Source organism: Schistocerca cancellata, chromosome 1 (genome assembly GCF_023864275.1).
Source record: "Schistocerca cancellata isolate TAMUIC-IGC-003103 chromosome 1, iqSchCanc2.1, whole genome shotgun sequence".
In the NCBI taxonomy this organism is placed as follows: domain Eukaryota; kingdom Metazoa; phylum Arthropoda; class Insecta; order Orthoptera; family Acrididae; genus Schistocerca; species Schistocerca cancellata.
In genome coordinates this window covers 1077562615-1077850972 of record NC_064626.1, presented here as the reverse complement: position 1 = coordinate 1077850972, position 288358 = coordinate 1077562615, and the positions used below count along the sequence as shown (strand labels likewise).

Genomic DNA, 288358 nt, shown 5'->3' with positions numbered 1-288358 from the left:
GAATAATATAATTATCTATAATGAGGATAATCTAATCAAAAAATAACAAAATTCAGTCCTAATTTTCGAACACATATTTGACAAACAACATGCGGTAATAAACGATTTATTCGTTCAGTTCTTACATGTAAAATTTCTAAAGTTCTATCATATATTTCACCTGATATTTATATATAATCATCCTTAATTTTAGTCTGATCTATTAAAGATTTATTTAATCTTTATAGAGATGTTTTACATTAATCTTTATTTTATTTCCCCTTTTTTCTTAATGAAGGTAAAACATCATGAGTAAACGTTTTTAAAGTTGTTTTGCTTCTTCCTTTATAGAGTTTAAATTTCAGGAATTAAGACCTCTTTTATTGATGCAGTTACTTGATGTTTCATTTCCATTCAATACTTCCAAATGCGAGGGGTTTAATTTTTCTAATGCAATAGTATCAGCATCATCAAAATATTTGAAGGCTTTGTCTACTTTCTTATATTCTAAAAATTTAACCATAATCTTTTCTTAGAACTGTGAATTACTATTCTCATCAATAATTAATAAAACTTCTTTTTGTTATATATAAGTTTGGTATTTTTAGATCTACAAATGAACCCATTAATGTGTAACAAAATTTACATTATTTTTTATTTCGTATATATTTTTTTCTTTAGAAATGGAATACGATAATAAAATCATTTGTCCATTGTGCAATCAAAGAAAAGAAATAAATAAAGAAATAAAAATTACAAAAAATAAGTTACCTTCAAACAGGTTGAACTGACTGTACAAAGAAAAGACCAAAAAGAATATATGGAAAACTATAATAAACAGCTAAAAGAACTTGTTAATAACTGGTAGAAAAAATTAGTTTGTGCAAACTGCAAAAAAGAAGTTAGTAATTCTTCTAAATAAATTCGTAACTGTGACTATGATAAATCGAAAAGGAAAAAAATATCTTTCAATTATCAAAAACATAAAGAAACATATTATCAAAAAGTCGAGTATTGTTGTGGAAAATTTGTTTATATTTGTGTTTGGAAAAACATCAAAAATTACCATATTGTGAAAAATTTTACAAACTGGTAAATTTGTTATTTTAGTTAATCTTCTGTGCAGCTGTTTAATTCTAATGTGAAGTCATTGTCAACATGTTTTTATTTATCTGGGTTTAATGTATAATGACCATATGGTAATATATCAATTGCATCTTGTAATATAACACGTTTGTCATCAAAAGCACTTAAAACAATTTTATAATGTTTAACTGTATACAATTCGTGTTTAAACGGTCTAGTCAAAGTAATTTTCCTATATGGTTAAACAGTTTTTATGATCAGCAACACTAATTTCATTTTTACAACAGATTTTGTAACTCCTTTAGATTTTTCCCTCTTCTTTATCACCAACTCTATAAGCATACATTTTCGATGTTAATCTAATGTGCTATAACACAGTTTTTGCACAATTTTCATTTTCATTTGTCCTTGAACTTCGCTATTACTTGTAGAATTCGAAAAATATTATCTTTTGAAAAATTGATTGCCTCAAATTTGTTTAGCATTGGTACCACGTCATTATTAAAATCTTTAGTTCTTCTATCTGAAATAAAAGATTCAGTATCCACATAACATAAATCAATATTTCCGCAATATTTTGGTTTTATAACATTATAATGAAAGTTGTAGATTTTTATTTTAGAAATGTCTAGAGTACTGATTCCAGATTAAACTGGTTTAGTGAATATTATTTTTAATTTTTCATATGAACTTTTACTAATCATTCGGAAAATACAGCACCATGTTCATAATTTGGTTTTGATTTATACTTCGTATATTTTCTTGGATCTGTTATTATTATAATATTTCGTCTATGTCTAATATTTTCCATAGTTTTTCCAAATACTGAATTTTTCCTTAACATGAAGAAATCTTTTTGAAAATTGTTAGCTACATTTTTTCCCATTCTGTATTAAAATCAGTATACTTCTTCAGCCAATATGATTTTCCAACGATAAGAGTCTTTGAATTTTCTTTAATTTTATTCCAAGATTTATATATTGTTTAAGATTTCTATACTGTGAGACACATTTTTCTTTAATATTTAATGTTGGTAATAATTTATTTCCTCCTTCTAGTGCTAATGGCAAATCTTCATATAAATTTTGTAATATTTTTGAGTAATCTAAATCATCTTCTAAAATATAACCATATTTATTGTCATGTCAAAATTTAAACATTTTTTTCAGAATTAAAATATTTTGGCTCTAACCAAGTGAAATCTTTAAATGGTAATTACTGAGACATTGGCCAAGCATATAAATTATTTGCTTTCTAAATATGCAAAAAGTTTGATCGTTTTTTGCTCCAAATTTTTCGTATATTTATTATTTCATTTAGTACATCTTTTAATACTTGTAAAAAAATTCCACCTCGATGTCCTTTCTCTCTATATAAAATCATATCATAATCGTTTAACAAATCTAATTCAATTAGAATCCCCAGATTATAATACAGCTGTAAAATACCACAATTGGTCAAGGTTATAAGATTTAATACATGTATCTCTAAAATTATCGAAAATATCTGCTGCTTTCAAAACATCAGATTTATTATTATATTATTATTATATAATTTTGTATATCAGATTAATTTTAATATTGAATTTTTCCAGACTGGTATTACTTTTTTGTAATTGTCATTTGAAATATTATTTTTATTAAGTCACAAATAAAACACTCTTTTGTGGGTAAATTAGTTTCGTGTAATTGTACTTCATAATTCATATATTCATAAGGACAAACTCCTTTTTTAACCATTCAATCTAATTGTTCTACTTCAAAATATTTTGCTATTTCTCTAAACTGTTCTTTTGTAAGATTAGAAGAAAATTTACCAGTACTTATGGCCATAAATTTATGTGTGTCCAAAAGAATGTAATGTTGATCCATCCTCAACATATTTACCAAAAGAAATATATTTTTGTTCAGTTAGTGAATAACTTCTATATCTTTATTATCTATTGCTAATTCTTTGATAAGCAAATGAACTTCATAATTAGTGAAATTATGAATTTAAACTGGAAAAATTTAGGATTTTGGTAATTAAGAATGCAATCCACATCTGCAGTTGCTCTATATTTTCCTTTTACATGGAAATGATCTCTTGCTTTCTTTTCTGGTTTAGTAAATTGCTTTTCACAAATATAAGATGTTTTTGGTTTTTAAATTTTATTTCATCTTCATTTGTCATTGTCATTGGAATATCCCATCTATATAGTTTAGCAATTCCTCTCAAATTTTTTTTAACATTTCATCTAGTTTTTTGCTGTATCTCTACCAGGTTTCTTATAATCAGCATTAGAATATTTAACATAATAACTAAACGAAATTGATGATGTTTTTGGTATTTATTACTATGAGATTTTTCAGGATTTGGCTGAACATGTGATTATCTTTCAATAAACTTTCGATATCTGCATAAATTACAAAAGGTACACTTAATGAGTGAATATAATTTCAAAATTCAATTTTTTGACCTTCAAAGGACATATCTGTTTCTACTTCTTTATGTTCTTTGCAATTGTTCACATGATTGCTTAATTATTCTTGTGAATGAAAATTTCTTAAAAATCTATCACAAAGATAAATTTTTCCATTGCGTCTGTGATCTAATTAATCTAGATAGATTTTCTGTCCAACAATAATATGAATTATTTTCATCCAAATTGAAATAACATTAAAATGTTTTTCTTGTTTCTTTCTCGATGGTAAAGAGGATACACAGTAATCTTTCTTCTTCTTCAATGCTTTCATATGCCTAAACATTAATTGAAATATTTAATTTCTTTTCATATTTTGGAATATCTGTTAACTGAACAGCAAAATTAAATTTTCCTTTCTCAAAAATTTCATGCAATTTTAATCCAATATTTTTATAATGATGAATTTTCCTGAATTTTTATCTACAGGATGTATTGCAGATTTTGTAGCCCACAGAAAGCGTTTTTGGATTTATTTTTTTGCAAAAATTACAGATTTTCTATCTTTAATTACTTTTGGTAAATCGATATAAGAAGAACCAGAAATTGAATTGTGTCTATTAGCTCTTAATTCTAAACTATCTGTATAAAATAACGACCAACCAGATTTTTTTCCTTGCATTTCTTCCATTTCAGTTAATAATTTATTTGTTAAATTTTGATAGTAATCCTCTAAATAAGTTATTATTCTTGGTTTAAAGGCAAAAGCTTTTCTTTAAAGTCGTTTAAGTGATTTCAAGAAATCGTAATTATCTTGAAAATTGAGACCTTGTAAATTTTTTTGACGATTTTTTTAATTTCCTGATATTTATCTACCAGAATCGTTTGAAAATAATTTTCATTATCATTGTTATTAATATTGTTCTCATATCATTTGACAAGATCGATTAATCGTTGGTTATTGGGATGGGTATGATTTTTTAAAGTTTTCATTTTTCAGATTTTACAAACCTTAATTAAAGATATTTTAATCAAGTCATTATCACTATTGCTGTTTTTATCATCAGATCTTTTAATAATGGAGATTAAGTTCCTTTTATAAAGTTTAGAATATTTTCTAATTCTTTTCTTTTACATTTTTATAACGATTTTTTAAAGATATTTTATTGAATTAATATTCGTTGTCATTGTCTGTAATATTGTTGAAGGATTTACAATAATACTGATTATTTATTCTTTATTAAGTTTACAATAATTCTTTAATTTTTTTACAAATAGACTGATGTTTATATCTTTCTAATTTCTTTCTTCATTAATTTCTTGTTAAAGTAATTATTAAGTTCCAACAGCTCTTTAGTTACCTTTCAACTAATCATTTTCTTTATAATAATTTTCTAAATATTTATAATTTAATCCATATTTTCCATTACTATAAATTTTTAAGTTTTGAAATATTCTTTCTTGGTTATTAAAATAATCAATTAATTCCAACAGGTCATGTCTAGTTACATTTGAATAACCAGTTTATTTACAATAATTTAAAAAATTATTGTAACTTAATCGATTTTTTCCTTTATTATAATTTACTAAGTTCTGAAATAGCTCAGCTTTGGAGTACATTTTTGTTTTGCTTTTATTTATATCGAAAAAACTTAAGGTTTTCAGAATTAAAATGTTTACATTTCATATATACAAAACAATTGACCTTACACAGTGGTGGCAGATGAAGGTAGAATGAGACTGGGAGGTGAAGGGGTAGTGTTTATATACCTTCACTGATTCAGCATCAGCCAATAGGAACACAATATTGTGGAACACTTAGCCTGTAGGAGTTCAGTATTCGGTGATACCTTGGTCGACAGATTTGCACAGGTAGATTCATGCACGAATATACAGGAAATAGACACTTGATGTGGAAAAGGACGCCATCCTGAATAATGAGTCTGCAGCTGTGGGGTGGCCTGGCTGCTGCATGGTCACTAAATATAAAAGACTTTCTGGGCATCCAGTAAGCACCATGTAATTTCCATATTGATCGAAATCATCATATTCTATCACACGTAGCAAACGAAATCTTTGAATGACACCCTAAAACGTTCTCTTTTTCCATAACAAACTCATTTTTGCCAGCTGCATCAGTTCCATCACAGGTGTTCCTCCTTCAAAGTGTTAAACAGGTACAGTGCTTAGCAAGAGGAACTTAAAATGTGCTTAGACCTGATATAGTACAGTTTTGCAACAATATAATGATATGAAAACGTTTTTCTGCTCATTTGCTTGGCCCTTTAAAATTAACTCCGAATGGATGTACTCTAGTATATTGCACTCACAATGGTGTCATAGTTGACAAATTTGTTTGATGTGGGTATCATGTCTATGATAGTTAAGTGTTTAAACATAGCATGAACTCAAATGCACTAACACAAACTCCAAGTTGGTTATTAAAATTATAAAGAATGTAGCAACCAGTCATGGAAACATAATTTATTTATCTTCTTGCAAATCGATTTCGACTGATATCAGTCATCATCGGTGTTAAAACAAATACAAGAGACTGGGTATAAAAACAACTTTTTTAACAAATGAAAAAATTGACAATAAAACATAGTTACATCAATTACAACATATACAGATGTCTGAAATTAAAAATCAAAGCCATACCATTTTCCTAACCGATACACACCATAAGTTAAAGTACTGTCCTTGGGATATTTCTATCATGAAGTGACATATCATAGGTCAACACTACAACAAGACAACAGTAGGTGGTGCCACATTGCAATAAACGCCCTCTATGTAAAATACTAAAGTAATGTAAAATGCAAGCAATAAGGAATATATCACATTAAAAAAAATTATACAGTGATGGTAATTGCTAATACCAATTTAAATAATTGCAACAAGCGAATATGTCTGAACACTGTTTGTCAGACAATAATAACAAATTAAATATATACGTCAAAACTATGATCATAAAAATTGTAAGAAGAGGTAAACTCGCTAAAAATATGATTCCATTCACACAAATATAGGAAATCAAACTTATTTGCCGTAATGACGAAACCGAATAGTAGTATCAATGGCCAGCTGCCATTCTACATACAAACCACAAGTGCATCAAAAGGCACATTTTATGTTACTTCCAATAGATGACGTTACTGAATGCACAAATCCAAAGTTGACAGAGTTCAGGTAAAAATTACAGTATGAGATAAACAATAGTATTACTTAAATAATGCGACTTTGGATCTACTAATCAAGGTATAGCCTCATGAACAAATGTACCATGCGCCCATTTTTTGCCATCACAGATCGCCTGATGTTTGCCTTCTCAACAAGCAGGTAACGGAGAGGGTTGTTCGTTTCTGGGAGCTGTTCTCCAAACATTTGCTTGAGGAGGCGGGGGTGCGGGGGTGCGGGGGGGGGGGATGCTGTGGGTTTGCAATATGAATAACATTTAGGACATCCTCCTACCATCTAACTTTGACATTTACTCCATACATCTTGGGCTCCTTTTCGCTGTTTCTTCATAAATAGTGGTGTTTTTCTGCTTATCGGGTGTATCTAATTGAGCGTGATTTTACCCACTCTACCAGCAATGAAAAATTATAGCGTTTTATTCATTCAACTAGGTAGAGCCTGCACACCATACTTGATGGCTCTATTCCCTTGCAATGCCATTTACTGTTATGGAAATGATGTATGCTCATCAGTAACTATGCTTTTTCCCTGTAGATGGCCTCAGTTGTTCGATCTAGTTCGCTGAAGGAGTAGATTAACAGATTATGTCATTCATGGTAAATGATGACAGCCAAAACAGTTGCAGGACAGAGATTTATTACAATTCTTGACCACGGTTTCGGTACATCTAAATATACCTTCATCAGAAGTAAGTTATACTAAAATCACATCCTGCAATGGAGATTCATAAAACAATTATTTTTAGTGTATTTTACTTCTGATGCAGGCACCTTTAGATATACCGAAACCGTAGTCAAGAATTTTAATAAATCTTTATCCTGTAACTGTTTTGGCTGTCATCATTTACCGTAAAGAATTTCAACAGTTGCTGTTTCAGCCATGTTTAAAATCTTGGATTATGTCATTACTGTTTTTCCATTTTCTAATGGTTGAATGTCGTTATCAGTACCACCTTACTCGATGTATCACGGCCATTATATTTTTTGGGCGACCTTACATAGCTAATTGTTGTTTCAAAGAATATTTTAGGCCATTAGAATGTAAGTTTTCTGCATTGAGCAGATGATCTGTGATCACAAGATAGTTCATACTTGTTTACATTAGAACAATGAAATACAGTATGTTGTGTTGTTCTCTTCCTGATGATTGTTAATGTCACCTTACACCGAGTGACATCTATTTATTCTACAATTTTGTTTTTGGTTTTATAAATGGTTTTGTATCTCCTTATATGTATTAACTTTTAAGGAAAATATGTATTTTGTGAAATCTGATGTAACTGGCAATTTTCGCACCTAAAATGAGCTGTTCTTATTCAAAAACGGTTATTAGATGGTAAACGGTTTTCAGTGTTTAGAGTGGGTTTACGTATTTTGAGTGTGCTGCTCTTGTTGTTTTGTGATTGACTTTTGAGCACCAATTTTCTCGCCAGTGGTTGGCAGTGATATGGCAAGCCTTGTATAATCCTTGTATCGGTTACCACCATACGCATGAGAAATATAAAGCCACATTGTACATTTGTTCATGAGCCTATAGTTCACATAGTAGATCTAAAGTCGCTATCTACAAATATGGTTCTTTATATACGCAACACTTTATAATTTTTTATTCCATGGTCGCTGCACAGAAAGGGAACCTTATGGAGCCCAACTCCAAGTTGGTGTTCCGAACATATAAAAAGGCACTGTGCCGGTGGCGTTTAGAAGCATAAAAAGTAAGAAAGGATTTAGTGGAAGTGGTGAAATCGGTAAAGTAAAAGAGACGTGAAGACTTTTTAAAACTGTAAGTACACCCTTCATTCCTCACCATGTATGTGATAGATGTTTGTGATAGGTTGGGGGGGGGAGGCTACTGGGCTGTGTGAACCAACACCCAGCTGGTGTGAGTGTGGACATAGCAGAATTTTTTTGGACAATATACACCTATAAATGATAGCAAAAAACGTAATGCTGATTGAACGTAAAGTTACTGCGGCTTAGGTTCCAACATATCACCACATGTATGTGGGAAGTGATCGAACTATTATTCATGTAAAAAAAATTATGTATGTCTGTTAGTAAAGGGAGGATAGATTTGACAAGAGTAATTGCGATTTCAACATCAATGTTCCCGATCGTAAGGCGGTGATAGTTTCATTTTGTAAACAGCTGCACAATATTGCAATGTATGGTTTCCACTGGATATGCTATAGTGTACAAACAGGGTGGGCAATACAGCTGTAACAAAATGGATACACATAACATACTCTCATCAGTTCCCGTAAGCAGATCTTTACACATTCTTTGTAGCACTGTAACGCCGGAAATGCATATCCTCCTATTTCCATCTATTGTACTATTTTTTTTTCTATGTTTTCTATGAATTTTGATATGTTGTCAACCTGTTTTATTTTGTGCAAGATGACAGAGTGGAATAAGATTAGGAGTGCCTCCACTCAATTATTATTGTCTAAAAATTGGTTTATGGTTAATTAGACGAATGCTAAATTTTTTTGATGTTTTGAGCATATGCATTTCCGCTGTTTCTTTTTTGGGACATTTTCTGAGTCTGTTTACGTTACACGAACATCCTCAGACAATGTGGGGCACGTGTAACGCCGGAAATGCATATCCTCCTATTTCCATCTATTGTACTATTTTTTTTTCCTTGCTTTGTTACCTCAAGATAACACATTTCTGTCTCTTTGTATATTGTAATTGTTTTACTGTTGGTATATATATATATTTATAAATTTATGTCGATGTATAATTGGTTTGTTTCGTGAATGTTATTTGTATTTTTACGCTGGGTCTTGCCTAGGAAAAACTACGCTATCGAACGATTACATCGATAGGTCGTGTGAAGAATCAAAGTGTGTAGGATCTTTGGTAGTGTTAACTCTGCCGCGTGGAGCGCGGGCAGGAAGGAGTGTGGCGGGAGTAGCGAGTGGAGCAGGTGTGTTGTGTGACGCTCCCGCGAGTTGCCGCGCTTTCGGGGTTTGGCAGCATGTAATTGCGCTCGACTTGCGATGATAGTTTCTGACATGGTGTCGCGGACGGGAAACATTAACTAGCGCACATCAAGAGCCCGTTTCGTCTGGTGACCGTGTCGAGAAGAAGGCGCGCCAACATCCAGCTTCTGCAACAGCGACGGCCGACAATGAGTGACTGTCGCCACCTCCTCGACCGACGGCTTCAAACCTTCAATCAACCGACAAGGAAGACTGGACGCACGTAAAGTTTTAGAACTGTATGGCAGACCTCAGCTTTTCAAACTGTTCCATTTTCGTCACTATAATTACAGCAACTTAGCATGAACGTTTGTTGCTCATTGTCCCAATTGCATTACCAAGCAGAGTCCCTTCCTTTTCCGAAATGAACCCGAGTGTCGTTGAAATTCAAACGCCAGCATTAAAGTAATATAGCTAACTCGTTTTCACTGCTTTAATTTCAAAATTCGGTTAAAGTATTTATAGCTGGCTACACTATTTAGATTACACAAGCACAAATTAAGAGTGCGAGTTTTGTTACCATATTTTAGCTTACCTGTGACTGCAGCTCAGCTTGGTACATATTAAATTTTACTATTGTTAATTGTTCGGAATCATTTAATTCAAGTTCAAAGTGAAATCTCTTATTTCTAAATTGCGTAGATTCAAGTAGCTTTTGAAATGATTGTTGAGGTAGTCCAAGACTAACCGTATTTTACTGAATTTCGATGTGCTTCAGAAAGAAAGCTCACTATTAACTTCAGTCACTAAATTAACTTTCGATTTTCCGGTTTTATTAATTCTTTTGCTAAATTAAGTCAGGGTGTAGCGAAATTTATTACTTCTGACAAACTTTCAGTTTTCACACTACACGTGTCAACCTTCAGTTGCCACGCTTCTAGTGCTAATTATATGTGTAATAACCTTTCTTTTTCAGTTACTATAGTAATTGTCCTTAGGACTGACGACCGTGATTTCCCCCAAATCTCAAATACCTAATTACCACTAGTTAATTGTTAACGTAACGGCTGCACATTTACTTTCTTTATTAACTTTACCCCTTTTCAAAATTAATTTCCACCAGTTTCATTAGCACATTTCCTTTCATTTAGATGTAACCCTTTCCTCCCTCTTTACCGACAGGTTAACTTCGGTGACGATTGCTTTTCCAAAACTCCCATTAGGTACACGCGGTTTCATTTTTTACGGTCATTAAGGTCGGTAAGTGAGGGGGAGGTTACAGCACTATCGACTATATTGTTTATTACAATACACCAACCCATATCATTGCTGTCTTTCCAACCCCTTTATCCATGTGCTGTTGATTATCACATAGTGCTAGGCGCCTGTGCTTTACACCACTTGTTTGAGAGAGTCTTGGCAGAACGCAGCACCCTCTGGAAGCACTGACAGAAAATATCTGCAGTCTATTCTGATTGGCTGCAATATATTGTATGTGTTCGAATGTTAAGTTATTTTTGTCAGTGCTCCAACATGTCTGATCTTAAAGGAGGTATGGATTTGATTTGGAAAATTGAGATTTCAGCACATCGGTAGCCATGAGGGGGACAAAAGAAAAATTATGTCCAGTCATAAGGAGCATAAAGATATTGATGTTTCCAGAGCCACAGCCATCAGGAGGAGGTACTTCTGATACTTTGCTCATTATCGAATGTCACCAGAATGGTGCTGCAATCGCAATATTTAATCGTAACTACAGTGTTAAGTATGTGGGTGATTTCCTAGGACTCTGTCAGCCATACAGCTGTGTAGCAGAAGTAGCCAGTGACCAAAGTGAATTGACATTTCTGGCTTAAGGTGCAAGCCATCGCTAAGCCTCACAAACTGGTCAGGTGGGGCACACTGTGTAGCCCTCTCACCAGGTGACTAACGAACTAATACTCAGTATGTGTTGGTGAGCCTTTGTGATCGCGTTTGTTGAGAGTATTCTCCAATTTTTATGTGGACGTTTGAGATGATTCATTATCAATCACTGACAAGTGTTGATGCTGGAGGTATTGATAACCTCTGAATTCCTAGCACTGCAGCGATTGTTGAGATATGCCTACACGGCGGCAGGTAACACTGCACTGTTCTTTGGCCTAGGGCACTGTGTGAGGACATCGAGTCATGAGTGTGAGGGATGTACGAGTGTTTCAGCGATCTCTGACGTGTAACCGAGAAAACTACTGTGGAATGGAACGTGCTTTAAGTGTGTGGTGTTTACTGCTTCTCAATACAGTCCAGTTGACTTTGTCTTGCAGCGGAAAGGTGGGAGTGGTATTCGTTGTGGTTACTATCCTGTCATGTGCTAGACCCATCCCCTACTTTCTTCGTCCTGGTGTAGCTGAGGAAACAAATTTAGGCGGTATATAGTGCTTTAAAAACCAAATCGCAGTGTCAAATTGCCGATTGATCAATTTATTGTTTCCAATTGTGCTATTGTGAGCACACACATGAATCCCAGCCCTCTGCAGATCGTTTAATGACACAGCACGTAACTGAGCTGAAATTTGAAATTTTCAGCTCCCTCCGACAGAGTGGACTTCCTGCCAAATAATCTACCTGTGCCAGTATCCACCAATAGGAGACAATGGGAAAAATTCTAGAAGGGTTTGAAAACCGGGCAGTTGTGGGATTGAATCCTTCCAAATATACCAGTCCTTGTATGTACCAAAAGGATGCAAGAAAAACTGGTTGCACACAAAGGGTATCGATTTAATAATTAGTCAATCAGTGTGATAGATTGAGGGAATATTTCCAAGACATCCACAGCTGGGGATTTACTAGGTACCCACTTCTTTGTTCAGGACAAAGGAGGGATTAGTGTGGTGGTACATGACAGATGCTACCTACTTCTTCTTGAATGTCTTTGTTTCGTCTGCTACAGGTTTCCACAGCAGTGGAAGAGTGAGAACAAACTGATTGATGTGGCGAGGGGGATAGGGGAGGGGGGTGGAAGGGAGGAGACCTGGGGAGGACATCTTGGTCTGTGTGTTTTTGCATTTGTTGGTTCACATAAACAGGATGTAATCACTTGAGACAGAGAGAGAGAGAGAGAGAGAGAGAGAGAGAGAGTGGGGAGGGGGGAAGGAGAGGCAGGAACCATCTTTAGTATCAAATTTCAGAGGGATGCCGCTATCTGATTCTTTGTTCGCAAACTACTAGTGCAGTTCCACAGCTGCAGTGATTCCTGACTGGGGGCGTGCGTTGCATGTTGCGATTGGTCCACCAGTGAGCGATGTGATCGTGAGTTTTTTTTTCGCCAGATATGTTTAGCGCGATATACGCAAATGTAAGGGCCGGCCTGGGTGGCCGAGTGGTTCTAGGCGCTACAGTCTGAAACCGCGCGACCGCTGTGGTCGCAGGTTCGAATCCTGCTGTGGGCATGGATGTGTGTGATGTCCTTAGGTTAGTTAGGTTTAAGTAGTTCTAAGTTCTAGGGGCCTGATGACCTCAGGAGTTAAGTCCCATAGTGCTCAGAACCATTTGAACCATTTTTTTGCAAATGTAAGTACATGTGTTGAGTGTTTCATAATAGTATTCTTTGCTTGACTGGAATAAGAAAGAGCCAAAATTATTTGAATGTCCTATATATTCTTTTCACCCAGAAATTGATTAAACAAACAGTATTGCAAACACTGCAGTCAGTTTCCAGACAAATTCTTTAAATAAATAAACTATATTCCATGCACTGCGTTGTATTGCACAATGCTCAATATAGAATAATGCACATATTGCTTGTTTATCAGAAATTGTTTAAACAATAATCCATACACTACCAAATGGTCAATCAACTGAGTCTTTTATCCACTAGTTTCCGGGTTGGGGAGTGGAGGGGAAGGCAGGGAGTGAGGAGGCGAGGGAGGAAGGGAGGGAGCAGGGGAGGGGGGACAGGCTGGGTGATTTCCTATTGCAGAGTAGTTAATTAATTGATCAATTTAATTAATTAGTCAATTAATTTTGCATCAATGGTGTGCTTGTATCGATGGATGGAGTTCCCAGAAGGATGGAGGAGGTGCAGCAGGAGGGGGAGGGGTCGAGGGTTTCTCGTGAGTATGGATTATCCTCAGGGGATCATAAATCAACTCCCAGGGGTCATAAATCAATTAACAGAACAATATGCTATGGGGAGAGGGAGGAGGAGGGTTTACATATAAAACCATGTAGCAGAACAATAGGTTAAGTTTATAAATCAATCACCTGTCACACTTTAATTAATTTGAATTTCAATTTGATATTAAAAGTGCATCAGAACCGGCTGCTTTCTACTACTAATGTAGCATCTGTTGCTCCATGACAGGCATGCAGATTGTGTGGGGCCTTCCACTGTCCATGTTCTGAGGTGCAAGTATACCTGTGGATATTTTTCAGTGTAGGGGGTACAGACTTCCAAGCTATGTCCATTTGCTAAACCATAGGAGAATTTTAAATTCACCATTTCACTTCTCAAATAGTGGGCTCCCATTGCTTACAAGTGGTGGAAGATAAATTATGTAAATGTACTACACCATTTGTATGCACAAACAGCGCAGTAACAGTACACACAAAAGTGAATCCGCGTTTTAAGAAGGTAAAAAGCCATGCCACGTACCAAGGGTTGACAGTACTTTACAATAAGGCACACAAACACGACGAAAACTAAAGTAGCTTACAACACGACTTGAAACCACGCAACTGACTGCAGACCACCTAATGATAGATAGAGTACTGTGTGTAAGACATCACAATAGCCTGCTGACACATTTTAAGCAGCGCCAATGCAACGACTGTGCTAATATCCGCAACCAAGCCTCGTGCAGCCCTTCCTATAAAAATGTGTTTATCTCGGAAAGTATGCTTTTCCAGACCCATGTTCATTGGACTTATATTCGACACATTTTTGAACACCTTATATATATATATATATATATACACACACACACACACACACACAGATATATATATATATATATATATATATATATATATATATATATATATATATATAAAGAGAAGCAGTTGTTAAACTGTGTGCTTTTTTGAAGACATTCTACTGGTTGTCTTAGAGGTAAACTAGGTTTATTTGTTTATTTTCTGTGTCCTGAACACCATACATTAAAAGCTAGTATAAATATAAATACTTTTCTCTCAATAATCATCTACACAGCTGGTCTTATCATTAGATGTAAATGTAGTGGGGTACAGCTTATGCTGAGATTTGGGCATATCAGTAGATGGTCGTCAATTTGGACGTTTCCAAAGTCACATTGTGGTTTCTCATTGATGAAGCTCCATCGGAAAAGGTTATACTCGAAATTTTAGACCATAGTGCTCAGCCTGCGAGAGCTTTCCAGATTGTGAAACATTTGTCAGTTCCAGCTGCAAGGTCTTCCTATAGCTTCGGGATAGGATGCGGTGTCCTCTCTTAGACAGCAATGTTGATTGACTCTGACGGCCAACTGAAGCTCTTTCTTGAGGGAAGCTGCCTGAGTTGTTATTAGTGCCCATATAGAAGATGACAGTCATCTGTCATCTGTTTCTTCCTGTTCACCTCAGGAACTACTTGTCACTGTATACTGGGGGAGCTATCCCTAGGACAGGTTAGATCTTTGTCAGCATGGGCCTCAGACATTCTAATACGTGCAGTACGACTCATTCACAGCCACATCAATGCCTTTCATGTGGGCAAAATCCTTCCACGAGGGCCAGCCAGGCTGGGCGAGCGGTTCTAGGCGCTTCAGTCCAGAATCGCGCGACAGCTACGGTTGCAGGTTCGAATCCTGCCTCGGTCATGGATATGTGTAATGTCATTAGGTTAGTTAGGTTTAAGTAGTTCTAAGTTCTAGGTGACTGATGACCTCAGATGTTAAGTCCCATAGTGCTCAGAGCCATTTGAACCTTTCACAAGGGTGCAGCATGTTCAGCTGCCAACAAAGTGAGTGTAATGGCAATTGTTCATCAATTGGGTCACCATCCAATTTGCTTTGGTCAGTTTACCGGTCAATTATTCCTAACATTTACCTTTTGCTTAATGTCCAGACAGCGCTGTTTAAATGACAGAGTTGTGTCCAACTTCACACCAAAGTATTTGGGAGTGTAACAGTGGTCTGGCTCTTGCCCTACCCAACTCACATGGAGTTTTCTTTTGGCTTACTTATTCCTCAAGTGGAAACTGCAAATTTGCGTTTTTGCTTGGTTTGGTTTCGGGTGGTTTTGGTGATAATGGTCCCCCAGTGTTTCAAGGCTGCCAGTTAAATTTTCGTCCACTTTCTTGAAGGCGCTCTCTTGGGCAGCCACAGGTGTGTCATCAGTATATACAAACAGCCTGCCATCGTGATGTGATGGCTGGACGTTTGTGTATCCAGGTATATTAAACAGCAGCAGAACTAATAGACTGCCCAGAGTGAGACCATTTTTTTTATTCTTCCACCTACTATTTTTTCCCTGCATGGTAACATAGAAGCGCCTATTCTTTGATACACACTGCACAAATCTGGAAAATCGATAATCCTTCGTCATCTGGTAATCTGGTAAGCCTTATACTGTGGTTAATAGTATTATAGGCCATGCTCAGATCAATGAAAGCAACATCATTCACCTATTTTCTTTCATAACCATCTACAATGTGCTGGGTTTAATTAAAAATTTGTTCACTTCATGAGCGTCCTGGTCTAAAGATGGCTGGTTCAGGTCTTAGGACCTCATTTAAGGGTTTGGATATTCTGTTCAGCGCCATTCTCTCGAGGGCCTTAAACATGTGGCACAGTAGAGATACTGGATGGAAGTTCTTAACATCTGTTGGACCCTTTCCGGTTTTAATAGGGCTCCCATTCTTACTTGTCTCCAGGACATGGGGATCTGCATGGTGTTCATACAGGTGTTCATTAGCACCATTAGCCACATAAGAGTTTTTAGCCCAAAGTGTTAAATTTGTTCGCTCCTTAAATCTTTTTGGCCGGGTGCCTCAATATTTTTCATTTCGTCTGCTACCATCTGCAGCTCCTCAACTGGTAAAAGTCCCTTAAGTAAATGGTGTTTATTTTCCAGATCTCTTACGATAGAAAGCCAAGAAAATCTGTGGTTGGTTTTTCCATTGAGAAGAAGCTGATGGGCGATTTGGTTTGGTGAAACATCAGTTTGAATTGTTTTGGAGCTTGTTGGGTCATTGTGGAGACTCCTGGGCAGACTCCAGAGTTGCCTGCTGTTCTCTTTCACTTCCAGTGATATGAGTAAGTCACAACAATTCTCCCTTCTATTGATGATTAAGGCTTGGAGCAGTTCCTTTCCGTATCCAAGGTGTCTTCAGAAAATGGATCAGCGTTGCAGAGCTGCTTACACTTTTCCAGGGTTATTTTTATGTTGTCACTAGCTTAGTGCCTGCTGCTTCACTCGTGTAGACTGTATGGCCTGCAGAGACTTTTTGTTTGTATTTGATTGAATTTTTATGTTTATGACAAATTCCAACACCTTTTAAGTTTTTCACACTAAGTAAGGCCATATAAGCATGGTCTTTTCCGAATGTACTTCTTACCAAAAAGTGGTTCTGGTAGCTGGAGTCCAAAGTTTTTATTGATCATGCCTTTTGCGTTCTCATGTAGATATTTCCATAGCAAATTTCATCCCCTAGTATTTCTTTATATGTAACTGACAAGTGAAATGCCTATTTTCATAAACTTTGCTTAAAATCTTTTAATATAAAGAAGTATTTTCTTAAAAATTATCATCCCCTATGGCACTGTCTTAGGGGTTGAATTTCCAGCAACACTGAAACAAATAGTTTTTTAAATTCCTAAGAGAGAGGTCAAATACCAATTGTGATACATGTAGCCTTAAAAAACCTTTAGTAGTTCCTTAACAATTATTTATTTTCAAAAAACCTTTCACCCACTGTTTTAAGCTATTAGTAATTGAATTTCTAAAACTGCTGAAATATATGTTTTTTTTTTATTTTCTCACTGATAAACCAAATACCATTGTTCATAGTTCTAGCTTCATAATTGGTGTGATAGCTACATACTTTCAAAAAGCATTTCATCCCATATGCCACCACCTTGGGAGAGGAATTTCAGACAATCCCTTCTTAAACGATGCCTACAGTATAAGATGCACACCCTTCCCAAAGCCCAAGTTTCTATTCTTAGCAGTTTGGGCTGGACAATGATGAGTCAGTGAATCAGTCTGAGGCTATTTCACCCCTCTAAGGGGTCCAGTTTCCAAAAATACTGTGACAAGTATTTTTGATTTGTAATCGAGAAGTCAAATACCAATGTTCATAGACGTAGCCTTAAAAATACTTTAGTAGTTCTTTAATAATGATACTTTTCAAAAGAAGTTTTCACCTACTTTTCACCCCCGCAGGGTTAAATTTACAAAAGTGCTGAATCACCTGTTTCTTTATATTTGACTGAGAAACTAAACAACACTGTTCGTAGGTCTAGCTTCAAAATTGCCTTAATAACAACACTTTCCAAAAATCCCTTTGTGCTTTGTTTCACCACCTTATGGTTGGAATTTCGAAAAATCCCTTCTTTATCGATGCCTACAGTGTAAGATCCACACATTCCCAAAATTTCAAGTTTCTTTCCTTAGCGATTTGGATTTGGCGATGATAAGTCAGCCAATCAGTCAGTCAGTCAGGACATTGCCTTTTATATATACACAGCGTTAATCCCAGCTAGTTGTTCCTATTGTGTGTGTTTCTGAGATATTCATCTAGTGAACTCTATAAATGTGTCAAGGGAGCTAGTGACAGCAGGTATCTCTTCAATTTCGGCATCAAGCTCTCCTGTGAAAAATGCCTTTTTACAGATGAACTGCCTTTTAAATGAGATGATATCTGGGCACACTGCACCTTTTTCAGTCAGTGTGATTGGTCTATGTTGAACCCTTGGTAGCATGTCTTCTAGCAACTTAACTGATAGCTGAGCTATCCAATCTGCTACAAATATGTTCTCCGATTTGTATCCACGTCCCTATCATTTACTGTTGAAAGAGGCTGGTAATTTGGGATTGTGTATATGCTTGAGTCCAGATTTCTCTGTCCACCTTTCGATTCCTTCACCATTGGAATCTGTCTTGGTATCCCATGTTGTGCTGTGACTATCCAAATCTCCGACTATGAACTTAACTGATTGGCTTTAAAAATGACTTGGTTCTCTGAACCTGAAATCTTCCCCAGGTGGCTTGTAGATGCTGGTCACTGTGCATGTCTTCCATTCAGTTGTTAAAATTTCTTTATTATCTATTTGCATAATCTATATATATTTCTTATAAGAAGCCCCTTTGTTCTGGAAATGCTATCCCTGCGAGGTGAATTTCCCAAAAAATTATTTCTGCAAATAATTAGCGATTTATGCAGAACAAACGGTTTTCTTCATTTTTATATTGCCTATAGCAGCAAAGCTTCTATACTGCAAATGAAGCTGGGGTGAGGTATTTCATAAATTAATGGGTGTATGTTTACCAATTACGTTTTTGGTCTGCCTTGTCCTAAAGATTTCACTGTTTTAGGACAGTATTTTCATACCCTTGAGGTACCACATAATGTGGATGGACTTAGCAAGCTGGGATTTTAGAGACTTTGGACAGTGATATTACCGTATCCGCCTCACCTGTGCCCCATTGAGATGGCGGTTGAAGGCTGGTGCACAAAAAGTTGCGAACTGGCAGACAGACTTGTTGCTCAAGAAAGTGTCAATCAGATCAGTTATTTCACTGCGGCTGGAACAATATAATCTTGAAATGTATATGCCTCAGAATGCTAGGATTTTGCAGTTGACAGACTCTGCCTATCGAAAGAAGTTTGCATGTACAATTGAATTTCCTAGGGACCACAAATTGACTGCTGTTACTGTCTAAATTACGAACAAAAGCAATGGAGAAAACACTCAAAAAGTCATGGATTTTGGCTGCATATTTGCAGAAGTTTGCACTACGAAACACAACAAAATGAAGTAGAAGAAATTCCATCCAGCCAGAAGAAATGTTGTTAAAATAGTGCACAAACATAGGATGATGGGAGTTGGGCAGTATGGAGTGGAAGATGGGAGGGATGAGGGATATTCAGTTTAAAGACATGGAGAAAGAAACGTTTGATACAGAGAAGCAGGAGAATTTTCTTTCCCCGCACTATACTAGATTGGAATAATAGAGAATAGTGAAGGTGGTTCGACGAACCCTCTGCCAGGCACTTATATGTGATTTGCAGAGTACCTATGTAGATGTAGATGTAGAATTGAAATTCTGGTACACAATGTTGAAAATGACACTGTCGCTTGAATGAGAGATGGCAGGTGGCTAGTCCCAGCGGCGGTTCGAGTCCTCCCTCGGGCATGGGTGTGTGTGTTTGTCGTTAGGACAATTTAGGTTAAGTAGTGTGTAAGCTTACGGGCTGATGACCTTAGCAGTTAAGTCTGATAAGATTTCACACACATTTGAACATTTGAGAGATGGCAGGACGCAAGTCTCCGACTTCATCAACGCTTAATGCATATTATAACACACCAAGCATCCACCTGGGTACTATCCTCCTACTCAGGAGGATGTCGTTAGTCTGGTGTTCTATGGATCGCAATATGGAACGTCAGATACCTTATCAGACAGGTAGGTTAGAAAATTTATAAATGGAAATGGATAGGTTAAAGTTAGATTCAGTGGGAGTTAGTGAAGATCGGTGGCAGGAGGAACAAGACTTTGGTCAGGTAAATACAGGATTATAAATATAAAATCAAATAGGAGTAATACAGGAATAGGTTTAATAATGAATAAGAAAATAGGAATATGGGCAAGCTACTGTGAACAGCACTTTGAATGCATTATTGAAGCCAAGATAAATACGAAGTTCACACCCATCACATTAATACAAGTTTATATGCCAACTAGCTCCACAGGTAATGAAGAGATTAAAGAAAGGTATGATAAGTTAAAAGAAATTATTCAGATAGTTAAGGGAGACGAAAATTTAATAGTATGGGGGGGCACTGGAATTAGATAGTAGGCAAAGAAAGAGAACGAAAATTACATGACTATGGATTGGGGGAATAGAATGAAAGAGGAAGGCGCCGCATACAAATTTGCCCAGAGCATAATTTAATCATAGCCAACACTTAATTTAAGAATCAAGAAAGAAGTTTATATACTTGGCAGAAACCTAGAAACGGCAGAATATTACGTATTGATTATACAATGGTAAGATGGAAATTCGGAACCAGATTTTAAATAGCAAAACCTTTCTAAGGGCAGATGTGGACTCTGACAACAATTTGTTGGTTATGAACTATAGTTTAAAATGAAGAAACTGCAAAATGGTAGGGATTTAAGGAGACAGGATCTGGAAAAGTTGAAAGAAACATAAGTTGTTGGGTGTTTCAGAGGAAGCATTAGGCAGCAAATGACTAGAACAGGGGAATGGAATACGGTAGGAGACGAATGAGTAGCTTTAAGAGATGAAATAGTGAAGGTAGCAGGGGATCAAATAGGTAAAAATACAAGGCCTAGTAGAAATCCTTCGATAACATAAGAGATATTGAACTTAACTGATGGAGGGAGAAAGTATAAAAATGCAGTAAATGAATCAGGCGAAAGGGGATACAAACGTCTAAAAAATGAAATTGGGCAAAAGAGCAAAATGGCTAAACAGGAATGGCTAGATGCCAAATGTAAGGATTTAGAAACATATCACTAGGGGAAGTCAGATAATGCCTACAGGAAAATTAAAGCTACCTTTGGAGAAAAGAGAACCACTTGTATGACTATCAGGATCTCATTTCGAAAACCAATCCTAAGCCAAGAAGGGAAATATGAAAGATGAAAGAAGTACATAAATGGTATATACAAGGGCAATATTATACTTCATAGAAACAGAAGTGGACATAGATGAAGATAAGATGGGAAATACACTACTGGCCATTAAAATTGCTACACCAAGAAGAAATGGAGATGATAAACGGGTATTCATTGGATCAATATATTATACTAGAACTGACACGTGATTACATTTTCACACAATTTGGCTGCATAGATCCTGAGAAATCAGTACGCAGAACAACCACCTTTGGCCGTAATATCGGCCTTGATACGCCTAGACATTGAGTCAAACAGAGCTTGGATGGCGTGTACAGTTACAGCTGCCCATGCAACTTCAACACGATACCACAGTTCATCAAGAGTAGTGACTTGTGTATTGTGACGAGCCAGTTGCTCGGCCAACATTGACCAGACGTTCTCAATTGGTGAGAGACCTGGAGAATATGCTGGCCAGGGCAGCAGTCGAACATTTTCTGTATCCACAAACGCCCGTACAGGACCTGCAACATGCGGTCGTGCATTATCCTGCTGAAATGTAGTGTTTCACAGTGATCGAATGAAGGATAGAGCCACGGGTCGTAACACATCTGAATTGTAACGTCCACTGTTCAAAGTGTGGTCAATGCGGACAAGAGGTGACCGAGACGTGTAACCAATGGCACCCCATACTATCACGCCGGGTGATACGCCAGTATGGCGATGACGAATACACGCTTCCAATGTGCGTTCACCGCGATGTCGCCAAACACGGATGCGTCCATCATCATGTTGTAAACAGAACCTGGATTCATCCGAAAAATGACGTTTTGCCATTCGTGCACTCAGGTTCGTCGCTGAATGCACCATCGCAGGCGCTCCTTTCTGTGATGCAGCGCCAAGGGTAGCCGCCACCATGGTCTCCGAGCTGATAGTCCATTCTGCTGCAAACGTCGTCGAACTGTTCGTGAAGATGGTTGTTGTCTTGCAAATGTCCCCATCTGTTGATTCAAGGATCGAGACGTGGCTGCACGATCCGTTACAGCCATGCAGATAAGATGCCTGTCATATCGACTGCTAAGTGATACGAGGCCGTTGGGATCCAGGACGGCGTTCCGTATTACCCTCCTGAACCCATGGATTCCATATTCTGCTAACAGTCACTGGATTTCGACCAACGCGAGCAGCAATATCGCAATACGATAAACCGCAATCGCGATAGGCTACAATCCGACCTTTATAAAGGTCGTAAACGTGATGGTGCCGGCCGCGGTGGTCTAACGGTTCTGGCGCTGCAGTCCGGAACCGCGGGTTCGAATCCTGCCTCGGGCATGGGTGTGTGTGATGTCCTTAGGTTAGTTAGGTTTAAATAGTTCTAAGTTCTAGGGGACTTATGACCTAAGATGTTGAGTCCCATAGTGCTCAGAGCCATTTGAACCATTTTTTCGTAAACGTGATGGTACTCATTTCTCCTCCTTACACGAGGCATCACAACAGCGTTTCACCAGGCAACGCCAGTCAACTGCTGTTTGTGTATGAGAAATCGGTTGGAAACTTTCCTCTCGTCAGCACGTTGTAGGTGCCGCCACCGCGCCAACCTTGTGTGAATGCTCTGAAAAGCTAATCATTTGCATATCACAGCATCTTCTTCCTGTCGGTTAAATTTCGCGTCTGTAGCGCGTCATCTTCGTTGTGTAGCAATTTTAATGGTCAGTAGTGTACGATATTGTGTGAAGAATTTGACAGAGCACTGAAAGGCCTAAATCGAAACAGGACCCAAAAGTAGACTACCTTCTGTTAGAACTGCTAATAGCCTTGGGAGAGCCAGCCATGACAAAGCCCATCTAGTGTCAAGATGTACGATATAGGCGAAATACCCTCAGAGTTCAAGAAGAATGTAGAGCACTTGCCCGCGAAAGGCAAAGGTCCCGAATTCGAGTCCTGGTCCGGCACAGTGTTAATCTGCCAGGAAGTTTCATATCAGCGCACACTCTGCTGCAAAGTGAAAATTTCATCCTGGAAACATCCCCTAGGCTGTGGCTAAGGAATGTTTCCTCAATATCCTTTCTTTCAGGAGTGCTAGTTCTGCAAGGTTCGCAGGATACCTTCTGTGAAGTTTGGAAGATAGGAGGCGAGGTACTGGCAGAAGTAAATCTGTGAGGACGGAGCGTGAGTCGTGCTTGGCTACCTCAGTTGGTAGAGCACTTGCCCGCGAAAGTCAAAGGTCCCGAGTTCGAGTCTCGGTCCGGCACACAGTTTTAATCTGCCAGGAAGTTTCATATCAGCGCACACTCTACTGCAGAGTGAAAATTTCATTCTGGAAAGAACGTAGTAATTCCAATTCCAATGACAGCAGTTGCTGACAGGTGTGAAAATTACCGAATTATCACTTTTATAAGTCATGGTTGCAAAATACTAACATGAATTCTTTACAGAAGAATGGATAAAAAATTGGTAGAAGCTGACCTCGGGGAAGATCAGTCTAGATTCCAGACAAATATAGGAACACACAATACAGTACTGACCCTACGACTTATTTTAGAATATAGGTTAAGGAAAGACAAACTTATGTGTTTAGCATTTCTAGATTTAGAGAAAGTTTTTTAGGGAGCAACAGGCTATTTCAACTCGTACAGAAACCAGACATAAGTCATAAGTTTTGAGGGAAATGAAACAGAAGCACTGACTGAGAAGGGAGTGAGACGGAATTGTAGTCTGTCTCCCATGTTATTCAATCTATACATTGAACAGAGCAGTAAAGGAAACCAAAGAAAAATTTGGAGTAGGAATTAAAATCCATGAAGAAGAAACAAAAACTTTGATGTTTGCCAGTGATATTATAATTCTATTAGAGACAGCAAAGGACTTGGAAGAGCAGTTGACTGGAATGGTCAGAGTCTCGTCTTGAAAGAAGGATATAATATTACATCAACAAAAGCTAAACGAGAATGATGGAAAGCTGTCGAATTAAATCAGGTGATGCTGAGAGATTTAGATTAGGAAATGAGACACTTAAAGTAGTAGATGAGTATTGCTATTTGAGCAGCAAAATAACTGATGACAATCAGAGTAGAGAGGATATAAAATGTAGACTAGCAATGGGTTTCTGAAGAAGAGAATTTTGCTAACATCGAGTAAAGACTTCTGAAAGTATTTGTATGTAGTGTAGCCATGTATTGAAGAGAAACATGGACGATAAACAGTTTATACAAAAAGAGAATAGAAGCTTTCAAAATGTGATGCTACAGAACAATGCTGAAGATTAGATGGGTGTATCACTAATGAAGAGGTACTGAATAGAATTGGCGAGAAAAGAATTTGTAGCACAACCTGATTAGAAGAAGGGATCAGTGGATAGGACACATTCTGAGACATTAAGAGATCACCAATTTAGTATTGGGGCAAGTGTGCATGGGGATGGGGGGAAAATCGTAAAGGGAGACCAAGAAATGAATGCAGTAAGCAGATTCAGATAGACGTGACTTGCAGTAGTTACACAGAGATGAAGAGGCTAGCACAGGATAGAAAAGAATGGAGAGTTGCATCAAATCAGTCTTTGGAATGAAGACCACAGCAACACAGCACACAGCATGCCAGGGATTGATATGTGTGGTGAGAGGTCAGCAACTAATCGTGGGACACCAAGCAAACATTAAGCCATCAGTATGAGTAAGATGTGTGTAAAAACATGGTACAATTCGTCCCATGGGCCAGAGCACTTATTACTGAAGCAAGGTCATAAGCTCATTACAATACACCACTCTTGTTAAATGCACTCTAGCGTAATTGCCAGTCAGACAGCCTTTAAGAGGGAATTTCGTCAGGTTTTTGAAATACGAATATTTTTGTTTTTACTTTGGTTTGCTTATTATGAGAATTTTGTGGCAAACTTGACTAAAAGAAGGAGTTAATTCATAGGAAACATTTTGAGGCAGCAAGTATTCATCAATTTGGCAATGGAAGGAAGTTATAGTGGTAAAAATTGTTGAGAAAGATCAAGGCTTGAATACAGTTGAAGATCCAAACACGTACATTTAGGTTGCTGTAGAGAGCTGCATTCAACCAGGCTTCAGACTGATGGCTAAACCGACAACATTAGTAGAATAAACATAAAAAAAATCAACTACTAGAGTGATTGAAAGTAAGCCCTTACACCCCATTGTTTTGCATGTATGCAACAGTATTTCGTAAGGTGCTCAATTTATTGATGTCACTTCATGGGAATGGGCATCCTACAGTGAAATTCTCAGTTAATGAATTTAATTAAGACCTCTTTTGTCATTCAGGGAATGACACATTAAAAAAAAATTCATACACAGTGCCACAAGATTCTGGAAATCTATGAGAAGTACTACATTGTATGTAGTGTTTCTTGTTAAAATATAGCAATAATGCATTTGACGTTATCCATATGTTCATGTTTTCAAATATTTTGTCTGCCTTTTCATCGAGGGGACTGGCACTTCATCTTATACCAACATGTGTATCATCTGCAAAAGGACGAAGTTCGCATCTTTTGATAATACAAGCAGAAGGTTATTTATATATATCACAAATGAAACAGAATCTAAAATAAAACCATAACAACATTACTGATTACTTCAAATACTGAGTGTCTATTGTTGTGTGATTCATACAAAACTAATACAAACAGTCTTTATTATGTAGATAAGATAAAAATCATAAATTTTTCTGCCTAATGTTTAATATTATTTTAACTTTTACTTAAGGATATCATGGTTCCCACAATCAAAAATTTTAATGAACTCAAAAAATATTTCATATGCCTGTAATTTTTTATTTATTGATTCTGGTATATAAAGCATCCAGTTAAATACAGCCTGTTCAGTTAACATCTCTTATTGAAATCCAAAGTGTTTCCTACTGAGTGTGTTCTGTATGCTATGTGTTTATAAAGTCAATTGTAAATAACTATCTCCAAAAATTTTTATAATGCAGGCAATAATGCGTTGGTCACTTGTTGTGTCAGATACCAAACATTTACTTTAGTGTGAAGAATTTACTCCTCAGATTATCAATACTGTATGAATTGCTATGTGAAATAAAATGATGAGCTTCAATGATTAGTTGAAGAGATATCCCTTTCCAGCTATTGTGCTTTTATAGCAATTTTGTACTGAATTTCCTTGCTGTGAATGAAGCAAATGCATTGATTATGTAACTGATTTCATGTTTAACAGATGTGTTATATTCAGTCGACAAGATAGCTAAATTTTATGGTGTCTTCAAGCACACTTGCACTTAAGTAGTTTTTAACGATTTTTAATTTGTAAAATTGTTTTCAAAGTCATTGAAATTGTCATAAATATCCTCAAAGCTATTTCACTGTCTGCGTATGCATACCTTAGCCTATACTTCGAAAAACATTCAAAATTCGATATCCAAATGGGAAGCTATGCATTGCTCATCATCAGCTCTTTCATCTGCTGTTGGGAAGCAACTATTTGGTTAACAAGTTTCGCTATATCAATATGTCTGCTATACTTGACACCAAATCAGCTGCACGTTTTTCAAGATAAGACATACAGGCTTCATTTAAGGTGTTTCCTGATAAGCAATGAAAATCAGGTTAAATTGTGAGATATATGTGAACCTGTTTTCCATTTCACTTACTAATCTAGCAAATAAATTGAAGCACTCTACCTCAAACACTATTGTCCAGTACACAATCGGCTGAAATTGGAAGCCTTCTGTCAAACATAACAAACAACAGCATAATAGGCTAAAGCTAGTCTATATGTAACTATATGTAACTTTTGACATCAGTGTTGCACTTAGTGGAATGGCCGTGCAGTTTGAGGCGCCATGTCACGGACTGTGCAGTCCCTCACGCTGGAGGTTCGAGTCCTCCCTCGGGCATGGGTGTGTGTGCTGTTCTTAGCATAAGTTAGTTTAAGTAGTGTGTAAGTCTATGGACCAATGACCTTAGAAGTTTGGTCCCTTAGGAATTCATACACATTTGAACTATTTGAATATCTGTCTTGCAAGGTGATAGAAGACTGACTACAAGACTGGCACAAATAAAACTATTCAAACTTTTGCTCAGTCATTCCAAAATCGTCTTTGAGGAAGAACTTTTACTGATGATGGGAGCGGTATTTAGGTGATTCTACACCATTGGCATCTACATACCCCTCCTATAAAAATACATTTCTTCATTTTTCTACATTGATCTGGCTAGTTTTATAATTGAATAATCTAATTTAATTTAATTATATTTAAACACACAATTATATTTAAACACATGATAAATTAAATGTATCATTGTATTAAATAAATTAAAATTATTACAAAATTTCTAACAGGAAGTAAAACTATATTGTATTGTTTATGGAGATACTGTCCATTAGTTTTAGTATGCTGCATAATAAAGAACCATTATAAGAATCCTATTACATGTGTCATTGAGCAACTTAGCAGAGATAAAGTATATCAAAAAACTATTAGTAATTTCCCCGGACATAAATTCACCCATAGGAATAGTGCCAGATCGATTACATTGTGTCAACAAAAATATTTGAAAATCATGTCGACCTCCCTGAACAAAAATTTTGGAAAGCAAAAGACCTGGACATAATCCATGTAACTATTTGATGAGTATCAAATTCATCCTATTGCTCACATATACTTTTCTCAGGAAGAATTTCACAATGTACAAATCCACAGATGCATAAACATGTGGATCACTATCTTATCTACATCAGAGTTAAAATTCCCCCAAAAAAGTACATTCAGAAAATTTACACGATGATGATCCAAGAAACTAATATAGAATAGGAATAGGAGAAAGAAGAGGCAGTCACCTGGGAGCAGTTCCACACCTAGATTATGCAGAAAGCCAAAAAAGATAACACACAGAAGAATTTCAAACCACCTGGTTGAGTCTAAGGACATGAAGGCAATTTGGAAGGACAAAAGAAAGTTTTCCAGAAATGTAACAGTAAAATATTACCCCAAAACACATTTTCGAGATCAGAAAGCAGGTGGCAACAATAAGAGAGAAACAAGGAGGATACTCGTGAGAGAACAATATTAAATTATTGAAAATAACTTTATGGGACGCCACAACACGGCTTTTACAGAGCATTTAGTCGGAAGATCCAGGGATACACACCACAGAATCTATGTTTCAGGAAGTAGGAAGGCAAACTCGATCTGACGAATCACAACAATTGTTGGGGGCAATTTTGATACTTCCCTGATGTATACAACTGTCTGGGACCACTTTCATAATCTCCCAGGGAGGTATACACACAACCAGAATCACAACCATCCTCCAAAGATAAAATCTACAAACATATCGTTACACTCAGAAGCAACAAGATATTTGGGTAAGTTGCCATCATTGCAGAGTATTGAAGCTCATAGGGACAAACACACTTGAAGAATTTATATATAATACACAGAAAAATTAGCCGACAACTGGAAATACACACTCTGGCCACCTCCATCCTCTTGTTGCCCAAAGTGGTTTATTAATGTTTGGAGTAAGTTAGTAACTTGCGTCCAATCACAATTTCACAGCACTTGCCATGCTGAGATAGTGACTCACAGTAGCTAGTGACAGGGGAAGACGAATTTAAATAACCAGCTCTGTAAATAATAAAAATACTCATCTTTTTTGTTGTTATTATTTGTTTGCATTGTGCATTTCCTTTTTGTGGTTTATCTTTTTACAATCGTCTAGACAATGATTGGGTTGATGCTCCAATAATAATATGAATTCTGTGGACTTTCTGCAGAACTACACATACATTTACAGTCCTTTCACTTCACAAATACAAATCAGTAAAACACGTTCTCCATCCTCGCACATCATACTTACACAACCAATAGCGCAAAAGAACAAATATAGAAGGTGAGCACAAAGTCTTGCCCTGATTATAACAATTTATTATAGAATAACCGTTTGACATAACAATTTACATTTAATGCCTTTACACAGGTTAGTGTTACTAGTATTTTTTAAGACCACTTACGTTAGCAAACCTCAGCATGTGATCCCTTCATAGCTCAGAGAATGTCGAGATGGTATTCCAGTTCCCGCTAGGTGTTTCGTAACATATGTTCTGTCACAGTTGCTTGTATCCTAGCCTTCGGTTCGTCGACGTCAGCAGCTGGTGTGATGAAGATTCTGTCTTTGATATAGCCCCAGAAAAAATGTCAAGGGGCGTAACATCTGTAGAGTGGGGTGGCCAGGATGTTGGACCGTTCCTTCCAGTCCAACTATCCGTAAATGTTTCATCCAGGAAATCATGCACTATCAAAGCCCAGTGCTCCATCTTGCTGGAAAATTATCCATGGTTGATATTCTTCTGACTGTGGAGCAATGAAGTGTTGCAAAACGTCTAAGTAAATGTTAGCGGTAATGGATTTTTCCACAAAGAAAAACGGTCCAAAAACCTTGTTATGCATGAGGCCGCACCAAACATTCACTTTTCCGCTGTCTCGCTGTAACTGTACAGTAGCATATGAGGACTCTGAACCCCATATACGCATATTACGCCTATTTAACATTCCACTGACATGAAAGGTGTACTCATCGGTAAAGCATATACGATTTAAGTAATCGTTAGCGCCATCAATCACGTTGAGAATCTCAGTTGGAAATTCAGCACATGTCAGCAACTCATTCGGTTGCAAGGCCAGCACGATTTGCACTTTGTAAGCATGCAACCTAAGCCTTTCATGAAGAATCTTCTCCACACTTGCTTGCGGTATTTGAAGTTCACGTGATGCTTGACGAGTTGATTTAGACGGACTCCGTTAAAACGATTTCCGAACACGATCAACAGTTGCATCACACATGAGGCCTGCCACTTCGAGGACGATCTTCAATGCTGCCTTTTTCGTTAAACTTTGCATCGTCCGTAAGAAGCCCGAAATTTACGCTGAACACTGATGGGCGATTTCGTTTCGTGAAACCAAAGCACACATTGCGCTTTCTCCTGCTTCAACACCATTTCGCCAGCGACTAGCGTGACCTAACAGACGCGTCGATGTTGTAGAGCGCTACTGCCATCTATTGGTCACAACAACTAGTAACACTAACCTATGTAACGGCATCAAATGTAACTTATTATGTCAAACGATTATTCTGTTATAAATTTTTATAATTAGGGCAAGACTTTGTGCTCACCCTGTTTATCTCTAAAGCCCTGTCCACACGCAACGATCTGTCTGCGCAGACATCGGCGCAGATGTCTGTACATGCAAAAGATTGCTGCAAATGTGGTGTGTTCACAAGACACATACCCCAATCTACTACTCGCCCGCCATCTGTCGGTGTAGAAAAGAAATATCAGTGGCAAGGGACTACTCTCCCCGTAAACGACAAAAATTTAATTCAGTTATTTTGAAATACAGAAATGGAGGAAGTTCTGTTGTGGTCTGTGTTCGCAACTTGTGTTGCAAAAAACAGACCAACCACAGGAAACAGAGAAAGCGGTCAAAATGGTGTAGACATTGGCTGCTAAAGCGAAAGCAGTTTTCTCACGTAAATTTATTGCGAGAGTTGCAGGGCGAACCTAACGACAGGCGAAATTATTTGCGGATGGATGTCGAAACTTATAATTATCTCTTAAAGCTTGTAACCCCTCATATTATGTGAAATAATACTTGTATAGAGAAGGGCAATTTCTCCTTATGAACGGCTGACGGTAACATAAAGATTCCTAGCGACAGGAAGGAGCTACAAGGATTTTGAATTTTCAACTGCAATATCGAAACAAGAGTTGAGTGAAATAATACCTGCAATTTTTCAATTAGTGCATTGTATGCTGCTGTCTTTTTGTCTCGGTCATTATATTCTTTACTTTAATCTTCCAAAAACATGGGTGGTTTCTATATATTTCAATTAATTCACTTACAAAGTCTCGAGAACACTGACGAACATCAGCCATTTTAATGCCCTGTGCGCACAAATACAAACACTAGACTGAGCAAACAGCTGTTTCGCGCCAGATTTGCGGCGATCTCCTGTCAACACGCTCCAACTTGTCTGCGCAGATGTGGTTTGAACCCACAGATTTGAGAGGTTTCGCTCAAACCTCCAACTCAAACTTCCAGGTTTGCACACACCTCAGGTTGGTGCAAACCTTCTGTCCACAAGCAACAATCTGCCTGCGCAGATGTGATTGGCGCAGACATTTGCGCAGACAGATCGTTGCGTGTGGATGGGCCTTAACGACATGTATCAAAGATATTACTACCAGATATCGATCTATTTTTGCAAAACAATCTTTGGAACATACATTTCATAAATAAAATATAATTAATTGTCTATATTTTATGTGAAGTCCATAATCATCATTGTAATTACGTTAAGTATTTATAAACATTGACATTTAAACATTTTAGCATAGCTATGTAATAGTGGATTTTTGGTTTTCATCTCTTCAGTGTGGTATCGTTAACTTCATATGATCCAGGATAGGTTAGTACATTTATCTCATCATAATCAGTTTTATTACAGCACTCATCAATCCACTCCACAAAAGAGGCGACAGATCAGATGTATGTAACTACAGAGAGATCCCTCTCCTTACGAACGACTAAAAATCAGATGTATGTCTGATAGTTGGCTAACATCTGAAAGTGGTCATGTGTCTGCCCTCACTAGCTACGTTTCAGACACCATATCGGGTTCATCATATTTAGGTTGTTTTAGTGTTATAACTTTCGTATTATGACCATATGCATTTTAAGACAAAGGTGCAATGAAGGTTTTCTCTCTATATGTGATTAGTTATAGTTAATTAGGGAAATAACGCATTGTCTGTAGTAGTTTACTATGCCTTCTACCTACAATTTTAAAACATTCTTGCAGTAAATTGTAGTTGATGATGTAGTCAGAGATTAGATACATACTGTTGCAATGCAAAAGGCAACAGATTCGAAAGTGTGTATACGCAAATCCTTTTCTTTTCCTCCCCTCATTTGTGACAAGTTCTGAGAGTTTCTTATTCATGTAACATAAGTATATTCTGCAATATTCGATGCTATTTACATATAAAAATGTGATCTCTCAGTAGTGAGTTCCTTCCATTTTGTTGCTTTAGTCTAACTGAAAAACGGAAGATGAAATTGTTGTTAGTGAAACAACCAGCGATGATATATTCCTTTTCGAATATTGGACTTCTTTACTGAATACACCACGATTCCTAAGAGTGCAGTTAGGCAGGAGCCTAAGAGCACGATTTAAATTGTTGTTAGTACAACAAACAGCAATGATATAAGCACTCTTGCCTGTCCCAAATACTTGGCTTTTTGTTCTACATCTACATGGATAATCTGCAACTCACATTTAAGTGCCTGACAGAGGGTTCATCGAACCACGTTCACAATTCTCTATTATTCCAATCTCTTACAGCGCGTGGAAAGAATGAACACCTATATCTTTCCATAAGAGCTCTGATTTCCCTTATTTTATCGTGGTGATCGTTCCTCCCTATGTAGGTCGGTGTCAACAAAATATTTTCGTATTCGGAGGAGAAAGTTGGTGATTGGAATTTCGTGAGAAGATTCCGTCGCAACGAAAAACGCCTTTCTTTTAATGCTTTCCAGTCCAAATCCTGTATCATTTCTGTGACACTCTCTCCCATATTTCGCGATAATACAAAACGTGCTGCCTTTCTTTGAACTTTTTCGATGTACTCCGTCAGTCCTATCTGGTAAGGATCCCACAGCACGCAGCAGTATTCTAAAAGAGGACGGACAAGTGTAGTGTAGGCAGTCTCCTTAGTAGGTCTGTTACATTTTCTAAGTGTCCTGCCAATAAAACGCAGTCTTTAGTTAGCCTTCCCCACAACATTTTCTATGTGTTCCTTCCAATGTAAGTTGTTTGTAATTGTAATACCTAGGTATTTTGTTGAATTTACGCCTTTCAGATTAGACTGATTTATCGTGTAACCGAAGTTCAACGAGTTCCTTTTAGAACACATGTGGATGACCTCACACTTGTCGTTATTCAGGGTCAACTGGCACTTTTCGCACCATTCAGATATTTTTTCTAAATCGTTTTGCAGTTTGTTTTGATCTTCTGATGACTTTATTAGTCGATGAACGACAGCGTCATCTGCAAACAACCGAAGACAGCTGCTCAGATTGTCTCCCAAATCGTTTATATAGATAAGAAACAGCAAAGGGTCTATAACGCTACCTTCGGGAACGCCAGAAATCACTTCTGTTTTACTCAATGACTTTCCGTCAGTTACTACAAACTGTGACCTCCCTGACAGGAAATCACAAATCCAGTCACATAACTGAGATGATATTCTATAAGTACGCAATTTCAATACGAGCCGCTTGTGTGGTACAGTGTCAAAAGCCTTCTGGAAATCCAGAAATACTGAATCTATCTGAAATCCCTTGTCAATAGCACTCAACACTTCATGTGAATAAAGAGCTAGTTGTGTTTCTCAGGAGCGATGTTATCTAAACCCATGTTAACTTTCTGTCAATAGACCGTTTTCTTCGAGGTAATTCATAATGTTCGACCAGAATATATGTTCTAAAATCCTGCTGCATATCGACGTTAACGATATGGGCCTGTAATTTAGTGGATTACTCATACTACCTTTCTTGAATATTGGTGTGACCTGTGCAACTTTCCAGTCTTTGGGTATGGATCTTCCGTCGAGCGAACGGTTGTACATGATTGTTAAGTATGGAGCTAATGCATCAGCATACTTCGGAAGGAACCTAATTAGTATACAGTCTGGACCAGAAGACTTGCTTTTATTAAGTGATTTAAGTTGCTCCACTACTCCGAGGATATTTACTTCTATGTTACTCATGTTGGCAGCTGTCTTGATTCGAATTGTGGAATATTTACTTCGTCTTCTTTTGTGAAGGCATTTCGGAAGACTGTGTTTAGTAACTCTGCTTTGGCAGCATTGTCTTCGATAGTATCTCCATTGCTATCGCGCAGAGAAGACATTGATTGTTTCTTGCCGCTAACATACTTCACATACGACTAGAATCTCTTTGGTTTCTCTGTCAGTTTTCGAGACAACGTTTCGTTGTGGAAACTGTTATAGGCATCTCGTACTGAAGTCCGCGCTAAATTTCGAGCTTCTGTAAAAGATCGCCAATCTTGGGGATTTTGCGTCTGTTTAAATTTGGAATGCTTGTTTCGTTGTTTCTGCAACAGTATTCTAACCTGTTTTGTATACCAAGGAGGATCAGCTCCGTCGTTTGTTAATTTATTTAGTATAAATCTCTCAATTGCTGCCGATACTATTTTTTGAATTTAAGCCACATTTGGTCTACACGTATGTTATTAATTTGGAATGAGTGGAGATCGTTTCTCAGGAAGGCGCCAAGTGAATTTTTATATGCTTTTTTGAATAGGTATATTTTTCGGGGACTTGGGGTTACAATATTCAATCTGGCTACGACAGCCCTGTGTCCATTATCCCTGAATCGGTTTTGATGCTTGTAATTAACTCAGGATTATTTGTTGCTAAGAGATCAAGTGTGTTTTCACAACCGTTTACTATTCGCGTGGGCTCATGATCTAACTGGCTAAAAAATGGCTCTGAGCTCTATGGGACATCTGTGCTCATCAGTCCCCTAGAACTTAGAACTACTTAAACCTAACTAACCTAAGGACAGCACACACATCAATGCCCGAGGCAGGATTCGAACCTGCGACCGTAGCGGTCATGCGGTTCAAGACTGAAGAGCCTAGAACCGCACGGTCACACCAGCCGGCCATGAACTAACTGCTCGAAATAATTTTCAGAGAATGCGTCTAGCACAATTTCGGATGATATTTCACGCGTAACTCCGGAATTAAACATGTATTTCCGCCAATATGTCGAGGGCAAATTAAAGTCACCACCAACTATTATCGTACGAGTCGGGTGCGTGGTTGAAATCAAACTCAAGTTTCCTTTGAACCTTTCATCAACTGTATCATCTGAATTGGGAGGTCGGTAAAAGATTCCAATTATTATATTATTCTGGTTGCCAACAATGACCTCTGCCCATACTAACTCACAGTAAGTATCTACTTCAATTTCGCATATGTCGCAATTTGCGATGGTGTAGTTAGGCAGAACCTAAGAGCACTACTTTATACATTTAGCTGCAATGAATGCTTAACACTACTTTCGTAAATTTGTCAGCTTAGACGAGCAACAGACGTAATTGCTTTCCGATTTTAGCCGAATTCCAAACGTACTTCTGATTTTTAGTCACACGTTCTCCTTGTAGTAGCATGAAACTTGACTTAATTCCTTTGGCCCCTAGGGGGGCTTAGGGCATCCAGAACTCGCCATCTGTCTCTGTCTTTGGCCATTTGCCTCAATTGTGCCCAGGTCTTGCCAACTCTTTTTGCTTTCTCTTCCACTGTCCTCTTCCAGGTGCCCCTTGGTCTTCCTCTCTTCCTTGTTCCCTGGGGATTCCCTTCCAATGCCTTTTTCTCGATGGCTCCATCTGGTTTTCTCAAGGTGTGCCCAACCAACCCCACTTTCTCTCTCGTATCTGGTCTTTTATAGGTATCTGGTTTGTTATTCGCCAGAGCCCCTCATTACATATTTTTTCTGGCCACCAGATATGCATGATGCGTCGAAGACATATATTTATGAAGCTTTGTAACTGGGATGTTATCTTTTTATCCATTTCCAGCTTTCACTGGCGTACTGGAGGACAGCCTTCACATTTGTGTTAAAATGCGGATTTTTGTTTTATATGTAATATTTCTACTTTTCCATATTGGATACAAATACAGCGTTTGCCTCTTTAATGCGGTTTTTCACGTCATCTCCGGCTCCACCATCTTCCTTCACTATACTACCCAGATACAGGAATGAGTTGACAGTCTCCACCCGCTGCTCACCTATTAACAGTGGCACCTCCATGTTCCCTGAATTTACTTTCATTTCCTTTGTTTTGCCTGTATTTATCTGGAGGCCAGCAGTCTCTGCTTCTTCTTTCAGCAAGTTTAATTTAGCTTGCATGTCAGTCAGCCTTTGAGCTAATAAAACTATGTCGTCTGCAAAATCCAAATCCTCCAGACGTTCATGGATCCCCCACTGGATTCCTCGTCTCCTGACTGCTGTGACTCTTCTCATAACAGAGTCTAGAACAAGTAGAAAAAGTGTTGGTGACAAAACGCAACCCTGCCGAACTCCAGTTGTTACTTTTATGGGCTCTGTCATATTTCCCTTGTGGAGTACACAACATTTGTAGCCATCATATAGATCTTTTATGATGTTTAAGATCTTCTGTGGTATACCATACTTCTGCAACACCTGCCAGTCCAACTAAAACATTCATATTTCTTTACGTACTTCATGAATATGTAATAAAAATGGGGCTCTTATTTTTAAAGAACGCAGTTGATATCTGTTTGACCTGAGGCGCTTTTTATCATGTTGAAAAATGTCGAGGTATGATATTATAAAGTCTTGTATTGTAGAGATAATTTCTGAGATTTTATGGACGTTTGTTTATGACTCAAGAGCTAGATCAATTGAAAGTGTGTTTGAGTAAACTGCCAGTCTGTGTACACATATTTGAGCTATGTTAATATGCAGATAAAATTTATACATGACAGTCTGATTAATTTCTTCCAGTTTATGCAGATTCTCAAATCTGTGTGTGTATCTAACTACTTCTGCATGAGCCAGTTTCCTACACAGTTCATTATAGTGTAATTAATTAGAACAAATTCGAGAATGTGAATAAGTGCAATAGAAAACCTACAAAAATATTGTTGGCTGTCATTTCTTTTATTACTCCAATATTCAAGCATTGCTCTTGTATTTTTCAAGTTTCCTTTTATTTATGTCTATGGTCACAAACTTTTAATTAACAGATTACCGGTTTCGGTCTTTAATGACCATTATCAGATCTACAGCAAAAATAGGAAAAACATAAATACACTCGCAAACTGTATACAGCTTAAGAACAATACATAGCCCATAATGAAAACAAAGAAAGATTCGGATTAGGTATTGAAATCCATGGAGAAGAAATAAAAACTTTGAGGTTCGCCGATGACATTGTAATTCTGTCAGAGACGGCAAAGGACTTGGAAGAGCAGTTGAACGGAATGGACAGTGTCTTGAAAGGAGGATACAAGATGAACATCAACGAGAGAAAAACGAGGATAATGGAATGTAGTCGAATTAAGTCGGGTGATGCTGAGGGAATTAGATTAGGAAACTGTTTAAAACAAGCTGCCGTACAGTAGCCACAAGATGTTTGTGTTGTAAGTTCACCAGATGTCCCTAATGTCGGTATACACTAGTTTTCAATAATTAACTGAAACAGCGAAAATAAAGGGGGGATACAATAGTTGAAGTCTGTAATATGCTTATAACGTATAAAAGGCATTACACTAATAAAAAGCAATAAAAAGAAGAACATGACAAAAGTAATATTGTTAAAAAGAGGAAGAGTTAAAAAACAGTGGTTGCCATGTGCTCTAGTGTCAGTATTCTAGATAAAAACAGAAATATTAAACACCATTGGTAGTGTACTGGGTAATATTAAACAACCATAAAGCAAATCGCTAAAGGAGCCTCAAATGAAAGAAAACATAGTGCTGAACATAATCAGCGCCCTCTGTTAGTGCTAATGTCAGAATTCCTCACAGCCGGGCAGTGGTTGGAGGAACGTGACCAGCAGAGGGCCCCTTGTACCCTGTGGTACTTCGTTGCAATAAAAGAATGATAAAATTCCGTAACAGTGGTTGATCCACATTATCTGATTAATGTAGTCTATTAAATGAATAGAGGAGGAACAAGAACATACTAGATTCATGCGTAAAATGTATGAAAACGAAGTAAATATGTCATGCACTCAATACTAGGTGAACTTATCAACACACTCTATATAACAGAGGCGTGCAGTGATTAGACCCCCTATCAGGCGCATCCATCACCACCTCCACCGAAACCACCTCCTCCCCAGCACCCAATGTGGCTTTCGACCTTCCTTCTCTGCCAATAACCAGCTCATACGTCTCACTCATCTCCTCTCCCTCCAGCTTAACTCCCGTCGCTCCGCAATTTTTGTCTCCCTCGACAGCGAAAAGACCTATGACTGTGTCTGGCATCCCAGTCTCTTGTTTAAACTCCAAACCTACGCTCTTCCTGTCAACTACATATGTCTGATGGCCTCCTACCTCTCCCACCGCCCCTCTTATGTTACCATGCATCATGCCAATTCCCACACCTTATACCCCTCTGCAGGTGTGCCCCAGGGCTCTGTCCTCTCCCCTCTCCTCTACCACCTGTACACGGCAGATATCCCCAACCCCCTCCCCTCCAGTACACCTCTTGCAGTATGCTGATGACACCGCATTCCTAGCCCTCGCTTCTACCCTCCAACGGTCCCAACGCCTTCTCCAGAATCACCTTGAGCTTTTTGCCGCATGGTGTACCCAGTGGCTCCTGAAAATCAATCCTTCCAACACACCATCCTCCACACCTACAAATCCTCAATCCGTCCCATCCTCTGTTATGCCAGTCCCGCCTGGATATCTGCCCCTCCAAATTCTATAAGTCCCTCCAGGTCCTTGAGCGTCATGCACTCCGCCTCACCTTCCATATACGCCTCCCGTCACCCACGCGGATACTCTATGACCTCAGTCCTTTCCCCTATCTACTCCTATTCCTTGAACATATCCCCATACTCTACACTTCCCGCCGCCTTGAACCCTCTCGCCCCCTAGTTGCTCCACTCCTCTCCTGTCCTGCCCCCTGCCGCGCCTTCACTGTTGTGTCCCCCCTACCCTCCATATCTACACCCTTCATCTCCTTTCCCAAGGTGGCTTCCATCGATTCCCCCTCCCGGATGATGCCCTCTGTCCCTCCATTTATCCCTCCTATCCTCAACCCCCCTCCTTTCTTCTGTCCTTTCCCTGGGCTCCCTCTCCCCCCTTCCATCCTGTTTTCTCCCCACCTAACCTCTCCCTACCTCCCTTCCCCCCGAGTCCTTTTGTATTCCCCTCCTCCACCTTCCCCACTCCCTGTCGCGCCTGCCCAGCACTTCCCACCCCTCTGATGGGTGCTCATCTTCCATTGGCTCCTTTCCCCCTTCCCCCTTCGTTTTTTCTCTCCTTCCCCCGTTTTTATTTTCCCATCAACTGTACCGTTTCTCCCCACCTGCTCTCGGCTGTGGTCTGTCATATTTGCCAATTTTTAGTGCAGTGTTTTAAGTGAATGTTCCATGTTGTTCGTCTTTTCACAGTGTTGTGAAGAGAAACCATGCTGTCGCTGGGTGTGAATTTTATGTCTTTTGCGAACAGAAACCAGACTGTTGCCGTGCTTTTTAATAGTCTGTCTATTATTTTACCTGTCTGCTTCATATTTATTTTATTAGCATCATCATCCCTTTGTTCTATGTTTTAAGTTCCACGATTTTATCGCCATGTTACCATTTAAGTCTCCGATTTTATCGCCCGTTTTTTATTCTTTATTATCTTCATCTTTTTAAAACAAAGTCTGTAGGCCGAAGAGCGGCATACTAAGCTGCTGCCAACTTGCCCCCTTCGGGGCCAATCGAAATTCAATGAAGAAAAAAAAAATGATTAGACCATTCGAGGGTTGGATTCCCTCACTTCCTGATCGAGGACTCACACTGCCTGGGCTACTCTCAGGGTGTATCTTCGGCGTGGAAGAGCCCCAACCATTCCTGTCATGTTGACGCCCGTCTGCACACCGTCACTGCTGTCAGCCGTCCGGTCCTCGCCGCCGCCGCCGCCGTCGCCCCCCCCCCCCAACTCGCGTGCCACCACCATGTCCCAACCCATCACCACTATCTTTTTCATCTCTCCCTCTGCTGCTCCAACCACCATCACATGGAGCTCATCCTCCACCCCCATTCTTGTCCTTTCTTCCCTCCCTGTCCACCCCACTCCTGCGCCATTTTCGTCTGTAACTATCCCCAACACTCCCTCCCCTGTCACTGGTGCCCCATCGACATCTGCAGATTTTCCGCTGCTCCCTGCACCACCTCCGACAGGCCCAAACCTAGCACGGATTTCGGCTCGCCGTTTCACAGTCTCTGTGCCACCCAATCCCCCTCCCTCTGCATTATCCAGTCCTCAGGGCGCTACTTCCCCCCGCCATCTCCCCTGCAACCCATCCCCCAGCCCCCTCTCCAGCCTGTCATGACCGCAAAACCTTCCAAGCGCCCTAATGTTGACCCTTCCCCTACAATCTCCTCAAAGAAAACCCCTGATCCCCGGGACCCCCCACCCCCATGGACGCGACCCCGACCCCCACTCCTGCCACCCACACCTCTTTCCTCTCCAATCCTGACCCTCAATTCCTTGATGCCCGCACCCTCACCCCGGCCATCTGTAAATACTACCCCAGTGCCCCTGCCTCCCTTCTTATTCCTCGCAAGGACTCGGTCCTCATTAAATCCCCCAGTGCTTTCTTTCACACTGATCTCCTATCCCACATCCCATGTATCCAATTTGGCGAACGTGCAACCCTCACTCCCTACCACACCCTGTCCTCTCCTTGTCAGCCTCAACCTTCCCGATGTCCGCCAACCTTCACCGCTGTTATCACTAAGCTTAACCCTGTGGTCATGGAGGCTGAGGTGTTGGTGGAACTCCACTCCCGGCCCAACATGGAAATCCGCTCGGTCCGTCGCATCTTTAATGATGCCGGGCCGACTTATCTAATGCAGATATTCACCGAATAGTCCTCCTCCATTTATCGCCTCCTCACCAAGGGAGCCCTCATCTACAATCGCCGTCATAAGTTGGACTCCTCCCATTCCCCAGTCCAATCCTACCGCTGCCAACACTGCCTCACGTACAATGACCATGTTACTTCTGCCTGCAAGAACCCCCCTACTGTTCCCCACTGCAGAGCTTCCCACTTCCTCAAGAACTGCCCCAACCTCACCTCTCCCCCCTCCTGCAACACCTGTATGAACCACATCCTAACTACTCCTCGAAGTATAAAGCGAAACCTCCTCCAGTTACCCCTGAGCTCACTGTCCCTGTCCGTTCTATTGATGACTCCAACCACCCCAACAACTCGCTACGCCCTCCGCCCTTCGCCTACTACAGACGACATCATCACCATTGTGCTCCAAAACATCGACCCCTTCCAGCGCTCCCACACCCTTTCCCACATCGCCCTCGCTGCCCGTTCCATCTTCCATCTTACCACCTATGCCTGAATCGTCCCCTTAGAACAATTTATACAAGACTGTGCTTTAACTGACACACAATGTTTTTTAGCGCAATGCAATCTGACTTTCAGAAATCCCTACAAAGGAATGGCCCTGACTAACATTAACCTGTACCTTTCACAAATCACTTACCTCACCAAAAATCTTCCTTACTTGAACTACTGCAATACAGCGAGCGCCATACTGCCAGCTAAATAAAAGATTCAAACTACGGAAGGCACTAACTACTGATAGGGATAGTTAGCAAATGAAAGATATTAATAGAGAACACACAATGTATTTACCTTAATAGTCATAATATATATAGCAGTTCATGACAAATTACAAAACTCCGCCATCTCTCTCCCCACATCCACCACTGCTGGCGGCTCACCTCCAACTGCGCAACGCTACGCGCTGTTCACATCCAGCTGCCGCTGCCCAACACTACAATGGCAGACAACAATGCAAACTAGCCACAGACTGCACACAGCACAGCCAGTGATTTTCATATAGAGCGCTACGTAACATTGCCAATAAGAAAACATAAACAGCATGTCGTTGGCAGAATTCTTAAATGTTTTAAATTTACGTGTAGTAATGAACAGCTTATAGTGAAAATCATCATGTCCGCGAGTCGCATATTGGTCATTGTTACGTCGTTTCGGCGGTTCCATTTCAAAATTCGGTGCACCTTGCCAATTTCTTTCATAATTTCCGAAATGCGCTGTGTTACTATTTTGTGGCTGTTCCGTATTTCTATGTCCCTCTTCCCATATTGGGGCGCGAGTGTCCTCTGAAATACGTAATTCTTGTATTACCTGTGTCAGTTGATCTTGTACTTCCCGGATTTCTCTTTTGTACTGTGTATTGATTTGATTCAGATTTTGTTTCAGTTTCCTAATTTGTTCGCACTCTTCTGTGTCATTAAAGACTACCGGTTTTGTGTCATTCAGATTATCATCTACCTTCGTAGATAAATTATTTAGCTGATCCGAAAGTTCAACTACTTTCTCTGATAATGAACTAATTTCCTCCATGTGTCTTTCTACTGTGTCCTTTAAGTTTTCCTGAGTTTTTGCAAGTTGCGTAACCGAATCGGTAGATGCAACTGAGTCCATTTTAGCTTGCAAGGTCTCATGATTTTCATGAACAATAGTTTGCAGTTCTATTATGGCTGCTTCGTGATTCTGTAATGCATTTTCATGACGCGAAAAAATAGGTTGGAAATGCTCACAAATTTGTGTTTTTACGTCATTAAAGACTTTTTGACATTTCGATTCGATGTTATGTAACTCAGCAGTTAAATCGTCACGTGTTTGTTCGAGAGTTTCTTCCAATGAGTCTAACTTTTGAAGCTTTTGCTGTGTTTGTCTCTGATTTTGTTCCATTGTGTGTAACTGTTGCTGTGTTTGTCTCTGGTGTTGTTCCATTGTGTCTAACTTTTGAAGATTTTGTTCCATTGTATCTAACTTTTGAAGATTTTGTTCCATTGTGTCTAACTGTTGCTGTGTTTGTCTCTGATTTTGTTCCATTTGTTGCATTAGCTGTAATAACAATGCATTAGTGTCTGGAATCTGTTCCTCTACGCTTTTCGGCAGTGCATTTGCACCGGCAACATTCACATTTTGACAAGCAGAAAATGTGTCTTGACTTATTTGAGAAAACGGTGAGGACGCAAAACCTGACTCTACAGTATTTGCAAAATTGTGTCCTGTCATTTCGGATTCCTGAGGCGAGCTGTTGCCAAGCGATCGATCGATAATGCTTCCCTGTTCACTACTTGTTTCACTGTGTACACCATTATTTGCAACCCGCTCCATTTTCCTATGCGCAATTACCAAATTACTACTTTGAACATTAGTTAATTCATTAAATGGTGGCGCTAACACACTACTTTCGTCTTCACTGTCATTTCTCAGTTTACTTTGGAGCCTAGTATTACGTTTTTCACACGCCATTATTGTCACAGTATTTCACACAATAACACAGAAAAACACAATTTGAATAGCAAAAATAGGGGCATACATTAACATAGCACTGAAAATAATATGTAGTTAATTGCAAGCGCAGCTGCGAAATACTTGGTGCAAATCTACATGCATGCCACAACTGTTTTACAGTACAACAATGAAAGACTGCAACTACAAAAGAGATTCTCTCTACAATTACGCGCTAGCAATAAACAATAGCTACACTAATTACACAAACTACAAGAAAAAATCAGAAGATTCCAGTGAGGTATCCTGGCAGGGTCGCCATAAGAATCGTCCCCTTAGAACAATTTATACAAGACTGTGCTTTAACTGACACACAATGTTTTTTAGCGCAACGCAATCTGACTTTCAGAAATCCCTACAAAGGAATGGCCCTGACTAACATTAACCTGTACCTTTCACAAATCACTTACCTCACCAAAAATCTTCCTTACTCGAACTACTGCAATACAGCGAGCGCCACTACTGCCAGCTAAATAAAAGATTCAAACTACGGAAGGCACTAACTACTGATAGGGATAGTTAGCAAATGAAAGATATTAATAGAGAACAAACAATGTATTTAGCTTAATAGTCATAATATATATAGCAGTTCATGACAAATTACAAAACTCCGCCATCTCTCTCCCCACATCCACCACTGCTGGCGGCTCACCTCCAACTGCGCAACGCTACGCGCTGTTCACATCCAGCTGCCACTGCCCAACACTACAATGGCAGACAACAATGCAAACTAGCCACAGACTGCACACAGCACAGCCAGTGATTTTCATATAGAGCGCTACGTAACGTTGCCAATAAGAAAACATAAACAGCCTACTTACATACCCCTACTCCCACAACCAGGCCCACTTCAACTTCACCCCCCTCACCACCCTTGTCTAACTCTCCCCTCCCATGGTACAACAACACTACAGTTTCCTGTACCACGATATTCGCTCCCTGCCCACCCACAAACTCCTCTTCCTCCACACCCTCTATCAGCAACGCGTGGATGCCTTCATCCTAAATGAAACCTTTCTTCAACCTCGTATCTCCATCTCCACAGCTCCTTACACCCTTCCCCACACCGATAACCCGTACCCTCTGGCACATGGTGGAGTTGCTATAGGCCACCTCAAGCACCTCCCTGTCCAGCTCCAACCTCTCCTTAACAATCCTGCCGAACATCTCACCCGCAGCCTCTTCTTCCCTACCCTTACTGTCACCTGTGCCGCCATTTATGTCCGCCCTCGCACCCCATCCCGAACGATTTCCTGGCCCACATTGACCACACCTTCTCCACCTAAGCGATTTCCGCCAACCTCAATATTCACACCTGTGGTCCTGCCGACCTCCAGTGGTGGCATCGGTTTATCACCACCCTCCAGGGAGACCTGGTTCCCCTCCCCCAGTACACCCAACACGAATCCAACACCACTCTCGATGTGGTCCTTGCCTCTCCCAACCTCCTTGGGCGCATCAACGTAGATGTCCTTGACCTCACTGGCAGTGACCATGCTCCTGTTCTCCTCACTATTTCTAGTGGTCGCCATCCCCGCCCCACTCCTCGCCCCAACATCCGTCCTCAACTTGTCCATGATTACTCATGTGCCAACTGGGATGCCTACCGGGACTCCATTCACTGCCAGGTTGAAGGCCACGACCTTACCCTCCAATCTCCTGATGACATCTCTCACACTGCTGCCTTTCTGCACCAGACCTTGTCTGACGCCGTCGCCACCCATATCCCCACTAAAGCCATCCACCCTCACCGCCCTACACTGCCACCACAGGTCGTCCTTCTCCTTCTAGAGTCCCGCCGCCTCTACCGCTCTTTTCTCCGTACTCATGACCGGGACACACTTACCCGCCACAGGCAATTACAATGACACATCTGCAACCTGCTTACTGCGAAGAAATGCTGCGCATGGCTCCAGACATGTACACAACTCAACACCACACTCCCAATAAACTCTTCCAAGTATTGGTCTGCTTTCCACTGCCTTACTGGCAACCGTCCCACCCACCAGTACCCTCTCCTCCTTGATGACTGTCCCTTTGCTGACAACCTCAGTAAGGTCAACCACTTTGCCTCTCACCTCTCTGATGTTTTTTCGATACCAGATGATTCCCAATTTGATTATTCCCTCTCCAATGACGTCATCGACCGTACGGATACCTCTGTTCCTCCCCTTACTCCTAGCTTCCAGTACTTGGGCCACACACCACCATCTGAACTTAACACTCCCATGTCTACACAGGACATCAGCCTCACACCCGCACTAAACGCAACACTGCTCCCGGCCACGACTGCGTTACCTACCGCCACCTCAAACACTGCCCTCCCTCCTTCCTTTCAGTCCTTGCCATCCTCTACACTGTCATCCTTGCCACCGGCTTCTCCCCCAACCTGTGGAAAACCTCCCATATCCTGATGTTCTCCAAACCCAAAAAGCCTCCATCTGATGGCTCTTCCTGTCATCCTATCTGTCTCACATCAGTGTTCAGCAAGCTCTTGGAATCCATCCTTATATGGCGCATCCATCACCACCTACACCAAAACCACCTCCTCCCCAACACCCAATGTGGCTTTCGACCTACATTCTCTGCCGATGACCAACTCCTACGCCTCACTCATCTCCTCTTCCTCAAGCTTAACTCCCGCCGCTCCGCAATTTTTGTCTCCTTCGACCTCGAAAAGACCTACGACCGTGTCTTCCAACCCGGTCTCCTATTTAAACTCCAAACCTACGCCCTTCCTGTCAACTACATCTGTCTGATGGCCTCCTTCCTCTCCTGCCGCCCCTCCTATTTTACCATCCATCATGCCAATTCACACACCTTCTACCCCTCTGCAGGTGTGCCCCAGGGCTCTGTCCTCTCCCCTCTCTTCTACCACCTGTACACGGCAGATATCCCCAACCCCCTCCCCTCCAGTACACTTCTTGCAGTAAGCTGATGACACCGCTTTCCTCGCCCTCGCTCCTACCCTCCAACGGTCCCAACGCCTTCTCCAGAGTCACCTTGACCTTTTTGCCGCATGGTGTACCCAGTGGCTCCTGAAAATCAATCCTTCCAATACCCAGGCAATCATTGTAGGTCGTACCATTCGCTCCTTCCAGCTCCTGGATTTCTCCCTTACTGTCTGCGTCCATCCTGTCCACCTCTCCCCAACCCTCACCTATCTTGGCCTCACCATTGACCGTCACCTCACCTGGATCCCTCATCTCTGCTCCATCCAATCCAAACCCCACAACTGCATCCGACTCCTCAAACTCCCCTCTGGCAGGACTTGGGGTTTGCACCCCTCTACCATCCTCCACACCTACAAATCCTTAATCCATCCCATCCTCTGTTATGCCAGTCCCACCTGGTTATCTGCCCCTCCAAATTCTATAAGTCCCTCCAGATCCTTGAGTGTCATGCACTCCGCCTCACCTTCCGTATATGCCTCCTGTCCCCCATGCGTATCCTCCATGACCTCATTTCTTTCCCCCATCTACTCCTGTTCCTCCAACATATCCGCATACTCTACACCTCCCGCTACCTTGATCCTCTTCACCACCTGGTTGCTTCTCTCCTCTCCTGTCCCGCCCCCTGCCATACCTTCACTGTTGTGTCCCCCCCTACCATCCATCTCTACACTCTTCATCTCCTTTCCCAAGGAGGCTTTCATCAACTCCCCCTTCCAGATGATGCCCTCTCTCCCTCCATTTATCTCTCCTATCAACTCTGATTCTCCTCCCCTCCTTTCCTCTGTCCTTTCCCTGGGGTCCCTCTTCCCCCCCTTCCATCCTGTTTTCTCCCCGCCTAACCTCTTCCTACCTCCCTTCTCACCCCCAAGTCCTTTTGTATTCCCCTCCTCCGCCTTCCCCACTCCCTGTCGCGTCTGCCCAGAACCCCCACACACCTCTTATGAGGCCTCATACTCCATCGGCTTCTTTCCCCCCTCCCCCGTTCGTTTTTTCTCTCCTTCCCCCCGTTTTAGTTTCCCATCATCTGTCCTGTTTCCTCCCAACTGCTCTCGGCTGTGGTCTGTCATATTTGCCAATTTTTAGTGCAGTGTTTCAAGTGAATGTTCCGTGTTGTTCGTCTTTTCACAGTGCTGTGAAGAGAAACCATGCTGTCGCTGGGTGTGAATTTTATGTCTTTTGGAAACAGAAACCAGACTGTCGTCGTGTTTTTTTTAATAGTCTGCCTATTATTTTACCTGTCTGCTTCATATTTATTTTATTAGCATCATCATCCCATAGTTCTATGTTTTAAGTTCAACGATTTTTTTTCGCCATGTTACCATTTAAGTCTCCGATTTTATCACCTGTTTTTATTCTTTATTATCTTCATCTTTTTAAAACAAAGTCTGTAGGCCGAAGAGTGGCATACTAAGCTTCTGCCAGCCCGCCCCCTTCGGGGGGAATCGAAACTCAATAATGAAAAAACAATATGATTAGAGTATAAAATTGTCAAATAAAGCAAATTAGGCATTGGGCAGAAAGTCATTTTGCCAGTTAAGCAGTTTAGTTGGTTCTCTATTTTTTGCTTTACAAATTTCAAGCGCCTCTAACAAATTAAGAGCACGGCCTTTTTCCACTCTGTGTAGAATACGCATACAACTCTCAATGCTCCCTATGGGATGACCAGTTTCAGATAAATGCTGTCCCAAAGCCGTTTTGTTTCGTGGCTGTGAGTGTTCTTTAAACCTTAATTTAAAAGAGCAGCCTGTTTGACCGATGTAATATTTGTCACAGTTACTGCAGTCAATCCTGTATACTCCAGAGCCATCAAATTTATCATAGTTCTCTCTCAGTTTATGTTTTATTCGTAGTTTTAGGGTGTTATTAACCTGAAAGCCACATCTGACATCAGACTTTTTAAAACATTTTTCTATTTGCAGGGACATTTTTCCATTAAATTGCATAGGAATGGTTTTCATTCTATCTTTACCAGTTCTCTTGTTTGTGTGTGCGTGTGTGTGCCTGCTGTTTGTTAAACGTTTCTTTAGCCTACTGTAGGGGCGCGTGACGTCATTAATAGAAATGCCGTTAGCTACCGCGATTTGCTTTAAAATGCTAAGTTCTTTACGTACTTAGTTTTCGTCCAAAGGTAGACGGAGGAGCCGGTGAACCATGGAAGTGAAGAAAGCTTTTTTGTATCAGGGTGGATGGCATGAACTGGCATTGATGATACTGTCTGTTCAAGTTGGTTTCCTAAAAATCTAAAACTAATGTTTGTTATTACCTTTCTTAATAGTGAGATCAAGGTAGTTAATGGCGCCATCTTCTTCTATTTCAGTGGTAAAAGTTATTTTGGGGTGCATGCTACCTATTGCTTGGGTAAATGTGTTGAGCTCACTGGTGTCATCTTCTATCAGTAATAAAATGTCATCGACATACCGTTTGTAATAAATCCTTTAATGTTTTAGTTGTGGATGCTTGGCAAAAAATTGACATTCTTAATCATTGATAAAAATGTCTGCTAAAGTGCCAGCTAGGCTATTACCCATCCCAAGCCCGTCCTTTTGATAATAAATGTTGCCATTAAAGGTAAAAAAATTCTGAGCTAAGACAAAATCTAGGAGTTCAATTAGTTCTGTACACTCTGCAGTACTACTCTTGTTGTGGGAGAGCATGTTGCGTCTAATAATATCAATAGTTTCTTTAATTCACAAAGACCCAACTGATAAGTTTCAGAATCATTTGCGGCGAAAGATTGACAGCTCCCAGTTTCTTCTTAACGAGTATGAAGAGAAATCACTCAAAATTATGAATGTCAAACTTCCCCAGCTCAGATCACTACTTAAGATCCACAAAGATGGAAATCTGGTTCGTCCGATTGTTAACAATATGTCATCACCATGCTATAAATTAAATAAGTTCCTTAACAATAAACTTAAATCAGTTTAGACATTCAGTAATTATTTTGGGGTCGAGAGCAGTGTTAAGCTAGCGAATGTAATTAAGGATATACATATACCAAATAATGCGACATTAGCATCCTTGGATGGTAAAAATCTTTACAGTAATGTCCCAGTTCAAAGAAACCATTGACATTATTAGACGCTATCTCCCCTCCCACAAAAAGATTAGTACTGCAGAGTGTACAGACCTAATTGAACTCCTAGATTTTATCTTAGCTTACAATTTTTTTACCTTTAATGACAAAATTTATTATCAAAAGGATGGGCTTGGGATGGGTAATAGCCTAGCTGGCACTTTAGCAGACATTTTTATCAATGATTAAGAATGTAAATTTTTTGCCAAGCATTCACAACTAAAAGATAAAACGATTTATTACAACGGTATGTCGATGACATTTTATTACTGATAGAAAGTGACACCAGTGAGCTCAACACATTCGCCCAAGCAATAGGTAGCATGCACCCCAAAATAGCTTTAACCACTGAAATAGAAGAAGATGGCGCCATTAACTACCTTGATCTCACTATTAAGAAAGGTAATAACAAACATTAGTTTTAGATTTTTAGGTAACCAACTTGTACAGACAGTATCATCAATGCCAGTTCATGCCATCCACCCTGATACAAAAAAGCTTTCTTCACTTCCATGGTTCACCGGCTCTTCCATCTACCTTTGGACGAAAACGAAATATGTAAAGAACTTAGCATTTTAAAGCAAATCGCGGTAGCTAACGGCTTTTCTATAAATGACATCACGCGCCCCTACAGTAGGCTAAAGAAATGTTTAACAAACAGCGGGTACACACACACCCATACACAAAAGAGAACCAGCAAAGATAGAACGAAAACCATTCCTATGCAATTTAATGGAAAAATGTCCCTGCAAATAGAAAAATGTTTTAAAAAGTCTGATGTCAGATGTGGCTTTCAGGTTAATAACACCCTAAAACTACGAATAAAACATAAACTGAAAGAGAACTATGATAAATTTGATGGCTCTGGAGTACACAGGATTGACTGCAGTAAAACTATGACAAATATTACATCGGTCAAACAGGCTGCTCTTTCAAATTAAGTTTTAAAGAACACTCACAGCCACGAAACAGAACGGCTTTGGGACAGCATTTATCTGAAACTGGTCATCCCATAGGGGAGCATTGAGAGTTGTATGCGTATTCTACACAGAGTGGAAAAAGGCCGTGCTCTTAATTTGTTAGAGGCGCTTGAAATTTGTAAAGCAAAAAATAGAGAACCAACTAAACTACTTAACTGGCAAAATGACTTTGTGTCCAGTGCCTACTTTGCTTTATTTGACAATGTTTTACTCTAATCACTGCACGCCTCTGTTATATAGAGTGTGTTGATAAGTTCACCTAGTATTGAGTGCATCACATATTTACTTCGTTTTCATACATTTTACACATGACTCTAGTATGTTCTTGTTCCTTCTCATTCATTTCATAGACTACATTAATCAGATAATGTGGATCATCCACTGTTACGGAATTTTATTATTCTTTTCTTGCAACGAAGTACTGCAGGGTACGAGGGGCCCTCTGCCAGTCTCGTTCCTCCAACTACTTCCCGCCTGTGCGGAATTCTGGCGTTAGCACTAACAGACGGCGCTGATTATGTTCAGCACTATGTTTTCTTTCATTTGTGGCTCCTTTAGCGATTTGTTTTATGGTTGTTTAATATTACCCAGAGCACTATCAACGGTATTTAATATTTCTGTTATTACCTAGAATATTGACACTAGAGCACATGTCAACCACTGTTTTTTAACTCTTCCTCTTTCTAACAATAGTACCTTTGTCATGTTCTCCTTTTTATTGCTTTTTATTACTGTAATGCCTTTTATACGTTATAAGCTTATTACAGACTTCAACTATTGTATCCCCCCTTTATTTTCGCTGTTTCAATTAATTATTGAAAACTAGTGTATGCCGACATAAGCGACATCTGGTGAACTTACAACACAAACATCTTGTGGCTACTGTACGGCAGCTTGTTTTAAACAGTAGTACTACTGACAACATGACTCGTGCATGTGATGTTATTTATATGTATTTGACGATGCTGGTGCTAATTCCGCATTTAACATTTGATGATGCCACTATGGCTGCAGTACATTAGGACTTTGTTTTTATGGAACAGGTATGCCTCTTCATATTTAAAGCGTGCAAATGTAAATTTTGTCAGTACTACCTTTCATTATGGGCTATGTATTGTTCTTAAGCTGTATACAGTTTGCAAGTGTATTTATGTTTTTCCCATTTTTGCTGCAGATCTCATGATGGTCATTAAAGACCAAAACCAGTAATCTGTTAACTAAAAGTTTGTGAACATAGACATAAATTAAAGGAAACTTATTACATATACAGGTCGTTGTTCTTTCGCGACAATGTCGCAACTTGTGAAACTTGTATTTTGTAGTTTTTTTGTGTATAGTGCATGATTTTACTTTTCTGATACACGGCGAAAAAGTGTTAAAGATAATTTACTTGTTTATAAAAATCAGGAGAATAAATAATGAAAAATTGATAATAATAATGGACACAAATAGGTGGTGCAAATCGCTAACCATGTTTAGTGTAACAGTTTCATAGTCCCAAATGCATTGTTTTCGTGACACTTAGGCGCTATTTATGGTGTCATTGTAACATAATTAATTAGAGCAGAGATTTGACAATATGAATAAGTGCAATAGAAAGCCTTAAAAAATATTATTGGATCTCACTTCTGATCCTGTTATTGAATGAACATAAATGAAGTGGAATCTGACTTGCAGTACCATGGCGAAGAAACACAATACTGCAGCTCTTCACATCTTTAAGGGAACTTTATTTCCTGATAACAGATTGTTAAGATGTTTGTAAAACTCGTATACAAAGCTTCAGTGTACTTCTGAATGTGGTCTATGTGTAGGGGTCTATGTGTAGGAGCGAAGTAATAACACTCGAAATACCTAGCCCTATACCAGCTAAGATGAGCTGTCCCAGAATCGTCTAGCCCGAGCAGCAGGAGATATTGTAGACAGAATTCTCGTTCTGCACATCCATACGCTCACTCCATAGATGTTTATAGTCTATGCTCATGCGTAGAACCAACGCCACCTAGATGGATGTCTCGATGCGGTGTGACCAAAGACTTACTAAAAATAACTAGACCGCTCATTGACGCTTGTGTAGTTCTCCTATATTGAAGACGCCATTTACAGGGCAATGCTGTGTTTGCATTAGAAAACTGGTGTCCCATATCTGATAAAATGTTGCAGATAAAATAACTTAACAGATGCAAAATTTAAGGTTCTCATATGTTTTCTGCTGTTGTAAATAATCCATCTTAACTCTGCTGGGGCAAAGGCCTATGAGCGCTTTGCATGAGTTGTGAATAAGATCACTGACTCTATGTTTAGTTTTACCTGTTCTGGCTTGCTTGTCAGTCAGTTGTGCAGCCCTGGGGCATTCTTATTTGTGGCAGAGTAGCGAGCAGTTGAGTTTTTCAGGGGAAAGAGATCTGTTCATAAATCTGGGATAAAATATCTGTAACACTTTATAATGGAGATGAAAGCTCATTTGCAATATTTTCTTGTTCCTTATATTGATGGAGAAGATTTTAGAGGAATTTCAAAGGTACGTTTGTAATTTTTATAATGAGAGAATATTGTAGTTGTTTGACTCTTCTTTTGTTAGCTGTATTTTCTCAAAAAACCCACCTCTGTGATGCATAGTAAAGCTTTAAAATTTTGTCATGTGTGCATTGTTCCTTACAGTACACACAGCAACACTTTATTTCTGACAAGCAAGGGAAAAAATAGAGCAGATTAGTTTCCTTTACCTGCTACATCGCTGATTTGTGTTTGCTTTCAAGAACGTCAGTATTTCCGACACAAAAATAGCATGCTGAGCAAGATGCAAGTCACTTTTATTTCAGGACAGATATCACCTCGCATTCTTGAGCAAACATTGGTTGTCGGGATTGTGAGATGTTGTGTTAACAAGAAAATTTATTTTCAGTGAACAGTAGTGGTAATTTCAAATAGCTAATTTCTTGTGAGTAGAACAGTATCTTATTATTGTGGTTATTATTGCACTTAACATCATTAAGTGGTCTATTTATACAGTTTTCATTGAGTGTACAATTAACTTCTTTTGGCATTTAATCAGATTCATTCTCTTTATACAAAATTTTGCATTTCATGAATTTTAAAATTTTTATTTAGCAACACTGTTCACATGTGCAACACAGGGCTAACCAACAGTCAGTTTTGCTGAGCAATTGAATACGATACTGAAAATATGTGTTACGTGAGGAGAAAGTTTTTGAAAGCAATATAGTCAGCCTTCTCACTTACAATTTCTTATAGAAAGCTTGCAAAATGACTTCGATAAGGACTCTAGAAACCTGTTGATAAAAGAAGTGGGAAAATAAATGGATAGATCCAAATTATATTCTAGATTACAATTATTCAAGTCCAAGTTAGCTGAAGGAAAAATATGATAAAATTGTGCAAAAGAAAATTATGCCACATAAAAATAGCTGAAAGACTAAAAAGTAATCGCAAAAGACAGGTGCAGAGTATGCACCACGAAATATTAAATAGCAACCGAAATTGAAAAATTTACTGCGTTTTCGGTTCTGCTTGTAAGAAAAGAGCCCTTCATTGTTGAATAGATATTTATTATTTCGCGTCTTTTGGTGGAGACCTAATACAGGAAAGTAGGAAGCTGCATTCATTTAAGATAGACTTGAAAACTGAGTAGTAATTGTGAAGTAAACATCTATTTAATTTGTTCTTTTGTCATCAATGTTGTCTGTCATATCCTTCAAAACATAGGCCTGCATTCATATTCGTGACTTTGATTGTATATACATCACAAGAGGTACTGTGGCTGCACTCCTTTCAAAGATATACTTTGGTTTTCTTGAAGGCATCAATAGATGTATCTGTTGTCAAGGTATAGTTGTATTCTGGAAGCCATTCCAGCAGACGAATCAAAGCAGAAGCTCTTAATGTATTCAGCTGCTTCATTCACTGCATTTGGAAACTATTGCTATATTTTCTTTCTTTGTAAGTGAGGAGCTGTCTACTTCATACTCGTTATTTACATGGCAGTATATAGTACAACAAGAACTTAGTAAGCTCCACCAATACTAAATAAGTATACTGGTAGTGTGAAGAGTATTCTAATTTGTGCTAAGAATTACATCTTCCTGTGTTTTGTTTCTATACATGGTGGTATGTATCACAATAAGTTCTTAATAAGGAGCTCCCCCACTGCTAAATAAATTTGCTGGTTGTGTGAAGTATTTCTAATTAGCGCGAAAAATTACAATTCACTGCCAAGAAACTCAATTCTTCCTTTTCTCTTGAAAGTATCTGTAACAACCAGAAAAAATAGCAGTGGGGATATGCCGGTACCTATACCAGAATATATTTTCATCTGCATATTTGATTTATCTGAAGATGTTCTTGTTTGGAAAAGAAACCTCCTAAAATAACTAACTTGTAAATTTTCTTTCATATAGGCAGCTGACAGTCAGACTAAGTCACCTTTTAATTGAAAATTCCTGGCAGATTAAGACTGTGTGCCGGACCAAGACTCGAACTCGGGACCATAGCCTTTCGCGGGCAACTGCTCTACCAACTGAGCTACCCAAGCACAACTCACGCCCCGTCCTCACAGCTCTACTTCTGCCAGTACCTCGTCTCCTACCTTCCAAACTTTACAGAAGCTCTTCTGTGAACCTTGCGGAACTAGGATTCCTGAAAGAAAGGATACTGCGGAGACACGGCTTAGCCACAGCCTGGAGCATGTTTCCAGAATGAGATTTTCACTCTGCAGCGGAGTGTGCGCTGATATGAAACTTCCTGGCAGATTAAAACTGTGTGCAGGACCGAGACTCGAACTCGGGACCTTAGCCTTTCGCGGGCAACTGCTATACCAGCTGAGCTCTGTAAAGATTGGATGGTAGGAGACGAGGTACTGGCAGAAGTAGAGCTGTGAGGATGGGGCGTGAGTTGTGCTTGGGTAGCTCAGTTGGTAGAGCAGTTGCCCGCGAAAGGCAAAGGTCCCGAGTTCGAGTCTCGGTCCGTCACACAGTTTTAATCTGCCAGGAAGTTTCATATCAGCGCACACTCCGCTGCAGATTGAAAATCTCATTCTGGAAACATGCCCCAGGCTGTGGCTAAGCCATGTCTACGCAATATCCTTTCTTTCAGGAGTGCTAGTTCTGCAAGGTTCGCAGAAGAGCTTCTGTAAAGTTTGGAAGGTAGGAGACGAGGTACTGGCAGAAGTAGAGCTGTGAGGACGGGGCCTGGGTCGTGCTTGGGTAGCTCAGTTGTTAGAGCAGTTGCTCGCGAAAGGCAAAGGTCCCGAGTTCGAGTCTCGGTCCGGCACACAGTTTTAATCTGCCTGGAGGTTTCATGTCAGCGCACACTCCGCTGCAGAGTGAAAATATCATTCTGGAAGCCACCTTTTAATTCTTTCTCGCATGTTTCAGTCTTTTTTATATTTTTTATTCTGACCATGAATGGTGGTTTCTTTTCGTCAGATAATCAGTGTGTTATGAATATTCGCTCGCATTTCCGTGTTTCATGCTTAATTTGTAAATTACTGACACTGACAAGTACCAGAAGATCTCAAAAACGTAGAGGTAAATAGTAAAATAATTGCCAATAACAGTATATGAACGAAAATTATTGTATTTGCTAGTGTACTTCTTCACCCACTACACAAGATGTTACCCATTACACAACAGTGATATCGCACAATCTGAAGCATTGTCCTGTGTCGTAGGTCTCCTGAAACCTTAAGCGCCAAAAACTGATTATCTAACTTTTAAAGGCCAATTCACACTGTCCGTCACATCATGTCATGCCCAAACCTGTCAAAACATTCTGCAATGCAGTTCAAATAACAGCATCCACACTAGCATTCCCCTAACAGCACTCTCAAGGTTTCTCAGCAAGAAAGTTTCGATGGCTGACGCCACCTGACTATTGTTGATCATGTGACCCTGAAGCTCATTCCCTCCCAACATACACCTGTGCACAGATACCCATATTTTTTCGTTGTTGTTTTACTGGTTGATATCAATTGTTTTTATTCGTTATTTGTTTTTAAATTGTTTCACTTCGTTATTTCGTTTGTTTAAATTCATAATATACTGTCTTTGTCGCCACTGTAGAGTCTTGTACTACAAGGAAGCAAGGGAGAGGATGTTGTTATAGGTGGCCAGTATCCTCTTTCTACAACACAAATGCACACATGGGTTAATACGATACTTTATTTACATGAACTTGAAAATTTACTTAACTTGAATAGAGTCCACGTTTGTGGTACAAGCTCATCAGTAATAGTCCCACTATAGTCACTAATCTGCTTGCCATGCACTGTCGTAGCCTCTGATGATATAAACCCACTCTGCGAGTAACTGACAGACGCCAAACTGAATGACTGAGTGAAAATCAGCGGCGGAGGCCTAAATACACGCTGTCGAGAGGGCGTTGGCGGCGAGTTGCTTGTGGTTGTGTCGCTGGCCTCTCTCGTGATAGGGGCACTTGTTCCAGCGCCTACTAATCGACTTTCGCTTCATCTTTGCCGACCGGTGTGCTGGCGATGGCTTACGCCAGCACATATAATGAATGACGCTAGATTAATTTATGCAGTGAGGCAGCAGTCTGAATCGTATGACATGAGTGTACTAAATTATTTGCCCTCTACTACGTTTATAAAGTGGATTTTTATACATACCGGTATAGTATTTAATATTTTAAATGAAATGTATGCCATATGGTAGCTAACTCCAGTACAAATAATGTACTTGAACTATTAAAAGCCAAAAACAAGACATAAAGTAAACCTATAAATCTTGAAGGGAAAGGTATTGAGGGAGATGTGGACCTTGCCATTGGTGGAGAGGCTTGCGTGCCTCAGCAATACAGATAGCCGACCCATAGATTCAACCACAAAGGAGGAGTACCTGTTGAGAGGCCAGACAAACATGTGATTCCTGAAGAGGGCATCAGCCTTTTCTGTAGTTGAAGAGGTTACAATCTGGATGATTGACTGATCTGGCCTTGGAACATTAACCAAAATGGCCTTTCTGTGCTGGTACTGCAAATAGCTGAAATCAAGGGGAAACTACAGCCGTAATTTTTCCTGAGAGTGTGCAGCTTTACCATATGGTTAAATGATGAGAGCGTCCTCTTGGGTAAAATATCCTGGAGGTACAATAGTCCCCCATTCGCATCTCTGGGTGGGGACTACTCGGGAAGACATTATTACCAGGAGAAAGAAAACTGGCGTCCTAGGGATCAGAGCGTGGAATGTCAAACCAATTAATCGGGCAGATAGATTAGAAAATTTTTGAAAAAGGAAATGGATAGGTTAAATTAGATATAGCGGGAAATAGTGAAGTTCGGTGGCAGGAGGAACAAGACTTCTGGTCAAATGAATACAGGGTTATAAATATGAAATAAAATAGGGGTAACGCAAGATTAGGTTTAATAATGAATTAAAAAAATAGGAGTGCAGATAAGCTATTATGAACAGCATAGTGAATGCATTATTGTAGCCAAGATAGATACAAAGCCCAGACCTACAACAGTAGTACAAGTTTATATTCCAACCAGCTCTGCAGATGATGAAGAGACTGAAGAAGTGTATGATGTGATAAAAGAATTTATTCAGATGGTGGAGGGAGATGAAAATTTAATAGTCATGGGTGACTGGAATTCGATAGTAGGAAAAGGAAGACAAGGAAACGTAGTAGGTGAATATGGAATGGGGTAAGAAAAGAAAGAGGAAGCGGCCTGGTAGAATTTTTGCACAGAGCCTAACTTAATCATAGTTAACACTTGCTTCAAGAAACATAAAATAAGGTTGAATACATGGAAGAGGCCTGGAGCTACTCGAAGGTTTCAGATAGATTATATAATGGTAAGACAGAGATTTAGGAACCTGGTTTTAAATTGTAAGACATATCCAAGGGCAGATGTGGACTCTGACCACAATTTATTGGTTACGAACTGTAGACTAAAAGTAAGTAAAAATGCTAGGGCTAGTAGAAATACTTAGCTAACAGAAGGAATTTAACTGGTGCAAAGACTGGGAATTTAGGGAGATGGGACCTGGATAAACTGAAAGAACCAGAGGTTGTAGAGGTTGAGAGCATTAGGGAACGACTGATAAGAAGGGGAGAAGGAAATAATGTAGAAGAAGAATGGATAGCTTTGAGAGATGAAATAGTGAAGGCAGCAGATGATCAAGTAGGTAAAAATGCTAGGGCTTCTAGAAATACTTAGTTAACAGAAGGAATTTAACTGATGAAAGGAGGAAATATAAAAATGCAGTAAATGAAGTAGGCAAAAAGGAATACAAATGTCTCAAAAATGAGATCGACAGGAAGTGCAAAATGTCTAATCGGGGATGGCTAGAGGACAAATGTAATGATGTGGAGGCATATATCACTAGGGGTAAGACAGATACTGCCTACAGGAAGATTAAAGAGACCTGTGGAGAAAAAAGAGCCCAAATGGAAAACCAGTTCTAAACAAAGAAGAGAAAGCAGAAAGGTGGAAACAGTATATACAGGGTCTATACAAGGGCGATGTACTTGAGAGCAATATTATGGAAATGGAAGAGGACATAGATGAAATATGACATATGATACTGTGTGAAGAACTTGACAGAACACTGAAAGACCTAACTCGAAATAAAACTCCAGGAGTAGACAACATTCCATTAGAACGACTGATAGCCTTGTGAGAGCAAGTCCTGACAAAACTCTACCATCTGGTGAGCCAAGTGTATGAGACAGGTGAAATACCCGCAGACATCAAGAAGAATATAATTTGAATCCCAAAGAAAGCAGGTGTTGAGAGGTGTGACAATTACCGAACTGTCGGTTTAATAAGTCATGGTTGCAGAATACTATCACAAATTCATTATACATGAATGAAAAAACTGGTAGAAGCCGACCTCAGGGAAGATCAGTTTCGATTCCATAGAAATGTTGGAACACATGAGGTAATACTGATCCTACAACTTATTTTAGAAGATAGGTTGAGGAAAGGCAAACCTACGTTTCTAGCATTTGTAGACTTAGAGAAAGCTTTTGACAATGTTGACTGGCATACTCTCTTTCAAATTCTGAAGGTGGCAGGGGTCAAACACAGGGAGTGAAAGGCTATTTAAAATTTGTACAGAATCCAGGTAGCAGTTATAAGAGTTGAGGGGCATGAAAGAGAAGCAGTGGTAGAGAAGGGAGTGAGACAGGGCTGTAGCCTATCCCCGATGTTATTCAATCAGTACACTGAGCAAGCAGTAAACGAAACAAAAGAAAAATTTGGAGTAGGAATTAAAACCCATGGAGAAAAAGTGAAAACTTTGAGGTTTGCTGATGACATTGTAATTCTGTCAGAGATGGCAAAGGACTTGGAAGAACAGTTGAATGGAATGGACAGTGTCTTGAAAGGAGGATGTAAAATGAACATCAACAAAAGCAAAACGAGGATAATGGAGTGCGGTCGAATTAAATCAGGTGACGCTGAGGGAATTAGATTAGGAAATGAGACACTTAAAGTAGTAGATGTGTTTTAGCTATTTGGGGAACAAAATAACTGATGATGGTTGAAGTAGAGAGGATATAGAATGCAGATTGGCAAGGGAAAGAATAGCGTTTCTAAAGAAGAGAAATTTCTTAACATCGAGTATAGACTTAAGTGTCAGGAAGTACTTTCTGAAAGTATTTGTAGAGAGTGTCGCCATGCATGAAAGTGAAACATGGACAACGAATAGTTTAGATAAGAAGAGAAAAGAAGCTTTCGAAATGTGGTGCTACAGAAGAATGCCGAATATTAGATGGGTAGATCATGTGACTATAGAGGAGGTACTGAATAGAATTGGGGAGAAGAGGAATTTGTGGCACAACTTGACTAGAAGAAGGGATCAGTTGGTAGGACACGTTTTGAGGCATCAAGGGATAACAAATTTAGTATTGAAGGTAAGTGTGGAGGGTAAAAATGTAAAGTAGACCAAGACATGGATACAATTACCAGATTTAGATAGATGTAGGTTGCAGTAGTTACTCGGAGATGAAGAAGCTTGTACAGGATAGAGTAGCATGGAGAGCTGCTTCAAAGCAGTATTTGGGCTGAAGACCACAACAATAGCAACATTACTGTAGCACAAGAATTGGCACTGGACTAACAATGAAACATAACCTTAAACAACCAATTTTTCATAGTATGTAATGACAACCTGTAACATTGCCTTTCTGTTAGTAATTCTGGGTGCAGTTTGAGATAACAAATAACAATTATGGTGCTTCGACTTCCTGAAATATAAGATGAAGATTCCTCTTCCTTGAGCTCCTTGTATAATGTGTAAAAGTCCCTTTCTATGCCACATAATGATATTTTTCAGACCTACATTTTTTGTATTGTTTTGCACTTCTGTCTTCATTCTCTAACATACAAGATCTCCCTGGAAGCTGCAAACCATCTGAGTCCAATAAACGTCATTCTCAAACAAACGTGGACTCAAATATCTATGTATATATGCTACCACACGTGTGTATGTGCACTTAGTGAGTGAAAATAACTGAAAATAAACCTGCAAAGATCATTGACTTGATGTGCCTTGACATGAAGGACAGTGTGAATGCACCATGATCTGATGGTGCCGAGATGTTGCTGGCTTTCTAAAAATATAATGATGAAATGGTGCTGTGGTGTGACCCTCCACTACATACCCTCCAACTCAGAGTTGAAACATTAAAAGTTTTGCCTGGTTTCGTTTCTATGGGCTGGGGTACATAGTTGTCGAATTACAAGCCAAATATTGTTGAGTCTACAGTATACAATATTAATATACACATGGATCGAATGGTCAAAGGTTCCTATCATTTGGCAATTGCGAATGTAAAGTAGATACCTATAAATGAAAGATTGCAATTAAATGAAATCTAAAGGTATTATCTTAACGACTTTAAATGATGAGTACGATAGTAGAAGTACTTTTGAGAATGTGATATATTTCTGCAAAACACTTATTGGTGTCGATGCAAATAAAATATAAGTTGAATAACAGGGAAACAATAGATTCCTACTGCACATAATTAGTTATGAACAACAACACAGCTCATGAGATATTCACTTCAAAATGCATACTAACTCTTCACTGTAGAAGCCATGGAAATCTCGTAAGTGCACAAGTCAGCACTATGAAATATTTCTATCTTCCACGACCACATACAAACCACTCCACACTGTCCAAGTCTTTCTGCCGACTCTGTGTCCGTTGTGCCGTCACGTCCAGCATTTCCAGTGTCCTGTTCCGTACTCCTCCGAACTCCTCGTGTCCTCTCCTGAAACGATGCTCCTCTCCCACTTTCATCCAATCTCCCCATTCACAAGCGCTGTGATTCGCTAGAGCGCTCCTGCCGTGTCTTCAAGCCAATGTACATTCACAAACATAATGAAACAGTTTCGGAATACTGGATTTACATTTAAATAACTTGAAATTAAATAAATATTCTTATGGCTGGATCATAAACATGCTCTAACATACATGATTAAATACATAAACAAATTAAATAGACATATATCAAGCAATAGCAACAAAAGGTAGGCCAGTAGCCTAATGTCTATGTGCTTTCTAAGACACAATAAATATTTAATCAATTTCTCTATTAATAATATGTTGTTGTTGTGGTCTTCAGTCCTGAGACTGGTTTGATGCAGCTCTCCATGCTACTCTATCCTGTGCAAGCTTCTTCATCTCCCAGTATCTACTGCAACCTACATCCTTCTGAATCTGCTTAGTGTATTCATCTCTTGGTCTCCCTCTACGATTTTTACCCTCCACACTGCCCTCCAATGCTAAATTTGTGATCCCTTGATGCCTCAAAACATGTCCTACCAACCGATCCCTTCTTCTAGTCAAGTTGTGCCACAAACTTCTCTTCTCCCCAATCCTATTCAATACCTCCTCATTAGTTACGTGATCTACCCACCTTATCTTCAGCATTCTTCTGTAGCACCACATTTCGAAAGCTTCTATTCTCTTCTTGTCCAAACTAGTTATCGTCCATGTTTCACTTCCATACATGGCTACACTCCATACAAATACTTTCAGAAACGACTTCCTGACACTTAAATCTATACTCCATGTTAACAAATTCCTCTTCTTGAGAAACGCTTTCCTTGCCATTGCCAGTCTACATTTTATATCCTCTCTACTTCGACCATCATCGGTTATTTTACTCCCTAAATAGCAAAACTCCTTTACTACTTTAAGTGTCTCATTTCCTAATCTAATTCCCTCAGCATCACCCGACTTAATTTGACTACATTCCATTATCCTCGTTTTGCTTTTGTTGATGTTCATCTTATATCCTCCTTTCAAGACACTGTCCATTCCATTCAACTGCTCTTCCAAGTCCTTTGCTGTCTCTGACAGAATTACAATGTCATCGGCGAACCTCAAAGTTTTTACTTCCTCTCCATGAATTTTAATACCTACTCCGAATTTTTCTTTTGTTTCCTTTACTGCTTGCTCAATATACAGATTGAATAACATCGGGGAGAGGTTACAACCCTGTCTTACTCCTTTCCCAACCACTGCTTCCCTTTCATGCCCCTCGACTCTTATAACTGCCATCTGGTTTCTGTACAAACTGTAAATAGCCTTTCGTTCCCTGTATTTTACCCCTGCCACCTTCAGAATTTGAAAGAGAGTATTCCAGTTAACATTGTCAAAAGCTTTCTCTAAGTCTACAAATGCTAGAAACGTAGGTTTGCCTTTTCTTAATCTTTCTTCTAAGATAAGTCGTAAGGTCAGTATTGCCTCACGTGTTCCAACATTTCTACGGAATCCAAACTGATCTTCCCCGAGGTCGGCTTCTACCAGTTTTTCCATTCGTCTGTAAAGAATTCGCGTTAGTATTTTGCAGCTGTGACTTATTAAACTGATAGTTCGGTAATTTTCACATCTGTCAACACCTGCTTTCTTTGGGATTGGAATTATTATATTCTTCTTGAAGTCTGAGGGTATTTCGCCTGTCTCATACATCGTGCTCACCAGATGGTAGAGTTTTGTCATGACTGGCTCTCCCGAGGCCATCAGTAGTTCAAATGGAATGTTGTCTACTCCCGGGGCCTTGTTTCGACTCAGGTCTTTCAGTGCTCTGTCAAACTCTTCACGCAGTATCATATCTCCCATTTCGTCTTCATCTACATCCTCTTCCATTTCCATAATATTGTCCTCAAGTACATCGCCCTTGTATAAACCCTCTATATACTCCTTCCACCTTTCTGCCTTCCCTTCTTTGCTTAGAACTGGGTTGCCATCTGAGCTCTTGATATTCATAGAAGTGGTTCTCTTCTCTCCAAAGGTCTCTTTAATTTTCCTGTAGGCAGTATCTATCTTACCCCTAGTGAGACAAGCCTCTACATCCTTACATTTGTCCTCTAGCCATCCCTGCTTAGCCATTTTGCACTTCCTGTCGATATCATTTTTGAGACGTCTGTATTCCTTTTTGCCTGCTTCATTTACTGCATTTTTGTATTTTCTCCTTTCATCAATTAAATTCAATATTTCTTCTGTTACCCAAGGATTTCTACTAGCCCTCGTCTTTTTACCTACTTGATCCTCTGCTGCCTTCACTACTTCATCCCTCAGAGCTACCCATTCTTCTTCTACTGTATTTCTTTCCCCCATTCCTGTCAATTGTTCCCTTATGCTCTCCCTGAAACTCTCTACAACCTCTGGTTCTTTCAGTTTATCCAGGTCCCATCTCCTTAAATTCCCACCTTTTTGCAGTTTCTTCAGTTTCAATCTGCAGTTCATAACCAATAGATTGTGGTCAGAATCCACATCTGCCCCAGGAAATGTCTTACAATTTAAAACCTGGTTCCTAAATCTCTGTCTTACCATTATATAATCTATCTGATACCTACTAGTATCTCCAGGATTCTTCCAGGTATACAACCTTCTTTTATGATTCTTGAACCAAGTGTTGGCTATGATTAAGTTATGCTCTGTGCAAAATTCTACAAGGCGGCTTCCTCTTTCATTCCTTCCCCCCAATCCATATTCACCTACTACGTTTCCTTCTCTCCCTTTTCCTACTGACGAATTCCAGTCACCCATGACTATTAAATTTTCGTCTCCTTTCACTACCTGAATAATTTCTTTTATCTCGTCATACATTTCATCTATTTCTTCATCTGCAGAGGTAGTTGGCATATAAACTTGTACTACTGTAGTGGGCATGGGCTTTGTGTCTATCTTGGCCACAATAATGCGTTCACTATGCTGTTTGTAGTAGCTAACCCGCACTCCTATTTTTTTATTCATTATTAAACCTACTCCTGCATTACCCCTATTTGATTTTGTATTTATAACCCTGTAATCACCTGACCAAAAGTCTTGTTCCTCCTGCCACCGAACTTCACTAATTCCCACTATATCTAACTTTAACCTATCCATTTCCCTTTTTAAATTTTCTAACCTACCTGCCCGATTAAGGGATCTGACATTCCACGCTCCGATCCGTAGAACGCCAGTTTTCTTTCTCCTGATAACGACGTCCTCCTGAGTAGTCCCCGCCCGGAGATCCGAATGGGGGACTATTTTACCTCCGGAATATTTTACCCAAGAGGACGCCATCATCATTTAATCATACAGTAGAGCTGCATGTCCTCGGGAAAAATTACGGCTGTAGTTTCCCCTTGCTTTCAGCCATTCGCAGTACCAGCACAGCAAGGCCGTTTTGGTTAATGTTACAAGGCCAGATCAGTCAATCATCCAGACTGTTGCCCCTGCAACTACTGAAAAGGCTGCTGCCCCTCTTCAGGAACCACATGTTTGTCTGGCCTCTCAACAGATAGCCCTCCGTTGTGGTTGCACCTACGGTACGGCCATCTGTATCGCTGAGGCACGCAAGCCTCCCCACCAGCGGCAAGGTCCATGGTTCATGGGGGGGGATTAATAATATATATCAGATATAAACAAAGACATAGATGAATAAATTATTTATAAGCATGCTGCTACCGTTTTTTCGTGTAACTGTGGAGTACTTATGGCCTGACATAATCGATAGTAATTGGCCACTTTGATCTTCAATAACTCATGTGCTATTCAAGTTACATGCCTGTAATTCATACCAATTTAGGTTTACACTAATAGCTTTCTAAAGACACGTGGATCGACGAAATCGGATGAAGCATTGGGATTTTGGAAATTCGTTGCTGGGTGTTACTTGTATACTATCAGAAACCAAACTTTAAACTAATAAAGATATTGAAAATCTGATTACACCATCAGAATCGTCGTGCAGATAATGGAAATGTATATGTTATTTTGAGTTATCATCATACATTGGGCTACTATTAATTTCTATACGAACTGTGAAATGTCTGCTATTATGGTTTCACCAAGTCCACCATCTTTCGTACTCCTGGCAAGGACATCTCCATCATCGACCCAAAGCATCGTCCTCATGACAGCATCAACATGGAATTCCCAGCCACGCGATCGGGCTGGACCCCTCTTGCTTCGGCCAACGTCAGGCACCACGTGGTCAGCCTGCCGAGTGGCCTTCGCCCACCAAGCGACCCGTGCAACCATGCCAACTTCAAACATAGAGTATTTTCAGGGCGGCACAATTCGCCCGTTAACTCACAATGTGATGTTGTCATAACAGCTAGTGTGAATTGGCCTTCATATCAAATAAAGTATTATTATGATGTTAGCTATAATGCAGTTGCAATATAAAACACATCAAATACGAGCTTGTTAAATTCAATATGGCCTCAACAAGGTGCTTCAGCCAAAGTATATATTTGGATGGAGAACAGACACAGTTCCTCTCATAATGTATATGCAAATAAAGGCACATGTATTCATATTCGTCCTTGCAAATGGCTGCGTTCGATTTGCGAACTGTTGCCCCATTTCTACACTGTCGTTTGGTAGGCGCTTACACGTGACAGAACAGACATGTGAATCAAGAGGGCGGCCATTGAAGATGTAAAAATCGTGACTTCCAGATATAATGGCAAAAGCGTGTATAGAAGAGTTCTTTGTGCGAGGAGTACAATGCAGTGTTTGGCGATATATGTCGGCCGTGTCGTACTTTAATAAAAAACATTGGCTGAAAAGTGTAAGTAAATTCGTGTATAAGTACAAGTGACAGTGATCAACTCGAATAACATTGGTGTTTGCACCAAAATAAAGAGAAAATACTTTGTGAAAAAGCTACAAAAGAAAACTTATTAACAACCTGTGAGGCCATATAATCAAGCTACAAATGGATTTGAAATATTTACAGTCCTATACGATTGCAAATGCATCGCAAATTTTACCAAACAAAAGTGTGACGTTATATTAGGCATAAAAAGTCCAATCGCGGGAAACGCAGCGAGAATGTGTTCCCAGACGTCATAATGTCCTAGAGACATACAAAAGTGCAGACAAACATGTGAAAACGAAATCACAAACAACAGTGCATCTACAAGTATGATGAGAAAGATAGGAAAGAAATCTTTCGATATAAACATATACTCTGATAGTCACAGATGTAGATACATGAAAATTTTGCATGAAGAACATGATGTACAAGCTTGTACTTATGTGAAGCCATGGGCACCTATGTTCGAAATCTCAAAAAACATAAAAGGTGGGACTCCATCAAATGCAAATGAATATAGAGTAATAGTGAGGGGGGGGGGGGGGTCAAGGATGTTTACTGGAATGATTTATCTAGTGCTGTCCAAAACTTGAATGTAGTATTGGGCTCTAACAAGAGCAAAATAATGGTTTTCATTGGAAGACCACATAGACATGAACTTATAAATGACTTGTGTATAAATAAAGCAATCATTAAGGTCAACAAAGAGTTAGAAAAGATCTCCAAAATTGATCCAAACACTCAGTTGTTACCTATTGACTAACTGCAGAGAGACAGTTTGACAAAGCATGATTTGCACCTAAAATGAAAGGTCAAGAGACTTCTCAGCTATACAACTCTGGAAATGATGACTGCAACCTGCAGAAGAAGAAATAATGTACCTAAAATACCAGAACCAACTGTAGCATGCCAGCTACAAACAATAGCACAGCAACCATCACGACCTGAGGCAGCACAACTATTAACAGCAGAGCCACCAACACGAACAATGCTAGAAGAGCCCTGGCCAGTGACAATGAAACCAGCAGCAAATGAAGCAAAACCATTACTATCAGAAACAGTGGCAATGGCACAAGAAGCAACATCATCATTCTAACCAAAAGCAGAATCAAAACCACCATCAGTGGCAGCAGCAGAGCCAGTGTCACCAGTCGCAGTAGCATCCCCTGAATCATTACTACAAGAAACACAGGCAGCAAGGGAAGAAGCAACAGCAACAACAGAAGAAGAAGAACAACAACAGAAAACACTATATCACCAATAGTAGAAACAACAGTAGCCACTCATCCCTTTAACAAGAGAAGAATTTCACCACCATTCCATGTGAGCGATTTTAGTAGAAACTGGTATGAAGAAAACACAGAAGTAAGAAATCTACGAAAAGTTGTTCGTAGTCAGATAAGCAAAAGTGGAAAAATTTACTTAATGCATTAGAGTATAAGTGGTTTCAAGGCAGGTAGTGCCAAACTAAAGAAGTGAAAATCATTCTCAATGAAAGCAACAATACCAAAGTTATATTTTTAAATGGACATTGGATAACTAGTAACTTTACAAAAACTGTTAATAAAATGGAACATTTCAGTGTAGCAAGCAGCTTTTGCAAAAGAGAGAGATCGATGGAGGATTGGGCACACTTCTTGATACCTGCTTAACATATGAGATAAAGACATATTTTGATTAGATAAATGAGGAGTGCTCTTTTGAAAGCTGTTGAGTTTAACTAAAAGAAATGGCAATTTACAGAATTCCAGGAACTATAATAACTAATATTTTTTTTCTCCAAACTCCACCGTCTTCTCGATAAACTTAAGAAGAAAGGAAGAAAAATATTATCTTAGCAGCTGACTTTAATGTAAATGTGATAAGTCATGACAATAGCTCTAAACAGTTCACTGACTTAATTCATAACTCTAATTTTAAACTTAACTTTTGTGTATTCACGTGAGAAAATGCCCATTTAGCTAATTTTATAGACAATATTTTAACAAGTTACATACTTGTTAATGAAAACAAGAGCTGTTGGGGTGTGGAATTTCTGGCCATTCTGCTTTGTTTATTCAACTGACTGGAATAAATAAACCAAATATTAAGAAATATTATATGAAAAGACACTTTTGTAAAACTTACTTCAACATGTTCTGTGATGAAATAGATGAAGTAAAATGGTCCATAGATAAGAGTGTGTCAAATTTGTAAAAAGTTTTCTATAGTTGTTCTGTGAATCATTCACACCTAGGATCTGGCACCGAAAAGTCAAAAGTAAACTAAACTGAATTGTTTGAGGCTTAAAAATATCTAATGGAAATCTATTTCAATGTTCTGAAGCTACTCTTTCACCTAGAAATTGAAAGCAGCTGTTACTTTAATTAATTATGCTGTATCAATATCTCTGCAACATTTGGCAACCATATAAGCTTCGCATTTTCCAAGATAAGACACAGAGCTTTCATTTAAGGCGTTTCCTCACGGGAAATTAAAATCAAGTGATATGTTTTATATATGTGAGTTCTGTTTTCCATTGCACATATTATTCTGTTAAATACATTACATTGCTCTGGTGCGAAAAGTATTGCTCCAGTTCTCAGTTGGCGAAAATAAGATGCCTTCAGTCAAACACTGTAGCATATTTGCTTCAGCTTTCCAATGTTTCATATGCTACAATTCTGTAGCGAAGATACAGCAAGAGCTCCACTATTGAAAATGAGCGGGTTGTGGTGGCGACAGCTATGGGAAATAAGTGTAGTGTTGTCACATAATCCATGCCACCAGTACATGTCTGTTCAGTAGAAGTCATTTGTTCTGGATGAACTGACATTGTAGAAATGACACTGTGATGACAGGCCCCGGCTGAGGGAAATAGACCTTCTTGTAGGCAAAAGATAGGAACACAATGGGACAGGAGAAATTCCATACCTATGTTGGTTGATTTTTAAAGAGCATTTCTTTAACTAGTGAGATTTTACGCCCCCTCTGTGCCTGCGCCCTTGGCAGGAGTCTGTCTCGCCATGGCTTCAGTACATCCCTGTTGACCATTGCTGCACTATGTGCTCTCAAACTGAAGAAGAAAACAAAGTCTACACATCATTCACGAAGGTCCCGGGAATGGTTACCAAAGAGAGGGGCATTCTCCTACGTGTGAATATTCTCCAGGATCTACAATGGGAACCAGAGGATTCGCACAATTACTTAGCTATGGAAACAGAAAGGTAAGTTAAATTGTTAACACCTGTCACCCCAGAAACAGAAAAAGAATAGAGTTGCATGAGGGCAGTTGTCAGCTCACACAAGAGACTTGACACAACATTAGGGATTTTAGCGACTGGCAGGAGCTATAAGAATCTTGAATTTGCAACTATAATTTCGAAATAAACTATGAGCAGCTGTACTACTACAATTTATCTATCAGAATTTGGACACACAGAATGCTCATACAATAACTATGTAAACGATGCATCTGTGCAGTTAATCTGAATTTACTCCCTTATTTTGCTGTATCGATTGTAAAACATCATGTCTACAAGATATATGTAAACGCTGGACTATTTTAGTTCATCAACTATTTTTGTTCTGCTGATGTTTTGAATGATGTTGTTAGAGTCATCCTTCATGTTTTATCTTGGTAAGATACTGCAGCCATTCTACTGTGCTCTAGTAAAGATTCCTATGAAAATCTTATATAAGTTTGCTTAATATAGTTCAATGTCAAAAATTGTTCTGGCTTTCAATCATATTAAAGCTTCTTCATTTCTCTGTGATTTTAAACCCTCTTCATTTCTCCGTGATTTTAATTCATGTGAGACATTTGGAACACAGGAGTCGACAGGACATTGTTAGTGGACATTAATGACCAAACACTCATCATGTTCTGTCATTGCTTTGGTTCTGTATTATGCAGTACATCCCTCAGATATCTGTACCGATCATTCTTTGTATCTTGTGGAATTTTTCTTGCAATCCATACAATGGATGATTCAGTCTTTGGTACTCTAGCAATGATGTTGTCGTAATGCCTGCACCAGTCAGACACAGACCCCCACAATTAATTGAATTTGATGGTGGTTTTAATATCTTATGCATTACACTTCCCACTGAACTTGGCATGTAGTGTTGACTGATTTTCTTTTGTTGTGCTGAGTTATACACATTATGGACACCAATAACCATGCAACCACCAACTGGTGATGTTCAACATGATTACAAATTATTTTCCATTGTGTCAAATCTCAGGGATTTCAGTTTTAAAATCTGTTTACTGGGTAGTAATGCATGACCCCATCGTACCTCAGAACCCTCTGAAGCTATATACGACATTCTGAAAAAGGAGTATTTAAAAGTAAGTAAGTAAAATATATGAATGTTTCAACCTTTGAAAGAATATAGTTAAATTAAAATATATGGAGATAGACAAAAATATTATTGTATCAACACCTCACAATGTTCAGTAAAAATTTTATATAACAATCGCCGGCCGCGGTGGTCTAGCAGTTCTGGCGCTGCAGTCCGGAACCGCGGGACTGCTACGGTCGCAGGTTCGAATCCTGCCTCGGACATGGGTGTGTGTGATGTCCTTAGGTTGGTTAGGTTTAAGTAGTTCTAAGTTCTAGGGGACTTATGACCTAAGATGTTGAGTCCCATAGTGCTCAGAGCCATTTTAAATAACAATCAGCTGTTAGCGAAATTAAACTAAACAGAGCAATAAAATATGCAGAAAATATTTTATAGCTAGATTAGGATTTGAACAATTTTAGGCATGAGCCTCAAAATTACATAGGTACCTAGATAACCTTGAGGAATTATCTATATCTATTGTATTACTATTTGAACTAGTAATAAGTTGAACTGGATGATTGCAATGTGGATTACCCAGTGTGCTATTTGGAAGACTTGCCTGACGATTACAGAGAAAATTCTGTTACATTAACCTCTGTGCCCCACTAGAATCAGCACAATTAACAAAATCCTTTGTTAACACTTTCAGTGTAGCTTAAAATGTAATATCATTTATGAACTTTCATCCAGATATTTGTTGATACCCTTTAAGATCACATAATGTATGCGCTATATTTTTCCCAAAAGCATAAAATTCGTCATCAGGACGAATGGATTTCGATTTCTCTTCAGCTAGTCTAAGTACGTCTGTAGCTGGATCATTGCGTTTAAACCGGTTTCTCTTCCTCTTGATGAAAGACTGGTCACTTGATGGTGGTGTATCACAACTTGATACAGTTTTTCTTGTAGTTTCCACACTTCTTTCTTGTGTTGTTAGATAGGTTTGGAATACAACCTCTGTTTACAATTCCTCTTCATTTACCAGTTCTTGTTCACCTTTCACCTAAATAAAGTAAAACAAATCAATTTATTTTTATGTATGACATAAAGCGTGTTTAACTTTCACTATTGTTTGACTCATCCATCTTTGTTCTGTTCCTTCTAAAGATAGGCAGACATAACTGAAGTATTCAACATGAAATGGTACTTTTCCTCATCGTGTTCGTGCAGTCGACAAGAAGCATGCGACACTCATACCACCAGGGTATAGAGGATTGTACTATTTCAATTACAAAAAAACATCCACAGCATTGTACTCATGGCAATATTAATGACACTAATTTTGAATTTATGTGCTGTGATGTTGGAACAATTTGCTCAATTTCAGATGGAGAGGTCAATACAAACACAAAGTTTCATTATAAATTGACACACTGTCGCCTGAAGATTCCTAAAGCAGAGAAAGTTAGAAGTAGTAATCAAGTACTTCCACAGAGTTTGTCAGTGATAAAAAATTTAGTATGTGATTTGATTAACCATATCATAGAAACAGCTTAAACTGGCACACTCCAATTTTTAAATAGTTTCTCCAGAGCTCTATGTGTAATCATTTGGAATGATGGCCTCTCGTTTTCGAATTTTTCAATCTGCTACTATTTTAGATGCAAAACATATTGAAGTCATAGTGATAGCTTGGTGTGTATTCGCAATGTTAAGAGCACCATGTTCTCAAAACTGTTTATCATCTGTTATACTCGATGCAAATAATATAGTCGATAGTTCTGAGTTATTAGGAGAGAGATGTAACCCCAAAATTATGCATAATCTTCAACTTGGTAGACGTGGTCTAGTTCTAGAAAGTACAAGATAAGTGAAGGACATTTTAAAAATAGACTTCACCAATGAATGATCAGTAGCCTGACAAGGCAAAGTCACTGTGTAGATTGAAATGTCCTTAAAACAGTTCAGTTCATGAAGGTATTTACATGTCATATTATAAAAATATAAGTATTGTGCTTAAACCATCTTGACACTAATTAGAAAAAAATCACTGCTGAAATTACTTTTGTCTCCAGTGTCTTGTAACTACACAGTACATTATTTTCTTTTGCTAAAAATACCATAGAACCTCACTACTTTATAATGTTCCAAAAAAAAGTGCGTATAATAACTCATATTGGTCAAGTTTGTATGAAGGATGGAATAAATTATGGTTGTCGGCCACGAAAATTAAAAGTGATTCTTATTACTTACACTTTTCCGAATCTTCTATGTTTCACTACGATCTTCTTGGGTGTTGATCCTTGACATTCAAGAAGGCAAGTAAATCAGAGTACCACAAAGAAGGTTTTGAACTTTCTTGCATTCCCACTGCATATTTCATGGACGCTTTATTTTCTCACTTTCTTTGTGGCAAATCGTTCGAAACAAGTTAATCTCTTTGGTGACCTACTTTTTTGTTTTTTCAGGATCCACTTTCTTGTATTTAATAATTAAATTGAGATATTTCCGGTTTTTCTTGTCTGTGTTGCTGTAATTAAAAGGCGTGTTTCCACTAAGGCAACTTCTGGACATGTGGCATGCGGCACTCAGTCTTGAGGCTATTAGTATTTCAACTGAAGCAACTTGCTGCGACATGTATTTAGCAAGTAACAATCATGAATGTCACATGTTAGGCCATGCCAGTGTTAATGTCAATAAGGACAGATAACAGTGATTTAAAAGTGTGAACAGCTGTATGAACTCCATGAAAAATTCGGAGTACAATATCGTAAGTCTCTCTTTTTCTTTCATCATTACACACACTGAAAAAACTGAATGATCAAAGAAATGTCTTCTGAAGAACCAGAGACAGAAGCCAACAGGCAATTTGTCATCAAGTAGCTACGAGAGCTTAACAATTTTACACTAACAAAAAAGATGGAACTCTAGCCTCACCAAGAGCAGACCGGCAATGGAGTTACGTTTGAGTGAATGACTTGCATCTAAAGTCACAAACGTGTTGGTATTCTTGCGTGCACACAAAACTCCAACCCATAATTTTTTTACGACTTTGTCAAACTTCCTTCAGTTCATGCAAGACTGCAGAACTTCTGTCCTCACGTAACGTTTCATTTGAAAAGTCTGGCATGATCAATACGTTACCTGTAGACCAGGCTTAACGATAAGACCTTCATTGTTGAACGTGAACTGACCATGTAAGTGACAACTATCTGTAAATGTGAACAAGCGCACCGATGAGATATAAATCATGTCAGCGAAAGACTATGTTTGGTAGGAGTCTTCTCTATAATATGCTACTTGTACGAATCGACACAACAGACGTGGACCGACGGAAGGCTTCTTCTCATAGGCAAAAGACAAGGGAACACGAGTGTTCGACCTTCCTTCTTGTTTTTTCGGTCAATTTTTGTGCTCCCTCTGTGCGCACATCTTTGGCAGGGGTCTATCTCATCACCCCATCGTTACAGCCCTGCACTGAATACCTTTTGTTTTTAATTAATGCCATGTGTGTTGTGTTCGCCTTTACCGTTCTGTATTTCGCAAAAACCTCTTAAATTCTTCAGTTTTTTATCATTTATTATCTTCTTAGTTTTCTGTTTCTTGTTTGCCGTCTCGATGCATGTTTAAAACTGCTATCTAAAGCATGGTATGTGGTTCCCACAATTGTGATGGAAATTTTTTGGATGAAGTTAGATTATATGTCATGGTATATGGCCCAAAAGTTGTCCTAGGATAGGTACGCTTAAAAAGTTGTAAAATAAAATTTCCAGTTAATCATTATCTCATTTTGTCTGGGAGTACAAAATTCTGATGATGCATCAGGTTATTTCATAAATAACTAAGAATTACCATATTGAGACATGTACTGGTGACTATTTCTATCGGTATTAATTTCTACTCTTGCCGACAGAATATTTATGTCTGCGAAAATTTCACAATGAAGAATTACATTTATAGATAGTATAGTATATGAAGCTCAGCGACCAACTTCTGTGTGTGTGTGTGTGTGTGTATGTGTCCACTTGCTATGCTATCTCAGTGTTTTCATCTTTGCAAGCAATTAGCATTGAGTTGTGGTGGGCTTTCTGTGGAGGTGTTTGTGGATGATATTTATGTGATTTTTTTTTTTTTTTTTCAATAACAGTGAGTTGGAAGTGTGTATTGCTTGTGAATCGTTTGCATTACTTGTTTATCTATGGCAGACGATGATTGGAAGAAAAGAGTCGGGATAAATATTAATTTTAGTCCAGATAGCTCAGAAGATGAAGGGTATGTTGGTTTTGTTTCTTTAAATTTGTTGACATTAGATGTTGTCATCGTTATGCAATGTGTTTATAGTGATGCCGTTAAGACAAATGAAAGGAGTAATATGATAAGGGTTTGTTAGGGCATCTGTTGCATAGTGACATGTGCAGTATGTAAAATTTACCGGCAATCGTACATTAAATAAATGTGTGTGTCATCGTTGTTTACTCAAAGTTAACACTTTTAGCAGGACGTTTACTGAAGGAGAAAAAGACGATCAGTATCCCGAACAATCCCCATCTGTCAATATAGAAAGTTACGAAGGGAGCTTTGACGCTTTCGGTAATCAAGAGGACGACATATTAAATGATTACGATCAATATTCAACCACACCGCCTCGGACACGGATATCAAGAAGACTGAAAGAAAGAAAACAACGAGTGAGAGAAGAAGCATGGTTTGTACAATTAATTTCCAAATTTAATAAATATCAAATGCCAATACATTTAGAAACTTGTGTCTTGAAGTCATGTTTTGTATTTCTGAAATGTGTTTGTATATAGTCACCCAACAAGCTTTCTGAACATACACGGGATGGTTTCGTGTTGGTTATGAACAAAAAGAATGTAAAATAGAATAACAGCCCTTGCTCTTCTATGTGGCGACATTTTGATCATTACAAAGTATGTTGCTGGAACGTGTTCTGGTTAGTTTTCGCCAATCGGGTCTACTTCTACATGACTGTTACACTTCTGTAACGTTTTAGACAAATAATTGCTTGCCTGTCTGCGTGGTTGCAACAAAATTATCAGTTACCGAACATTCTTGTGTCATATGTGCTACAACTTGTAATGTATTTCGGGTAAAAGATTAACAAAGTATATGGTGCCTTAAGAAGTCTTATTTGGAAGTCTTACATTAGTGCTTCACAAATGTATACACATTGATACTGTTGCTCCTATTATTTGTTACAATAGATTATTTGTCATGATGACAATGCATTTTTAGCACACAAAATATCAGTTTACATCAAGACACATTGGTCTTGATGTACTATTTGTCAGGGCACAACTTGCATGTTATATCTAGCCTTATCCATAGCACAATTTCCACTCAGCAGTGGAGTGAGCATTTACAACAAACATCCTGGCAGATTAAAATTGTGTGCAGACCATGGTTAAGATCTTGGACCTTTGCCTTTCAAAGGCAAGTGCTTTATCAGCTGAGCCACCCGATTACTAATGACCTTTTTTCACAGCTTTACTTCCTCCAGTATGTCATCTCCTGGAAGTTTCACAGTAGAAACTGTGAAGTTTGGAAGGTTGGCAACTAGTTGCTGGCAGAAGTAAAGCTGTGAGGATGGGTCATGAGTTGCACTCAGGTAGCTCAGTTTGTAGAACAGTTGCTCGCAAAAGGTGAAGCCCCCAAGTTAAAGTCCTGGTCTTGGCACACAGTTTTAAGCTGCCGGGAAGTTTAAGGGTTATCCATGTTCATATGTTTACTTTTACTGGTTAGGACTGTTTGCTGTATCACAGTCTTCGTTTTCTAATGTTGTTCCAGAGGACAACTTCTCAGTGTTTTCTTGTCCTTTGATATCCAAGAAAGAACATTGTAGGTTCATGAGCTACCCCTTCACCTGGGTTACATGTCCTACCTACCTCCTTTTGATATTCATTAGTCTTAAATATTGTCTCAGTAATGTGGCCGCCTCCTAATATTTACATACTGTGACAAATCCCATGTTTTTACTGCATTATTGTTCTTTAAATAAGTAATATTTATAATTAAAGATCCTGTTAGCCTGTAGTATTTTCTCGAATGTGTTAACCGCTTACTTTTAGCAAATGATCAAAGTCTTTTTCAGAAAGGAAAATGGATAGGGTGTGATTTATGAATATTGTAAGTAGATCAGAGGTACAGAATATATGTTTTTACTGGTCGCTGCTAAGTTACATCATTTCTGTGGAAAAAAATCATGTAAATTTAATTCTGAATCAATGAATGTTAGTAATGCATTACCATGTTGAATTGCGTGCTCTGTGATACAGTAGCTATTATGTTGATTCTGTTTACATTGTGGGTAACATGGTGATTTCTCCCACTACCACCAGTTCAGAAATGTTCTGATGTGCAAGGTTCCTGCCAGTCTCTCAAGCACTGAAAATGATTTGCTTTTTTTGTTTTTGCCCCCTCATTTAATTCTCTTCCCTCCCCTGGCTACCATCGCAACTAACTGTTAAATGATCTGTTATGTTTTCATCTTTTCTTAGATACTAAATCTACAGTTACCCCTATCTTTTTTGACCCGTGGCACCTTGAAATGGTGGACATCATGACAAGAATCAATGTCACTCTCATGACCTTTGGGTATGCAACATATAGTTAGGTCATAACAGGGGATTTTGTCCCAGCTCACAATTTTTACGATTTGGGATTTCGTGTTCACATTCATTGGTGTCCCTACTTAAAACAAAACTGTCATCTTCCAACTAAGTGTAGACTTCAAGCTGTGCTACAGATCAGTCAGTCACCAGAATCCACATCCCAAAATGTATATAGAAGCAAAATAAGTGTTGTCATAATTCTGTTTTGTGTTCATTTGAGTATGAATGACACTACGTGGAGCAACATAGTTATGTATCGCATCAAAGCCAGTGTAGATTCGGTAATTTCCAGGAATGATTGCCTATCGAAGTCGCGGGGTCCAAGGGATACATATTGAACATGCGATCGTAAAACGATCATTCGACTCCGGTGGTGGGTGTAGTGATCAATTATTTGTGATCGTCATTTTTATTTGTTTTCTGTCATTCCCTTAGTTGCTCTAGATTACATACGTCCGCAAATTTCTTATGAATTGCTAAGGAAACCTAGACTATTTATGTCGTTAGTGAGTGGGATGTCTGGTGTTCTTGACGTTTCTTCGGTGGATTCTCTCACATGGAAAAATCTAATTCCATGTTTATCCAGCGCAGAAAATTGTTCGACTTTTTGTCGCAAATATGGAGTACTACTGGACGAGGAAAGAAGGGACTGTGTAGACTGTGGTGGTGTGAAGTGTGTAAAACTTCATATGAACAGTTTCGATGCTGAAATACTGTTACAATTTCATTGTGGACTGTGTGGAAAATGAACTAGTATCAGGAAGAATACATGGTTTAACTCTTCCAAATTGTCCATCCAAACCACCGTAATGGACTTTCACATGACGACAACACCGACGACAAGTAAGGTAAGTCGTGTCCTTTACAATTACAAGTATTTTTGTAACGCTCTTCTTTTGTTGTTGCTGTAGTGACCAACGTAAACATACTCATAACACCTGCCACCTCAGTCGCATGTTCGATTTCCGATCGCACGTTCGATATTTATCGTTTGGACCCAGCGAATTCGGTAGGCAGTCATTCTTGGAAATTACCGTAGATTCTATCATTTCCTTTTTTTCGTATAATTTCATTTTTCATGTCGTCAGCAATTTCCATCTGCTCATATCAGTTTTCCTGTCACTGTCAAGATTATCCATTTCCTACTATAGTTTCTCTATTTTTCATTACAGATTTTTCAACTTCCCAAAAGCTATTTCAGAAGTGTATGTTGTTATCAATTGCTTGCATACAGTTGTTTGTCTTTTCATGTCTTCTTCAGATCTTTGTCTCTTGACTTGTAGACAGGGGTGGTGTTTTTGCAGAATTCTTATCTACCTCAGATCCAAACCTTTCTTTTTCCTCTGATTGTTTGCTTCACACTTGTGTGGTTTTTCTGGAAACTTTGCTTTTTTTTTATAGTTTCATTTTGGAGGCTATTTTTCATTGTTAACTACCAACAACAGCAACAGATTACAAGCAAGTACTACAGAAAGAAAGATAGCAAAATTCTTGCTATGCTCAGATAGTTGAAGTATTGGTTATTAGATGTTAGAGCAAAGCAGAATCACATGAGTTGGCACTACGGTATGTGCTGACATTAAACGAGTTTTACAGGGAGTGGTGAGTTTCTCTGCAAGTGTTCAGCCTGAGTATAACAACTCTGACAGTTTGGATGTTTCAGGGATGCCAATGGTAAATTTGCACCCAACTACTCCTATTTCACACCAAAATGATAGACATTTACTCAAGTTACTGAAGATATTGCTGTTCATAACATTACAGAAAAGAAGAAAATGGTAGACTGACAGCTGTTGTTGTTGAACATGTATGTGGAATTCTGTGACAGTTGTATAGAAAAGTAATTTATATCAGCCCTAAGTGCATTTAATTCCTTTTTGTTTTTTCTTATTGAGTTCATATCTAACAGTAGGCCTACATAAAAAAAAAGTATTTGATATCCTAACTGGGCAAGAGAAGTGTTTGATGTGAGTCGTTGGCTTTGGCCAGTGATGTTACGTTAATAGCTACGGTCACCTTTTTGTGTATGTTTTCACAGTCTTATTGTTAACTGGCAAAGCCATTGAGTTTGGAAACAAAAAAAGATCAAGAAAAACTGGTTGTGGTGACACTCTGATCAGTAGCCTAGATCAATGTGTAGGTTAGATTTGAAGGTAAGAGTTAGGTTGCGAGTTGGCGAAGTTAATAAATGAATACTTAAAAAAAACACAGTTATGCTAAGAGACTGAGCTATACCTATATCTCAACCTGTTTGAAAAAAAAAAAAAAATTGTCAATAACAAAATGTTGTAGTCACCATATTGTTTACAGTGTTTGTCATATGTTTCTTATGTCACTGGTCACTCATATCAAACATTCCTCTGTATCGTCCTAACTGCTAAGAACGCTGAGAAAGAGTTTCTGAACTGTTATTTAGATAGAATTGGATAGCTTTTATCTTTCATAGCTCTGTACTGAATGTTCATTTAACGTAATAATACTTATAAGAACATCAAAGATCTATAAGACTAATAAAATTGTATTTTGATGTGTGAAGTTCATTAAATCTATCTTCTTATAGTGATACAAAAAACAACAGTTCCTCTTTCAATTCAAAACTTAGAAGACGGAATACTTTAGATGCAGTACTCTTTTGTCAGCTGTTGGAGAAATGCGAGGATGGACAGTCTCCAAATCAAGAGTATGGTAAGTCATGAATTGTGATATTTGACATTATCAAAGTTTAACTGATGCAACAATATTTTATGGAATTAAATAATTAATGTAGTAGGTACAAGAAAATTTCATGATAATGCAAAAAATAACATGAAATACGCTATTTTTAATGAAATATCACAAAATCAGTGGATCTTGCAAAATATTGTGAAATCAGTGATTTTTATGCAATATTGCAAGATTTGTCAATTTCCTGTATAAAAAAAGGTTCTAAATATGAGAGTGGCAGTCCACCAGTTTTCGAAATTGCTAGTTATTGAATGTTGAAATTGCATTTTGACTTTCTTATTTTCTCAATGCTGCGTGTCATGTATAATCTTAAAATGTGTGTTCATTTCCCTTGTTACTATGATGTGATGTCACACCTAAGCAGCACAGTTGGCAAAAAACAGCACCAAATTGGAGAAATAAGACAGAAAAACACTAAAACTGTCAAGAAAGAACGAATTTAGCAAAATAATTTCATAGAGTTCAGCGACAAACAATGAATATGACATAAAAGTAATACTGAATTTGCCAAAAAAAAAAAAAAAAGTTTGGCGAAAAGGGTAAGACTGAACTTGGCAAAAAAATTACTGTGAATTTCGAAAAAAAAAAAAACTAAAAAGAGAAAAAAATTGACAAAAGCAGCAGAATTGACAAACCCCAAATACAGTAGAACGCACAAAATTTAGCAAGAAAAATGGCAAAAATGCGGACCCCAAATTTGGCACAAATGTGACACCGAATTTGATAAAAAAAAGTTAATGATGACACTGGCAAAAAAGGTAATACAGAATCTGGAAAACAATAACATCTGATCTGGTAATAAAATAACCCTGAAATTGGCCATAAAATGATTTTTTTCCTATCCGTATGTATCAGCAATTGATGTAAATTGTCACTGTAACAAATTGAAGTACGATTTTACATCTACATTTACTTTGCTAACCACTTTGAAGTGCATGACAGAGGGCACTTCCCATTGCCCCAATCCTTAAAGGTTCCTTCCATTCCACTACGAATGGAGCACAAGGAGAATTATTGCTAAATGCCCTGTTGTGCTGTAATTAGTTTAATCTTGTCATTGTGATCCCTATGACATGATTTAGGGAGTTATATATTCATAGATTCCTCACTTACTATTAGACTTTCATGAGATAATTTGCATGTGTCAGGTTTTGGCCTGTTCAATTTTCGTAGTCTATCCACGATGCTCTCCCGTTGGTCAAACAGACCTGAGTATTCTTACTGCCCTTCTTTGTGTACATTCAGTATCCCCTATTAGTCCTGTTTGGTACAGGTGCTACACATGTGAGCTAGGTTTTAGGATGGGTCTCACAAACATTTGTTACCAGTCTCCTTCTGACACTGATTGTATTTCCTAGTATTCTACCAATGAACCAGCCTGCCACACAACCAGGCCTATGTGGTTGTTTCATTTCATATCCCTACAAATTGTTACAGCGAAGTATTTGTTGGAGTTGATTGATTTGGTTTGTGGCTCATTGATTTGTGACTCAGTTTTGGTTTATAGGTATGACACATCAATAATGTCATCCAACAATGATATTAACTATCAGAATGTACCACACTTTACAAAGGAATTCCACGCATTCAATAATGGGCAGCTAATTGCTGTCTTTACTTCAACCTAATATGACTCGAGGCCCCATAAAGTGGTTTGCAAATCATTATAAATGTAAGTAAATAGAATTTGTATCTCTTTGTAGGTGTGCCACAGTTAAGGTCTTGATTCGCAACAAAGTAATTCAAAGTGTAAGTGTCCACAGGTGCATAAAATTCTAACTCCACAGTGTCCTGCCAGATTTAAATTCCCAACTCACAGCGAAATAATTCATAATTCAAGTGTCAGCAGACACAGAAATTTCTAAGACCGAAATTAAGCTGCTGTAACACTGCCCAAAGTGACACAGATCCTGCCTCTTCAAACATGTCCAGCACACTGACCCTGGATGGAGTTACAGAGGTGAAGGTCTTCATAGAGGAAACTGCTTGTTGGGTGATCTGGTGAAATGAATGAGGGAGATAGTGTTGAGGTTCTTAAGAAATGTGAGTAGGGTGTCCTCACCCTTGGTCCAGATCATGAAGTTGTCGTCAATGAATCTGAGCCAGATGAGGGGTCTGAAAATCTCTCTGTGGGTACAGTTAACAGCAACAATGGGGTGTTGTGAGTAGATGAGCTTATGGTCTTCAAAAAGCATGTTGAAGATAGGACTGTGGGGAATGGTGGGAATGAGAAGAAAGTGAGTCTCAGGGGAGAGCTCCAGATACAGACTAAGAATTTGAGGAGGGAATGGAGATCCTGCTGGAACTCTGCAATGGGGTCACTGTGAGAGGGTTTGTAAATGTATATATCTGACAGCTGGGGAGTCCCTCTGCAAGATTATCCTTGCATTTTGTACCATAGTGGAGTCATTGCCATCAGGTAGAATTGCAGTTCTTTCTGAAGGTGTAAGTGTGATTTCCCAAAATCCCTCACCCTGGAAACCACAGTCTATCACCTAAAAACTTACCCTGACCTAACAGTCCTATCTGACTACAAAGACTGCACCACTGTGATTATGAACTGCAAGGAAGGGGGATTCCACCAACTGTCAGATACACCCACCTACATATCCATGTCACAGTGGCCCCACTCCAGAATTCGAGCAGGATATCCAGTCCCTCATATTCTTAGTTCCATCCCAGAACCTCTTCCCTGAGGCTGTTCCCTTTCTCGTACCCACCCTTTTCCATATCCCTAGCTTCTACAGGCTTTCTAAACTCCATAAATCCAACCACCCAAGATGGCCCATTGTGTCTGATTATTGTGCCCCCCCCCCTCCCCCCCCCCCCCCCCCCCCAAGGACACTGGACACACTGTGTTCTTGTGGACCAACACACCTGTTACTTCTAACCTACTTTCCTATATAAAAGACACATACCTCCACTGATTCTCCACAATGCTTTTCCCTTTACCATCCTGCACCTTGCTTGTCAATGTCGATGCTACCTCCCTCTACAGTAACATCCCCAATGCCCATGGCCTTACTGCTGTTGAACGCTGTCTTTCTCAGTGGCTAGTGGATTCCAGACCTACAAGCTCCCTCCTGGCCATCATGACCAACTATATCCTCAGAAAACAGTTAATTCCCCATTGAAGGCGTCACCTACAAAGAAATCTATGGTACACCAATAAGCAACTGCATGGTACCATCCTATGCCAACCTGTTAATGGGCCATCTAGAAGACACCTTCCTAACCACCCAGAATTGCAAATCCCTCACCTGGTTCAGATTCATTGATGACATCTTTGTGATCTGGACTGAGGGTGAGGACACCCTATCCACATTTCTCCAGAACCTCAACACTTTCTCCATGTGCATCATATGGTCCTCCTCAACCCAGCAAACCACCTTCCTCAATGTTGCCTCCATCTTAATGATGGCTACATCAGTAGCTCCATCCACATATGCCGAGGCTTTCATAGACTGAAATGATCTTCCAATTTTTTGCAGAAACATATCTCCTATGCCTTGTCTCTCCAGTCACCTACAATCTCCCACATGCACACTGTCAGTCCACAAAGGAGCACTCCCCTTATGACTCAGTACCACCTCAGACTGGAGCAACAGAGTCAGGCAGCAGCTGCTGGGAAAAATAGAGCAGCAACAGAGAAGTAACCAATTTTGTGATATTTTAAAAGTTCCTAGCCAGGAGCAAATTATCTAGTTTCATCTGTGTGCTTTGGTGGTATAGTTTTTGAATTTATGCATGTTAATTTAATATTTACACTTCTTGCATTTTAGTTTGTGTCGGAAGGTAAACTAACTTGTTGACATGTTAAAAGTTCCTGATCATGAGTGAATTATTGAGTCTCACCTGTATGATTTGGTAGTTCTTTTTGGAATCTCTCCATGTAAATCTTATTTATTAGACACAGTACTATTGTCTTTCGTGTGGTTAGGGACTGTGATTGCTGTATGCAGATGTAAGCTGAGTTGGTGACATTTCGCTGTCAACTCCAGGCTGTGTTGGCTTCGGTAATGCAGTTTGAGGCTGCAGTAGATGGGCATCACTGTCATAGACCGGCTTTGGGGATCCGATGGACATCCAGCATGACCCATGAGTTTGCCAGTTGGTCCGCACCATTGGCCAGCCCAGTTACTGCTCACATTAAGATTGATCTATCACCCATGGTCGAGTGGGAGCTCACCTCGGGCATGGCAGTTTGTGAAAGACTCCCCAGGTGGTCAAATATAAAGCCTCCCAGGTTAGTCTGACAAACAGGTTCCAGGTGCTGTCTGTGGCTGACACTGTCCCTCAGCTAGATGCAGTCTCTTGTCCTGTTTTAGAGGACACCTGTCAGCCTGCAGGATCTGGGAGCTCCAATGTTAGGTGCATTTTGGAGCCCCTTAGGGACGTGGCTGCTAATGAAGGGGAAAAAAGCCAATGTGCACTCCGTGTCCTTACAGGGTAGAGTCATTCCAGGTGTAGAAGGGGGTCCTTCGGCATGCCATGAAGAGCACAGGGTGCAGCCAACTGCAGTTGGTGGCTCACGTCAGCACCAGTGATGTGTTTCACTTTGGATTGGAAGAGATTCTCTTTGGTTTCGGATGGCTATCAGAAGTGGTGAAGGCTGCCAGTCTTGAATATGAGATGAAAGTAGAGCTCACCCTTTGCAGCATAGTTGCCAGAACCGATTGCAGACCTCTGGTACAGAGCCGAGAGGAGGGTCTGAATCAGGGTCTCAGACAGTTTTGCAACCACATAGGCTGCAGATTCCACAACTTGCGCCGTAGGGTGGTGGGGTTTCAAACTGTGCTAAATAGGTCAGAAGTCCGTTGTGTGAAAGAGGCAGCTACACAGATAGTGAGGGCTGCGTCTTTTTAGGCTAGAGGGTCTCAAGGAAAAACAAAGTGCATCAGTTTCAACAAGTGCAGATTGAAGAACCATCGGTATAACAGTTGTAAATTGTTGTGTGGGGAAAGTACCATAGCTCCAGGTGGTGATAGAAAGCACTGATGTCCAAATCATTATAAGTACTGAAAGCTGGCTAACGCCGGAGATAAGTTAAGCAGAAATTTTTGTGAAGGACCTTCAACGGTCTTCAGAAAGGATGGATTAAATACAGTTGACAGTGGCATATTGTTGCTGTCAGAAGTAGTTTATCATGTAGCGATATTGCAGTAGATAGTCTCTCTGAGTTAGTATGGGTAGAGGTTATTCTTGGCAACCAGAATAAAATAATAATGGGATACTTTTATTGACCTCCCAACTTAGATGATACAACTGCTGAAAGTTTCAACAAAAACTTGTCTTATTTCTAACACATACCTGACTCATACAATTATAGTTGGTGGTGACTTCAATTTACCCTTGAAATGTTGGCCAAAGTACATATTTAAATATAGAGATAGGCATAAAACATCATCTGAAATTGTGGTAAACGCATTCTCTGAAAATTTATTTTGAGATGTTAGCTCATGAGCCCACTCGAATAGTGAATGGTTGTGAAAACACACTTTACGTCTTAGCAACAAAGTATCCAGAGCAAATAATGAGCATCAAAACGGATACAGGGATTAGTGAGCACGGGGTTGTCGTAGAGAGACTGAATGCCATAACTCCCAAATCCTACAAAACTAAACGAAAAATATATCCATTCAAAAAAGCTGATAAAAATTTGCTTGACTCAGTAGCAATTCTGGGCTTGTGGGGTGTGGCATTGGCGTGCTGGAATTGCCCAAGTTGGTCTGAATGCAGAATGAACCTGAATGGATGCAGGTGATCAGACAAGCTGCTTATGTAAATGTCACCTGTCAGAATCATGTCTAGACATATTAGGGGTCCCATATCACACCAACTGCATACACTCCACACCATTACAGAGCCTCCAACAGCTTGAATAGTCCCCTGCTGACATGTAGGGTCCATGGATTCATGAGGTTATCTCCATACCTGTACACATCCATCCACTTGATGCAATTTGAAATGAAACTTGTCTGACCAGGCAACATATTTTCAGTCATCAACAGTCCAATGTCAGTGTTGACAGGCCCAGGTGAGGCGTAAAGCTTTGTGTCATGCAGTCATCAAGGGTACACGAGTGGACCTTGGCTTCGAAAGCCTGTATTGATGATCTTTCATTTAATTGTTGACATGCTGACACTTGTTGATGGCCCAGCATTGAAATCTGCAGAAATCTGTGAAAGGGTTGCACTTCTGTCATGTTGAATGATTCTCTTTAGTCGTTGTTGGCCCTGTTCTTGCAAGATCTTTTTCCAGCTGCAGTGGTCTCGGAGATTTGATATTTTACTGGATTCCTGATAAAAACAGTTCACTCGTGAAATGGTCGTGCAAGAAAATCCCCATTTCATTGCTACCTCGGAGATGCTGTGCCCCATTGCCTGTGTGCCGACTATAACACCATGTTCAAACTCACTTAAATCTTGATAATCTGCCATTGTATCAGAAATAACGAATCTAACGACTACGCCAGACACTTGTTGCCTTATATAAGCTTTGCCGACCGCAGCACTGTATTCTGCTTGTTTAAGTATCTATGTATTTGAATACGTATGCCTATACTAATTTCTTTGGTGCTTCAGTGTAGAATTACTTTCTTCAGAGTAGGGAAGCAACTTAAATCACATTATGAAAACAAGACTTCTGGTCCAGACTCTATACCAGTTACATTCCTATTAGAGTATGTTGATGCAGTAGCTCTATATTTAACTACCATGTACAACTACTCGCTCGACGAAATATCCTTGCCTAAAGACTGGAAAGCTGCACAGGTCACACCAATATTCAAGAAAGGTAATCTGAGTAATCCACTAAATTACAGGCCCATATCATTAACATCAATGTGCAGCAGGACTTTCTATCACATTGAACATTGTGTTTGAATGTTATGAATTACTCGAAGAGAATGGTGTACTGACACATATAGTCAACACGAATGTAGGAAACATTGCTCTTGTGAAACACAATCAGCTCTTTACTCACGCAAAGTGTTGAGTGCTATTGACAAGAGATTTCACATTGATTCGGTATTTCTAGATTTTCAAAAGTCTTTAGACACCATGCCTCACAAGCGGCATGTAATTAAATTGTGTGCTTATGGAATATCATCTGTTATGCGACTGGTTTCGTGATTCCTGTCAGAGAGGTCACAGTTGGAAGTAATTGATGGAAAGTCATCAAGTAAAACAGAAACGATTTCTGGCATTTCAGAAGCTTGTGTTATAAGCTCTCTGCTGTTCCTGATCTATATAAACAATTTAGGAGATAATCTGAGCAGCAGTCTTAGGTTGTTTGCAGGTGACGCTGTTGCTATCCTCCTAGTAAAGTCATCAGAAAATCAAAAGAAGTTGCAAAATGATTTAGAAAAGGTATCTGGGTGGTGGGAAACTTGGCAATTGACCCTAAATAATGAAAAGCGTGAGGTCATCCATGTGAGTGCTAGTAGGAATCCCTTAAACTTTGTAACAATATTGCAGAGATCCTGAGTTGCAGATAGGCACAACAAAAAGGTATAATATTGTTATATTCCATCCTGGATTTTCCATTGTTTGATCCCTTAAACTTTCGGTACACAATAAATCAATCAAATCTAAAGGCTGTAAATTCAACTAAATACTTATTTAATTGGATAGATAAAAAAATCTACTCACCAAGCAGCAGCAGAACACACACATAAAAGACAGTTGTGATTGGAAAGCTTTCGGAGCCAGTGGCTCCTTCTTCGGGCAGAAGGGTTGAAGGGTGAAGGAAAAGGACTGGAGAGGTATAGGAAAAGGGGTAGATTTCAGGAAAACACCCAGAATCGCAGGCCAGGGGAGACTTACTGTATGGGATGAGAAGGAAAGAGATTTGAAAACTAAATACTTACGAATCACAATTATGAATAACTTAAATTGAAAAGAACACACAGAAAATGTTATGGGTAAAGTGAACCAAAGACTTAGTTTTATTCGCTGAACACTTAGAAGATGCAACAGGTCTACTAGACTGCCTAAACTTTGCTTGTCTGTCCTCTTTTGGAGTGCTGCTGCATGATGTGGGATCCTTACCAGGTAGGGTTAACGGAATGCACTGAGAAAGTTTGAAAAAGAGCAGCATGTTTTGTATTATGAGAAATAGGGGAGAGTGTGTCACAGACATGATGCAGGATTTGGAATGGGCATAATTAAAACAGTTGTTTCTAATTGTGGCGGAATCTTCTCTTGAAATTTCAATCACCAACTTTCTCCTCTGAATGCAAAAATATTTTGTTGATGCCGACCTACACAGGGAGAAACGATCATTATAATAAAGTAAGGGAAATCGGAGCTCACCCATAAAGATGTAGGTATTTGTTTTTCCCGAATGCTCTTTAAGAGTGGAATTATTGTGAAGGTGGATTGATGAACCCTGTGACAGGGACTTAAGTGCGATTTGCGGAGTATCCATGTAGATGTAGATTCTCCACCAGGATTTCAACTACCTCTTGTCATACACTGAAATGCTTGATACCATTCTCATCCCTCCCACAACGGAATTCTGCTACTCACGGAAACTGTAAAGTTTCCTTGTCCATCCCTACACCATGCCCCCAACCCCTTGCTTCATGGCTCATATCCCTGCAATAGACCAAGAGGCATGACCTGTCCTATGCATCCTCCCACAACTACCTACTCCAGTCCTGTCACAACCATCTCCTACACCATCAGAAGGCAGGACTGCCTGTGAAAGCAGCCATGTAATCTACCAAGTAAACTGCAACCACTGTGTTGCTTTCTATGTGGATGTGACTACAAACTAACTGCCTGTCCAAATGAATGGCCACTGCCACATTGTGGCCAAGAAACAGCTGGCCCACCCAATTGCTGAACATGCCCCGAACACAAGCTACTTCATTTTAGTGACTGCTTCACAACCTGCACCATTTGCATTCTTCTACAAACATCAGCTTTTTTGAATTTTGCAGGTGGGAACTTACCCTGCAACATATCCTTTATTTTTTTAACCCCCTTGTCCTCAGCCTTCACTAGTCACTGTTCTCCACCTACTTATGCCCTTATCCGCTCACACTCCAGCTCTATATGTGCTTTCTATCCCATCAACACACCTACTAGTCTGCTCTCCTCTCTACTTCTCTCCTATCCACCTTTGGTTTGCTTTGCCAAATGATTTCTTCCGGTAAGTCAATCTTCTGTGTGGCTTAACTAGTATAAATGTTAGTTCAAAGAGTTGTCCCAGATTCCTTCTCCATTCATTAACTAATTAAATACTGCACGTCCACACCAGTGCATCTATCAAAATAATCATCCCATGGAGCTCTTTAATTTGGTTTATCATGAGTTGCCGTACATTTAGTTCTTTATACTCCACACATGCAATATGCGTCATGATGACTTTTTTAAGCAATCTGCTAACGACACTTCTGACATGTCCAGACGCTGGCAGATCTTGGCAGGAGCATTTGGATTATGCTGCCACTGATATGCTCTGGCAACATGCGTGTCAGGCTCCCGTCACGCATCAGAGTAGCCTCCCATCTGCACGCAAACCAAGACGAGCAACATTGTATATCTTTCCAGTCTGTCTTGTCAGAAGCCTTTCTCCGTGTATAACACTATCCTTTGTTGTACACTGTCTGCAGCCCGTGGTCCCGTGGTAGTGTTCTCGCTTCTCAAGCACGGGATCCCGGGTTTGATTCCCAGTGGGCTCAGGGATTTTCACCTGCCTCGAGATGACTGGGTGTTATGGTGTTGTCTTCATCATCATTCATCCCCATTACGGTCAGAGGAAGGCAGTGGCAAACCACCTCCTCTAGGACCTTGCCTAGTCCGGCACTGTGGGTCTCCCACATCATTCCCCTACGCCAGGGCTTAACAACTGGCCAGTTTTGAGCGCGAGTACTCGCGTCTTTTCAGGCACGTGCTCATGAGCAGGTGCACGATCGCCTAGTAGGGAGGGAGGGGAAATGCGTGCGCACGTTTGAATGTGATCTCGCGTTCTTAGCAGATTTAACTAGCCATCTGAATGCTTTGAACATTTTACTACGAGGTAAAGATCTGCTAATTACTCATTTCATAGATCGAATACGAGCTTTTAAAATGAAATTGACACTTTGGGTGAGTCAGCTGGAAACAGGAAACCTAGCTCATTTTCCTAAATTATCATCCATGCAAGATGTTCACAAAGACTATGAACGTTATTCACATAGTTTAGTTGATCAGCACTTTCAAGATCTGACAGCACTAGACAGTGATTTTGATCTGTTCTCTCAATATTCAGCGAATATTTAAGAGATTTGTCCTGAGCTGCAGCAAGAAATTATTGACCTGCAGTGTGACAGAGAATACAGAGACAAATTTTAGAACAAGAAAAACATTTTGGAATTCTACAGACACTTCCCTCAGGATAGATTTCCTCGTTTGCACAAACTGGCGGCTACAATAATATCAATGTTCGGTTCCACGTATGTTTGTGAACAACTGTTCTCTGCAGTGAAATGTAACAAGACGCGCCTGAGAAACGCATTGTCTGATCGAAATTTAAACTGCACGCTGCGCCTAAAATGCACAAGAACAATTACTCCGAACATAGACGCAATTGTAAAGGGCAAAAAGTACAAGATAACCGAGAATCCCACACTTCAGTGACACCTTTGATTGTGTAACAGTTCACAAATTAATGCGAATGTAGAGGCATACACTAAGCTAATAAAATTATGTGGCATGTGTACATTCTCCTTTATTTGTTTCATTTGTCACAGTAATAATTCGTGAGTGATATCCCTGCAGGTGGCCGCGGATTTACATTGACTGGCGGCAGCTGTTGTGTGCCCCACGTGACTTTCCCCATTCTCCGCTCTGGTCCGGTAGTGGGAGTAGCGTGCTCGCGCTGCTCCGTGCTCGCGCCTTGCTGCTCACAGCTTGCTCCGCGAGCACTTATGTTGTGAAGCCCTGCCCTACGCTCTGTCAAGGAGTATGGGACATCATCATCATCATCATCATCCATCATCATAATCATCATCGTTGTTGTACACCAATTTTGCAGTAGTCTTTGTTTCAGTAGGGATTTCTTTGCAGTGACTGTATACTATGGAGAGTCTCTTCCATCATGAACTGTTCTGATAGGTATTTATCTGTCCAGTGTAAGGTCAACTGTTCTTCTAAACTTGTGCCACATTTCTTCTACAAACTCCTGTCCTGAGGTAAATGTTTGAAATCCATCATTGAGATATTACACCACAGATCTTTAACTTGTTCACTGAATACCTAAATCTTTACAATTGTTTTAGTTGCCCTTTGTACTTTGTTAATCATTGCTAAAACAGCACTATGCTCATTGATAAAAGTTTCAGTGTGGAGCTCTTCAAAAACAGACATTTTAAAGGTTTGTTGACAAATATTAACTGCACAATTGTCCAATTTCGACCTTACAGGTCATTTTCAAGTACAGCCTGCAAAGACACAAAAAAAAAAAAAAAAAAAAATACAGCAAGTATTCCGCCAGATGGCACATAAGCATAAAAATGTACATGATAAATAACAAAAATAAATATATATTTAGAAAAAGTGATGAGTTCTTTCCAATAGCAAAAAAGTGACATGTTGTACAACATTATTCTTTGCACACCAGTAAGCCAGACATACACCTGCTGTATCTTGGCACTGTTCCTTTGTAGGGTGCAGTTGCAAATTGGCCAACCATCGAACATGTAACAAAGTGAATACTTGTCAACAACAGCCGATGCGGAAACATTTAATATGTCTTTTGACAAATATATGGCTATTTGTTTCCATTAGATCCAATATATTTCTACCATGAGTGGGCTTCTGAAGTATCTATTCTAGGTAGTTTTCAGAGAAGGCATTTAGTACTGTTTGGCATGATGTCATACCACACCCATCCCTTACAAAACTGTAATTATCCCAACTGATTGTTGGATGATTAAAGTTTTCTACAGGAATAACAGTATGACAGGGAACTTCGTACTACAGCAGTTTGCAGCCATATACCAGATGTGACATGCCAAGTTTTTGCACCCTTGTAAAGATATGTTATTTAGATTGTAGTAATGGTGAATTTAGTGCAAATTACTCAATTAGTATGTGTATTAGCTTGTTTTTTTAAGCTTACTATTGAAGGTATCACTTTTATGTATTATGCCAAAAAACACAAAAAGGTGGTAAGGTAGGGGTGTAAGCATATTTTTTTTACATTTTGGCATAGTTAACTTAGAGAATCCTGTTGAATAGTTCTGTTTTTCTTTCCGGCAATTTAAGTAGAGCGTGCCTATTCATTATTAAGTTCATATTTCTGGAAAGTAGCGTGAATTTTAAATTGTTTTTATTTAGAAATTTTTGCACTAGTAGCGCGTTTACATACGCTGTGCTTACATTAAAGTTGCATTCTGTTGTGAATAAGTTAATAAATAGACATTGCAGTTGAGTGAGTGCTGAGTTCTTCTTGTAAGCAGAAATAATTAATTTTTTACATTATATCATAGACTTTGAAACTGTAGACCTAATTTTTGGTGCTCATAAATAACAAATATTTGTGTATTGTAAAGTGTGTTAAGTGGTTTAATTCTATTTTTAAGCATTTGATCTGTGTTGTGGTGTGTAGGAAGTGTGGGTATTGTCACAGGCTAGTCAGAGGGAGTGGTATGTTTGGACTGTGAGTTGGAATTGCATTTTGGTGACTGTAGTAGTGAACTGAATGGGGAGTTCAACAAGGTTCTCCCATGGAACTGTGGGCTCAGGGAACAGCTCTTTAACTCCTCCATCTATGCCTGGGCTTACAGTATGAAATAAATTTGACTTGTTACTTGATATAGGATGGGAAGAGCCTCATCCAGCTGGAGGTCCAGTTGGGTACAGCAGACTACTAGCAAAGAAACTAGGTGTAGGTTGGTACGAAAAGATAGTAGGAAGGAAAAGGCCTACCTGCTAGGTAGTACCCATTGGAGGGGTCTTGGCCAAATGGTACAGCACAAATTTGGAACAGGGTACCAAGCCACAAGAATTGTGAAACCAAGTGCATGCCTCAACCTGGTGACAGAAGAAGTAGGGAATTAGTGTGAAGATTTTAGCAAGGAGAATCAAGGCTATTGTAGTAAGCGGAGCAGGAAATAGCCTGGCTAAAGATGGTAATTACAGCATTAGGAGTAAACTGGATGAAATAGGTATAGCAACTGCACACAGAAATGTGAGTTTTGTAGAGGTCCTAAAGTTCTGTGGTCAGCCCAGGGTTAACACTGCTGTTAGCATGTGAACGCTTGAGTTGAGCAGATTGCTGCTGACTGAAATAGAATCTCGTATGAGTGTGGAGCCTGTTGCTGCAGTTGGGAGATACAGTAGACACAGCCTTCTTACTTTCAGTTCAAGTTCACGGGCACCGTGGACTGCAGTGATGCATTGTAGGCCAGATAGTGTCCTGGGTTTTTAATGGTGGGGTGGGATGGAGACAGTGTTGGTAAGCTTATGGATCCTGACAACTTGTGTTCATCACATCGGTGCAGTGCTGCTGCCAGTTGAATCACATGTTACCAGAGAGAGATAGGTTTCCTGCTGCATCGAATATATGACCATTTTTAAGACTGGCAGGCTTTTAAATCAAACACTGGACATTTTTATATTAATTTGTAGTAAAAGAATCACCAGAATTATGAAGGCAATTTTTCGAAGAAAAAAGTGCTTCTTATAGTCCCTAAAATACTGTGTACAGGGTGTTTCAAAATGAATATACAGGTTTTAAGGCTTTGTAGCACATATTACATTCACCTTACAATTATAAATAATACACCAAATGAAAGAGAAACATAAACAGTTTTTCTTACAATTATTCAGTGTGAACACCGATCACACATCAAGTCGATAGGCGAGTTGTGCCGAAACCTTGATCAATGTGTCAGGATTAACTGTTGCAATAACACTGTTTCTAAAGTCGGACAGATCAGCTAGTACACATGATCGTGTGTGAACGTGGAAGTCGTGCATAAAACGCTGTGCAACCAGCCCCTTACGCCCAATCCACCAGTCGGATACAATGTCGTTTAACGAATGACGTACTGAGTTATGCCAGTGAGTCAACACACAGTCTTGCTCCCAAATAAAGATGTGTTGTTCACCTTTTTTCCCATTGAGGCACGGGCCATAGCTGTAGCACATCAAGATAAGAAACATCAGTTACAGAAACATGCTGTGAGATTAATATGTGGTGCTCACCCACGATCATCTTGTAGACATTTGTTTAAGAAGTTGGGCAATCTGACTACTGCCTCACAGTATATTTATTCCCTGGTGAAGTTTGTTGTAAATAATCCCCTGCAGCTCAAAAGGAACAATGATGTACATAATTAATGTACATAATTACAATAACAGAGAGAAAAATGACATTTATTACTCTAGATTAAGGTGCACAATGCCATGACTAAAATTTGTGGTAACTTACCCAGTTATATAAAATGTCTGTCTGAAAGCAAAGTAAAATTTCAAAACAATTCTCCTTGACAGCTCTTTCTGTTCCATAGAAAATTTCTGTTATTGTGATGTGTACAAGGTGATAGGTAGGAATTACTAACTCACATCTGTATACTTAATTCTAAAAAAAAAAATTATTAATGTTCAACCTGTAACCATATTTACAAATTAATTTGCAATGTGAATGTAAGATGGTTCTTTCACATTGTTGTGATTTATTGTGCAAATGATCCATGGAATGTGGAACTAACTAGCCAAGTGAAATTTTCACTAAGTTTTCAGTTAAATCTGTGTGTGTATCTGATGCCTGATAGAAAGATCCAGTTTATGTTCATCCTTAACATGGAGACTTGCTCAATCTGGCATGTATTATCAGTTTCTGTTGTGGTGAATTTTTAGTTTCTTGCCTATTTTAAAAAATTGACCTATTTTCCATTGGCCTCTCCTTTTGATACAAACTTAAATTCTCTCTAGAAAACTCACTGTTATCAATTTCAGATTTAACCAGCTTTCTGTACCTAGTGTTACGTGAACTCCATTGCTTTTTATGATTGCTTTAAACTCTGCGACTTCGCTGTGTATTCTTCATATACACATATCATGTCTAATGGACACTATTCCCATTTAGGATGGCTCTACAGTTCTCAACCCTTTGAAACAAATGTAGGAAGTCGCAGCCTATCTTCTCACAGAACCTTCGAAGTCTCCGGTTTAAGCGTTCCACTGAACTAAGAACCATGGGGCCTACCATCAATTCTGTAGATAATGATGCAGATTGTGAACTACTTTGAAACTGTGTGAGCAAGGCTAGTATTGTCAACCTTCTCTGTCGGACACTGGAATGATTTAAGCATGTCCTTGGAGCCCAAACAACAGGCATTGTTTGTTCTAACACACTCCTCAATATGCAGTTGATTGCACCCTATTCCCTCAATGGTTGTCTGAATAGGCTTTCCACCATGGTAAATGAGTCGCCCAGATATACATATTGTTTGAAAATACACAATATATCACAACATGTGCATGAGTTTTAATGCAGTTAACGTGAAAACCGTGTATAAATTTTACGTGTAGTTATAGGACCCAGATTTTTTAAGCAGATTTATCCGACACATGATTTTACTCTGATACAAAGGAAATACCAGTAGTTGGCTTTTATACATAAATAAAGTAAACAAACATGCAGAATGCATAGATTTAGAAATTAACTGGTTTTGTGACACCTTCTGCACTAGCATGCCGAAGATGAACATTGTAGCATCATAATACCTTACTAAAACAATGTAAATTGTGGAGCGCAAGGGAACATGTCTTCCATGTGAGATGGCTAACAGTGCCACAATGTGACATTTGGGAGGCATTAATTTATTTGTGAGTTTGAATTTGGCTTGAAGAACGTAGCACTGAACTATGTGATTTATTTTTGTGATAACAGAATTATTGTCAAGATAATCATGACTGTAAAAGTAATGCTTGCAAACGAAGTAAGTGTGCCAAGCAAGATTATTACAGAGTACCATGAAGATAAGTAGTTCATTGTTAATTATTTTCATTATGAACTTACTGACTGATTAAAATCTTCACTTTTGAATGGAGCTTAGTGCTATTTAAATACTGAAACTTCAATGAACTTTTGGGAATTATTTTACACCTATGGCTTGAAAATAATTTCAGCAGCATGTAGTTTGAATTCTTATTTCAGTGTCTTATGTTCACAAATGTTAACAACAGTGAAGTAGAATAGATTGCTACTAACCACATGGAGGTGGTGCAGAGTGGCAGTGGCAGAAGGGCACATTTCAGGTAGACTAGTAGACTAAGTTTATTAGACAAAGTACTTCCTCACACACACACACACACACACACACACTCTCTCTCTCTCTCCTCTCCCCCCTCTCCCCCGTCTTCCCCCTCCCCCCTCCATCTCTCTCTCTCTCTCTCTCTCTCTCTCTCTGTGCCCACCCCCGCTCCCCCTCTTCCTTTGTGTGTGTGTGTGTGTGTGTGTGTGTGTGTGTGTGTGTGTGTCCCTTTTATTTTTCTATTTGATTGTTGTTATTCCATCCTGTATTTTCCATTGTTTGAAAAACTGCTGATTAAGCGGACATTGCATGTCCTACGCTGCCAGTGTTAAATTATCAAATTTTGTGACCCATTATCTCGGAAACTTTTATTTAAGACACCAACTTACAATTTTCCATAATTATTGAATGCACCTTTCTAGATACACTGGACTAGAATTATTACTAAATTGTACTGTTGGGCATGTTATATTTCTTTTTCAATCTATCAATTTTTTGACAAAATTTTGTAAATAAATGAACATAAAAACAAAACAACTCGGGGTATTTTAATTATTCTAGTTTCATATGTGTTGAATCTCACACTTGGCGTGCTGTGAAAATTTCGTCTCTACCATTAGTACTTTTAAGAAAATGGGTCATATATTGCAAAAAATGTAGTTCAGAGATATTGAGGTTTAAAACTTTTTTATTACAAATTCGTATAAAAACCTACATTTCTGCATCTTTTATGCACTACAATTGCCCTGGCCCATTGTCTGTGTCTTCTTCAGTGTCACAACAATCCAGTGCTTGCCTACTCCTTTTCTTTCTTGCATCTTTTGTCATTTGCTGAGCAGATAACTCTACTTCAAGTACACGAAGCTCATCCATTTCCGGTAGTCCTTTAGCTGTGTTCTGTCCAAATCTTACCCCTAACTTCTCCAGAACCTTAAGTCTTTCATAGTTCCCACCATTAAAAGCTATTACAGCATCAGACATTGCTAACTTTGGAGTCATAAGGCCAACAAATACATTTTTAGGCACATGGCACCACACAACATTTTTGAAGGATTCATTCATATTCTGGGTTGTCCCATGTAAACACTTTTATTAGTAGCTCAGGATGTGCCAAATCTCTGTAAATAGGTTTGATTGCCTCCATTACTGCCAAAAGAAGAGAATGTTTATGTGTAAATTCATGCAGGGTGCCAGAAAATTCAGCTTGCCTATATTTACACCAAGTGTTTGGTGGAGGTGGACAGAAAGCATGACACGGCTTTTCATTGGTTGATATTCGATGAGAGAAAGTGCTCCACACAGCTCTTTTCGTCTTCTCTAAATTTTCACAGATATCTCTAATGGCCTTCCCATAATATTCCTGTAATTTATCAATTACTTTGTCTGTTATTCTTCCAGCACATTTCATTGTCTTGCCATCAGACAGTTTTGTGTTACCCAGCTTGGTTTTTAGGTTTATTCATAATGCCAACTTCTGAGATGTAGCAGTAGGCAAACAACAAAGCAATTCACAGTCTTTTTAGACTGTGTAGTTCCCAAGATATGACTGCTCAACTGTGGCAGTATATGCGTTGGCGCAAAATTTGACAGTGACACGTCAACATTCAAAATATTATTTTAAGGTCTCACAATTTTCTGATTTTAATGTATTAATATCAAAATGCTCAGCAAAGTCCAAAGTACATTATGGAGTAGAAAACAGAAAATGTCAAATTTCAACAAATTTCACATACAATGTCCCCTTAAGTGTTTTCTTGTAACTCTTCTTGTAAATGTGCTCAGTTTAGGATATACTGTTGATTAAGATATTTAGTTTTTGGCTCTTGCTGCTTCATGAGAGGCCGTGTGTCTTATGGATGTGTTTGGGGATATGCCTTGTCAGTGGATATGTAGGCGGAGCAGATATTACCAGGACACGCTCAAGAAGAAAGGATTTTTACATACACCAAGTGGGGTCATGTGCATTCTCTCTGGTGTCTTGGTGTATATTAGCAGTTTCATTTTTGTAATGTACAGATGGGATTCTGTTTTCATGCAATGCCCAATTTTCACAGAAAATAGCTGTTTACTTTTTTTATTACAAACAAAGTCCGATTTAAAGTGGAATTTTATGTTTACATTCTGTACAAAAGTCATATTTGTATTCTGTGGTACTTGGTTTAATTGCCGGTATTAATAGAAATAAATGAACTATAAAGAATAACTAGTAATCGAGCAGTGACTTACTTGCACAGCTGCATGGTTGTAGCAGACAGGGAATCTGCTGCAGGCTCACACCCAAAGTAGAGTGATTTGGGCAAAAATGATGAGGATAACAAATGTATCCAGATATAATAAGTGTTTGAGGATACAATGTTAAATCTAATATCACATTAGGCCAATGTGGGACCACTGTATCGATTAACACATAAGATTCCACTTTAATTACACTTAGTTAGTAATTTTTCATTTTAATGTTTTGTGTGTGTGTGTGTGTGTGTGTGTGTGTGTGTGTGTGTGTGTGTGTGTGTGTAAAGGCATGATTAGCTGAGGGAATTAAAACCTCATGTAAAAAAAGAGAGGAATTATGTAATGTCCTGCAGAAATAAATAATGCAGGTAATAAGATGAAAACTATATGGAACATTGTCAAGTGGGAGATAGGACATCCAGTCCATCTGCAAGATTTTTTACAATTAAACTAAATGACCAGTTGTGACTGATAATTCACAAGCTGCAATACCTTTAACAATCACTTTCTAAACATAGCAGCAAGTGTAGAATTAAATGGTTAACTTGAAGAAGCAGGAGAACATATTAAAAAGGTCATTGCACAAACATTTAAGCAACTAGCAATAGCACCAGCAGCCCTCACTAAAATTGATACAGTTATAAAAATTCTAAAAAATGAAAGCTCATGCGGGCTTGATAATAGAATTTCAAACAGAATTCTGAAGAGTTTTTCCAACTTAATAAATAATGTGCTTAGTGATATGTGCAATGCATCACAGGTACAGACGATTTTTGCAGACAGGTTAAAATGTGCAATTATTAAACCATTTCATAAGAAAGGTGACTAGACAGATGTAAACAATTGTCACTTTCCTTACTGACATGTTTTTCCAAAATATTCAAAAAAGTAATTTACTTGAGTAGTTGCACACTTAAGTGGAAACAGTTTACTTAGCATATCACAGTTTGGATGCCAGAAGTGTTGCTTGACTGAGAATGTTACTTATACATTCACTCATTAAATGGAACAAGCCTTAAATAATAATATATTGCCGGCTGGTATTATTTGTGATATTTCCAAGGTGTTTGATTGTGTAGATCTTGTCACTTTCTTCAGAAAAACTCAAGTTTTATGGAATTGATGGCTTTTCACACAGCTGGTGTGAATCATACTGAACAAACAGAATGCAAAAGATTGTGCGGATTCAGACAATGTTAGAAAGGTAGAAAATTTTCGTGATCGGGGGAAAAAATATCAGTAAGGGAGTCCCATGGGATTCAATTCTGGCTCCATTTGTATTGCTTAAATATGTGAATGACCTTCCGCTTAACAGTCAACAAACAGAATTGCTACTTTTTGCAGACAATACTAGTGTTATAGTAAATCCCATTGGAGTGAAAGTAGCAGAAGAGTCAGTAAATGATATTTTCTGAATAATTATTAAGTGGTTCTCAGAAAATGGACACTTCCTAAATTTTGAAAAAAGGGAAATAAACTGCATTCAGTTCTGCACAAGAAATAGTTGAACCAACAGTTGATGTAGCACATGAGCAAGAGTCTGTAAATAGGGTGGAATGCTCCCAATATTTGAGAGTATGAGGTTGAATCCAAAATTTTTGGGACTGGTGCTGCCATCTGGAAAGTAGGAGTAGTAGAGCTTTGCACTCCGCTAGGTGGTGAGAGCTGCATATCTGATGAGTCAGTGTGCAGAGTGGCATTGAGCTGGGAGGACGTGTTGCGTGTCCACAGTGATTTCCGTAATACTCTGTGTTTAGTGTGTGGTGATTTTACGATGGGTCCATGAATAGAACAGCGCGTGTGTATCAAATTCTGTGCTAATCTCGTGAAAGTGCTACAGAGACCCTTGCAGTGATTCAACTGGATTTACGGTTATGACCCAGAGACAAAGCAACAATCGTCCCAGTGGAAGAGCCTGGGCTTTCCAAGACCCAAAAAAGCGAGACAGGTGAAGAGCATGATCATTGTTTTCTTTGATACCAAGGGAATTGTGCACAAAAAATTCGTCCCACCCAACCAAACAGTGAATTCCGAGTACTACTGTGATGTTTTGCGATGGCTCTGTGAAAACGTGTGGCGACGAAGGTCTGAACTTTGGCGTCAAGGGAACTGGCTGCTGCATCACAACAACTCACCCTGTCACATGTCCTTGCTCACCAGGACGTTTTTGGCAAAAAACAACATGGTGGTTGTACCCCACCCACCGTACTTGCCAGATTTGGCACCTTGCGACTTTGCCCTATTCCCAAAACTGAAACTGAAGTTGAAAGGCGGTCGGTTTGAAATTCTAGAGAGGATTCCTGAAGCATCGCTGGCAGTGATAAACACCCTCAAAGAACATGACTTCTAGAGAATGTTTCACCAGTGGCAGAAGCGCTGGGACTGGTGTGTACATGCGGATGGGAACTACTTCGAGGGTGATAGCGACCATTAGTCCAAAGGTAAGGTTTTCAACAGTTGGCAGCACCAGTCCCGAAAATTTTGAATAGCACCTTGTATATATTGGTGAAAATTTGAACTGGAATATGCATATTAGTGAATTTATCAAATAATTAAGTTCAGATACTTTCAGTCTACATGTAATTTCTAATTTTGGGAACAAATGTATCAACCTCCTGACATATTTTGCATATTTCCCATCAATAATGTTCTACGGAGTACTTTTCTGGGGTAAATCGCCACGTAAAAAGAAATTGTTCCTTCTTTACAGTCACTGTGCCGAGAATCTTCACCTTGTGTTATAGCACTGCAGGTAATCAGCTCACTTATAGTTGATTTAATGTAATTTGTGTTCACCCATGGATGTCACATAGGTGCCTCTTCAATGGCCTAGGCATTTTAACCGCCATCACAATACATAGGTTTGCTAATGAAATTCGTCATGAGTAATCCATCACAACAATGATATCCATATCTACAACACTAGAGAGAAAAGTGACCTTTATTACCCATTGTTAAAGCTGTTAGTGGTTCAGAATGGAGTTTAATATGTATTAACAAAAATTTTTTGTCAGTTGTCAAAAAAAAAAAAAAATAAATAAATAAATAAATAAAATGTCTGACAGGTTGCAAAGCAAATTTTAAATCTAATTTAAAATTGTGTCTCCTGGACAATGCCTACTAGTCTGTTGATGAATTTCTACTTAAAAACTGGTAGCTAGTAAAAAAAAATTTGAATGTAGTTGCATGAGTAGGACTAAAAATAACAATGTGTTCATTAACATTAACGCTAATCTTGTGTATATACACTCCTGGAAATGGAAAAAAGAACACATTGACACCGGTGTGTCAGACCCACCATACTTGCTCCGGACACTGCGAGAGGGCTGTACAAGCAATGATCACACGCACGGCACAGCGGACACACCAGGAACCGCGGTGTTGGCCGTCGAATGGCGCTAGCTGCGCAGCATTTGTGCACCGCCGCCGTCAGTGTCAGCCAGTTTGCCATGGCATACGGAGCTCCATCGCAGTCTTTAACACTGGCAGCATGCCGCGACAGCGTGGACGTGAACCGTATGTGCAGTTGACGGACTTTGAGCGAGGGCGTATAGTGGGCATGCGGGAGGCCGGGTGGACGTACCGCCGAATTGCTCAACACGTGGGGCGTGAGGTCTCCACAGTACATCGATGTTGTCGCCAGTGGTCGGCGGAAGGTGCACGTGCCCGTCGACCTGGGACCGGACCGCAGCGACGCACGGATGCATGCCAAGACCGTAGGATCCTACGCAGTGCCGTAGGGGACCGCACCGCCACTTCCCAGCAAATTAGGGACACTGTTGCTCCTGGGGTATCGGCGAGGATCATTCGCAACCGTCTCCATGAAGCTGGGCTACGGTCCCGCACACCGTTAGGCCGTCTTCCGCTCACGCCCCAACATCGTGCAGCCCGCCTCCAGTGGTGTCGCGACAGGCGTGAATGGAGGGACGAATGGAGACGTGTCGTCTTCAGCGATGAGAGTCGCTTCTGCCTTGGTGCCAATGATGGTCGTATGCGTGTTTGGCGCCGTGCAGGTGAGCGCCACAATCAGGACTGCATACGACCGAGGCACACAGGGCCAACACCCGGCATCATGGTGTGGGGAGCGATCTCCTACACTGGCCGTACACCACTGGTGATCGTCGAGGGGACACTGAATAGTGCACGGTACATCCAAACCGTCATCGAACCCATCGTTCTACCATTCCTAGACCGGCAAGGTAACTTGCTGTTCCAACAGGACAATGCACGTCCGCATGTATCCCGTGCCACCCAACGTGCTCTAGAAGGTGTAAGTCAACTACCCTGGCCAGCAAGATCTCCGGATCTGTCCCCCATTGAGCATGTTTGGGACTGGATGAAGCGTCGTCTCACGCGGTCTGCACGTCCAGCACGAACGCTGGTCCAACTGAGGCGCCAGGTGGAAATGGCATGGCAAGCCGTTCCACAGGACTACATCCAGCATCTCTACGATCGTCTCCATGGGAGAATAGCAGCCTGCATTGCTGCGAGAGGTGGATATACACTGTACTAGTGCCGACATTGTGCATGCTCTGTTGCCTGTGTCTATGTGACTGTGGTTCTGTCAGTGTGATCATGTGATGTATCTGACCCCAGGAATGTGTCAATAAAGTTTCCCCTTCCTGGGACAATGAATTCACGGTGTTCTTATTTCAATTTCCAGGAGTGTATATCCTGTAAACTGACTTTCTCCACCTCATTTCAATAAAAGAATTGTTCAAATGATCTCTGTAGTGTGTAACTAACTTTATCAAACAAAGTTACATGCAATTAACCCTGTTTTATAGGCTTTGTTTGGCAATCCGTTTTTTGGTTCCTCTAAATCAGTAATGACAAATGGCAGTAGGGCTCTGTTCAAAAGCACATGGCCAGTTTCATTCCTTGCCCTTGTCCCATCTGTGTGCTCCGTCTGTGATGGCCAAGTCAGCAATGACCTGTTAATCCTAATCTTTCTTCCTTCACTTTTTCATATTAAGCTAGATCTGTTATTCTATGTAACTTCGCCAAACAGGTTCCCAATGAGCCTTGCCATTGTCCCTTCTTTACAGTCACTGTGCAGAGAATCTTCACCTTGTGTTATAGCACTGCATCAGCTCACCTATACTTGATTTAGTTTAATTTGTGATGCAGTTGTGGTATAGCATCTCTTGTTGTTGCATGTAAACTAATAGCTATGTAAAAGCAAAATGAAAACATTTTTAACAGTTGTGCTGTTGTATGCCTAACTTCCTAGTTCTTGCTTAAGATAAAGATGAGTATGGTAGAATTGAAGTTTAGGATTTTGACAGCCGTGAGAAATGTTGAGCTTGTTAGACATGAAGGGCAAACTTGACTTGGACAAGGATGGACCTTAGTCTTTCCAAAAAAGCAGTTGTTGACTGATTTAGGAAAACCACAGAGAACTTAAATTTAGATTTATCCTTAATGTGAATCCAGTGCTTTAACCATTGTACTACATTAACTGGGTCTACTGTGGACTGGGAGATGAACATGTTATGTCTTCATTCTCAGCCACTCTTCAGTCTTTCTGCAGCTGTTGAACAACTTGTTTCAGCAAGGGATTGCAGTGGAAGAAGAATAGCACTGAGCAGTTGTATGGTACTCGTTTTTTTTTTTTTTTTTTTTTTTTTTTTTTTTTTTTTTTTTTTTTTTTTTTTTTTTCTTCTTCTTCACAAGTGCAATTTGAACTGAGCTTTGAGGATATGTCCCCTAAGCTTCAAGATGACTTACCACATACCAGACTCTCTATGGACATTTACATTCATTTGAGTCAATAGCAGAAATCTTAATTAGAAGGGTTCCCTCTAGTGTATTGGAAATTGGTTATAGTCACAGCTTCATTAACGAGATTTTTTCTGTTATACATTCTCTTCAGTTAATGACTTCCTTTTTCAGATGTGTCTCAGAAGTATGAAGGAGGCAAACGGAGTAAACGTTCTATGAAATTGCTGAGAGGTTCTGAGAGAGATATGAAGCTTGATCACACTGAAATTGGTCTTGCTGCAGCACCTGCAGGAGAAATGTCTGAAGACAGAGCAGAGAGTATGCCTGTTGCACTACCACAGCCTGCTATAAAAGTAAGTTTAAGATAACTTTATTCATCATTTGGAATGTGTCACCACACTGATACATTTATGCATTACTGCTTTTTACTGAATTTTTGTTGTCTTTGTATTACAGGTTGAATCATGCAACCGTTTCCTCAGTTTGACTTCAAAGTTGGTTGCATGTTCGAAGTTCATGCAAAAAGATGACAAACCAAGGGCAGATTATCCTCAGAATAGAGTTGAATTCTATAATACATTCTCTCTTCTTATTCGAATGGGAAACTCTGAAAAACAGACTGATAAAAATCCACGAAGACAGGTTAGTTATTTTACTAAAATAATGTACTGTTGGAAGACAGGATACATCCAGGCAGCATTAGAGGAGACTGTTGAAAACTTGGTTTGTGGCAAATGAAAAGTTTTGCAGCTGGATATCCAAGATTTACAGTGAAGTTGGTTTTGGATTGAAATTGGCTAGCTGAGATGTTATCTGTCTGTACCCACTGCAAAGGTAAAATCTCATCACTTGTCTAGAGTCGTAACATGGTCCACTAAATCCATTTTGCATGAGTCTCTCATTTAAAGCCAGTTAACTTGATATAAGTCTTTGTCCATCTGAGTATTCATAAGAAAATTTGCCCACTGTCAGTCAGTAACATTATATCTTACACAGGTGCCACACATTCCACAGCAAAAAGTCCTTCCTGTACTATTTTTTTACCTATGAATGCTAGACACTCTATGATATTTGATTCATATGTAAGTAGGCTGAAATAATAGCAAAGTGTCTCCCAGGTAAGAAATATTCTTCAACTTGGTCATTGATGAGGTGTGTTGGATAACATCCCATACACTTGTGGAATGACCCCCACCCCCCATTATCTCCTATCCCTCAGGAAAAAATCTACCTCCACTGAACTGTCAAGAGGGCACTGTTCCTCAAGTACAGTCTAAAATCTGAACTTAAGGTAGTTCCTCTACACTGCTTCTCATCAATCCGTCTTGTACTGTCTTGTTCTTATACCATTCCTTGATTTGTTGACTTCACATTTTTGTATGCTTTCATAAAATTTGTAATTTATTTACCCTTGATTATTATTTTATCTTCCTAATTCCTGTTTGTCATATCTTTGAGGCATGTTGCCCAGTTTTATGAAGTTTTTCCCTATCTGTAGTGCAAACTAGCTCAGGCATTTGCTCTTTCTTCTTAGCTTCCTGCTCCACTTCTCTTCCTTTTCCTTGTGTTGTATAATACTTTCTCATCACTTAGCTGTTTACTGGCAAGCCTTTTTTGCACAATCGTTTGTCATGATACTAGATGTTTCAATACTTTAATGGTTATCAGAAGCTATGGCACACTGCAGTTACAAAAATTCAGCACAAAATGTCTGCTTTTGTAACTGAGTAGTCAACTGATCTGACTGCCGTATGGAAGATCTAGGTTTCACTCTTTGTAGTGCGAAGGATTTTTACTTGGTAAGAGGACTGGAGCATGATGTTTGCACCATCATGAGGCCAACTGAGGAGCTACTTGAACAGGAAGTAGTTGTTCCAAGGTTTGGAAAACTGAGGACAGCTGGGAGAGCAGTGTCCTGACCCCATACCCCTCCTTATCATGACTAGATGATGCTGTTGGCAGAGGATGACAGGACAGCTGATGCAGTCTTCAGGCCTTGATTGCAGATTTTTTCATGTGTTATATTTTTGGCACAAATTGTAAAATTTATATAGATCAGAGCAATCACAAAGCAACTTTGTACACTGTGATGTATGCAATATTCATAATGTCATGTTACTGTCATCTTGTGGCTTTCCTTCTGGTTCTCACACCTCACTAACCCCTTATAGCACTTCTTCATTCCATGCAGGCTGGAATATCAAATTATTTATTGTACTCTTTGTGGAATGAGCATGAAAGCTGGAATTTTTGATGTTTTAATTTCTTCAAGTTGATGTGAGTTCCTGCGGTCATATACGAGGGCATTTTGAAAAGTAAAGATACAATGGCTCTTTTGTGACGGCGTTCATAGCGACAAACACTTCGCTGTAGAAACGGCTTACAAAATCACCGCCACACTTTTAATAGCGGGCCGACCGGTCCGCTGGAACAGTGAACAGAAAGGTGAAAACCCAAACACTCTGGTTAAATAAAAGTCGGTACTTATCTTTATTAACGAAGATACAGAAACACAGTAGTGAACTCCGTGTCTACAGAAATCTGTCTAGTTCGAGTCGGAGCGGCTAGGTCAGCGTCGCCTGACGACAAACAACAACACTGCTGCGATGAACACACAACTGACTAGCAAGTACACAAATTGGTGGCGAGTATACAACTGAGCGGCGAATACAGAACTGTCCTAGCGCTCGCGACTCCAGCGCTTAAGAAGCCAGAAGCCAGCGGTGGCGCGCGCAGACTTGCGGTGATTTCCTGTATCGCTGGCGCTGCTTATGCGGACGGCGTCCGGACCTTGATGCTGCCAACCTTTTGGCAGCGGGCTCGGTTGGCATTACTGGCTAGGATATAACACTCTCGCAGTCCTCAAATAGAACATTTATTTAGAAAATGTCAGTTACATCTTATTAACTGGATTATTTGTTATTTTTCGACATAACCACCCCTGTAATCCAAACATTTGTTAAGTCGGTGCACAAGCTTTTGTATCCCACAGTCATAGAAGGTTGCCGCCTGTTGTCGGAACCACATTTCAACTTCATTTTTGATCTCTTCATCGTCGTGGAATGATTTTCCACCCAGATGTGACTTCAGGTAATGGAAGTCGTGGAAGTCGGTGGATGCAAGGTCCGCGCTGTATGGGGGATGTGCTCTTCAGTCCTGAGACTGGTTTGATGCAGCTCTCCATGCTACTCTATCCTGTGCAAGCTTCTTCATCTCCCAGTACCTACTGCAGCCTACAACCTTCTGAATCTGCTTAGTGTATTCATCTCTTGGTCTCCCCCTACGATTTTTACCCTCCACGCTGCCCTCCAATACTAAATTGGTGATCCCTTGATGCCTCAGAACATGTCCTACCAACCGATCCCTTCTTCTGGTCAAGTTGTGCCACAAACTTCTCTTCTCCCCAATCCTATTCAATACTTCCTCATTAGTTATGTGATCTACCCATCTAATCTTCAGCATTCTTCTGTAGCACCACATTTCGAAAGCTTCTATTCTCTTCTTGTCCAAAGTGTTTACTGTCCATTTCACTTCCATACATGGCTACACTCCATACAAATACTTTCAGAAATGACTTCCTGACACTTAAATCTATACTCAAGGTTAACAAATTTCTCTTCTTCAGAAACGCTTTCCTTGCCATTGCGTCTACATTTTATATCCTCTCTACTTCAACCATCATCAGTTATTTTGCTCCCCAAATAGCAAAACTCCTTTACTACTTTAAGTGTCACATTTCCTAATCTAATACCGTCAACATCACCCGACTTAATTCGACTACATTCCATTATCCTCGTTTTGCTTTTGTTGATGTTCATCTTATATCCTCCTTTCAAGACACTGTCCATTCCATTCAACTGCTCTTCCAAGTCCTTTGCTGTCTCTGACAGAATTACAATGTCATCGGCGAACCTCAAAGTTTTTATTTCTTCTCCATGGATTTTAATACCTACTTCGAACTTTTCTTTTGTTTCCTTTAGTGCTTGCTCAATATACAGATTGAATAGCATCGGGGAGAGGTTACAACCCTGTCTCACTTCCTTCCCAACCACTGCTTCCCTTTCATGTCCCTCGACTCTTATAACTGCCATCTGGTTTCTGTACAAATTGTAAATAGCTTTTTGCTTCCTGTATTTTACCCCTGCCACCTTCAGAATTTGAAAGTAATTATTCCAGTCAACATTGTCAAAAGCTTTCTCTAAGTCTACAAATGCTAGAAACGTAGGTTTGCCTTTTCTTAATCTAGCTTCTAAAATAAGTCGTAGGATTGGTATTGCCTCACGTGTTCCCATTTTTCTACGGAATCCAAACTGATCTTCCCTGAGGTCGGCTTCTACCAGTTTTCCCATTTGTCTGAAAAGAATTCGCGTTAGTATTTTGCAGCCGTGACTTATTAAACTGATAGTTCGGTTATTTTCACATCTGTCAGCGCCTGCTTTCTTTGGGATTGGAGTTATTATATTCTTCTTGAAGTCTGAGGGTATTTCGCCTGTCTCATACATTTTGCTCACCAGATGGTAGAGTTTTGTCAGGACTGGCTCTCCCAAGGCTGTCAGTAGTTCTAATGGAATGTTGTCTACTCCTGGGGCCTTGTTTCGACTTAGGTCTTTCAATGCTCTATTAAACTCTTCAAGCAGTATCATATCTCCCATTTCATCTTCATCTACATCCTCTTCCATTTCTACAACATTGCCCTCAAGTGCATCGCCCTTGTATAGACCCTCTATATATTCCTTCCACCTTCCTGCTTTCCCTTCTTTGCTTAGAACTGGGTTTGCATCTGAGCTCTTGATATTCATACAAGTGGTTCTCTTATCTCCAAAGATCTTTTTAATTTTCCTGTAGGCAACATCTATCTTACCCCTAGTGAGATAAACCTCTACATCCTTACATTTGTCCTCTAGCCATGCCTGCTTAGCCATTTTGCACTTCCTGTCGATCTCATTTTTGAGACGTTTGTATTCCTTTTTGCCTGCTTCATTTACTGCATTTTTATATTTTCTCCTTTCATCAATTAAATTCAGTATTTCTTCTGTCACCCAAGGATTTCTACTAGCCCTCGTCTTTTTACCTACTTGATCCTCTGCTGCCTTCTCTACTTCATCCCTCAAAGCTACCCATTCTTCTTCTACTGTATTTCTTTCCCCCATTCTTGTCAATTGCTCCCTTATGCTCTCCCTGAAACTCCGTACAACCTCTGGTTTAGTCAGTTTATCCAGGTCCCATCTCCTTAAATTCCCACCTTTTTGCAGTTTCTTCAGTTTTAATCTACAATTCATAACCAATAGATTGTGGCCACAGTCCACATCTGCCCCTGGAAATGTCTTACAATTTAAAACCTGGTTCCTAAATCTCTGTCTTACCATTATATAGTTTATCTGAAACCTTCGAGTATCTCCAGGTCTCTTCCATGTATATAACCTTCTTTTATGATTCTTGAACCAAGTGTTAGCTATGATTAAGTTACGCTCTGTGCAAAAATTCTACCAGGATGCTTCCTCTTTCATTTCTTACCCCCATTCTACACTCCTGGAAATTGAAATAAGAACACCGTGAATTCATTGTCCCAGGAAGGGGAAACTTTATTGACACATTCCTGCGGTCAGATACATCACATGATCACACTGACAGAACCACAGGCACATGAGCATGCACAATGTCGGCACTAGTACAGTGTATATCCACCTTTCGCAGCAATGCAGGCTGCTATTCTCCCGTGGAGACGATCGTAGAGATGCTGGATGTAGTCCTGTGGAACGGCTTGCCATGCCATTTCCACCTGGCGCCTCAGTTGGACCAGCGTTCGTGCTGGACGTGCAGACCGCGTGAGACGACGCTTCATCCAGTCCCAAACATGCTCAATGGGGAACAGATCCGGAGATCTTGCTGGCCAGGGTAGTTGACTTACACCTTCTAGAGCACGTTGGGTGGCACGGGATACATGCGGACGTGCATTGTCCTGTTGGAACAGCAAGTTACCTTGCCGGTCTAGGAATGGTAGAACGATGGGTTCGATGACGGTTTGGATGTACCGTGCACTATTCAGTGTCCCCTCGACGATCACCAGTGGTGTACGGCCAGTGTAGGAGATCGCTCCCCACACCATGATGCCGGGTGTTGGCCCTGTGTGCCTCGGTCGTATGCAGTCCTGATTGTGGCGCTCACCTGCACGGCGCCAAACACGCATACGACCATCATTGGCACCAAGGCAGAAGCGACTCTCATCGCTGAAGACGACACGTCTCCATTCGTCCCTCCATTCACGCCTGTCACGACACCACTGGAGGCGGGCTGCACGATGTTGGGGCGTGAGCGGAAGACGGCCTAACGGTGTGCGGGACTGTAGCCCAGCTTCATGGAGACGGTTGCGAATGGTCCTCGCCGATACCCCAGGAGCAACAGTGTCCCTAATTTGCTGGGAAGTGGCGGTGCGATCCCCTACGGCACTGCGTAGGATCCTACGGTCTTGGCGTGCATCTGTGCGTCGCTGCGGTCCGGTCCCAGGTCGACGGGCACGTGCACCTTCCGCCGACCACTGGCGACAACATCGATGTACTGTGGAGACCTCATGCCCCATGTGTTGAGCAATTCGGCGGTACGTCCACCCGGCCTCCCGCATGCCCACTATACGCCCTCGCTCAAAGTCCGTCAACTGCACATACGGTTCACGTCCACGCTGTCGCGGCATGCTACCAGTGTTAAAGACTGCGATGGAGCTCCGTATGCCACGGCAAACTGGCTGACACTGACGGCGGCGGTGCACAAATGCTGCGCAGCTAGCGCCATTTGACGGCCAACACCGCGGTTCCTGGTGTGTCCGCTGTGCCGTGTGTGTGATCATTGCTTGTACAGCCCTCTCGCAGTGTCCGGAGCAAGTATGGTGGGTCTGACACACCGGTGTCAATGTGTTCTTTTTTCCATTTCCAGGAGTGTATATTCACCTACTACGTTTCCTTCTCTTCCTTTTCCTACTACCGAATTCCAGTCACCCATGACTATTAAATCTTTGTCTCCCTTCACTATCTGAATAATTTCTTTTATCTCATCATACATTTCATCAATTTCTTCGTCATCTGCAGATCTAGTTGGAATATAAACTTGTACTACGGTGGTAGGCTTGGCCACAATAATGCATTCACTATGCTGTTTGTAGTAGCTTATCTGCACCCCTATTTTTTTTATTCATTCCTGCATTAACCCTATTTGATTTTGTGTTTATAACTCTGTATTCACCTGACCAGAAGTCTCATTCCTCTTGCCACCAAACTTCACTAATTCCCACTGTATCTAACTTTAATCTATCCATTTCCCTTTTAAAATTTTCTAACCTACCAGCCCGATTTAGGGATCTGACATTCCATGCTCCGATCCGTAGAGCGCCAGTTTTCTTTCTCCTGACAGCGATGTCCTCCTGAGTAGTCCCCACCCGGAGATCCGAATGGGGGACTATTTTACCTCCGGAATATTTTACCCAAGAGGACGCCATCATCATTTAACCATACAGTAAAGCTGCATGCCCTCGGGAAAAATTACGGCTGTAGTTTCCCCCTTGCTTTCAGCAGTTCGCAGTACCAGTGCAGAAAGGCCGTTTTGGTTAGTGTTAAAAGGCCAGATCAGTCAATCCTCCAGACTGTTGCCCCTGCAACTACTGAAAAGGCTGCTGCCCCTCTTCAGGAACCATACGTTTGTCTGGCCTCTCAACAGATACTCCTCCGTTGTGGTTGTACTTACGGTACTGCTATCTGTATCGCTGAGGCACACAAGCCTCCCTGCCAATGGCAAGGTCCATGGTACATTCTGAGTATTTTTGCTTTAATGACCCAGTGGCTCATCACAGAATTATGTATTTCGTTTGGTTTCTTGTTCCAGTTAGATTTGAATCTGTATTGTACTGGAAATAGTGCACTACAGTGCAAATGTCAACAATATGCACTGTGTCTCTTATTTCCATTCGTTCGCAGTTTGTTCAACAATGGATTGGTAATGGTGGTCCTGTTCCATGGCCAAGTTCAGTCACCAAACCAGACACTATAGATCTCCTCCTCCTGCGGCATGTGGCGAGCCTAATTTTCTAGGCCCTGATCAGTACTCGCACAGACATGGTTGCTAGGAGTATCACAGCTGTATACCAAATCCCCGCAGTTCTTGAGTGTGTAATATCACTGTACACTGTCACAATCATGATGGTCGAAATTTTCAACAATATCTGTAAGGGAACAGTTCTGTGTTTGTTATGTGCTGTGTAGTACATTGATATAACTGTTTCATCACACTGTGATAAAAGTGTGTGTGTTTCGTATGCTGATTCTTGATTATCCTGTGTTGTGTGTTGTACATTTTGGTGATTGCATAACACAGGTCTTCACTGTTGTGAAGGTATTTTCACAGAAGCAAGGGTGATTGTGGTAACAGACTGAATAAATCGTAATGACATTATTCCTCTGCAATTAACTTCAAGAAACTGTGGGTTTCTTATACCAAAATATTGAGAAGGTATCTGTGAACAACCTCTGAAGGGGTTTGTTGATTGTGTTCTGGTTCACCTTGTATGTCAACAACATTGCATATACAGGGTGTTTCAAAAATGACCAGTATATTTGAAGCGGCAATAAACACTAAACGAGCAGCGATAGAAATACACCGTTTGTTGCAATATGCTTGGGACAACAGTACATTTTCAAGCAGACAAACTTTCGAAATTACAGTAGTTACAATTTTCAACAACAGATGGCGCTGCGGTCTGGGAAACTCTATAGTACGATATTTTCCACATATCCACCATGCGTAGCAATAATATGGCGTAGTCTCTGAATGAAATTACCCGAAACCTTTGACAACGTGTCTGGCGGAATGGCTTCACATGCAGATGAGATGTACTGCTTCAGCTGTTCAATTGTTTCTGGATTCTGGCAGTACACCTGGTATTTCAAGTGTCCCCACAGAAAGAAGTCACAGGGGTTCATGTCTGGCGAATAGGGAGGCCAATCCACGCCGCCTCCTGTATGTTTCGGATAGCCCAAAGCAATCACACGATCATCGAAATATTCATTCAGGAAATTAAAGACGTCGGCCGTGCGATGTGGCCGGGCACCATCTTGCATAAACCACGAGGTGTTCGCAGTGTCGTCTAAGGCAGTTTGTACCGCCACAAATTCACGAAGAATGTCCAGATAGCGTGATGCAGTAATCGTTTCGGATCTGAAAAATGGGCCAATGATTCCTTTGGAAGAAATGGCGGCCCAGACCAGTACTTTTTGAGGATGCAGGGACGATGGGACTGCAACATGGGGCTTTTCGGTTCCCCATATGCGCCAGTTCTGTTTATTGACGAAGCCGTCCAGGTAAAAATAAGCTTCGTCAGTAAACCAAATGCTGCCCACATGCATATCGCCGTCATCAATCCTGTGCACTATATCGTTAGCGAATGTCTCTCGTGCAGCAATGGTAGCGGCGCTGAGGGGTTGCCGCGTTTGAATTTTGTATGGATAGAGGTGTAAACTCTGGCGCATGAGACGATACATGGACGTTGGCGTCATTTGGACCGCAGCTGCAACACGACGAATGGAAACCCGAGGCCACTGTTGGATCACCTGCTGCACTAGCTGCGCGTTGCCCTCTGTGGTTGCCGTACGCGGTCGCCCTACCTTTCCAGCACGTTCATCCGTCACGTTCCCAGTCCGTTGAAATTTTTCAAACAGATCCTTTATTGTATCGCTTTTCGGTCCTTTGGTTACATTAAACCTCCGCTGAAAACTTCGTCTTGTTGCAACAACACTGTGTTCTAGGCGGTGGAATTCCAACACCAGAAAAATCCTCTGTTCTAAGGAATAAACCATGTTGTCTACAGCACACTTGCACGTTGTGAACAGCACACGCTTACAGCAGAAAGACGACGTACAGAATGGCGCACCCACAGACTGCGTTGTCTTCTATATCTTTCACATCACTTGCAGCACCATCTGTTGTTGAAAATTGTAACTACTGTAATTTCGAAAGTTTGTCCGCCTGAAAATGTACTGTTGTCCCAAGCATATTGCAACAAACGGTGTATTTCTATCACTGCTCGTTTAGTTTTTATTGCTGTTTCAAATATACCGGTCATTTTTGAAACACCCTGTATTTTGAACAGCACATACAAGTTTTTCCTGAAAGTGCAATTGTGTATGGGATAGCTCAACTGTTGAATAGCTTAAGGAAATGCGGAATGGCTCAGATGGAAAATCCACTTGGAGTATTGTTTTAAAAGGGAATTAACTGAGGTTAATGTACATGAGCGGGGAAGAACGTATCCAATAGGATTTAATTAGAACAGTGATGGTGCAGCTCACACCAGAGTCACATTAATTTAAAAAATCTAAGGCAACATTACAAAGCAGTTGTATATTGGTGGAAAAGCCAGGTGGAACATAAATGCTAGTATCAGGAAGGACTAGTACTCTCAAAATAGAAGAGGCATTGAGTAGCAAACAATCATGTACAAAAGGACAATTACCAGCTGTCACTCACTCTGGTTTTTCCTTAATGCCCTGTCATGCTGCAGGGGTGTGAGTCTCTCTCTCTCTCTCTCTCTCTCTCTCTCTCTCTCTCTCTCTCTCTGGAGAGGGACATGTTTCTTGGTTCACTTGTCTTTTTTTTATGTTCCAGACTTGCTCATTGTCACTTCGTATTTGGTGGGTAGTGATCTAGCCTGGAATAGATATGTAAAATCAATCATGAGAGGGAAATGAATGACTTAGTTTTGCTGGAAAAATCCATAAAAGCGAGCAGGGCAGCTGCTCAAGTAGATTCTAAACAAGGAACAACTTCATGTGCCTGCTTGCCATTGTTTTAGCTAAAACCTTTTAATCTTGGATTACCAATATTAAGTTGTTACGGAACTTTGAACTAGCCCTTATGCTACACAACTTACATGATTATTCTGATTTATTTGCGATCTAATTCATTTTAAGTGTACATTTTAATAATCTCTTTTTCAGCTCAGCAAGGAAGAACATTTATGGCAGAATGAGTTGAAAGATCTTATATGGCTTGAACTGCAGGCCTGGCATGCAGACAGGACACCCACAGAGCAAGATAAATATCTTTGTCATGCAAGAGAAGGTGTTCAGCAGTTGCTAGATGATATTATGAATTACCGGTAATTTTGTTTATTTTTATGTAACAAATGTTATTCTGTGAAATCATAAAATATTTAAATATAAGTACAGTACATTTTTCAGTGTGAAAAGTAGAAACTGTGCACATTTTGGTAAAGTATAAAAATGCTCAACAAATTATTTAGTACATTCCATCATTTGCTGAATTGAGAAATGTCCTTCCCCAAACTCCTTCCTACCATAATGGTATTTGACTGACTAAATGTAGGAAGATCCACTATTGAAAACACGCGTAGCATATTTCAACTTTGTTGTACGCCTCACACAGCAGTCTAGACAGTCATGACCTGCAACTAACTGTCCAGCCAGATAAATGACAGTCATCATACCATGAAAATTTGTGAACTTGTCAATTCAGTTGTGGAACAACTGCTGTCAAACTCAGTAGTTATTGCATAATGCTTACAATCTGGCTTTTACTATGTCCCACCTCCCCCTTCTTGTAGGCTTTTTTGAATTGAGCAAATACACTCACAGATATTTTTTTTTCGTGGCGGGGAGGGGGAGGGGGGGGGGGGGGGGAAGGGGGGAAGAAGAAAATGTGATGCCAAGAAGAGTTGTGCAATACAAACAAAAGTAGGTAGGCTTGTTTCTATGACTGAAAGATGGTGTCTATACAGATAAGAGTGGTGCTAGTAACACCACTGTGATGATGCAAATTAGGTTTGCTTTAAATACACTCTGTAATGCTCATAGGAATTAGTTACCTTTGGTATTGCATGTGGTGAGTACATGTTAGTCAAGAATTCTTTAAGCAACAAAGTCATCATTATCAGCACCTCATAGAGTTTGAATGAGGTCACATACTAGGGCTAAAAGAAGCTGGATGTTCCTTCTGCAATTATGCAGAAAGACTTTGCAGGAATGTAGCCACTGTACGTGATTTCTGGCTGCAGTGGTCATGTGAATGTATGGTTGCGAGACGACCAGGCTCCGGATGACACTACGGAAAGGAAAGATCATCGTGTTGGACATATAGCTCTGGTGCATTTTAATGTATCTGTGGCAGCAGTTTGAGCTACAGTTTACTCCACAGTAACTCAATGAACTGTTATAAACCAGTTGACCCAAACCATAGCCATTTGTGACTTCAGTGCTGTCAAGTGAGGGTGGATGTCTGTTGCATTTTCTGATGAAAGTTGATTCTGCCTCAGTGCCAGTGATGGTCGTGTGTTGATTAGGAAGAGGCCTTTAGGTTCTGCAATCAACCTGTCTGCATGATTGACACACTGGACCTACACTTGGAGTTATGGTCTGGGATATAATTTCATATTACAACAGGAGCACTCTTGTGTTTATCCCACGCACCCTGACTGCAAATTTGTACATCATTCTGGGTGATTCCACCTGTTGTGCTGCCATACATGAACAGCATTCCCGGGAGTGATTTTCATCAGGATAATGCTTTCCCACATACTGCTGTCATAAGACAATGTTCTCTGCAGAGTGTCAAATATTGCCTTGGCCTGCTCGATCACCAGATCCGTTTCCAGTCGAGCACATATGAGACTTCATTGGAAGGCAACTCTAGCACCTTCCACAACCAGCATTAACCATCTCTGTATTGACTGACCATTGTAATAGCCATGGAACTCTGTCCCATAATACGACATCTGGCACATGTACAACAGAATGCATACACATTTGCATGCTTGCATTCGACATTCTGGAAGTTACGCTGGTTATTAATGTACCAGCATTTCACATTTTCAATGACTTATCTCGCACTCACATTAACCTGTGATCTTACAATGTTAATCACTTAACTTTTTTACCTATACAAATGTATTCCCAAAATTTCATTACTATAGCGCGGAGGGTAAAAATTGTAGAGGGAGACCAAGAGATGAATACACTAAACAGATTCAGAAGGATGAAGGTTGCAGTAGGTACTGGGAGATGAAGAAGCTTTCACAGGATAGAGTAGCATGGAGAGCTACATCAAACCAGTCTCTGGACTGAAGACCGCAACAACAACAACATGGAATAGTTTTTGTTGAATGTTGCCATTTTTCTCCATCAGTATATGAACAGGTCCCTAATATTATTTGCTCCCACAAAGTCTCGTGTGATTTCTGTGGTTGAATTTTAAAGACAGACATGAATATTAGAAAGTGAATTTTAATTACTTAATGTCAAATACAGATACGTGAAAGAACTGTGTACCAACTTGAAATTCAACATTAATTCTGAGAAGAGATTACAGAACGGAAAATGTGAGATGATATCTGTTGTACTCTGTTACCAGTTTTTGTCTATTATGTGTTTTCATTACATCCTACTGTCAGGGGTTCTTCATAAACTCTTCTCACTTTTCTTTCCTCTGTATTGAAGAACGCCAGATTCATAAAACTTTATCCACTTTTTTATGCAGTTAGGAAAATACTTTTATTTTAAAATCAGCTAATAAACCTTTCTCATTATTCAGTCAAAACATTTCTAGTTTCTGTTGTAAATGAAGGAACAAGTTGAGTGGCTGATAGGGACATAAACGAGACTGGAAACATTGCTGAGCTTTACTCACACACACACACACACACACACACACACACACACACAATCTCTCTCTCTCTCTCTCTCTCTCTCTCCCTCTCTCCCTCCCTCCTCCCCCCCCCCCCCCCCCTCCTATTCTCACTCATATGTGTCATTCAACTTCATTTCCACAACCATAAGTTTAGTGGTGACTTTTATTCCTTCCATAATTTGTGTCTTTTCCAGGATCCTCCATTAATAATTTTTCTCCCATTAATAGATGTAGATATAGTAGTAGTAACAAAATATTATTTTCTAATTTTACAGGTTTCAAAAAAAAGCTTCTAAGCTACCCAGTAAAATGTCAACACAAGCTAGTGACAGTGGTGTCAGCTCAGATGGGACAGATAATACATCACAACCCAAATCAGATGTACAAGTCTGCACTGGATGTTTGTCAGTATTTTGTAAAGTCTGCACAGAGAACCAAAATGCAGCTCTGAAGGAAGTCGAAGAACTTCTGAATAGGTTAGAAGTTGCTGAGTCACTGTACCCATCCTGCAAGGCTGTAGGAGTGCAGTACCCACTGTACAAGAGCTCAGAATTTGTAGGAAGAGTCAAGGTATTGTTTTTCTTTCCTTGATTTTTTTAGTCACCGTAACAATATCCCAAAGAGAGGGGATGGTTTTTGTTTGTTTCTTATTCTATAATCTCTCTGCCACTCATTTACATTATGAAGCTGAATCATGTAAGTGCAGTAATATTAAAGTATATGGATATATTTGAACTGCCATTATAAATTATAAGTGAGGTGCACTGTAATTTGTGATGTTACTGTTCAGTTTACACAACATAATTGAAGTTAAATTTCTGAAGCCTTTTGAAAACATAAGTGTAAAAGAAATTGTGGCGTGTAATATACAAAATTCCTATACTCATATTCTGTTCTGGATATCAGTGATGAAACCCATCGACTGAATCCAATATATATAAAGATGCTGTGACTTACCAAATGGGAAAGTGCTGGTAGATGGACACAACAAAAAACACACAAATGCACACACAAAGATCAAGCTTTCGCATCCCAAGGTTGCTTCATCAGGAAAGAGGGAAGGAGAGGGAAAGACGAAAGGATGTGGGTTTTAAGGGAGAGGGTAAGGAGTCATTCCAATCCCGAGAGCGGAAAGACTTACCTTAGGGAGAAAAAAGGATAGGTATACAGTCGCACACACACATATATCCGTCTGCACATATACAGACACAGGCAGATATATGTAAATGATCTCAGCTTCATTAGTTGTAATATGACATGTTGCCCCATAGGGTATGGACACCTGCAAGGGCCCTCAGCTCACCTGCAGGCAGTCACAGGCGGTATAGGGTACCCGCCAAGTTCTGCTACTGCATGTGTTATGCATGTGCATGAGCCACTTGGCCATCTCTGCATGTGGACATTTGACCATGGTAGTACTATAACGTAGACTATGACCCGGCTGTGTGTCTGCCAGCATTTGCTCAGCTGCGCTCCAGTGACTAGTTGTCTATGAGTGGGCTCTTGATCTACAACAGCCTGATTTAAACTGGTGTACTAACTCTCAGGGATGTAGCTTGATTATTCAGTAAAAGTCATCACCTCAAAAATGATGAAAACCTTTGCATTTTTGTCATAAAATTTCTGTGGCCTTGACTTACTGGGCTCATAAAGGTTATGTTTGAATACTGAGAGGTAAGAATTTTTGGAATTACTTGTAACATGTATAGGAAGCTACACATCAAATATGAGTGATTTGAGAATGACTTCACATAGAAAAACTAATTGAAATGATGTCGGATAGTGTTTGAGTGTAAATATACAAGATAAGCTTTGTAGCAGTGGCTATATGCTGCTCTTACTGCAAACTTTCCTTGCATTACAATCTTTCAGTTATTGAGTTGGGAAAATATCTCACATTTATTTAAGATATGATGGTGTGCTAAACATCATTCTATTGCCATTATTATAAATAGAGTAGCCACCACAACAAAGAACTCGATGATTTGTCATTATTCCTTTAGCTTTGTAATGATGACACACCAATTGGAATTGTGGCCTGTGAGCTTGGGAGATAAAGGTGCTATAATATTTCCATGTATAAATTTCACCATGTATTATGACATCGATGTCAACAGGACAATAAACCCTAATGTTCAACAATTTCTTATTTTCATTTAGTTTTAAGGATGTGAGGCTCTACTGGCTACTGCAGCCAAGGATCATTAAAGTAAGTGCATTAAATGTAATGAATGATTTGATGTGCAACACTGGAAGGGTCTATGGACTGAACTGGTCATTCTTGAAAATACCAACAACAGTTGTATGATCCTTTAATAATACTACCAGTTTCACAAAGTTAGAATAGCATTATCAGGTACATCTAAATAAAGAGGAATAGCACATGAGGCAACCAGTGGCAGGAAGCTAGAGAGAAGATAGTATGATGTGATGACATACAAAATACCTAAGTGATGAAAGCTAATTTAAACACATTCATCTTCCATATTTTTAGTTCATATTATTCTTCTTTCAAGATTGACCTTCTTTTATGATCGTCGTCTTCATTCCACCTCTTTTAAAATTTGATTTCAGACACTATTTCAGAAAATCTATTATAACATAACTGGGAATGATGGGATGTCCAATACATTAAAATAAAAAAAATAAAAACTTTCACAGAATAAGGCTTTGGCCAACAAGACCTTTGTCAAAAATAGACCCCCCCCCCCCCCACACACACACACACACGACCACCGACCTCAGTCTCTGGCAGCTGAAACCAGACTACAAGCAGTAGCAGCAGTGCATGATGGAGAGTGTAACATGTCCTCTTATATTATTATGTTTTGCTATTGTTGTTGTTAGAAAAATCTTAATTCAGTTGGTCATCGAAATTTTGAAATAAAAGTTATTGTGGATGTCATGTAAAAATATTTCGCGTGAAGGGCTGTTGTGACACAGGCAAAGATCAATTGTGGAAACTAAGCCACTGAATATGACAAATAATGTTATTAAAGAATACAGCTGACTGACTACATCAAATAAGAGGCCACGTACATTTGCGAATGAGTGGTGAAAAAATAATAAATAAATAAATAAATAAATAAAAAGCGTATACTGTGTAGGAAATATAGATACACTTGTACACATCAAATGTATGCAAACGTAACAAACGGGATAGAGGCAGGCACATTTTGAGTGTAATCATCCCCCGTGGCCTGGATAAAAAGAATTACAGTTAAATGCATTTGTTCATCTTAGAACGTAAATGTGTGGACTTCGAAATTAAATGAAAAGAAAGACTGCAGGTTCTGAATGTTGCGGCAAATATATTGAAATTGACGGTAGCGGCCATGAAAGGAAACAGATGAACACATTCACGTACCTCTATTGTTGAGCAGTGTCGCCGTGAAGATCGTCGCCTCCATCTAAATTCTCTGCATAAAATTAAAATAACAGTAATAATTTTCCAGAATTTCAGGAGCTGGGGCTCATGGTATCACAAAATACGAAATCAGCCTGCTTCAGAATCACTTTCATTATTTAACCCAATGTTATCAGTAAGAAATGGCACAACACTTCTTAACACTAGGACAGGATAACAGCGAAACGTAACTTATTCTAAAACTAATAAACGAAGAGCGTAAAGCTTCTCTTGTTCAGCAAATGCTTTATGCATTAAACTCTGGTAGTTGAACTAGTATTTATATATTCATAAATTTTTTTTTGTATAATTCTTTTACAAGAGGCAACATGGTGGGGGTAATGTGGAGGCTGGGGCAGGGAGACGGAGGAATAGCAGGGTAGGGGTGGTGGACAGTGAAGTGCTGCTGGGTATTTTGCAGGGATGAGGTGGAGAGAGGGTAGGGCAGCTAAGTGCAGTTGGGTGGTTAGATGTATGGAGGGGAGAGGAGAAGTAGTGGAAAAAGGAGAGAAGTAAAAGGACTGGGTGCGTTGGTGGAATAGGATGGAATGCAATATATTGAATACAGGAGCACCTGTGCAACACTAAAAAAAAAATCAATCGTCCAGGTTGTTTGTGGGACTGTAGATAGTTGAGTTCATCAGGGCGAGTAGTAAAATTTTTGTCTTTCATGAAATATTCCATTAAACATTATACTTTAATAAATATAAAAAAAAACTAAATTTCTTATTAAGAGTCACAAAGCTGATTTTGATACTATTCTTTAGCAAATTTCATCAAATTCTTATCTTACATGTGTTAAAATTTTCTTTGACTTCCATTCATATCTGCATATAGTCCATCTAAAAGACTGGGTGTGGCGGCGAAATGATGGCTGTGTAGTGCTGGAATGGGAACAGGGAGGGGGCTGAATGGGTGAGGACAGTGGCTAATGAAGTAAGTATATTACTGCTACCCACAGTAATATACTTATATTAATTAATGATTAGTTATTCTCTACTTTGACCTTTGTGACTTCTCGCCAATTTTAGTGTGTTTTCGCCTTCCACTATCGTCGTCTTCCTCAGATTTCATCTCTTTTTCCCCCTGTGCATCTATTTCGTACTTTTCACATGTATTTGGGTGTATTTTTGCATAATTTTTCGGACGTAATTCTGCTTTCTTACGTATTTTTTCGCATTTTTGCACCACCATGGGTCCTTGCTCCTTTCATCTGTGTCAATACAGAAAAGTTTCCTTATCTCTAGCCAGATCCCAGTCCCACATACCGTTCCTGCATTGTTGCTGTCCTACAGGAACTTGAGCAACATGCACAATGCCACCTCGATCCTGCTCACTTCCTACTCCCACCTCGGAGTACCACTGTCCACCACTTCTACAACAACCTCTAAACCTCCCCCACACCCCCCTCATAGCTGACAAACCTTGTCTCGCAGACCTACTACACTTACCCCACCCTCCGAAACTCACTCCCACCAGTACACAGAACTCAAATCCTAAACAGACCCACAACACAGTCATGAACCTTTCCTCCAGAAGCCTTAGTCCCACAGAAATATCAGTCCTTTCCAAAGGCCTCACCTTTTGCCCCACTCTAGAATTCAACCATGCAGGACTAGTTAAAGACCTTCTCTCCTTCTCCTGGTCCCTACAGTGGAAACACTTTTTCGTCACCAACGCGTCCAATCAGACTCTACCAAAGACCGACATTGAACCTTGCCTAACTCAGTTCGCTCCTCCATGCAACTGTGATCCACCCCCACTGCCTCCAAACCACCCCCTGTTAACTTTCCAGAATTTCTTATCCTCGAACCTTGCCTCACCATCATTCCCCAAATCCCTCAACATGAATACTAACCTTACATCCGTAGAAAGAACCGCAGTCCACCATCAAAAAACTGATCCCAATCTTATAATCTTACTTGCAGACAAAGGCTCCACCACAGTAGTTTTGAACCGCAAGGATTATGTGGCAGAAGAACTCCATTAGCTGTCAGATACTTCCACCTACAAAGCATGCCACAGTGATCCCATTTCAGCAATCTAGCAGGATCTCCAGTTACTACTCAAATCCTCAGGCCCATCCCAGAACCTCTCCCCAGAGTCAATCTCTGTACTTACCCCTACCACTCCCCGCACTCGCACCTTCTACATGCTTCCTAAAGTCAATAAACCCAACAACCCAGGACGCCCCATTGTGGCCGGTTACCGTGCCCCGACTGAGAGAATGTCTGCTCTCATAGACCAACACCTTCAACCTATTATCCGGAAACTATCCTCCTGTATAAAAGATACCAACGATTTCCTCAACCGATTCTCCACAGTTCCTCTCCCTTTACCACACAGTGCCCTGCTCATCACGATTGATGCCACCTCCCTGTACACTAACATTCCTAATGCCCATGGCCTTGCTGCTATCGAACACTACCTTTCTAGATGCCCTATGGATTCCAAACCAACAACCACCTTCCTAGTCTCCATAACCAACTATATCCTCACCCACAATTACTTCTCCTTTGAAGGCATTACCTACAAACAAATCCGCAGTACTGCAATGGGCACCTGCATGGCACCATCCTGTGCTAACCTATTCATGGGCCATCTAGAGGAATCCTTCCTAAAAACCCAGAATCAAAAACCCCTCACATGGTTCAGATTCATTGATGTCATCTTTGCTTTCTGGATTGAAGGTGAGGACACCTTATTCACATTCCTCCAGAACCTCAACAACTCCTCCCCCATTTGCTTCACCTGGTCCTGCTCAACCCAACAAGCCACCTTCCTAGATGTTGACCTCTGCCTCAGCAATGGCTACATTAGTACCTCTGTCCATATCAAACCTACTAACCACTAGCAATACCTCCACTTCGACAGCTGCCACCCATTTCATACCAAGAAATTCCTTCCGTACAGCCTAGCCACCCGTGGTCCTCACATCTGCAGTGACGAGCAGTCCCTCTCTAAATATACCAAGGGTCTCACTGAAGCCTTCACTGACCGTAATTATCCTCCCATCCTTGTACAAAAACAAATCTCCCATGCCTTATCTTCCCAGTCTCCCACCACCTCTCTAAGTCCCACAGTCTGGCCACAGAGGAGCATTCCCCTCGTAACTCAGTACCATCTGGGACTGGAGCAACTGAATTACATTCTCCGCCAGGGTTTCAGTTACCTCTCATCGTGCCCTGAAATGAGAAATGTCCTACCCACTATCCTTCCCGCCCCTCCTACTGTGGTATTCCACCGTCCACCGAACCTACACAATATACTCGTCCATCCTTACACAACCCTTGCTCCCAATCCCTTACCTCATGGCTCATACCCCTGTAATAGACCTAGATGCGAGACCTGTCCCATACATCCTCCTACCACCACCTACTCCAGTCCGGTCACTAACATTACCTATCACATCAAAGGCAGTGCTACCTGTGAAACCAGTCATGTGATCTACAAGCTAAGCTGCAACCACTGTGCTGCATTCTATGTAGGCATGTAGGCATGACAACCAACAAGCTGTCTGTCCGCGTGAACGGCCAGCGACAAACTGTGGCCAAAAAACAAGGTGACCACCCTGTAGCTGAACACGCTGCCAAACATGATCCCCTCATCTCAGTGACTGCTTCACAGCACATATGGATCCTTCCCACCAACACCAGCTTTTCTGAATTGCGCAGGTGGGAACTTTCCCTGCAATTACATCCTATGGTCCTTTAACCCTCCTGGCCTCAACCTTTGTTAATCACTGTCCTCACCCATCCAGCCCCCTACCTGTTCCCATTCCAGCACTACACAGCCTTCATTTCACCGCCACACACAGTCTTTTAATGTCTTTTATTTTTATTTTTATTTCTCTCCTTTCCACTACTTACCCCCTCCCCCCCTCCACACCTTCTCTCCTACCCTCTGTCTAAACTGCAACACTTCACTGTCCGCCACTCCCACCATACTATCCCACCCCTCCCCACCCCAGCCTCCTCCTTACCCCCACCCAGTCGCCACTCCCATCATGCGCTGGTGCTGCTGCTCGCAGTGCAGTTTCAGTTCTCTGAGACTGCAGATGTGTGTGCAAGTTGCACTTGCGTGAGTTTGTGTGTGCGTTTGTGTATGTGTGTCTACTGCTGACAAAGGCCTTAATGACCGAAAGCCTTGATTGTGTGAATTTTTTTATTGTGCCTATCGCGGCTCAGCATCTCCGCTCTGTGGTGAGTAGCAACTTTCCTCCTCTCGTATTGTTACATTCCATCCTGGATTTTCCATTGTTTGATATAGTCCATCTAAATTTGATTTCTTATCAAACAGGTTGTTGGACATTGGGCTTAATGCCCTGAACTGTAATTCTTGTTCTTGTTTTGGATACAGTGGTTCTAGGCAGTAAGGGAGGTGTGAAATCTTTTTATTTAATGAATTTCTTGAAGTAAAATAAAAATGTGTCAGCTGGTGAATGAGATAACCATTCAGTGGGCTCAGTGTGACATTACCACTGACTGGGGAATTGCTCAGAAAGGAAATACCAGACCTTTTAAAGGTACTGCTGCAGTATGCTGTCTTGTTGGATGTGTGTGTATATAGCATTCTTGATCATTCCCATCAGTCTGTGAATTAAAATGTTTTCCAGCTTGTCAAGATAAACTAAATTGTTGACTTACCTTGAGGAAAGAAGTGAACATTAACTTAACTATTGATTGAGGCACAAACGAACTGAACAGCTGCTGTTGACGAAACATTTACACCATTCATAAACGGAGTTCCCATTGGGAGGATCAGTACCATGGGGGTATAAGATTTCTGTTTGTTTTATGACTTGGAGAAAGCATATGACACTCTATGGAAATACAACATACTTCATCTATTTCATGAAAGGGGCGTATGGTGATGTCTGCCTATTCGTACTTTGGAATTGGTACTTCTGCTATGATATTGGTGATGGTTTGTCAAACCACTTTGTTGAGGAGAATGAAGTTTTGTAAGGTAGTGGACAAACAAGGAAACTTCAGCAACTTGACCTCGTATTTTAATGACAAGATATCAGCACCAGCCCTCAATTCCTCTTGAAAAATAATGAAAACAATGTTTGCTTTATTTGAACTGACAACCAACCACTGTATACACCTTTTCAGCTAATTGGTCAAAATAATACAGTACTAACTTGCTTGTACATAGGGTACTGCTTTTACAGCTAGTGCTTCACTCTTTATCAGAAAGAATCATCAGAGTGTGATGAAGGTTTGTCAACTGTAACAGTGCATCACATTTTAATAAGTGTGGTCTGTATGCTGATCAGAAGCCATTAAATGTTTTGACTGGAAATTTGATCACGTTTATTAAAGAAAGAATTACTAATTATGCTGTTGACAACAAATGCATTGCATCATAACCATCTGATCAGTAGGACTTTGACATATATGTAACTTTTACTTTTTATATATCTGTTTCATGTTTCATCAGTCTTTCCATTTATCGTTTTTACTTTTCTAATTATTATTATTATTTTATTATTATTATTATTATTATTATTATTTCTCTTTCCTGTCTCAGACGTTATGTCTGGTCAAAAATGGAAAGTGACGCGGACCTTGATCAAGCGTGACTTCCTTTAAACTGTATGGTATATGTTACATTGCATTTAGGAACTTTCGGGTAATTGAACATGTATCAATAATTACAGATTTCTGTAGTTGTATATATAAGTTTGGATGTAGCTGTATTGCGTTGATGTACTTGTGGATATTGTGTGGTATGACTCCTGTAGTTGATAGTATAATTGGTATAATGTCAACTTTATCCTGATGCCACATGTCCTTGACTTCCTCAGCCAGTTGGATGTATTTTTCAATTTTTTCTTCTGTTTTATTTTGTATATTTGTTGTATTGGGTATGGATATTTCGATTAGTTGTGTTAATTTCTTCTTTTTATTGGTGAGTATGATGTCAGGTTTGTTATGTGGTGTTGTTTTATCTGTTATAATGGTTCTGTTCCAGTATAATTTGTATTCATCATTCTCCAGTACATTTTGTGGTGCATACTTGTATGTGGGAACATGTTGTTTTATAAGTTTATGTTGTAAGGCAAGCTGTTGATGTATTATTTTTGCTACATTGTCATGTCTTCTGGGGTACTCTGTATTTGCTAGTATTGTACATCTGCTTGTGATGTGATCTACTGTTTCTATTTGTTGTTTGCAAAGTCTGTTGTGGTATTGGATCTTTAATAATATGCTTGCTGTAATATCTGGTGTTTGTTTGATCCTGTATTGCAATCATGAATCCTTCCGTCTCACTGTATATATTACCTTTTCTTAGCCATGTGTTGGATGCGCCTTGATCGATGTGTGGCTGTGTTAGATGATATGGGTGCTTGCCATGTAGTGTTTTCTTTTTCCAATTTACTTTCTTCGTATCTGTTCATGTTATGTGATCTAAAGGGTTGTAGAACTGGTTATGAAATTGCAGTGGTGTAGCCGATGTATTGCTTTGTGTATTTTGCTAGTTTCTGCTCGTTCTATAAAGAATTTTCTTAAATTGTTTACCTGTCCATAATGTAGGTTTTTTATGTCGATAAATCCCCTTCCTCCTTCCTTTCTGCTTAATGTGAATCTTTCTGTTGCTGAATGTATGTGATGTATTCTATATTTGTGACATTGTGATCGTGTAAGTGTATTGAGTGCTTCTAGGTCTGTGTTACTCCATTTCACTACTCCAAATGAGTAGGTCAATATTGGTATAGCATAAGTATTTATAGCTTTTGTCTTGTTTTTTGCTGTCAATTCTGTTTTCAGTATTTGTGTTAGTGTTTGTCTATATTTTTCTTTTAGTTCTTCTTTAATATTTGTATTTTCTATTCCTATTTTTTGTCTGTATCCCAGAGGCCTCTGTATATGTCTGCTTGTGTCTGTATATGTGTGGATGGATATGTTTGTGTGTCCCTCTGTATATGTCTGCTTGTGTCTGTATATGTGTGGATGGATATGTGTGTGTGTGCGAGTGTATACCCGTCCTTTTTTCCCCCTAAGGTAAGTCTTTCCGCTCCCGGGATTGGAATGACTCCTTACCCTCTCCCTTAAAACCCAAATCCTTTCGTCTTTCCCTCTCCTTCCCTCTTTCCTGACGAGGCAACCGTTGGTTGCGAAAGCTAGAATTTTGTGTGTATGTTTGTGTTTGTTTGTGTGTCTATCGACGTGCCAGCGCTTTCGTTTGGTAAGTCACATAATCTTTGTTTTTAGATATGTTAAATAATTTAGTTAGATGTGAATGTGTTGAGGTGAACTTCTTTAGCCAGAAATTTGCTATTTTATCTTTTCCAGGGGCTTTCCAATTCTGAGTAGAATTAATTGCTTGGGTGACTTTATGTTGCAAAATTATCACTTCAGGCATTCGTGGTATCATCTTGTATGTGTCTGTTTCTGCTTGTATCCACCGTGCATACCTGTTATGTTGTACCGGGTTTGACCATATGTTGCTCCAGAAGTGTTCCATGTCTGTTATATTTGGTGGATTGCCTATTTTAATGTGTGTGTTATCTATTGTCAGGTAAAATTTCTTTTGGTTTGTGTTGAATGTTTGGTTTTGTTTCCTTCTATTTTCACTTTTTTTGTATCTTCTAAGCCATTTGGCCAATGCTTGTAATTTCTGATACTTTTCATCCAATTGCTCTATCACTTCTTGTTGTGAGATTTTACCTAACCTTTTTCGTTTTTTTGTCTGACATTTCATTTCTTATAAATTGTGTTAGCTGTCCGATGTCTTTTCTCAGTTTTTCTATTCTGATCTGTAGCCTGTGTTGCCATGCTGGTTTTGTGGGTTTCTTCTGTGTGTTGGTTGGTTCTGATCTCTGCCTAGTGTGTATATTTAGTGTAGTGAGTGCGCCTATATAAACCAGTAGTTGTAACTCTTCCATAGTTGTATTTTCATTTATTTTGTTGTGTATGATTGTGTTGATAGTTGTTATTGTTGTTTCGACTTGTGGGTTATTTGGTGGTCTATGCAAGAATGGTCTAATGTCTGTATTTCTGTCTTTGTATTCTATATATGTCAGCTGAAATTTTTCTTCTATATCTAACATGTGTGTCTCTTCGTGTTCTGTTTGTGCTTGTTCTGGTGGCAGTCTTAAGATTTTGTTTTCCTCTGATTGTTTAATTGATGCGTGTTGTTCTTTGTTTGTTTGCTCTGGGATGTTTGAGTCCATTATTGTATTTTCTTCTTCTTCTGATTGCACATTATTTTGTTCTAGTATTTGTTGTACTTGTTGTTTGATGTTTTCTAATTCTGACTGGGGTATGCTGTTATTTTTGATTATTACACGGATCTGATCAGCTAGTCGTTGTTCTGTTAAAAATTTTAATTCTGGGTATCTGGTAATAAATTTTGTGTATACTTGTGATCTGTATCCAGTTGTGTTGGTTCCTAAGTTTGTTGCTTGGTAATAACAGAACATGAGGTGTCGGTTAACTTCATCTGACCATCTCATCCTCTGTCTTTGTTTTCCTTCTAGAGTGGTTGGAGGAAGCATATCCTGCAAAACACCTCTATTTGTATTTAAATCATTTTCCGTGTGGCTAGCAGTGTCGTTACCATTGTGGACGGGCATAGGGTTCAAGCATCGTTCCCGACCATGACAGCGCTTGTCTGAGGCTTCATTAGTTCTGTCCTGAACCAACTAATCACACTAAAAGGGGGGTTAGCCCTATTAGTGGTTTGTTCTTTTCGTCGCCTTTTACGACTGGCAGAACATACCGGAGGCCTATTCTTTTCCCAGGCCTCCACGGGTTTATTATTATTATTATTATTTTTTTTTTTTTTTTTTAGCAGTTCTTATTGGGTTGGCATTAATAGCACCACTGAGTTTTCTAAAGCAAACAGGAAGCACATTACAACTACTACTACTGGTTAATGATTTCACTAGATAGAATGTAGCCCGATAGTTGATGATATTTTCCCCATGCATTTATATTACTTATTTTTTTTTTTGCAGGCCATGTGTCTTTGGTACAACATGACTAAACATCAGCGTCTAGTATTAATAATTTTGGGCAAACTATTGTTACGATTAGAGTCCAAAGGCATAAACTGGCCTCATGTTGGTGAAGATGATAATACATCAGGCATAGCTACTGACACATCTGCAAGTGAAGAGCCCAGCACCTCACAAGAGCAAAATACTAGGTAATTTTGATTATTATTATCATTTTTTGTTATTATTTAGTGTTGTTTTTATTATTTTGACTTCAAATTTTTAGGCTAGAAGGTTTCAATATTCACAGAACTACAGAACTTTTTACTATGGTAATCTGTAGTAACCAGTAGATATAGTGCTCATTTTATTAAATACAATTGTTAGTCTGGGCTGTGTTTTGCAGGTCCACATCACCTCCGAGGAAGGTGATCCCCAAGAACAAAAACAGGATTCAATTTGATGTCGAAACTAGTAGTCCATCAGATTCAAATAATTCAAATATATCATCTCATGGTTCAACAAACTCATGTGATGAGGAGGAAAATGTAATGGAATATTATTCTAGTTCAATTAACAAATCGTATCCTGCGACACACAGCAAAAAACCGTCACCAATAAATCCATACCGTAAATACATTGAAGACATGTTGAAGACAAAAGGTCTGAGAAAATCCTTAAATTTTGTGGAAAAATTGCATCGGCATATCCTCATCAAATCAAAAGCAACGCTTTGCAAACCAGTTGAAAGAGATAAGGAACATGAAGTAGAGTCACAAGATAAGGTAGTTTAATATGTTCTTATCTTTTTCTTTTTGCATTTGTGCTACACAATAGTGTATAATCATATGCATCTATCTGTATTTGTGTTACATGTAAGCATACAATCATATGCAAGAGCTTTCTATTTTTGGAATATTTGTATTGTGAATAGGATGTAATGCGACTGTGTAGGTGCTCTTGAACAAAGGAAATGAATAATTTATGCAGTAGTCAGAAATAAGGAGGGTATGAAAATTTGAAACAGACTTAAGTGCAACGTATCCATGACATATTAATTATACAAAATGTGGTTAATAATAAAATAGAAAAAGACAAACTAAATCTTGATCTCCAGGGGAAAACATTTCTTCTTTGGTATGTAATAAGGACAGCAATAAGTGAGAGATGTGTGACAGTGAGATGGAGTGACTTACAATTAATCTGCACCCTTTCAATAATACACCAAATAAATTTCAAATATTGTTCATTTTGTTATATACAGTGTTTCTTCCTTTACACTATCAGCCAATAAAATTGTAACAGTATGAAGGCAACATCTAACAAATGACACAGTGGCATGATGTGTCAGGATATGCAAATGATTAACATTTCAGCACAAGCCACATGAAGTAAGCAGGAATAATGTTATCTGTACATTGAGATTTCTCGTTCAGAAATCACATTTGAGTGTTGGTTGTTGGTGAGAAAGTTGTGTTATGCTCTATGTAAGAAGGAGAAACGTCTGTCAACATGTACCGCTTTGATATGGGCAGGATTGTGGGGAGTTCAACAGCCTGTTAACATGGCAACCATTCTTGCAGCTTCCCTGGACATGGCAGCAGAGAAAGGAGTGAGTCCCAGTTCTGCATAAAGCATCACAGTGTCTGTATCTTTTTGTGGAGCATCAGAGGAGAACAAATGTTGCCGGATTGAACTTAGTGATATGTGCCTAATACTTTGCGATTGTATCAGGCGGCACTAGATACACAACTCAGGTTTGCATAGCTGCTAATTTGAACAGCAGATGTTAAATTTCTGATGTCTTAAGGCCTGTGGCTGTCTCCCCTTGCAGAGGGCTTTGTGGCATATCTTTCAACAAGCAAAAGCAAGACTGCATGATGCCTGTGCTATCTGGACCTACCTTGCCAGCACATTCTCCAGATCTCTCTCCTATTAAAAACGTATGGTCGTGCATTGCTGAGAGACTGACATATCACCACTTGCCGGCCTCTGTGATTGATGAACTCTGGTGGAATGTTGAGCAGTATGGAATGTCATATATGTCTGTATCTTTCTTCCAAGCTCAGATCAACTCACGCCTTTTACAAGCTATTTTTGCTGCCAGAAAAGGCAGCTCCGTATCCTACATTTTACACCTATATATCCTCAAATCACCTATAAATCTAATCGTGTATTCTTCATGCCGTACTGTAATCACACAGTATGTAAAATTTTGTTATTTTCCATCTTATCTGGTGTTGGAATTTTAATAAGCAGCAGTGTAGATTCCTTGTTTTCACACTGATTTTCTTTCAGTCTGTCATGCTGTGTATGTATCCCTTGTCTCAATACTTTTGATGACTACTTCATTTACTTAGTGATGTTCCATATTTTTACAAACTCATCCCATTCTTTTGCCAAATTAATGTGCTTTTATTTTAAAGCTTTCGTTTAAGATGATTAACTGAGTTCGGCTGTGTCTTCTTCTACTACTACTACTACTACTACTAGATAAAAGGAAGAAATCATTTCTCAAACTTTAGTGATCTGGGGCTACCAAATTATATAGGGAGCGGAGGAGGTAGACATTGATGAATGGAGATTTTGGCTTTGGGGTTTCTAGGAACATAGTTAAGGTAGAGTACTAATGTGGCTTACGAAAAAGCACTTTTGTGGTACAAAATAAATGTGTAATGTCTTCAGTTAAGTTTTTCCAAAACCCTTAGTATTTCTTGTTTCACCAGCTATTGGTGGCTCTTAAAAATTGCATTCTTTCATTGAAAAAGTCTGTAGTTAGTGGAATAACATGGTAGATAATGAAATTTTGCTTACAGCAAAATACTGTTCTCTTTGCATCCGATCATTTGCCCAAATCTCATTTCGATATCTGAACTATTTATGAAATATGAGGAATGCTTTGGATATTTTGCTCTGGCTTTATAACTGGCGCGCCACAATCACAAATGAGTGTGCTATGTCAGATCAAATTTCTCAAGATTGGTGGGAGGGAGACCTCCACCCAAGTCTAATGAAAAATTCAATACATTAACTAAATTCCATATGCTGCAACATATTATGTAGTATGCACCAAACGCAAAATCTTAGCGACATCTGCGTTTCATTGCAACCTTTTTCATATACATGCAGTTCTTACTTTCACTTAAATATCACAATAACTATGACCATTAACGAAATGATGGGCATGTCATCATCAACCTGACATATAAAGCTATAAGTAAAGCAAAATGAATTTTCTTTACCGAATAGTTTTTGTAAAATCATTTGAGAAACATTGCAGGGCTGCATGTAGAGTCTATCATCGCCGAATGGCCAAAAGGGTTCAGACACTGTCAGGCTCCCCTTCCGAACAAACGAGTACTCACCCAGCACTCTGGATGAAAATTGGTCTCTGCACATTAGCCACCGTATCATGCGTGAGCTATAGTGGAGGTGGTCTGTTTGTCACAGTAGACAAGAAACTCAAATTCACTGAGATAGAAATGGAAGCTGTATGCAAGATTGCTTGAGCAAGGCTCCGTATAATGGACATACAATTATAAGTGGATCTTTGTATCAGCCACCAGACCCAAGCACAATTATTAGCCAGTGTACAAGTTCCCCAGTTGCACTTCCAGCATTGGAGGTGACTGTAATCATCCAGTAATCATTTGTTATGGCTACAGTTTTGTAGGTGGTGTATGTGACAATACATTCTGCAAAATATGGATAAATGTGTTCTCTGAAAACTACTTAGTATGGATAGTTCAGAAACCTGCTCATGATAGAAATAAATAGGATCTAAAGAGGTAGACATGACTTCTTTGAGGATGCTCACATTGAAACTGTTATCAGTAACCGTGATGCATTTTAGCAACAGTGACTACCAAAGTACAAAGAGCAGCTAAAACAGAAACATTTATGTGTTCAGCAGACTAGATAAAGATGCAGTAATGTCATACGTTGATGAGGAATTTAATTTAGTTCAACAGAGGGACATATAGAGGAACTGTGGATCAATTTAAAAGAATAGTTAAATATGCAGTATATTGATATGTATCAAATAGAACAGTTCATTACTGGTGGTACTGCCCAGGGTTTTCAGTCACTGTAAAGAAACTTCTAAAGAAACAGAGACTACTGCATGATAAGTATAATACAAAGCAGAGTGTTATAGGTTGGGAGATCTGAATGAAAAGTGTGTTGCTGTCAAAAGGGCAGTGGAGAAGAATGCAATGACTACTGTAGCAAAATATTATATAAAGATCTCTCACAGCACCCAAAGAAATTACATTCATATGTTAGGGCAGGTAGTGACACCAAAGTTATTGTTCATACATTTGTGGACAAGACAGTCAACTGAAATTGAGAGTGGCAAAGCAGAAGCAAAAACACTGAAATGTGTTTCCAAATGTTCGTTTACGAAGGAAAATCCAGGAGTATTGTTCCCATTTAATTCTTGCTCTAGTTGAGCGAAATAGATGTTAGTGTCAGTGGAGTTGAGAACAGCTTGAAATCATTTAAATTAAATAAAGCTCCAGGGTTTGATGAAAACCAGTTTCTACACCACATTTTCAGATGAATTGGGTACTCTTTTAACCACAATATACTGTAGGTCCCTAGAACAAAAGACAGTGCCTTGCGATTGGAAGAAAGCATAGGTCACATACTACTGCACAAGAAAGGTAGCAGAAGTAATTCACAATACTATCATCCAATATTCTTGATATCCGTTTGTTGCAGAATCTTGTAACATATTGTGAGCTTAGATGTAATGAGTCACCTGAAAACCATGGATTAAGGCAATCTCATAGATGTGATATTTCTTGACTTCCAAAAAGCCTCCGACTCATTACCACACCTACGTTTATTACCAGATGTATGATCATATGAGGTATCAAGTGAAATTTGTGGCTACTTTTGACGATTTGTTGGTGGAAGGAACGCAGCATGTTACCTGGTGACAGGTGAAGAAATAAGTTAAGACAAGCCGAATGGAAGGGTGCTGGGACTGTTTCTGTACATATTGTATATTAATGACCTTTCAGAAAACAGTGATAGTAACCTCAGGTGTTGCAGTTTTCTATAATGAACTACTGTTCAAAGAAAACTACATATGTTGAGTCACAACATGGACAAGATTTCAATGTGGCGTAAAGATTGGCAGCCTGCTTTAAATGTTCATAAATGTAAAACTTTGTACTTTTCAAAATGAAAAGCATAGTATCCTATTGCTATAAAATCTGCAAGAGTCATTAGTGGAATCGATCAGTACCTTGTATCAGTTTGTAGGAATAGGAAATGGAACAATCGCATAGGCTTGTTAGTATGTCAGAGTTAGATTTGTGGGCAGAAAACTAGGAAATACAGTCAGTCTCTGAAGGAAATTGGTTTCAAAATATTCATGTGATTCATCCTACAATTTTGCTCACAGGTGTGGGACCTGTATCTAATTGGACTAGCATGGATATTGAATGTACACAAAGAAGTTCAGTAAGAATAGTCATGTGTTTGTTTGACACACCTAAGAGTATCACAGAGATGTTGAGAAACCCAAACAGGCAGACTCTTCCAGATAGATGCAAATTGTTTCATGAAAGCCTACTTACAAAGTTTCAAGAGCCAGTATTAAATGATGAATCCCCTATTTATCACCGTCATAGGGATTGCAAAGGTGAGATTAGACGATTTAACATGGTGCACCCAATGGAGTTTAATTGTTCTTTCCGCTGTCCTTACGTGAATGGAAAGGGAATGGGCTCTAATAAGTGATATCGTACAAAGTACCCTTCCATGATTTAAAAGCGAGTGAGGTGGTGCCATGGTTAGCACACTGAACTTGCATTCGGGACAACAATGGTTCAAACCTGTATCCGGTCATCCTGATTTAGGTTTTCCATGTTTTCCTAAGGTAACTTCAGGCAAATGCTGTGATGGTTCCTTTGGAAGGGCATTGCCAATTTCCTTCCATAATCTGAGTTTGTGTTCCATATCCAATGACCTCGTTGTTGACGGACATTAAATACTAATCTCATCCCACTCTTTCTCCTCCTCCATGGTTTAACAGTTGTTTCCAGGGTATGGATGTAGATGTATTAATGATCACATGGCAAAGAGCCTGGTATGTATACCTGGGATAGCAGGCATCTGCGATATAGATAGTCTGAAGTGTTGCGTAATAGATATTCTGAAGTGTTGCGTAACCCTTAAGTGAAATGTTGAAAGTTCAGCGCCATAATACATTGAAAGAGAACTGTGAAGTTACAACAGTTGCTTCTTTTGAAAATGTTCATAATTGCTTTGTTCCAAAGTTAATTGCTTTTTAAATGAATAGATTTAATAGCTCAAACAATGGAAAATCCTGAATGGAATGTAACAATGTTATTAAAAATAAAGTTGCTACTCACCATATTCGCAAGCGCGCGACTGCAGTCTCTGGCAACTGGAGCCACACTGCAAGCACCAGTGCATGATGGGAGTTATGACTGGGGTGGGGGTAAGGAGGAGGTTGGGGTGGGGAGGATGAGGGATAGCAGGTTGGGGATGCGGGACAGTGAAGTGCTGCTGGGGAGCACCTGTTCCATACCAATAAGTCCCTTCCATGCAGCCTAGCCAACTGTGGATGTTGCATCTGCAGTGATGAGAGGTCCCTCTCGAAACACACCGAGGGTCCCATTGGAGCCTTTACAGATTGTAATTATCCTCCCAACCTTCAGTTGCCAGAGATTGCAGGTGTGTGTGTGTGTGTGTGTGTGTGTGGTGTCTTATTTTTGATGAAGGCCATACTGCCCAAAAGCTAATTTGTGGCAGTCGTTTTGTTGTGCCTATCTGCAACTCAGCATCTCTGCTATATGGTGAGTAGCAGCTTTCCTTTTCATTAGATTTAATAGATTTAATATGTAGTTTGTTTTTTCCAATAATGGAAATTAATTAAATATGCAATGACAATAAAGTAATGTATTTCACAGATATATATTTTTATTGGAGATATAATTCTGAAATCAATTAAAAATGCACTTGAAAAACAAGCTTTCAGAAAATAACATTGTAATTGGCAAAAAATAACACCAAAATAGGCCAATAAATAGAAAATATCCTATCTTTAATCATGAGGAAGTATATGAGGGTTGTTAAATAAGTAATGCAACACTTTTTGTCCCCAGCCAGTTTTGGTTGAAAAAATGTGGAACTTTCTGTAAGACACCAGGAAATATTCCCACTTCAGTCCCTTAGTTTCATGAGCTTCTGATTGGTGGTGGCACTATACGAAGCCTTCAGAGTGGCCTCTTTAATGGTGGAGCATTTCAAGCAGAGAGCTGTCATTGGGTTTCATTTGACGAGAAACAAGAGCATTGCAGATATTCATAAGCATTTGCAGAATTTCTATGGAAGCCTGGCAGTGAACACAATTCATGGTGAGTCATTGTGTGAAGTGTCGTCATCGCAACAAGGTTGCCGAAACCTGTATGATCTCCTGCATTCCAGCCAGCTGTACACAGCTCTGACTCCTGCAGTGCTGGAATATGCAAACCCTCTCATTTGATGTGATTAGTGGATCACAATCAAACACCTCTCTGCTCAACTGGACGTCTCCATTGGTAGTGTTGAAACACTCATCCACCAGTGTGGATATTCAAATGTATGTACCCATTGGTCCCTCACTGCCTAACAAAAGTCCCCAAAGAGCAATGAAGGACCGTCTGTTCAGAGTTGCTTCCACATTACAGGACTGAGCGTGACAATTTATTGTTGAATGTCGGTCTCAGGTGATGAAACATCTAATCAGAAACAAAACGGCAATTCATGGAGTGGCACCACACCGTCTGTCTTCTGAAGAAAATGTTCAAAGCCACATCCTCAGCTGGTAAAGTCATGACGGTAGTCTTCTGGGACACTGAAGGGGTTATTCTGTTTTATGGTCTCCCTCATGTGCAATAATCTTCAAAGGTTACTGTGTTACTCTCAGGGATCTGAAGAAACAATGTCAGCACATTTTTTGCACAAAAATGCGAATGAACTCCTCCTCCTCCCCCTCCTCCTCCCTTTCCTCCCCCATCCTCCCCCTCCTCCCTTTCCGCCCCCTCCTCCTCCTCCTCCTCCTCCTCCTCTCCCGTGACAATGCAAGGTCTAACACAAGTCTGTGCACCCAAGAGAAGCTCACAAAACTTCATTGGACCATTCCTCATCTACCCTACAGCCCGGATCTCTTGCCTTCTGACTTCCATCTGTGTTGCCCAATGGAGGATGCGCTCTTTGGAAAAGCTGTACATGGATGATGGGGAAGCTATGGATGCAGGAAGACGTTGGCTCTGATGTTGACCAGCAGAGTGGTATCATGCAGGCATAAAGGACCTCCACCATAGATTATGGTGAAAAATAGTGTTTTGTAGCTAAAAGAGTGGGGAATAATATGGTATAGGGAATCCTGAATAAAACCAACCAGCTTTCAGTAAAAGTGTATGCCCTTGTTTTTCATCAAGTACTATCTGTTTTCTCATATTACAAACCAACTTTATATCTATGCCTCATTTCTCCAAATGTACAACTGATTCTTTATGCTCGGGAATGAAGTGAAACTAATGTACACAACCACTTGCAGTTTAAAATCACAACAAAACTTTTTTTTATCCTTCCACTGTTTGGCTATTTTTTCCCTTGAGTTGTAGGGCTCCATTAGTCACTTTTTATCTGGATATACAATTTGGGAAGGAAATTGCAAAAAGTTCATGCTTTAACAGTAAAAGCAATTCACCAGTAATATTACATTGATTTTAGTTTATTTAAAAGCAAGAGGAATGTTAAAATTTAAGGAGAACTGAGTCACTAAAAATAGTAACATTTTTTGCTCAATGCTAATAAAGTTTCCTTATCTTACATGCAATAGACTAACCATTGGGAGGAGGAAGGGAGACGAGCTTTCTAGGATTGGGTGTAAAATTTATGTAGAGTTCTGTGTCTAGAGTCACATATTAGGATAAGACGGGGGAATCAAGAACTAAATATCAGTATAAAATGATAGTCAAAGATGTGAGAAGTTGGAATTGCTAATGAACGTAAAGTGGTAAAGGAAATGTAGGCCAGGGTGTATACGGCCCGGGACATCCGGGAGATCCGGGAAAAACCCGGGAATTTTTTAGAATTCCGGGATTTGTCATTGTTTTAGATTTCAGTTAGTTTTGTAGGTTTGACGTGTAAGATCAGATACGCTGACAAAGAACTTTAGTCCACTACTGCTGAATAATACTGCAGCAATGGAACATAAATCAGAGAATAACACCAAAATAAAAGTTTAGTTGGATAGAAAATGGATAATTTACACAATGCTCAGACCAGTTTGCCGACACCGAAAAGTGTCAAAGGCTTTAGGTCGAAGATTATGCAGTACGTCCGTAACAACTAACGTGCATTCGATGTGCGTGACGTCACAACTGTTTAAATTTCTAACAGATCACCAGAAAATATTACGAATAGTTGCTTGAGATGCATTACTTTCGAAGTAAATTTCCATGCAAGATGATTTATGTTACGTGTGAGAATGTGCAGTGAATTTCTTAAATCACAGGGCTTTATAACTCTCATTCAAAACGTAACACTTTGAGGATCAGCTATTTGAAAAATGTCGGGCCCAGAAGATGTCATTTATGCCACTATTTAAAATTTTACCGGCACATTTGTATTTGATATGACTTAACATGTAACACACGCTAAAAAAAGACCGAGGTTCAGGTTAGTTTTCATATTTAATGTTGTTCTTTCATAGATAAAAAAATTATGTAATCGATGCCAAAAAGTGTATTGACCTTCAAAAAAAATGTGCATAATGTGTTACTGAGCAATGTCACACGTCTCTTCATGCCAGCCGGCCGCGGTGGTCTAGCGGTTCTGGCGCTGCAGTCCGGAACCGCGGGACTCCTACGGTCGCAGGTTCGCATCCTGCCTGGGGCATGGGTGTGTGTGATGTCCTTAGGTTAGGTAGGTTTCAGTAGTTCTAAGTTCTAGGGGACTTATGACCTAAGCTGTTGAGTCCCATAGTGATCAGAGCCATTTGAACCATTTCTTCATGCCAGAGCACTTCGACTTTTCTACGCAACTGATGATCATTTTGGCACGATTTTAATTGCCAAATTAGAGCCTGTTAGTAGGCCTACGGACTTCCTATCATTGTAGGACTAGTAACAGTGGATGTCAATAGACGATGCAATTCTCGTTCGTACATACACATCTGCTTACGAGTTAACCGGTGTAGAAACGCACTTAGCTGAGTTGAGCGAGCTCGGCGTAACTTCGTAACGTACGCGCCGCGGCCTGTCTTTCTCGTAGGCGCCACGGCCTGTCTTTCTCGTAGGCCTCGTGCTCCGAATAACTGCCGTCATTCGCTAGCGAGGTCACGTGACATGAGCTATGACTGGCTGACAAAAGTGCATCGCTCAACGCAATCTCTATTTTAGAGTTTCGGAAGCTACCGTGCTGTAATTTGTGGAATTTGTGTAAATACTTTCGCAATACGAAAATAATTGTCTCGCATCAAACAACTTTCCAAACGCATTGTTTTTTCCAGGATTTCCTAAAGTGGTGGGACGTCCTCCGCCGGTATAAGACCTTTACGATTCAAAGGACTGATACATTTTATAGCTCCGAGGGAAAGTATACTGTTACTTAACCCGGATGTATTTTCACCCGCTTTATACGCAATTTCATCCGGGAGAAATTGTGTTTTTAACCGGGAAATCCGGGAAAAATCCGGGAATTTTTTTTTCTTGTCCACGTAGACACCCTGTAGGCGAAATGTGTGTGTGTGTGTGTGTGTGTGTGTGTGTGTGTGTGTGTGTGTGTGTTTTGGAGGGGGGGGGGGGGGTCACTTAAGGGCTTTCACATCTGTATCAAGAATTGACACAAATAATTTCATAAGTTAACTGGGAAATTGGTTGTAGACAGGGACAGGAAAAAATTGTTTTATTGTATGAATAATTTTGGTGTTATTTTATTACAGTTATGATGTTACTTTTTATCAATTTTGGTATTCTTTTGACATATTTTTGAAGCACTGTATATTCCTATTTTGTCTCTCTTCGTTGTTTTTCAGTGTTATGTTGAAAATGAAAATATTCCGCTGAATTGTGTTATAATTATTCACATCATATTTGTTTACTTCATTAAAAAATTCATTTTTATTGTACATATTAAATCTAATCAATTAAAAATAAATAGTAACTTGACAGCTGGACACTATTGAAAGTTTTTAAAAAGTGAGCATTGTCATAGCCGGCCGGAGTGGCCGAGCGGTTAAAGGCACTACAGCCTGGAACCACACGACCGCTACGGTCGCAGGTTCGAATCCTGCCTCGGGCATGGATGTGTGTGATGTCCTTAGGTTAGTTAGGTATAAGTAGTTCTAAGTTCTAGGGGACTTATGACCACAGCAGTTGAGTCCCATAGTGCTCAGAGCCATTTTTTTTTAGCATTGTCTCTTCTGAGACTTTATGCCACAGACCCATCTGTACTTCTGTATAATGGGGTCTAAATTTGAAAACAGAAGACAAATTTCCTTCAACACAAAATCAGACATTTGACAAAGTCCTCTATCCTAGTGGTATCTGAAGTTGCTTCACCACTAAATTATGAAAGGAATTGTGTCCCTAAAGAATATCTTTCATGACTCAGACCTGCCATTTTAGGTACACACAGTACACTTTACCACAAGGCTGGCCATGACGTGCCAAACTTCACACGTGCACTGTGTGCAGGCCTTGTGCGGGCCAAGGCCCTGCCTATTACTTGGCTTTGCTTGGTCCTTCTCAGAAGTACCCGGGAAAGCACGACATTTCATTTAGCATTGTGGTGTGGCATTTTTCGGCCGGTGCAACTCTCTTGAGTTTGGCAGTGCAGCTCTCTGAGTTTAGCAGAATTGTGGTATCAGCGTTGTTTACCCTTTGCTGTTCGCTTGTTGTATGAAGGACATTCACAGCTTCAGTGTCTGCACAAAAGACACGATGTAGCAATCTGCCATCACAATCCTTTAAAATGAATGGCAATGATAGAAGAGATGGATGAGAATTCTAAATTCGCATAAGCGACGGGTACTGCATATTTACTATGAAACAATATTACAATACCATGCAGAAAGAATTTAAAGATATAGTTGACAATGAAAGAGCAAAAAATTATGAAGAGATTGATGCTACGAATAGTAAAATTTCTGAAGTCGCATGCATTATTCCATTGTCAGTTGCAACAGTTTGCAGTGGAAATGAAGTAAGTGTATGGAGGCATCATATATTACTGCAAAGTAGGTTGGTTAAGTCGAGGGGCATGCCTGGAAAAAAATTTCTATTTAAAACTCGCTATTGTTGAAGTTATGAAGGAAAAGGAAGTACAGGAATGAAAATTAGAACATCCATAATGGTCTGCAGAATTCGCTTTTTAAGTGGACTTGACTGCCCACTGAGCACAGTAAGACATTGCTTGGTAACTTTTGTATGATTTGATGGGGATGCATTTAAAAAGAAAATTGTGTTGTAGAAAGGACACATTTTGACAAACACAGTCCAGTTCCCTAAGTTCACTGGCATTATAGGAAATGAGAGGTTTGAAGAATTCATTGTGGCCCTGAAAGAATTACAATAGTTTCATAAGCTTTTGAGAACACTGTCAACCATATGCCTGCTTTAAAGCTGGTTTTGAGATTGTTTGCCATTTCAGTTGAAAGTACCCCTATGCATATGCATATGTATTTGATTGACTTGTTGGGTAATTTTGGTTTTAGTGACAAATCTTTTTACGTTAAAACTGTCCAGGATGTCTACATTGCATCCTCAAGTAGAGTTTCCAAGTCTCGATAAGGGTGCAAAAGTGCTACTATTTCGATCGACATATTTGTGTGAAACAAATTTTTCAATTACGAAACTAAATAAATCAAGATTACTGTATTTACTCGAATCTAAGCCGCACTTTTTTTCCGGTTTTTGTAATCCAAAAAACCGCCTGCGGCTTAGAATCGAGTGCAAAGCAAGCGGAAGTTCTGAAAAATGTTGGTAGGTGCCGCCACAACTAACTTCTGCCGTCGAATATATGTAGCGCTACACGGGCATGCTTTGTAAGCACAAAGATAAATACTGGCGCCAAAACCTCTGTGTCAGTAAATGAATTAAAAAAAAAAAAATGTGGAAGATGAGCTTTTTTCTCCGCCCCGAGTTTCGACTACGGCATTTTCATACATTACTCAACGAAGTAAATACAAATTCCGTATTGTTCATCTCCGAATGTAGCAGAATTTCAATGTAATACGAAAATCCGACTGGCAAGACTGTTTGGAATGTTTGTCAATATGGCCAACTCTACGTTCTGAATTTTTTCCTACATGTGAGAAGAGATGGTTGCTAATAGAAACCTGATGAAATGTGAATCACATGCAGTATTCTCTTCACCATAAGAATAATACGAATATAAACATTTTGCCGTGTATTCTTTCGTGTTTGCTGCTATCTCATTTAAATCCTGTCTGCCTAATAAACTACGAAATTAGAGTGAGACAACAGCAAACACGGAAGAATATATGTATCGTTTCAAGTTTATATTCGTATTATTCTTATGCCTAATAGTGATACAGTCAGAAATGAAGCACGACAACTGACTAGATTTTTAAATCTAAGATGACTCTAATTTCTGTGCAGAATTTGATGTACTAAAGAAGCGGCCGCAAAGATTTTCAAACGGAGAAAAATTTTCGACTAACTCTCATTCAGAACAATGTTCTATCATACGCAGTCTATTATTTGGTTCTTGTTGATCATTATCAAAGAAAGCAGCAGTGTAAGTTAACAACAAATAGCAGTCTCTTGCCGTTGTTTCGGTTATGAGACAATTCCTCTCTTTGTTTTAATTGTAAGCGGCAGTAGCGCGCACAAGAGCAAACCATGCCGCGAGCGGCGACAGGCCGTAAACACGCACTATCAGAATGTGACAAACAAAGCATGACACAGTACAGTAATGCATTTTCAGCTTAGAGTGACGTAAACACCTGTAACAAAGAAAACGGCACTTATCAGCTCAAAGCAAAATAAGCAATCGATTCAAACCAGACGAAACACGTGAAAAAGGAAGGGTACCCGTATGAATACGGACGGAGCGCCTGACACATAGCAATGGCTACCTGGTAAAGCTTAACTGCTAAGCTTACGACTCGAACCAAACTACTGTAGCTGCATCGTCATTCATTCGACCTAAATTGTGTCTCATATTAGAATGTACCAACTTTGTTTCGATTTGGAGGTGCGGCCTAAAACTTTTTTCTCCCCGTAAATTTCGAGTCTCAGATTTCAGGTGCGGCTTAGATTCAGGAAAATTTTTTTCCTTTATTTCGAGTCTCATTTTTCAAGTGCGGCTTAGATTCGAGTGCGGCTTAGATTCGAGTAAATACGGTACTTGGCAACTTGAGTACAAAACTCTGTGAAATTGTTTGTGTCTGTCCCTATACCAACTGTTTGTACCATGTAAAAATTATATTGGGTCTCCAGGCCACCAAGAATAATTAAATAACACTGAAAACTTGTTTGGTTTGTGATCTATGATTTTGAGAAATGCGATATGTAAAACCAAGTCGTATGTAGTGCGAACACACTGCCATTTAAATGTGGCGTGTTTGCAGTTTTCCCCTCTTCCCCCTCCTTGTGCTCAGACAGTGTGGCGTGGCAGTGGGAAAAATGTGCAGCAGGGCTGAGCACTTGGTGCCCGGGCCCAGGCATGGCCCATGAGCCGAAATCTTGGCTATCCCTGCTTTACCTTGTAGGCCTTAAACACTTAACACAAAACCCCAAGTTATTTTATTTTTATTATTTTGACAGAAACTTAAAATCCCGAGTATACTTGGACAACTTAAGAACAGACCTTCAAAAAAATAAAACTCCATTTATATCCATTTCAGCGCTGATAAGTGTTCATCTGCTTGAGCACATCTGGCCCTTCATTTGTAACATGGCTGTCATGTTTTGGTTGAGGTGATCATTATTAGATATTGTCTATACTGTGTGCAGCTTTGGATATTTGACAACAAAATACCGTGTTTTTAACCATTCTCCTGTATTTTTGACTAGGCAGTGCTTTCTGAAAAGAATTGCTATAGTGGTCCTGGGTTTGACGTTAAATTTAGCACCTCACAAAGTGAAGAAGAATCTAATCTTACTTGATTAGAGACTGAAAGTGATGAGACTGTTAATCAGTTGAGTGACAAGTGCTCGCCAATGGTATGGGATAAATACATTCACTGTGCTCTAGCCAGCTCCTCCAAGATTAATGTTCACAGGAAACCATTGTGAAATACATGGTTGGACTTCATAGCTACACAGAAACTAAAAATGACATCAAATTTGAGGATATTTTAGTCAAAGTCCAATGCATGAGTATACTTTGGATTTTATCATTGCTGCTCTTCAAAATTTTGTAACTCATCGTTTTGAGCTTTAAAAGCTACCTTCATGTGTCTACATGTAACTTCATTCTTTATAGGATGTTTTCCATTAATAAAAAATATTATTTTTTTGAAACATAATTTGAAGGGGTTAATAGAGTTCATTATCAATCTGTAGATGAAACAATAATCTAGAGCCATTAACAGAGCCTCTTCCAGGTGTACATCACAGTATGCTGCAACAGACTTCTAGCAAAGAAACTCAATGTAGATTGGTTCTGAAAGAGAGTAGGAAAAAAAGTCTTGCTGCTAGGTAGTAGTCATGGGAGGGTTGTAGGCCAGATGATAGAGGACAAATTAGACACAGGGTACCACGTCACAAGCATTGTGAAGCCAAGAGCTAGCATTAGCCAGGTAACAGAGGGTACCATGTCACAAGCATTGTGAAGCCAAGAGCTAGCATTAGCCAGGTAACAGAGGGTGTGGGTAATTCGTGCAAAGGCTTTGGCAAGGAAATCAGGTTCTTATAATTGGTGGAGCAGGGAATAGCCTGGCTAAGAACAGTAATTACCGCTTTAGGTGTGACCTGGATGAAATAGGAGTAGCAACTATACACACAAATGTGAGTTTTGTGGAGTTCCTGCAGTACCTTGACCAGCCCTGGGCAAATATTGCTGTGAGCTGCGTGATTCAGGCTGAAAGAAGTGAAAATATCAGAAAAGCCTCACAAAATGCTTAATAATGCACAGAAAATTAAGGTTAGCTTATTTTATCAAAATATTAGATGAATGAGTAGTAAGATACAAGAGCTTCTTGTCTGTTTCGAAAATTTAGAGAGCTCTAAAAAGATAGACATCCTGTGCCCGACTGAGCACTACGTAATAACAGGGTTAGATAAGTTACTTAAGATTACACATTGCAGTGTACTCTTGCAGAAATAACATAGGAAAGAAGGAGTTGTTACATATATTAAGACAGAAAACAAGCTCAGAAACATTAAGACAAATAGATTTTGTAGTGCTAAGCACATAGAAGTGTGTGCTTTAAGAAGGAGTTGTTACATATATTAAGACAGAAAACAAGCTCAGAAACATTAAGACAAATAGATTTTGTAGTGCTAAGCACATAGAAGTGTGTGCTTGTGAATTAATACTAAGAAAGTTCACTTTTATTTGTAGCTGTACGTAGTTCTCCACTGGGGAATTTTGAACTGTTTAGATAATCTGGCTTCCTTACTGTGCTATCTGTCAGCTGCAGCAAGTCTCTGGTGAGTTCAGTGTAGATTTTCTGAAGGACACTGATAGGAAAAATGATATGGAAACTGTATTTGGATCCTACAATTTGGTCTCAGTAATTAACTTTCCAACATGGGTGGATAAAGACAGTAGGACCTTAATTGATAACGTTTTCTTTGATGAAACTCAAAGTAAGAAAATAACTGTTCATCTAGTAACAAATGGTCTCTCTGACGATGATGCACAGTTAGTTAGAATACATAACATAGTGCCTAAGTGTGGATACTCCTCAGTGGAAATCATTTAGAATAATTGATAACTTCAGGGCAAATGTTTTTAAGAATAGTTTACAGAATATGACATGGAAGGTAATTTATAATGAACCAAATGCTGACTTAAAATTTAATCTATTCCATGACAAATTCACATCATTATTTGAAAATAGCTTTCAGCATAAGCTAGTCAGAAAGGACACTAAATAGCCAAGTAAAAACCCATGGATCACTGGAGAGATTACAGTATCTTGTGAAAGGAAAAGGAAAATATATCTTTTGGCAAGAACATGTAGGGCCTCTGCAGTAGTTGAACACTATAAAAATACTCAAAACTATCAAGAAGGGTTATTAAAAAATCAAAGAACATGCTCATAATATCAGAAATCAGTACATCCAATAAAAACTTACGGCAACATGGAATGTAGTGAAGTGAGATATAGGACAACGAGCCACAGAACAACACAGCAGCAGTCATAGAGACAAACACATTGAGCAAATTCACAGTAGTGTGTTGAAAATGGAACTTCACCAACTTTCCTTCTGAAATTAAGAAAATTATACTTTCTCTCAAAAGATAAAACCTCATCTGGTTTTGATGGTGTTTCCAATAGAATACTAAAAATTTGTTCCCATGCAATAAGCCCAGTCTTGAAATATGTGATGCATGACTAACTAAGGGTATTTTTCCAGGGAGACTGATAAATGCCATTGTTAAATCCCACATTTAAGAAAGGTGATAAGAGAGACGTAAATAACTACTGATCTATTTCACTGCTGACATCATTCTCCAAAATTTTTGAGATGATGATGTATTCTAGAATAATATCCCACTGTAGCAACAATAGTATTCTCAGCGATTCACAGTTTGCGTTTTCAGAAGGGTTGCTCTACTGAGAATGCCATTTACACATTCACTCACCAGATTTTACAAGCACTAAATAATAAAATAGTTCTAGTTGGTATTTTCTGCACTCTCTCTAAGGCATTTGACTGTTTGAATCACAGTATTCTTCTAGTAAATAAATTGATGTTTTATGGGATTAATGGTATAGCCAACCAATGGATAATGTTATAGCTAACCAAAAGATTATGAGCAAATCTACTTAATAACTCGAGCAATGTAGTTCAGGGACATTATTCTGACTGGAGAGAAATCATGTTTGGGGTCCCCCAAGGTTCAATCTTATTTCCACCATTGTTCCTTCTTTTTCCAATTTAAAGACTTATCAATAGGGGCACCTAATAATTTTCAGGTTTTCACCCTATTTATTATTTCCTCACTATGTGTTACACTTATCATTGGTGTGATACTTCCAGATGTGCAGAATCGAATATGTTGTGTCTTTTGAGGGTGAGACCATTTGCAGAAAACCAGTCTGTGATACTTCTAAGAAGTTTATTTATCATTTCTTCTGTTTCTGTATGTATGTTTGGATGTCTGCTACTGTCATCTGCAAAAGAACTAATTCTGTGTGTTGTATGCGGAATGGAAGAATGAGATATATATGTATCTCCAGCGATATGAAATGGCTAACAAACAGCAAAGTAAAATTTTATAATGAATCGAGAAAGTTTCTCCGTGAGAACTCCTCCTATTCCATAGAAGATTTTCTATTATTGCAATGTGCAAAAGGTGGTGTGTTGGAGTTACTAACTCACATCTACATATTGTTTCTTCTTTTTGTATGTACAAATTAGTTTGCGATTTGAATGTATAAGGGCTTGTTCGACATCATTACAATCTATCATGCAAAATGATCTATAGAACACGTTACTAACTGACTGACTTAATAAATGGATCTGTGGCAGTAATACTTGTTAGCCTAATTTGAAAGAACAACCCAGTACATTTCAGCGACCCTCCACCTCTGCCTGAAGTATTTATCCCTTCATATTTCTCAGAAAGTTTCCAGTTTTATAACCAAAAATTCATGTTCCCCTGTAATGAAGGAAACTTAACTTCGAATAAATGTAATATTTTATCCAGCAACGTCAGATTTCTCAATATTTTTGCACAACAAATCATACCAAAAATGATGTGGATTGGAGATATCTTTAACATGGTGCATCAATTAAACTGCATATTCGAAAATCACCAAATGTGGAACTTCAGCTTCACAACCACGCAAATCAACATCACGCCTGTTCAGTTTGCTTCTGTCACCCAATTACACCATAGGAAATTTGATGTCATGCAAACGTGTTCTGGGTGGTAAAACAAACCACTGATAATACTTACTTCACTTTTTATTCAACTTTTTTAAATTTTGTGAATGAAATATGGGGGTGACAGTGTGACCTGTTGTGTGGACCAGGGCCTAGGCTAGATTGAAAGGTATCAGATGCCATGTTAATTTAAGTTTTTGCAAAACTAAGGTGCCATATGTGGTGTTCTTTATTTTGCATATAATGAAAATATCTAGTTCAATTAATGCATTGCACCATTTTTTTGTACAATATGCTGTGCAAAATAGTCAGGAACATTTAAGTGATGACTAAAATTGCTACTGGACTGTAGTTCTTTGTCATCACATCTAGAACAGTAGATGTTCATGTGGAAAATCCACTGTAATTTTAAGAATATATAAAGTTCTCAGAATTGAGAAAAAGTCAAAATACAATTTCAGCATTTAAAGAAAATAATCCTTTTGAAAATGCAGTGTAATTGAATAGACAAAAAAGTCTACTCACCAAGTGGTAGCAGGAAAATACATGTATACAAGTTATGAAAAGTGTGCAAGCTTTTGGAGCCAGTGGCTCCGGAAGCTTGCAAACTTTTAATTATTCTTATATGTGTGTGAGTAGATTTTTTTATCCATCCAGGTACATTATAATTTTAACATTCAGTAACTCTTAGTTATCAAAATTAATAAACTGCTGACCTCAGATTTACCATTTTACATGGAAAGGGGAAAAAAAATGTCATTCCAGGACGTTTCACAAAAACTACCAGTTCTGTGTTATGTTGCTATAAACTGCAGATTGAATGTTATTTTCCACTTTATCATCCACACAAAATTTTCCCGTCCCTATCTATAGATACTGTCAAGTGGCTAACACTGTTCCTTTCAAGGGATTGCCTTCAGCAGAGACAACCAGGCTGTGGTTTGTTTTGTGGCATTGCCACATATTCACAATCAGTTGATAGCTATAACAATTTTTAATATTTCATCCACTGTCACTACACATTATTTGAGTCTAAAGACTACTTGTGTGTGAACACAAACATCTGAACACAAATCTTGCTTCATCTTCACAAAGTGTGCATGAATCCATTGAAAAATGGTATATTTATAAAGGTTATGAAAATCATTGAGCAGGAATAGTCTCCTTCCATTGCCATAGTTCTCATTTAGTCAACATTTTTACTATTATTATTAGATTGATCACAATTCGCACCATTTTTGGAGTTTATTCCTATTTTCAGGCAATGTTTTAAACGTACGTAGGCTTTTATACAGGATGACTTAGCTGCCTCTACTGATTCATATTATGCAACCCGCTCTGTGTCTGTATCAGAACAGTATCCAAATGATGTCGGCTATCTAGTCAATATAAGTGCCCTCTCAGAGTTTTGAGCAACTGTCAGAAACAGGATCGTACTGTTAAAAATACAGGTGAGAATTGGCCATGAGTTACTCAGTATTTTTTGGACCAATTATCTTATTTCTGCCCTAAATATACAAATCCCTCCAATCTTTCTTTGTGTAATTGACACTATAATCAGTCAGGTTTTGGATGTCTCTGTAAGTATATTACGTTTATTGTACTTAATCATACGTAAATGGTTTCGAGGTTATATACCAGAAAGTTGTTACTTTCATGCTTCCCATTTTGATATCTCCTATTAATTTCATTGTCGCTTTATAAGGAACATTTCAGAATAAAGTTAGAGACTTCCAAAACCTTTATGACTACACCACCAGTTACTCAAAGAAAGATTGGAGACAATGGGATAAGTGTGGCAAAAGTAAGGTATATCTTGGTCCAAAAATACTGTGTAATTCATGACCAGTCCTCAGTTGTATTTTTTATGGTGTGGTTCTATTTACCAACAGTCGCCCATAGCTCTGAAAGGGAACTAATATTGATTACACCGCTGTCGCCTGTCTGGATACTGTTCCTGTTACGGACATAGCGTGGGTTGCGTAAAACGATTTGGTAAGGGCATCTAATTCACCCTGTATAAGCAAGGAGGATCGTTTGTCCACATGACAAAAAAGACCTCTTTATGTTGTTGTTTTTCAGTTTGTATTGTGGTTTTCAGCACCATTTGAAAGAACTGTTGATATTGTCTATAATGTGTCATGCACATAACACATTAATAGCGGACTGCTGTTGCATGTTATAAAAACACATTTACCAATTATTTATTTAAGTGTGATGATACACTTGGTTTTTGCAATTTGTTATGTAAGTCAAATTTGATGTTATAATTAATAAATTTTCTTTTTATGTTTATACAGGGTGCAGAATCCAGTAGCACACTTATTAATCCTCCAAATTCGTGTCCTTTTAAAGGCACATCTTTCGAGTTACCAGAACACGAACAAGAAGAACTGTCTCGCTATGGGTACTGGAGCACAGAAGCACGCAGTTTGCATTTACCTTCATACCGTTCTGCATTTCTTTTCTTGTCTCGAATTCCTTTGGAAATCATTCATGAATTTTTACGTATGCGACTCGAACAGAAACCAGAAAACCCTTCTGCTTTGTGTATTCGACAGGTAAGTGGTTTTTGAATTGTATGCATTCTACATAAATTATATTGATTAACTGCTATGTTTAACAACTATAGTTGTGATCTGCCTGCCTTTGACCAAGGAAACATAGATAAACAAGTAATTGTGTTTACAGGACATGGCTAAAACAAAAATAAACAGTTTATGTAAAAAATCTAAATAAATGTAAATTTAAATATTTGCTGTAAGGACAATAGTGAGGAAATTCTAAATTTGTCTGTGAAATACTCGAACCTTTGTTCAGACAATTCCTATTTTTTTCTTTAATTGTATGTTTCAGCCTCAGGTCACACAAATGATATCAGTACCATACTTCTTAGCAAGTCATCATCAGATGATCTTTTTAAACAGCACAGGAAAGGGGGTAGCAGAATATGTTTAGGAAACTAAATTAAGAAATTAAACTAACTTCTATAGACAACCACATGCAATTACATAGTAACTTGTCAAAGTACAACTTCCAGGAGAGGCGCTAACAATGTAAACATATTTGCATTCTGATTCTTTCATATGTGAATCAGTACATAACAGTGTAAAGCTGATAACTTTTAAATCACTGATTGTGAAGTAGAGCCTTATCAAAGTGAAAACTATTTTAAAAAACCATCTAACTACTGGTGTATGTAAGCAAGACGTACACCAGAAGTGTAATGACGCCTACCTAATGATGTGATCCGCAAGTGGCAAATTGATCACTGGTGGTTGCAAGAGTACGCTAACCAACCAGTGTAAAAGAACTGATAAATCCAGCTACTATTAGACAATTGGGAACCAGCAGTAAAGGATGCCCAAAAAAGGAGAAAGGCAAAAACCAGGGACAGGGTGAGTCACAGGAATTAGACATTTTTGAAATGAACAATACACGCTTAATTTGTAGCGCAAAAGTGAATTTACTACTATAGTATCTTTGTAATTACATGTCATTTGAAATGCATATTATGAATGGAAGATAATGTCTGGCAGGTGGTGTCCACTTTCTTGATTGCAGGTTTCAAGCCTGTGTTGTAAATCTGTGTAAGCACGGGCCAACATTTCATGATCAGTTACCTCTACTTCCTGCATGATTGTGTTCTTCAAACCAGTCAAGCGGCAGAGTTTGTGGGAATAGACAAGAGAATTGAGGTATCCCCACAAAAAGAACCTGCAAGTGCTGTATCGGGGGATCTTGGAGGCCACATGATGTCTCTGAAATGGGGAACTACTCTCCCTGGAAAGATGCGATAAATCATGTCCGTAGATCCACATTTGTAAAATGCATTGTGGTGCCATCTTGATGAGAATAAACATTGTTCTTGTTTTGTAGATGTTGCTGTCACAGCTGTGGATACAAGAAAGTGTTAAGCAAGTAAATGTAATGTGCAGTGTTGTCTGTCACAGTGGCACCATTTTTATTAAAAAAAATAAAATAAAATAATGGTGGGCCAGTGATGTCAAAATTACTAATCACACACCGTATCATTACATGCTCTGAAGAGAGTGGTGTCTTGTGAATGATGCATGGATTCTCAGAAGCCCAGTAATGGAAATATTGCTTATTAACCTCCCAATCAAATGAAAATGAGCCTCATCACTCCTGATAATTATTTAAATTTCACTGTCTTCAAGCAGCACTTGCATTCGAATGACCAAGTCCTCTCATTGCTCATAATATGTACCCTTCAGCTGCTGGTCAGTACTCATCTTGTCTGGATGAGATGTTACATTATTCTTCAAAATTGTGTGCAGCAATCCACAACTTAAACTTACCTTGCGCATATTGTTGTGCAGACCACTCTGGGGTTCGAATCAACACCTCTCTCACTATCTTGATGTTTTCTGGTGTCATTGCAGGCTTCTTAGAACCACATGGGTTCTGTATAATACTTCCTGGGGTGGCCTAAGACCAATAACCCACCTGAGAATCATATTGCGGTTCGAAATGGTATCACAGCATCCACGGTTGAAACGGCTCTACTCTGCTAAGACATACCCAGCATATTGTACATGTATGTTATACTCAGACAGGCAGTGCTGTACTGTCCACTTCAGCATCACTACTGAAAAGGCATCTGATAGCAAGAACACTGCTGAAGGTTCCCACACTCCACCTCCATGCGGGGGTGTCATACTAACCATTTCAAAGATGCCCAGTTTTCGTTGGTCACCCAGCATCTTAACAGATCAGAAAATACTTCAAAAAAGGCTTTGTTATGTGAATTATTTTGTTTGTTTAGAAGTGATGTGACAGTTAAAGAAATTGAAATTTTTATTATTTTTTAAAAAGTGTATGCAGATGGTATCCTTTAGAAATGTAATGACAGATATCTAGATGGTTATCTTTGCTTCCTACTTTAATCTGCTATTTTTTCTTCTTTTTTAAATGAGTACTGATCACTATATTATTACATCCTGTATTATAACGTTGTCGAAAGTGTATATTAAAAGATCTGTGTAAAATGTTGGACAGGCAACACATGTTATCTTATGCACCTGAGTTTGAATTTGAGTGTTCATTATGATCTACTCTTTTCTTATGGTATATTTTGTGCTGAAGCTGATGGTCTTTACAGAAGATTACTCTCGTTTTATTCTTAGTGAAAGAATGAACAATCTCTTCAAATGATTTTCCTCTGCAAGTAGTGCAACACTTTTTTTTGTTCGGCATTTGTCGTCTACACTACTCATCCACTTCTTAATTTCCCATGCATTTTAATGACACTCGTTCCTTCATAACTGGTAGACCCACCTACCTGTTTTAATATATCAAGTTCTTAATTTAGGGTTAGACTTCGTAATCTGTGTATCATGAACTAAATATGTCCACTTATGTTAAGCGGGGTGGGTAAAAGTCTAGGTTGGTTGGTTGGTTGGTTCGGAGAGTAAAGGGACTAAACTGCAGGGTCAACAGTTCCTGGTAAAAGTCTAGATCAGGGCCAGTGGTGTACTTACCTGTTTGGTGTAGCAAAGTTATTTAGCTTTCACTGTGAAGTATGATGGAAAGGAAAGATTGTAGGACAGCTGCTTGGTCTATGCAACCAATGAGAGAGCAGCAGACGCACAATGCGTTTCTAAGCAATAGTGTCCCATTCCCATGTCAGTATGTCTGTAATCGTAACATATTCAGAAAAAACAAGCAAATAGTTTGACAACTAAGATTATTAGCCTACTTTAATTTAAGTTGTGCTATTAGGTTCAACCTCATCACATCCTTGTAGTTGGTAACATATTTGTAAGAATATGTGACAACAAAGATTATTAATTAATTTTTTACAAACAAAACTGTATTCCAACCTAAACTAGGCATCAGTCTAAGCAGCAGATCAGTCTATTACCACAAACAAGTAGTTCAGCTTTCACCTTCATTGGCATCTCCACTGTCACATTCCATCCTACCACAACCTTGCAATTCATGAGTTCATGACATATCCCAAAAAAAAAAAAAAGAAAAACTGCGACAGTGCAGAAAATGGTTTCAACTTTGAGGCTAAAAATTCATTGCCTCTTTTCTCACCTCTCATTGGTCACATGAAAGTATCATCTCATTGGGTCGCAAAATTGATGCTTTGCCAACTTGTGAGTTGTAGAGAAACACTGCCGTGACTGATGCTGGTCTGGATCAAGATGTTAGCCAGGTGGTTACAATGGCTTCTGATCAATGATGGCATCTGAACAGATTAACGTACGTTAGACATCAAAATTTTGTCTGATACTCTGTTTCCATGTAGTAAGCTCTAAAGAATGGATGATCTTTTTTTTTCTATTTCTTACGTCAATTTTATTTTAGAGTGCACCCTCCCACCACCACCTACTCCAGTCCTGTAACCCAGAAGGTGTACACAATCAAAGGCAGAGCCACGTGTGAAAGCACCCACGTGATTTACCAACTGACCTGCCTACACTGTGAAGCTTTCTATGTGAGAATGACCAGCAACAAACTGTCCACTCACATGAATGGACACAGGCAGACAGTGTTTGTAGGTAATGAGGATCACCCTGTGGCTAAACATGCCTTGGTGCACGGCCAGCACATCTTGGCACAGTGTTACACCGTCCGGGTTATCTGGATACTTCCAACTAACACCAACCTGTCAGAACTCCTCCGGAGATGGGAACTTGCCCTTCAGTATATCCTCTCTTCCCGTTACCCACCAGGCCTCAACCTCCGCTAATTTCAAGTTGCCACCGCTCATACCTCCCCTGTCATTCAACAACATCTTTGCCTCTGTACTTCCGCATCGACTGACATCTTTGCCCAAACTATTTGCCTTTACAAATGTCGGCTTGTGTCTGTATATGTGCGGATGGATATGTGTGTGTGTGCGAGCGTATACCTGTCCTTTTTTCCCCCTAAGGTAAGTCTTTCCGCTTCCGAGATTGGAATGACTCCTTACCCTCTCCCTTAAAACCCACATCCTTTCGTCTTTCCCTCTCCTTCCCTCTTTCCTGATGAAGCAACCGTGGGTTGCGAAAGCTTGAATTTTGTTTGTGTGTTTGTGTTTGTTTGTGTGTCTACCAACATACCAACGCTTTCGTTTGGTAAGTTACATCATCTTTGAAACTTCCTGGCGGATTAAAACTGTGTGCCCGACCGAGACTCGAACTCGGGACCTTTGCCTTTCGCGAAAGGCAAAGGTCCCGAGTTCGAGTCTCGGTCGGGCACACAGTTTTAATCCGCCAGGAAGTTTCATATCAGCGCACACTCCGCTGCAGAGTGAAAATCTCATTCTGGATACATCATCTTTGTTTTTAGATATATTATTTTGGAGTGAAGTAGATTTAATACTTACCTTATACCTTTGGTGTCAAAAGTTACCAACTGTATACTGTTACTTAGATAACTGTAGACTTCAGTCCCAACAATCAGAACACAGATACAGGCTGATTCTGTGGTGATGTTATAAACTTTCAGGGATGATGGAGAAGGGTAAATGTATCAATTTGAGGTGGGGAGCCGGATCCACAAATGACAGTGTCGAACGTTATAAGCAAAAATCGTTTTGACAGTATATACATGCAGTGGTGCTGTTGTTGCTATTATTGAAGTGTAGACAACCTTCAGTGGTGGCAGTCTGGACCACAACAAGGAAAAAGGTCTAGTAAAAATAAGACTCTAAATGCATACCTGAAGAGCAATGAATACTTGTTCATCTTAGACTCCGTGAAACCATCTCTTCTATTGCGAGCTTTTTGGTTTCCATATTTTTACAGGAGTTAGTATGGACCAAGACAAGAAAAGAATTTCATTAAGTATAGGCTCTAAAATACATACCTGAAGAGCTATGAACACTTCTTCATCTTTGGTATCGTGAAACATGTATCTTCTAATGAAAAAGTGCTCAAGCCGATGTATACTAGTTATTTTGTTCTTGCTTTGGACCATTCTACCACATCCAAATGTTGCCTACCCTACAATCTTAGCAACAACAGTACCAGTATGTGTATTTCACTGTCAGAGATACTAGAATAATTTTTGCATATAACTTTTGACTTGGTTGTTTCTAAACTAGGGCGCCTTACCTCAGGTTGATACATTTACTCGTGTCAATCATTCCGGAAATTTTGCAACATCATCATTGAATCACCCTGTATGTTTACATTGTTTGCATCTCTTGCGGCCTGTTCAGTTGTTCTTAGGTGAATTACTGTGTAACGTATTCAAGAGTGTGTAATCCTATGTAGGAGTTAGTTTGGTTTTGTAATTTAGTTTCCTAGTATTTTACTACCCACTTTTCTTTCTTTTTAAACAGATCATCATCATTACTTGCTGAAAAGTTGAAAGTGCCAATGATACCATTTGTGTGACCTGAATTTGAAATATGTAGCACAAAAATTCATTTACAAGATATGCACTGTGTTCTCCTAATGCAATATTATATCTGGTTTGTGTTCGTCGTGTATGTGTTCATGGTTTTTTACTTTCTACATTTCATTTGCGACTTCTTGCGTGCCATTTTTCTACTTTATAGAAAACTGCACTGTATGCTCGCATGTACTTGCGTGTTAAATATATATGTCTATACATATTATGACTTACAGTTAATGCGTGAAATGAAGGAGGGCATCCGAATAGCTGTTCTCCATAGGCAGAGGTATTTGTCACTTGTTCATGCTGTTCTTTGGGATTGTGAAAAAGACATTATTGAAGGCTTTGAAGAAGGTGTCAAAGAATTTGACCGAAGTGTGAAGATGGTGTTAGAGGTAAGCTTTTAACATACTTATGTTCTTATTTCACTGAACGCCTCTTTCATATAGTAAAATGTTCTGCATCTTCAGTACTCTATAATGTTGTGTTTGTTGGTTTCAAACTTTGCTCTGTGAATTGTTGTATTAACATGTATCATGAGTTTAGTCATTATTTTTTCTGACACTGGTTTGACTCTTGTCTTCTCCAATATGAAAACTGTGAACAAAAGAACTACAGGACACTAAAACAAGAGACAAAAGCATGAGCAGTTAACAGTACTATAACAAAGCCAAAAAAGTAGATACAAGTAGCTAAAAAAATCATCATTGCTGAAAGAAAAATGTGGATTAAACAAAAAACCAGATCAAGTCAGTGAAAATAGAGAACACAGTGGTTGCAGTTGGTAAAAAAACTAGCAGAAAAGCTCACTGGTAATTATATACATGTGGCACAGACTTAAGACAAAAAAAGAAAGGCACTAAGGTATCAACAGAAGCACAAGTTCATGTTTGTGAAACCTGTGCCAGAAGAGGAATTAAAAAAAGCTATACAGAAACTAAAGATGTAGAAATTAGCTGGGATATCACATAATATAGCTTAGAAAAAAATCTAATCAACAAGTGGCAGCAGGTGAACGCACATACATAAAAAAGGTTTTACTTGTGCAGGCTATTGGAGCTAGTGGCTCTTTCTTCCAGCAGAAGATCAGAAGGGGAAGGAAGACGGTTGAAGGGAAAGGAACTGGAGAGGTTTAGGAAAAGAGGTAGGGTTCAGAAAATTAACCCAGAACCCTGGGTCAGGGAAGACTTACTGGACAGAATTAGTCTTTCCTTCTCATCCTGTCTGGTAAGTCTCCCCTGACTCAAAGTTTTGGACTCCTTTACCTAAACCTCTCCAGTTACCTTTCCCTTCACCCCTCTTCCTTCCCCCTCAACCCTTCTGCCAGAAGAAGGTGCCATTGGCTTCGGAAGCTTGATAAGTAAAACCTTTTCTTATATATGTGTATATCCTGCTGCCACTTAGTGAGTAGATTTTTTTATCAATCCAATTACATTATATTGCATAAAAGAGCTTGTAAGTTAACAAATGGTCACATCATTGGTGTATATGACAGAACTGTCCTTTCAGAGAGCTAATGTTTCCAGGGGAAGTCAAAATATGTATGATGCTTTCAATGTACAAGTAAGGGAATAAGGATGATGCTAATAACTAGGATGATACTAATAACTACAGACTATTTTATATCAGTGTTCTTAAAAATTCTATAAATGCTTATGAATAATATGCTCACCAGTCATTACCTTAAAAGAGCACAAATGTCATGAGCACTCTAGATGGTGTAAAATTGGTACTGGGCAGTCATGTGACTCTCCACTGCTGCTGTGAGTTGGGGCAGTGAAGTGTGAATATACCAGTCAGTTGTATGGAATTAGCACAGTAGTGTGGGTCAACATGGAGATGTTACAGAATGGCAGAAATGAGCTATTGTGTTTGGACATGCTCATGACCACACCATGAATAAAGTCACCTGATTTGTTGTTATATCAATCTGGTCTGTCCAATATGTCTACAAGAAATCATGTACTACTTGCAGTATAAGAAGGGTGGTTGTGAAAAGGTCCTAACAGACAGGGACTGGAGACAAATGTCACACCTTGTCAGTGACAGTTGTTTTTAAACCCAACAGGAACTGCTGCTTTCAATGAATGAAGGTCCATTCAATCAGTTTCTGTGCGAACACTTCATAAAGAACTGCATGCAAAGTTTGTTTGGTTTCAGATATTTGCAAAAGACTGTTGATCACATGGCACATGGAGCTGTATATCTTCAACGGCCCAAACAACACAAAAAATACATAGCAGCTTTCTAGACTAGATGCTTGTAGTGTGGTCCGATGAGTCATGTTTTTGCCTCTTTTCAAATGATCAAAGCTTCGAATGCATCAACAAATGAATGAGGTGTTTAACCTGCTTTGTGTGAGGGGTGTAGTTCAGTCTGGAGGGTTCTGCGATGTATCAGGGGATGCACTCACTCAAGTCAGTGTGAATATGTACCATTACATTTACTTAAACTTTCTCAGAGACTGAGTCATTTCTACAGCTTCATAATAAGTTCATTGTGAAACACCCATCTTCACAGATGATAAAAGGTGTGTTCACTGGTCTGCATGCATATTTTTCCAAGTCAACAGACACTCAGACACTGTATCACACCTTAATTGGCTAATTGAATTACTCAATCATCATTCAATAGAAAATGTCTGGAGTTATTTTGCAAAGTGGGTGAAAAGTACCAATCAGCATCCACTCAATCCACTCTACATGGTGGCCCTATGGGATATGATCATCAATGAGTGGTTTCAGTTGGATATGAAATATTCAGAAGAAATGTGTAGATACCCTTCCCTGCCAAACTGAGGTCTTTATCGAGTCCAGAAGTGGTTACTTGGTGTTTGCATGATTTCTCCTTGGGTGACTGATTCTACAAGACGATTCAGTACCTACTTATACTGTGCCTCCTGAAATACAAGGAATCAATGTGATTTTCTGGTCCATAGATATTTTAGGACAGTTGCATGAATTGTGGTCCAAACCCAATGTTCTTGCCAGCTGAATTTGGAGATCCATCTGTAGTAATACTGTTCAACTTTCCCAACAGAGAGCTGAGTTTCTTGACAAATCCTTTAACTTTCAAAACTAAATCATTTGCTTTAGTGGTGTCTAAAAGCACTAACTAGGTTATACTGAAGTTTCCACTAAAAACATGGACAAAATAGAGCAGCTACACAATGTCAGTTATGGTACTTTATCCACTGCAAGAGAAACCAGCCAAATTTTTCACATGTGTGCATAAACCTTTGGAACATACAATGCGTTCTGTGTCATCAGTTTATCACTTTTACCCACTTGATAAACAAATACTTTCAAACTTATTTAGGCTCTCTAGACAGACAAATTCGACCACATCCAGCAGGCATTTATTGAACTCACTGCCTGGAGATGCCTGTTCTCTTTTGCATTATTGTATGCAACAACAAAACTAGCTTTTTCGTCATATGATTGTTTTGGCTGTATTTGTTAAAAAATGTTTAGTTACTTCAGCTTCACCATTATTTGGAATGAATGTGCGTCCTTGTGTCTTTGGAAAATTAACTGTTAAGCCTGAAATGTTTTGTATCAAACTTTCATTGTGAGTGTGCTCTTTGAAAATTGTGAAGCTTTCTTGGCAAATTACTCACCTAGATTTATCGCCAAAACCTGCAGAAAATACCCTGTTATTCAGTCTTTATTGAACTTCTGATACTCTCTGTATGCTTTCATCTCACTGAATGGTACCATAACACCTCACTGCTACCTTTCACAAAGGGAAATTTGAACACTAGAACTTGTTGTGAGATTTTGAAGGGGATTTGCCACAACATCAGAAACATCAAACATTTCATTGTTTGTTAGTTTATTTAATTCATAAGTTGTGTATTGACAGCAAATAATAATTTAGAAAAGATGTTTGTTCATCTGTCCCTGAGAATACATTACAAACTACCCTAGTACTGTTGGTAGGTGCTTGGTGTAGGTTTCAAGCAGAGTACATGAAGAAGTTACAGAAGCAGAACAGCTCTGGATTTTTATGGCCGTGTTGGTCCAAAGATTAGCACAGGCCAGTCTGCGAATGTCCCTTTCTATCGTGCTGGAAGAAATTGTATCTAAATAGTTTCATACTTTTGATATATGTTTAGCCTATCACTTATGATTAAAATTAAGTTAATTTATGTATTTTTTGTTGATAATAGTTTTATTACTACAAAGCAAATGGAAATCATATGTTTCTTTAAAAGACGATACGTATAGCTCCTGAAGAACAAAGTTGTTTCCATGTTATTTAGATCCTTAATACAAGCCAAAAACAAAAGCTGCTTGTATAGCCTAACATGCGGCATGCTAACTTGCTAGACGGGAGTGATCCAGACTCGGATTGAATCTGTGCAGCAGATTAATGTCCTACCATTGGTCTGTAGCACTGGCAAGCCTGAGTGTGGATTTTAGGTTGTTTCACACTTGTTTGGACAAATTCTTGTTTGGACAAATGTTGGGCTGGTCCTAAATCCCCACTTCAGAAAATACAGTACACAAAGAGTTAATGTACATTAATACACAGAACAAAGCTTATACAGTATGATTCAGAGACGGGTGACGCAAAAGCCTTCCCTTCTTTAAGTCCTTTGAGGACTTTTATGGCAGGAAGAGCATCTGGCCATTAAGTTAAATAAAATAAATTTGCCGAATAATGAAAACAAATATCCCTTACCACTGGATAGACGTTAGGAGAGAGAAATATAGTAATGGCAATATTAATGTTGCTCACTTTTCTGTGCCCTTCTATTTTGGTGTAGAGTAACTCCAATTAGTAGTTTCTGTAAGTCTAACCATTCATTAATACACAGGATTTGACTGTTAAATGGTATGAGACAATTTGTCATGAGCATGTAATTGAGTGTTCTGAACTACAGATTTCTCCTATTGTTAAATCTGAACAGGCATCTCTGTGATTAAGACTGAGCCATGGCTAATGTTTTTATCGTGGCATAACATAGCTTCCAGAATGGAATCTCTCTCTCTCTCTCTCTCTCTCTCTCTCTCTCTCTCTCTCTCTCTCTCTCTCTCTCTCCAATAGCTTTTGTTAGCTGAAGTGAACACAGCAAATTACAACTTTCACAGTCCGGACACTGCTATGTAGCCTCTGACCTGCCCAATTACATCCTATGACTAGATGCTTCCAGTCCATTGAAACACTTGGTGGAAAAGCTAGTATCCGAGTTTGATGTCTCATAAGGAAATTAGATCTGTAGTCTGATACAAAAATTGTGATACATTTATTGCAAGGATATCATGACAGTTATGTATGTTTGTTGATGTTTCATGTTCATCCTTTTTGCAATACGGTAACTACCTTTTTTCTTTTCCCTAACGTTGTATGTAGTGTCAAAAGGAAAATTCACTCTAGAAAACTATAAAATTATGAGACTGGATTGCTGGCAAGTGCTTACCTTCAAGAGGAAAAATATCAGTACTACCAATAGACACATACCAAAATACATGACAATATCCTAGCTTTCTGAACTAATTGTTCATACATTGGGATAAGATGGGGAAGGTTAAAAAAGAATGGCAGGTTATACAGATTCCAGGATGAGGGATCTGGTAAGGAAAGACAAATATCACTCCCCTTCCTACTAGTTCTGAAAGCTAGGATAGTATTGTTATGCTGTGTATTTTTATACCTATGTTCCTATTGACGATACTGAGGTTTCACTTCCTAGAGGTAAGTACTGGTCAGCAATTATGTCTCGTAATCTTGTCAGTTGTGTGTAGTACACTATACATAAATGGAATGGCACATTAAAGCCATGTAACCACACAATACCTCGACAATTCCATCAAATATTCCTCTGAACAGAGAAAAATTATTTTATCATTATTGTTCACTTGACTTTCTGAAAAGCATAAGTCTCAAACACAATGTTACAGTGGTATTAATGTTCCTGTTTCATTATTTTGTAGCTGTATTTGGAATATCTGCAAAAATGGGTTCCTATGGTCCAGCATGAGCAGTTCCAAAAGAATCTTCTTGAAGAAGAGTGGCTTTTTATTAAAAAAATGTGTCCTTATATTCCATGTGGAGAGGGTGCAGCAAGTACTAGCTTCTGGTGAGATGCATAATTCTATTAACTTTGTGTTCTAATATTGTTAAGAAGCTGAGTAGTTGTAAAAAAAAAAAATTAATACAAAATACTGGGTTGGTGAGTTGGAAAAGGGGTGCAACGGGGCTGGCTTTGTCTGTGCAGGCTGCAAATTAAAATTCACCTACCTCAGAACGGCGTCTGCTCAATGTCCCTTCACTCGGCAACGTAGATACTTACAAGATGATGTAAAAGCAGCATTGATAAAAAAGACCATCTAATATATACAATTACTGAGGCCGCACAACTCTAGTAATGAAAGATAAACTGTCATTCAATTTTATTGGGCAGTAAGAAAATGGTTAGCTTCTGGAAAATAATTTCCAAAATTTCCACACAAAAATTTTTATTTTGTCCTTATAGCCAAAGAGGATGGTACTATTCAGTTCACAGTTCATACACACACTTCATACGCACAGCAGCCAGAAATCTGTCCAGACCTGACCCAAATTAAACAATGTTTTCACAGTCATTAATTTCACCACTAATTTGAGTTATTACATTCAGTCCTTCTTGTGGATTTCTAAAAAAGAAATTGCTCACCAAAAATGCTAAGTGGTTGAATACTGAAACATGCCACGCGGATACTATGAAGGCCAAATTTTCACACACGAATATCTTTCCAACAAAACAATTCCAGAACTTCCAAACTTCACAAAAGTGTTGGTAAATGCAATTGCTATTACGGCCACACAATCTGGAAGCAAGAAGCCAAATATTTCTTCATTTTACACATTATTTTGACTCGCACTAGTAACATGACCGTCCGCGTTCAGAGCTAACGAGCGACTCACTTCTTCCAGCCTCACTCCCAGCATAACTATCAGGTAACGAGTGGGAACAGTCCCAATTGTGATCGGTTGCTCATACTCGCTACCATCAGAATGCTTGCTCATTATCATACTCGCGCCAAAACTGGCCTGCACCAATCCTTATACACAGACGCATTTACGTCATTCTGACATACAAATATTAAATTAATGTTTAATAAATGAAAACGAAAAGGCTGTAATTCTGGAAATATTCTGTAGTTACCGATTTTACCCCAGCTGGCTTTCTGGCTGCTGTGTTACGATAGCAATCACACCTAGACATACGTCCCATGACAGGCTTATGTCACTCTTGCAGGTTGCTTCACAATGAACTGAATGCTAGTTGCCTAATCAGCATCATCAGGGTTGGAAAAGGGTCACCTCCAGTATACTCCAACTGGGTTACTGACCACAATTGATGGCTAATGTATCATGCAACATTTAAATCTGACGAATGTCCCATGTACATACTCTCATTTACTCACATTTATTCCCACAACAATAATAGACACAAATAATAATTTTGTCTGATTTTTATATTAAGAAAATGAAAAATAATTAAAATTATAACACGAAAATTCTTCACACTGAGAATTCTGTTTATGTTTTCCAACTACACTATATAACTGAATTTAGTTCCCTAAGTGTCGGTTTTTTACTTTTTTAGCAGTTTCTTTTATCTCCGAAGCTATGATAGTTACAATGTTGAAATTTTTATACAATCTTCTCCTGAATAACAAAAGGTAGTGTGCCGATTTTGAAAATAATTGAATAATATTTAATAGCATTTATTTAGGTTCATAGGTGGCATGAATATACAGTCGCTCGAAGTGACACAGGAGCCGTTCTCACGCTGCAGTAGCAGCAGGTGTATATGACTCATCGGTGGGACACAACTTGCGTTCTCGTTCACAGCCTCCGGCTCCAATACTGCGGGCTGTACTGCAGTGTATCTTATTGCAACAATTGTTATCGTGCATTAACTCGCGATGTCACGGGGGTCATGTCCACTTGTTTCTTCTTTTTTAAAATTATGAGTGACAAATCATCTATTTATCTGCACACATCATGTGGTATAGCAAGGACTCATATCCCACAAGCAGACGTGCTCGTTATATGTGCACTGAGTTAGAGATGGGGCCATATTTAGTAAACAAGCGTGTGGTAGACCTGTTCCAATAAAAAAGGAGAAACTAGACACTGTAATGAAAATTCTACTGTAAATACTTGCCAAGAAGAAATCGTTTCACAATAGTATCTGCCAGTAGCCAGTGAAGGATGGAGAAGACAAAGAGGAAGTATATGCACCAGTGTTGCTTTGCTGTGTTTTGTTTGTGGTTGTATTCATTGGGTATGTTATGAATAAACCTGATACATTAGGAATAAACTTTTATGATCACAACATACTCTTTCGTTGTTATAATGAAGATAAATAATATAAACTTGCAGAACATAATGCTTCACAACAAATTGAATGCTAGTTGCCTAATCAGCATCATCAGGATTGGAAAAGTGTCACCTCCAATACACTCCAACTGGGTTACTGACCACAATTGATGGCTAATGTGTGTTATGAGTGTTTATATTGTTTCACACTGGGGCCAACTGCTACACAGCAACTCCACACACCTTGCTTGAATCCATTGTGTAGTAAAGCAGATTTTTGTGTATCCTGAAAAATTTACTTTGTGGGATGCAACCCCTTTTCCAACCAACCAATTCAATTCTGTTTACTACATTGCCATTAAGGTTAATGGTGGACATAAACTGTATGGAGTGGTTTTAATAACTTCAGTATTGAACAGTTGCACTCATGCACGTACATATTTATTTATATGGGAGGGGCATTGTTCTCAAACAACATATTTCACAGTAGAAAAAAATAATTTTAATTTGTAATAGCTAACAGTTACTGATTGGTTCAGTCATCTGTCAGTTATAGCCAATATCGTTGCTTAGTTGATAAATGAAGTAGGGCTCAGTCTAAATGTTAACAGGTGTTCAGATGGTAAGGTGGCAGTGTTGTTTGCATGATGAAACCTAGGGAAGCTAATTATTTCTATTGCTGAAGTTCATGATACCATGTCTCTCCCCTTATGTACTTCCACTTGAATTACATTCATGCTATGCTGTGCTATGTAATACATTCATTGCGTCACCACGACTAACATCTACATATAAAAACAGCCTCAAAGTTTTAATTATTCTCTCTCTCTCTCTCTCTCTCTCTCTCTCTCTCTCTCACACACACACACACACACACACACACACACACACACACGTATATAGAAATAATGAGGAATGATGAGGTGCATTTGAAGTTCTCTAAGGTTGTAGGTACTGTGATAATAGAAACCACAGCAGGTCGTTCTGTTGAAGAGGAACTGAGATCTCTAAAAAGGCCAATCACAGAGGTTGGAGATTAAAGTATAGGTACAAAGAAGGTAACTGCACAGCAACCTAGGGTAACAGAATAAATACTGCAACTGATTGACGAGAGGGGGGAAATATGAAAATGTTTGGGATAAGACAAGAATACAGCAAAACAAATCATTTTAAAATGAAATAGGAAGTACAAGAAGTTGAAATGAAATGGATGTAGGGAAAATGTGAAGAAATAGAAAAGGAGTAAATGTCTGGAGAACTGAATCACCATATAGAAAAATCAAAATGAGCTTTGTGTTGAAATTAAAAGTAAGGGCATAAACATTAAGAGTGCAATGGGAATTTCACTTTTAATCACAGAGGAAAGAGCGGTCAAATGGAAAGAGTACACTGAAGGTCACTTTGAGGAGAAGGAAATGTCTGATGACACAATGGAAGAAGAAATGAATGTCCATTTGGAAGATGTAGCATATTCTGTGTTCGTCAGAGTGTAACACAGGGTCTATACACCTTGGGACAACCGGGAAATCTGGGAATTTTTTCATGCAGAAGAAAACCAGGGAGAACACAGGAATTTTTTAGAATTCTGGGAGTTTATTAATAATTAATTAAATATTTATAATTTTACTGGTAAGTATTGATACTCAAACAGAGAATATTACTGTTCCCACTGCTGCAGAATAATACTGCAGCAATAAAACATAAAAAAATTAACTTGCAAAGGAATGGGCCCTGTACAGCAACAAAACACACAGCACACACAAGCATCTGCCAACAGCAAAATGTGTCAAAGGCTTTATGATGAAGACTATGTAATAACAACAAAAAGCTTCCAATGAGCAAGAGGTGACAACTATTTACATTAGGTTCATCTGAGCAGTTGCCAGCGGGTTCATGCGCATGCGCATTTGAGTCGCGCTTCTGGCTTTTTGAAGTTTGGCTGTTAACATGTATCAGCAGTAGCAACAAACAGCCACATGCTATCCAGAAACATTTTTCTGGCACACCAAAGCTGCCAGATTCGCGCATGCACAGAGCATTGTGGGTTGTAGAGGGGATAGTCTTTATGTGGCCTGTGTTTACGTTCAATGAGTTCGCTGTTTCCTCTTTGTTTACAGCTCTTGCATCAAATGAAACCAAACAGATTTCTGTGGCTGGGAACTATTGCTTGAATTAAAATACGTTCAACACAATTACAGAAGGCTAAAACATGTTATTAGTTTCAGTTTTGTGATTTGATTTTATTTCCACATTTTTGGCAGTTGAGCATTTATCGCCTTGCAGAACAATGAAGTCATTTCTGTTGGTTTGATAAAGAAATTTGGCTTTTATTAATCTTTTCCACTGAGGCAGTCAATTTATTTGAAATGAAGTATTTCATTCCACACTACTGGCTAGTTTCAAGTGTTTGCTGAATTTCAGGTGCACATTCTCATATTCTGACACGTATGGCATTGTGCCATAATAAAGAACCAAACCTGAGATAATACAGTACTGGTACTCCAAGAAAATTTACATCCTGAAAACTGCACTGAAAAAGCTTAATATCAGGTTGGGGCCTACTTGATTGCGAATCTGGACATGTGAATGTGCAGTTTCGGCCAAATTATGCATTTTAGTATGGTCTACGAAATTCCAATGCTCTGGGAGTATCTTCTGATGTCCTTCCTTTATTACAAAATGCAAGATCTCCTAATGTTTTATACGTACAAACATATGGGCTTCCTACATCATTTTAGCTGCGCATGCGCAGAATGCCTGTTTTCTTGGCGTGCTCTAGCAGCTGCTGAAGAAATAAAATCATCATAAGTTCTTAATGGTTTGCGTTAGGGTGTTCAAACTGCACGGTTGACAACAGGGCATGATGGGAATTAGTGCTGGATGGTTTGGTTTAGCAATGAAGCATATTTTCGTTTGGATGGGTACATCGGTGAGCAAAATAGTCGCATTTGGGGGAGTGACTGTGAGGTCTGCAGCGTCCTGTCACGGAATAACCAGTGCAATATTCCTTAATGGCATGATGACTACTGAATGGTACATGAAGGTTTTGGAAGATGATCAATGTTCCGACACTTCAGCGGGTCATGCAGAATTTTGCTATTCATCTGCGCCACATTATCGCCAATGATGGCAGGTATATCAAACATGTCATAATCTAAATCCGAATATCTGTAATTCTGGAGATGGGCATCCTTGCAACTGACCTGCGTTCATTATTATGCTGCACGGTTTTTCAGCTTTGGGTGATAGAATGGCAGAATATCAGTACGCACAAAAAACTAAGAGCCATTAAGGGGACCACAAATGTGTGGAAGTCCTCGATGAGGGCCTCTCACAGGGACTCCGTGGTTCTCTGCTGGCTCCGCATTGGCCATGCCTGGGCGACCCACGGCTACCTCCTGCGCTGTGAAGACCCACCTCAGTGTCAGTGTGGCACCTGGTTGACAGTGACCTACATTTTTCTGCTCTGTTCTTTGGCTGCCCTGCGACTTCATCTTCAGTTGCCAGACTCATTATCATTGATTTTAGCAGACAACGCCTCATTGGCTGATTTGGTTTCACATTTCATCTCTGAGGGTGGGTTTTATCATTCGATCTGAGTTTTAGCGCATGTCCTTTGTCCCTCACTGTCCTCCACCCTAGTGCTTTTAGGGTGAAGGGTGAAGGTTTTATGTGTTGCAGGGTGGTTGGCTTTTCCTTTTTATTTTTGTGGTCGGTCAGCCACTGTAATCTGCTTCCTTTTTTTACTCTCTTCTAACTGTTTATTGCATCTCTCTGTTGTTTTCTTGTCCTCTTTTGTTTCTTTTAGTGTTCGTTGCCTTTCCTTTGTTCTTGTCGTTTTCTTTTATTTCTGTTTTGTGTTGTATGTCTCGTCTGTTTTATTTTCACACTTGTGGCATTGTTTTATAAGGAACACACGAGTGACTGATGACCTCGTAGTTTGGACCCTTTCCCCCTCTTCTAAACCAACCAACCAGGCACATAGAACAATTTTGAGCCCAGAAGACCAGACATTTACGTCATTATTTAAAATTATATTTTCACATTTGTGTCATGTATCTTGAAATGTAACATCTCCAAAAAGACCAATATTATAGATTTTCTTGTCGTTATTAATCTTTGAGACCAGTATTATATGTGAAAGCTTAGCTTTTCTTCAAGCTACACTATGTATATTAATTTAAACCATTAACTTTTTCAATTTGTGAGTTCACACTACAGAAACAGTGACGTTGATACTGGCTGACTACAGACGTGTGCTATGCTCTGAATATCTGCTATCATTGGCTGGCGAGGTCATGTGACATGAGCCACGATTGGCTTACAAAAGCTGAACGCAATCTTGATTTCAGTGCTTCAGAAACCAGTGTGTTGTTTGGTGAAATTCAAATTTATACTTTTGTAATGCGAAAATACGCAGCTTAATGTAATAAAAAAAAAAAAAAAAAGAAAAAAAAAGAAAGAAAATGCACCGTATATGTTGCTGCACATCAAAGATCTTTCCATTTTTCTTTTACATTTACCATTGAAAAAGCTTATTTTCACTGGGAAAAAGTGTATTTTTAACTAAGAAAAATCTGGGAATATTTTTTCCTCGTCTGCATATACACCTTGATAACAATGCTTTGGAAGACTTGAGATCAAATAAGGTGGAAGGCATAGATAACAGTCCTTTGGAATTTCTAAAACCATTGGGGGAAATGACAACCAAACAACCATTCAGCCTGGTTTTTTAGAAGCTAAACCCTCAGACTTACCTAAAGTGTCATCCACACATTTTTGAAGACAGAAAGTGCAGACATGTGTGAAAACTATTGTTCAATGTGCTTAACAGTTCATGCAGCCAAGTTGCTGACGAGAATCATATACAGAAAAATGGGGAAGAAAAATAAGGCCCTATTAGATGATGAGCAGTTTGGCTTTAGGAAAGGTAATGACACTAGTGAGAGAATTCTGATGCTGTGATTGATAATAAGAGCAAGGCTTAAGAACAGTAAAGACACTTTCATAGGATTTGTCAACCTCGTTCAACCATGTACAGTTGTGTAAGATGTTCGATCAGGAAAATAGATGTATATTATAGGTAAAGATGGGTAATGTACAGTAGGTACAGAAACCAAGAGGGAACCATAAGAATGGAGGACCAAGAAAGAAGTGTTTGGATGAAAAAGGGTATAAAACAGGGAAACAGTCTTTTACCACTACAGTTCAACCTAAACATTGAAAAAGCAATGATGGACTCAAGAGAAAGATTCAGGAGTCATATTAAAATTCTGAGTGAAAAGATATCATTGATAAGACTTGCTGGTGACAAGTGAAGAAGAATTGCACGACCTGTTAAATGGAATGAACCATCTAATGAGTAAAAAATATAGTGTGTGGGTAAACCAAAAAGAGGTGAAAGTAATGAGGGTTAGCAGAAATGGCACGAGTGCAAAACCTAATATTAAAATTGGTGAGCGAGAAGTAGATGAAGTGAAGGGATTCTGCTATCTTGGAAGCAAAATAAAACACGACAGATGAAACAAGGAGGACATGAGAAGCTGATTGGCGCATGTGAAGAGAGCGTTCCTGGCAAAAAATCTCTACAAGTATTTTATATCAGCCTTAATTTGGAAGGAATTTTTAAAATGTACATTTGGAACCTATCATTGTATGGAAGTGAGTCATGGATGGTAGGAAAACTGGAAAAGAAGGGAATCAAAGAGTTTGAGATGGGGTGCTATAGAAGCATGTCTAAATTAAGTGGACCAATAAGGTAACAAATGACAAGGTTCTCTGCTGAATTGGAGACAAAAGGAAGATGTGGAGAATAACAACAAGAAGATGGGACAGGATGACAGTACATGTGTTAAGACATCAGGGAATGACTTCGATCGTGATAGCAGAAACCACAGAGTAGACTGTTCCAATACTGCACCATAGGGCAAATGCACTGCCAGGTACCGCTCTGCTTACTGATGTGCAGCACAGCTACTATAGGCTTCCCTGTAGACAGCACTATTACACACCTGTGCATGCATGAACCACTTGGTAAATTGTTTCTGGCAGGCCTCATCGAAACAGTCAGAATACTGATGATACATAAAAAATCTTGCGATCTCCTTTTCACCACAGTTATGTAAAAATAACTTCACTTTTTGCTAATACAATACATACTTCAACTGTATCCTTGAGAAAGTGATGCAAGAAAGATGTATAACAGAAATCAATCCTCAGAATTAACCAGGAGTCAAGTCACTTCAGTGTGAGGCAAGTTGTCTATAGATTGCCTAGTCTTAACATGTGATATTCAGCCCAAAATCCGGTTGAACTCCTGAAAGGAACTGCAGTAAAAGTTGGTCTCCAAATAACTTTTGAAAGGCTAGAATATGTGACCTGGAAAAAAAAGAGGAAATTAATGGAAATGAAATATGGCAAAATTAAACATATTTCACAACTTAAATATATCAGGAAAATGGAATAAAAAAGCAAACTACATTAAGTGCCAAAAGTGGCAGCTGCAAGCCGTTTTGCACAAAATACTTGCAACAAGAAGTGTATCTCCAAGCACACAAAACTAAGACATTACAATACACTAGCTATGCCAGAATCAAAAACACTAATCTTGAACAGGAAAACAGCTGTTGACAACAGTGATAAAAAGTAAACAATTCTAAGTTCAATACGTGTAGAACAATATCGTTTCAGAGGCACTCAGGGAAATCAGACATTACATAGATATCCAGAATAACATTAAATGAATGAATCCATACAAAATAAATATTAGAATTCTTTGGCAACGGGAGGGAAACCAAAATGAGCACTATGAAATGGATTGGTGAGATCAAAACTGATCTGAAATTGACTTGAATTACACCACAAGTTGTTCAAAACTGCGAAATCTTTTTCTCCAAAATTTGCAAATGGCAAGTCAAACAAGAGGAAAAACCTAAGTAGAATACTGGAACAACATGACTTAGAGAGAGAGAGAGAGAGAGAGAGAGAGAGAGAGAGAAAGGAAACCCACAGGAAGAGAATGAAAGAAATATGGGTACAAAGGAAGGCGGATGTCCACTTCTGTAATTACTTTACATAGCCCTAATAGGCTTATTTGCATATACTAATAATAAATTAATTTCTTCATCTGAGCTACACACTACTCAATGGAGCTAATTTACATTTTCTAATAAAACCTCCCCCTCCCTTCCACACACACACACACACACACACACACACACACACACACACACACACACACACACACACACACAAATAACAATCTTTATTAGTAAAAAATTATTACCTGTAATTATTAATAAAAACAAGGAACTGTGTCTATGCGGTGTTGTGGAGCTCGTCTCTAAACATCTTTTGGTGCAGCAATGGCCAGTCTGTGATATGGAGTGGATCAACCCCAGTAGCCGACAGCACTTGCTTGATTCACGTGAAGTTAAAAAAGAACCAAATCTGACTAGGAAGCTTACAAAATCCAATGGCCCCAGCCCGCTATAGTGTTCAGAACTGAGAAATGTAAATATGGAAAAACACTTATTGAAAAGATAGACAAAAACTTTATGAGAAATGAAACATACGTGTATTATAGAACCTTTAAGAAGAAATCGTAGGCTATAAGCCACCATCTCTATGCTTTCAGCAAAATGGTGGTACATTGACACTTTCAAATGAAGAAAATTGTAACATAGCAGATTACTTGAAGAAACTACTTGACAAAGATGAAATAAAGCACCATGTTGTCCGTCTCGGAAACAACAAAGTGCCTGGAGACGACTCAGTAGTTCAGAACTGGGCCCCTGAGGAAACGTGCCCCTGAGGAACCAGTTGAAATCTTACAACAGCAAATGAAAAATAGTGTTGTGAAGAAATCCCACCCAAAGATTGTAAAATAGTCCTAATCCATCCAGTGCCTCAGAAAGGCAACATGAAAAACACCAGTTACTACTATAGGGTAATATCCCTGCTATCTATAATCTACAAAATTATCTCGCTTTTTGTCATCCTGGAGCATTTAGAAGCCCAACTTGACCATCAAATAGCAGAATACCAAGCAGCTTCAGGGAAGGTTGTTCAACAGCTGAATAGATCCTTAACCTCAAAAGCATCATCAGACATGAGATATTTTGCATTAAGGTCAAAGCAGTACTTAGCAGGTTTCGTGAACTTCAAGAAAGCCTGTGATTCTTTAGACAGTGAAGTCCTGTTAAAGATTCTTAATGAATTGCCTGCAGGTGTCATTTGAAAAAATAGGAGCAATGACTAACATCAAAGATATCCCAGCTAAACTTAGGATGGAATATAAAGACATCAGCAGAATGGAAAAATTTTAAGTTACTGCGTGAAATTTTATGAAAAATGGACCGGACGTTGAAACAGTTAAAGAACGAATAAATAAGCTTGAAATAGCCTACCAAACGCTGTACACAATCTACAACAGAAAATGTCTTTCACAAAATGCTAAGATACATCACTTGGAAATGTTTTGAGGTTCTAGCTATGTATGCAGCTGAAACCCTGTACCTAAATGCAAATAGAGATCTTCTCGAAGAACTGGAGAAAAAAGAGTGGAGAGTGATTAGAGCAATCGTGGTATCCAATTATAAGAATGGCATCTGCCAAAAATATCCAACAAGGAAGTCTGTGGCAAAATAGAAAAAAAATTAGACTCAATCTGCAAAAGATGTGCGAGACTTTATGGACACCTCAAATGAATGGACAGGAACAGATTGGCTATGACAATCTTCCACGTGTTTGATGCAGTCCCCAAAACCACAATGCCCTGGTCTAGAAATACCAAAGAAACCCTGCAGCTCCTACAAATCAAACCCGAAAATGCCTTCCATAAGAAGATAATGTTTTAGCGAAGCAATTTTGTTAGCATCTGGAACATAAAAATCTCTAGACGATTCCTCTTCAATTATAAAATTTTATATTAAGCTGAATTTTCACCCAGTATTGCAAACACTGTGTCATGTCTGTGTAGACAGCATCTACAAAGCTGTTTTTAAGCTAGTATGTTAGCTTGAATCAGAAGTACATCCTGCCAAAAACTTAATAACATTCTGACAGAGTGTATTGTATCCTCTTGTAAAATGTGCTAAAATATTTTGTCACTGACTAAGATATCACTTTCCAACCACAAAAAGTTGGTTATATTTCGATGACAATGCCAGTTGTAGGTTGAAAAATACTGGACTGGGACAGTAATGGAAAGTGTTTGTGTTGTTAAATATGTTTTGTGTTAATTACTTTGGAAAATGCATTGTGTATCTGTTCAGGAACTTGGGAGGTCTCTTTACTGAGCATTTCCAGATGCTTCTATGCCCAGTAAAATATTTATGCCCTTTCAGGAACAGATCATATGGAAAAAAAAGTGTCCTGAATACAAAAGTACTGGAGAACTGTTAGACACCTTACTTCAAGATGATACTCCTCATTAACAGTTTTTAGTCAAGTACGTAGATTGTCCCAGATCCCTACAAGTGGAGTCTACATAGAAAGCTTACTAGAATAGAGGCAAATTGGATTAACCTATACACAAACAACAAATATAATTCCAAGCCATTGCAAAACCTGTCACTATAAAAGTTCCCAGCATAAAAATTACACAAAATGTTACTATCTGTAAAAACTTAATGGACCATCAGGTTGATTAGTTAATTACATGTTCCATAGATTATTTTGCACATAGATTGTAGTGGTGTGGAATGAGTCCTTTTACATTCATATCACAAATTAATTTGTACGTACGGCTACCTTCTGAACATTCCTAAATCGTGATGTTTTGCAAAAAGAAAAAGAGATATACAGATGTAAGTTAATGATTCCTACCCACTACTTTTTCTATCTGTCAGAAATTTTTTGTCACTGGGTAAGTGATCAAAAATTTTTGTTGCAGCATTGTGTACTCCCTTTTGCGCTAAAGACAACCCTAATATGGAGAAATGAATGTCATTTTTCCTTCTGGTATTGTAATTATGTACTCATTGTTCCTTTCGAACTGTAGTGTATTATTTGCAACAAACTTCATGAGGGGAATAAATATACAGGGATGCAGTAGTCAGAATGCCCAACTTCTTAAACAGATGTCTACAATATGATCATGGGTGAGCACCACATATTATTCTCACAGCATGTTTTTGTGCAATGAAGATTTTCTTTCTTAAAGATGAGTTACCCCAGAATATGACATTATTGAATGAAAATATGCAAAATATGTCGACTTACTAATATGAGATTTGCAATGATTTTAAGTGCAAATGTGGCTGAACAAAGTTTTTTCAGGAGTTCCAAAATATGTCTCTTCCAAATTAAATTCTCATCAGCATGGCCCCCTAAAAACTTTGAAGTTTCCACCATATCTGTTTTTTCCTCACCATGTGTTACACTTACTATCAGTGTAGTACCTCTAGATGTGCGGAACTGAATATGTTGTATCTTATTAAAATTGAGGGTGAGACCATTCGCAGAAAACCAGTCAATGTACTTTTAAGAACATCGTTTCCCATTTCTTCTGTTTCTGTATGTGCATGTTTGGAACGATTATGATACTAGTGTCATTTGTAAAAAGAAATAATTCTGCATGTTGTATACTAGACAGAAGATCATTTATGTATATAAGAAAATTGGATAAAGAAGGAACAATAGTGGACATAAGATTGAACCTTGGGAATCTGCTCACGTGATTTCTCCCCAGTCAGAATTATGTCCCTGGACTACATTGCTTGAATTACTGAGTACAACTTTCTGCATTTTCTTGGTTCGATATGACATTATCCGTTGGTTTGTTGTACCACCAATCCCATAAAATGTCAATTTACCTAGGAGAATACTATGATTAACACAGTCAAATGTCTGAGAGGACTCACAGAAAATACCAGCTGGCAGTATTTTATTATTTAGCACTTGTAAAATCAGGTGAGTGAACATGTAAATGGCATTCTCTGTAGAGCAACCTTTCTGAAACCCAAACTGATTTGCTAAGGATACTGTTGTTGTTAAGGTGAGACAATATTCTGGAATACATCATCTGCTCAAAAATTTTGGACGGTGATGCCAGTAGTGAAACAGGTTGGTAGCTATTTACTTTTATCATCTTTCTTTAATTGGGGTTTAACAACGGCATATTTCAGTCTCTGTGGAAAAATGCCTTGAGTTAGTGATGGGTTACTTATTTCAGATAAGACTGGGCTTACCACATGGGTACAAATTTTTCATACGATGGAATTTTATGAGAGTTATCAGTTGCTGGCTGTGAGAGATTAGCTGCTGCCATGGTTTCATTACTGTTTGTCCTACAAAGCATTTACCCTTCTCTCTTATCACAATGGAAAAAACTTGGAACAATTAGCAGGTAATGGTCTCTGGTGACAAATAATGGAGAGACCTGAAGTTATTATATCTTGCACTAGTTTTACTACAAGAACTCACTGTCAACAGCTTACAAAAATATAACTGTAGCTATAAGCGTTAGGATCTACAACTGGTGGCTGTTCAGTGACACTTGGTGTTGTTTGCAATTTTCCAATATACCTCTTGATTTGCTCTGCATTATGCAGTACCGTGGACCAAGCCCATTGTTGAAGCTCAAAGAGTTTTCCTGTCCATAACTTCAACAATTCTGTTTGTACATCCCTCCCCTTCATGAAATCTCTCCCCAGTTTCTCTTCTCCTTTTATATTTGAACTCTTTGTATAGCTTGTCGGTTTTGTTTCTTTACTGTACATAGCAACTACTTTTGCTTACTATTCCCCTGTTTTCTCTGGCCAGAAATGCTGGAGTTGGCAGTCGTGAGTGCATGAGGTGTACTGCCCAATGAGTGCCTCAAACATATAGCAACACAACACCAACAAATATCTGCACTAACTGAGCAAATCCTATGCAAAATTGTGGACCTGTGCACTATTTGAAACCAACACTGTAACATAACATTAATAAATGACACAATTACTCATAGGAGCATTAAAACAATGGTACAGCAGACTGTTCAACTGTGGTTTATGGGGGAAATATTTTTAACTATGCAAAAATTCTGTACCCTCACTGCTTTACAGTCTCTATTCCCATTATCTTTACTAGCAGTCCTTTAAGTATATTTAAAACTTGTATGGTTAACCATATCTGCCATCTGCATAATAATTTTCTTTAACCTACTCTCAGTATGTTCAATACTCTGTACATATTGAAAGTACTGCACCCATTGCCCCAGTGGTATTTTGTTGGGAATGTTTCTTTTAGTTCAGTAACCAAGTGACTATTACAGTTTGCCTGTTTCTTTAGACTTTTGAATTCCTGTCAGTTTTCCCTTAACTCAGTTGCTATATCCAGGTAACTATCTCCCTGTAATTTTCTTTGGGCATTTACATCAGGTGACACTTAATGAACAATTTCCATGACTTCATTTCATGATACTTATAAATCATTGTTAAACTCCTCATTAAAACATCTGTAATTTTTAATCAGTTCTTCTTCTAATGTTAATTTTAAATTATTTAATGGATCATTAATATCTCATTTTAAATGATTTTTTTTATTTTCAACCTGGCAATATAATCTTACAGTCATTTGTCGTATTAAGATTTAATTCAGCAGTTCTGTGTGTTCTGTATTATTTTGGTAGAAGCTACAAAGGCAGATGATGAAATTATCTAACTTTCTGTTTTGATGGTTTAGTTCTTTATTTAAATTGTCCATTCTGAGTTCTAATTCTTGGTTTGATTTGATATCTGTATGTGTAATTCCTCATTAAAACCTACTATCAATTTTTTAATATCATCTAAGTCATTACTGGCCATCTACATATATACCCCACAAGCCACTGCATGGTTCAGGTGGAGAGTGTTGCATACCACTTATAGTCATTTCCTTTCCTGTGACATTCACAAATAAAGCGATGGAAAAATGACTGTCTGTATGTACCCATACAAGCCACAGTTTTTTTTATCTTCATGGTTCTCGTGCAGTTTGTAAGTCGGCAGCACTAGAATCGTTCTACACTCAGCTTCAAATAAAGTTTCTATAAATTTTCTCGGCATTGTTCTGGGAAAATAACGTCCTTTAGGGATTCGCATTTGAATTCATGAAGCACCTCCATAATACTAACCTGTTCATTGAACCTACCAGTAACAAATCTGGCAGCCAGCCTGTGAATCGTGCCAATGTCTTTCTTTATGTCTTTTGAGTAGTACTCAAGAACAGGTCACACTAATGTTTTATGTACCATACCCCTTACAAATGAATCCTTTTTTCTAAAATTCTCCCAGTGAACTGAAGTCAATCATTTGCCTTCCGTGTTACAGTTCTGACATGCTAATTTCATTTTGTAAAGCTTTGCATAATTACACCTAGATATTTAATCGATGGGACTGTGTCGAGCAACACTCTACTAATGCTGTATTCGAAAAATACAGGATTGTTTTCTTGCTCACCTGCATTAATTTACATTTTTCTGCTGATCCTCCTTGGTACACAAAACATGTCAGAACACTGTTGCAGAAAAAATGAAAAAAGCATGCCAAATTTAGACAGATGCAAAATCTCCAAGACTGGCGATCATTTACAGAAGCTCGAAATCTAGCACGGTCATCAATGTGATATACTTATAATAATTTCCACAAGAAAACTTTGTCTCGAGACCTGGCAGAAAATCCAAAGAGATTCTGTTCGTATAGGAAGTATGCTAGCAGCAACACACAATCAATGCCTTCCCTGCATGATAGCAATGGAGATAGTATCAAAGACAGTGCTGCCAAAGCAGAGTTACTAAACGCAGCCTTCCCAAATGCCTTCACAAAAGAAGACAAAGTAATTATTTCAGAATTCGAATCAAGAACAGCTGCCAACATGAGTGACAAAGAACTAGGTATGCGTGGAGTAGGGAAGCAACTTAAAGCACTTAATAAAAGCAAGTCTTCTGGTCCAGAGCGTATACTAGTTAGGTTCCTTTCAGAGTACGCTGATGCAGTAACTCCATACTTAACAATCGTATACAACCGTTGACTTGACGAAAGATCTGTACCCGAAGACTGGAAAGTTGCGTAGGTCACATCAATATTCAAGAAAGGTAGTTGGAGTAATCCACTAAATTACAAGCCCAGATCATTAATGGTGATATGCAGCAGGATTTTGGAACATATATTGTGTTCAAACATTATAAATTATCTCGAAGAAAACGATCTACTGACACACGGTCAACATGGATTTCGGAAACATCGTTCTCGTGAAACACAACTAGCTCTTTATTCACATGAAGTGTTGAGTGCTATTGACAAGGGATTTCAAATTGATTCTGTATTTCTGGATTTTCGGAACACTTTTGACACTGTACCACACAAGCAGATTCTAGTGAAATTGCGTGCTTATGGAATATTGTCTCAGTTGTGTGACTGGATTCATGATTTCTTGTCAGAGAGGTTACAGTTCGTAGTAATTGACGGAAAGTCATAGAGTGGAACGGAAGTGATTTCTGGCATTCCCCAAGGTAGTGTTATAGGCCCTATGCTGTTCCTTATGTTGTGGGGAAGGCTAACCAGACTGCGTTTTATTGGCAGGACACTTAGAAAATGTAACACATCTACTAAGGAGAATGCGTACACCACACTTGTCCATCCTCTTTTAGAATGTTGCTGTGTGGTGTGGGATCCTTACCAGCTAGGATTGACATTGTACATCAAAAATGTTCAAAGAAGGGCAGCACGTTTTGTGTTATTGTGAAATAGGGGAGGTAGTGTCACTGACATGATACAGGATTTGGGATGGACATCATTAAAACAAAGGCTATTTTTGCTGCAGAGGAATCTTCTCACAAAATTCGGATCACTAACTTTCTCCTCTGAATGCAAAAATATTTTGTTGATGCTCACCTTCATGCCAACCTTATCACCATGATAAAATAAGGGAAATAAGAATTCATGTGGAAAGCATAGGTGTTCATTCTATCCACATGCTATACAAGATAGGAATAATAGACAATTGTGAAGTTGGTTTGATGAACCCTCTGCCAGGTACTTAAATGCTATTTGCATAGTATCCATGTAGGTGTAGATGTAGGTTGAAAGCAAGCTGCCATTCATCACATCATTTAGAAACTTTGTCGAAGTCATCTTGTATCCTTCTACAGTCACTCATCTTTGACACCTCCCATACACCACAGCATCATCAGCAAACAGCCTCAAATTGCTGATCACCCTGCCATCAGATCATTTTTTTTTATTTAGAGAACAAGAGTGGTTCTATTACACTTTCCTGGGGGACTCCTGATGATACCTTTGTCTCTGATGAACGCTTGCTGTAGAGGACAACACACCAGGTTCTGTTACTTAATAACTCGTCAAGCCTCTCATATAGATGGGAATCTATTCCGTATGATCGTACCTTCTTCAACAATCTGCAGTGGGGCACCGTGTTGTACAGAGTTTATATAAAGTAATGAGACTGAGTTTGTGTATCAAAATGTATTGTAGATATCGGCACAGCCACTTAGTACTCTTCAGTATATGGCCCTTGAGAGTCAACAACCTGCTGCATGCGAGACTTCCATTCTTCAAACGCTGCCGTGAGCACTGAGTCTGGGATGGCCTTCAAAGCCCTCATTGTAGCAGCTTGGACCTCCTCCAGGGTCCCATGACGGTGTCCCTTTGGGAAAGTTTCTAGTTTGGGGAACAAAATAAAATCTGGTGTGGCCACATCAGGACTGTAGGGGGGCTGGGGAATCGTTGGAATCCCTTTCTTGGCCAGGTAGCTGGCCACCATGGAGCAGGTGTGACTCAGCACGTTGTCATGATGCAGCTTCCATTCATCGACAATGGCTGGCCTCATGCATTGGATCCTGTCTTTCAGTCTCTTGGGCACTTTGCAATAAAAAGCACTTTTGACAGTTTGGCCTTGGGTCACAAATTCATGATGAACCTTGCCCTTGACGTCAAAAAGCACAATCAGCATGGCTTTCACCTTCAATTTGCACATGCGAGCCTTTTTTGGACGTGAGGATGCTGCAATATGCCATTCGACACTCATGCGCTTTGTCTCCAGGTTGTACTGAAACACACAGGTTTCGTATGTGGTGAGAACACCTAAAAATTCCAGATCAGCTTCAAGGCTCTGGAGATGGTCTTGGCAGGCGTGCACATGTGCTTGCTTCTGAACGTCTTACAAAATCTTGGGAACCATCTTGGCACAGATCTTCCTCGTCGACACTTCTTTCGCGATGATGATGTGCACTGTCATTTCATCTAGTCTGAGGTCTTCTGCTCTCATCCTGACATTCATCCAACAGTAAGTGTTCAATTAAAAGTGCACACGGTCGATGTTTTCATCAGTTTTGCTGGTTGACGGGCGTCTGGAACAGTCCTCATCCTCAACGCTGTCCCGGCCATCTTCAAAGCTCCTCACCCTCCTGAAAACCTGGTCTTTTGACAGGCAATCACCACCTTAGGCTTGCCGACACATGTCCAATGTTTCAATACCCAATTTTCCTAGTTTAACACAAAACTTGATGGTGTAAAATTGCTTGATCGTTTGCTGCATGTTGTGCCAAGACCAACGACTTTGCGACTTGCCCACTCAATGCACGATGCTGGTGAGACAAGAGCCCGCTGGCGACTGGCACGCTGCGCATTTTCGGCCAGACATCCCTCACCACCAATCCCTCCGGGGTGTGCACGCTGCGAAGTACAGTCACGTCAGCAAAAAATCAGTCTCATTACTTTTTATACAAACCCCGTACACTTTCAAGGAAATCTAGGAGTGTGGAATACCTGTTGCCCTTCATCCATGGTTCACAATGTATCGTGTGAGAAAAGGGTAAACTGAGTTTCGCAGGAGCATTGCTTTCTGAACCCTTGCTGATGTGTGAGCGTAAGTTTCTCTGTCTCGAGGAAATCACTATACTTGAACTGAAAATATGTTCAAAAACTCTTCCATGTTTACTATTATTTGAACTGTTAATTTTTAACAAGAAATAGGTAATTTTGTCTGTTCTTAATATTCTTTCATTGACAAAATTTCAAACACTGGCTCACAAGTGGTTTATTTTGGCTTCCTTTACCATTATAATCACCTTATGGCTTCTTGTTGTTGTCATTGTCTGCTTCTGCACTGACAATAGGCAGTGGCAGAACTGGGCAAGAGCAGCGTCAATGCTAGTATCACTTGGCAGCTGCAGTGGCGGTTCATGACTGCAAAATGTAAATACAATGTGGGAATGGATGAGGCACTTGGTGGCGCCCGTTGCTGCCATAAACATCAGTCTCCAAAATACATCAGTTCCAGTTGTTCTAGTGCAGGCTATTTAGACTATTATGATGGAACACTATTAATTGCAACACATTACTTTTCTTGAGTGCTCATTTCTTTTTGGTCAACCTCCCAATTCCTTAGTCTTCTGTTCAGTTGCAGGATATAGTTGCTCCCTCTCCCCCTCCCTCTACCCCTCCCTCTCCCCCTCCCTCCCCCTCCCTCTCCCTCTCCCTTCCCTGTCTTTTTCTCAGTAGCAGATTCAGTGACCTGTTTTTTAGAACGGGGAGCTAATTGTAAGTAAAAAAATTTAATCATATGTCTTTTTTTTATTTCATAAAAATACAGTCCAGTTTTTTGCTAATATAATATGAATTTCTTCATCTGAGTTATACAGTGGTCAACAAAACACTTGCAAGCAAACCTCTCCCAATAAACTCAATAACAATCATTATTATTAAAAGAAAAAAGAAACAAAGAGCTGCACCTATGCAGTGTTGTGGAGCTTGTACCCCAACATCCTGGACCCATGCAGCAAGTGCAACAGTGGCCAGTCTGTCAGTCTGTGATACATAGAAGATGAACGCTAATCAGATGAAATGCTCACTCATCTCATATGAAATAAAATAAAAACAACCAAAACCAAATCATTATGAAAGAAAAATTAAATATATTAAATAATAGTCCACTGAAACACAGTTGACACTACAATTGTAAGTAAGTGCATAACTGCAAAATTAAGGGTAACCAAAGAAAATTTTGGAGTAGGAATTCAAAGTTCAAGGATAAGAAATAAAAACTTCGAGGTTTGTCAGTTACATGTAATCCTATCGGTTAAAGCAAAGGTCTTGGAAGAGCATTTGAATGGAATGCACAGTCTCTTGAAAGGAGGACATAATATTCACATCAACAAAAGCAAACCAAGATAACGGAATGTGGTAGAATTAAATTAGGCAATGCTGAGGGAATTAGATTAGGAAAAGAGACACTGGATGTCGTAGACAAGTTTCGGTACTTGGACAGCAAAATAATTGATGATGGTAGTAGTAGAGAGGAAATAAAATGTAGAGCGGCAATGGCAAGACAAGGATTTTGGAAGAAGAAAATTTAATATAGATTTAATTGTTAGAAAGCTTTTTTCTGGAGGTAATTGTCTGGAAGTAAAATGTGGTCAATAAGCAGTTTAGAGAAGAAGATAACATAAGCTTTTTAAACATAGTGTAACAGAAAAATGCTGAAGATGAGATGGGTAGATCAGTAATGAGAAGGTACTGAATAATATCGAGGAAAAAGGAAAGTTATGACCTAACTTCGCTAGAAGAAGGGATCGGTTGATAGGACACATTCTGAGACATCAAGGTATCATAAATTTAGTATTGGAGGGATGTTCAGAGGGTAAAAATTGTAGAGGGAGACCAAGAGATGAATTTAGTAATGGATGGAGATTCATGTACTTAGTTGAAGGTGAAGAGGCATGTGCAGGGTAGAGTAGCTGGGGAGCTGCAACAAAATAGTCTTTAGACTGAAGACCACAACAAAACTGAAAATCCTTTATGAAATAAGACTGAAAAATAAATGACTACAGGATCAAAAAATTATTGTCAGAACCCTCTTTGTTTCATAAAATAGTTTCCTTTTACCTCAGTATACTTTATTTGGCTTTTTATGGTGTATTTAAGTTTAGAAACAATGAAAATTTCTTGAAGTCTGCAGAAGACGTACTAACTTAAATTGTGATCTTGTTAGTGTGAATGTCCTCCTCTTGAGCCATTTCTTCATATTTGTGAAGTCAAAATTAATTGCAAAGGTCAAAATTTTGAACATAATGTAGATGGATGACAGTTTTAGCCCCAGTACTTACAACAGCGCGACACAAAATCTCTTTCTTTGCCATGTGAAATAGATTTACTTATTTTGAAGCGTATTACCTGGGGATACTTCCATTGTGCATTGTGCTACATTAGACATAGTCATGTTTCAGCAGATCAGGAAGGCCCACTCAGAACAATACTCATACCCATAGATCACAATCTTGACTCACATGCTATTGTACATATCTCCTCCAAGTGCCCCTCTGTTCCAAATATGTCCTTTCTGTCAAGAGGCTTACTTTCCAGACCCAAATCCAAATTTATCCACACTGCCCTAGTTAAAGATATCCTCTCAATTCATCCATTGTACATTTACAAGCAATGTAACTTCCAGAAGATGAAAATTGAATGTCAGAAACTGATTTTCACTGATGAGCGTACCTCTTAAGGATTGAAGCAATTTGAAACTTCCTGGTAGATTAAAACTTTGAGCCAGACGGGGACTCGATCCAGTGATCTCTGCATCACGTGGGCAAGTGATCTACTGCCTGAGCCATCCAAGTACAGCCCCCAACCCATCCAAGTTTGAATCTTGGTCCAGCACACTGGTTTAATCTGTAAGAAAGTTTCAAATCAGTGCACATCCTGCTGCAAAATGAAAATTTATTCTTTAAACAGTCTCATGGGCTGTTGCTGAACCAATTCTTCAGACTATCGTTTCTTCCAGGAGTGCTAATCTCAAGTGATATACAGGAAAACGTGGAAAGAAGGTGCTGGCAGAAATAAGTCTGTGAGGGCAGGTGGTGAACAGTATTTGAATAGCTTAGTCACATGTGCCTGTTAAAAGAAAAGGTGTCCCCAGTTCTAATACTAATTCAGCAGGAAGTTTCATTAGGTATTATATTGTTGTAAATGGGGAGACATAATCTGAGGCTCAGAATGTCAAGTGTACTTGAAGGTAGTGTGATGCAGCCATTGCTGTTCACGTTTTATAAATGATGTAATGGATAACATTTGTAGCTGTGTCAGTTGATTTGGTGATCATACAGTCATATACTGAGAGGAGACATAGCTAGAAATTTGGTACAAAATGTAACGAGACTTCAATTTAATCAGCACGTAGGACAGAAATATCAAACTAACTCAAATCGTGAATAAATGTAATGCAATCCACTTAAATGAGTGAAAAGATCTGATACTGTTTGACTGAGTGATACACAGTCACTGGAACCAGTGAGAACTTTCAAGTACCTGATAGTATCTATCTGCAGTGATTTTAAGGTGGAACACCATGCTGTATGGAAGTTAGGTGCTAGGCTTAGATCTATTATAATACTTCTAAGGAAGTAGGTAACACAATACATGCATGAATGAGGTTGCTTACGAAACTCTCATTCAATCAATTCCTGAGTAAAGCTCATCAGTCTAGGCTCTTAATGAAAGCAATAGAAAAGGTTCAAAGAAAAGCTGTTTGATGTATTTACATACTTTTTTATTTAATGTGAAAGTATCACAGCAATGCCAAACAAATAGCAATTGAAGACATTAAAGGAAGACTTTTGCAAATCAGCCTTACTCACAAAATTCTGAGAATCCACATTCCAGAAAAAGTCGTGAAAGATACCATGTCGTCTCATGTAGTGACAACAACACTAAAATTAGAGAGATTTGGGCCCCTACAGTGTGGTACCAGTAGTGGTTCATCCCGCAAATCAACCATGACTGGAGTAGGAAAGGGAGAAAATTGTACTGGTACGATTGTACCTTATGATGCAAACCAAAGATATTGAAAAAATACTTCCATAAAATTTAGTAATACTGGGGATGATTAAATGAGGGACATCAGAGTGTTTTATGGTTGATGACCAAAATGTATGTGTTCGTGTTGCCAAGGTAGCTAACTCTTTAACTAACTAATACTGTGGCAGTTGACCTGGAGCCAATTTTACCAGGAGCCTTTTTGAATCCTGGTGGTTAAGATGATTTCATCAGACATATTTATCAGTAAGAGAAAGAGAGAGAATGCTGTACCATGATTGCCACCAGTGCACCAAGGTCAGGTTTTGAATCACAAATCTCTTTGCGGTGTCTCTTGAAGTGTCAGCATGTCTCACTGTTGAGTGTGATGCATTAGTCAGATGGAGACCTTACAGGTGACAAAGCCCCCTCCCTTTTTTCCCATTGCTACTCAGGAACAGCAACTTACTAGGCAGCATGAGTTTTTCCTCACTCTTCCTGATCAACAACACAAAAGTGATGCTACAATCGTCATGTACTTCTGACATTTAACCATAAAAAAGTTACACTTCAGGCACACACACACACACACACACACACACACACACACACACACACACACACGACAGTGAAAAGATGCTGATTAGAGCTGTAGAACTCCACAACCAACAATGTCACACAATATTTTCATTTTATCTCCATGTACATTTGTTGTGTCTTATACTGTTTTATTGGAGTATTGTGCCAAAATTTAGTTGTGAACTTTACTAATGTGCTGCCATATGTTTCTGATTTCAGTTACTGCAAGAAAATGGATTTACAGATAAGAAATAAAATAAATTTTTTGTTTATATGTGGTATGCACATTTTATATTGATTTGATATGATCTGTTGGTCATATTTATCTTCAGTTTGTAAATAAGATTTATGTGCAATGTTAGTACGGTGTGACACTCAGTTTCAGATATTTATTAATTGATACTTATTCTCCTGTTTACTCTGCAGTTATACAGACTTTAAAGCAAATATTGCAATTTAATTTTCAGTCGCATTGCAAGGGGGATGTTGGAAGCTGTCGGAGAATATCTCACTACGAGAGTAAAAGAACTGACAAAAATAATTCACAATGGGGATGAATCAGATGAGGACATTTCAGTGAAGTAAGTCAGTTTGATATTTTTACTAGCTGACTGTTTGCAGTTGTCAAATTATTTAAAGATGTTCATGACACATGGCTTAATTAGTATTTACTTTATTATTATTCAAGTAAATACTCAAGTGCACATTATGAATTTATTTACATAAATGTGTTTGTTTTACAATTCATGATGTGTACCTCAGAGCTTAAGAGGGAGAATCTGAGCATTATCAGTAGAAGGCTGAGAGGTTAAAAGACAGTTTACCTGAAATTAAACTGTCAATGTCACTTGCAAATTTGGTATCTTTTTAGGTAATTATACTTAGCCATCAGCTAAAGAAAAATTTATCACAATCTGAAAGGATTCTATCAGCTGTAGAGAATGATTTCCCAAGTGTTTCTTCGTAGAATTGCACATGAAATGTGAAAAGATAAAAGTGTAATTGTTATTTGTAGACTACATTAAAAATCGGAACTGCCTTCTATTAACATACATATACACCATCATGAGGTGTGTATTTAGTTATATAGACGCATTCACTCAGTGAACGCTTAACAGAAATATCATTTACACTTAAAGGTCATACTTAGACTCTGAAGCAGAGGACAAAAGCTGAAATACTGAATTGCTTCTTACATAGATGTTTCACTGAAGGAGACTGTACTGTAATTCCTCGTTTCATTAATTTCACAAATTCCAAAACTGCATCCCCGGAAGTCTATGAACTTCTTGATGATTCTTCAGATCATCTGTGATGAGCAATAGACTTCTAGATTGAGTTTTATGATCCATATTTGTTCATTTGTTGTGCATTTCGCACCATTTTCTCTCATTTCTTCAAATCATTACTGTTTCACCATACACTTCTTTAAGCAGATGGTAAATTTGTGCCTGTTTCAACTTCCATCCTTGAAATTTGAATAACATCTCTGACCTCACAGGTGACAGGACTTTGTATCACATAGTTCATTTTAAGCAGTCACAGATTGTTCAGTAGCAGCTTCCTTTTGACTTGCAGTATTAGAACACCGATACATGATAATGAATAAAATGATACGGTATTATTAAGTAGCTTGAAATCAGTCTCCATAGTGGGGATGCCCAGTATCTTGCTATTTCTTGGAGCATCCTCATAATTGATACTTCGGTGTAGAGTGCTGTACTTTTTTTACACTTTTCTCCTTATACAGTAGATGTAAACACTGTGTTCCACAGAAAGATGCTTCCTTCAGTAAGGTTTTCCACTCTGCAGAAGAAAATAAATTGCTGCAGAAATTAGCATTCATTTAATTAGCAGAATTATGATGATGACTGAAGTTGACACAGTTTTCGTTATAAACTGATCAACTTATCTACAGTTGACAGCATATTGCTTTATTGGATGTAATGTCTCATCTGTAATTTGTTAAACATGGCTTGGTTACTTATAGTGTAATACTTCATTCTTTGTGACTGAGTAATGCTGAAGAGCAGGTGTTGTTGTCCATGGTAAATTTATTGTGTGTTGATAAACCCCATAAAGTAATCATTTCACTCCTTTGAAAACTCTGTGTCATGCCAGTTAATTTTGAAATTCACACCATTGATGTTGATGGATTCGTGATGACAAATATTTTCAGTGGAACCTAGTATCAGAATATGCTTTTCAGTTTTATATAACGAGTAATGCAGAATTGCACCCAATGCCAAAGACCACTCTCTTCAGTGGCAGTAGAGCCCTACGTGCCACATCTGCAGTTCATGGCCTAGTGGCTAATGTTGCTGCCTCTGGATCGCAGGTTGCCAGATTAGATTCCCATCTAGGTTGTGGATTTTCTCCACCCGGAGACTGCTGGGTGTGTGTGTTGTCCTCATTATTTCATCATCATTCGGGAAAGTTGTGAGACCGGACAGTGAAACTGATGGGTGCTGATAACCATGCAGTCATCATCATCCCTACCTGCCACAGCACAAGCATCATAGCGTGTGCAGTTGCTGGATACGCATTATGAGAAATAAACAGTGGGACTATAATATGCAGTAGTAGTTATTTATCTTGTTCTACAAACCAAAAAGAGGTATAACTTTAGGTGAAATACGTCATTTATTAATTACTTACACAAGTACTGTAAGTGATAATATTAACAGAGGGTGTCTCAAAAAAAAAAAAAAAAAAAAAAGGCACCAACAAACTTTTGTGACAGGTTCCTTGTACAAAAATAAGAAAAAATGTCTAGTAAATGTGGGCTCTAAAATGTGTACTTTAAGAGGTATGAGCAATAGTTCATATTCAGTACTATGAAACAGATCTCTTCTGCTGCAAGGTCATTGCTTTCCATGTTTTGGGAGAAGAAAGGAAAAAAGTCTGGTAAACATGGGGTCTAAAATACATACTTGAAGAGCTATGAGCACTTGTTCATTTTCGCTAACGTGAAGCACATCTCTTCTAGTGAACCAGTGCTCTTAGCTCTTAAGGTACATATTCTGGAGCCCATGTTCATTATAATTTATTTATTTTGTGGTCCATACAACCTCCTCCCAAAATATGAAAAGCAAAGAGTTTGTGGTAGAAGAGATGTGTGTCATAGCGTCGAAAATGGACAAGCGCTCATATTTCTAAATGAATACTTAAGGAAAAAAACACACTGTATGTTCACAATAGTATTTTAAGCAATAAAGTATTTTCATCTTAAAGAAATTTTATGTAGTTGTTCCTTACCTATTTATTTCTTCTTGTGTGGTGGTATGTGTTGAATGTGTTGATGCACTGATTGTTTTATTTTTCATATATTCAAAATAGAAATAATTAAAATTTATTTATGCACATTTGCACAGGCAAACAGCACTGTCCGTCTGCAGGGAAATCCAGTTCCTGTACACTGAAGCACGTGATAGGGCATTAAAGGCACTGGCATTTGCAAAAACGCTGAGGAAAGACTTAGAAAACCCTGAGTTCCTGAGCAGCATCCACCCTTCATGCAGTGTTATTATTGCTGGTTCGCTGCAGGAACTTAAGGTTTGTATTAGACACTCCCCACCACTATAACTTGTAGCCTTGGCTGCTGTTAAATGAAATGTAATGTGGATCATTTTATTTTTGTTGATAAGTTTTTAATTATTTTTTCGTGTCTTATGATTTATCAAATCCTACTTCTTCATTAACGTTCATTACCGTATCTAGTGCCACACCCGAGTGTAGCAATCATCTAGAGCCTCATGTTTCAACCAAGTAACTGTAAGTAAACACAGCATGTAGAAAAGTGGCACTTCGTCATATGTGTCATCTCCTTAACACAATTATTCACTTCCTGTAGTCAAATGTGATCAGAAATGGGAGATAAAGCCTGTGTATGTGACCAGATGTCCTCTCCAATGTAGTGCCGTACCAACTGAGTTGTCCAAGCAACTTGCTCTTTGACATAAAGCTCACATCTGCATTCTTTCTCTTGCCTTTCAAAATGCCAGAGCAACTTTTACACTAACAGAATGAATCTTCTATCTCCCCCCCCCCCCCCCCCTCTCTCTCTCTCTCTCTCTCTCTCTCTGTTTCTTTCTTTCTTTCTTTGAAAAGTTGTTGAATGCAGCCATTAATAGTTCTGAAATCCATTTATTTATTCTTAATGTACATAAAGTGCATGTGTTCAGTTTGTGATAATTTTATGTGCCTGTCCCATGCATCAAATTTTCATGTTCATTACCCTAGGAGGAGGACAAGACTGTAAAAGATACTACCAGAAGAAGTAAGAAAGCCATTTGGCAGGTGGAAAGAGAAAGAAAATCAGTAGAAGTAATAAGAGTAGGGGGAGAGGTGGTGAAAGCAAAATGTGTAAAATTTTTCTCAAGAGTTTTTACAAAGAAGGCAATAACAGATATTTGGAACAATGCAGTATTTGTTGTAATCCACAGGAAAGAGAATGGGGAAGATAGGAACTGCCAGCTCATTAATCCTTTGTGATATATAGGATTTTTACAAAAATCTTTACTGATTGTATCGAAAAGGACTTTAAACTGGAAAATACCTAGCTGGCCTCTGAAGGTGGTGCAACACAATGTACTATTTACAGGTTGTCAACAAAGGAATTAAAAGAAGCACCAAAAATCAGTTTTTGCTTCCTGTGGAGTTTTTATCAACTACGAGAAAGCACTTGGCACAACAAAAACTGTGATTGGATTGAATAGCTTCTAGCAAGAAGGAAGTCTTCAGACATAAAAGTTATAGGACAAAAATGAACTAGTAATTAACCTTGGAAATTCCATGAGGCTTCTTGTGGATGATGATGATGATGATGATGATGATGATGATGATGAGTACTGTTGCAGATTAGTGGGCTGTCAGGATTAAAAGGACGGAGAGATTGATTGTGCTTGGGTCAGACATTTTACGTAAAACATTTAATAAAACTGTTATTAAATTTAACACTAATCCACCACAGCTTGCCAAAACCAATTTATATGGGCTCACAGTTCAAGAAATATGAATTTAAGACGAAGCCAGCATTATTTCAAAAACTTAAGTTTTTATGCTTGAGAATCACTTAACGAAACAGTTCTTCAATTAACATATCTGAAGGAACAGACTCCACACTTTCATATAATTGATTTGCCTCGATGGGCAACTAATCTACCTTCTTCAGTGTGGATGCACATTTATATGTGACCCCTGCAAAAATCTCTCGGAGCATTCGTGGATGACGTGGACAGGTGGACAGGGGCCATGGGTAGGTGGCACAAGGTGGGAACGTTGGTCGGCTGAGAAGCATACCGAGATAGTCTACGCAATTGCAATAAACTCCGTGTCTGGGTGGCACAGTAGTTAATGCAGATCTCTAGTAAGCAGGAGACCATGTGTTCGATTCCCAGTCCAGCACACATTTTCACTCAATGCTGCTGATTCCACGTATAGTCCAGATGCAGCTGACATCAATAGTCCCTTTCCTTTCTTCCCCCTCCACCATCAATTTACATATACTGTATCATAGCTGCAGATCCACGTAATGTTTTTCTTTTATACATGTGCAAAAGAACAGACAACACCATGCATTCATATAATATGAACTTTCATCCTGTGGCTGTCTTCGGCAGATTATTATGCAGATGTAGGGAATGAAGCTGCTTAAAGACTTTACCAGCAATCGTAAGGAAAATTATCTCTCAACACTTCCAACGAACATTAGAAAATGTTGTTATAATAGATACCTTATATTTACAATAGTATAATGCGTAATCAGTGTTAGCTTCCTTTGTTCGCTGTGTGCTGCACCAGCGCCACTCTCCTTCCCACATGTGGCAGCCATTTAGTGCACCGATTATTTCAAGTAATACATGGAAACGGAATTGAATCTGCAACGGACTGTAATTAATATCCTGCGATCACTGTTCTTAACACCAAGGCATTTCAACACTTCTTCCTTTTACTACAACTGCTGACCGGTGTAAATATCAGTACACAGCCTAGTAAATGCTAGTTAATGACATGAGTGCAACATGGATTCTGGAAAAAAAAAGAGCAAGCAGAAATATCAGTGTCCTAAGAAACACTCTGTGAGCTTTAATGCAGGAACACAGCTCAATACCATACAGCTCACGACCATCCAATACAGAATTCAGCAACTACACTGATGTCCAAAATTAAAGCAACAAAACACTATTTCCCCGTCCTGTGTCTAATTCACCTTATAATCATACAAACTATCAGCAGATGTCTGTACAATCGTCTTCTGCGCGGAAAATGGCACTCCGATCAGTGGACAATCATATCAACGATTACATCAGGGCACCTGTCAAATGCGGTGATGTTTATCAGGTAGTACCACATCCACAATGACTGTGTACACAGTCACTGACAGTGCAGTATGTCACAAAGACTCCCTGCAGTGGAGGGCAATAAGAAGAATGGAGGCAGAACAGTCGCAAACTGATGAGGCCCAATAGCTTAATGTGAACAATGCTGTTGTTTATCGGATGTGGCAACAATTTATAGAGACCGAAACAGTACCCCAAATACCAGGGCAGGGCTGACCATGTATGAGGTCAGAAAGAAAGGACCGTTATTTGGATGTAAGGGCACGATGGTACTGCCTTAGCACTGCAAGGCAATTGGCATCTGACCTCGAAGCTCCCTCTGGATGTTTTATATCAAGACAAAGCCAGAAGGCTTCGGCAGAGTGGCCTTTATTGTGCGAGGCCTGTCGTATGTGTACCTCTGATGCATCTTCACAGAAGGGAATGTGTAGAGTGGAGTCGTCAATGTGCCACCTGGGCAGTCGAACAGTGGGCCAAAGTTCTACTCACAGACGAGTCCTGATTGGGTCTGGAGAGTGATTCTTGACACTTTTGCATCTGGAGGGAAAGTGGAACATGATTTTGGGCCCCCAAACATTATGGAAAGAGACTGATATAGAGGAGATTCTCTAATGTTGTGTGCAGAGATTATGTTGACCACATTAACACCTCTTCATGAAATTGTATGGATGAATCGGAGATTTGATTGCTGTCCGGTATTGTGATGAGATCTTGCGACCTTATGTGTGGTTGTTGTGAGCTGGTGCGGGCCCAGACTTTGTGTTGATGGACGATAAGATTGATCTCATAGAGCAAGAGCTGTTGATGTTTTCTTGGAAACGGAAGATATTGCACATATGGCCCGACCTGCTTGCTCTCCCATTTTGAATCAAATAGAGCATGTCTGGGTTGCACTAGGAAGACAGGTTGCATCACTTCAGCATCCACCGACCACTCTACAAGACTTGTGAGCAGCTCTCCAGTAAGAATGGGCATTATTGCCTCAACCTGAGATTGGTGATATTCACAGCAGGTCTGTCATGTCAGGCCTTTATTACTCCCAAAGATGGTCACACCCCATACTGAACACATTAACCAATTGTTGGAATTTGTGTGCAAATCTGTTAATTTGGAAAAAAAATGAACATTTTTGTCTACCATTATGCATATTGCAGTTGTTTACATTGGGTATTTCTACTTTACTCTCACCTGTTTATACTATTTTGTGGCAAAATAAACCTTGCAAAATCTCTGTTTGTTGTTTTAATTTTGGTCATCATTGTATGACATCGCTTTTTAACATGAAGAACAAGCATAGCTCAGGCTCGCTGCATACACCACAAATGCGCACTCTTCCATCACACAGGCCCAGCAGGATACCAACATCCGATATACAATCTTGCAGAGCATAAAATTCAGGGCATTAACCAAACCATCTGCAGACATCTGTTTATCAGCAAAGCCATCGCAAGTGTCCTCTTTCTCCTCTCACTCTCTACTGTCATCATCAGCTTCATCCTTAGTGGCCCACAGATAAACCCTCTTTCTGGCAGCAATCTCATAAATTTCAGACAGTGGAAGTGTTGCCAAGTTAGGTCTTACATTGGAACAGTGCCAACCCTGGGACAATCAGAGAAACTGCAATGCTAAGAAATTGTGGCAAGGTCCAGGAAGGTCTGCAGAGGATTGACCCTTGGTGCAGGAAGTGGTAATGTATTTATCTGATTTTAAGAGGAGGTCTTTTTTACCAGATTCAAAATTCAAAAAATATTGGGTCATCTTATATTCGCAGATTACACAATTACTTCTGAGATCAACATTTTTAAATTGTTTAATAGATTAGTTTAGGGATTGTCTTACATTTACAGATAAAGCTTTGACTATTAAAATTCCATAAAAATTTATTTTGATCCGTCCCGTAGGGTAGAGCATAGCAAACAATACTTCCATTCAAATAAGCTTGAGATTTCCCAATAAGCCTTGCTCAACCAATTCTGTGAACGCTACCACGAGGGATATGCGAGAAACTGTCTACTAGTGACTACAACAGTCTAATGCTCTGCTTAAAAATTGACAATTTTTTGAAGCACCAGAGGAAATAACATTAAATTGTATCATTGTACAAACTTTTGTTGTTTTTGAACAGGTTTGTAATAAAAGTTATCATATATATGGATACCATATACATACATTTAGGCTGCTTTTTAAGTATAGGTAGCATTCAAAAGCGAAAATCTCCTTCAGAAACCTTACTTGATTCTAAACAGTATTTTATTTATGTATTAGTTACTGTTATTACAAGTGATGTGCACTCTCGAAGATGTTTCACTGTTGCTCTAGAGCAGCACTATTGAACATTTCATAGTGCACAGTGAAACAAGCTTGGCTGTGAGTGAGCAGAAATTACTTCATCTTGCCAACCATGGGTATGTCTACTGCTGCGTACTTTGGCTTTTTATGAACATCTATGACATTAAGCTGAATTTTGTCTGAATCCATTTGCATTCAGAATAAAATTTACTTTAAAATTTGACAAATATTCAACAGTAGTAGACATTTCTGCAGCATGTGCTAAAAGTCTAGATTGGGGCCAGTGGCATGCTTACATGTTTCATGCAGCAATGTTGTTGACAATCATCGTGATGTTTGACAGGAACAATTGGAGGTGTATTGGCTACTGGTTCCACACAGCCAGTGAGAGAGTGGCAGGCAGACAATATGTTAGGAAGCAAGAGATGTTGTATCATTACCACATCAGTAAAAATGCAAAATTCACTATGTTTTCGAGGGGGGGGGCAACAGCTGTGTTCTCGAGCCCCACCAGAATCGCAACCTCATAAATCACAACATATTCGGGAGAAACAGCCAAACATTTGTGACAATGAAGATATAAGATTCATAGCTGTCTTGTTAGGATAATAACAATGATGAGGGTGAAAAATAGTGATACCACAGATGACAGTCTAAGTAAACAAAGAAGGCAGTGAAGCTAAAAATTAATGTGAAAAGTTTCATTTTGTTTATTTTATTTCTCCTTTTATTAAAAAGGTAGACAGTCAGTAAATGGTATAAGTTTCAAATAGACATATGTTAACAATTTAGGTAGAGAACGTTTGTAATTTTGATTAGTCAGAATATGTAACATATTGCAGATACATAGAGAAAAGAGACCCAATATTATATGGTCACGTGCATCCAGACCAATCACTGAAAGCAGCTACTTCCCTAAAACATCTGGGAGTATGCATATGGAGCAGTTTGAAGTGGAGCAACGTCATAAATTGATCACTGGTAAGGCAGATGCTAGATGGGGGTTCATTGGAAGAATCATCAGGAAAAACAGCCCATCAGCAAAGGAAGTAGCTCACAAAACACTCGTTTGACCAATACGTGAATACTGCTCATCAATCTGGGATTTGTACTAGATCGGATTGACAGAGGCATTGACCAATACGTGAATACTGCTCATCAATCTGGGATTTGTACTAGATCGGATTGACAGAGGCATTAGAGACGATTCAAAGAAGAGCAACACATTTTATTACAGGTTCATTTAGTAAGTGCAAAAGCGTCGCGGAAATGCTCTGTCAACTCCAGTGGCAGATACGGCAAGAGAGATGTTCTGCAGCATGGTATGATCTGTGTTAAAATTCTGAGTGTGCGTGTTCCTAGAAGAGTCAGCCAGTAATTTGCTTCCTCGTATGTATGTATTGTATAAAGACCATGAAGATTTAATTAAAGAGATTCAATCCCACATGGAAGCTTGCCAGCAATTGTTCTTCCCGCAAACCATACATGACTGGAACAGGAAAAAGGGAAGTGACAGTGGTAGACAAAGTGCCCTCCGCCACACACAGTAATGTGGTTTGCGATTGCATCAAGAAAATGAAAAATTCGGAGTTGAGAAAGGAGCTAGGAATGATGACTTGAGTCCACTAGAACGATTACCTGCAGCTTTGGAAGAAGCCTTCATATCATTAAACTGCAATTATGCATAAATGAATCTTATCTGAAACGCGTTAGATTTCCAGGCCGTCATTAGCCTAGGTTGAAATATTGAAAAGCACTTGTATGGCAGTATTAAGCACAGTAAGACCAAAAACAGGACAATAAAATCAGTGTGCCAATAAGAAAATGGTACAGGTTAGTGATGAAGGTATTGAAACAGTTGGCACTTGTGTCCTGTACTTGGTAAAGTGATCAGAAGTTGTTTCACATGCAATAATGTTGAATAAATAATAGAACTATTACTATAGTCACAATTACTATTCAGATGATCCAGAACACACATTTTTTTGTCTATTGGTTACAATTATATGTTTTCTCAGCTTGAATTAAACAGAGAGGCAACTTGTTCCATAATGTAGTCTGTATATTGATTTGTACTGTGTAATTGTGTGGAGATAGATGTTGTAATGTTATTTTACAGCTGAAATATAAACAAAACTGCGGATTTTGTAGGCACGTGCTGTTTCCCTCTGTTCCGACATTACTACTACTATACGACTTGTGGAAGACACTTGTGATGCTCATGACATGACTGACCTTGAGGAATGTGACCGATTACAAGTTCTGAATCGCTCAAGGGAAGTCTTACATTTTGGGTACAAATTTGGATTTGAGGTAAGCAATCTTCATTTGGTTGAATGCATATCATAAACAATTTTTATTTTCTTTGAAGTAGTCAGAATCACAAACTTCAATAATGTTTATTGCACTTCAGTACATCTTCTGTTGGTTACCTTTCACTACATATTATTACTTCAGTAAATGTCAATTACATACATCTTGCTGAATGATACCAGTGAACAGGTGTTTAAAGGATAATGTAGTAATGACTTGAAAATTTATGATTAATAATGTTTTGTGGCTGAGAAGTGTGCTCTTGATACATGTTTCATTTTTAATTTAAAACAACATTTCAGGATCTTTATGGAATGATATCTGCAAAAGAACAGACTGTCAAGCCTGGGATTAGAATTCTGTTTGAAACCTTTTAACATTGTTAAATGCGAAAGAAAACTTGATTTATGTGTTGTGCAAGCAAGAATGTCCCAATAGTTAGTCACTGAAAAGTGAAACAGTTATTTGCTTAATGATTATATTGACCTCAGAATATTCTGTTCCAAGGGTAGCAAAGCCCGTAGCAAAGAATATATAACAAAGATCTGTAACAACATAATTATGTCAGCACGTCATCAGTGTAGCATTAATAGATTAACACAAACAGTTCATAAACAGGGTGTATACGACCCAGGACAACCGGGAGATCCGGGAAAAACCCGGGATATTTTTAGAATTCCGGGAATTTTTCATTGTTTTAGTTTTCAGTTAAATTTTTGTATTTTTGACTGGTAAGAACTGATACTCTAACAAAGGATGTTACTGTATGCTGCTACTGCAGAATAATACTTCAACAATAAAACATAAATGAGAGGGAAAAAAAACGAAAATAACTTAAACTGCAAAGGAAATGCATCATATACAACAATGACACACAGTGCTCATGCAAGCATCTGCCAATTGAAAATGTGTCAAAGGCTTTAGGAAGACTATGCAGTGCTTCATAACAACAAATTGCCTCCATTGAGCGTGAAGTCGCAACTGTTTACATTCGATTTGTTTTAGCAGTTACGCGCGGACTCATGCGCATGCCGCATTTGAGTCACGCTTGAGTAGTAGATTCTCCCGTTTCTGGCAACAGGAATGTGGCTGCTGGCTGTGCAAGCAGTCGCAACAAGCAGCTAGATGCTACCGGGAAAAGGGGGCGCCAAATTCATATTCTTGAGGAAAACTACTTGTTTCACAAAGCACCTAGCATCCAGCGCACGTTTGCCTATTGATTATTCATATCATTTTGAAACGCTTCCTTGTTGGTTTTCGAACACATTTTAAGTTTATTTCTGAATGAATCCTAAGTTGACTTTTGAATGTATGCATAGTGTATGTGATGTCTCTGTCAGGAGAAACCTCGTCGCATCCAGAAATAAACTTTCAGCAGGCAAAAGGGGACAGGGCTATACGAGCTGAGGGAGTAAAGCCGAATGGACGAATGCCAATTGCTGTCTGATTACGTGGTTGATTGGGTTTGCGAATGATCAGCGATGTTATAATTACTAGCGAAATCCATAGATTCAGACTACCAGAGTGGAAATAAACAACTGACAGGAATAACAGGTGAGGAAGATTACATATTATCTTCTCGGTGTATCCAAGAAAATGAAATTTTGACAGAAAATTCTTGGCCAGATCGCTACACTAGTAAGGACCAGTTGTACAGTCCCCGCCTAGCAGCCGCGTAATTTCTATTCTGGAAGTAACGCGGAAAACGTGTTGTTCGAACACATAACAACACCTAACCGGAAAATAATCGTGGGATAACTAAACCTGTGATTCTGGCAGGATTAGTGAAGTTAATTGGCGAAAAAATTTTGACAGTGACAGCAATAACTACAGAATTGTTGATGACAAGATTGTTTCTTAGAACGAGGAAGGAGAAGAAACGGGGACATCACACAAATTATGGAAGACTAAGACGATACCAAATTTATATAAAAATTTCGTAATAATGCTTTCCGATCTCATGCTTGAGAAGCTGGTGCGTATGAATGAAATGTGAAAATAATTCATAACATAAAGCTTTGTGCTTGTAGTAGGCCTAATAGGCATTTGATATTGGTACATATTGGACTATATTCTGTCGTGTTATAAAAATGGCCATTTGTGCCAAAACAGTCTCGTTTATTTGGTGTGTTACAAAATTGCTGCCATATTAGAAAGGCCTATTTTGTTTTATCTAGCAGTCAGTGACAATATAGACGTAATCAGATTGAGAAACCACACCAGTCTTGGGTATTATTTGTATTAACAGCTTTTTCAGTATTAGATAACGACATTTAGATTTTTCATGTAGCAAAACGTTTGACGAACTTTGATGAGGTAATGTAAAGCTGTAGCAAGATTAGAGAGTAAAAAATGCTAGGAGCTAATGTCTGAAGAAATATGTAATTTCTTGCTTATCTCTTGTCAGTATTGGTTTTATGTCACACAAAACAGCAAATTATTAGCTATTAAGCAATAAAGATTTCAGATTTTCTGAAGAGTTTTTATTCTCTCGATTACAAATAATCCCATCCGCTATTAATTGTGAGATTTTTTTAAAGAGGGGCAGGCTGTCAAACTGGCCGCCTGGGAGCAGGAGAGGCGCCACAGGACATTTCAATTTCTACTCTCCTGAATATAGTTTGGACGTGCGGTAGAAAAATGCTTTATGAAGAGGCGTGGCACTGCACTTTGGCATACTTAAGACCAAATTATATGTCTTACATTTCCTTGAATACATATGTTTTAAGTTCAGACTTTTCAGAAAGATGTGCGCTACAAGATGAACATATTTTGAAAATTCGAGTTTTTTAAAATATTGACCCGGTTCGCAAATGTTGTAGATCCGGGGCTGATGCGCAGAGCAGTCTGAGCTATATGCATAGTCTCCATGTGACCCATGTATACATTTAGTGATTTTGCTGTTTCCCCTTCGTTTACTCTCACGTCAAATGAAAACAAAACGGATATCTGTGGCCGGGAGCTATCAAGTGAATTAAAACACATTCACATAATTACGGAAGGTTGAAATATGTCATTAGTTTCAGATTTTATTTTATTTCCACTTTTCTGACAGTCAAGAATTAATCGCCTTGCAGAACAATGAAGTTATTTTTGTCTGTTTGCTAAAGAAATTAGGCTTTTGTTAACCTTTTCCGCAGAGGCAGTCAATGTATTTGAAACGAAATGTTTAATTCCACAGTACTGGCTAGTTTCAACTGTTTGCTGCGTTTCAAGTGCATGTTTTCATTTTCTAGCATATGTGGCATCATGCCATCATAAAGACCCAAACGTGATATAAGAAAACCACACTGAAAAGAAGCTTAATATCAGGTCGAGGTCTATTTCATTGGGAATCTTGACATGCGAATGTGCCCTTTAAGTATGCACTTTAAATGTGCACATTTTAATATTGTTCACGAAATTCCAATGCTCTTGCAGTATCCTCTGATGTCTTGTTTCTTTTATGACATAATGTGTGATCTTTCAATGTTTTACACGTACTTACAGGGTGTTTCAAAAATGACCGGTATATTTGAAACGGCAATAAAAACTAAACGAGCAGCGATAGAAATACACCGTTTGTTGCAATATGCTTGGGACAACAGTACATTTTCAGGCGGACAAACTTTCGAAATTACAGTAGTTACAATTTTCAACAACAGATGGCGCTGCAAGTGATGTGAAAGATATAGAAGACAACGCAGTCTGTGGGTGCGCCATTCTGTACGTCGTCTTTCTGCTGTAAGCGTGTGCTGTTCACAACGTGCAAGTGTGCTGTAGACAACATGGTTTATTCCTTAGAACAGAGGATTTTTCTGGTGTTGGAATTCCACCGGCTAGAACACAGTGTTGTTGCAACAAGACGAAGTTTTCAACGGAGGTTTAATGTAACCAAAGGACCGAAAAGCGATACAATAAAGGATCTGTTTGAAAAATTTCAACGGACTGGGAACGTGACGGATGAACTTGATGGAAAGGTAGGGCGACCGCGTACGGCAACCACAGAGGGCAACGCGCAGCTAGTGCAGCAGGTGATCCAACAGCGGCCTCGGGTTTCCGTTCGCCGTGTTGCAGCTGCGGTCCAAATGACGCCAACGTCCACGTATCGTCTCATGCGCCAGAGTTTACACCTCTATCCATACAAAATTCAAACGCGGCAACCCCTCAGCGCCACTACCATTGCTGCACGAGAGACATTCGCTAACGATATAGTGCACAGGATTGATGACGGCGATATGCATGTGGGCAGCATTTGGTTTACTGACGAAGCTTATTTTTACCTGGACGGCTTCGTCAATAAACAGAACTGGCGCATATGGGGAACCGAAAAGCCCCATGTTGCAGTCCCATCGTCCCTGCATCCTCAAAAAGTACTGGTCTGGGCCGCCATTTCTTCCAAAGGAATCATTGGCCCATTTTTCAGATCCGAAACGATTACTGCATCACGCTATCTGGACATTCTTCGTGAATTTGTGGCGGTACAAACTGCCTTAGACGACACTGCGAACACCTCGTGGTTTATGCAAGATGGTGCCCGGCCACATCGCACGGCCGACGTCTTTAATTTCCTGAATGAATATTTCGATGATCGTGTGATTGCTTTGGGCTATCCGAAACATACAGGAGGCGGCGTGGATTGGCCTCCCTATTCGCCAGACATGAACCCCTGTGACTTCTTTCTGCGGGGACACTTGAAAGACCAGGTGTACCGCCAGAATCCAGAAACAATTGAACAGCTGAAGCAGTACATCTCATCTGCATGTGAAGCCATTCCGCCAGACACGTTGTCAAAGGTTTCGGGTAATTTCATTCAGAGACTACGCCATATTATTGCTACGCATGGTGGATATGTGGAAAATATCGTACTATAGAGTTTCCCAGACCGCAGCACCATCTGTTGTTGAAAATTGTAACTACTGTAATTTCGAAAGTTTGTCTGCCTGAAAATGTACTGTTGTCCCAAGCATATTGCAACAAACGGTGTATTTCTATCGCTGCTCGTTTAGTTTTTATTGCCGTTTCAAATATACCGGTCATTTTTGAAACACCCTGTACATACGGGCTTCCTACATCATGATAGCTACTCAAGCGCGGTGTCGCCTGTTACCTGCACTCTCTGGTAACTGCTGAAACGAACCTATTTTTAACAGGTCGTGGGAAAATATTGCGAATGGTGGTTTGAAAAGTGTTACTTTCAAAGTAAATATACTTTTACGTAAGTTGAGCTATGTGCAAGAATATACCATGGATTTGTTAAATCACAGAGTGTTTGACTCTCATTTAAAAATCAACTCTTTAATGACGAGCCATTTAGAAGAATTTCGAACACTGAAGATCAGACATTTATGTCATTATTAAAAATTTTTACTGGCACATTTGTGTGATGTATCTTAAAGTGTAACACGCGCAAAAAAGGTCAACAGTATATGCGAAAGCTTAGCTTCGCTTGCAGCTTGAGACCACTATTATATGTGAAAGCTTTGCTTTTCTTGTAGCAACACTATGTATATTAATTTAAACTATTAACTTTCCCTGTTTGTGTGTTCGTGTTACTTAAAAGTGGTGTTGCTGTTGGCTGACTACATCACGTGTCCTATTCTCTGAATAACCGCTGTCACCAGCTGGCGAGATCACGTGACGTGAGCTACGAACGGCTTACTGAAGCACATCGAAATCTCGATTTCAATGATTCGGAAAGTAACATGCGGTATTTGGTGGAATTCGAATGTGTGCTGTCGTAATCCGAAAATATGCAGCGTACATGTTGCTGCACATCAAAGATATTTCCAAAACATGTCTTTCCCTGCAAGGGCGTACCCAGGATCTGAACTGGGAGGGGGGGGGGGGGGGGGGGGGGGGGCAGGTCATACTAGTTTCAGGAAACAAGGACTCGAGACAACATACAGCACTTCTTATTAAATAAAACAGTAAACCAGTGAAAAATTGCTTATAATAAACGTTTTAAATACAAGAATGCACTTGTACAATCTGAGAAAACATGCAGCATTTCTTATTAAATAAAACAGTAAACTAGTGAAAAACTGCAAAAATCTTTGCTTCACTGCGTTTAAACTTGCAGTGAAGCTCTCTTTGCTTTCGTAGTAGTTTCCTAACTTTGTTGTTCAACCACGGTGGGTTTTTCCTGTCCCTCACAGTTTTACTCAGCACGTACCTGTCTAAAAGCATTTTACGATTGCCTTGAACTTTTTCCATAAACACTCAACATTTTCAGTGTCGGAACAGAAATTTTCATTTTGATCTGTTAGGTAGTCTGAAATCTGCCTTCTATTACTCTTGCTAAACAGATAAACCTTCCTCCCTTTTTTTATATTCCTATTAACTTCCATATTCAGGGATGCTGATTCCCTGTTCTGCACTTAGTCGTAAAGTTTGGGTCTGTTAGTTATCAGTAGGTCCAAGATGTTATCTCCACGCGTTGGTTCTCTGTTTAATTGCTCGAGGTAAATTTCGGATAGTGCACTCAGTATAATGTCACTCGATGCTCTGTCCCTACCACCCGTCCTAAACATCTGAGTGTCCCAGTCTATATCTGGTAAATTGAAATCTCCACCTAAGACTATAACATGCTGAGAAAATTTATGTGAAATGTATTCCAAATTTTCTCTCAGTTGTTCTGCCACTAATGCTGCTGAGTCGGGAGGTCGGTAAAAGGAGCCAACTATTAACCTAGCTTGGTTGTTGAGTGTAACCTCCACCCATAATAATTCACAGGAACTATCCACTTCTACCTCACTACAGGATAAACTACTACTAACAGCAACAAACACGCCAACACCGGTTGCATGTAATCTATCCTTTCTAAACACCGTCTGTGCCTTTGTAAAAATTTCGGCAGAATTTATCTCTGGCTTCAGCCAGCTTTCTGTACCTATAACGATTTCAGCTTCGGTGCTTTCTATCAGCGCTTGAAGTTCCGGTACTTTACCAATGCAGCTTCGACAGTTTACAATTATAATACTGATTGCTGCTTAGTCCCCGCATGTCCTGACTTTGCCCCGCACCCTTTGAGGCTGTTGCCCTTTCTGTACTTGCCCGAGGCCATCTAACCTAAAAAACCGCCCAGTGCACGCCACACAACCCCTGCTACCCGTGTAGCCGCTTGCTAGCCCGGGAGAAAGTGTATTTTTAACCGGGAAATCCGGGAATTTTTTTCCCTTGTCCACTTATACACCCTGATAAAGAACTGAACCGACATCTTGAGGCACGGTACCATTCTTGTGCAGCATTCTGCCATTAGTTTAATTTGTAATTAGACATAAGCTATTGTTAATAATTTCCACAACATGATCATAAGAAAGCTGGAGGAATGTAAAACAGTATGGACTGGGTAATTTGAGTAACAACAACTTTTAAATTATTTTGGAGCTTATGTGCCTGCTAGTTTGTGCTGAAATCAAATGTGATTTTGAAGTTTATTTGATAACAGTGAGCATTATTTTCATTTGCAATAAAAATTGTATTTGCATGAAAGTAATTAAGATTCATTATGTTTTCAAGAAAACCAGTTATTTTAGAATAAAATAATATACAAAAAACAAATGATTTACCCATATTTGCACAAGTTGGTTTCTGACAAAATATACAAGTCAAGTTAACAAACATAATTTTACTCTCTCTTAGTCTAATCCTGTACAAATGAAAGTGGAAGGTAATTATTAATTAAAATTTTATTTGTGGCTGTGTTCGACCAGTCTCCAGTCTTGCCAAAACAAAATAAACTGAGGGACAGGAGATGAAAGGAATGAATGAATGAATGAATGAAAGAAAGCTCCTCTCAAGTAGCAGTCAGCCTGTAAGCCCTTAATACAAATATTGTTTGGTAGGCCATACACCGGAAAACATAATAATCATATTAAGTAGCATTATCATATTGGTTTTTCTTGTAAGAATTGATCATAATTGTTTTACTATGCCTGACTGGGACAAAACAATAGCATTGTGTATATTTGAGTGGCATCTGTCCTGTCGGACATATTCAACAGAACAGACACCACTCGTGATGACGCGGCTAGGCATACATTTATATGAAATAGAGAATAGTGAGAGAAAGGTAGGGGATGGGTGGGAATTTGTGACTTCCAGCTGCACAAGGCATTGTGGTAATGCAATGGTGAAAGTTGTAAATTTGTGCCAAACGGACACAAGTGGCCCATTCTCTGTTTCATATCATAATCGTAGCATTTAGCTTGATTGTTGACATGCTTGTGAAGTGGAAACATTTGTATAGAATTTTGTGTACTGATATCTGTGCAATGTGTAGTTTTTACTATAGGTATGCAGTCACTTCTAGGAAGTCTTTAGATATCTCATTTAAACAGTTTTGTGTGGTGTAATGTTAATGAATGGACTATAACAATTTCATCTGTGAAAATAATATTGATTGTTGAGATTTATTGTACTAGTCATTGACAATTAGCAGAAGCTCTTCAGTTAGTTTGTACACCATCTCGCTGTAAATGAATACAGATGTTAAGTAGTATGGGTAAATTGCTTTGGTATAACATCAGCAGTAAATCACAGAGAGTTAGTGAAGTCATTTAATTACCTTGCCATGTCCATTCGGTGATTTAAAATGGACCAACTACGATAATGAGGAAGTAACGTAGAGGTGCTTTTGTCATCTACCCTAAAATATTTTTCATCTATTTAAAAATACATACATACATACATACATACATACATACTGAAAAATGAAAATGATCGAAGTTGGGGCCTGCTGTTCCTAATGAGATATTATATGTGCAAACAAAGCTGATACTTGGTGTGGTGTCTTATGGGAGTGACCATGAAGGCATTTCCCATTTACAGTCGCTCTCATCATCCACCACGCCAAATGCAACTTTGTTTGCGTGAATATTACTTTGGCCAGTAAGAGAGTACTGCAGAAATGGTCATTAAACTTTGGAGGCATAACTTACAGAATAAGCATTGGACAGTACAATGAAGGTTTTGTATTTATGAGAGCATTTACTGTTCAGTTGGTGCAAAGCTGTTGTTTAGGTAAAAATGTTCTTATGGTTTAGGCTAGACCCCCTTTTGATCAGTGCACTTCTATTGTTGAGATTTTCATTCTAAATATTGGTTTGATACAGCTCTCCATGCTAGTTTATCCTGTGCAAGCCTTTTATCTTTGCATAACTGCTACAACCAACATCCTTTTGAACCTGCTTGCTTTAGTCATGCCTTGGTCTCCCTCTACAATTTTTACCCCTCGTATGTCCCTTCATGACCAAATTGACAATGTTATTATGCCTTGGAATGTGTCCTATCCTCCGATCTCCTCTTTGAGTCAGTTTGTGCCTTAAATTTCTTTACTCCTCAGTTTAGTGCAGTACCTCTCGTTAGTTATTGGAGCTTCCCCTATAGTTTCCAGCATAGTTTGTAGCACCACATTTAGAAGTTTCTGTCCTCTTCTCGTCTCAAGTATTTGTTGATTATGTTTCACTACCATACAAGGCTACACCCTACTATCTTCAGGAGGAACTTTGAGGTACTTAGATTTATATTCAGTGTTAACAAATTCCTCTTTTTCCAGAAGTGCTTTTCTTGCCAAATTCTGTGTACATTTAATATCCTTCCTTGTTCAGCCATCATCATTTATTTTTCTGTCCAAATGGCAAAACTGATATACTACTTTTAGTGTCTCATTTCACAATCAAATTCCAGTTTAATTTGACTATATTCCATTACCCTCAGTTTAAATTTGTGGATGTTCATCTGTTGACCTCTATTCAAGACACTATCCATTATGTTCAACTGCTCTTCAAAGTTTTTTTGCCATCTCTAAGAGAATTGAGATGTCACAGACAAAACCAGCGTTCTACTATGTATTATGCAGATATCATAATAAGAGAGATGAAGGTGTACACAGAAGTGCTCAGACCACTGCTCTTACTCCTCAGCATCTGCAAATGCGTGAATAATTTTCCTCCACGACACAGCTGGTGATGCCTGTTGATATGTGACTAAGGATGTAAGTGTAATGTGCTGAGGCTTGCAATTCCAGTAGAAAACTTTTTGGTGTGCCCATTTACCATTAAACTTTATGATTGAGATACTGTAGTAATTAGAGCTCTGGATTCGTTTTTAGGAGGTGCAAGATTCATATCCGAGTTACTTCACTTTGATTTACTGTATTTACGCAATTACGAGAGGATATAATGTGACTGGAAAAGTAAAGTGTCTACTCAACAAGAGGCAGCAGAAGAAGACACACACCTTTTTTTTTTTTTTTATGAATGGGCGAGAATTTCTCACCAGAATAGAAGACTATCTGATAAAAAAAAATTGTAAAAGAAAGAAAAATTGGTAGGTAAAGTCATGGAAAGAGACAAAATCTTATAAAAAGTGGACAAACAGAAAGATAACATAGATTTTTTCTCTCTCCAATTACATTGTATTGTCAAAAATTGATAATTTTCATTGTTATATTAGCCCATATGGTCACCTACATCTACATCTACATCACCTGCATCTACATCTACATCGATACTCTGCAAGCCACCATATGGTGCATGGCGGAGGGCACCCTGTACCACTACTTGTCATTTCCTTTCCTGTACCACTCGCAAATATAGTGAGGAAAAAATGACTGTCTGTAAGCCTCCATATGAGCCCTAATTTCTAGTATCTTTATCTTTGTGGCCCATAGGCACAATGTATGTAGACGGCAGTAGAATCATTCAGCAGTCAGCTTCAATTGCTGCTTCTCTAAGTTTTGTCAGTAGTGTTTTCCTTATGTAACCCTTTTGTCAGTCTTTGTTATCATCTGTCTTGATCAAACTGTCATCTGTTTTCTACTCCTTTGTGCTAGTCCGTTCATTTATTTATCTCTACCATCCAGATTAATCAACACTTCACCCCCGCATCTTTTCTAGTACTGATTTCATTGCGCATAGATGGGTCCATTGTTATTTACATTTACAAATTTGCCTATAACAATTTGTTTATGTTTCACTACACTGCAGGATGTTCTCCCAATTGCTTCTTGTCAATTAATTTGTATATTTGACAGCTATTTTCTTTCCCACCCTCCACTTACCTTGTTTATACATTTTTTCACATTTTTATGTATTTGTTTTCCACCAAACCAGTATGATAATTTTTTTCTGCCATTTCCTACATTACTTTCTTTGCCAAGAAAAGTAGTTTGCATTTTCTTGTATGTTTTCCAGGTTTTGTAAGATTTTGTCTTTTTTCTCGACTCTCTCTAATGATTTTTTTCCAATCATTTTTTCGCATCATGCAGGCCACTTCTCTGGTGAGAAATTCTTGTTTTATGTGTGTGTCCCCAGCCGCTGCTTAGTGAGTAGATTTATTTTATCCTTTCAATTACATTATATTGTCAATAACTAATTGTTTTTGATTATAAGAGGAAGTATTTTCCCCAAATTTGTCATTTGAAAAATACAATGTCATCTACGAGGTGCATTCAAGTTCTAAGGCCTCCGATTTTTTTTCTCCAGACTGGAAAGAGATAGAAACATGCGCATTGTTTTAAAATGAGGCCGCGTTCATTGTCAATACGTCCCAGAGATGGCAGCACTGTACGGCAGATGGAATTTTACCGCCAGCGGCGAGAATGAGAACTGTTTTAAATACTTAAAATGGCGACGTTTTCCTTACTTCAACAGCATGCAATCATTCGTTTTCTGAATTTGCGTGGTGTGAAACCAATTGAAATTCATCAACAGTTGAAGGAGACATGTGGTGATGAAGTTATGGATGTGTTGAAAGTGAGTTTGTGGGTGCGACAGTTTAATGAAGGCAGAACATCGTGCGACAACAAACCGAAACAACCTTGGGCTCGCGCAAGCCGGTCTGACGACATGATTGAGAAAGTGAAGAGAATTGTTTTGGGGGATCGCCGAATGACTGTTGAACAGATCGCCTCCAGAGTTGGCATTTCTGTGGGTTCTGTGCACACAATCCTGCATGACGACCTGAAAATGCGAAAAGTGTCATCCAGGTGGGTGCCACAAATGCTGACGAACGACCACATGGCTGCCCGTGTGGCATGTTGCCAAGCAATGTTGACGCGCAAAGACAGCATGAATGGGACTTTCTTTTCATCGGTTGTGACAATGGATGAGACGTGGATGCCATTTTTGAATCCAGAAACAAAGCGCCAGTCAGCTCAATGGAAGCACACAGATTCACCGCCACCAAAAAAATTACGGGTAACCGCCAGTGCTGAAAAAATGATGGTGTCCATGTTCTGGGACAGCGAGGGCGTAGTCCTTACCCATTGCGTTCCAAAGGGCATTACGGTAACAGGTGCATCCTACGAAAATGTTTTGAAGAACAAATTCCTTCCTGCACTGCAACGAAAACGTCCGGGAAGGGCTGCGCGTGTGCTGTTTCACCAAGACAACGCACCCGCACATCGAGCTAACGTTACATAACAGTTTCTTCGTGATAACAACTTTGAAGTGATTCCTCATGCTCCCTACTCACCTGACCTGGCTCCTAATGACTTTTGGCTTTTTCCAACAACGAAAGACACTCTCTGTGGCCGCACATTCACCAGCCGTGCTGCTATTGCCTCAGCGATTTTCCAGTGGTCAAAACAGACTCCTAAAGAAGCCTTTGCTGCTGCCATGGAATCATGGCGTCAGCATTGTGAAAAATGTGTACGTCTGCAGGGCGATTATGTCGAGAAGTAACGCCAGTTTCATCGATTTCGGGTGAGTAGTTAATTAGAAAAAATATCGAAGGCCTTAGAACTTGAATGCACCTCGTAATATTCGCAGATTGAGCTATTGCTGCATATATCAATATTTTTACATTGGTTAATAGAGTGTATAGGAATTGTTTTACATTTACAGATGAAGCTTTGACTATTGAGGTCACAAGCAGAATAATTTTGAGGAATTTGGAAGGGCAGGGATGGACAAATGATAGTCAAGTTTGAACAGGCTCATGATTTACCAATATACTGTTGCGCTCAAAACAATATCGACGTTGCTCAATCAATCACATGACACTTCTAGGCGGTGTTGGTGCAAAGGATATGTGAGGAACTATGAACTAGCCACTATAGCTCTCTCTCCTGCTTAAAAAATATGACAGTTTTGTGAAACACAGAAGGAAATAGTATTAAATTTTATTATCTTACAAGTTGGAGATTTTCTCCGCTCGTGAACTGGGTGTTGTGTTGCCCTCATCATCATTTCATCCTCATCACCAGCATGCAAGTTGCCCAATGTGGCATCGACTTTAATAAGACTTGCATGCAGCAGCTGAACTTCACCGGATGGGGCCTCCCGGCCAACAATGCCACGCGCTCATTTCATTCCCATGCAGCTAATGAGAGAGAACAGCTGGCATACAATATGTTGGGAAGTAAGAGACATTGTAACATTCTCACATCAGTATTGAAGTGAAATGTGATACCGTATAACCCTGCTTTTACATTCCCGGAATTAACATTTTTCCAGCGTTAACGACATTTCTCATGGCTCCCGTCAAATATCCTATATCCACAATCTTAATTCGTACTCGAATTTGTGTCAACATATTTATAATTTTCCTGCGATTTACGCTTTGTGAAAAAATGTTCGTGGAGAAAAACTGATATAAAGTGATGCTGGCATGACATCAGCCATTAAGTAGTGTTTACAAACATTATTTAGTTAAGTTTCTTGACACCAGGGTGCCCTGCTCATTGGATTTGGAGTGGAGAATGTGTAAAGGTTGGAGCAATTCGTGCAGTATCTCCTGCCACTGCCAAGCACTACTTGGTGTCGTGGCTGATGGGAGTAGCTAGAACCCCACTTACATGGTGCTCCCAAAATCAAATTTTGTAAACCAATTTCCCAATACTGCCTCTGGGTGGTCAAGATTCATTCGAATAAATATATCATGACCAATCACAACCATTTCCAAACAATCTCTATTGCACATGTGCAATTTGATGATTGTTGTACAGTTTCATGATTGTTGTGATCTTTGCCACACCTTTGTTGAATCGTATTTAGCGTGTTTCATTGTTTAGCTACTTGTAGCACTAGTTTACACCTTCACTCACTACGCATTGCTAAAATGTTTCTGCTTTAAACAGAACACCAATTACGACTTTTTCATGCTGGACAAAACGTGTTTCGAAAAAGTGTTTCAAGAAATTATTCTCCTTGTCAGATACAGTATTTATGTTATGTATTTTTTGTGACGTTACTCAAACCAAATAATGCAAGAGACGCAGAACAACATATATGCAACTGCCACACAAAATATTTACATAAATATTTGTATTTTACAATGAGAAATTCTCAAAACACATTGAGCTAAGCATGAAAAAATACATAATTGTGCAGTGTTTCATTATTTAGATATTAAATGGCAGCTGCAAGCTTGCCAAAAATATCGAATATGACGTATGAAATTGAATCAAACAGACAGTTATCAGTTTCCATTACATCAGCAGTTATTATTTGATAATAAACCTTTGTCCAGTAATAATAAAGTCCTTGACAAGTATTTCGATGCCTTTTATGTACATGAAGTGCGAAAATGCAAGGAGGCATCCTATACCTAACTTTTACATCTTAAAATGTTATTTCCCACATTTTACATTTTCCCACGTGTTACACCATTTTTTTTTTTTTTTTTTTTTTTTTTTGAGGCCCTGGAAAAGTGTAAAAGTGGGGTTTCACCATTTGTGTTCAGATAAAAACAGCTGTGTTCTTGCATCCCACAGTAATCACAACCTCAGACATTGCAATATATTTGGAAAAAGTGCTAATTATTTGTGACAATGAAGATATAAATTTCACAGCAGTGTTAGGATAGTGATAGTACAAACAAAGGGCTTAGCAAGCAAAAAAGGTAGAAAAGAAAATGGTCCACAGATTAATGCAAACCATTTCTGTTTGTTTATTGTATTTGTCCTTGTATTACCAAAATGTAGCGAATCAACAAATAACATAAATTTAGAATAGGTATAATGTTATTTTTTTAGGCAGATAATTTGTCAGTAAAAAAAAAGTAAAGTTTTCTCAAGGAGCCTCTTAAAAAAATGAGAGAGAGAGAGCGCGGGGGGAGTAGGTTTCTTATATTCAGGGTTGTCTTGCACTTGGGTAAACATGGTAGGTTTTTGTTGATGTCCCTACATTATTGCAGGTGAATGCCATTATGGTTCTTTCAGAAAGGTCCTTGTTGATTCCTCCCACTGGTCTCCCAAATCTGAGCTGGTGTTCTCTTTATAATAACTGATAAGGGGCACTAAGCTCACTCTAACACTTCCTTCCGTCAAACAGGTTATTTAGGAAACACTGATATTTCTGAAGTAGATATGAGGAGGAGAGTTGTTTTGTGATATCATCACTATTGCACATACAAGATGTTGTTTGATTCTGTACTATAATCTGTTTACTTAAGGGAAAAATACAAAATGATAGTCATAACTTTTTTTTTTATAATTTTCTGGTTATTATAAGAGTACAAAGTTCCACTTTGAAGTAACACACACCTGTAGCATAAAGATGCTTGTCCTTTAAATTTAATGTATTACCTTTGCAGAATTATGGAAGTGAATCTATAAATTTGTTAGGATTTTTACTCTTTTTGTTACTAAAATGTTACTCCACAGTGTACGTTTAGAAAATGAAAGGATAATTTATCAGTTTTATTGATTGTTGAGATCCATAGCTGTCGATTATATTAATTTAAGAAATACAGCAACCAACCACTTTTTAATGTATTTTTTATTATACCAATATGCCTTTTGAGATTTCACCCACCTTCAGTTGCCATAATACATGTTTAGTCTTCAGTTATAATCATTAAAACATCGACGCAGTTTAAATGCTGCAGTTGGCCTGTGCAAATTAACAGTTTTCTTTAGTTCCTATATGTGGTGAGCTTTTATATTTAAAATATATTACTGGTTGTAAGTAAATCTAACCGGTAATATATTACAAATATAAAAACTTCTGAAGCCTAGTATTGGTATATTTCTTAATACAATAAAATAAAGGATGTTCTACTCTTGAGACTCATGTGAAACCTATTACATATGTTACGTTAAACAGCTAAATTTTTTTACTGCATGTAGATTACTGAAACTTTAAGACCATTTTACTGTTTACCAAAATTCAGTGATTCTGCCACTGTTGTGGTTAGCATGTATTCAGTGATCCGATGTACATGATTAGAACATTATAAATGTGTAGAGCTAGATGAACATTATTACACCAGACAGATCCCTTTAAATGACCTCATTATGTAATTGGTTTCAAATTTTGTATTTTTTGTTTATTTTAAAATGATGTTTACACATATTAACCAAAAGGAAAGAATAAAACATAATTCAATTAACACAGTTGCTTGTGAATACACAGATTTTTCTGGCATAATAAATGTTGCTGCTTTTCATGGGTACGCCACCATACTTCATTACCCTGACGTCACCATATTTCGACGGTCCAACTGGCCGCCATTTCAGGTGGGATTGCAGGTGCTCAATCATGCTGGCATGATTGTGAACCTGCAATCTCACTGAAAGATGGTGGCCAGTTGGGACATCGAAGTATTGTCTCGTCAGGAAAATGAAATCTAGCTGCTTATCATGAAGAACATCAACACAGTTGCATGTTTGCTGTGAGGAGTGTAAGTTCCAGTACCTGATATTTGCCCTTTTCCTCTAATCACTTCAAAAATTAATTGTAACTGTTTTACTATTTGTCTTTCAGTATCACAAAGAAGTCTGTCGTTTAGTAACAGGTGAAGTGAGAACAGAACTATCACATGGCCTGATCTGTTTTGCCCAGCAGTGGATGAAGTTTGTTAGAGAACGGTGTGAAAGAGGAAGAGGCCTTCGACCACGGTGGGCAAACCAGGGTCTTGATTTTTTGATGACTGTTTGTGAACCTGAAAACACACAATATCTTTCTGACAATGATTTTGATGTGAGTATTTCTGTACTACTATTATTAATGTCTTTGTTGTTGTGGTTGTTGTTGTGATCTTCAGTCCAGAGACTGGTTTGATGCAGCTCTCCCTGCTACTCTATCCTGTGCAAGCTTCTTCATCTCCAAGTAACTACTGCAACCTACAGCCTTCTGAATCTGCTTAGCGTATTCATCTCTTGATCTCCTATGATTTTTACCCTCCACGCTTCCCTCCAGCACTAAATTGGTGATCCCTTGATGCCTCAGAATGTGTCCTATCAACTGGTACCTTCTTCTAGTCAAGTTGTGCCACAAATTCCTCTTCTCCGCAAATATACTCAGTACCTCCTCATTAGTTACATGATCTACCCGTCTAATCTTCAGCAGTCTTCTGTAGCACCACATTTTGCAAGCTTCTATTCTCTTCTTGTCTACAGTATTTATTGTCCATGTTTCACTTCCATACATGGCTACACTCCACAGAAATACTTTCAGAAAAGACTTCCTGACACTTAAATCTGTACTCAGTGTTAACAAAAGTCTCTTCTTGAGAAATGCTATCCTTGCCATAGCCAGTCTACATTTTATATCCTCTCTGGTTTGACTATCATCTGTTATTTTGCTCCCCAAATAGCAAAACTCATCTACTACTTTGAGTGTGTCATTTCCTAATCTAATTCTCTCAGCATCACCTGATTTAATTCGACCACATTCCATTATCCTCGTTTTACTCTTGTTGATGTTCATCTGCTCCTTTCAACACACTGTCCATTCCATTCAACTGCTCTTGCAGGTCCCTTACTGTTTCTGACAGAATTACAATGTCGTCAGCAAACCTCAAAGTTTTTATTTCTTCTCCATGGATTTTAATTCCTAATCCAAATTTTTCTTTTGTTTCATTTACTGCTTGCTCAGTATACTGATTGAATAACATTGAGGATAGGCTACAACCCTGTCTCACTCCCTTCTCAACCATTGCTTCTCTTTCATGCCCCTCAACTCGTGTAACTGCTACCTGCATTCTGTACAAATTTTAAATAGCCTTTCGCTCCCTGTGTTTGACCCCTGCCACCTTCAGAATTTGAAGGAGAGTATTCCAGTCAACATTTTCAAAGCCTTCTCTAAGTCTACAAATGCGAGAAATGTAGGTTTGCCTTTCCTCAATCTATCATCTTTCCTCAATCTATCATCTTAGATAAGTCGTAGGGTCAGCATTGCCTCGTGTGTTCCGACATTTGTATGGAATCCAAACTGATCTTTCCCGAGGTCGGCCTCTACCAGTTTTTCCATTTGTTTGTAAAAAATTTGTGTTATTATTTTGCAATCATGACTTATTAAACTGATAGTTGGGTAATTTTTTACTTGTCAACACCTGCTTCCTTTAGGCTTGGAATTATTATATTGCTTCATTTACTGCATTTTTATATTTTCTCCTTTCATTGATTAAATTCAGTATCCCTTCTGTCACCCAAGGATTTGTAGCGCTCTCCTTTTTACCTGCTTGATCCTCTGTTGCCTCCACTGTTTCATCTCTCAAAGCTACCCATTCTTTTTCTACTGTATTTATTCCCCCTGTTCTTGTCAATTGTTCCTTAATGCTCTCTCTGAAACTCTCTACAACCTCTGGTTCTTTCAGCTTATCCATGTCCCACCTCCTTAAATTCCCATTTTTTTTTTTTTTGCAGTTTCTTCAGTTTTAATCTAAAATAACCAATAAATATTTGTCAGTGCCCACATCTGCCCCTGGAAATGTCTTAAAATTTAAAACCTGGTTCCTAAATCTCTGTCTTACCATTATATAATCTATCTGAAACCTTCCAGTGTCTCCAGGCCTCTTCCACATATACGAAGTGTTAGCAATGATTAAGTTATGCCCTGTGCAAAATTCTACCAGGTGGCTTCCTCTTTCATTCCTTACCCCCAGTCTGTATTCACCTACTACTTTTCCTTCTCTTCCTTTTCCTACTATCGAATTCTAGTCCCCATGACTACTAAATTTTTATCTCCCTTAACTATCTGAATAATTTCTTTTAACACATCATACATTTCTTCAGTCTCGTGATCATCTGCGAAAATATTTAGCATATAAACCTGTACTACTGTGGTAGGCGTGGGCTTCATGTGTATCTTGGCTATGATAATGCATTCACTACAGTGTTCGTAGTAGCTTATCCACATTCCTATTTTTTTATTCATTATTAAACCAACTTCTGCATTACTCCTATTTGATTTTGTGTTTATAACCCTATATTCACCTGACTGGCAGTCTTGTTCTTCCTGCCACCGAACTTCACCAATTCCTACTGTATCCAACTGTAACCTATCCATTTCCTTTTTTAAATTTTCTAACCTACCTGCCCAATTAAGGGATCTGACACATTCCATGCTCCGATCCGTAGAATGCCAGTTTTCTTTCTCCTGATAACAACGTACTCTTGATTAGTGCCTGCCAGGAGAGCTGAATGAGGGACTATTTTACCTCCAGAATATTTTACCCAAGAGGAAACCATCATCATTTAACCATACAGTAAAGCTGCATGTCCTTCGGAAAAGTTACAGTTGTAGTTTTCCCTTGCTTTCAGCCATTCACAGTACCAGCACAACAAGTCTGTTTTGGCTGATGTTACAAGGCCATATCAGTCAACCATCGAGGCTCTTGCCCCTACAACTATTGAAAAGGCTGCTGCCCCTCTTCAGGAACCACATGTTTTCTGACCTCTCAACAGATACCCCTACATTGTGGTTGCACCTACAGTAAGGCTGTGTGTATCGCTAGGCCAGCAAGCCTTCCCACTAACGGCAAGGTCCATGGTTCATTACTGTAATGTAAAGTTACATAAATGGAAATTATTAGTAAGCATTCTCAACACTTTAATTCATGAAATGATTTAGTATGTATATAGAAGAAGAGATTTTATTATTCCATTGCCACATTCATTCAAGCCCTTAAGCCGAGAAAGATACAACAGGACATGATATACTGTCTAACTATGCACATAACTTTGTAAATTTTCTTTTTGTCTTTCCTTGGCAGAAGTGTTTCGGCTAAACATAATTGTACAAGAAATGTGTTTCATTCTTTCTGGAATGATAAAATAGCAATTCTCATCTGAACTCACCAAAAGAGATATATTTTAGATTAACTGTGATGTTTAGGTGACCAACTGTCCAGTCACATTAATGGCACCACTTATCAGAAGCCTGAATAATTATTTTTTGCAGCACTATTCACTGTGAGACGTACAGTAAGTGTGTCAGTGAGGTTCTGGAAGGTACCGACAGAGATATGGAACCGTGCCAACTCTGGTGCCATGGTCACCTCCAGTAGGTTTCTTGGTTGAGCATCCATGGTGTGAACAGCCTGATTGAGGAGGTCCTACAGATTCTCGATTGGGTTTATATCCAAGGAGTTTGGTGGCCAGAGGAGTATGATAAACTACTCCTAGTACTCTTCGAATCACGCATGTACACTGCAAGCTGTGTGACATGTTGCGTTGTTCTGGTGATGGATGTCATCAGGCTCAGGAAAGGGGCAATCCATACCAACTGGTCCAGTACCGGTTGCTTGACCATCTCAGAAAAATTTTGTAATTGCTGGGTGAATTCCCCGATTTTTAGTAGTCACAAAAATATTTTTTTTTTTTTTAATTATGGTTTATTATTTTGAAATGGTGGCCATATTTCTTCCAGGCTGCATGCGTTTTTGTGTATTTGCAAGCATCTACGTTTTTACAATTATTCAGTAGCGGATTGTCCTAAGCCTTTAAGATAAAATGCATTTAGTTCAACACACTCTGGGCTACAAATTACCATCATTATCACTTAGCTGAATGTACTCTTTAATATATTTTTAATAGTTTAAAGTTATCAGCCACAAATTAAAAAAACTCAATTTTTGAACAGTAGTTTTCCAAAGAAAGATTAATTTCTCAGCTTTAATATTTTTTATGCTATTACACTGTATAGTACAGTTGCTTTTTATTGAGCATCAATGGTGAGAAGCTTACACTTTAAAAAAATACACTATTTTAAAAAATGGATTTTTAAAATTTTTCCCTTTTGTGGCCTGCAATATCTCTGTTGGGGGACCAGACGAGTCAAAAATATGTTTTTTGACATCTGTGTTATCTGGAAGGCTAATCAAATAAAGTATACCAATTGCATAATGTAACACACCACATTACACTAGCTAATGATTATTTGTCGAAACAATGCTGTGGTAATTGTTTCAGCAGGCTATCAATTGCATCTGCAAGCCTATACAAGTCTGATTGTTGCCTCCCCCCTTACACCAACAATTGTCTACTCACACTTATTTAGCTAGATGTTCTTGAAGTGTGCAGTTGAAAAATGGTGTCTCAGTGTTCTGTTGGTGTTATTATTAATGAAGCATGTCATTTAAGTGTGTATGGAGTGTATCCTGAAGACATTACTTTAATCGAAGATTACAGTGAAGAAGAAAAAGTGTTGTTTTACTTATGAGTCAGCCCAGAGGTCAAATCAATATGCAAGTACCATGAAATGAAATACTTAAAAAATTTCATCACCTTTTTGGTTAGTGTGTGGACCCTTTTGAGAAACGTAAGTAACCGATAACAAAAGACCTGCGAGAAATAACATTTGATCATTATTCTAAAAATGAAAGCCCTTTTCTCAATCTCGTACCAGGAAAAGCATTGTGTCCAACATGTTATTCTAAGGTATTTGTAATTCACAAGAGAAAGGATATTGAAACCTCAGATACAGAATTTTGTGACTTATCAGCAACTGTTAAAAAAGTAGATACAGCTTGTAAAATCCTGAGTATATCGGCTGCTAGTAAAATTAGAAAACTAAGTCGAGATAAAAGACCAAGTGCCTTGAATACAAAAACTGAGAAAGTGGCAACTACAGTCAAAAATAATTTAGAAGTTTCATTTCAAAATAAAATTTGTACTAAAACAGATGGAAGTTCTAAAACTTGACCAACCAAATATTATGATTTAATAGAAAAACTTAAAACTAAATGCAATACTTCAAACAAAGAGGATAAAATTATCAGTTTACTGCCAAATTCTTGGAGTGGAGCTAAAGTTAGTGATGAATCAAATGTGCAAGAACGTCTTGTTAAGTTAACAAGGCAGTCAGTAAAAGAACAGGGAATTTTACCAGCATTAACAAAGAAAAGTGCATCTAATTTGGTAGATGAAAACACAATCAATAAAGTTAGTAAGTATTATGATTATGACAATAACAGCGGTTTGATGTCTGGCAAAAGATACTGTGTTTCTGTGAAAGAAAATGCTTCTAAGACTCAAAGACAAAAAAGGTTAATATTGTGTAATTTAAATGAACTATTCACTGAATTTAAAAAAGAAAATCCTCACATTAAAATTGGAAGATCAAAGTTTTGCGAGTGGAGACCAAGATGGTGTATTGTTGCAGGGGCAACTGGCACCCATAATGTTTGTGTTTGTATCATGAGAACATAAAGTTGATGATAGATGGGGCCAAGCTAAGAGTTGACTATAAAGACCTTTCGGAAGTTGTGGTATGCAATATTGACAATTACAATTGTATGATGTGAAGATTGTCCAGGCAAACAGGCCTTACTTGACATGTCTGAAGAATCCGAAGTAGTCAATTTGATGCCTGACGGTATAAAATACAAACAATGGGTGACACAAGACAGAACTGAAATAGTGACAGTCATAAAATCACGAGAAGAGTTTTTTTTTAACTGTTGGTGGCTAACCTTGAAAATCTGAAAATGCCTCATTTTATTGGAAAAGCTCAAAGTAAATTTTTTAAAGAAAGAAAGTAAACCTTGGCAGCCGATGAATGCTTAGTTCTTGCTGACTTTTTCGAAAATTATTTCTTTGTAGTTCAAGATGAAGTAAAACGGCACCACTGGGTAAACAAACAGGCCACAGTTCATACATTTGCATTCTGTTATAAAGATTAAGATAAACTAATGAGCCACAGGTTTTTTGTCGTAAGTGACTACTTTGAACACAACACTACAGCAGTTTACATTTTTCAACTAAAATTAACAAACTACATTAAACAGAACCACCCTTCGATAGAAAAACTGATTTACTTTTCGGGTGGGGCTGCAAGTCAATATAAAAAGAAAAATTTATTAACATCTCCTTTTATAAAGAAGATTTTGGGTTTGATGTAGACTGGCACTTTTTCACTTCATGCCATGGGAAGAATGCTTGTGATGGTGTCAAGGGTACAACAAAGCGAGCTGTCGTAAAAACAAGTCTGCAGTGGACTGATGACAATCATATCATAACACCCCCAGAAATGTTCGAATTCTGTAAAAAACATATCAAAGGAATTACCTATGTTTTTGTACAATGTGAGGAAGTACAAGAAGTCTATGACAGTGTCTTGAAGGAAAGGTACAACACTTGTCAGAAGATTAAAGGCACTAATCTTTCCATTGTTTTGTACCCCATTCACACAACTTACTGAAGTGTAAGATCACATCAACTGCGCCTGTGTTTACGATGAACAGTGGAGGATTGGCGGAGTTGCTAATATTGACTGTCAAAACCAAGATGTGCATGTTGTATTTTATCACCCTCCAGGACCAAGGACATCTTTTAAAAAATTGAGAAGGATCAAGTTTGGATGCCACTTGAAAATGTACTAAGGAAGCTGTCTCCCATGGAATTTACAACTGTGACTGGGCGACCTTATAATCCAACACCCAAACTGAGTGAACAAATTTCTCAAATGTTCAGTGAGTGATGTACTAAGAACAAATAACAAGAGAACAATATAATGTAATTAGTAGGCTTATTTTCAATAAAAAAGTAATTAAGCATAGATATGACTAAATTATGTACTGTAACTGATACATTTTATTCCCTAAGCCTAGATATAGCAGATGTTAAAAAATATATTTTTGACTCGTATTTGTAAATTTTTTCCATAACTTCCAATTGAATCTCAAAGTTGTAATTTATACTGAAGTTTGATATAATGAAGGTCTGTTAACTGTGAAATGTTCATATTTTTTATCTGGTCCCCCAACAAAGATATTACAGGCCACAAAAGGGAAAAATTTTTTAAAAATTCATTTTTTAAAATAGTATATTTTTTAATTGTTAGCTTCTCACCATTGATACTCTATAAAAAATAACTATACTATAGAGTGTAATTGCAGAAAAATTATTAAAGCTGAGAAATTAATCTTTCTTTGGAAAACTACTGTTCAAAAATTGAGTTTTTTTAATTTGTGGCTGATAACTTCAAACTGTTAAAAATATATTAAAGAATACATTCAGCTAAGTGATAATGATGTTAATTTGTAGCCCAGAGTGTGTTGAACTAAATGAATTTTATCTAAAAGGCTTAGGACAATCCACTACTGAATAATTGTAAAAAAATGTAGATGCTTGCAAATATGTAAAAACGCATGCGGCCTGGAACAAATATGTCCGCAATTTCAAAAGAATAATCAATGAATTTAAAAAAAAAAAAAAATTGTGACTAGTAAACATTGGGTAATTCGCCCAGCAAATATAAAATTTTTCTGAGATGGTCAAGCAACCAATTATTTTTTTCTTGGACCACTTGGTATGGATTGACCCGAAAAACAAATTGTGTGTAGGGGTGGACATGGTCCCCAAGGATAGAGTCATACTTATGTTGATCATAATGCCTGCCACAATGACAAGATCACCCATACTATGCTGTTGTTCGTGAACCCTTTCGACGATTGTTACAGGTTGTTTGCTGTGAGACATTTCACGTTGCAAACGCCAACACTATAAAATGTAATTCATCCGACAAGGCCATTTGTCACCGTTCAGGGGATGTCCAGTTGTGGTACTGGTGTGCAAATTCCAGCCTGTTTTGCTGATGAACTGCAGTCAGCTTGGAGCCATGAACCATGCACCTGCAGCAGAGGCCCACATACAGCAATATTTGCTAATCCGGCATTGAGGGGAGACTTCTAGTAGCCCCTTGGTTCATTTGGGTGATCTTTTGCTCACCAGTTGCAAGTTGTTCACCCATACAGTTCACAGCAGCCGTCATTCACTCCTGTCATCTATGGCTCGTAGTGCATCACAATTGCCTGGGCACCAGTTGTGGATAGTGGATGGTTCCACTCTTAACTCAAAAGCCAATGGTCATGCACTTTCGGACTTCAGATATATTGCTCTGTTTTCACATAATGACAACTGCACCACTTTCCATGTCCTTCAACATGCTTTATATCCCATCCACTGCTAGTTCTGCCGTCTGTGAGTGGTTGTTGCACATTAATATCAAATGTAGGCAGTGGTCACATTAATATAGCTAGATTGTCCATAAAACTCTCTCTCTCTCTCTCTCTCTCTCTCTCTCTCTCTCTCTCTCTCTCTCTCTCCCCCCCTCTCTCTCTCCCCCCCCCTCGCCCTCTGCCCTCCCTCCCTCCCCTTCCCCTACATCCCCCTTCTCCTCCCTCCCACCCTCTCCTTCCTTCCCTCCCCCATCCCTTCGCTCTGTCTGCCCCTCTCCCCCCCACCCACCCCCCCCCCTCTGCCCCTTGACATAATAATGTGTTAATAATAATTACATATAGATTGTTTCAAAGCAAGTGCATGATATTACACAGAATTGTAGCTTAATATTGCTCTGGGGTATAGGTAAGTTTCAGTAAGCTGATACTTATAACTGAAGTAGTTTTGCAGTGAACCCATGGAGCATTGTCGTCACATTCTTTCTTAAAGTATCGGTCCTTTTTGTTACTCAGCTAACATAGAGTATTTTCCATACATTTGCACCACTTCTTATATTATTCCTAAAACTATAATTGTGTTGCAAACGATTTCTGTATTAATTGTTCTGTAAAATTACTGAGAGAGGTTGAGCATTGTTTAAATCACTGGACAGTCATTTGAGAGGTTTCTTTTTAATCTCCATTCAGCCATACAGAGTTTTTATTTGAACTTTTGATCAGTCTGTAGTGACATTGCTACCAATGAGCTTTAGAAAATTTGGGAATTTTTAAAGTATTCTCAACTTTCACTATGAGTGAACTGCAGGGAACCACGAGGGGAATTTTTGGTATGAATCAGTGGATTACACCATTGGATTCCTAGTGTGATATTTAACCGATTCTGCTATGAAGTAACAGTCTGCATAGATCTCTTGAAATAACAGGAAGTTAATGGCTATAAGCAGAAAATGAGGACATGCAATGTAGATTGTTATGTGTAGGGCCATTCTTTCGACTAACATTGTAAATTACATTTTATTTTAATGCCTTAATTGTACTGTAAATCATGAACTTCTGTCTTGCATTAATTGCATACAAATTGATCTAATTTTTTTCATTTGGTTGATTTTTTTAAGGTAACAGATAAAAATTACATTATCTTCAGAAGCCAACACTACTACATCTCCTCCTCCTCCTCCTCCTCCTCCTTCTTTTTAAACTGTAGTTTCATTGGATATTTTGCATCAACACAACTTTCTGGTATTATAACTGAAGTTAAGTAACATTTTATAATGGTGCCTGAAATTTGTTTAAGATAAATTGTGTATCATTTTGTGAGTTCAACATTATTTCCATTGCATTTACATATTTCCTGAGTCAATTCTTTGTATTTCAGGATCTGAAGAGAAGCATTGATGGGTGCATATCACATGTAATAGGCACGGCAGTGACAAACAATGAGAAATGTTCATTGAATCAGCAACATAATCCATTGTATGGACATTTGCCACGTGCCTCTTTTGATGGACAGTTTCCTCGTTCTCGTGGAAGTTCCCCAGCACGAACTAAGTCACCATCTTATCGATCGTCTCGTTCCTTACAAGACACAAGTGTAACACCACCATTTCCTCATGCACAGAGGTCAATCTCAGCCTGTGTCAGTGCTCCAGTGGATGAGACTGATGCTGTGAATAGCAAAACGGCAGTGTCAGTAAATATTCCATCTGGAGGTAATAATACTATTACTATTGAGGAATAAATATTAGCAAGGGTGAATGAATGTAAGTTAAAAGGTGAAGTATGCATATTCAAGTGAGGAGGCACTGTAAAATACAGGCAGCTTCATCTTTTAAACGATGCCTATAACAGACAAGAATATATTGTCGGACCTAGTGGTCTAGAGGTAAAAGAGTGTGCCTGGATCTATGAGGGATTGAATCGTAGTCAACCACGGATCTTTCAATATGCATTTTGACCTAGTATTTACTTCTCAGTGATGTGGAGATTTGCCAGAAACAACATTTGCTTCAGATTTCACCAGATGGATGACAGTGTCATGTTAGGACACTTTTTTCACTTTGTGATAGATGGCACTGTAATAGTCACAAACGTATAAGTACGTGGTATTACGTAACATTCCGCCAGTGCGGACAGTATCCTGCTTCGTGATACATTACCCGTGTTAAAATGGACCGTTCACCAATTGCGGAAAAAGTTGATATCGTGTAGATGTATGGCTATTGTGATCAAAATGCCCAACGGGCGTGTGCTATGTATGCTGCTCGGTATCCTGGACGACATCATCCAAGTGTCCGGACCGTTTGCTGGATAGTTACGTTATTTAAGGAAACGGGACGTGTTCAGCCGAATGTGAAATGTCAACCACAACCTGCAACAAATGATGATGCCCAAGTAGGTGTTTTAGCTGCTGTTGCGGCTAGTCCGCACATCAGTAGCAGGCAAACTGCGCGAGAATTGGGAATCTCAAAAGCGTCGGTGTTGAGAATGCTACATCAACATTGATTGCACCCGTACCATATTTCTATGCACCAGGAATTGCATGGCGACGAATTTGAACGTCGTGTACAGTTTTGCCACTGGGCACAAGAGAAATCACAGGATGATGACAGATTTTTTTGCACTTGTTCTATTTAGCGATGAAGCGTCATTCACTAACAGTAGTAATGTAAACCGGCATAATATGCACTGTTGGGCAATGTAAAATCCACGATGGCTGCGACAAGTGGAACATCAGCGACCTTGGCGGCTGGTTAATGTATGGTGCGGCATTATGGGAGGAAGGATAATTGGCCCCCATTTTATCGATGGCAATCTAAATGGTGCAATGTATGCTGATTTCCTACATAATGTTCTACCGATGTTACTACAAGATGTTTCACTGCATGACAGAATGGCGATGTGCTTCCAACATAAAGTACGTCCAGCACACAGCTCGCACGCGGTTGAAGCGGTATTGAATAGCATATTTCATGATAGGTGGAGTGGTCGTCGAAGCACCATACCATGGCCCGCACGTTCACCATATCTGACGTCCCCGGATTTCTTTCTGTGGGGAAAGTTGAAGGATATTTGCTATCATGATCCACCGACAACGCCTGACAACAGGCGTCAGCGCATTGTCCATGCATGTGCGAACATTATGGAAGGCAAACTACTTGCTGTTGAGAGGAATGTCATTGCACGTATTGCCAAATGCATTCAGGTTGACGGACATCATTTTGAGCATTTATTGCATAAATGTGGTATTTGCAGGTAATCATTTTAAGTTATAGTAATTGTATTTTATGTTCAATAGTTGAAGAATCAGATAATAAAATAAAGTAAATATACACATCATCTAAGTCATAGAAAAAGTACCCACATTAGGCAGAGTATGAACATTTGGACAACAAAATATATTGCTGGTAATGTACAGCTTGCTGCCTCATCTGTAACTCAACAACTTCCAACTGAAGTAGGTGTAACTAAATGAGAGCATGCTAAAAACCAGCTAAAAATTAAAATTGCCAAAGAATTTATGGAAATTCTGTGAAGGTGCGAGTGTAAATTATAGTTAAGTACTTGGGAGCGTAACCTGAAATTATGAATGTTTCCAAGATTAAACTACATATTCAAGATAAAACATAGTATTATGTATTGTGTATCTTCTGAGGGACCACTTCAGCAGGGCATGTAGCCTGACCTATATAAATAAAAACTAAAGCAAGCAGCCTTGTCTAAGTATATACATACAAGAATTTCCTTTATTATATACATACAATGTCATTCATTAAAGTCATAAAGGCTACAGGACACCATGAATACAAAATGAATCTTTCAGATTTTTGGAACTGCAAAAACCAGCAAGGAATATGTAGTAATGCAAGATGCATGAACCATATCCAATTGGCTGATAACATTTTGCTGTTTGCATTTAGTGCATATAAACATCAATGAATTGTATGAATTAATAGAACAAGTTTTAAAGTAAGTCTATGAGCATCAGTACCTTCCCTTTACTTGCGACTCACAGTTCTTCGTAGGGATAAGGTTTCTCACTTCATTCTTTATTAGTCAGACTTTCTTGACCACACTGGAAGCATCTGCACAACTAAACACTATAGTTTGTGTCATGTAGGAAGGCAGCCCTATTTTCAGCCATTTTGCGCTTCCCTTACCATTAACTGCTAGCAGCCAGTAAAATTCGTTCTTTTTCCGAGCAGCTAACCGCAAGTTACAAACTAGAGTGTGAGAATCTCTCTTCCACATGCTGCACTGTTTCCGTAATTTGCGACTATGCAGTTTCATTCACAGAGCTGCCGAATTATTCGTTCAGGTGTTGATGTTACTTTCTTCTAGCAGTATAGCTGTGAATGTGTATCTGTAAACAGTTTGGTGTGATTTCCAAATGAAAATATCATATGACAGCAATAAAGTGAAGTTCCTCCAAGCAAATTTAAACTAAATTGTGTGCCTACACAGTATCATCTTAGTTGTGCGACTGGATTCAGGATTTCCTGTCAGAAAGATCACTGTATTTAATAATCGATGGAAAATCGAGTGAAACAGAAGTGATATCTGGCGTTTGCAAAGAAGTGCTGTAGGTGCTTCTCTGTTCCTGATTTAGTAAACAATTTAGAAGACAACCTGAGCTGCCCTCTTTGACTGTTTGCAGCTGATGCTGTGATTTACCGTTTTATAAAGTCATCAGAGATTAAAACAAATTACAAAATGGCTTAGACAAGATATCTGCATGGCAAGAAAAGTGGCAATTGGCTCTAAGTAATAAAAAGTCTGAAGTCATCCACATGAGTACTAAAAGGAATCCACTAAATTTGATTTACAGTATAAAGTACATGATTCTTAGGCTGTAAATTCAACTAAATGCTTAGGGATTACAGGTACGAATAACTTAGAATGCATCTATCACATGGATAATGTTGTGTGAAAAGCAAACCAAAGACTGTGGTTTATTGGTAGAACACACAGAAAATTCAACAGATCTACTAAAGAGGCCATTTACACTACACTTTTCTGCCCCCTTCTAGAATATTGCTATCAAGTATGGGATCCACAGCAGATAGGATTAATCGAAAAAGGTCAAAGACGGGCAGCTTGTTTTGTACTTTCGCGAAATAGGAGAGAGACTGCCACATATGTGATACACGAGCTGGGGTGGCAATCATCAAAACAAAGGAGTTTTTCCTTGTGGTAGGATTGTCTCATGAAATTCCAGTCACCAACTTTCTCCTCAAGAATGTGAAAATACCTTGTTGGTGTCCGCCTACATTGGGAGGAATGATCATCATAATGAAATAAGAGAAATTCGAGCTTGCTTGCAAAGATTAAAGCGTTCTTGTTTCCTTCATGCTGTTCAAGAGGGGAATGGTAGAGAAATAGCTTGAAGATGGTTCTAAGAGTGCTCTGCCAGGCACTTACCGGTAATTGTGAATTGCAGAGTAGATGTAGATGTAGATGTAGATGTAGATGTAGATGCTTCACAAGCAGTTGAGGAGTTTTATGTCTCGCATTTATAACTTCTTCAAATGTGAGTCTGAAAGCGATACTTCCATTTTTAACATTTTGGAGACTCGGAAATGAACTACAGAAGCACGTGTCGGGAAGAGAACTGTATAGAGAATAGTACACAGAAGTGTCGGAGCTGCAGAAACCTCAGGAAAAATTTGCTTTCGTGGTGCTTGAAAATCATTGAAATTGCAAGAATCTGTAAGCCTGCATAGATCTCAGCACAGGGAAACTGGGCTACAGGCTTACTCAGTGTGGTCCAGGAGAATCAATGAATAAATATTACAGCTTGTGAGAATACAACTCACAACTTAAAGTTAATCTGCCAGGTACAATACATCAAAGTTACCCTGTCAGTATGCACTAACAACACCGACAAGGTGGCGCAGTGGTAGCACACTGGACTCGCTTTCGGGAGGACGACGGTTCAATCCCGCGTCCGGCCATCCTGATTTAGGTTTTCCATGATTTCCGTAAATCGCTCCAGGCAAATGCTGCGATGGTTCCTTTGAAAGGGCATGGCCTACTTCCTTCCCCATCCTTCCCAAATCTGATGAGACCAATGACCTCGCTGTTTGGTCTCTTCCCACAAACAACCACATGCACTAATAACTAGGCACAGAAGCTAAAAGAACATAAAAAGCACAAATCAAAGAATAAACAAAACTAAAACGCATTTATAAAGCATACTGCCACTGGTGTGTGCCACAAAATATTTGACAGTGCAGTGTTTGTAAACTTATGTCCAAAGTGCATGCAACACAACACTACATAACGGCAGATGGTCGCTACATTCGTACTTCATTCTCCACTGTTGTGCCCAAGAAGAAATATATTTTCTTAAAATCCTTGCACATGTCCATCTGATAGAGAGAATGGCCAAAATTTGTTGTGTATTGGGGGAATAAAGCCCACATTATTTAGACCAATTAAAAAGCAAATACAGCAAGGGTAACAAAAGTTCTTGTATACTGCTGCACATTATAATTGCAATACTATGAAGGCAGCTTGCAATAAAAGTTAAATTGGCATGAATGTACTACATACTTTTCTACATGCAAATGATTACCGGTAGCATTTTAGCATAACCTGATGAACAAAGTAGGAGTGACACCATGTACACACTGTATATAGCTGGCAATGGTGGCCGAGCGGTTCTAGGCGCTACAGTCTGGAACCACACGACCGCTACGGTGGCAGGTTCGAATCCTGCCTTGGGCATGGATGTGTGTAATGTCCTTAGGTTAGTTAGGTTTAAGTAGTTCTAAGTTGTAGGGGACTGATGACCTCAGAAGTTAAGTCCCATAGTGCTCAGAGCCATTTGAACCATTTTGAACACTGTATATAAGAAAAGATTACGCTATGGGTTTCTCATTCAGACATTGCATTGGAATGTTGATTGATGTGAGGTAGTGTTATTCCTCATCTAAATTCAACAGTGACAGGATTGTGGCCTATAGAGGCTACACCTTCTGCAATTTTGCTGGATGTGATGATTGGGATCACGCTACTTCCATGAAAATATTGAATAGTTTGGTTCAGGAGGGCCATTCTCAATCCCAGTGCAGAATCTCAAATGACTAGCACTCGAGAAGACAGACATGTTGTTCTCTTGGCTGTATGGGATTGAACAGTCACATCGCATACCTTAAGTCGGGCTTATTTACAGCAAGACAAGTATCCACGCGGACAGTGTGTCAATGTATAGACCAAAGAAAATTATTTTGGTTTAATTCTTCTTCTTTCCAGATCTGCACTTTTTTTATCCACCTTGGTTTATCTTTTTATAACATTTATGAAGCAGCCCAGTTACTTACACTTGTAACTTTTGTGTCCTACACTTTATATGTGATACTAAAGCTCTGGTTTTTAGAATGCTTAATTTCAAGGTAATTTCTGTATTATAGTGAGCTGCTTAATTATAATTCCAATTGGCATACTCTTTGACTTTTGCCTTCTTTACTGTTTTGACATTGCTTATTGACCTAACTCTGCTCCTAAAAAAAGGCTAGTTTGAACGAAGAAATTGTCACTTAATAGTACTAATTTAGGAGAGTAAATTGTTTGAAGAGGCATTTAACTTTTGTAGAGTAGCATTTTGTCTGTTGAGGAGTATGAAAAAGTAAGACAGAATAACTGTGTGGAAAAATATCACTTTAATAACAGTATGCTAAAAAAATTATGGTTTAAAAGTTTTTAAATGAATTTGTTTTTCATGTTCAAAATTTTAATATGTGCATTAATTGTGCCATTTTCCTCATTACTGTTGAGGTAAAAAATTCTTATGCCTTTGTGTAAACAAGTACCACTTCTTCATTACTAAGTTTTCTCTTACAGTGCCACGAATCCGAAGAGTTTATGATGCTGTGAGGAAACTTGAAAGAGATATGGATGAAAAGTTAAGAAATAAGGAGCTCATAGGTTCTGTGAGTGATGTTGAGTATGAAGATAAAATTCATATTAAAGCACGCAGTGTTACGTTTAGTTGGCAGAGAGGGATTAAAATTGGTAAGGAACTGATTATTTTTTGTTTCATATTTCATTGTAAACTGTGATGGAATTCATGCAACAAGTGATTTTTTTTTAAAAAAAATAGTGAAGTTGTTCAGTGACTTATCATTTGTTTATTGTATTAACGCTTTGTTTACATGCAAAATTGTTGTGCTACTGATACTATGAGAAAATGAAAATGTGAGGGATAATAAGGTAAGCCGAAAACTGGTTAACAATAAAAGTAATATTGTAGAACAAAAGCAAACTGGTGCTTTTCATTTATTATTATAATGAGGTAATTAGAGGAGTGGGGTAACTTATGGGGACCTGGATATCGTGGCCAATAGTTTTTACTAATATTTTGAAATTAAATAACTCAAAAACTTTAGTACATATTGGAATGAAACTTTAACCAAATAATTAGTATGTTGCAACCTCTTTGTGAAAAAAATTTCAAAACTGTGGAATACAGCATGGAGTGAATATTGATTTTTATCCTAAGGACTGAATTACGTGCAATTTTTCTTTTAGGTACGCTATACTTCGACACTATTTAAAGTGAAAGATCAAAACAAATTTTATTCTTTTAATTATTAATTTGTTGAAACAGTAAATCAAGAATATTTACCAATTTGTTGTGTTGTATATTAGGTGATTCCATACCTAGTGGCCCAGGAAAACAAAATAATTGGTTGTTCAAACTCCTCAGAAAAATTTGATATTTGCATTATGAGTTTCCTAATGTTTAGTGGGCTCAAAACCACTTTAAAAATTTTTTGTTGTTTATTATTCAGAAACACCAGCAATTTTTGTTTCGGGCTGCAAGGTTTTTTTGTTTCTGTCATTTTTTTTCCATCTCTGTGTGTTTTATTTTAATTATCAAGTAACATGTTGCCCCCAGACCTTTCAAACAGAACCACTTAGTTCAGCACAAACTAGACTGGAAATTAAAACCTTGATTACCTAGCTGAATGTATTCCTCAAAATTATTGCTCATAAATTTTTAAAATATTCAGTTTTTTAACAGTACTTTTTCAGAGGAGGTGTAATTTCTCAGACTTGATATTTTTTGAGCTATTGCATACATAGTATAGTTACTTTTCATGGTGTATCCATAGTGAAAAGCTTCATTAAGGGATGAGATAAAAATATAAAAATTACACACTAATAGACCTTTATGATATCAAACTCCAGTAAAAATTTAAACTTTGAAATTCAGTGGGAAGTTATGAAAAAAAAAATTGCAAATATGAGTAAGAAATATATTTCATAATATCTTGAGTATCTGAACTAATGGAGTAAAGTGTATCAATTTATAATTTAAACATATGAAAAAACACATGAAATTAAAGCAACAAATGATTATTTGTTGGAACAGTCATCTGCAGAAAGTTTCAGCAGGCTAGCAGACAGCACCTGCAAGTCTTTACAGGCTCACAGACAAACCTGTTCAAGTCTGTTTGTTGTATATCCCCTTCCACCAACATCTGTTCACTCACACTCGGTTGCCAGTGAGGTCTTGAAGTGTGCAGTTTAACAGTGGAGTCACGGTGCTCTGTTGGTGTTCTTATTAATGAAGCTTGCTGTAAAAGTTTGTATGGAGTGTTTGCTAAAGAAAGTATTTTAACTGAAGAAGAAAAAGTGCTGTTTTACTTAAGAGGTGGCTCAGAGGTTAACTCAACTTGCAAGTATGAGGAAATTAAATACTTAAAGAAATGTCATCACGTTTTTGGCCAGTCTTGCTTGGACCCTTTAAGAAAAAAAGAACCCTATAACTGAAGATCAAAGAGAAATAACATTTGATCATTATTCTAAAAATAAAAGCCTTTTTATCAATATAATACCAGGAAAGTCATCATGTCCAATATGTTGCTCTAAGATATTTGTCATCAACAAAGAAAGGGATGTTTAGGTAAAGAATTCTGTGACGCATCAGAAACTATAAAACAAAGTAGATTTAGCTTGTAAAATCCTGTATGTATCACCTGTTGGTGAAATTGTAAAACTGAGTGAAGAAAAAAGATGTTTTGCATTGAATGCCAAAATTGGGAAAGTGGCAAAAAGAATTTGGGAGTTTCATTTCAAAAGAAAAGTTTGCACTAAACCAAATGGAAGTTCTAACACTTCTATGACTGAATATGATGATTTGATAGAAAAACTATACACGAAATGTTGTATTTCAAACAGAGAGAATAAAGTTAAAATTATCAGGCTACTACCAAATTCTTTGAGTCAAGCAAAACTTAGTCATGAATTTAGTGTGTCAGAACGTTTGTTTAAATTAACAAGGCAGTTTGTAAATGAGCACGGAATTTTACTTGCATTACAAAAGAAAAATGCATCTAATTTCGTAGATAAAAACACGATCAAAACGGTTATTAGGTTTTATGAAGATGAAATAGCAGCTGTTAGATACCTTTCAAAAAAGATTGTTTTTTTTATGAAAGAAAATGGTAGTAAGGTTCAGAGACAAAAAAGGTTAATACTGTTTAATTTAAATGAACTAGACATAGAATCCCGACAAGAAAATCCTGACTTTAAAATTGGAAGGTCAAAATTTTGTGAGCTGAGACCGAAATGGGGTATTGTTGTAGGGGCCTGTGGCACCCATAATGTTTGCTTTTGTTTGTATCAACAGAACGTAAAGTCGATTACAGATGGGGTCAATCATAGACTTAACAATAAAGGCCTATTGGATGTTGTAGTTTGCAATATTGACAGTTACAATTTATGATCATAGGAAAATGTCAAGACTGTCCAGGCAAACAAACTTTTACTTGACAATCTTTGAAGAATCAGAAGATGATGATTTGGTGACTGACAATATAGAATGCAAACGAGTTTTCTGAAGTGTTAGTAGCTAACCTTGAAAACCTGAAATTGCATCATTTTATTGCCAAAGCTCAGGGTAAATTTCTGAAGGACAAGAAGCAAATGTTCGCAGTTGATGAATGCTTAGTTCTTTGCGACTTTTGTAAAACCTATTCCTGTGTTGTACAATGGTACCACTGGGTAAAGAAACAGGCCACTGTTCATCAATTTGTGCTCTATTATAAAGATCAAGATTAGTAAAGTGTCACAATTTTTGTGTCACAAGTGACTTCTTGAACACAATGCTACAGCAGTGCATGCTATTCAACAACAGTTAACAAACTACATAAAACAGCACCACCCTTCCATAAATGAGCTGATCTACTTCTCTGATAAAAAGCTATTCTGCAGCAGACCTATGAGAACCAGATTGTAAATTGTGAGGAAATACAAGAACTCTATGGCAGATACTTTTAGGAAAGGTTCATCACTCATCGGAAGACTAAAGGCACTTGATCTTTTCATTGTTTTATACCTCCCCTGATAGCAAGCATCATCAGTGTGGAAAAATTGTACCACTGACACTTCAAAATAAGAACTCAGTGACTTGTGTTTATGGCAAACAGCGGTGGATTGCCAGAGTTGATAATATTGATTGTCAAAACCAAGATGTGCATGTTACATTTTCCCACCCACCAGGACTAAGGACCACATTTAAAATTGTTGAATAGGATCAAGTCTGGATGCCTGTTAAAAGTGTACTGTGGAAACTGCCTACCCTGGAATATACAACTGCGACTGGGTGATTTTTAACTTAAAGCCCAAAGTGAGTGAAGAAATTTCTCTGTTGTTCAATGAGCCACATAGTTAAATCGAATAAGGTGAGAACAAGCTAATGTAATGTAATCAGATGGCTCTTGCCCAAATTGCTTTTCTCGTCTCACAGACATTTCAGCTGTTTCTACTGATAGCTAGACCATAGTATTCTGTGAGGTTTTCTGGTCATGATTCAGTGAGTCTCCCTTGGTGGTATTTGCTTTACTAACAGAGAGTTTTTTCCCCTATCATGTCCTTGCAGAGTTTCCTATGTCCTCCATTCTCTTCTGCACGTGTCATATACATCCCGGTCCTTAAATTTCAGTTACACCATATGGTGTAGCAGCCACAACAGTATTAAATCCTTTAGAGTCACCATTACCAAGATAAGGAATATATTGCACACCATGTATAACAATTGACCTACTAAAAACAGACTTCTCCCTTACTTTCCATACTGCCACTGTAACCTTCAAAGTTTTTGTCGTATTTGTGTTCATTTATTTTTTGGTGTAACCTTGATTTTTATTGGCATAACCCTGTCAGTGTTTTGTAAGATTTTCGTAGTCCAGCACCTTGCTTGTATCTACAGACAAAACTGTGACAACTCCATTCAGTGATACATGGGATCTCTAGCACCAGATACCATCCAGTGTAGCCTCAGTATCTGTACATTGTCAAATAACAGTTTCACTTGCGATATTTTGCCTAGATGTTTCAGTGACTTCAATTAGGGTGTTCTGCTAATGTTTATAATAGCTCTGAAATGTGAATGGTGGCAGCAGGAGATCCAGGATACCACAAAATACCTGGGCTGCTTTTGTTCCCTTCGCAATAGATGCCATGGCATAAGCAAGGCAAAAATTCACTTCACCATATTTTGTGCATGTTACAGAAGATGTCATTGCACATTTCATTACTTAGCACACTTGATACTCTGCTCCAATTTTGCTGGCTAGGCCTTTTCTCTTACGTATGTTCTCACTAGATGTAAGGGATTTTTCACTGTTACAGTGTTTACATTTAGCAATTGAAAAAAGCAATTCTTAAAGCTTGCCTGAAGCTCTCGCTGGTGAACTTTTGCTTCTCTGCAGCATAACAATTTCTTCATTTTTATGATTTCCAACAATGTGCTTATGTTAATTACCATAAAATTTAAGAGTGCAATAAAACATCTTTGTTTTTGGCATTTCACAATGTAAAATGGTTGAAACACGCAGTTACGATGACAAGTTTACAACATGAATGCATGCGAAAAACATAGGTGAACTCAAGTAAACTACTTTTATCGACAGAAAGATCGATTGCAATAAATCCTTGCTCATAGGACAGTCGATATGTTCTTCAAGAACATTACACAAATGAGTTGCTTTGGGAATAGCAATGAAAAAATAAAATAATGAGACATTGCAGGCAATGTTTTGTGTTTGACAGTAGTGTGACAGCTAGGCATTTGTGCACGGCATCTGCTGTAGAAAGGCACTTAAACACAAAAATGATGAAGCACTATCCATAATGTATATATTTTTAGAATTGGGAAGAATCACAGACATTTATAAAAAGAAAAGAAACCTTTTGTTGGGCCCTTACGACATCCAGGTGACCTTAAGCTTTTTTCTGTTCAACTATGGTGGGACATGTGGAGCAGATGCTTAGGAGAACACCCCATTAAAAAAATGGTTTATGCTGCTATCCATAGTTCATGAGCATTTGTAATTTGAGAAAGCAGATCATTTCGTGCATTTGAAGGAAATGGGCACAATTGGGGAAATCGGAGGCTCACTGATGGGCTATACAACACAGTTATCATTATCACAGGTATTGTTCATACCTAGAAGTATGTGAAATGTTTGGATTATTATGTTTAAATTATCTGCAAAATAGAACAGGAGAAGCATTTCAAAGATATTTATAGTGTCACCATACTCAGCGAACAAAACTGATCAGAGAACAGACTCAGTGATAAGGCAATAAGGAGTCAAACAATAGCCAATCAAAAATTCTGAGAATGGGGTTGAAAAGGCTGAGAGAAAAGGTGGAGACTGAATGTTCCTCTAGCAATTCCTGTGGCTTTTTTATTTCAACAGGTCCAGAGGTTGTGTATTGAAAAGCTGGAATATCATGTTTTCATATTGTCAGTAATGGAGCTGGGATCTGGTTAAAATGGAAATGGTGATCAAGCAGTCTGTTTTGATCTTGGAAGCCCTGCAAAAACTTGTGTGTAGGGACTGGAGAATTTTACATAAAAGATAGCACAAAAAATAATTCAAAGTCGACGGTTCATACTGATGTAACACAAATCAACAGTTTCTACAAATTACAGTTAAAATCGACATTTTTTTCACATTCAAATGGAAAAATTTAATAAATGTGAAGGATTTTACTGATATTGATAACTGTTAATGTTGAAATTGGATCTTGATATTTGTCCTCAGCACTTCGATACCTATATAACCTTAAACTGGCCATTCATTTTGTGATTAAAAACTAATGCCTAGATGTGGGGTCAGCTGGTAACAGCTCTTTCTGCTGAAGTAAAATGTCCTGATTCTTTTGTGTAACACATTTATTTTTTTTATTTATTTATTTTCTGTCCATATAACAAAACGTTTTCGGACATTGTCAGTAAAATTTAGATTACATTACACATATACAGTAAAATATTTACATTCTTTCATAACAACATATGGATCAGACACATGTCTGTACACATTATTTTTCAAAAGGGCACTACAAGTAGATTCCTCTATAGTGTAACACAATTTAGCTTAAATTTATAATAGTACAGTACACACAATACAGTGTATAATTACATTCTTTCATACCACTGATAGATCGGAGACATTGTCTATATACACTGTTTTCCAAGATGGCACTACAACTTAAAGTCCTCTATAGAGTAACAACACAATTGCTTCAGTCTACTCTTTAGCATATTTAGATTTACTTTCTTGAGTTCACAGGGTAGTGCATTGTTGAAAATTGCTCCCGTTCTGTGTGGGTTGTGGTCCGTTGCCTTTTTATTGGTCACAACTCTATGAAAATTTTCCCTTCCCCATGTATCATAGTTGTGTACATTACTGTTTCTCATATTAAATTCAGGATTTTGTTTCACGAACACGACTGTCTGCAGTATATACATGGAGTACACCGTAAGAATTTTATATTTCCTAAAGATGTCTCTACAAGGCTCTCTCTTCTTTACCTTGGCTACGGTTCTTACTGCCTTTTTTTGTAATCTAAAAAGTCTATCTATATGAACTGCTGATGCCCCACCCCATATCTCAATACCGTACTGAAGGTGCAGATGAATTAACCCAAAATATTTTGCCTTAAAGTATCATGTTCCAAGAAGGCTGAGACCCTGTAACGTGCCGGGGCTGTTTCCTCGTATTAGTCAAGATCGTATTCATTGTTGAACATTTATGTCAACCACAGTATGATATATTTGTTATTACTCGCACACACAATATTCATGTGACCGGGCCTCTTACACTTAATTTTTAACATTTGGTAGGTCAAAAAATTCCAGTATTTAACAATGTTCACAATTACACTTTTTTGGTACGACCGGAAAAATTAACTGACTTGCACACTTCTGCTCGAAGAGAATCTGACCAAGAACTAACTAAGAACTGCACCAGCTCGTACCTTATATAGCGCTTGAATATTTGACTATTTCTGTTAATGTATTATAGTTTATAATTTCCCAGCGTTAAAATGATCCTTTCTAACTGGTTTTGAAGTTAACTATTGGGTTGTATTATTTAAATAACATGAGTGAGCTGTATCACTTTAAATTCACAGAACTAACTGATGCATCTGCCGTGGGAATTCCCGACTTATAACCACGGTATCTCTTTTGAACAATAATTTTTACATATTCAAATTTACTCAAGTCTTAATTAATGCACTTACAAAGTTGAGACTGGAGTTATTTTACGTAGAAAAATAAAGGTAGAAAAAGTATCGAAACAGATCTCGGAATTATTTGGTAGTTTGGTCACAATTGGCACTGAAAGTCATACAGGTTACAGATTTTAAGTCTTAATATCTATTTAACTACTAGAATTTAGGTTAATTTAAACACTTTGCTGGGATAAGTAAAATTTAGGCTTTCTTTTGGATGCATTCTTATAGCTGAATTTGATCTATTAGCTCACTCGACTTTTACTTAATATGTATTGCACAATATACATCTTTTTCCATAATTGTTAACAGTATGCATTTCCAATAAAACTGATTAGCTCATTACTTTCAGAATAGATATTAGAATGTATTGAAATAATAGATTTTACTAGGGGAATTTTATTCAAACTATTTCTGAATTCTGTACTATGAGGCTGAAGGCCACAGAATCTGTAGTCTGAATCTGAGTAGTGAAAATGAAAGGAAAAAAAATAAAATAAAAGTTCATTGCTTAACTAAGTTACTGCAGGAGTGTAAAACCAAAACAGGATAGCAGTGGGCAACCCTGCTTCGTTACAACCCGTTTCAGTAGATACACATTTCTACTGATTTTCTTGCAAATATTATCTTCATGGTCTTTCCATGATAAGTGTTCATCAACAACGATGCCCAAAAATTTAAGTGAATTTGCATATGCAAGACCCAATGGGGATGTAAATACAGTATCAGTTATGGCAGCATTATAACTGTGGATGAACTTCATTATTGCCGTTTTGTCTTTATTTACAAGAAGCTTGTTTGCTGTAAGGTATGCGGACAGAGTATTGAAACTAATCTCGGTACTGTTAGCTGCAGACTGCACATCACTGCCACAGCTGATGAAGGATATGTCATCGGCATAGCTTACAACCATGCAATTTTGAGGTTCAAATAAGTTATTTACATATGTAAGGTAGAGAAAAGGCCCTAATATGCTTCCTTGAGGCACGTCATATTGAAGTGTCCTGAAATTTGATTTGGTTGTTAGGAGCTGCTCATTATTTTGATAAGTTAGCTTTACACACTGTTTCCTGTCTTTCAAATAGGAGGGAAGTAGTTTCAAGGCTTGTCCTCTCAACCCGTACTATTCTAGCTTACACAGAAGAATGGTATGATTCACAGTATCAAAGGCTTTACTCATACGTAGGAAAGTGCCTATTACCGTGTCACTTATGTCCAGCTTATTTAATCTTTCATGTATAAAAGATGCTACTGCTGTTGTAGTAGATCTCCCTTTTCTGAATCCATGTCGTAGGTTGTTTAACAGATTGTGTTTGGTGAAATATGATTCAACTTGATTTAGTATTACTCTCTCTAACAATTTGCCTAGTTCTGAGGTTAATGATATTGGCCTGTAGTTTTTAGTGTCAGTTTTTAATCCCTTTTTATGCACTGGTATAATTTCAGTAATTTTCAAAAGGTCAGGGAATACTCCATTTCTGAGGGAGGTATTTATCAAGTGAGTCAGGGGTTTCACTAATTCATCCCTGCATTCCTTTAGCAGTTTAGGTGAAATGACATCCCAGCCACAAGACATTTTTGGTCGAAGTGCTGATATGATTGCTAGGACGACCCTCTCAGTAATGCCGTGGATATAAAAGGGCTGGCTAGATTTTCCAAGACTAAAATTTTGTGGCTTGACATGAACTTCATTTGTACCAACTGTACTGAACTTTTGTATAAATTTCTCACACACTTCTTTTGGGTCATTTATTTCTTCACCATTTTCTTTTAATGTTATGTTGCTGTGTTCATAAGAATTCTGTTTTCCACTTTCTTTATGCATTATTTTCCAGGCAGTTTTACTGATACAGCTAGAGTTCCTTATTTCAGAGGTATATTTCTGTGCTTTTAGGTTAGTCAAGGACTCTCTGTATATTTTTCTGAGCAGTTTATATTTTGTTGAGAAATATTGTAGTTTAGTATCTCTAAAAAGTATATAGCAATCTTTCATTTTCTCCCTCACTTCAATAATTTCAGAAAGGAGATTCTCGGCTTTATGGTTTACAGCTTTATTTACTTTTTTATCTAAAGGACAGGTTTCATTTAAAGTGTTACTGAATAACTTATAGAAATATTCCCATTTTTCATTCACTTCAGTTGCATTGTACACTGGTTCCCATTTTTCATTCCCTAATGCCATCTTAAGTTTAGAATAATTAAATTTTCTTTTCTATATAACTGTATCACTTTCAGTTACATCTATGTTCCCAACATCAATTTCCATAGTAAGGGCTCTGTGATCACAAATGTAGTTTTCTAAGGTGTTAACATTTACTTTCTCTTTTCCTACATTTGTGAGAACATGGTCAATACATGTCTTCATATTTGCAGTGACTCTTGTAGGTTCTGAGTTCATTTGTTTAAAGTTATAACACTGTAATACATCCATGTAGCGCAAATAGTTAACATTATTATTTAATGAATCTATGTTGATGTCTCCAACAAGCAACAAGTGTTTTTTATACATTGCTGTCCCCTCCAGCAAGTCCTCGAGGCAATTTAGAAACTCTTCTGTGTTACTTCCAGGTGACCTATACAGTGCTGCTATAATAAGGCTGTTGTTTCCATACTTCAGGTTTACTGCTGCAACCTCAAATACCATTTCAGTACTCAGATCATCTATCCATTTAACTTTTTCACATTTTACACCGTTTCTACCCCACCACTTTTGTGTGTCTTTCTGCAGCACAAGTTAAAAAAAAATAGCATCGTATGTTTTTTTTATCAACTTCCTTCATCAACCTGCTCAGAAATGTACCACAAGGCAACATTCATGTAAACATGACATTGTTAAAAAACTGACACAAAACTGACTTTGACTCCTCTGTACTAGCATAAGGTGCAGGTAGCCAGAACAACATAATTCATCCAGTTGCGGAAGCTGACAATAAACAAATGGAAACACAAGGAATATGCACAGTAGTCATTCAGTTAACCATCTTCAGTTGAAGAGTAAAAAATGGAAATTTCGTGTGACTAGGGCCTCCAGTTGGGTAGACCCTGCGCTGGGTGCAAGTCTTTTGATGTGATGCCACTTCAGCGACTTGCGCATCGATGGGGAAAAGTAGACCGTGTAACAATGAACAGAAGGTAGAGATGCTGTCCATCCATGAAGAATGTAAGTTATCAGAACAGAAATTGCAATAATGATTTCTTGTTCAGGGTAAAGGTATGAGGAGTACAGTACTGCAGAACTTTTAAACATTATGCTGTGCACAGTAAGTGCAGTCCTTGATTAAAAACTTCATAATCGTTACTTTTTTTTATTATGTTTGAAATCAGGCATAACGCCACTCAGGCGGAGAAACTCTAGAGAGATTGATAGCCTACAGAAACCTACTTTCCCACATTATTGCAATTACTGTTCTGCTAACTTATGCTCTCCTTAGACAAGTATCGTTTCTGCCTTCTCATTATTGCTGTACATCATACTCATATAAATCGTCAATTGAAGATGATAGTCTGAATGACTGGCACACATTTTCCTAGTGTGTTGGTTTGTGTGTGTGTGTGTGTGTGTGTGTGTGTGTGTGTGTGTGTGTGTGTGTGTGTGAGGTCTTGAAGATGCGAAATGGGTTACCAAATAAAAAATGTAGGTTGCTGTTTAAAAAAGACATACTTCTGTTCATACGTTTGTAACGAAAAAGTTACGAGAGATGAAATCATGCTGCTTAGTATCCTGCTAATAGCTAAAAATGCTTGATACATTTTTATGTTGCTTCTGGACAAAAAGTTACTTTGAGATGGTCAAGATAAATGGAACACCCTGTATTACAGAATTGACAGCGTATTGTCTCTGAATAGAAATTTGAAGTTACAGGTATGCTGTAGTTTGTAAAACTTCCAACATTGTTTGGATATAGACTTACTTGTGTTTAATTAGTTGGTTTTAATGGGAATGAACTAAAGTAGTTTTTTAAATATAGATGATCCAATTGAGACGTGTGATGTCAATAAGTACTGTATTACACAATTTTTAGGTAAATTAATTTTGCAAAATAAGACTTAGAAATGGTGAAATATAACAAAAACAACGAACATAATTGAAAAATAAGCCATCTGAAAATAACACCAAATTTGGCAACAAATAACATCAAAATTTTACAAAAAATAACTATGAAATAAGCTAAAAATATAACTAGTTTTCCTGCCCTTGCTTATGTACAATTTTTGTGTTTCAGAACAAATGAGTTGAATTCAGTAGACAATGGTTTTTATTCTGTAGTCATTCTTAATGATGATTATTAGCACGAGTCTGTTCTGTTCTACAGGCTTTTGTTATATTTTTCTTTATTTATTTATAACCCCCCCCCGCCCCACCCCCCTTCGAATATGACTGTCACATTGGTAATGGCTAGATATTCTGAAATCTATGCTGATTGGAGGCACTGTGTGCATTTTGTAAACACTGTTTTATTTAGTTATATAACAGCAATTTTAGATTTTCTCATATGCTGCTACTGTGGCAAATGCATCAGATGTGATAGCAAGCCTTTGTCATCACAGTAGGTGGGTCCCCTCTCAACCTGGGACTTGAGTGACATGCCCCCCCCCCCCCCCCCAATTGTTTCATTGCAGAAGATCTTACATAATATGGTTTGTCCTTTCAGTCATCATATTAACGCTGAACTGACAGATAAAATCAATTAAAATATGCAACAGAAGAAAGACAATTGAACCTGATGAGATATCTGTAAAATTGTGTACAGATTATGCAAAGAAGACTGAACCTGATGACATATCTGTAAAATAGATTGTGCTTCCCTTCTAGTATTGGGATAAGATACCAAAGCTGTGTTTGAATTCAGACCAATGTCTTTCTTGATTTCAGGGCTTTTTTGTGCAGGAATTTCATGATAATTCATTATTCAACATAGGCAATTTTTCCTTGTTTGCTAATTATATTACTGTCAGGGAGGTAACGATTGCGGAATAATGTAGGTGTTTATACCCTTCCATATACCTCCTTACATCAACCATACCTGATGACTGTGGAAGTTTTAACTGAAGTAAACACTAGCTGTGAAAGTGTACATCGTATAATTATATTTGAATAATCAGCTTAGTTTCCAAATAGGTGAGAAGGAAATAAATAAATTTGAAGCAATGTTTTGTTGTGTGTCAATAAGTGATTAAGTGATCTATAAGGCTTCAGAAAGATGACAGTTATGTTGGTGTGTTTTTTCTTAATACTGTACCTTCTTCAGCAGTGTGATAGGAGGAGGGTTTTGTACTCTTTCCTGTGTTACACCACATAGGGCAGAAAAACTTTATTTGCATTATGACAGTAACACACTTTCCATGTCAGATGTTCCTACCTGTTGGCCATGAAGTCTTCTATATCCTTACTGTCATTTCAGTAAAATAAATTGCAGAAATCAGATTTTTTTATTGATTTCTTTTCATACAACATTTCAGTGACTTCAGTGTATCTCATCTCCTGACTGAGGTTCAGTCTAGAATCTATTTAACAGTTTTCTCTTATCAACCATGTCACTGTTTTTTTCTTGCAAAATTGTTCAGTTTGGCAAGATTATAATGCAGCTCCTCCTTACAATTATACTTCTCTTATAATACATACATGTGTGGTACCCTGTGCAGGCACACCAGTTGGAGTACACTAAAACTATATGCTACTTCAGTTCAGATTTTTTTCCCATGTTTCTTGATCCTTACAGCAAAAATAAAAAAAAGAAGACATTTTCATTTTCCCCTCTGTTAACCCTTTGGTGGGCGCGCCTCTGGCAGTTAGCCACAAGATGTGGTTTTCTGTTAGTATCACAGATAGTGTTACAGTTGCGTCCAAGTATCACAGATAGTGTTACAGTTGCGTCCACGTCCAGATATGTATTTGTTATTCTCAACAGATGTCACCACGTACTACATTTGCGCAATTCGTGCTTTCGGTAGTTTGATTGCTATTGTTGTTTGAAACGTGAATGTTGTGCTTGCGGTGTTCGCCGCTACATGCCTTGTGATGTAAGTATTTTCTGTACTTGTGTTTATCTTTCGCCTCAAGGAAATCTTTCTTTTATATTAGTATATAATGAATATTTGAATCGAAACAAAGTCCCCGTGTGCAATTTTCATTACTTTTTACAGTCTTGGATACTGATTTATTACAGTGTATTACTTTTATAAAAACATGTTTCATTAGGTCTCATAAAAGCCACCATCTAATTGTATGCCCTGAAGACTAAGTGAAAGTATTGCAAGAATTGTCAGAAGAAGAGTTACAATAATTGTCAGATGATTACCGATTTTATATATGAAAAAATAAAGGAACTGTTTGGATAAGTGAACCGCTTCCTTCTTCTTCTAAAAACGAAGGCCAAGAACATTATAAGAGTTTTGCCAGGTCCAAAAGCCAGTGCTGAAATTACGGAAAAAGAAATTGATGCATTTTATCTAGTCATTAGTGATGGAATGATTGACAACATTGTGGAAAATACAAACCGATACTTCCAGAATAAAAAAAAAAAAAGAGCTGAAGTTCAATATTCAAGAGAACGAGACTGCAGACACTCACAAAACCAGAGATAAAGGCTCTTTTAGGTGCATTATATCTAACAGGTATAAAGAAAGGAGGACACATGAATTGCTGTTAACTGTGAGATGCAGATGGTACAGGAATGATTATTTTACGAGCTCTCTTCAGCTATAAGCGCTTTGCTTCGAACTCTTAGGTCCAACAACGTGGGTACCTGGAGTGAAAGAAAATAAAGTGACAAACTAGCACCTATTTAGGATTTCCATCAAGAGTTTGTCAACAATTGCCTTGCTCACTATAATGTCAGCGAGTTTGTCATTATTGATGAGATGTTGCATCCTTTCAGAGGATGCTGCGGATTTGTATAGTATATCCTTAATAAGCCTGAAAAATATGGGATCAAGATTTATGCCTTGTGTGATGCCAAAACATTTTGCACCCTGAATTTTGAAACTTACTGTAGCAAGCAGATGCCAGGACCCTACCTGAAATCTAACAAGCCTGATGACATTGTGCAAAGATTAGTGACACCAATTGAGAAAACAAACAGAAATCTTATGACTGACAATGACTACAGTAGCTACCCTGTGGCTGAAAATAAGGGGTGGGGGGATACCTCAAGAATTCTATGCAAATAAAACCTGAGAAGTTCAGTCATGCCTCTTCGGTTTTCAAGATGGTATTTTATGGTCTCGGCTGTTCCTAGAAAGAATGAAGTTGTGATTTTTTTTTATCGACAATGCATAAGATAAATGAAATGAATCAAGAGACTAAGAAATCTAGAGTGAATTTGGACTACAATACTACCAAAGGAGGAGTTGACACTGTAGATCAGATGTGCTCGTCCTACAGTACTTCCAGAATAATGCGACGATGGCTACTTGAACTTTTCTACAGACATCTAGAAATTGCTGGGATAAATGCAAACATAATTTTCAAATTCAACAATCCTAGTAATAAAGAAAGAAGACAATTTTTTTGAAACATCTTGTTCTGGACCTAATGGAAAAACATTTGAATCAACAAGCGTTACTTCAGACACTTCCCAAGGATATTCACACCTTCTTGACCGAGTATAGGCACAAAGAAGAGAAGACCAAGGAGCCAACAAAACCTGGAATTTGTTACATATGTGGCAGACATAGAAACAACAGAACCAAAACAGTATGTATGAAATGCAAGAAACATAGTGTCACAGATACAAAATGTGTGAAATGTGAAAGTGAGCTGCAGATGGAAGTTGACTAATTTATTGACAAGCATTAACACGAGTGGAGTTTATGAATGCTCCATTATTTCATAACTTGTTCCCTTGTTACTTTCTTTTCACATGAATCAGTGCAATTAAGTGATATAATTAAAAGAACAATGAAGGCAGTAAAGAATATCAGCTTGTTATAAATTGCAATGACAATAATAGACAATTGTGAAGGCAACAAATAAATAAAAGATTATTTTTGTAGAGCCATGTAATGTTATGTTATGTTTTTTTTCCAATAAAATGTAACTGGTGATTATATAAAGATTATTTTTCCTTAGGTTAAAAATGTAACACTAATTGTGGTGTAAAAGCCACAATAAAAATCCACAATGCTTCACTCATGGAAGTATGAAAGGCATGCCCACCGAAGGGTTTAAGAATGTATAATAATAGTTACTTAAACAATATTGTGATAAGGAAGGCTGCTACTCACCATATAGCAGAGATGCTGAGTTGCAGATAGGCACAACAAAAAAATTTCCACACTTAAAGCTTTTGGCCAATGGCCTTTGTCAACAATAGACACACACACACACACACACACACACACACACACACACACTCACACAAACACAACTCTCACACACGACGGCAGTCCTAGGCAACTGAAACCACACTGTGAGCAGCAGCACCAGTGAATGATGGGAGTGGCGACTGGATGGGGGAAAGGTCTAGGCTGTGGCGGGGAGGGGAGAGGAGGGATAGTATGCTGGGGATGGCAGACAATGAAGTGCTGCGGGTTGGAAAAGGAGAGATATAGAGAGAAATAGAAAAAAAATAAATAACCCCCCCTCTGTCCATCTCTTCCCTGCCCGTCGCCCAACTTGCAGTACTTCACTGTCCACCAGCCCCACCATACTATCCCTCCCCTTTCCTGCTCCAGCCTCCTCCTCTCCCCCACCCAGTCGCCACTCCAATCATGCACTGGTGCTGCTGCTCGCAGTGTGGTTTCAGTTGCCTGGGACTGCAGTCGTGTGTGTGAGTTGCGTTTGCTTGTGTGTGCCTGCGCGTGCTCGTGTGCGCGCACACATTTGCCTATTGTTGACAAAGGCCTTGGCCTGAAAGCTTTAAGTGTGAAAATCTTTTTGTAGTGCCTATCTGTGACTCAGCGTCTCCACTATATGGTGAGTAGCAACTTTCCTTCTCATAATATTGTTACATTCCGTCTTGGATTTTCCATTGTTTAATAGTTTTGTAAAGAACGGAAAAAAAAATTTCCTTGACATTTAAGTAATCATAACAAAACATGTACTACAAGTAAAATAGAACGAGGTGCAGTACTTCTGCCTAGTGAAAACTATAAAACAGCTAAAGAACTAGCAAAGTCAAAGAATCACAAAGTTAGCAATTGGTTTCTGTTTTAGTAGGCTTTTGCGTGTTTTTGGTTTCTTTATTTCAGTTTTGCAAGCTACAATACATTTCATTATCCCATTAACGATCCAGTTATTGAACTGGAATGTTACACTTGTTCAGAGTAGATTGAGTTTTATTTCATTCATTTTGATTCTTGGTCAGATATTTTGCTAGTTGAATGATGACTGTTTCCATCCAGAGATTCAGTTTCATTAGCTGCATTAGATTCTGTTATCTTCAGCTTTTCTCCTTGTGATCCATGCTTTCTATTTTTAAGTTTTTTGAGCTGTGATTGTGTTCCATTATTTTTCACATAAATGTATGCTTTTGGATTTGGTCTAATTGAGATTCGTGTCTTCATCAGTGAGTAGCTTGGGCCATGCCAGTCATACCAGTACATTCCTTGGTATTCATGAGTGCTTTGCACTTCACCACCAAGATAACGCCCATTCAGATTGCTAATGAAAGAAAAGCATTATTATTACTATTATACTATTATTATTATTATTGTTGTTGTTATCGTTAGTGTAAAATATCAATAAAATATAATAAATTGTATTTATATGTATTCTAAAAATAGTTAAGATGGGAGTTCTTAGTTACCAGCAACTGGACTAAAATTGACATTAAAGAAAGGGAAGGGGCAGATGAATCTCTGGCTTTGAAATTTTTAAAAGTAGTTTTCCAGCATATAACAAAAGGGAAACTGTAAAAAAATTCTAAGTTTTACAAACACTGAAGGAAAGATAAGTCAGTTTAACTTAAAATGTTCACATTTTAATTTGAGTGTTATTGATATTGAATGAAATAAGTAGTTTACTTTCCAGTCACCATCAGGTGGATTTGTATTTGTTAATGTGACATCTATGTTGTGTTCTGTCTTTGTTATAACCTCTAACACTGGCACTGTCTAGTGGAGAAACAAAACACTATTTCAGGACACAGTTTTGGGGAGGTTTTTGACTAAAACGTAAATGTAAGTGGAATACTTCAAGTGGCCACAAGCTCCTTTCTCTGTTCTACTACATCACATATAAACTGTTAAGTTTTGTAAACAAAGATGGTGTGTGGAAACTACTAGGTCGAAAGAACATACATCAAAAACAGAAGCAATCTTTCAAAGTACAAATAACTTGTAGTAAACAACTTTATTATTTTACAGTAAGATGCAAAGCATTGTGGAGATCTGTGGACGAGTTATCGATTACATATCTTGGAGTAAATATTTCAAGTAGTAGGAGTCCTTTCCTGTCCAGTTTATATAGCTTAACTTTTGTTCTCGTGTATGTAATCGGGTGACGTGTTATGAAACTTAAGTGGATCAATTATGTTCCCAACTGTGGTAAAATTATACATAAATAACAATTTTGGCTGGGACTCAGAGAAAGAAGATAAAAGGATTGCAAGAAAGAGAGCTAGGTTTTGTATGTGCTAGAGTTGTGAGTTTGTTAAACTAGCATCTGTTATTTGTTATAATTAAGTAAATGCTGAAGTTATACTTTGGTACTGAGTTAAAGATATGCATTAAGATATACTTACACTCTTAACAATACAAAGAGATAGATGTAGTATCAGGATGGCATCGGGCACAAACAGCTTGTTTTATTTAGGCAAGATCTATGAGTTTTGTGATTTAGGCAAGTTGTTATTCATTGGGAAAATATCCACAGAAACATGCAAATAACTAAATTAATTCACGGAAATTATAAAATTGGGGGGGGGGGGGGGGGGGGGGGGGGAGGGAATTTTCAAATACGAACATTTGAAGGAAGGAAAGATTGAAGGAGAGTAAAGTTTTTCAGATCTGGAGGTTATTAAGATTATATCTGTTACATGTTATAATTAAGCAAAGGTTGGAGTAGTACATTGCTTATGCTTTAAAATATGGAGATAGATATAATACTTATATCTTTAATTGACAAAAAAATGTAATTAGATAGATTAAAAAATCTACTCAACAAGTGGTGGCAGAACGATGAGACAGACAGACTTTTCTTCATCGCCTCTGGTAAGTCTCTCCTGACCTGCAGTTCTGGGTGACTTTCCCAAAATCTACCCCTTTTTGTAGACCTCTCTATTCCTTTTCCTTCACCAGTCTTCTTTCCCCTTCGACCCTTCTGTCTGAAGGAGGAGCCACTGGCTCTGAAAGCTTGCCTAATTATAACCTCGTTTTATGTGTGTATTCTGCCGCCACTTGGTAAGTAGATTTTTTAGCTATCTAATTATATTATTTTGTCAAAAATTGATTCATTTTTTTGTGCCATTAATTGATATATACATAGTTTTGAGCTGGCAGGGTGTAAAAGCTATTGATGAGTTGGTATAGTTGTAAATGACGTCAATCCATTGTTCATTTGGGGAATGTCAGGGTAGTGTAACTAATATTTTATGGTAAATATGAAGAGTAGAGTGCAGGTTTTGTGAGTGCGGAGGGAGGGAGGGGGGGGGGGGGTGGAGGGGGGAGATTAAGACACAGATGATGATATTGTAAATGTTGTCATTTTTATCCTTTAAGATGGACTCATGTTGTTTTCTTTGGTGTTCATATATTTGGAGGGTTTAAAGGATGGAATGGATGCAGCAAATCCTTAGTTTTCCACAAAGTTCAGAATACTATTCTAATTCTACATTTACATTGTATGTGCCCAGTCTCACTTGAGATCGCTCTGCAGAATGGCAGAAATGCTGTGGGTTTGTCTTCTGCCTTTGGCTGGATGTTCGTAGACTGATGTTTACTAGCTACTGTGTTCTGTAATATGCTCAGAAACCGGCACTTGTCTGTCACAGTTCATTCTCATTGATATTTGTTGTATGAATGTAACATTCGAGGCAATATCTGCATGAAAAAATAGAGGACATGTTTGTGCCCTCACAGTTAACACTTCCCATTATACGTATGATTTATCAGTGCTGCAGCTATACTTTTTTGTGGTTCTGACAGGATGCATAGGTCATATTTTACATCAGTGCTGTCTACAAGAACAAGAACTATGATGGGTGGTATGGTAGGCTGCCTTTGGAACTTGTAACTTCAAGTGTTCAGTGACCAGAGAAAATGATTGGTGGGTTATGTATCACTCATATCTATGGACATGTCAAAATCATAATCTTCACATAGCTGCTAATTAATAAGTTATAGTTTAGTGTGGTATCATGTGAGAACACTTTCATTTTTCTGCTTGAAAGGAATTTCAATGCTGCATTTTTCAGCTTCAGGCGTACACTGCCATCTGTGAAATTGCAACCCTCCTAAATAAATGATTGAAATTTTAGTTTTTGTGCGACCTGTGAAAAAATAATAAAACATACAAAGCAGTAAAAGAATGTTACACTTCCAGTTTCTCATGAAGCTGTCATATGGTGTGTCAAATGCATTATATTGAACAAGCTTTGAAAATGTATCATTTCAGGTAATTTTTTCAGAGTACAGAGTTGTATTGGTTTTGAGATGAGTACCATGGTAGAGTTGCTATTGAGAAGATCCCGGAGGTGTTTGGGGGAAGGGGGTACATGACAGAAATAAGTGATTGTATATCTTGAACATCACTTGCATCATATGAGTATGTCCTATTGGAGTAATGGTCCAGAAATGTCACATGCAGAATACTGCAGCATTTCAGTTTCTTATACATTAACAACAGCCTCAGTTGCAATGTTTACCTAGATTTACCTGGGTTTCAGTTGGGATAACCCAACCTTCTTCAGAATAAAAGGAACTAAGATTTCTCCATGTTGGACGTCAAAAACTAAAAACTATAATATAGTAATACATCGTCATATTGCAAAACTTATCTGGGAAACAGCCTCGGCCCCACTTCGCGACCACAGTACAGCAGCAACGGAAGTTGTACTGGAACTGGCTATAGCCTCGAGAGCGCATGTGTGATAGTGTCATGCATACTTGTTAACACTGGTACCAACATGTACTCCTAAACTTAAATTTTTTTGAATAACCATGTGCAGCTAAAGAAATTGACATGTAAGGAACAAAGATATATCAACTGTCTTAACATTTGTAATAATTTGTTGGACGTCAAAAGTGAAGGTAGCAATTCGTTTATTATTTTAAACCAACCTAGCATATTTGGGCTAATCATCGAATTTGACTGCATGAGGATAACTACTGGTTTGAAATACCAGATAACCCAGCTATTCAGCAATTGGGAGTGCTAAAAACATGTTTGCAAGGGTATAATGATTACTCCCTAAAATTATGGCGGATGGAATAACAGTTGAAAACCTAAAAAAAAAAGCTTTTTTTGTTCCGCAACTGCGCTGGTTGTTAAGGCTATTTTTGTCATATAGTCAGTGTTTAAAAATTTGCATTTCTTCCAAAATATCCAACCTCGCACCCTTCACTTCGCAGTGTAAGAGCCGAGTATTATCTGGAGAGTTGGGTGCGTGAGCCGTTTGCACTAAGTGTTCAGCAAATGTCAAACCACACATGCCATCTCCAACTTCGTTAGCAGCACCTGGTTATTCAAAAACAATTTAAGTTTGGGAGTACATGTTGGTACCAGTGTTAACAAGTACGCATGACACACTATCGCGCATGCACTCTTGAAGATACAGCCAGTTCCAGTATAACATCTGTTGCTGCCGTATTGCGGTCATGAAGTGGGGCCGAGGCTGTTTCCTAGATAATTTTTTGCAATATGAGGATGTATTGCTATATTATAGTTTTTAGTTTTTGACATTGTCCATTATGGACAAATCGTAGTTCATTTTATTCTGAAGAAGGTTGGGCTATCCCACTTGAAACCTAGGTAAATCAAGGTAAACATTGCAACTGAGGTGTTGTTCATTTACAATTAATATTTATGCAGTTGCTGACAGGGCTGCAAAATGTTGAAAATATTAATCTTCAGTTCCCCCGAATGTAATTATTGCTGCTGAAAGTACCCAAGATTTGGAGCATCTGAGATCATCTCTGATGCTCACTGAAACCATCGTGTGCATCTTTTTTTTTTTTTAATTAATTTTTTGCTTATTTTGCATATGATGCACAAAAACAAACTTTAACATTGTCCTTAAACTCTGTGCAGAGTGTTTGAAAATTCCCATTACAAGCGTCTAGGACTTGTAAAGTGGAGTGAGAATAGGAACCCTTTTCTGGAAACATCATCCAACAATGATACAGAGCATCAAAGTTATAGGCGCTGATGTCTGTAAATGTGCACAATTTGAGGTAAGGGTTCCTGGACAAATTATGGGACATTTGTTGCAGTGCTTTGCCTTTGTATGAACAGTTTACGTGGAACTCTTTGTATCATCTTTCACTTTCATATTGATGATATAGCTGAGCAACATCTGTTATTCCCTGGTAATGGTAAATATAAATGTAATGTTCCTCAGAAGCAAAATGAAGAGCAGTTGCTGGTTGGTTGACTTATTATGGTAGAAAATGAGAAAGAGCCAGTGAGATAGTTCAGTGTCACCGTAATGAGGGTGGAAACTGACATAAATGCAGAAGGTACATATTCTATGAAACAATTAAAAAATATAAATTGAGATTCGGTCTTGCAGTGAGGTTTGGGAATGGAACTGCTAAGCAACAGAATGATTTTATAATTGTGATGGAAAGTCAGAAATAAAAATTGTCAATAAAAGTTTACTGTGAACTATTAACAGAAATAAATGAGTACCATGAATGCACGTTTTTCCAGATAGGTTCAGAAAGATTGGGATACAGCAAATTTTTCTTTGTGCAGAGTACTTATGAAGGATAAGACTAACCATACAGAGTGGACAGATGAATAGTGAGAATGAAATTTTCATTCTGCAGCGTAGTGTATGCTGATACAAAACTTCCCGGCAGATAAAACCTGTGTTCCAGCCTGTGACTTGAAACCAGGACCTTTGCCTTTTGCAGGTGAGTGCTCCACCAACTGAGTTACCTGAGCATGATGGGTCTTGAGTCGTCCTCAGATAACTCATTTAGTAGAGCTGTTGACTGCAAAGGACAAAGGCCTGGATTCAAGTCCTGGTCTAGCACACAACTTTAATATACCAGGAAGTTTCAGTTGAATAGTCACCTGTAATTTAAATCAAGAATTATTTATAATGGTGTGTCTTGCTAAAATATGAATGTTGATTCTCTCAAAATTAGAAATTTAAGATAGTGATTCCACAATGACTCTGTGCTGAAGTATTATTTGATGGCAAAGGGTGATTTCTGGTCACACATATACCTTATCTTATGGATATATTCCAATTTCTAACAACTGAGAACAAGCCAATTCAAGAACTGTAAAAGCTGGGCACATACTGTATGTAGAAAAAAAAGCAATAATAGTAGTAGGAATAATATAGCTACTGTTATTTCCACCTTGTATCGCATCCATTATACCACCAAGCTCCAGTGTGAGACTCAGCACAATTTCCATCAGACCAGTTGTCGTGATCCATGTCATAAGTAGAGAACTTCATTCCAGCATGATAAATTAGTGAATCACCTGGAAAAGTTCATATCCATAAGTTCTGTCATATATTGGATTATAGGTACAATATCTTACTTAGTCTTGATACCTGCATCTCCATCATAGTCTCCAAGTATAGAGATTGGGTAGCCTTCAAGTTCTGTTCCAACAGAAAATGCGGAGTAGAGGGCGTACGTCTTAGTGAGTGTGAAATCGTGCATTTCAATTAATAGTTCATGTATCTGGAAAATGCGAACAAATTAATACTGGCCATAAAAACATGATTGATCACGTCATTATGTACTTCTAAATTTTTAATTTACCACATCATTGGACAATATATGTATTTTTTCCAGTCCCAGCCAGAATTCTCCAGCTAAGTTCCCAAATCCATATTTATAGTCATGCCAGTTCCGAAAGAACTCTACAGAACCTTCGTACCGATTTTGGATAACCTGAATGGAATCAGTGTGTTAGTTTTTAATTCATAAACATTGCATAGCAGTAGTTCATTAAAAACATTTGCAGGTAATGCTACATACTGTCCAACCTCCATTGTGGGTTTCTTGATCACAGTAGACAAAGAATCCTTTTGTGGATAATTTTGGCTTTATTTTATACACCCCAGAAATATTGTTACCATATTGCTGCAATGCTTTGCAATCTTCAGGGAGTTGTTCATCTTCTTCAGCTTGCAGTTTCATGTGTGGAGTAAATTGTTCTCTCACCAAAGGAGAGATAAAAGAATCCTGTCTTATTTCCATGGTAGCAGAATGAATATCTTGCTTTGTAGCCAATTTGGTGCTTATTGAAGATAATGATCTGAAATTATAATCTTACTGTTAGATACATTCTATTGTTTTTTTGCTATTGTATAGGGAAAGCAAGTAGTTGAGGATGATAAAGGGTGTTTAGTTTTCAAAGCTGTTAGACAAGTGCACATTTACTAGGAGAAGAAGAAGAAAAAAAATTAATGAAATGAAGCTAAGACGCTTATAGGAAGAAATTTGAAAAGTTCATTCAACAACATCAAAATTTTAAAAAAATCTAGGTATATGTGTTGATAGAGATGCTCACTGTACAAATGACCATCTAAAGAAAGACAGTGTACAAAGCTGCATACTAGGTTATTGGTTGGAGAAATAGAACACCTGAAAGAGGGATTAAAGTTGTAAAATGAGGAAACTGCAACTGCCTTAAGAGTCGTGCCACAGTACAATAAGAAGCAGTTGAGTTGATTATTAAACCTTATACAGTGGAAACAGGAATGAGATAGAAACTACAATGGAAAATTTGGAATAGTGACATTAACAAAGAGGATAACAATTAGCCTAAGCAGAGAGAAACAGTGCAAATTATTGTAATGGTGTACTAATGTAACAGTGAGTCAGAAAATCAAGAGCCTGCACTTAAAGAATTAGCATAATAAAATACTTCACCAATTGCTGTTGTTGACAGGTGGGTTCCTCTCAATGTAGGATTTTAGAGTCCTGTGGCCCCTCCACCCCTTGTGATCCTTCCTCAACAAATCTGTCTTTTCTCACTGAAGAAGCACTCTGTATTTCTGGAAAGTATGATTATTATTTTCTGCTTCAATTGTTTTTTTGGAAGTACAGTAATTTTGCATCCAGAAGGTAAGCACTGCCTGAACGTTATTATAAAATACTGGTCTGTTTTTGGGACATACTTCCAGATTGAAATATCTGTTTCCATTACTTCTTCTAGCAGATACTCAAGGTGTACAGTTTTTAAGATTTACGATATTTGATATAGAACAGCCAAGTGTAACTAGCTATTGGCAAATAAGTACAAGCTGATCTTCCATCCCCTATGTTCCTAGTGCTCGTTTGTTACTTTCATTTCGTTGCAAAGAAGGGGGGGGGGGACTGCTTATCATCTTTTAGGAGGAGTGGTTCCCAGGAGTGAAACCCTCTGTATTGTGTTGTACTTTAGTTTCCCAGGTATCACCTCCTGAAGCCATTCACCAAAGTGGGCCATTGTTTGCAAGTAATTGATTGGGGGGGGGGGGGGGGGGAGAATTTGCATGGTATGTTACAGCATTATACACTGAGGTGACAAGTTGTGGGATACCTCCTTATATTGTGTCGAACCTCCTTTTACCCAGCGTAATGCAGCAACTCAACATGGGTACGGACGCAATAAGTCATTGGAAGCCCCCAGCAGAAATAATGAGTCATGCTACCTCAGTAGCTGTCCATAATTGCAAAAGTGTTGCCAGATCAGGGTTTTGTGCAAGAACTAACCAACCAATATGTCCCATAAGTGTTCGGATTCGTGTCAGGGATCTGGCTGGCCAGAGAATTTGCTTAAATTATACAGAATGTTCTTCAAACCAATCACGAACAATTGTGACCCAGTGACATGATGTATTGTCATCCATAAAAATTCCATTGTTGTTTGGGAACATGAAGTCCATGAATGGCTGCAAATGTCTCTGACTAGCTGAATATAACCATTTCCAGTCAGTGATTGCTTCAGTTGGACCTAGTCCATCCATGCAAACACAGCTCACAGCTTAATGGAGCCACTACCAGTTTGCACAGTGTGTTGTTGATAACTTGGATCCACGACTTCATAGGGCCTGTGTCACATTCAAACTCTGCCATCGTCTCTTACCAACTGAAATTGGGACTCATCTGACCAGGCCATGGTTTTCCAGTCATCTAGGGTCCAATCAGTATAGTCACAAGCCCAGGAGAGGTGCTGCAGGCAATGTTGTGCTTTTAGCAAAGGCACTCGCATTAGTTGTCTGCTGCTACAGCCCATTAATGCTAAATTTGGCTACACTCCCGTACTGGATAAGTTCATCATATGACCCGCATTGATTTCTGTGTTTATTTCACACAGTGTTGCTTGTCTGTTAGTTAGCACTGACAACTCTATGCAAACGTCGCTGCTCTCAGTTGCTTAGTGAAGGCTACCGGATGCTGCATTGTTCGTGGTGAGAAGTAATGCCCAAAATCTGGTATTTTTGGCACAACCTTGACATTGTGCATCTCAATATGTTGAATTCCGTAATGATTTCCAAAATGGAATGTCCCATGCATCTAGTTCCAACTACTATTCCATGTTCAAGGTCTGTTAATTCCTGTTGTGCAGCCATAATCATGTCGGAAACATTTTCATGTGAATCACTAAGTACAACTGACAGGTCCTCCAATACACTGCCTTTTTATATCTCGTATATATGATACTATCACCATCTGTATATGTGCTCATCATTATCCCATGACTTTTGTCACCTCAGTGTAATTAAGAGGTTTGTTCTGAGTGACAACTTAGTGCAGTGGTTAAGATATGTTACTGACATACTGAAATCGATGGGTCTAGTCCTGTGACATGCGTTTTAAATTCTTAATCATAAATGTTTATTGAAATGGCTTTCATCATTATATTTAGTTCATGTAATTTGTTCAAATGTTGTTTTTTATTTTTATTTATTTATTTATTAATATTTAATCCTTTGCTGCATCATTTTAATCCCCATTATAACTTTATTTGCTTCATTTTTTCTACCAATAACCCATTTTTGTTTGTAATCTTTGTCCATGTTAATTACCTTTTTGTATCAACTTTTCTTTAATTTCTTTAGTATTTGTCATTTTATATTTTTGTCCATGTTACTGTCATCACTATTTCTATTCCTCATTTTATTTATGCAATCCTTTCTTTCATTTAAATCTTCATCTGCATTATTTTGTCCATAGTGTAAATAGAATTTGTGTTTTAAATGTTTACATAATGATTGTTATCACTCAGAAAGAAAAATAAATTGCACAACAAAAAATTAATTTTCTTTACTATTGCACAACAAATATAAATACTGATATATTATTTCACCTTTTGTTGTTTAATGGGTGGATCGACATTTTCAAACTATTAAACATTACAGTAGGTAAATAAAAATAATAAAAAATTACATGGACAATTATTCCAAATGAAAACAAATGATAGAAAGAAAAAAGGAGAGCAAGTAAAAAAGTTAATATAATGATTGAAATGATAGAGTAACTGATTAGAAATATAAAAGTACATTTGATCTACTTAATTGAATTGAACTTAAATAATTGTTGTTCAATAAAGTTTTAACATAAAAATTTAAAAGCATCAAACAGGATTAGAACCCACCACCTTAAGCATATCAGTCATAAGCCTTAACCATTATCTATGCTGCCAAGTGGAATAAACTTGTTAACTACTGTGTACTAGTGCAACACTCAAAAGTCATTTTCATCAAAGGGCTCACATTGGTGAATAGCTTTAGGGTGTGTAACCTAGGAACATAACTAAACACCGTGGTATAGATGGCTTCAAAAGTCGATCCCTCGCCTGGTGACCACACTTTGTTAGATGTTCAATGAAATGTGTCAGGCAATTTTTTATTGAGAATGGGTCTGCAATGATGAAAAATTTAGGAAGAGGATTAATACATGGAATAAAATGAGTAGAAGGCAGCCGTTTTTGTATGGTTTCATGAATATTTTCGGTAAAAGTTTCCAAATTGGTTACAACAATGTACCATTTTGGAGATCTGCCATAAACTGATGGTTATAGCACACTATAGTAATTATTACAAAGAAAATACTTACTTTGTTGCATTGATTAATGTTGTGAAGTTTCTCTGTGTGTTAACCGCAACATTCTGTAAGTTTTTCACTATTCCCAGGATACTGAGAATGGAAGTTCGAACAATGCTTAGCTGATTGTCTGATCTTGTTTCTGCTGCATTTATTGCTCTGCTTCCTGATGTTGACATAAAATATGAATTTTTAGTATGGATATTCAGATTTTCCCATAAAGAAATTGAGGAAGTAATACTAAAAATTATGTATGATGAAAAGCAAATAAAAAAAGAAAGAAAGAAAAGAAGGGGGGAAAAAACAAAATGCAGATTACCATCAAACAGTAAGCACTCAGTCATGTAGTCTGTGCCATTAATTTATATGATGAATGCTGTTGAGAAAGAGAGAAATTCAGTCTACGCATAATATCAAAATATGCATATTTCTTGTTCCCAATTTGTTGTTATTCTCATGAGTCTTTTGTATACCCTTTGTTTTTCTTGATCTCGTCATAATCAGTGTTTGGTTCTGAAATACTCTGTTTAAGTGTTCAGCAGCCACAGTCTACATTATTAGTATTTCCTAGCACTGGAAGAAGCATGTATCGATAATATCGCTAGACAATTAATTGAACAGAAAGAATTTGTACGAGAAGCTTCCAGAATTAACTCAGGTGTTTGACACCGGACTCTCACCAGTTCTCTTCAGTCTGGTCTTAGACAAGGTCATGAGAGAGTGGGATAAAGAACTACAAGAGCGAGGACGAGAAAGAAGAATGAGATTTTCACTCTGCAGTAGAGTGTGCGCTGATATGAAACTTCCTGGCAGATGAAAACTGTGTGCCGGACCAAGACTCGAACTCGGGACCTTGCCTTTCGCGGGCAAGTGCTCTACCAACTGAGCTACCCAAGCTTGGGTAGCTCAGTGGGTAAGAGCACTTGCCTGCGAAAGGCAAGGTCCAGAGTTCGAGTCTCGGTCCGGCACACAGTTTTCATCTGCCAGGAAGTTTCAAGGAAGAAGAAGATTTGAGGTGAAATGTCTCGCTTTTGCTAACGATATTGCAGTAATTTCTAAGGACGAAACAGATGCAAAGATAATGATAAAAACAATTCACCCATTGAATATAAAAACAACAGATATAAATATAAATTAGACAAATACAACATAGAGACATCAAAAGAGTGATTAAGTTTAAGTATTTGGTAGAATGGACACAATCGAATGAGTTAGATAACACCACAAGTAAAGAAAGATTGAAGAAAATGGAAGTGGCATAAAAACTCACCTGAAACCAATTTAATAAAAGGTCAGTATCATTCCAGGCAAAAAATTAAACACTACACAACTATAATGAAACCAGAAACACTTTGCGAATCTGATTGCCTAACAATGAATAGGAGGGGTGATCAGAATAAAAGGGATGAATAAGAAGAACTGGAAAAGAAAGAAAGGAAAGGACTCAGATAAATTTTAGGACCACAAAAGAACAAAGATAACAACTGGATGAAGAAGAGAAATGAAGATCAATACGGAAGCATAGAAACTATCGCAAGAGATTGATTAATGGCCATATTTACAGAATGAATGACAATAAGCTAACAAAAAAATTTAATTTAATTTCCAAATTAAAAAATATCACAGGATGGCTGGAAGAGACAAAAAGGGACTTGAGGAAACTTAACGTCACGGAAGGCACTATACAGGACAAGGGAACTGATCAGTACTGTGAAATTTCCCATCCAACAACAAAAATCACAATCTAGCAAGATGACGGCAAATAAACAGAGGCAGGCCATCAGCCAATGCATGAAGTAGTTCTGGAAAGATAAGAAGAAAAATATAATATATACCTTTGCCTTATGTTCTAAGTGGTCAACAATTGGCCAAATTCTGTAATTAAAAAAAACTATTTCACATGTTGATTGGTAGTATCAGTTTTAGAAAATATTTGTTAGGCAAAAAAAGTAATGATTTTATGTTAGTGGGGAACAGTGAAAATATGCTCTTGTTACGCTTGCTGCATCTGTACAGTTCAGTTGCTCATCAGAAATAATGATAATTAACTTTCAGTGACTCTTGAGATGTCTGTTTCTTGAGGAGGGGGGGGGGGGATCTTTCTTCTACTAATTCTGCTCTCTCTCTCTCTCTCTCTCTCTCTCTCTCTCTCTCTCTTTTTCTTTCTTTCTTTCTCTTTAAAGACAAAAGCCAAAGCATGTGAAAACTACCAAATGTTTGTCTGGAGAAGGCTGATTTACTGAATATGCGTATGATCAGCGATTTGTAATTTTTATTTCTGGATGCTACTGTTCTCATCCTAGCTAGCTATTTTGTAGCAAAAAATTGGAGGAAATAACATTGTAGAAAATTTGCTCTCTCTTTTGATGCCACCTGTGTCTACTGGAATTTAGTTTGTTTATCTTTTTATTTTAATTAATATATTTTTCTTACTTGTAGCCTGGGTTCCATATGAACTAACAAAATTCCACATTGTGAGATACATGTGCGATTCACTGGAGAAATCCCAAAAAACTTACATGTTGTTGGCTATTACGATTGTGGGATGTGCAACATGAAATATTGGCAATAATATAGCACATAGAGTATTATTGGGGCATATGAGGCAGCTCCTGTCAGTAGTCTTGAAAATCTGGTTAAATATTTTGGTGTGAAGCCAAGTGTGGATCTAAAATTTTTACTCTATCTCTTGCAGAGAAGTATAATGTTGTTGTTGTAGTTTTGTTGTTGTTGTTGTTGTTGTTGTGGCCTTCAGTCCAGAGACTGCTTTAACGCAATCCTCCATGCTACTCTATGCTGTGCAAGATTCTTCATCTCCAAGTAACTACTGCAACCTACATCCTTCTGAATTGCTTAGTGTATTCATCTCTTAGTCTCCCTTTATGATTTTTACACTCCACACTCTCCTCTAATACTAAATTGCTGATCCATTGATGCCTCAGAACGTGTCCTACCAACGGATCGCTTCTTCTAGTCAAGTTGTGCCACAAATTCCTCTTCTCCCCAATTCTATTCAGTACCTCCTCATTAGTTACGTGATCTACCCATCTAATCTTTAGCATTCTTCTGTAGCAACACATTCGGAAAGCTTCTGTTCTCTTCTTGTCTAAACTAGTTATCGACCATGTTTCACTTCCATACATGGCTACACTACTACATACAAATACATACAAGATTTTCTGATGCCTAAATCTATACTCGATGTTAACAAATTTCTCTTCTTCAGAAACACTTTTCTCGCCACTGCCAGCCTGCATTTTATATCCTCTCTAATTCGACCATCAACAGTTATTTTGCTCCCTAAATAGCAAAACTCATGTATTACTTTAAGTGTCCCATTTCCTAATCTAATTCCCTTAGCTTTGCCTGATTTAATTTGCCTACATTTCATTATCTTTGTTTTACTGTTGTTGATGTTCATCTTATATCCTCCTTTCAAGACACTGTCCACTCCGTTCAACTGCTCTTCCAGGTCCTTTGCTGTCTCTGACAGAATTACAATGTCATCACCAAAACCTCAAAGTTTTTATTTCTTCTCCATGGATTTTAATTCCTACTCGATATTTTTCTCTTGTTTCCTTTACTGCTTGCTCAATATACAGATTGAATAACATGGGAGATAGGCTGCAACCCTGTCTCACTCCCTCCCCAACCACTGCTTCCCTTTCATGCCCCTCGACTCTTATTATTACTGCCATCTGGTTTCTGTACAAATTGTAAATAGCTTTTTGCTCCTTGTGTTTGACCCCTGACACCTTCAGAATTTGAAAGAGAATATTCCAGTCAACATTGTCAAAAGCCTTCTCTAAGTCTACAAATGCTAAAAATGTAGATTTGCCTTTCCTTAATCTATTTTCTAAGCTAAGTCGTAGGGTCAGTATTGCCTCAAATGTTCCAACATTTCTACAGAATGCAAACTGATCCTCCCCGAGGTTGGCTTCTACCAGTTTTTCCATTCGTGTGAAAAGAAATCGTGTTAGTATTTTGCAGCCGTGACTTATTAAACTGATAGTTCGGTAATTTTCACTCTTGTCAATACCTGCTTTCTTTAGGATTGGAATTATTACATTCTTTTTGAAGTCTGAGGGTATTTCCCCTGTTTTGTCAGGGCTGGCTCTCCCAAGGCTATCAGTAGTTTTATCAGAATGTTGTCTACTCGTGGGGCCTTGTTTCGACTTAGGTCTTTCAGTGCTCTATCAAATTCTTAGTATCATGTATCCCATTTCATCTTCATCTATGTCCTCTTCCATTTCCATAATATCGTCCTCAAGTACATCACCCTTGTACAGACCCTCTATATACTCCTTCCACTTTTCTGATTTCCCTTCTTTGCTTAAAACTGGATTCCCATCTGAGCTCTTGATATTCATACAAGTGGTTCTCTTTTCTCCAAAGGTCTCTTTAATTTTCATGTAGGCAGTATCTATCTTACCCCTAGTGATATATGCCTCTACATCCTTACATTTGTCCTCCCTCCTAGTCCGTAATGATGTATGATGTTCAGTTATACGATAGTGCAATATACATAGTGTCAAGAAAAGTAAAATTGGGGTGAAATTCATTTCATCTGTGTGATTTTAACCGTGCCTAGTATTTTATTGTAATTTGTTTTAAATTGGTTATCTCATCCTTTCATCAAATCTGGCATGCTCTGATTGTTGCTCATTCTGGTCATTAAAAAAACCTGTATCAATAACATTCACTGCTAAGGAATGAATTAAAATGCACTTGCTTAGATTTTTTGTACTAAGTCTTGGAGTTTTTATACATTTATTAGACCTGCTGCAATGAACATAGTGGAAGACAGTGAGATATTTGAGAAAATTATCAGGTTTTGTAATTCATTGAAATTAACCTGTGTATTAAATAAAGTACAATTTATTAGATAAAAAAAAAAACTGAATTTATGCGCTTGACTCAATATTGTTAAAATATAAGTGTTCTGATCAAAAGGGTCATGATATCAAAGAAAACCAATAACTTGTTAAAGCTGTGAAGCAATCTAAACAGCAAAAGATAAAATTTGTAAAAGATAGTGGTGTGGTAAAACAAGAAAAGAAAAAACAACCAGGTTATGAGTGCTCTGTTTCACAGAAGGCTTGCTCTAATTTGAACTGAATTTTGGTAGATACTCTATTCAGTAAAACCTGTGACCTGTGGTGTACAGGAGAGGTTGCACTACTACTTACGTTTTTAATACATTGTTTTGTGACATTTTAATTGAACACCACAACACTGTAGCTGTATTTACAGGTGGGTCTAAACAGGGGGACTCCGTTTGGTTGCTCTGTTGTTTTTTTCCCCATCGTATCCTCAAGATCAGACTGCCTCAAGATTTTACTGTCTTCGAAGTGGAATTATAGGTGATCTTCAGGGCATGGAGCAGGTGAGGCATGTCAAGAGCACTCGTGTTTGTTCAGATTCCCTGAGTGCCCCTCACTCTATACAACTTGTGTACTTAGCAGATAAAGTAGCCCAGAATATCCATAGACACCCTACTCTGATTAAAAAGGCAGGGGAAGGAGGTGTGTCTGCTGGGTGGCAGGGCTCATGGATAATGTGGGGAACAAAAGGGCAGATGCTAGCAGCCAAGGAGACATGTTGTGATCCTCAGTTAACAGAACATATCAACATCTTTGTTTCACATAGTTGTGCAAGGTCACCGTAAACTGAGAAATTATTATTCTTTGTTGACTACATTCTACAGAGTTGTTGACACTCCTTGTCTACTGATATAAAGAAATAATTTGAAACTTAAGTATCATCGAGTGTGAAAAACATTGTTAGGTGGCAAAAACTGGGTCTATTACTATGAAGTTTTGATGGTATTTCCCAAAGCAGTGGTTTTTTTAAGATGAGCGTACCATTCATTTTGATGACTCCAGATCATGGTCTGTCAACATGAGATTAATCTGAGAAGTTAAAATTCAAGTTCCTATAGATGAGAATTTTAACTTGTGCTTCCAGTAAAAGCAAGTAATTTACTTTTCATGTACAGAAAAATTTTATTGAAAGAAATATGAGAAAGTACCAAATAGGCTAGTGATCTGATATGTAAATCACATCCAGTACTTTGTGTGGACCATCTACATTTGAATTCACATATCCCATTCACTCTGACAATATCACAACATTTTCATTAGATTTGTAAATAAAACATTGGTATTTCTGCTTTACTTTGCATGTTCTTTTGTTCTTACATGTGGTTGAAGCTCTATACTCTATAGTAAGCAACCAAATCAAAGAATATTTTATTTTATTCATGGTTTACTAATTGCTGCATGCTATGTGGATTACCAATGCGCAGAATATGTATTTGACACACATGTTCATGCTGATTCTTACTTGTTTCTGAGAACATCCCTCGCAGATGTTCTTGTCCTTGGTTCAGGGCACTTGTATCCATTTTTATAGATTCAAGAACTGAATCAATTTTACTGCTCTGCCAATCAAGTTGTTGTACTCTTCGACTTACTTCCCGGAGTTCTGACTTCACACTTTCACTCTTTTCCTGCATCTGCACCTCTAGCTTTGTTAGCCTGAAATAAATGGTCTTCTGATTGGTCAATACAGAGGAGGATGTATGCTGGTGGAATAGGCTTTGTATCACATTTTGTGTTAATATATTAATTAGCTATATCAGTGGCAGTTCATTTCATACTGATTGTTTGATAAACATGTGACACTGGAATTTGTGAAGCTGCTCATCAACTTCTACCTTTCATATCAGAGAAAAATCTGTAGTAGTTTTATTACTGTTTATGTATTAGCCTTCAAATGATAGCGTGTTTTATGGCCAGGAAGCTAAGAAGATAGAAAAAGAAATATCTTGAGTGACACAAAAATGTGGAATTGTTATTAATTGGAAGTACTGAAACTTGGGATCAGGAAGTGGTAGAAGGGAAATATAAGAATTGTGAGTGAATTCCTGTCAAGATTTGCCTACCTAACTTAATGCTAAATATATTGCTTGGAGCATACATGGAAGTTCAGCAGTGGAGCTCTAGTAAGACTTTCTTTGTTTCCCAATATGTTGAAATATATTATTCATTTTAAACTTTGTCCATTATAGAAAGAAAAGCACTGAGGATGATGAACAGATCCCACAAATTTTGAACTCTTGCACAATATTTTTGAAAAATGCATGTGCTAGTCAAGACAACTTATTCAGCTTGTGTTGTACTCTGGGTTGTTTGTGTATCCTTTTTTTAAATTCTGACAAAAACATTGTGAATAATTTTTCCTATCTATACAAGACATGAAGTCAGATTTTGGGAAGAATTATTGTCCTAACCAGATAAAGAGAACATTTGTGATCGAGTTTGGCAATAAAATGGCCAAAGCACTGGACTCATTTTCATATTAAAATGGAATTGAAATTCCCATCTGACCTTCCTGATTGAAGGTTTCTGTTGTTGCTTTATTATCATTAAAAATAAAGCAAGAGAATACTCAACCATTTTTATTAAGATTATCAGACTATTTGCCTTGAAGATATAAGTTTCAGTTAGCTGTAATGTTCATCGTATTACACAGGTTCTGTAAAATCAGTAGTTATGTAGTAGATGAAAACGACAGCTGAATATTGTAACAAGAAGAGTGGCATTGTTCACAGTATATCCTTTGCAAGTAATGTACATAATATCCTGATTTATAATGTGTTAGGAAATAGTAATCAAGAAGTAGTTCTTTCGAGCAGATTAGCACTAATTGTAATTGGTTGTTAGTATACTGAAGAGACCTGCAATGCCTGTTAATATACAGTTTCACTCATTTAGTATCTCAGAAGACTCTGGCTTCATGGTCTACTTACAGAACATAGGATGTGACTGAATAAATGAATAACTGATTCTTGTCAGTATATCACTTTGCCCTCTTCCTATTCATTCCCCAAACTGGTAATAAGTTCTTCCAGTGGGATCCCAATATTTCTGGGACATGAAAGTAGTATTGGGTTAACTTCATCCCATACTCACAAAGCAAGTTTCAGATCCAAAATTTGCACTTACAAGATGAGATGAGCTTTTTAGCTTCCAACAATATTAGCTCCTATTTCGAAGTAAACTTCTGTGCTCCAACTATTCATTTTACTTAAAGCTAAGTCTGAATGTAATTTACTTAACTGTAATTAATAAATAATATTAAATGTAATGAATTACCGATATTCAATTGTTTCTGTTTTCCTTAGAATCTGTTCCTCCATGGTCAAAACAGCTGTAAGACGATCTTGTAGTCTCTGAAGTAGTAATGTATTTTGCATCACATTGTTTTCTTTCTCACTATTTTCACTGGCATCATTTTCATTGTACATCTAAAACATTGTTTGGTCTTGAAAAAAAGGTGGTAATAGCAACAAAACATAATATTTGAAATGTTGGAATGGCAGTGACCAAACTAATCTCAAAGTTCTTTTATTTACATTTTCTACAAGGAGAGTCAGTTGTTGTTAACCTTAATTTATTACATCAGCAGTGTGAAGCATTTCTTATACAAATCAAAATACAATTTGAGTGAAAGAATAACTACTATAGGTAATTTATATGTTTATGGCATCAGTGAGAAGTGACAGAATTCATTTCTTGAATCAAACAATGGACTATAAAGACTTGAATGAAAGGTCATAATTTTTGTTGTTGTCTGCTGGTACTAGCCCTCAATCTGATGACCTGCTCTAATACAGATAATTGACCTCATACTTTAAGCAATAATGTACTTACATGATTTATTTAACGTATTGACATGAAAACCCACCTCAGTCGCATTTGTAAATCTTCCTAAAGTGTCCCGTGCCCTTGGCAGTTTTCGTCTATTGCGCACTTTAATCGTTGTTTCTAAGTTTCCTTCTGTTGTAGTCTCATGATTAGCAGAACATGTATAAGAAATAAAGCAGCTAAACCACAAGAGGGAAAAGATTACATTCATCTCCATCGGCAGATTTGTGCTCTTGTGTTTTGCTGTTATCAAACAACTGAGAAAGTGCTGTGACATTGCCTGTTATATAGCGGCATGCATTACTGAAACATATGGCAGACACATTTTTTGCTGTCAGGTCATTCTTTATTTTTCCGTGGGACTTGCCGTGCTCTCATGTTCCCTGTTTTTGTCACACAACATCTGCCTGCTCAAGTTTTTGTATTGTGGTAGTACTCTTGCAATGTAGTTTCATATTTATCTCATACTGTCAACAGTTATGATTATCTGTTACAATTTTCTTCTTTTTTGTAAGTCCTCTAGTGTGCCAGTATTATTGGTAACTGCAACACAGTTTGTATTTTACACTCCTCAAGATCTCTGTGAGTGAGAAACATATATTCTCAAGTGTGCTCCTTTCTTGTGTTTTAGGTCAGGGCAGATTTGGAAAGGTTTATACAGCTGTTAACAACCAGACTGGTGAATTAATGGCTATGAAAGAAATTCAGCTGCAACCAAATGATCATCGGACGATTCGCCGGGTTGCTGAAGAATTACGTATATTTGAAGGAATACAACACCCAGGACTAGTGCGATATTATGGTGTGGAAATTCATATTGTAAGTGTAATACACTTAAATAATATTTGGCTTTTTGTGTTCCATCTGGTTGTGGTTTGACATTTTCTTTGCTTCTGCTCCTGTCCTATGATGTATTTAAGTTTTGGAATTGAGCTATATGTGCTATAGCACTTTTAACTGATCACAATATCTGGAGATGAGAGAAAATAGAGTGAATGCGTATTATTATTGTTTTCATTAATTAACATCACTAAAAAAATTTATGTGCACTGTTTCTCAGGAATATATTAAACTTTCTGCCATTGCTTGTAAATATTGTTACTGCTCTGTGGTAGTAAGTGAGACTTGTTTTTTATTCATTATTCCTCAGATTCTAAGGCACATTGCATTTATTGATTTGGTTTTTTTCCGGAAATTATGTATGTGCATTTTGCAAGTAGTTCAGTTTAATGATTGGCTTAGTGAACAAACCTCTTGCTAATTAAGCATTTCCAGGTATGTAAAAAAAGAATAAACATATAGACTCCATTTTGTACATGCATTCATTTTTTCGGTGTTCTTTGTTTAATTTTGTGTTGTACTGCTGCCTGCATTTGACATCATTTAGGGGGCGATAATCAAAAGGGGACAGAATTGAAATTTAGCATCTGTTGCTATTAATTTTACAGTTGTTAGTATTGTTCATATAAAAAAAAATAACTAACTTACTTTCTTTCAAGGATGAGATGCTGATTTTCATGGAGTTTTGTGCTGAGGGGACTCTGGAGAGCCTAGTAGCTGCTACTGAAAATGGTTTGCCTGAAGGCTTAATCCGTCGTTACACTTATCAGCTGTTACAAGCTGTAAAAACTTTACATGATCATGGCATTGTACATAGAGATATCAAAAGTAAGTCTCTCTCTCTCTCTCTCTCTCTCTCTCTCTCTCTCTCTCTCTCTCTCTCTCTCTCCTCTCCCATATTTCCTTTTTTTTATCGAAACATTTTGTTGCAGTCTGTACAAGTTACCATTGAGGCTATATAATGTGTAACATTTTTAATGTTTGATAATTATTAAAGGGAATAGTGTCCTGATCCACTGAGAATCACTTACCTACTGCCAAAGAAATAACTTGGGGAAAACTTACATAGTGCATAAATATACTAGAGGAATATGCAAATGAACATCTCCAAAGATGTGAGGTAGAAAAGCCTAATGTACATGGAGCATTGATAGTAGGCATTTGAAGCAGTGATTCAGTGCACTAAGCTTTAGGCATTATAGAAATCATTTATGGATCTCGATAACATTAAACCATAGAACTGCCAGAAGAGTTGTGTCATTTCCAGCATCATAGGTGAACAGTAAACATCACAGAAAACATCAGTAAATATTTTTTCAGTGAAATAATTTCATGGTCCTGTGGACCAACATGTTGGTCAATAAATGTCCACTGTACGGCATTTTGGCTGCTGGTAGTCAAAGGAAGTGTATGTGTCTGTTATCGTGGCTCTGAGCAACTGTTGTAGTCGTATTCATGCTAGGATAGCCACATTGGACATTTCATAATTGCTGATTGAACAGCAGCTATGGCACAAATTAGGGTGAATATGGCCTCAGTTGTGCCTTTCAAGACCATCAGGTCTTCTGTTTCATTTCGTCATCAAACCTCCAGTGATGTTGCAAAAGACTCATCCAGATGGATGAAAACAAACAGTTGTATTTAGTGATTAGATTTTGTCTTGTCATCGGCAATGGTCATTTGTAGGTGTACCATCAACTAAATAACAATTACTGGAGTGTATCATGTTGCAGTACATGGGACCAACTCGGGGATTAGTCTTAGAGAGTACTATTCTAGATGACACTACAATTTTTCTGTTTGTTTAGGGAACACTGAAGCACCCATTCAAAGTACATAAAATGACGTGGTGGATAATTCTTAACTGTCTGTGGACGATGCTGTTGCTTATAGAAAAGTTACGCCACCAGAAAAATTTTTGTGAGGTGCAGGAAGACTTTCAGTGAATCAATACTCAGTTGGTGCAGGGCCCTATTGAACAGCTCATTGTCAGTTGCTGGAAACAGTCTCAGCTGTAAGATATCTTAGTATATTATCAGAATGAGTAAGAATAATGGAAATTCTTGAATGGAGCAATACATAAAATAAGGCAAAGGCAATTACTCACCTATAGTGGATCAGTGTGTGAAGTACAGAAACTCTTTAACAGAAAATAGTTTTCACACTAGCTTTCGAATATTAGCTTTTCTTCTGGTGGCATTACACACATTCACACATACAACCATGCAGACATCCAAACGTACATTCTGGTAGCCACAGCGAGACAGTAATCTTGGCATGACCATGATAGTGTGTGTGTGTGTGTGTGTGTGTGTGTGTGTGTGTGTGTGTGTGAGAGAGAGAGAGAGAGAGAGAGAGAGAGAGAGAGAGAGAGAGGTGTGGGGGGATGTATATGTATTTATTTACTAGCACTAGAATTGGAGCTAATCTTCGAAAGCTGGTGTGAATGCTGTTAACTGTTAATTGTTTCTGTGCTCCACACATTTATCTGCTATATGTGAGTGGGTGCTGTATTTTACGCTGTATGTATCCATAGCAGTTTCAAGTGGAATGCTACAGAAAACTAGTTATGGGAAATTGAAATGCCAGAGTGGGTGTCATTGCAAGAATCCTAAGGAAAATGATTTCATCCATTAAGAGGTAGTTTATGAAACTCTCATTTGCTGATTAGTCTGATTTTACCAGATTGGTTTAACATAGGATGTAGAAACGATACAATGAACAGTAGTGTGTTTGTTTGAAAAGTTCTCTTCCAACTTCAGTAGGAGATACGGCAAGATGCAATGTGTATCATGAAGTCTATCTGCGAATACATGTCTCAAGAAGAGAGTCAGCTAGCATGTTACTTCCTCTGAGTTATATCCCATATAATGTCTATGATGGCAACAATCAGAGAAATTCAAGCTCAGTGACAATGAACAATCATTCTTTGCATGAACTTCACAGATAGAACAAGCGGGGAAGCCCATTCTGTAGACATTCACAACTTGTCAGGGAGCTGTTTTCTTCCAATAAAACAATGTCCTTGCACACACTCGCCAAGATATTTGTCAGCTTTCCCGATCAACACAGTCATCAGACCTACGCTGAATGAGTATGTCTGTGAAATGAGATAGTAACATTTGGTGTGGTATGTATTACTAATCACATCCCTTGACCAGTTGCAACCATAGGTAAAATTAGTGCAGATACTGTCTCTTAAAATGGCATCCAACAACTCCAAGCTGTGTGCATTATTGCAGTATTATATTGTCCTAGAAAAGATGCTACAATTGTTCAACACACCTGTAGATTCATATTTGAATAAATGTACTTTGTGCGAGACCATAATGAGTTCATTGTTGGACTGTTTGACAGTAATCTAATTTCCTTTTCTTTCAAAATCACCAGAATGCCAAAGCAGGTACTAGGTCATTACCATTGTGTTGTTTTGTTGTCATACGTGAAAGGATCTAGTTTTACAAATGTAGGCACATCTCCTGTATCCATTCATCATTACTGAATATTTAGTGATCATCATGTTGACAGAAAGCTTGAGCAGCAACTGGGTGTCTCACTATTGATGAGAATGATGTAGAGGAGGTTGCAAAAGGAATTTCATTGGTACACTCTAGGTATCAAGTGATGGTACACTCTGCTGTTGCTATTGATTTATATTTGTAATTTTCTGTGCGGCCCATGTGTGTGCAGTAATTATGTTGAAGGCAAGTGTAGTAATGTTGAAGGCAATGTATTTGTGATTCTATCAGAATACAAATACTAGTGTTTTGACATGCACCTAATTATTGAGTTTCATAGCAACAAAAAGGTGATCAGCAGTGAGGATGGTGACAGGTGATTAAGAAGTATATATTATATTATTTGCTAAATGTTATCATACAGGAACCGCAGTATGATATGAAAGGGATCTTAAAGAGGTTTTTTTGTATTGGAATATAAATACTTGACATAATATTTTTAAAAAAACAAAAGAAATGTGTGTACAGATTAAGAACCATTGGGCTCATGAGTTTACCAGTTAAATTCACTTCATTTTACAGAGCATTTTAATTATTCTTTGAGCTTAAATAAGAAGTAATATTAAATAGCCAAGTGATTTATTTTAAAAAAAAAAGTAAATTTTGTTGTGTATGTTTTTATTTATTTATTTTTTTCGTGCAACATTATCATTACAGCAGTCCTCTGGAATAATTCTCATGAATAGAGGGTTACTTTCCAAACACGTTTGACAACATGGTGTTTTTAGAACTTCAGTATCAGCCCTTCTGGACATTCAACAACAATTATGGTCCAAGGAACATGATGTAAATAAAGATAAGACAAATAAATACTGCACGGGGATTTAAGAAGGAAAGGCAGGAATGGATTAAGAACACAGACACTCATACATGGCCACATATCTGAAGAGAATGCAGCAATAGATCATTGCCCAACTGAATGAGAGTAGAATTTATTGCAGCTAGTGGAAGGAGTTCTTTGTAATATTTGCTAGAGATTCATGTTTAAAGAAACTTGATCAGAGAAAGAGCAAGAGAGATTTAGGCAACTCTGGCTATTTAACACAGTTAACATAATGATTACAAAACAAAATTACTAAATTTCATTAAACAACTTTTTGTGCCTGAACTTAATGATTTTCATTATGCACCCAATTTGAGATCCCTAGCATTCCATCCTCAGTAAAGAAAGCTGTATGTGAATCTCAAACAGAATCAGATGGGCCTACTCAACTACAGGAGGAGGAGCAACAGTTGCCAAATGTAGAAGAGTGCTGTTTGTGTTTGACAACTTATTTTCTCTTAGGATACTGACTGCAAAAATATTTATTTGTAGTGACAGATCATTCAGCATAATAACAGACCTAACTCTCAACAGCATTGTGTATTTCTAAATAAGAGCAAACAATTTGTCAAGTATAAGAATTGTCATAATTTCATGAAATTGTAGACAAATTCTGTGAAGGAAACTATCTGAACAGCTGAATACATGATGCTATCAGAAAGATGCTAAAATTTGAATGTTGTAAGCAAATAGTTATCTGAACACTGAAACATCACTAAGTGCCATCCACACACTCTGCCTTTGTCTTTACAGAACGTATTTACTCTGTTGTGCTTCAATGTTTTTGTGGCTCTGAAATGGCTGACCTCAGAAAACAGCATGTATCTATAAATCTTTAATGAAAAACTGCTACTGAAGTGCCTGCTTTTGGTATAATTGAGGCCAGAAACAAATGTATGGTAGGCAAAATGTTTCAAAATAGCCAAAGATCAGGTGGTGGTGGTGGTGGTGGTGGTGGTGGTTTGTGGTTTTAGGGCGCAAAACTTCTATGGTCATTAGCGGGTGGTGGTGGTTGTTGTTGTTGTGGTCATATCAGTTCAAGGTAGCCATTGCCTGCCATCAGACCATAAAATGTCATGAAAGTGAAAGACTTGATTCTGTGAAATAGTATAACCAATAAAAGTCCTCTACAAGACCCTTTAATAAGTTTAGTTGAGTAGAAGCAGAGCATGTGAAGTGTATGTGATAATTTGATTGTAAAAAAAATGATGCCACATTTTGTGTTACAATTGGTTACATTTGTAAAAACAAAAACACTGATTGTTGATGTACTGTAGAACATGAGTGCCTCTGTGAATTACTGTCTCTGTCGAGATTTTTTTTCCCTTTTGAAATTAATGTTCTGTACATATAGACAGACATTTTCAGACGGCTACCTCAACACGTAGCAAAAGCACAATCAAAGATTCAAATATTGTTTTTAATATTTCCCAGAATCACAGTAACTTCCTTAGCAGCAGCTGGACATTTTCTTTTATTTTGTCATTTTTAATGAAATTGCAATGTATATTCACTCGTATGGAAATATTGCTTGGTCTAATGTATTCAGAAATTGTGGACAGATAAGCAAAACAGTTACATAACATTTAACACACAATATTACAACTCATTTCAGGAAGCAAGATAAAGTGGTCTTCTCACGTGTTGGGCAGAAGGAGGGTACTAAACTTATTTAGTGTATAAAAATGCTGTGCAGAAGAATTAAATTAGTATCTTTGGTCATTAGGTGCAAACATATTCCTGACTGGTGGTGGCAACCATCTCAAGTTGGGTGACTTTGGTTCAGCAGTCAAGATTAAAGCCCATACAACAATGCCAGGAGAACTTCAAGGATTTGTGGGGACTCAGGGTTAGTATATTTAATTCCAATATCAATAAGAGTATTTGAATAACGCTTAACTGGAATACTGGGACTGTTTGTCTTAAGAAGTTATTTTTTGCTTGCAAGAGATTTCACTGTTTGTAAACACTGTATTTTATGTATGGGTATTTGTCTGCTTCCAGCGTACATGGCCCCTGAAGTTTTCACGAAGACTGATACAGGAGGCCATGGCAGGGCAGCTGATATATGGTCTCTTGGATGTGTTGTTGTTGAAATGGCTTCTGGAAAAGTAAGTACAGCTATTATTTCAGTTTGTGGACGCTTTTCTTAAAAAGATATTGATTATTGTGCATAAAGTGTCATTTTTGTAAGTTTTTGAGTAATGTTATCATCTTGGTAAGTGAACAGTAAACTTTATTTACATAAAAAGTTATTATTTTTACAGTCATTACTTGATAAAAGCATTTGAGGGTTTTTGTTTTTTTTTCCTGCAGAGACCTTGGCCAGAGTACGACTCCAACTACCAAATCATGTACAAAGTTGGCATGGGTGAAACTCCAAGTGCTCCTCCAACCCTGTCTGAAGAGGGTCACAAATTTGTGGACTGTTGTTTACAACATGATCCACGGAGGCGTTCAACAGCCAAAGAGCTCCTTTATCACACATTTGTCAGAGTAAGTTATTTAATATATTACAGTGGTAATCACCCACATAAAATGTGGAAAAAGAGAGAGAGAGAGAGAGAGAGAGAGAGTGAGTGAGTGTGTGTGTGTGTGTGTGTGTGTGTGTGTGTGTGTTGGTGGGGGGTGGGGGTGGCAGGTACATACAGTCATAATTGAGAGGGGAATTTTAATTGTATGTTGTTTCCATTTGTTGTAAAGACTTCTATGTTTGTGTTAATTTGCAGGTGGACCTAGATGAAGAGTATCTGTCCTCAACATTACCATCTATGTTTGAAGATTACTTAAAAATCAACCCAAGGATTCTTTAAAAAGAATGAACTGCAACATTTTGTCACTGAACAATGAATACTGTTCTGCTGACACATAAAAATTAATCATAAAATTAATATATTACTGTACCTGTTGATTGTTTCATAGAGTGATCAAGTTGAAGATGCCAGAAAGTCAGTAATTTTTACTGGCCTTCTAGAGGCTGTATTGTGGAGTTCCTTTTTATGGTAGCGAACTGTCTTCAGAAACATGCTATGACATGTTTAATATTGCTTTTGTTTACTACATTGTTGTCAGTTGAACATGTGTATATAGTCATAATGTTATTTTGTGATAAAATATGTCCTATGTATTTGGAGTACTTGTTTATGTGTATTTATATTTGCCAGACAGTCTTGTATGTTTTAAGAAATAAAATTTGATGTTTGGAAGTTTGTGGTTTCCTTAAGATTAAACAATGTATGTAGATGAACATGAGTGAGAACCATTTTAATGATTTTGTTTCACATTTGTTTGTGCTTATTGTTGGTTTACTAGTGTCCAAGAAGGAGAAAACTTTAGTGCACCCAGTAACAATTACAGACATTGTTAAATGTGAAATGAGCTGCTGTTTAAATATATGAGAGCTAAAGGTTCATTTTACATCATACAGCAAATGTATTTTCTGTGTAACTTTATGATTTTTATGTAACTGGGAAAATCTACTGATTTTCACAAATTTGTACCTTAACTGTGGTACATTGTGGGCACTTGATTGGTTGTTGACGCCTTTTGTGTGGTGCTCCTTCCTTTCAGCTTGGCTTCAGTTAATTGAGAAGAGATTTAAAGGGACCCCATATAAGGGCCAGGCATGCACTGTACACAGGAATTGGCTATATGAATAGAAGAGAAAGTTCTGGTGAACACTGTTAGTTTTTAGACTAGAGGAATATGACAGGACCATGAGTGGGCCTGCAGAGATCTTAAAGGGGCAAAGTCCCAGAACTGAGTCTCACGTATTAACATTGCTTAAGTTGGAAGTTGACTGAAACCAGAAGTAAATCCTGAATGAAATGCATATTGGACACACAATATAGCCACCTGTGTGTGTGTGTGGGGGGGGGGGGGGTCGCAGGTGTATATTGTAGCTTAGAAAAGTATTTGTCCTAACAAAGTTCAAAGTTCTGTCTTTTTTTATGTCCTTGTGCATGTCTAAAAATGTAGAGGGTGGTCTAAAGTTGAAGTTCAGCAAACACCCTCATAAAATCCAAATGGATCAGCAAACAGCAAAACAAAGTCCCTGCACATGAGAAAGAGGAGTGAGAAAAACTTCCACACTATGTCACCAACATGGAGACCATCTTGAAAGCTGCCATCTTGCATCCAACATGTAAATTTCCAATGGGAAGGTGGTCATGTGACATATCGGACACAGAATTTCACCAGAAAAATGATGAAATTGTTTGTTTGAACATAGTTTTATTCATTCTTGAGTTATAACCAGTTATGTGTTGCAGTAGTGGTAGAGTTCAGCATAATGAGTGTTACCTACCAAATAAGCATCAACTGGAGTTCTAAATGGTGCAAAGTGCAATTCCCATGCCTGACATTTTACATGTGGTAACATTAACATGTTAGGTAGCATTTACTCATGCTCACATGTCATTAACACATGAACAAATCATCATCATCTTGATGTCAGGAGAGTGAAGCGCATGGGAGCAATGATTCCTAGCAGTTGCTGCTGAGTAGTCACTCTTCCGGACAGCATCCCATACAAGCAAACCGGTTGCGACTTTGCCTGGTAATGCTTGTACCTTAGGTAGTCAGGCTGTGCACGATACTGTTTAAAAATAATAGCTCGATGTAGTCGTAGGGTTGAGCCGAGCACGTCTGCTTTCATACCCTGCAGCCAGTTCAGTGCAAATAACAGCATTTAGCTGTGATCCTGCAGTCATAGTCTATGCATTGGCTAGAACTGCAAGGTAATAAAAATACAGAAATAGAAAATAAAAGTTCTATTCTAATGTCTGTAATTGATGTAGACAACAAAGAATTATGTTGAATAATGTTTATTCAAGAAAGGACATCATGAATAAACAGGAAGTGGTCTTATGATATTCATTTAAAATACAGACAAAAAATACCCTTACCAAATGCAGTAATGTTATCACTGAAAGTGTTATGAGAATGATAGCGAAATCTCCAAACTGAAGTCTAATCAAACATGTACATGAAAACTAAGTTCATTTTGTGATCGCAATACACGAAATATGCACCAGCTCAATACAGTTCAGAGTTCAGTACGATTATTCACAAATCAACACACACAGTATGAAGAATAGTCATTCATACGCTGCCTATTGTCAGCTGTGTAGCACAAGTGGAAAAAGTCAGAGTGCTACTCTGTAGCACATTCAGACCTCTCGAAATATGAGGTCCCTTCAAAAGTTAAGAGTATTGCAGCGGCCGTTCACCGCCCAGTATCAGTCACCTATACAACTGAATCACACAAGTTATCATAGGCAGGTCTGCTTACTTCCAGCACTCATCTTAAAGTGACCAGAATCGCTCCCCTGAGCTTTCACTGCAAGAGTCCCAGTCTTCATTTGACTCCCGTAGTGTTCCGCTACTGTCAGCTTTCCCAGAGGCTGAAGACGACCCCCACCAAAAATACATCATTCTTACATGCTGTAGACTCAATTGACTCAACTTTGACCATTTCCCAGACTAAACTAATACTTTACAACAAAATTTAAATAAAGAAATATTATAAATATTTGATCACACTCGGGCCATTCATAATAATTACAAATAAAAAAGTGTGTTCATAATTAAATAAGCTAGTGTTCTTGTGAAAGTGTGCTCACATTAAATGGCAATGAACTGTCATTAAAAATTATTAAACAATTATTTATGCCTTCTCAACAGAAGCATCTTTTGATTCTTTTTTCAACTGTCGTGTCCACGGACACGTGATTGACCACTTTTAAATTAGTATAATTTTTAATAGCATTTGCAATCAACAATTACATAAATTTTCTGATAAATAGTAAACTGTTCATGAAATAAATACACACATATAACAAAATGAGAAGCATTCATACTGCATTCATTTTATGTGTAAGTGTGGAGAAGATGATGTTATGACAAACATTTGTGCAATAAAGATATGAAAGACATAATAACTCAAGAAATAAAGATACATAACTTACAGAGATGACCACTTTTAAATTAGTATAATTTTTAATAGCATTTGCAATCAACAATTACATAAATTTTCTGATAAATAGTAAACTGTTCATGAAATAAATACACACATATAACAAAATGAGAAGCATTCATACTGCATTCATTTTATGTGTAAGTGTGGAGAAGATGATGTTATGACAAACATTTGTGCAATAAAGATATGAAAGACATAATAACTCAAGAAATAAAGATACATAACTTACAGAGATGATAGTTTTATCATAACTATCATCTGAGATATTGCATGTTGAAACTGCACAAAGTATTTAAAAGTTGTTAACTCAGAGGTTCATTGTGAAAATGTCTATTCACTGTGAAATTTTAACTTCTGTAGTTTTGAAGATATTGAAATATTGTTGTGTCATTGGATGTGCCTCATTTTTCTGAGATTGCAGGTGTATTCACATTTGCACTACTATTCGACTGTTAGTTATTGTCGAATCTCAAAGAACTGTAACTTAGCCATCTTTAAGAGTTTTTGACACGCTGCCATTTTTGGAAGCATATGATGCACAAAGGCCGTGCAATTAACAGCCATCCAAATTCCCAGATAAGAGATTTTCCCCATTTCAGGTGATGCTGCTAGTCTTTGTATCTGGACTCGTCCGTACCGATCAGCTAGCCAGAAGTTGGAACTGCTATGGCATGCCATGGGACTTGGGCCCGGCAGTGTTCAGCCATACCACAAATACATCTTACCTTGTATCAATACTGGGTGGCTGATTAGCTCGCCTAAACACGCGTAACATTACAGGGGTCATTGCTGAAGATTTCAACAGTCACCACCCAACCATACAACCTTTTGCTCACAGTGCAGTTGCCAAACATTTGGCTAAATTCTGGACAACAGGTTCCATTGCTAATAAGCTGGAAGCCCAAAATCTGCCACCAATGAAGCAACAACAGTGAGTGTGTTGGCACCATTTAGCAAGAGACTTTGTGTACAATTTGCAGAATGGGTGACACAACTACTGTGGATAAACTCTTGTTTTCCCTATCAGGTATGTTCAGTGATGAAGGTAGTTCCTTTATCAATGGTGAGGTGAACTAGCAGAATCAAAGGTATTGGTCAGACACAAATCTACACTGGATTGAAGCTTCTAAAATGGTTGGTTGCCAAAAAGTAATGGTCTGGTGTGTTGTGTGGTGTAACCTTTTTAAAAGGTTCATTAACAGCCAGTAGTTATCTGAGGTTGTTGGATGAAGAGGTGTTTGCTTAACTGTTAATGGAGGAGGGGACATTTCTGGAATTCTTCCAACACAGTGGAGCCCTGCCGCATTATTGACACAGTGTGCAGGCATACCTGAATGTGCAGTTCCCCAAGTACTGGATTGATCGTGGGGGTGCAGTGGAGTGGCCACTATGTTCACTAAATTTAAAAATCCTTTGGATTTTTACCTGTAGTGTCATGTCAAAGCAGTGATTTATGGTGAAAGTACAGTATCTAGTTGATGCATGCAGTCAAATTCAGCCAGATGTATTGGTCAAAGTTCACCAGGACTTTGTTCAGATGATACCGTTAACACTCTGAGGTAATGGATAGCATATCGAATCATTCCTGTGACTGTTGGTTTTTTGTCGGGAGTGTGTAACTTTGGCTTAATGCCTTTCTGGTACGTAATGCTCACACAGCCGAATGTGTCACTGCTGCCACACATAATTGGTTGCAACTCGTGAATGAATAAAGCTATGTGCAAAACAACAATGTCATTGTTTTTCTGGTGAAATTCTTGCTGTGTCTGATATGTCATATGATCACCTTCCCATTGGAAATTTTCAAGTTGAGTCCAAGATAGCAGCTTTCAAGATGGCCACTGTGTTGTTGACATAGCCTGTAAGTTTTCCCCCCTCACCTTCCTCATTTATAGGAACTTTGGTTTACTGTTTGCTACTCCATCTGGATTTTATGAGGGTGTTTCTAGACTTTTGGACCAATTGAACAATGGAAAATCTGAGATGTAATAGCAATAACTGTATGAATTAGGATATATTCCTATTCAACACACAGATGAAGCATTGAGCAACAGACAGGCATATTTAAAAACAGAGTTTAAGATATTCATCTGTTGGACAAAGTCCTTCATCATATAAAGAAACAAAAGCACACACATTTCTTACATGCAGAGGTAAGTAAGTAAGTATACAAGGCTACTACAAATAAAACAAAGCATAGGTACCATACTTGTGGTGACAATCAAAAATTTTTATCCCTAATGTATATATAAAAAGAAAGAAAAATAACTTTTCCCTCTAAAAATGAATAAGATGCTATTCTTAGCCATATGTGCACGAGAAAAGAAGAGTGCTATTGGTGTCCAACTGTCTCAAAATGTTTCAGCATTTTCAAAATGGCAAAACATGCTTCTTGCATTTCAGCTTTCAAAACTAATATTCCTGGAGCAAATGTGATGTTGATTTTTATTTTTGGACAGCCGTGAAGTATTCTCAAGTTAGCAATTGATTTCCTCTTCACAGTGTAAGTACTGAGTTTGGTACATATTTCCTCTACCCAATGTCAACCGACTTTATATAGTGTACTTTAGTGCCAGCTGCAAAGCAACAGTCATATAATTTTGAATCAGTAATGTCAGTAAAATTTAAAAAGGGAAATGGATAGGTTAAAGTTAGATATAGTGGGAATTAGTGAAGTTCGGTGGCAGGAGGAACAAGACTTTTGGTCAGGTGAATACAGGGTTATAAATACAAAATCAAATAGGGGTAATGCAGGAGTAGGTTTAATAATGATTAAAAAATAGGAGTGCGGGTAAGCTACTACAAACAGCATAGTGAACGCATTATTGTGGCCAAGATAGACATAAAGCCCATGCCTACAAGTTTATATGCCAACTAGCTCTGCAGATGATGAAGAAATTGATGAAACGTATGATGAGATAAAAGAAATTATTCAGGTAGTCAAGGGAGACCAAAATTTAATAGTCACGGGTGACTGGAATTCGAGAGTAGGAAAAGGGAGAGAAGGAAACATAGTAGGTGAATATGGATTGGGGGGGAAGAAATGAAAGGCATAACTTAATCATAGATAACACTTGGTTTAAGAATCATAAAAAAAGGTTGTATACATGGAAGAATCCTGGAGATACTAAAAGGTATCAGATAGATTATATAATGGTAAGACAGAGATTTAGGAACGAGGTTTTAAATTGTAAGACGTTTCCAGGGGCAGATGTGGACTCTGACCACAATCTATTGGTTATGAGCTGTAGATTAAAACTGAAGAAACTACAAAAAGGTGGGAATTTAAGGAGATGGGACCTGGATAAACTGACTAAACCAGAGGTTGTAGAGAGTTTCAGGGAGAGCTTAAGGGAACAATTGACAGGAATGGGGGAAAGAAATACAGTAGATGAAGAATGGGTAGCTCTGAGGGATGAAGTAGTGAAGGCAGCAGACGATCAAGTAGGTAAAAAGACGAGGGCTAATAGAAATCCTTGGGTAACAGATGAAATATTGAATTTAATTGATGAAAGGAGAAAATATAAAAATGCAGTAAATGGAGTAGGCAAAAGGGAATACAAACGTCTCAAAAATGAGATCGACAGGAAGTGCAAAATGGCTAATCAGGGATGGCTAGAGGACAAATGTAAGGATGTAGAGGCTTATCTCACTAGGGGTAAATAGATATTGCCTACAGGAAAATTAAAGAGACCTTTGGAGAAAGGAGAACCACTTGTATGAATATCAAGAGCTCAGATGGAAACCCAGTTCTAAGCAAAGAAGGGAAGGCAGAAAGGTGGAAGGAGTATATAGAGGGTTTATACAAGGGCGATGTACTTGAGGACAATATCATGGAAATGGAAGAGGATGTAGATGAAGACGAAATGGGAGATAGATACTGCGTGAAGAGTTTGACAGAGCACTGAAAGACCTGAGTCGAAACAAGGCCCCAGGAGTAGACAACATTCCATTGGAACTACTGACGGCCTTGGGAGAGCCAGTCATGACAAAACTCTACTATCTGGTGAGCAAGATGTATGAGACAGGTGAAATCCCATCAGACTTCAAGAAGAATATCATAATTCCAGTCCCAAAGAAAGCAGGTGTTGACAGATGAAAGAGAAGTAGTGGTTGGGAAGGGAGTGAGACAGGGTTGTAGCCTCTCCCCAATGTTATTCAATCTGTATATTGAGCAAGCAGTAAAGGAAACAAAAGAAAAATTCGGAGTAGATATTAAAATTCATGGAGAAGAAATAAAAACATTGAGGTTCGCCGATGACATTGTAATTCTGTCAGAGACAGCAAAGGACTTGGAAGAGCAGTTGAACAGAATGGACAGTGTCTTGAAAGGAGGATATAAGATGAACATCAACAAAAGCAAAACGAGGATAATGGAATGTATTCAAATTAAATCGGGTGATGCTGAGGGAATTAGATTAGGAAATGAGACACTTAAAGTAGTAAAGGAGTTTTGATATTTGGGGAGTAAAATAACTGATGATGGTCGAAGTAGAGAGGATATAAAATGTAGACTGGCAATGGCAAGGAAAGCGTTTCTGAAGAAGAGAAATTTGTTAACATCGAGTATAGATTTAAGTGTCAGGAAGTCGTTTCTGAAACTATTTGTATGGAGTGTAGCCATGTATGGAAGTGAAACATGGACAATAAATAGTTTGGACAAGAAGAGAATAGAAGCTTTCAAAATGTGGTGCTACAGAAGAATGCTGAAGTTTAGATGGATAGATCACATAACTTATGAGGAGGTATTGAACAGAATTGGGGAGAAGAGGAGTTTGTGGCACAACTTGACAAAAAGAAGGGACCGGTTGGTAGGACATGTTTTGAGGCATCAAGGGATCACAAATTTAGCATCGGAGGGCAGCGTGGGGGGGGGGGGGGGGGGGTAAAAATCATAGAGGAAGACCAGGAGATGAATACACTAAGCAGATTCAGAAGGATGTAGGTTGCAGTAAGTACTGGGAGATGAAGAAGCTTGCACAGGATAGAGTAGCATGGAGAGCTGCGTCAAACCAGTCTCAGGACTGAAGACCACAACAACAACAACAACAACGTCAGTACCCATTTTCATGTTTCCTTGTCTTTCTGAGCCTGCATTATTAGGTGAAAAATTGTAGGTTTTCCCTAGACAGGTCAGGGGCGCATTAGCCAGAATTTACACAGCATGCAATACAACGGGATGGGAAGCAGATTCTCCAAAACGATGTGGTGCAATGGAGCATTCATGCTGCAGGTGATGCAATGCGAAGTGAAGCAGTATCCACAAAGTAAAGTGATGGTGTGATCTGGCGAGTGAGGAGTAATAGTTGCTGAATAGTCTTGGCATGATGTTATTTGTCGTCAACCCAACAAATATATTTTTGATAAAACACAGTGCTCTTAGAATTCAGACAGTCATGAATGGATGCATAAAATAAAGTAGAAGAAGATGACTGTTGCAGAATTTCATCATTTGTATGCTGACTTGAGAAAAGTTGAAGATACATTTTAGAATTATTTCAGAGTGAGTACAGTGTCATCTGTTTCATTTAGATCACAGAAGCAAAACAAAAATTATGGGAAGGCTATTACCACTGAAGAGAAACTTATGGTCACCCTCAGGTAAGTACACATCATTAAGTCAACAAAACACTTTTCACTATCATAAATTTTCAATTTGTGATATAGCCACCACATTTTATAAATTATAACATAGCTGAAAAGGAGATGAAATATGTTCTCAAGAGTTCATGTGAAGCATCAAAGTTTCCATATGCTTGGGGGTTGAAATAACACTTTCAGCTTGAGGATTTTCAGGTCCATAACGTGACATGAAAGAATTTGCAGTGGAAGGGGTTGAATGTTATAACACTTCCTAACATTTACTGCATGTTAATTCTAGCTCTCAACCGAGTTTCAGGTCATAATTTTCATATAATGGAAAAAAAACTGCATGATAACTATCATCTTGAAATTCCTATTTTGACATTCATTGCTCAATAATCTTTAGTTTTCATTTTTCTATATTTAGCAACTCTGAATTTGTTTGCAAATTTCCTTGGCCTCTTACTTTGGTTGTCTGTGTATGGGGAGAGTAAGGTGAAGGTACTGAAATGCAGCTCTTGGAACTTTCTGAGATATTTGAAAAGATGTTGAGTTACTCTCATCATCTGAAACAGTCTATGTGTCGGTAACAGCCGCTGGCAATTGTATGTCTTTGTTTTGAAATCTGGTTCTTTCCCTGTGTGAAAGCATTGCTGTTCATCTGCCTTGGAGTCAAGTCTGTCAAGAACACCAGCACCTTGTACCATGGCCAATTGCATTGGAATGCTGGAGTGGCACACCTTCAACTCCTGAACATTCTATGTGAGGCTTTTTCACTTCCATGCATAACATATCATTTAAATATTTCCACTTAATCTTCACCGCCTCTCCTAGAAATACAGACATAAATAATTTAGTAGACTTCATACTGAATACAATATATTTTTGTCCTTAGCACGTTATTGCAAATCCTGAAAAGATCCTTGTGTCATTCAATTTGGTTCATTTCATTCTTTATCAGTTAATTTTTGGTCAGGAATGTCTTTCAATGCACTGTTGCAGTCATTTTGGATGGGTCTAACTACAGTTGCCCAACGTATGCATGAAATGTGTGCCACAAGAAGGGAAATTTTGAGCAGCCCTGTACACCTGCCCCTTCCTGCTATACCACAGCTTCAAACCAGTGTACAGCACAGCGCAGCACATGTATGCCAGGTGGAATTTTCCAAATTATGTGGGTCCATTGATGGCAGCCACATTCATGTGAGGTGCCCCGCTGATTCTGTGACAGTGTACAACAGTTACATTCCCTCGGCCCCTTCATCCCCACTCCCACCCCTGCTTGCTTTACTAGCTGTAGCTGAGTCTAACTGCAGATTAATAGCAATTGACATTGAAGAAAGAAATCATATTTCGGTATATTTAGGGCAAGTGATTCGTACAATAATATTTTGAACGTTCTTCAACACTGGTTACTACTGAAAGAACTTCCAGTACTTCAGTACAAGCCCCGTTAGTGTTTATTGGAGATGAAGCCTTTCCCTATTAGAAAATGTAATGTGTCCATTTCCTGGACTGTCACTGAGTGAAGAATAAAGGTTATTTAACTTGAGGTTATCAAGGACTAGAATGATGGTGTTGGAATTATGGTCAGCAAGTGACATTTTCTCTGAAAGGAAATAGAAACTTGTGTAGAATACACAAGACGTTATTATTCAGCGTACCTGTGTCTTGTATGATGTAATAATCGATAAAGATGGGCAGGACACATACCTCAGTTGTTTGTTCACCAGCTTGTAATCAAAAACTACGAATTGGCAGCATGCTGTCAAAATGGCAGAACAACAGTAGTGCTACAAGAAGAACGAGGAGTGTCAGTTTTTGAATGCCTCTCTATGTCAACAATCATTAATGCAAACATATTTCATGACAGTTTATCGAATACTGTAACTATTGTAGAAATCAATTTCTTTGTCATAATGATAAAATCTATACATAAGTTAGATGTGATAATACGCAACACTTTTTTGTGTTACTTATTTCTCATGTTTTTGTAGTTATTTATTTTAAATTGTGTACTTACAGTCTGCTCCACAATCTTGAGCTTCTTCATTCTAAGCTTGGTATACCAGATACCTGTTGTTGTGTTTGTTTTTCTGGGTGGTAATGCACATTATTAATGAGCCTTTCAATGTCCATTGCAAGAAACCACTCCATACAATCGCACAAAACACAAACCTGCTTGTGACTACATCACTTCGCATCGCTTGGCTCCGTTTGAAATCTAAAGGTGTACCAGGCTGTTACATTGTTAAACCAAGCCTGTCCATTGCCACAAGATTTCTACGCGTCATCACTCAGCTTGGTTCAGCATCGTGTTGCGAGCAGTGTGAATTCAGCCTTGAAACGAGAAAGCGGCTGTTTGGGTTGCAGAACACATGTGGAGCACACATGGCCTTTTGTTAGGAGATGGACAGTAGTTTGAAGATCTCTGATCAACGCTTGCAGAGAGTAAAATGTGATCAGATACAAGGTACACACGCTTCGAATGTCAAAATTTTAACAGTAAATTGCTGAAGTATTTTTAATAATGTTCCTGCGTTTATCATTCGCTAGGATAGCTGTTGTGTTCAAATTATGCTGGGAACCAGAAACTGGATGAGAACCACAGTAAAAAGTTCCAAAATATTCAATTAGGAGTGAAATGTAATTAGAAACACAGGTTTGAGGTCAGAGGAGGGGAGAGCTGGGGGTGTACACTGCACCAACAAAAATGTTATGATTAGTGAGGTTGATTCTGAATCTGACTGCGAAGTTATCTGGACACGAGTAACTGCTCTAGTTGAAGTCAAATTAATCATTGTATCTTTTTCCATCCACCTAGAGCTGCATCAAACCAGTCTCAGGACTGAAGACCACAACAACAACAATGATTGTAATGTAACAATTGCAGAAGCATTCAAAGAAAGTCTCTGCGCAGAAGCTTGAAAGTACCTTGAACGTGCTGTAGAGGCAACTTTAACTTACCGAGTATGGATGGGATGTTTCTGGATTGTTGTAGGTGGTACAGACACACAGTCTTGTGAAGAAGTTCTGAACACTTTCTCTGAAAGCTGCCTTGAGCAACTAGTGAGGCAACATATGTGTATTGAAAATATTTTAGACCTTGTAGCTACAAATAGGCCTGACACCTGACTTTATCGATACTCAGTATAGAAACGGGGATTAGTGTTACAATGTTACCATAGCCATAATGGTTACTGAAGTTAATAACTCTATCAAGAAGTCTAGGAGAGTTTTTATGCTGCGAAGAGCAGATAAACAGTTGTTAGCATAGTTCCAATATGATGAACAAGAGGATTAAAGACAGAAAAGACCCCACCACGGTTTAATAACAAAAATTCAGAAAATGTCAAATGCACAAAGTTAGTATAAGGGGCATTCAAATGAAACCGGGTCACTAGTGTAAGGTAATGGTAACAATTTTATTAACTCAGAGAAATGTAGCTATACACAGTACACATACTCAAAAATAGTTGCCAAAACTGTTGGCACATTTATCCCATTGTAACACAAACCGGTTGA

General features: G+C 38.4%; 2 protein-coding genes across 3 annotated transcripts; one reads left to right on the top strand and one right to left on the bottom strand.

The window, feature by feature from the left end:
- Positions 1–75048: 75048 nt before the first annotated feature.
- On the top strand, positions 75049–276151 carry LOC126090883 (mitogen-activated protein kinase kinase kinase 4). Of its 2 annotated transcripts, none has more exons than XM_049907019.1 (24): positions 75049–75212; positions 75439–75645; positions 80133–80257; positions 104676–104857; positions 104961–105146; positions 115481–115641; positions 118460–118754; positions 130559–130749; positions 130944–131322; positions 151896–152156; positions 158187–158348; positions 163893–164038; positions 188093–188206; positions 191000–191180; positions 198407–198568; positions 215263–215478; positions 225057–225390; positions 231524–231694; positions 268721–268908; positions 269589–269757; positions 274997–275119; positions 275275–275381; positions 275587–275766; positions 276000–276151. In XM_049907019.1, exons 1-24 carry the CDS (start codon positions 75139–75141, stop codon positions 276081–276083), a joined length of 4398 nt encoding a protein of 1465 aa, XP_049762976.1. In that variant the 5' UTR covers positions 75049–75138; the 3' UTR covers positions 276084–276151. The 2 variants fall into 2 exon arrangements, with proteins under 2 accessions (XP_049762976.1, XP_049762975.1); XM_049907018.1 differs by having other exon boundaries at positions 75436–75645.
- Positions 248357–268371, bottom strand: LOC126090909 (angiopoietin-related protein 7-like). The gene is made up of 9 exons (XM_049907020.1): positions 268130–268371; positions 267538–267689; positions 265724–265917; positions 259391–259544; positions 255323–255602; positions 255104–255235; positions 254890–255022; positions 254690–254816; positions 248357–248819 (listed from the first exon to the last, which is right to left on the bottom strand). Exons 1-9 carry the CDS (start codon positions 268364–268366, stop codon positions 248504–248506), a joined length of 1725 nt encoding a protein of 574 aa, XP_049762977.1. The 5' UTR covers positions 268367–268371; the 3' UTR covers positions 248357–248503.
- Positions 276152–288358: the final 12207 nt, after the last annotated feature.

Bases quoted from the DNA above. Each gene is read 5' to 3' on its own strand.
- LOC126090883 (XM_049907018.1), top strand. From the start codon at position 75,139: ATGGCAGACGATGATTGGAAGAAAAGAGTCGGGATAAATATTAATTTT. The intron at 75,646-80,132 runs GTTTGTACAATT...ATCTTCTTATAG, and splicing joins CGAGTGAGAGAAGAAGCATG to TGATACAAAAAACAACAGTT. The intron at 118,755-130,558 runs GTATTGTTTTTC...TTTTTTTTGCAG, and splicing joins AATTTGTAGGAAGAGTCAAG to GCCATGTGTCTTTGGTACAA.
- LOC126090909 (XM_049907020.1), bottom strand. From the start codon at position 268,366: ATGTCACAGCACTTTCTCAGTTGTTTGATAACAGCAAAACACAAGAGC. The intron at 267,690-268,129 runs GTGGGTTTTCAT...ACAATGTTTTAG, and splicing joins GATTTACAAATGCGACTGAG to ATGTACAATGAAAATGATGC. The intron at 265,918-267,537 runs GTAATTCATTAC...CATTTATTTCAG, and splicing joins ACAGAAACAATTGAATATCG to GCTAACAAAGCTAGAGGTGC.